At 38.1% G+C, this 286344-nt stretch overlaps 23 protein-coding genes and 1 long non-coding RNA gene across 53 annotated transcripts; 8 read left to right on the top strand and 16 right to left on the bottom strand.

The window, feature by feature from the left end:
* The first annotated feature begins 86225 nt into the window (after positions 1–86225).
* LOC105690034 (hemocytin) lies at positions 86226–104148 on the top strand. Its single transcript, XM_012407512.3, has 48 exons — positions 86226–86492; positions 86601–86687; positions 86795–86965; positions 87390–87517; positions 87622–87781; positions 88106–88233; positions 88312–88407; positions 88490–88863; positions 88946–89317; positions 89415–89685; positions 89774–90061; positions 90153–90595; positions 90687–90957; positions 91055–91285; positions 91370–91595; positions 91690–91895; positions 91986–92345; positions 92433–92771; positions 92863–93201; positions 93284–93618; positions 93696–93935; positions 94000–94228; positions 94297–94560; positions 94642–94764; positions 94855–95274; positions 95377–95797; positions 95876–96145; positions 96216–96649; positions 96729–97172; positions 97243–97429; positions 97512–97852; positions 97944–98184; positions 98265–98599; positions 98678–99392; positions 99472–99757; positions 99846–99953; positions 100038–100289; positions 100372–100711; positions 100797–101150; positions 101239–101352; positions 101423–101647; positions 101747–102087; positions 102172–102450; positions 102541–102804; positions 102898–103050; positions 103135–103255; positions 103343–103495; positions 103628–104148. Exons 1-48 carry the CDS (start codon positions 86380–86382, stop codon positions 103816–103818), a joined length of 12783 nt encoding a protein of 4260 aa, XP_012262935.2. The 5' UTR covers positions 86226–86379; the 3' UTR covers positions 103819–104148.
* Positions 104149–104446: 298 nt separating this feature from the next.
* LOC105690009 (dnaJ homolog subfamily C member 1) lies at positions 104447–106914 on the bottom strand. Its single transcript, XM_012407477.3, has 7 exons — positions 106591–106914; positions 106292–106393; positions 105977–106195; positions 105653–105897; positions 105224–105539; positions 104931–105149; positions 104447–104853 (listed from the first exon to the last, which is right to left on the bottom strand). The coding sequence occupies exons 1-7, from the start codon at positions 106735–106737 to the stop codon at positions 104791–104793; spliced, it is 1311 nt and encodes a 436-aa protein (XP_012262900.2). The 5' UTR covers positions 106738–106914; the 3' UTR covers positions 104447–104790.
* Positions 106915–112602: 5688 nt separating this feature from the next.
* Positions 112603–225040, top strand: LOC105690021 (calcitonin gene-related peptide type 1 receptor-like). 18 transcript variants are annotated; one of them, XM_020854667.2, is made up of 16 exons: positions 112603–112768; positions 112909–113748; positions 113906–114108; positions 114222–114367; positions 123906–123996; positions 148269–148386; positions 178063–178173; positions 216074–216180; positions 219015–219106; positions 219189–219315; positions 219469–219695; positions 221509–221679; positions 222038–222161; positions 222258–222299; positions 222413–222496; positions 223209–225040. In XM_020854667.2, the coding sequence occupies exons 5-16, from the start codon at positions 123979–123981 to the stop codon at positions 223386–223388; spliced, it is 1401 nt and encodes a 466-aa protein (XP_020710326.2). In that variant the 5' UTR covers positions 112603–112768; positions 112909–113748; positions 113906–114108; positions 114222–114367; positions 123906–123978; the 3' UTR covers positions 223389–225040. The 18 variants fall into 18 exon arrangements, with proteins under 18 accessions (XP_020710326.2, XP_048509533.1, XP_048509534.1 ...); XM_048653576.1 differs by lacking the exon at positions 114222–114367; XM_048653577.1 differs by lacking the exons at positions 113906–114108; positions 114222–114367 and having other exon boundaries at positions 112604–112768.
* Positions 148770–152052, bottom strand: LOC110117223 (UDP-glucosyltransferase 2-like). Its single transcript, XM_020854664.2, has 5 exons — positions 151482–152052; positions 150967–151386; positions 150562–150790; positions 150271–150496; positions 148770–150205 (listed from the first exon to the last, which is right to left on the bottom strand). Exons 1-5 carry the CDS (start codon positions 151887–151889, stop codon positions 149926–149928), a joined length of 1563 nt encoding a protein of 520 aa, XP_020710323.2. The 5' UTR covers positions 151890–152052; the 3' UTR covers positions 148770–149925.
* Positions 153216–155414, bottom strand: LOC125500559 (UDP-glucosyltransferase 2-like). Its single transcript, XM_048653573.1, has 5 exons — positions 154921–155414; positions 154427–154846; positions 153936–154167; positions 153625–153850; positions 153216–153513 (listed from the first exon to the last, which is right to left on the bottom strand). The coding sequence occupies exons 1-5, from the start codon at positions 155329–155331 to the stop codon at positions 153228–153230; spliced, it is 1575 nt and encodes a 524-aa protein (XP_048509530.1). The 5' UTR covers positions 155332–155414; the 3' UTR covers positions 153216–153227.
* Positions 156998–160087, bottom strand: LOC105690017 (UDP-glucosyltransferase 2-like). 2 transcript variants are annotated; one of them, XM_020854662.2, is made up of 6 exons: positions 160069–160087; positions 159272–159558; positions 158755–159180; positions 158416–158647; positions 158093–158318; positions 156998–157992 (listed from the first exon to the last, which is right to left on the bottom strand). In XM_020854662.2, exons 1-6 carry the CDS (start codon positions 160070–160072, stop codon positions 157707–157709), a joined length of 1461 nt encoding a protein of 486 aa, XP_020710321.2. In that variant the 5' UTR covers positions 160073–160087; the 3' UTR covers positions 156998–157706. The 2 variants fall into 2 exon arrangements, with proteins under 2 accessions (XP_020710321.2, XP_012262911.2); XM_012407488.3 differs by lacking the exon at positions 160069–160087 and having other exon boundaries at positions 159272–160025.
* On the bottom strand, positions 160677–163861 carry LOC125500558 (UDP-glucosyltransferase 2-like). Of its 2 annotated transcripts, none has more exons than XM_048653572.1 (5): positions 162896–163861; positions 162386–162805; positions 162075–162306; positions 161767–161996; positions 160677–161684 (listed from the first exon to the last, which is right to left on the bottom strand). In XM_048653572.1, exons 1-5 carry the CDS (start codon positions 163307–163309, stop codon positions 161406–161408), a joined length of 1575 nt encoding a protein of 524 aa, XP_048509529.1. In that variant the 5' UTR covers positions 163310–163861; the 3' UTR covers positions 160677–161405. The 2 variants fall into 2 exon arrangements, with proteins under 2 accessions (XP_048509529.1, XP_048509528.1); XM_048653571.1 differs by having other exon boundaries at positions 161771–161996; positions 162896–163854.
* Positions 164149–166558, bottom strand: LOC105690018 (UDP-glucosyltransferase 2-like). Its single transcript, XM_012407489.3, has 5 exons — positions 165943–166558; positions 165333–165752; positions 164985–165216; positions 164653–164878; positions 164149–164552 (listed from the first exon to the last, which is right to left on the bottom strand). Exons 1-5 carry the CDS (start codon positions 166357–166359, stop codon positions 164261–164263), a joined length of 1587 nt encoding a protein of 528 aa, XP_012262912.2. The 5' UTR covers positions 166360–166558; the 3' UTR covers positions 164149–164260.
* Positions 166668–171530, bottom strand: LOC105690019 (UDP-glucosyltransferase 2-like). 2 transcript variants are annotated; one of them, XM_048653570.1, is made up of 6 exons: positions 168800–171530; positions 168603–168724; positions 168305–168500; positions 167971–168202; positions 167661–167886; positions 166668–167575 (listed from the first exon to the last, which is right to left on the bottom strand). In XM_048653570.1, the coding sequence occupies exons 1-6, from the start codon at positions 169214–169216 to the stop codon at positions 167290–167292; spliced, it is 1479 nt and encodes a 492-aa protein (XP_048509527.1). In that variant the 5' UTR covers positions 169217–171530; the 3' UTR covers positions 166668–167289. The 2 variants fall into 2 exon arrangements, with proteins under 2 accessions (XP_048509527.1, XP_012262913.2); XM_012407490.3 differs by having other exon boundaries at positions 168305–168724; positions 168800–171529.
* On the bottom strand, positions 180435–184576 carry LOC125500557. The gene has a single exon (XM_048653568.1). It carries the CDS (start codon positions 184273–184275, stop codon positions 180634–180636), a length of 3642 nt encoding a protein of 1213 aa, XP_048509525.1. The 5' UTR covers positions 184276–184576; the 3' UTR covers positions 180435–180633.
* Positions 185299–189695, bottom strand: LOC105690015. The gene has a single exon (XM_012407486.3). It carries the CDS (start codon positions 189286–189288, stop codon positions 185695–185697), a length of 3594 nt encoding a protein of 1197 aa, XP_012262909.2. The 5' UTR covers positions 189289–189695; the 3' UTR covers positions 185299–185694.
* LOC110117222 lies at positions 190246–194642 on the bottom strand. Its single transcript, XM_020854660.2, has one exon. It carries the CDS (start codon positions 193914–193916, stop codon positions 190353–190355), a length of 3564 nt encoding a protein of 1187 aa, XP_020710319.2. The 5' UTR covers positions 193917–194642; the 3' UTR covers positions 190246–190352.
* LOC105690022 (juvenile hormone esterase-like) lies at positions 194788–197528 on the bottom strand. Of its 2 annotated transcripts, none has more exons than XM_020854663.2 (8): positions 197360–197528; positions 196560–196860; positions 196296–196481; positions 196009–196211; positions 195773–195929; positions 195352–195675; positions 195150–195294; positions 194788–195086 (listed from the first exon to the last, which is right to left on the bottom strand). In XM_020854663.2, the coding sequence occupies exons 1-8, from the start codon at positions 197495–197497 to the stop codon at positions 194924–194926; spliced, it is 1617 nt and encodes a 538-aa protein (XP_020710322.2). In that variant the 5' UTR covers positions 197498–197528; the 3' UTR covers positions 194788–194923. The 2 variants fall into 2 exon arrangements, with proteins under 2 accessions (XP_020710322.2, XP_048509526.1); XM_048653569.1 differs by lacking the exon at positions 197360–197528 and adding an exon at positions 196945–197343.
* On the top strand, positions 198288–213203 carry LOC125500560. The gene is made up of 5 exons (XR_007277936.1): positions 198288–198302; positions 200653–201044; positions 212140–212348; positions 212694–212796; positions 213091–213203. It is a non-coding gene; the product is annotated as an uncharacterized LOC125500560 (long non-coding RNA).
* Positions 225041–225706: 666 nt separating the features above from the next.
* On the bottom strand, positions 225707–228334 carry LOC105690023 (transmembrane protein 19-like). The gene is made up of 6 exons (XM_012407497.3): positions 227838–228334; positions 227550–227660; positions 227194–227481; positions 226736–226840; positions 226455–226670; positions 225707–226365 (listed from the first exon to the last, which is right to left on the bottom strand). Exons 1-6 carry the CDS (start codon positions 227986–227988, stop codon positions 226211–226213), a joined length of 1026 nt encoding a protein of 341 aa, XP_012262920.1. The 5' UTR covers positions 227989–228334; the 3' UTR covers positions 225707–226210.
* Positions 228335–229311: 977 nt separating this feature from the next.
* LOC105690016 (protein zer-1 homolog) lies at positions 229312–233385 on the bottom strand. The gene is made up of 9 exons (XM_012407487.3): positions 232497–233385; positions 232141–232417; positions 231778–232066; positions 231472–231677; positions 231215–231386; positions 230718–231041; positions 230462–230611; positions 229708–229960; positions 229312–229614 (listed from the first exon to the last, which is right to left on the bottom strand). Exons 1-9 carry the CDS (start codon positions 232957–232959, stop codon positions 229415–229417), a joined length of 2334 nt encoding a protein of 777 aa, XP_012262910.2. The 5' UTR covers positions 232960–233385; the 3' UTR covers positions 229312–229414.
* Positions 233386–240516: 7131 nt separating this feature from the next.
* On the top strand, positions 240517–241497 carry LOC105690001 (hemolymph lipopolysaccharide-binding protein-like). Its single transcript, XM_012407467.2, has 2 exons — positions 240517–240804; positions 240914–241497. Exons 1-2 carry the CDS (start codon positions 240692–240694, stop codon positions 241329–241331), a joined length of 531 nt encoding a protein of 176 aa, XP_012262890.2. The 5' UTR covers positions 240517–240691; the 3' UTR covers positions 241332–241497.
* A 136-nt stretch (positions 241498–241633) lies between these two features.
* LOC105690000 lies at positions 241634–244318 on the top strand. Its single transcript, XM_048654309.1, has 4 exons — positions 241634–241844; positions 242023–242426; positions 243332–243512; positions 243616–244318. The coding sequence occupies exons 1-4, from the start codon at positions 241732–241734 to the stop codon at positions 244046–244048; spliced, it is 1131 nt and encodes a 376-aa protein (XP_048510266.1). The 5' UTR covers positions 241634–241731; the 3' UTR covers positions 244049–244318.
* Positions 244319–250312: 5994 nt separating this feature from the next.
* Positions 250313–261917, bottom strand: LOC105690044 (ceramide glucosyltransferase). Its single transcript, XM_012407535.3, has one exon. The coding sequence runs from the start codon at positions 260253–260255 to the stop codon at positions 259059–259061; it is 1197 nt and encodes a 398-aa protein (XP_012262958.1). The 5' UTR covers positions 260256–261917; the 3' UTR covers positions 250313–259058.
* Positions 261918–262061: 144 nt separating this feature from the next.
* LOC105690038 (general transcription and DNA repair factor IIH helicase subunit XPB) lies at positions 262062–266306 on the bottom strand. 2 transcript variants are annotated; one of them, XM_012407522.3, is made up of 15 exons: positions 265728–266306; positions 265441–265652; positions 265237–265347; positions 265007–265156; positions 264761–264934; positions 264481–264675; positions 264295–264392; positions 264121–264227; positions 263734–264030; positions 263363–263631; positions 263113–263277; positions 262851–263037; positions 262620–262768; positions 262425–262541; positions 262062–262251 (listed from the first exon to the last, which is right to left on the bottom strand). In XM_012407522.3, the coding sequence occupies exons 1-15, from the start codon at positions 265759–265761 to the stop codon at positions 262123–262125; spliced, it is 2394 nt and encodes a 797-aa protein (XP_012262945.2). In that variant the 5' UTR covers positions 265762–266306; the 3' UTR covers positions 262062–262122. The 2 variants fall into 2 exon arrangements, with proteins under 2 accessions (XP_012262945.2, XP_020710301.2); XM_020854642.2 differs by lacking the exons at positions 262062–262251; positions 262425–262541 and having other exon boundaries at positions 262622–262771; positions 262853–263037.
* Positions 266307–266312: 6 nt separating this feature from the next.
* Positions 266313–270861, top strand: LOC105690039 (RISC-loading complex subunit tarbp2-like). Of its 7 annotated transcripts, none has more exons than XM_012407527.4 (7): positions 266318–266488; positions 267388–267712; positions 268041–268161; positions 268276–268579; positions 268975–269124; positions 269292–269403; positions 270703–270861. In XM_012407527.4, the coding sequence occupies exons 2-7, from the start codon at positions 267397–267399 to the stop codon at positions 270837–270839; spliced, it is 1140 nt and encodes a 379-aa protein (XP_012262950.1). In that variant the 5' UTR covers positions 266318–266488; positions 267388–267396; the 3' UTR covers positions 270840–270861. The 7 variants fall into 7 exon arrangements, with proteins under 7 accessions (XP_012262951.2, XP_012262946.2, XP_012262948.2 ...); XM_012407526.4 differs by having other exon boundaries at positions 268026–268161; XM_012407523.3 differs by lacking the exon at positions 270703–270861 and having other exon boundaries at positions 266314–266488; positions 268026–268161; positions 269292–269648.
* Positions 270840–276219, top strand: LOC112694800 (the record flags this gene model as incomplete). Its single annotated transcript, XM_025746023.2, has 1 exon — positions 270840–276219. A coding segment is annotated over one exon (1428 nt), but the record flags the coding sequence as incomplete, so codon positions are not given.
* A 1387-nt stretch (positions 276220–277606) lies between these two features.
* LOC105690006 (neprilysin-4-like) lies at positions 277607–282339 on the top strand. Its single transcript, XM_012407475.3, has 18 exons — positions 277607–278074; positions 278212–278438; positions 278824–278985; positions 279071–279154; positions 279247–279461; positions 279538–279735; positions 279817–279930; positions 280011–280152; positions 280252–280369; positions 280470–280560; positions 280685–280861; positions 280945–281045; positions 281130–281188; positions 281279–281330; positions 281396–281463; positions 281548–281693; positions 281777–281944; positions 282036–282339. The coding sequence occupies exons 1-18, from the start codon at positions 278052–278054 to the stop codon at positions 282213–282215; spliced, it is 2325 nt and encodes a 774-aa protein (XP_012262898.2). The 5' UTR covers positions 277607–278051; the 3' UTR covers positions 282216–282339.
* A 1136-nt stretch (positions 282340–283475) lies between these two features.
* Positions 283476–285321, bottom strand: LOC105690010 (partner of Y14 and mago). 2 transcript variants are annotated; one of them, XM_012407479.3, is made up of 3 exons: positions 285090–285321; positions 284536–284647; positions 283476–284425 (listed from the first exon to the last, which is right to left on the bottom strand). In XM_012407479.3, exons 1-3 carry the CDS (start codon positions 285118–285120, stop codon positions 283972–283974), a joined length of 597 nt encoding a protein of 198 aa, XP_012262902.2. In that variant the 5' UTR covers positions 285121–285321; the 3' UTR covers positions 283476–283971. The 2 variants fall into 2 exon arrangements, with proteins under 2 accessions (XP_012262902.2, XP_020710307.2); XM_020854648.2 differs by having other exon boundaries at positions 284536–284632; positions 285090–285317.
* Between the last annotated feature and the right edge of the window lie 1023 nt (positions 285322–286344).

Here is a 286344-nt window from a genome sequence, read left to right as displayed (position 1 = left end):
AGGATACCCTTAAGTCTAGATTTAATTTGTATTTTCTAAGTTTGTATTTTCGAGAGGACTCTTCAGAGGAGCACCAACGATTCTCCACAAGCTATCAAGAGGATACTTTTAAGTCTAGATTTAATTTGTATTTTCTAAGTTTATCATCTCAAGAGGACTCTTCAGAGGAGCACCAACGATTCTCCACAAGCTATGAAGAGGCTACCTTTAGGTCTAGATTTAATTTGTAATCTCTAAGTTTAAATATCCAAGAGGACTCTTCGAAGAAGTAACAACGATCTTCCACAAGCTATGAAGAGGATACTTTTAAGTCTAGATTAATTTCGTATTTTCTAAGTTTGTATTTTCGAGGGGACTCTTCAGAGGAGCAACAACGATTCTCCACAAGCTATGAAGAGGATACTTTTAAGTCTAGATTAATTTCGTATTTTCTAAGTTTGTATTTTCGAGGGGACTCTTCAGAGGAGCAACAACGATTCTCCACAAGCTATGAAGAGGATACTTTTAAGTCTAGATTCAATTTGTAATCTGTAAGTTCAAATGTTCAAGAGGAATCTTCAGAGAAGCAACAACGATTCATCACAAGCTATGAAGAGGATACCTTCCAGTCTAGATTTAATTCGTATTTTCTAAGTTTGTAATTTTAAGAGGACTCTTCAGAGGAGCACCAACGATTCTCCACAAGCTATCAAGAGGATACCTTCAGGTCTAGATTTAATTTGTAATCTCTAAGTTTAAATTTCCAAGAGGACTCTTCGCAGAAGTAACAACGATCTTCCACAAGCTATGAAGAGGATACTTTTAAGTCTAGATTTAATTTGTAATCACTATGTTTAAATATCCAAGAGGACTCTGCGAAGAAGTAACAACGATTTTCCACAAGCTATGAAGAGGATACTTTTAAGTCTAGATTAATGTTGTATTCTCTAAGTTTGTATTTTCGAGAGGACTCTTCAGAGGAGCACCAACGATTCTCCACAAGCTATGAAGAGGATACCTTTAGGTCTAGATTTATTTTGTAATCTCTAAGTTCAAATATCCAAAAGGACTCTCAGGAGAAGCAACAACGATTCGTCACAAGCTATGAAGAGGATACCCTTAAGTCTAGATTTAATTTGTATTTTCTAAGTTTGTATTTTCGAGAGGACTCTTCAGAGGAGCACCAACGATTCTCCACAAGCTATCAAGAGGATACTTTTAAGTCTAGATTTAATTTGTATTTTCTAAGTTTATCATCTCAAGAGGACTCTTCAGAGGAGCACCAAGGATTCTCCACAAGCTATGAAGAGGCTACCTTTAGGTCTAGATTTAATTTGTAATCTCTAAGTTTAAATATCCAAGAGGACTCTTCGAAGAAGTAACAACGATCTTCCACAAGCTATGAAGAGGATACTTTTAAGTCTAGATTAATTTCGTATTTTCTAAGTTTGTATTTTCGAGGGGACTCTTCAGAGGAGCAACAACGATTCTCCACAAGCTATGAAGAGGATACTTTTAAGTCTAGATTCAATTTGTAATCTGTAAGTTCAAATGTTCAAGAGGAATCTTCAGAGAAGCAACAACGATTCATCACAAGCTATGAAGAGGATACCTTCCAGTCTAGATTTAATTCGTATTTTCTAAGTTTGTAATTTTGAGAGGACTCTTCAGAGGAGCACCAACGATTCTCCACAAGCTATCAAGAGGATACCTTCAGGTCTAGATTTAATTTGTAATCTCTAAGTTTAAATTTCCAAGAGGACTCTTCGCAGAAGTAACAACGATCTTCCACAAGCTATGAAGAGGATACTTTTAAGTCTAGATTTAATTTGTAATCACTATGTTTAAATATCCAAGAGGACTCTGCGAAGAAGTAACAACGATTTTCCACAAGCTATGAAGAGGATACTTTTAAGTCTAGATTTATGTTGTATTCTCTAAGTTTGTATTTTCGAGAGGACTCTTCAGAGGAGCACCAACGATTCTCCACAAGCTATGAAGAGGATACCTTTAGGTCTAGATTTATTTTGTAATCTCTAAGTTCAAATATCCAAAAGGACTCTCAGGAGAAGCAACAACGATTCGTCACAAGCTATGAAGAGGATACCCTTAAGTCTAGATTTAATTTGTATTTTCTAAGTTTGTATTTTCGAGAGGACTCTTCAGAGGAGCACCAACGATTCTCCACAAGCTATCAAGAGGATACTTTTGAGTCTAGATTTAATTTGTATTTTCTAAGTTTATCATCTCAAGAGGACTCTTCAGAGGAGCACCAACGATTCTCCACAAGCTATGAAGAGGCTACCTTTAGGTCTAGATTTAATTTGTAATCTCTAAGTTTATCATCTCAAGAGGACTCTTCAGAGGAGCACCAACGATTCTCCACAAGCTATGAAGAGGCTACCTTTAGGTCTAGATTTAATTTGTAATCTCTAAGTTTAAATATCCAAGAGGACTCTTCGAAGAAGTAACAACGATCTTCCACAAGCTATGAAGAGGATACTTTTAAGTCTAGATTAATTTCGTATTTTCTAAGTTTGTATTTTCGAGGGGACTCTTCAGAGGAGCAACAACGATTCTCCACAAGCTATGAAGAGGATACTTTTAAGTCTAGATTCAATTTGTAATCTGTAAGTTCAAATGTTCAAGAGGAATCTTCAGAGAAGCAACAACGATTCATCACAAGCTATGAAGAGGATACCTTCCAGTCTAGATTTAATTCGTATTTTCTAAGTTTGTAATTTTGAGAGGACTCTTCAGAGGAGCACCAACGATTCTCCACAAGCTATCAAGAGGATACCTTCAGGTCTAGATTTAATTTGTAATCTCTAAGTTTAAATTTCCAAGAGGACTCTTCGCAGAAGTAACAACGATCTTCCACAAGCTATAAAGAGGATACTTTTAAGTCTAGATTTAATTTGTAATCACTATGTTTAAATATCCAAGAGGACTCTGCGAAGAAGTAACAACGATTTTCCACAAGCTATGAAGAGGATACTTTTAAGTCTAGATTAATGTTGTATTCTCTAAGTTTGTATTTTCGAGAGGACTCTTCAGAGGAGCACCAACGATTCTCCACAAGCTATGAAGAGGATACCTTTAGGTCTAGATTTATTTTGTAATCTCTAAGTTCAAATATCCAAAAGGACTCTCAGGAGAAGCAACAACGATTCGTCACAAGCTATGAAGAGGATACCCTTAAGTCTAGATTTAATTTGTATTTTCTAAGTTTGTATTTTCGAGAGGACTCTTCAGAGGAGCACCAACGATTCTCCACAAGCTATCAAGAGGATACTTTTAAGTCTAGATTTAATTTGTATTTTCTAAGTTTATCATCTCAAGAGGACTCTTCAGAGGAGCACCAACGATTCTCCACAAGCTATGAAGAGGCTACCTTTAGGTCTAGATTTAATTTGTAATCTCTAAGTTTAAATATCCAAGAGGACTCTTCAAAGAAGTAACAACGATCTTCCACAAGCTATGAAGAGGATACTTTTAAGTCTAGATTAATTTCGTATTTTCTAAGTTTGTATTTTCGAGAGGACTCTTCAGAGGAGCACCAACGATTCTCCACAAGCTATCAAGAGGATACTTTTAAGTCTAGATTTAATTTGTATTTTCTAAGTTTATCATCTCAAGAGGACTCTTCAGAGGAGCACCAACGATTCTCCACAAGCTATGAAGAGGATACCTTTAGGTCTAGATTTATTTTGTAATCTCCAAGTTCAAATATCCAAAAGGACTCTCAGGAGAAGCAACAACGATTCGTCACAAGCTATGAAGAGGATACCCTTAAGTCTAGATTTAATTTGTATTTTCTAAGTTTGTATTTTCGAGAGGACTCTTCAGAGGAGCACCAACGATTCTCCACAAGCTATCAAGAGGATACTTTTAAGTCTAGATTTAATTTGTATTTTCTTAGTTTATCATCTCAAGAGGACTCTTCAGAGGAGCACCAACGATTCTCCACAAGCTATGAAGAGGCTACCTTTAGGTCTAGATTCAATTTGTAATCTCTAAGTTTAAATATCCAAGAGGACTCTTCAAAGAAGTAACAACGATCTTCCACAAGCTATGAAGAGGATACTTTTAAGTCTAGATTAATTTCGTATTTTCTAAGTTTGTATTTTCGAGGGGACTCTTCAGAGGAGCAACAACGATTCTCCACAAGCTATGAAGAGGATACTTTTAAGTCTAGATTCAATTTGTAATCTGTAAGTTCAAATGTTCAAGAGGAATCTTCAGAGAAGCAACAACGATTCATCACAAGCTATGAAGAGGATACCTTCCAGTCTAGATTTAATTCGTATTTTCTAAGTTTGTAATTTTGAGAGGACTCTTCAGAGGAGCACCAACGATTCTCCACAAGCTATCAAGAGGATACCTTCAGGTCTAGATTTAATTTGTAATCTCTAAGTTTAAATTTCCAAGAGGACTCTTCGCAGAAGTAACAACGATCTTCCACAAGCTATGAAGAGGATACTTTTAAGTCTAGATTTAATTTGTAATCACTATGTTTAAATATCCAAGAGGACTTTGCGAAGAAGTAACAACGATTTTCCACAAGCTATGAAGAGGATACTCTTAAGTTTAGATTTCATTTGTAATCTATAAGTTTAAATATCCAAGAGGACTCTTCGAAGAAGTAACAACGATTTTCCACAAGCTATGAAGAGGATACTTTTAAGTCTAGATTAATTTCGTATTTTCTAAGTTTGTATTTTCGAGGGGACTCTTCAGAGGAGCAACAACGATTCTCCACAAGCTATGAAGAGAATACTTTTAAGTTTAGATTTCATTTGTAATCTATAAGTTTAAATATCCAAGAGGACTCTTCGAAGAAGTAACAACGATTTTCCACAAGCTATGAAGAGGATACTTTTAAGTCTAGAATAATGTTGTATTCTCTAAGTTTGTATTTTCGAGAGGACTCTTCAGAGGAGCACCAACGGATCTCCACAAGCTATGAAGAGGATACCTTCAGGTCTAGATTTATTTTGTAATCTCTAAGTTCAAATATTCAAAAGGACTCTCAGGAGAAGCAACAACGATTCTCCACAAGCTATCAAGAGGATACTTTTAAGTCTAGATTTAATTTGTATTTTCTAAGTTTATCATCTCAAGAGGACTCTTCAGAGGAGCACCAAGGATTCTCCACAAGCTATGAAGAGGCTACCTTTAGGTCTAGATTTAATTTGTAATCTCTAAGTTTAAATATCCAAGAGGACTCTTCGAAGAAGTAACAACGATCTTCCACAAGCTATGAAGAGGATACTTTTAAGTCTAGATTAATTTCGTATTTTCTAAGTTTGTATTTTCGAGGGGACTCTTCAGAGGAGCAACAACGATTCTCCACAAGCTATGAAGAGGATACTTTTAAGTCTAGATTCAATTTGTAATCTGTAAGTTCAAATGTTCAAGAGGAATCTTCAGAGAAGCAACAACGATTCATCACAAGCTATGAAGAGGATACCTTCCAGTCTAGATTTAATTCGTATTTTCTAAGTTTGTAATTTTGAGAGGACTCTTCAGAGGAGCACCAACGATTCTCCACAAGCTATCAAGAGGATACCTTCAGGTCTAGATTTAATTTGTAATCTCTAAGTTTAAATTTCCAAGAGGACTCTTCGCAGAAGTAACAACGATCTTCCACAAGCTATGAAGAGGATACTTTTAAGTCTAGATTTAATTTGTAATCACTATGTTTAAATATCCAAGAGGACTCTGCGAAGAAGTAACAACGATTTTCCACAAGCTATGAAGAGGATACTTTTAAGTCTAGATTAATGTTGTATTCTCTAAGTTTGTATTTTCGAGAGGACTCTTCAGAGGAGCACCAACGATTCTCCACAAGCTATGAAGAGGATACCTTTAGGTCTAGATTTATTTTGTAATCTCTAAGTTCAAATATCCAAAAGGACTCTCAGGAGAAGCAACAACGATTCGTCACAAGCTATGAAGAGGATACCCTTAAGTCTAGATTTAATTTGTATTTTCTAAGTTTGTATTTTCGAGAGGACTCTTCAGAGGAGCACCAACGATTCTCCACAAGCTATCAAGAGGATACTTTTGAGTCTAGATTTAATTTGTATTTTCTAAGTTTATCATCTCAAGAGGACTCTTCAGAGGAGCACCAACGATTCTCCACAAGCTATGAAGAGGCTACCTTTAGGTCTAGATTTAATTTGTAATCTCTAAGTTTATCATCTCAAGAGGACTCTTCAGAGGAGCACCAACGATTCTCCACAAGCTATGAAGAGGCTACCTTTAGGTCTAGATTTAATTTGTAATCTCTAAGTTTAAATATCCAAGAGGACTCTTCGAAGAAGTAACAACGATCTTCCACAAGCTATGAAGAGGATACTTTTAAGTCTAGATTAATTTCGTATTTTCTAAGTTTGTATTTTCGAGGGGACTCTTCAGAGGAGCAACAACGATTCTCCACAAGCTATGAAGAGGATACTTTTAAGTCTAGATTCAATTTGTAATCTGTAAGTTCAAATGTTCAAGAGGAATCTTCAGAGAAGCAACAACGATTCATCACAAGCTATGAAGAGGATACCTTCCAGTCTAGATTTAATTCGTATTTTCTAAGTTTGTAATTTTGAGAGGACTCTTCAGAGGAGCACCAACGATTCTCCACAAGCTATCAAGAGGATACCTTCAGGTCTAGATTTAATTTGTAATCTCTAAGTTTAAATTTCCAAGAGGACTCTTCGCAGAAGTAACAACGATCTTCCACAAGCTATAAAGAGGATACTTTTAAGTCTAGATTTAATTTGTAATCACTATGTTTAAATATCCAAGAGGACTCTGCGAAGAAGTAACAACGATTTTCCACAAGCTATGAAGAGGATACTTTTAAGTCTAGATTAATGTTGTATTCTCTAAGTTTGTATTTTCGAGAGGACTCTTCAGAGGAGCACCAACGATTCTCCACAAGCTATGAAGAGGATACCTTTAGGTCTAGATTTATTTTGTAATCTCTAAGTTCAAATATCCAAAAGGACTCTCAGGAGAAGCAACAACGATTCGTCACAAGCTATGAAGAGGATACCCTTAAGTCTAGATTTAATTTGTATTTTCTAAGTTTGTATTTTCGAGAGGACTCTTCAGAGGAGCACCAACGATTCTCCACAAGCTATCAAGAGGATACTTTTAAGTCTAGATTTAATTTGTATTTTCTAAGTTTATCATCTCAAGAGGACTCTTCAGAGGAGCACCAACGATTCTCCACAAGCTATGAAGAGGCTACCTTTAGGTCTAGATTTAATTTGTAATCTCTAAGTTTAAATATCCAAGAGGACTCTTCAAAGAAGTAACAACGATCTTCCACAAGCTATGAAGAGGATACTTTTAAGTCTAGATTAATTTCGTATTTTCTAAGTTTGTATTTTCGAGAGGACTCTTCAGAGGAGCACCAACGATTCTCCACAAGCTATCAAGAGGATACTTTTAAGTCTAGATTTAATTTGTATTTTCTAAGTTTATCATCTCAAGAGGACTCTTCAGAGGAGCACCAACGATTCTCCACAAGCTATGAAGAGGATACCTTTAGGTCTAGATTTATTTTGTAATCTCCAAGTTCAAATATCCAAAAGGACTCTCAGGAGAAGCAACAACGATTCGTCACAAGCTATGAAGAGGATACCCTTAAGTCTAGATTTAATTTGTATTTTCTAAGTTTGTATTTTCGAGAGGACTCTTCAGAGGAGCACCAACGATTCTCCACAAGCTATCAAGAGGATACTTTTAAGTCTAGATTTAATTTGTATTTTCTTAGTTTATCATCTCAAGAGGACTCTTCAGAGGAGCACCAACGATTCTCCACAAGCTATGAAGAGGCTACCTTTAGGTCTAGATTCAATTTGTAATCTCTAAGTTTAAATATCCAAGAGGACTCTTCAAAGAAGTAACAACGATCTTCCACAAGCTATGAAGAGGATACTTTTAAGTCTAGATTAATTTCGTATTTTCTAAGTTTGTATTTTCGAGGGGACTCTTCAGAGGAGCAACAACGATTCTCCACAAGCTATGAAGAGGATACTTTTAAGTCTAGATTCAATTTGTAATCTGTAAGTTCAAATGTTCAAGAGGAATCTTCAGAGAAGCAACAACGATTCATCACAAGCTATGAAGAGGATACCTTCCAGTCTAGATTTAATTCGTATTTTCTAAGTTTGTAATTTTGAGAGGACTCTTCAGAGGAGCACCAACGATTCTCCACAAGCTATCAAGAGGATACCTTCAGGTCTAGATTTAATTTGTAATCTCTAAGTTTAAATTTCCAAGAGGACTCTTCGCAGAAGTAACAACGATCTTCCACAAGCTATGAAGAGGATACTTTTAAGTCTAGATTTAATTTGTAATCACTATGTTTAAATATCCAAGAGGACTTTGCGAAGAAGTAACAACGATTTTCCACAAGCTATGAAGAGGATACTCTTAAGTTTAGATTTCATTTGTAATCTATAAGTTTAAATATCCAAGAGGACTCTTCGAAGAAGTAACAACGATTTTCCACAAGCTATGAAGAGGATACTTTTAAGTCTAGATTAATTTCGTATTTTCTAAGTTTGTATTTTCGAGGGGACTCTTCAGAGGAGCAACAACGATTCTCCACAAGCTATGAAGAGAATACTTTTAAGTTTAGATTTCATTTGTAATCTATAAGTTTAAATATCCAAGAGGACTCTTCGAAGAAGTAACAACGATTTTCCACAAGCTATGAAGAGGATACTTTTAAGTCTAGAATAATGTTGTATTCTCTAAGTTTGTATTTTCGAGAGGACTCTTCAGAGGAGCACCAACGGATCTCCACAAGCTATGAAGAGGATACCTTCAGGTCTAGATTTATTTTGTAATCTCTAAGTTCAAATATTCAAAAGGACTCTCAGGAGAAGCAACAACGATTCGTCACAAGCTATGAAGAGGATACCCTTAAGTCTAGATTTAATTTGTATTTTCTAAGTTTATCATCTCAAGAGGACTCTTCAGAGAGTCACAACGATTCATCCCAAGCTATGAAGAGGCTACCTTTAGGTCTAGATTTGATTTGTATTTTTTAAGTTAGTATTTTCGAGAGGACTCTACAGAGAGGCAACAACGATTCTTCACAAGCTATGAAGAGGATACCTTCAGGTCTAGATTTAATTTTTATCTTCTAAGTTTGTAATTTCGAGGAGACTCTTCAAAAGAGCACCATCGATTCTCCACGAGTTATGAAGAGGATATCTTCAGGTCTTGATTTAGTCTTTATTTTCTAAGTCTATATTCTCAAGAGGAATCTTCAGAGAAGCAACAACGATTCTCCACAAGCTATGAAGAGGATACTTTTAAGTCTAGATTTAATTTGTAATCTGTAAGTTCAAATGTTCAAGAGGACTCTTCAGAGAAGCACCAACAATTCTCCACAAGCTATAGAGAGGATACTCTCAAGTCTAGATTTAAGTTGTAATCTATAAGTTCAAATATCCAAAAGGACTCTCAGGAGAAGCAACAACGATTCGTCACAAGCTATGAAGAGGCTACCTTTAGGTCTAGATTTGATTTGTATTTTTTAAGTTAGAATTTTCGAGAGGACTCTACAGAGAGGCAACAACGATTCTTCACAAGCTATGAAGAGGATACCTTTAGGTCTAGATTCAATTTTTATCTTTTAAGTTTGTAATTTCGAGGAGACTCTTCAAAAGAGCACCATCGATTCTCCACGAGCTATGAAGAGGATACCTTCAGGTCTAGATTCAGTCTTCATTTTCTAAGTCTATATTCTTAAGAGGAATCTCCAGAGAAGCAACAACGATTCTCCACAAGCTATAAAGAGGATACTCTTAAGTTTAGATTTAATTTGTAATCTAGAAGTTTAAATATCCAAAAGGACTCTCAGGATAAGCAACAACGATTCTCCACAAGCTATGAAGAGGATACTTTTAAGTCTAGATTTAATTTGTATTTTCTAAGTTTATCATCTCAAGAGGACTCTTCAGAGAGTAACAACGATTCTCCGCAAGCTATGAAGAGGATACCTGTAGGTCCAGATATTTTTCGGACCATAGCGAGGATGTTTGCTGCCAATACATGTGTCCTAGGCAATTCCAGAGAAGTTGTTCCCACCGCATTTGTCTGTTGAGGAATGTGGTAAGTAGTTTTCACGATTCACAGCATCTGTTGATCGCTGTTATCTGTGTGCAACACACATGCTGACAATACCTATGAGAATTCTGATTCGTTATCAATTGCATGTTTGTTTCAGATGTTGTTCACTACACTGGATAACAAACTTGTGACTAAATTGACAGAAAGAACAGGGGACGTTGAGCTAGATGTATCCGACAATGTGATAGTGGTGAGTAATTACTCAAAGATGATGCAGTCAATTACATAGATCATTATTGTTAGAATCATGAGTTGTCGATCATGGTCAACAGATGGTTGTCAACAAGTATTTTAATAAGTGTTCTCTTAACGTGTTGTGATAGTGCAGTACGTCTGCATCTGTAGCTTCCGAGTCTTGGTACATGAGACTTATCTTGAATCTCCCTAATATTCAGAATCTAATCATTCATAGCGCTATCAAATATGCGATTTCTGCTATTTTATTTCTACCTCTGGGATTTCCACTGTGTTATTATAGTTGTTTGTTTTTCCCAACTATTGCACTCATTATTTTTATTATTCATTTTTGTGAGTACCCAGATGTCCTCATAAGAACTATTAGCATCTAACAATCGATTCCAGAGCTGGAACCTAATAATTTTATAACCTGAAATTTTACGCGTGTCATTCGGAGTGAGTCAGATATGGCAAGCATTATTGAAACATATCTCGATATTTTGGCATTCCAGTACCAGTAACGCATATTCAGTTTGTTTGAATTCGTTTGAAAAGGTAATTATTTCCAAATTCGGCGGTTAAACGCCACGTTCGCTGATTGGTCGGGCATAGCGCGGAAAACAATTGCCGATCGAACGATTGGCATTGTTTTGTAGAAATTTCTGGGATGCTGTTCGCAAGCACGCCGCTCCGACTTTTTTACGGTTTTATTGTTGAAATATTTTGTCCCCGATGCCGAATTGTGACAAATTATCGATCAACAACTGCCATGATCGTTTTGAGACGTGTGTGAGATGAGCAGCGTTGTTTGAGTGAGTAATATCCGACATATTAGATGTAACACATAGTCGTTGGTTGGTTACCATGCTTTCGATTGCGTGAGCCGGGATTGGTGGGGCGAAAAAATTGTGATGCAATAGTCGAGTCAATCAGACTAGGCCGCGGAAAACAATTGCCGATCGGACGACTGGCATCGTTTTGTGGAAATTTCTGGGATGCTGTTCGCAAGCACGCCGCTCCGACTTTTTTACGGTTTTATTGTTGAAATATCTTGTCCCCGAAGCCGAATTGTGACAAATTATCGATCAACAACTGCCGTGATCGTATTGTGACGAGTGTGAGCTGAGCAGCGTTGTTTGAGTGAGTAATATTAGACATATTAGATGTATCACATAGTCGTTGGTTGGTCTCTGTGCTCTTGATTACGTGAACCCCGAATTCGCGGGGTGACAAAATGGCGGCGCAAACATTTAAGCCCATCAGATTAGGTTTTTATTAGGTATTCGTGATAAAAAGCTGTTCTTGATGTTTGCAAGTTGAATCGGAGTATCAGGGCATGTGGCAGATATGGGAGTCACATATTTCCCATGTAATTTGTTGGTTGGGTAATAGCTTGCCCGGCTGCGGCCCGAGGAGGGCCGCCCGCGATCTGTTGAATCAGCAAAATTTGAGTTACACCGAAATCTAGAGTAGGAAACTTGAGGATTATCTGGCAAAATAGTATGCTCGGTGTTCATAGCTTATGCCGTCGTGGTTTGGTTGTATTCTAATGAACGAGTCAATCGAGCGGGAATCCCACAACGCCAGTGCGTCACATGGTGCTAGGTGGCAGTGTTGAGGTGAAGTAGCGCGAAAAAAAATGCTTTCGAGCATGTTCAAATAGGTATTGTCAAACACTGAGCTTATATTCTATCGCATCTCATCGTGTAAATTTCATGCCCAACTATTGGAAGCTAACTATCGTCAACAACCAACATATGAAGCGAAGTCTGCTTCCGATCATTCTCAAGGTGGGTTCTAATGCATTCTATCTTTTTGTGCAGCAATCAAATCGGACCATAGCGAGGATGTTTGCTGCCAATACATGTGTCCAAGGCAATTCCAGAGAAGTTGTTCTCACCGCATGTGTCTGTTGAGGAATGTGGTAAGTAGTTTTCACGATTCACAGCATCTGTCGATCGCTGTTATCTGTGTTCAACACACATGCTGACGATACCTATGAGAATTCTGAATCGTCATCAATTGCATGATTCTTCCAGATGATGTTCACTACAGTGGACAACAAACTTGTGAATGAATTGACAGAAAGAACAGGGGACGTTGAGCTAGATGTATCCGACAATGTGATAGTGGTGAGTAATTACTCAAAGATGATGCAGTCAATTACATAGATCATTATTGTTAGAATCAGGAGTTGTCGATAATGGTCAACAGATTGTGACAGTTGGAATGATATCGAAACCTAATTGACACTGTTTCTTGCAATTTGTAGAGTGTGCTTGGTGTAGTTTGGCATCCGTGGAAGGAAAAATTGACACTGGAAAGCTGACATTAGGCTTGAGTGCTGCGACTTGGATACTGAGTTTTACATGTTGAAGATGTGTTTGCAACAAAGGCTGAACAAGCAGATGCGAAGAGTGTGATACGTGATGAGGACCGGCTCCAGAATGCAGTGAATCCAGAAGAAGAAATTCACCTTCGGCAGAGTTGGCAAGTCGCATGCGTTTGATTTGCTATCTATCTTTCCTCAATCTTTGCTCTTTGTGGCATGGCGGTACCAATGTTCATTTATGTGTATTATTTTAGAATTGAAAACGTTAGTTTGAGTTCCCAGTATAGATTGTGAAATTTTCAAACAATGTTTTAATGTAGTCGAGCTGTTTGGTCTCTTTAAATTGATCAGTGAAAGAAGTCGATTCAATCATTATATGATTTTGGTCATACGTGGCTTAGTTCTGATTCTAACTATAATAAACTATATTGGAAGTTTATTCTTGATTTCAAAGTCAACTCAGAGCCAGCAATCTTGAAATAGGATGTACTGACCCGTTCTTCCCCTACAGTGAAAACCAACAAAGTAAGTCCTGAACCACGTTGTGTGATTGACAAGAACAGAATGAGTGTGTTGGTGAAAATGAGTTTCGTAATTAGATATAGGTGGATGTAGGTAGGAATGGGTAGGCCGGGTGCTGTGTGTGGGTTGGATTATATGTGCGTTAATATTTAAGAAAATCCTGGATTGAGACTGGCTTGGGAACGCTGGTTTCAATGCCATGGTTCGATCAGATCGCTTGTCGGGTTGAGGGGGCCTAGAAAAATGAGGGTAGGCAGGAACTGCGAACGGGTAGGAAGGTAATTCATAAGCCGTGATGTTCCTTCGTTTCACAGCGTCCTTCAATCGCAATTGTTCCCAATATTGAATTCAGTATAGCAAAACATGCCTACTTCGGTACAAACATCTTGAAAGTTTGTATTGTTCGCGAGTCTTGTCTTGGAAATAAACCAACATAATAGCTATGCGATTGTTGGACTGGGTAAGATGCTCTTTCTTCTCTCTGTGCTAACGTGGAGTACAGAAATGAGGAAAGATGCTGCGCCTGAAGCCATCATCTGGAAGAGGATCGCCGACCGCCGTGCCACTAATTTTCTCTATCTCTATTTTATTTATTTTCCTTTCCTCCTTTTTCTTTCATTCGATCGTCGTGTCGAATACTTATCTCTCATCGTTTGATGCATGCGTGTGAGTAGATAAAGACTCCGAGCAAGCTTGCCATTAGAGTTCGGACTCGAAACTTTGCACTTTATTTTACCACATACTCACATTTCACTGCTGTATGTTTCAGGTCGTCGAGTGAGAGGATTGAGCCTACCAGAGATCTCAGATTAGAAAATTTCTGTTTTCCATGAGTATCTCAATCTAATCCGAAATGCTGCGTGTTTCAGGTCTCCGAGTGAGCGAGGTCTTCGGTGATGAAGTCCTCGGATAAGAACGATTGTCGCATCGTCATGATTCTCTTACTAATCCGTTTTGCTGTGGGTTTCAGGTCGACTGAGCGAGCAAGGTTTCTCCTCTGGAAAACCACGACGTAATAAGCGACAATCTCATCAATATTTTGAAGCCTATATGAGACGGTGTTTTGTCGACTGACCACGGGTAAAGATTGCTTTCTTTCATGTTTTTCATTCGAAAATACATCAGTCGTCAAAATCGCGACCTCAGAGAGAGAGTAACTTCGAAGATATGATTTGACGTTCAGATTCGCATAATTATCTCATTAGTCTTGTATCCACAAAATTGAAGAGATTATCGAAGCTGCAAGACTGAGAGTCAATAGGCAATATATTTAGGCTCCGACTAGAATAATTATTTCATAAGTTTTGTATTCTCGGAAAAAGACGAATTATCGAAACATGATCATCGCGGACTCGCGCGAGAAAGCGAGAGTACTCTTGGGCTCAGACTGTATTAATTATCTAATGAGTTTTGTTAACTATCTATGAAGAGGCTACCTTTAGGTCTAGATTTGATTTGTATTTTTTAAGTTAGTATTTTCGAGAGGACTCTACAGAGAGGCAACAACGATTCTTCACAAGCTATGAAGAGGATACCTTTAGGTCTAGATTTAATTTTTATCTTCTAAGTTTGTAATTTCGAGGAGACTCTTCAAAAGAGCACCATCGATTTTCCACAAGCTATGAAGAGGATACTTTTAAGTCTAGATTAATGTTGTATTCTCTAAGTTTGTATTTTCGAGAGGACTCTTCAGAGGAGCACCAACGATTCTCCACAAGCTATGAAGAGGCTACCTTTAGGTCTAGATTTAATTTGTAATCTCTAAGTTTAAATATCCAAGAGGACTCTTCGAAGAAGTAACAACGATCTTCCACAAGCTATGAAGAGGATACTTTTAAGTCTAGATTAATTTCGTATTTTCTAAGTTTGTATTTTCGAGGGGACTCTTCAGAGGAGCAACAACGATTCTCCACAAGCTATGAAGAGGATACTTTTAAGTCTAGATTCAATTTGTAATCTGTAAGTTCAAATGTTCAAGAGGAATCTTCGGAGAAGCAACAACGATTCATCACAAGCTATGAAGAGGATACCTTCCAGTCTAGATTTAATTCGTATTTTCTAAGTTTGTAATTTTGAGAGGACTCTTCAGAGGAGCACCAACGATTCTCCACAAGCTATGAAGAGGCTACCTTTAGGTCTAGATTTAATTTGTAATCTCTAAGTTCAAATATCCAAGAGGACTCTTCGAAGAAGTAACAACGATCTTCCACAAGCTATGAAGAGGATACTTTTAAGTCTAGATTAATTTCGTATTTTCTAAGTTTGTATTTTCGAGGGGACTCTTCAGAGGAGCAACAACGATTCTCCACAAGCTATGAAGAGGATACTTTTAAGTCTAGATTCAATTTGTAATCTGTAAGTTCAAATGTTCAAGAGGAATCTTCAGAGAAGCAACAACGATTCATCACAAGCTATGAAGAGGATACCTTCCAGTCTAGATTTAATTCGTATTTTCTAAGTTTGTAATTTTGAGAGGACTCTTCAGAGGAGCACGAACGATTCTCCACAAGCTATCAAGAGGATACCTTCAGGTCTAGATTTAATTTGTAATCTCTAAGTTTAAATTTCCAAGAGGACTCTTCGCAGAAGTAACAACGATCTTCCACAAGCTATGAAGAGGATACTTTTAAGTCTAGATTTAATTTGTAATCACTATGTTTAAATATCCAAGAGGACTCTGCGAAGAAGTAACAACGATTTTCCACAAGCTATGAAGAGGATACTTTTAAGTCTAGATTAATGTTGTATTCTCTAAGTTTGTATTTTCGAGAGGACTCTTCAGAGGAGCACCAACGATTCTCCACAAGCTATGAAGAGGATACCTTTAGGTCTAGATTTATTTTGTAATCTCTAAGTTCAAATATCCAAAAGGACTCTCAGGAGAAGCAACAACGATTCGTCACAAGCTATGAAGAGGATACCCTTAAGTCTAGATTTAATTTGTATTTTCTAAGTTTGTATTTTCGAGAGGACTCTTCAGAGGAGCACCAACGATTCTCCACAAGCTATCAAGAGGATACTTTTAAGTCTAGATTTAATTTGTATTTTCTAAGTTTATCATCTCAAGAGGACTCTTCAGAGGAGCACCAACGATTCTCCACAAGCTATGAAGAGGCTACCTTTAGGTCTAGATTTAATTTGTAATCTCTAAGTTTAAATATCCAAGAGGACTCTTCAAAGAAGTAACAACGATCTTCCACAAGCTATGAAGAGGATACTTTTAAGTCTAGATTAATTTCGTATTTTCTAAGTTTGTATTTTCGAGGGGACTCTTCAGAGGAGCAACAACGATTCTCCACAAGCTATGAAGAGGATACTTTTAAGTCTAGATTCAATTTGTAATCTGTAAGTTCAAATGTTCAAGAGGAATCTTCAGAGAAGCAACAACGATTCATCACAAGCTATGAAGAGGATACCTTCCAGTCTAGATTTAATTCGTATTTTCTAAGTTTGTAATTTTGAGAGGACTCTTCAGAGGAGCACCAACGATTCTCCACAAGCTATCAAGAGGATACCTTCAGGTCTAGATTTAATTTGTAATCTCTAAGTTTAAATTTCCAAGAGGACTCTTCGCAGAAGTAACAACGATCTTCCACAAGCTATGAAGAGGATACTTTTAAGTCTAGATTTAATTTGTAATCACTATGTTTAAATATCCAAGAGGACTCTGCGAAGAAGTAACAACGATTTTCCACAAGCTATGAAGAGGATACTTTTAAGTCTAGATTAATGTTGTATTCTCTAAGTTTGTATTTTCGAGAGGACTCTTCAGAGGAGCACCAACGATTCTCCACAAGCTATGAAGAGGATACCTTTAGGTCTAGATTTATTTTGTAATCTCTAAGTTCAAATATCCAAAAGGACTCTCAGGAGAAGCAACAACGATTCGTCACAAGCTATGAAGAGGATACCCTTAAGTCTAGATTTAATTTGTATTTTCTAAGTTTGTATTTTCGAGAGGACTCTTCAGAGGAGCACCAACGATTCTCCACAAGCTATCAAGAGGATACTTTTAAGTCTAGATTTAATTTGTATTTTCTTAGTTTATCATCTCAAGAGGACTCTTCAGAGGAGCACCAACGATTCTCCACAAGCTATGAAGAGGCTACCTTTAGGTCTAGATTCAATTTGTAATCTCTAAGTTTAAATATCCAAGAGGACTCTTCAAAGAAGTAACAACGATCTTCCACAAGCTATGAAGAGGATACTTTTAAGTCTAGATTAATTTCGTATTTTCTAAGTTTGTATTTTCGAGAGGACTCTTCAGAGGAGCAACAACGATTCTCCACAAGCTATGAAGAGGATACTTTTAAGTCTAGATTCAATTTGTAATCTGTAAGTTCAAATGTTCAAGAGGAATCTTCAGAGAAGCAACAACGATTCATCACAAGCTATGAAGAGGATACCTTCCAGTCTAGATTTAATTCGTATTTTCTAAGTTTGTAATTTTGAGAGGACTCTTCAGAGGAGCACCAACGATTCTCCACAAGCTATCAAGAGGATACCTTCAGGTCTAGATTTAATTTGTAATCTCTAAGTTTAAATTTCCAAGAGGACTCTTCGCAGAAGTAACAACGATCTTCCACAAGCTATGAAGAGGATACTTTTAAGTCTAGATTTAATTTGTAATCACTATGTTTAAATATCCAAGAGGACTCTGCGAAGAAGTAACAACGATTTTCCACAAGCTATGAAGAGGATACTCTTAAGTTTAGATTTCATTTGTAATCTATAAGTTTAAATATCCAAGAGGACTCTTCGAAGAAGTAACAACGATTTTCCACAAGCTATGAAGAGGATACTTTTAAGTCTAGATTAATTTCGTATTTTCTAAGTTTGTATTTTCGAGGGGACTCTTCAGAGGAGCAACAACGATTCTCCACAAGCTATGAAGAGAATACTTTTAAGTTTAGATTTCATTTGTAATCTATAAGTTTAAATATCCAAGAGGACTCTTCGAAGAAGTAACAACGATTTTCCACAAGCTATGAAGAGGATACTTTTAAGTCTAGAATAATGTTGTATTCTCTAAGTTTGTATTTTCGAGAGGACTCTTCAGAGGAGCACCAACGGATCTCCACAAGCTATGAAGAGGATACCTTCAGGTCTAGATTTATTTTGTAATCTCTAAGTTCAAATATTCAAAAGGACTCTCAGGAGAAGCAACAACGATTCGTCACAAGCTATGAAGAGGATACCCTTAAGTCTAGATTTAATTTGTATTTTCTAAGTTTATCATCTCAAGAGGACTCTTCAGAGAGTCACAACGATTCATCCCAAGCTATGAAGAGGCTACCTTTAGGTCTAGATTTGATTTGTATTTTTTAAGTTAGTATTTTCGAGAGGACTCTACAGAGAGGCAACAACGATTCTTCACAAGCTATGAAGAGGATACCTTCAGGTCTAGATTTAATTTTTATCTTCTAAGTTTGTAATTTCGAGGAGACTCTTCAAAAGAGCACCATCGATTCTCCACGAGTTATGAAGAGGATATCTTCAGGTCTTGATTTAGTCTTTATTTTCTAAGTCTATATTCTCAAGAGGAATCTTCAGAGAAGCAACAACGATTCTCCACAAGCTATGAAGAGGATACTTTTAAGTCTAGATTTAATTTGTAATCTGTAAGTTCAAATGTTCAAGAGGACTCTTCAGAGAAGCACCAACAATTCTCCACAAGCTATAGAGAGGATACTCTCAAGTCTAGATTTAAGTTGTAATCTATAAGTTCAAATATCCAAAAGGACTCTCAGGAGAAGCAACAACGATTCGTCACAAGCTATGAAGAGGCTACCTTTAGGTCTAGATTTGATTTGTATTTTTTAAGTTAGAATTTTCGAGAGGACTCTACAGAGAGGCAACAACGATTCTTCACAAGCTATGAAGAGGATACCTTTAGGTCTAGATTCAATTTTTATCTTTTAAGTTTGTAATTTCGAGGAGACTCTTCAAAAGAGCACCATCGATTCTCCACGAGCTATGAAGAGGATACCTTCAGGTCTAGATTCAGTCTTCATTTTCTAAGTCTATATTCTTAAGAGGAATCTCCAGAGAAGCAACAACGATTCTCCACAAGCTATAAAGAGGATACTCTTAAGTTTAGATTTAATTTGTAATCTAGAAGTTTAAATATCCAAAAGGACTCTCAGGATAAGCAACAACGATTCTCCACAAGCTATGAAGAGGATACTTTTAAGTCTAGATTTAATTTGTATTTTCTAAGTTTATCATCTCAAGAGGACTCTTCAGAGAGTAACAACGATTCTCCGCAAGCTATGAAGAGGATACCTGTAGGTCCAGATATTTTTCGGACCATAGCGAGGATGTTTGCTGCCAATACATGTGTCCTAGGCAATTCCAGAGAAGTTGTTCCCACCGCATTTGTCTGTTGAGGAATGTGGTAAGTAGTTTTCACGATTCACAGCATCTGTTGATCGCTGTTATCTGTGTGCAACACACATGCTGACAATACCTATGAGAATTCTGAATCGTCATCAATTGCATGATTCTTCCAGATGATGTTCACTACAGTGGACAACAAACTTGTGAATGAATTGACAGAAAGAACAGGGGACGTTGAGCTAGATGTATCCGACAATGTGATAGTGGTGAGTAATTACTCAAAGATGATGCAGTCAATTACATAGATCATTATTGTTAGAATCATGAGTTGTCGATCATGGTCAACAGATGGTTGTCAACAAGTATTTTAATAAGTGTTCTCTTAACGTGTTGTGATAGTGCAGTACGTCTGCATCTGTAGCTTCCGAGTCTTGGTACATGAGACTTATCTTGAATCTCCCTAATATTCAGAATCTAATCATTCATAGCGCTATCAAATATGCGATTTCTGCTATTTTATTTCTACCTCTGGGATTTCCACTGTGTTATTATAGTTGTTTGTTTTTCCCAACTATTGCACTCATTATTTTTATTATTCATTTTTGTGAGTACCCAGATGTCCTCATAAGAACTATTAGCATCTAACAATCGATTCCAGAGCTGGAACCTAATAATTTTATAACCTGAAATTTTACGCGTGTCATTCGGAGTGAGTCAGATATGGCAAGCATTATTGAAACATATCTCGATATTTTGGCATTCCAGTACCAGTAACGCATATTCAGTTTGTTTGAATTCGTTTGAAAAGGTAATTATTTCCAAATTCGGCGGTTAAACGCCACGTTCGCTGATTGGTCGGGCATAGCGCGGAAAACAATTGCCGATCGAACGATTGGCATTGTTTTGTAGAAATTTCTGGGATGCTGTTCGCAAGCACGCCGCTCCGACTTTTTTACGGTTTTATTGTTGAAATATTTTGTCCCCGATGCCGAATTGTGACAAATTATCGATCAACAACTGCCATGATCGTTTTGAGACGTGTGTGAGATGAGCAGCGTTGTTTGAGTGAGTAATATCCGACATATTAGATGTAACACATAGTCGTTGGTTGGTTACCATGCTTTCGATTGCGTGAGCCGGGATTGGTGGGGCGAAAAAATTGTGATGCAATAGTCGAGTCAATCAGACTAGGCCGCGGAAAACAATTGCCGATCGGACGACTGGCATCGTTTTGTGGAAATTTCTGGGATGCTGTTCGCAAGCACGCCGCTCCGACTTTTTTACGGTTTTATTGTTGAAATATCTTGTCCCCGAAGCCGAATTGTGACAAATTATCGATCAACAACTGCCGTGATCGTATTGTGACGAGTGTGAGCTGAGCAGCGTTGTTTGAGTGAGTAATATTAGACATATTAGATGTATCACATAGTCGTTGGTTGGTCTCTGTGCTCTTGATTACGTGAACCCCGAATTCGCGGGGTGACAAAATGGCGGCGCAAACATTTAAGCCCATCAGATTAGGTTTTTATTAGGTATTCGTGATAAAAAGCTGTTCTTGATGTTTGCAAGTTGAATCGGAGTATCAGGGCATGTGGCAGATATGGGAGTCACATATTTCCCATGTAATTTGTTGGTTGGGTAATAGCTTGCCCGGCTGCGGCCCGAGGAGGGCCGCCCGCGATCTGTTGAATCAGCAAAATTTGAGTTACACCGAAATCTAGAGTAGGAAACTTGAGGATTATCTGGCAAAATAGTATGCTCGGTGTTCATAGCTTATGCCGTCGTGGTTTGGTTGTATTCTAATGAACGAGTCAATCGAGCGGGAATCCCACAACGCCAGTGCGTCACATGGTGCTAGGTGGCAGTGTTGAGGTGAAGTAGCGCGAAAAAAAATGCTTTCGAGCATGTTCAAATAGGTATTGTCAAACACTGAGCTTATATTCTATCGCATCTCATCGTGTAAATTTCATGCCCAACTATTGGAAGCTAACTATCGTCAACAACCAACATATGAAGCGAAGTCTGCTTCCGATCATTCTCAAGGTGGGTTCTAATGCATTCTATCTTTTTGTGCAGCAATCAAATCGGACCATAGCGAGGATGTTTGCTGCCAATACATGTGTCCAAGGCAATTCCAGAGAAGTTGTTCTCACCGCATGTGTCTGTTGAGGAATGTGGTAAGTAGTTTTCACGATTCACAGCATCTGTCGATCGCTGTTATCTGTGTTCAACACACATGCTGACGATACCTATGAGAATTCTGAATCGTCATCAATTGCATGATTCTTCCAGATGATGTTCACTACAGTGGACAACAAACTTGTGAATGAATTGACAGAAAGAACAGGGGACGTTGAGCTAGATGTATCCGACAATGTGATAGTGGTGAGTAATTACTCAAAGATGATGCAGTCAATTACATAGATCATTATTGTTAGAATCAGGAGTTGTCGATAATGGTCAACAGATTGTGACAGTTGGAATGATATCGAAACCTAATTGACACTGTTTCTTGCAATTTGTAGAGTGTGCTTGGTGTAGTTTGGCATCCGTGGAAGGAAAAATTGACACTGGAAAGCTGACATTAGGCTTGAGTGCTGCGACTTGGATACTGAGTTTTACATGTTGAAGATGTGTTTGCAACAAAGGCTGAACAAGCAGATGCGAAGAGTGTGATACGTGATGAGGACCGGCTCCAGAATGCAGTGAATCCAGAAGAAGAAATTCACCTTCGGCAGAGTTGGCAAGTCGCATGCGTTTGATTTGCTATCTATCTTTCCTCAATCTTTGCTCTTTGTGGCATGGCGGTACCAATGTTCATTTATGTGTATTATTTTAGAATTGAAAACGTTAGTTTGAGTTCCCAGTATAGATTGTGAAATTTTCAAACAATGTTTTAATGTAGTCGAGCTGTTTGGTCTCTTTAAATTGATCAGTGAAAGAAGTCGATTCAATCATTATATGATTTTGGTCATACGTGGCTTAGTTCTGATTCTAACTATAATAAACTATATTGGAAGTTTATTCTTGATTTCAAAGTCAACTCAGAGCCAGCAATCTTGAAATAGGATGTACTGACCCGTTCTTCCCCTACAGTGAAAACCAACAAAGTAAGTCCTGAACCACGTTGTGTGATTGACAAGAACAGAATGAGTGTGTTGGTGAAAATGAGTTTCGTAATTAGATATAGGTGGATGTAGGTAGGAATGGGTAGGCCGGGTGCTGTGTGTGGGTTGGATTATATGTGCGTTAATATTTAAGAAAATCCTGGATTGAGACTGGCTTGGGAACGCTGGTTTCAATGCCATGGTTCGATCAGATCGCTTGTCGGGTTGAGGGGGCCTAGAAAAATGAGGGTAGGCAGGAACTGCGAACGGGTAGGAAGGTAATTCATAAGCCGTGATGTTCCTTCGTTTCACAGCGTCCTTCAATCGCAATTGTTCCCAATATTGAATTCAGTATAGCAAAACATGCCTACTTCGGTACAAACATCTTGAAAGTTTGTATTGTTCGCGAGTCTTGTCTTGGAAATAAACCAACATAATAGCTATGCGATTGTTGGACTGGGTAAGATGCTCTTTCTTCTCTCTGTGCTAACGTGGAGTACAGAAATGAGGAAAGATGCTGCGCCTGAAGCCATCATCTGGAAGAGGATCGCCGACCGCCGTGCCACTAATTTTCTCTATCTCTATTTTATTTATTTTCCTTTCCTCCTTTTTCTTTCATTCGATCGTCGTGTCGAATACTTATCTCTCATCGTTTGATGCATGCGTGTGAGTAGATAAAGACTCCGAGCAAGCTTGCCATTAGAGTTCGGACTCGAAACTTTGCACTTTATTTTACCACATACTCACATTTCACTGCTGTATGTTTCAGGTCGTCGAGTGAGAGGATTGAGCCTACCAGAGATCTCAGATTAGAAAATTTCTGTTTTCCATGAGTATCTCAATCTAATCCGAAATGCTGCGTGTTTCAGGTCTCCGAGTGAGCGAGGTCTTCGGTGATGAAGTCCTCGGATAAGAACGATTGTCGCATCGTCATGATTCTCTTACTAATCCGTTTTGCTGTGGGTTTCAGGTCGACTGAGCGAGCAAGGTTTCTCCTCTGGAAAACCACGACGTAATAAGCGACAATCTCATCAATATTTTGAAGCCTATATGAGACGGTGTTTTGTCGACTGACCACGGGTAAAGATTGCTTTCTTTCATGTTTTTCATTCGAAAATACATCAGTCGTCAAAATCGCGACCTCAGAGAGAGAGTAACTTCGAAGATATGATTTGACGTTCAGATTCGCATAATTATCTCATTAGTCTTGTATCCACAAAATTGAAGAGATTATCGAAGCTGCAAGACTGAGAGTCAATAGGCAATATATTTAGGCTCCGACTAGAATAATTATTTCATAAGTTTTGTATTCTCGGAAAAAGACGAATTATCGAAACATGATCATCGCGGACTCGCGCGAGAAAGCGAGAGTACTCTTGGGCTCAGACTGTATTAATTATCTAATGAGTTTTGTTAACTATCTATGAAGAGGCTACCTTTAGGTCTAGATTTGATTTGTATTTTTTAAGTTAGTATTTTCGAGAGGACTCTACAGAGAGGCAACAACGATTCTTCACAAGCTATGAAGAGGATACCTTTAGGTCTAGATTTAATTTTTATCTTCTAAGTTTGTAATTTCGAAGAGACTCTTCAAAAGAGCACCATCGATTCTCCACAAGCTATCAAGAGGATACCTTCAGGTCTAGATTTAATTTGTAATCTCTAAGTTTAAATTTCCAAGAGGACTCTTCGCAGAAGTAACAACGATCTTCCACAAGCTATGAAGAGGATACTTTTAAGTCTAGATTTAATTTGTAATCACTATGTTTAAATATCCAAGAGGACTCTTTGAAGAAGTAACAACGATTTTCCACAAGCTATGAAGAGGATACTTTTAAGTCTAGATTAATGTTGTATTCTCTAAGTTTGTATTTTCGAGAGGACTCTTCAGAGGAGCACCAACGATTCTCCACAAGCTATGAAGAGGATACCTTTAGGTCTAGATTTATTTTGTAATCTCTAAGTTCAAATATCCAAAAAGACTCTCAGGAGAAGCAACAACGATTCGTCACAAGCTATGAAGAGGATACCCTTAAGTCTAGATTTAATTTGTATTTTCTAAGTTTGTATTTTCGAGAGGACTCTTCAGAGGAGCACCAACGATTCTCCACAAGCTATCAAGAGGATACTTTTAAGTCTAGATTTAATTTGTATTTTCTAAGTTTATCATCTCAAGAGGACTCTTCAGAGGAGCACCAACGATTCTCCACAAGCTATGAAGAGGCTACCTTTAGGTCTAGATTTAATTTGTAATCTCTAAGTTTAAATATCCAAGAGGACTCTTCGAAGAAGTAACAACGATCTTCCACAAGCTATGAAGAGGATACTTTTAAGTCTAGATTAATTTCGTATTTTCTAAGTTTGTATTTTCGAGGGGACTCTTCAGAGGAGCAACAACGATTCTCCACAAGCTATGAAGAGGATACTTTTAAGTCTAGATTCAATTTGTAATCTGTAAGTTCAAATGTTCAAGAGGAATCTTCAGAAAAGCAACAACGATTCATCACAAGCTATGAAGAGGATACCTTCCAGTCTAGATTTAATTCGTATTTTCTAAGTTTGTAATTTTGAGAGGACTCTTCAGAGGAGCACCAACGATTCTCCACAAGCTATCAAGAGGATACCTTCAGGTCTAGATTTAATTTGTAATCTCTAAGTTTAAATTTCCAAGAGGACTCTTTGTAGAAGTAACAACGATCTTCCACAAGCTATGAAGAGGATACTTTTAAGTCTAGATTTAATTTGTAATCACTATGTTTAAATATCCAAGAGGACTCTGCGAAGAAGTAACAACGATTTTCCACAAGCTATGAAGAGGATACTTTTAAGTCTAGATTAATGTTGTATTCTCTAAGTTTGTATTTTCGAGAGGACTCTTCAGAGGAGCACCAACGATTCTCCACAAGCTATGAAGAGGATACCTTTAGGTCTAGATTTATTTTGTAATCTCTAAGTTCAAATATCCAAAAGGACTCTCAGGAGAAGCAACAACGATTCGTCACAAGCTATGAAGAGGATACTTTTAAGTCTAGATTTAATTTGTATTTTCTAAGTTTGTATTTTCGAGAGGACTCTTCAGAGGAGCACCAACGATTCTCCACAAGCTATCAAGAGGATACTTTTAAGTCTAGATTTAATTTGTATTTTCTAAGTTTATCATCTCAAGAGGACTCTTCAGAGGAGCACCAACGATTCTCCACAAGCTATGAAGAGGCTACCTTTAGGTCTAGATTTAATTTGTAATCTCTAAGTTTAAATATCCAAGAGGACTCTTCGAAGAAGTAACAACGATCTTCCACAAGCTATGAAGAGGATACTTTTAAGTCTAGATTAATTTCGTATTTTCTAAGTTTGTATTTTCGAGGGGACTCTTCAGAGGAGCAACAACGATTCTCCACAAGCTATGAAGAGGATACTTTTAAGTCTAGATTAATTTCGTATTTTCTAAGTTTGTATTTTCGAGGGGACTCTTCAGAGGAGCAACAACGATTCTCCACAAGCTATGAAGAGGATACTTTTAAGTCTAGATTCAATTTGTAATCTGTAAGTTCAAATGTTCAAGAGGAATCTTCAGAGAAGCAACAACGATTCATTACAAGCTATGAAGAGGATACCTTCCAGTCTAGATTTAATTCGTATTTTCTAAGTTTGTAATTTTGAGAGGACTCTTCAGAGGAGCACCAACGATTCTCCACAAGCTATCAAGAGGATACCTTCAGGTCTAGATTTAATTTGTAATCTCTAAGTTTAAATTTCCAAGAGGACTCTTCGCAGAAGTAACAACGATCTTCCACAAGCTATGAAGAGGATACTTTTAAGTCTAGATTTAATTTGTAATCACTATGTTTAAATATCCAAGAGGACTCTGCGAAGAAGTAACAACGATTTTCCACAAGCTATGAAGAGGATACTTTTAAGTCTAGATTAATGTTGTATTCTCTAAGTTTGTATTTTCGAGAGGACTCTTCAGAGGAGCACCAACGATTCTCCACAAGCTATGAAGAGGATACCTTTAGGTCTAGATTTAATTTTTATCTTCTAAGTTTGTAATTTCGAGGAGACTCTTCAAAAGAGCACCATCGATTTTCCACAAGCTATGAAGAGGATACTTTTAAGTCTAGATTAATGTTGTATTCTCTAAGTTTGTATTTTCGAGAGGACTCTTCAGAGGAGCACCAACGATTCTCCACAAGCTATGAAGAGGCTACCTTTAGGTCTAGATTTAATTTGTAATCTCTAAGTTTAAATATCCAAGAGGACTCTTCGAAGAAGTAACAACGATCTTCCACAAGCTATGAAGAGGATACTTTTAAGTCTAGATTAATTTCGTATTTTCTAAGTTTGTATTTTCGGTGGGACTCTTCAGAGGAGCAACAACGATTCTCCACAAGCTATGAAGAGGATACTTTTAAGTCTAGATTCAATTTGTAATCTGTAAGTTCAAATGTTCAAGAGGAATCTTCGGAGAAGCAACAACGATTCATCACAAGCTATGAAGAGGATACCTTCCAGTCTAGATTTAATTCGTATTTTCTAAGTTTGTAATTTTGAGAGGACTCTTCAGAGGAGCACCAACGATTCTCCACAAGCGATGAAGAGGCTACCTTTAGGTCTAGATTTAATTTGTAATCTCTAAGTTTAAATATCCAAGAGGACTCTTCGAAGAAGTAACAACGATCTTCCACAAGCTATGAAGAGGATACTTTAGGGTCTAGATTAATTTCGTATTTTCTAAGTTTGTATTTTCGAGGGGACTCTTCAGAGGAGCAACAACGATTCTCCACAAGCTATGAAGAGGATACCTTCCAGTCTAGATTTAATTCGTATTTTCTAAGTTTGTAATTTTGAGAGGACTCTTCAGAGGAGCACGAACGATTCTCCACAAGCTATCAAGAGGATACCTTCAGGTCTAGATTTAATTTGTAATCTCTAAGTTTAAATTTCCAAGAGGACTCTTCGCAGAAGTAACAACGATCTTCCACAAGCTATGAAGAGGATACTTTTAAGTCTAGATTTAATTTGTAATCACTATGTTTAAATATCCAAGAGGACTCTGCGAAGAAGTAACAACGATTTTCCACAAGCTATGAAGAGGATACTTTTAAGTCTAGATTAATGTTGTATTCTCTAAGTTTGTATTTTCGAGAGGACTCTTCAGAGGAGCACCAACGATTCTCCACAAGCTATGAAGAGGATACCTTTAGGTCTAGATTTATTTTGTAATCTCTAAGTTCAAATATCCAAAAGGACTCTCAGGAGAAGCAACAACGATTCGTCACAAGCTATGAAGAGGATACCCTTAAGTCTAGATTTAATTTGTATTTTCTAAGTTTGTATTTTCGAGAGGACTCTTCAGAGGAGCACCAACGATTCTCCACAAGCTATCAAGAGGATACTTTTAAGTCTAGATTTAATTTGTATTTTCTAAGTTTATCATCTCAAGAGGACTCTTCAGAGGAGCACCAACGATTCTCCACAAGCTATGAAGAGGCTACCTTTAGGTCTAGATTTAATTTGTAATCTCTAAGTTTAAATATCCAAGAGGACTCTTAGAAGAAGTAACAACGATCTTCCACAAGCTATGAAGAGGATACTTTTAAGTCTAGATTAATTTCGTATTTTCTAAGTTTGTACTTTCGAGGGGACTCTTCAGAGGAGCAACAACGATTCTCCACAAGCTATGAAGAGGATACTTTTAAGTCTAGATTCAATTTGTAATCTGTAAGTTCAAATGTTCAAGAGGAATCTTCAGAGAAGCAACAACGATTCATCACAAGCTATGAAGAGGATACCTTCCAGTCTAGATTTAATTCGTATTTTCTAAGTTTGTAATTTCGAGAGGACTCTTCAGAGGAGCACCAACGATTCTCCACAAGCTATGAAGAGGATACCTTTCGGTCTAGATTTATTTTGTAATCTCTAAGTTCAAATATCCAAAAGGACTCTCAGGAGAAGCAACAACGATTCGTCACAAGCTATGAAGAGGATACCCTTAAGTCTAGATTTAATTTGTATTTTCTAAGTTTGTATTTTCGAGAGGACTCTTCAGAGGAGCACCAACGATTCTCCACAAGCTATCAAGAGGATACTTTTAAGTCTAGATTTAATTTGTATTTTCTAAGTTTATCATCTCAAGAGGACTCTTCAGAGGAGCACCAACGATTCTCCACAAGCTATGAAGAGGCTACCTTTAGGTCTAGATTTATTTTGTAATCTCTAAGTTCAAATATCCAAAAGGACTCTCAGAAGAAGCAACAACGATTCGTCACAAGCTATGAAGAGGATACCCTTAAGTCTAGATTTAATTTGTATTTTCTAAGTTTGTATTTTCGAGAGGACTCTTCAGAGGAGCACCAACGATTCTCCACAAGCTATCAAGAGGATACTTTTAAGTCTAGATTTAATTTGTATTTTCTAAGTTTATCATCTCAAGAGGACTCTTCAGAGGAGCACCAAGGATTCTCCACAAGCTATGAAGAGGCTACCTTTAGGTCTAGATTTAATTTGTAATCTCTAAGTTTAAATATCCAAGAGGACTCTTCGAAGAAGTAACAACGATCTTCCACAAGCTATGAAGAGGATACTTTTAAGTCTAGATTAATTTCGTATTTTCTGAGTTTGTATTTTCGAGGGGACTCTTCAGAGGAGCAACAACGATTCTCCACAAGCTATGAAGAGGATATTTTTAAGTCTAGATTCAATTTGTAATCTGTAAGTTCAAATGTTCAAGAGGAATCTTCAGAGAAGCAACAACGATTCATCACAAGCTATGAAGAGGATACCTTCCAGTCTAGATTTAATTCGTATTTTCTAAGTTTGTAATTTTGAGAGGACTCTTCAGAGGAGCACCAACGATTCTCCACAAGCTATCAAGAGGATACCTTCAGGTCTAGATTTAATTTGTAATCTCTAAGTTTAAATTTCCAAGAGGACTCTTCGCAGAAGTAACAACGATCTTCCACAAGCTATGAAGAGGATACTTTTAAGTCTAGATTTAATTTGTAATCACTATGTTTAAATATCCAAGAGGACTCTGCGAAGAAGTAACAACGATTTTCCACAAGCTATGAAGAGGATACTTTTAAGTCTAGATTAATGTTGTATTCTCTAAGTTTGTATTTTCGAGAGGACTCTTCAGAGGAGCACCAACGATTCTCCACAAGCTATGAAGAGGATACCTTTAGGTCTAGATTTATTTTGTAATCTCTAAGTTCAAATATCCAAAAGGACTCTCAGGAGAAGCAACAACGATTCGTCACAAGCTATGAAGAGGATACCCTTAAATCTAGATTTAATTTGTATTTTCTAAGTTTGTATTTTCGAGAGGACTCTTCAGAGGAGCACCAACGATTCTCCACAAGCTATCAAGAGGATACTTTTAAGTCTAGATTTAATTTGTATTTTCTAAGTTTATCATCTCAAGAGGACTCTTCAGAGGAGCACCAACGATTCTCCACAAGCTATGAAGAGGCTACCTTTAGGTCTAGATTCAATTTGTAATCTCTAAGTTTAAATATCCAAGAGGACTCTTCGAAGAAGTAACAACGATCTTCCACAAGCTATGAAGAGGATACTTTTAAGTCTAGATTAATTTCGTATTTTCTAAGTTTGTATTTTCGAGGGGACTCTTCAGAGGAGCAACAACGATTCTCCACAAGCTATGAAGAGGATACTTTTAAGTCTAGATTCAATTTGTAATCTGTAAGTTCAAATGTTCAAGAGGAATCTTCAGAGAAGCAACAACGATTCATTACAAGCTATGAAGAGGATACCTTCCAGTCTAGATTTAATTCGTATTTTCTAAGTTTGTAATTTTGAGAGGACTCTTCAGAGGAGCACCAACGATTCTCCACAAGCTATGAAGAGGCTACCTTTAGGTCTAGATTTAATTTGTAATCTCTAAGTTTAAATATCCAAGAGGACTCTTCGAAGAAGTAACAACGATCTTCCACAAGCTATGAAGAGGATACTTTTAAGTCTAGATTAATTTCGTATTTTCTAAGTTTGTATTTTCGAGGGGACTCTTCAGAGGAGCAACAACGATTCTCCACAAGCTATGAAGAGGATACTTTTAAGTCTAGATTCAATTTGTAATCTGTAAGTTCAAATGTTCAAGAGGAATCTTCAGAGAAGCAACAACGATTCATCACAAGCTATGAAGAGGATACCTTCCAGTCTAGATTTAATTCGTATTTTCTAAGTTTGTAATTTTGAGAGGACTCTTCAGAGGAGCACGAACGATTCTCCACAAGCTATCAAGAGGATACCTTCAGGTCTAGATTTAATTTGTAATCTCTAAGTTTAAATTTCCAAGAGGACTCTTCGCAGAAGTAACAACGATCTTCCACAAGCTATGAAGAGGATACTTTTGAGTCTAGATTTAATTTGTAATCACTATGTTTAAATATCCAAGAGGACTCTGCGAAGAAGTAACAACGATTTTCCACAAGCTATGAAGAGGATACTTTTAAGTCTAGATTAATGTTGTATTCTCTAAGTTTGTATTTTCGAGAGGACTCTTCAGAGGAGCACCAACGATTCTCCACAAGCTATGAAGAGGATACCTTTAGGTCTAGATTTATTTTGTAATCTCTAAGTTCAAATATCCAAAAGGACTCTCAGGAGAAGCAACAACGATTCGTCACAAGCTATGAAGAGGATACCCTTAAGTCTAGATTTAATTTGTATTTTCTAAGTTTGTATTTTCGAGAGGACTCTTCAGAGGAGCACCAACGATTCTCCACAAGCTATCAAGAGGATACTTTTAAGTCTAGATTTAATTTGTATTTTCTAAGTTTATCATCTCAAGAGGACTCTTCAGAGGAGCACCAACGATTCTCCACAAGCTATGAAGAGGCTACCTTTAGGTCTAGATTTAATTTGTAATCTCTAAGTTTAAATATCCAAGAGGACTCTTAGAAGAAGTAACAACGATCTTCCACAAGCTATGAAGAGGATACTTTTAAGTCTAGATTAATTTCGTATTTTCTAAGTTTGTATTTTCGAGGGGACTCTTCAGAGGAGCAACAACGATTCTCCACAAGCTATGAAGAGGATACTTTTAAGTCTAGATTCAATTTGTAATCTGTAAGTTCAAATGTTCAAGAGGAATCTTCAGAGAAGCAACAACGATTCATCACAAGCTATGAAGAGGATACCTTCCAGTCTAGATTTAATTCGTATTTTCTAAGTTTGTAATTTCGAGAGGACTCTTCAGAGGAGCACCAACGATTCTCCACAAGCTATGAAGAGGATACCTTTAGGTCTAGATTTATTTTGTAATCTCTAAGTTCAAATATCCAAAAGGACTCTCAGGAGAAGCAACAACGATTCGTCACAAGCTATGAAGAGGATACCCTTAAGTCTAGATTTAATTTGTATTTTCTAAGTTTGTATTTTCGAGAGGACTCTTCAGAGGAGCACCAACGATTCTCCACAAGCTATCAAGAGGATACTTTTAAGTCTAGATTTAATTTGTATTTTCTAAGTTTATCATCTCAAGAGGACTCTTCAGAGGAGCACCAACGATTCTCCACAAGCTATGAAGAGGCTACCTTTAGGTCTAGATTTATTTTGTAATCTCTAAGTTCAAATATCCAAAAGGACTCTCAGGAGAAGCAACAACGATTCGTCACAAGCTATGAAGAGGATACCCTTAAGTCTAGATTTAATTTGTATTTTCTAAGTTTGTATTTTCGAGAGGACTCTTCAGAGGAGCACCAACGATTCTCCACAAGCTATCAAGAGGATACTTTTAAGTCTAGATTTAATTTGTATTTTCTAAGTTTATCATCTCAAGAGGACTCTTCAGAGGAGCACCAAGGATTCTCCACAAGCTATGAAGAGGCTACCTTTAGGTCTAGATTTAATTTGTAATCTCTAAGTTTAAATATCCAAGAGGACTCTTCGAAGAAGTAACAACGATCTTCCACAAGCTATGAAGAGGATACTTTTAAGTCTAGATTAATTTCGTATTTTCTAAGTTTGTATTTTCGAGGGGACTCTTCAGAGGAGCAACAACGATTCTCCACAAGCTATGAAGAGGATACTTTTAAGTCTAGATTCAATTTGTAATCTGTAAGTTCAAATGTTCAAGAGGAATCTTCAGAGAAGCAACAACGATTCATCACAAGCTATGAAGAGGATACCTTCCAGTCTAGATTTAATTCGTATTTTCTAAGTTTGTAATTTTGAGAGGACTCTTCAGAGGAGCACCAACGATTCTCCACAAGCTATCAAGAGGATACCTTCAGGTCTAGATTTAATTTGTAATCTCTAAGTTTAAATTTCCAAGAGGACTCTTCGCAGAAGTAACAACGATCTTCCACAAGCTATGAAGAGGATACTTTTAAGTCTAGATTTAATTTGTAATCACTATGTTTAAATATCCAAGAGGACTCTGCGAAGAAGTAACAACGATTTTCCACAAGCTATGAAGAGGATACTTTTAAGTCTAGATTAATGTTGTATTCTCTAAGTTTGTATTTTCGAGAGGACTCTTCAGAGGAGCACCAACGATTCTCCACAAGCTATGAAGAGGATACCTTTAGGTCTAGATTTATTTTGTAATCTCTAAGTTCAAATATCCAAAAGGACTCTCAGGAGAAGCAACAACGATTCGTCACAAGCTATGAAGAGGATACCCTTAAGTCTAGATTTAATTTGTATTTTCTAAGTTTGTATTTTCGAGAGGACTCTTCAGAGGAGCACCAACGATTCTCCACAAGCTATCAAGAGGATACTTCTAAGTCTAGATTTAATTTGTATTTTCTAAGTTTATCATCTCAAGAGGACTCTTCAGAGGAGCACCAACGATTCTCCACAAGCTATGAAGAGGCTACCTTTAGGTCTAGATTCAATTTGTAATCTCTAAGTTTAAATATCCAAGAGGACTCTTCGAAGAAGTAACAACGATCTTCCACAAGCTATGAAGAGGATACTTTTAAGTCTAGATTAATTTCGTATTTTCTAAGTTTGTATTTTCGAGGGGACTCTTCAGAGGAGCAACAACGATTCTCCACAAGCTATGAAGAGGATACTTTTAAGTCTAGATTCAATTTGTAATCTGTAAGTTCAAATGTTCAAGAGGAATCTTCAGAGAAGCAACAACGATTCATCACAAGCTATGAAGAGGATACCTTCCAGTCTAGATTTAATTCGTATTTTCTAAGTTTGTAATTTTAAGAGGACTCTTCAGAGGAGCACCAACGATTCTCCACAAGCTATCAAGAGGATACCTTCAGGTCTAGATTTAATTTGTAATCTCTAAGTTTAAATTTCCAAGAGGACTCTTCGCAGAAGTAACAACGATCTTCCACAAGCTATGAAGAGGATACTTTTAAGTCTAGATTTAATTTGTAATCACTATGTTTAAATATCCAAGAGGACTCTGCGAAGAAGTAACAACGATTTTCCACAAGCTATGAAGAGGATACTTTTAAGTCTAGATTAATGTTGTATTCTCTAAGTTTGTATTTTCGAGAGGACTCTTCAGAGAAGCACCAACGATTCTCCACAAGCTATGAAGAGGATACCTTTAGGTCTAGATTTATTTTGTAATCTCTAAGTTCAAATATCCAAAAGGACTCTCAGGAGAAGCAACAACGATTCGTCACAAGCTATGAAGAGGATACCCTTAAGTCTAGATTTAATTTGTATTTTCTAAGTTTGTATTTTCGAGAGGACTCTTCAGAGGAGCACCAACGATTCTCCACAAGCTATCAAGAGGATACTTTTAAGTCTAGATTTAATTTGTATTTTCTAAGTTTATCATCTCAAGAGGACTCTTCAGAGGAGCACCAACGATTCTCCACAAGCTATGAAGAGGCTACCTTTAGGTCTAGATTTAATTTGTAATCTCTAAGTTTAAATATCCAAGAGGACTCTTCGAAGAAGTAACAACGATCTTCCACAAGCTATGAAGAGGATACTTTTAAGTCTAGATTAATTTCGTATTTTCTAAGTTTGTATTTTCGAGGGGACTCTTCAGAGGAGCAACAACGATTCTCCACAAGCTATGAAGAGGATACTTTTAAGTCTAGATTAATTTCGTATTTTCTAAGTTTGTATTTTCGAGGGGACTCTTCAGAGGAGCAACAACGATTCTCCACAAGCTATGAAGAGGATACTTTTAAGTCTAGATTCAATTTGTAATCTGTAAGTTCAAATGTTCAAGAGGAATCTTCAGAGAAGCAACAACGATTCATCACAAGCTATGAAGAGGATACCTTCCAGTCTAGATTTAATTCGTATTTTCTAAGTTTGTAATTTTAAGAGGACTCTTCAGAGGAGCACCAACGATTCTCCACAAGCTATCAAGAGGATACCTTCAGGTCTAGATTTAATTTGTAATCTCTAAGTTTAAATTTCCAAGAGGACTCTTCGCAGAAGTAACAACGATCTTCCACAAGCTATGAAGAGGATACTTTTAAGTCTAGATTTAATTTGTAATCACTATGTTTAAATATCCAAGAGGACTCTGCGAAGAAGTAACAACGATTTTCCACAAGCTATGAAGAGGATACTTTTAAGTCTAGATTAATGTTGTATTCTCTAAGTTTGTATTTTCGAGAGGACTCTTCAGAGGAGCACCAACGATTCTCCACAAGCTATGAAGAGGATACCTTTAGGTCTAGATTTATTTTGTAATCTCTAAGTTCAAATATCCAAAAGGACTCTCAGGAGAAGCAACAACGATTCGTCACAAGCTATGAAGAGGATACCCTTAAGTCTAGATTTAATTTGTATTTTCTAAGTTTGTATTTTCGAGAGGACTCTTCAGAGGAGCACCAACGATTCTCCACAAGCTATCAAGAGGATACTTTTAAGTCTAGATTTAATTTGTATTTTCTAAGTTTATCATCTCAAGAGGACTCTTCAGAGGAGCACCAACGATTCTCCACAAGCTATGAAGAGGATACCTTTAGGTCTAGATTTATTTTGTAATCTCTAAGTTCAAATATCCAAAAGGACTCTCAGGAGAAGCAACAACGATTCGTCACAAGCTATGAAGAGGATACCCTTAAGTCTAGATTTAATTTGTATTTTCTAAGTTTGTATTTTCGAGAGGACTCTTCAGAGGAGCACCAACGATTCTCCACAAGCTATCAAGAAGATACTTTTAAGTCTAGATTTAATTTGTATTTTCTTAGTTTATCATCTCAAGAGGACTCTTCAGAGGAGCACCAACGATTCTCCACAAGCTATGAAGAGGCTACCTTTAGGTCTAGATTCAATTTGTAATCTCTAAGTTTAAATATCCAAGAGGACTCTTCAAAGAAGTAACAACGATCTTCCACAAGCTATGAAGAGGATACTTTTAAGTCTAGATTAATTTCGTATTTTCTAAGTTTGTATTTTCGAGGGGACTCTTCAGAGGAGCAACAACGATTCTCCACAAGCTATGAAGAGGATACTTTTAAGTCTAGATTCAATTTGTAATCTGTAAGTTCAAATGTTCAAGAGGAATCTTCAGAGAAGCAACAACGATTCATCACAAGCTATGAAGAGGATACCTTCCAGTCTAGATTTAATTCGTATTTTCTAAGTTTGTAATTTTGAGAGGACTCTTCAGAGGAGCACCAACGATTCTCCACAAGCTATCAAGAGGATACCTTCAGGTCTAGATTTAATTTGTAATCTCTAAGTTTAAATTTCCAAGAGGACTCTTCGCAGAAGTAACAACGATCTTCCACAAGCTATGAAGAGGATACTTTTAAGTCTAGATTTAATTTGTAATCACTATGTTTAAATATCCAAGAGGACTCTGCGAAGAAGTAACAACGATTTTCCACAAGCTATGAAGAGGATACTCTTAAGTTTAGATTTCATTTGTAATCTATAAGTTTAAATATCCAAGAGGACTCTTCGAAGAAGTAACAACGATTTTCCACAAGCTATGAAGAGGATACTTTTAAGTCTAGATTCAATTTGTAATCTGTAAGTTCAAATGTTCAAGAGGAATCTTCAGAGAAGCAACAACGATTCATCACAAGCTATGAAGAGGATACCTTCCAGTCTAGATTTAATTCGTATTTTCTAAGTTTGTAATTTTGAGAGGACTCTTCAGAGGAGCACCAACGATTCTCCACAAGCTATCAAGAGGATACCTCCAGGTCTAGATTTAATTTGTAATCTCTAAGTTTAAATTTTCAAGAGGACTCTTCGCAGAAGTAACAACGATCTTCCACAAGCTATGAAGAGGATACTTTTAAGTCTAGATTTAATTTGTAATCACTATGTTTAAATATCCAAGAGGACTCTTCGAAGAAGTAACAACGATTTTCCACAAGCTATGAAGAGGATACTTTTAAGTCTAGATTAATGTTGTATTCTCTAAGTTTGTATTTTCGAGAGGACTCTTCAGAGAAGCACCAACGATTCTCCACAAGCTATGAAGAGGATACCTTTAGGTCTAGATTTATTCTGTAATCTCTAAGTTCAAATATTCAAAAGGACTCTCAGGAGAAGCAACAACGATTCGTCACAAGCTATGAAGAGGATACCCTTAAGTCTAGATTTAATTTGTATTTTCTAAGTTTGTATTTTCGAGAGGACTCTTCAGAGGAGCACCAACGATTCTCCACAAGCTATCGAGAGGATACCTTTAGGTCTAGATTTAATTCGTAATCTCTAAGTTTAAATATCCAAGAGGACTCTTCGAAGAAGTAACAACGATCTTCCACAAGCTATGAAGAGGATACTTTTAAGTCTAGATTAATTTCGTATTTTCTAAGTTTGTATTTTCGAGGGGACTCTTCAGAGGAGCAACAACGATTCTCCACAAGCTATGAAGAGAATACTTTTAAGTTTAGATTTCATTTGTAATCTATAAGTTTAAATATCCAAGAGGACTCTTCGAAGAAGTAACAACGATTTTCCACAAGCTATGAAGAGGATACTTTTAAGTCTAGAATAATGTTGTATTCTCTAAGTTTGTATTTTCGAGAGGACTCTTCAGAGGAGCACCAACGGATCTCCACAAGCTATGAAGAGGATACCTTCAGGTCTAGATTTATTTTGTAATCTCTAAGTTCAAATATTCAAAAGGACTCTCAGGAGAAGCAACAACGATTCGTCACAAGCTATGAAGAGGATACCCTTAAGTCTAGATTTAATTTGTATTTTCTAAGTTTATCATCTCAAGAGGACTCTTCAGAGAGTCACAACGATTCATCCCAAGCTATGAAGAGGCTACCTTTAGGTCTAGATTTGATTTGTATTTTTTAAGTTAGTATTTTCGAGAGGACTCTACAGAGAGGCAACAACGATTCTTCACAAGCTATGAAGAGGATACCTTCAGGTCTAGATTTAATTTTTATCTTCTAAGTTTGTAATTTCGAGGAGACTCTTCAAAAGAGCACCATCGATTCTCCACGAGTTATGAAGAGGATATCTTCAGGTCTTGATTTAGTCTTTATTTTCTAAGTCTATATTCTCAAGAGGAATCTTCAGAGAAGCAACAACGATTCTCCACAAGCTATGAAGAGGATACTTTTAAGTCTAGATTTAATTTGTAATCTGTAAGTTCAAATGTTCAAGAGGACTCTTCAGAGAAGCACCAACAATTCTCCACAAGCTATAGAGAGGATACTCTCAAGTCTAGATTTAAGTTGTAATCTATAAGTTCAAATATCCAAAAGGACTCTCAGGAGAAGCAACAACGATTCGTCACAAGCTATGAAGAGGCTACCTTTAGGTCTAGATTTGATTTGTATTTTTTAAGTTAGAATTTTCGAGAGGACTCTACAGAGAGGCAACAACGATTCTTCACAAGCTATGAAGAGGATACCTTTAGGTCTAGATTCAATTTTTATCTTTTAAGTTTGTAATTTCGAGGAGACTCTTCAAAAGAGCACCATCGATTCTCCACGAGCTATGAAGAGGATACCTTCAGGTCTAGATTCAGTCTTCATTTTCTAAGTCTATATTCTTAAGAGGAATCTCCAGAGAAGCAACAACGATTCTCCACAAGCTATAAAGAGGATACTCTTAAGTTTAGATTTAATTTGTAATCTAGAAGTTTAAATATCCAAAAGGACTCTCAGGATAAGCAACAACGATTCTCCACAAGCTATGAAGAGGATACTTTTAAGTCTAGATTTAATTTGTATTTTCTAAGTTTATCATCTCAAGAGGACTCTTCAGAGAGTAACAACGATTCTCCGCAAGCTATGAAGAGGATACCTGTAGGTCCAGATATTTTTCGGACCATAGCGAGGATGTTTGCTGCCAATACATGTGTCCTAGGCAATTCCAGAGAAGTTGTTCCCACCGCATTTGTCTGTTGAGGAATGTGGTAAGTAGTTTTCACGATTCACAGCATCTGTTGATCGCTGTTATCTGTGTGCAACACACATGCTGACAATACCTATGAGAATTCTGATTCGTTATCAATTGCATGTTTGTTTCAGATGTTGTTCACTACACTGGATAACAAACTTGTGACTAAATTGACAGAAAGAACAGGGGACGTTGAGCTAGATGTATCCGACAATGTGATAGTGGTGAGTAATTACTCAAAGATGATGCAGTCAATTACATAGATCATTATTGTTAGAATCATGAGTTGTCGATCATGGTCAACAGATGGTTGTCAACAAGTATTTTAATAAGTGTTCTCTTAACGTGTTGTGATAGTGCAGTACGTCTGCATCTGTAGCTTCCGAGTCTTGGTACATGAGACTTATCTTGAATCTCCCTAATATTCAGAATCTAATCATTCATAGCGCTATCAAATATGCGATTTCTGCTATTTTATTTCTACCTCTGGGATTTCCACTGTGTTATTATAGTTGTTTGTTTTTCCCAACTATTGCACTCATTATTTTTATTATTCATTTTTGTGAGTACCCAGATGTCCTCATAAGAACTATTAGCATCTAACAATCGATTCCAGAGCTGGAACCTAATAATTTTATAACCTGAAATTTTACGCGTGTCATTCGGAGTGAGTCAGATATGGCAAGCATTATTGAAACATATCTCGATATTTTGGCATTCCAGTACCAGTAACGCATATTCAGTTTGTTTGAATTCGTTTGAAAAGGTAATTATTTCCAAATTCGGCGGTTAAACGCCACGTTCGCTGATTGGTCGGGCATAGCGCGGAAAACAATTGCCGATCGAACGATTGGCATTGTTTTGTAGAAATTTCTGGGATGCTGTTCGCAAGCACGCCGCTCCGACTTTTTTACGGTTTTATTGTTGAAATATTTTGTCCCCGATGCCGAATTGTGACAAATTATCGATCAACAACTGCCATGATCGTTTTGAGACGTGTGTGAGATGAGCAGCGTTGTTTGAGTGAGTAATATCCGACATATTAGATGTAACACATAGTCGTTGGTTGGTTACCATGCTTTCGATTGCGTGAGCCGGGATTGGTGGGGCGAAAAAATTGTGATGCAATAGTCGAGTCAATCAGACTAGGCCGCGGAAAACAATTGCCGATCGGACGACTGGCATCGTTTTGTGGAAATTTCTGGGATGCTGTTCGCAAGCACGCCGCTCCGACTTTTTTACGGTTTTATTGTTGAAATATCTTGTCCCCGAAGCCGAATTGTGACAAATTATCGATCAACAACTGCCGTGATCGTATTGTGACGAGTGTGAGCTGAGCAGCGTTGTTTGAGTGAGTAATATTAGACATATTAGATGTATCACATAGTCGTTGGTTGGTCTCTGTGCTCTTGATTACGTGAACCCCGAATTCGCGGGGTGACAAAATGGCGGCGCAAACATTTAAGCCCATCAGATTAGGTTTTTATTAGGTATTCGTGATAAAAAGCTGTTCTTGATGTTTGCAAGTTGAATCGGAGTATCAGGGCATGTGGCAGATATGGGAGTCACATATTTCCCATGTAATTTGTTGGTTGGGTAATAGCTTGCCCGGCTGCGGCCCGAGGAGGGCCGCCCGCGATCTGTTGAATCAGCAAAATTTGAGTTACACCGAAATCTAGAGTAGGAAACTTGAGGATTATCTGGCAAAATAGTATGCTCGGTGTTCATAGCTTATGCCGTCGTGGTTTGGTTGTATTCTAATGAACGAGTCAATCGAGCGGGAATCCCACAACGCCAGTGCGTCACATGGTGCTAGGTGGCAGTGTTGAGGTGAAGTAGCGCGAAAAAAAATGCTTTCGAGCATGTTCAAATAGGTATTGTCAAACACTGAGCTTATATTCTATCGCATCTCATCGTGTAAATTTCATGCCCAACTATTGGAAGCTAACTATCGTCAACAACCAACATATGAAGCGAAGTCTGCTTCCGATCATTCTCAAGGTGGGTTCTAATGCATTCTATCTTTTTGTGCAGCAATCAAATCGGACCATAGCGAGGATGTTTGCTGCCAATACATGTGTCCAAGGCAATTCCAGAGAAGTTGTTCTCACCGCATGTGTCTGTTGAGGAATGTGGTAAGTAGTTTTCACGATTCACAGCATCTGTCGATCGCTGTTATCTGTGTTCAACACACATGCTGACGATACCTATGAGAATTCTGAATCGTCATCAATTGCATGATTCTTCCAGATGATGTTCACTACAGTGGACAACAAACTTGTGAATGAATTGACAGAAAGAACAGGGGACGTTGAGCTAGATGTATCCGACAATGTGATAGTGGTGAGTAATTACTCAAAGATGATGCAGTCAATTACATAGATCATTATTGTTAGAATCAGGAGTTGTCGATAATGGTCAACAGATTGTGACAGTTGGAATGATATCGAAACCTAATTGACACTGTTTCTTGCAATTTGTAGAGTGTGCTTGGTGTAGTTTGGCATCCGTGGAAGGAAAAATTGACACTGGAAAGCTGACATTAGGCTTGAGTGCTGCGACTTGGATACTGAGTTTTACATGTTGAAGATGTGTTTGCAACAAAGGCTGAACAAGCAGATGCGAAGAGTGTGATACGTGATGAGGACCGGCTCCAGAATGCAGTGAATCCAGAAGAAGAAATTCACCTTCGGCAGAGTTGGCAAGTCGCATGCGTTTGATTTGCTATCTATCTTTCCTCAATCTTTGCTCTTTGTGGCATGGCGGTACCAATGTTCATTTATGTGTATTATTTTAGAATTGAAAACGTTAGTTTGAGTTCCCAGTATAGATTGTGAAATTTTCAAACAATGTTTTAATGTAGTCGAGCTGTTTGGTCTCTTTAAATTGATCAGTGAAAGAAGTCGATTCAATCATTATATGATTTTGGTCATACGTGGCTTAGTTCTGATTCTAACTATAATAAACTATATTGGAAGTTTATTCTTGATTTCAAAGTCAACTCAGAGCCAGCAATCTTGAAATAGGATGTACTGACCCGTTCTTCCCCTACAGTGAAAACCAACAAAGTAAGTCCTGAACCACGTTGTGTGATTGACAAGAACAGAATGAGTGTGTTGGTGAAAATGAGTTTCGTAATTAGATATAGGTGGATGTAGGTAGGAATGGGTAGGCCGGGTGCTGTGTGTGGGTTGGATTATATGTGCGTTAATATTTAAGAAAATCCTGGATTGAGACTGGCTTGGGAACGCTGGTTTCAATGCCATGGTTCGATCAGATCGCTTGTCGGGTTGAGGGGGCCTAGAAAAATGAGGGTAGGCAGGAACTGCGAACGGGTAGGAAGGTAATTCATAAGCCGTGATGTTCCTTCGTTTCACAGCGTCCTTCAATCGCAATTGTTCCCAATATTGAATTCAGTATAGCAAAACATGCCTACTTCGGTACAAACATCTTGAAAGTTTGTATTGTTCGCGAGTCTTGTCTTGGAAATAAACCAACATAATAGCTATGCGATTGTTGGACTGGGTAAGATGCTCTTTCTTCTCTCTGTGCTAACGTGGAGTACAGAAATGAGGAAAGATGCTGCGCCTGAAGCCATCATCTGGAAGAGGATCGCCGACCGCCGTGCCACTAATTTTCTCTATCTCTATTTTATTTATTTTCCTTTCCTCCTTTTTCTTTCATTCGATCGTCGTGTCGAATACTTATCTCTCATCGTTTGATGCATGCGTGTGAGTAGATAAAGACTCCGAGCAAGCTTGCCATTAGAGTTCGGACTCGAAACTTTGCACTTTATTTTACCACATACTCACATTTCACTGCTGTATGTTTCAGGTCGTCGAGTGAGAGGATTGAGCCTACCAGAGATCTCAGATTAGAAAATTTCTGTTTTCCATGAGTATCTCAATCTAATCCGAAATGCTGCGTGTTTCAGGTCTCCGAGTGAGCGAGGTCTTCGGTGATGAAGTCCTCGGATAAGAACGATTGTCGCATCGTCATGATTCTCTTACTAATCCGTTTTGCTGTGGGTTTCAGGTCGACTGAGCGAGCAAGGTTTCTCCTCTGGAAAACCACGACGTAATAAGCGACAATCTCATCAATATTTTGAAGCCTATATGAGACGGTGTTTTGTCGACTGACCACGGGTAAAGATTGCTTTCTTTCATGTTTTTCATTCGAAAATACATCAGTCGTCAAAATCGCGACCTCAGAGAGAGAGTAACTTCGAAGATATGATTTGACGTTCAGATTCGCATAATTATCTCATTAGTCTTGTATCCACAAAATTGAAGAGATTATCGAAGCTGCAAGACTGAGAGTCAATAGGCAATATATTTAGGCTCCGACTAGAATAATTATTTCATAAGTTTTGTATTCTCGGAAAAAGACGAATTATCGAAACATGATCATCGCGGACTCGCGCGAGAAAGCGAGAGTACTCTTGGGCTCAGACTGTATTAATTATCTAATGAGTTTTGTTAACTATCTATGAAGAGGCTACCTTTAGGTCTAGATTTGATTTGTATTTTTTAAGTTAGTATTTTCGAGAGGACTCTACAGAGAGGCAACAACGATTCTTCACAAGCTATGAAGAGGATACCTTTAGGTCTAGATTTAATTTTTATCTTCTAAGTTTGTAATTTCGAGGAGACTCTTCAAAAGAGCACCATCGATTCTCCACAAGCTATCAAGAGGATACCTTCAGGTCTAGATTTAATTTGTAATCTCTAAGTTTAAATTTCCAAGAGGACTCTTCGCAGAAGTAACAACGATCTTCCACAAGCTATGAAGAGGATACTTTTAAGTCTAGATTTAATTTGTAATCACTATGTTTAAATATCCAAGAGGACTCTTTGAAGAAGTAACAACGATTTTCCACAAGCTATGAAGAGGATACTTTTAAGTCTAGATTAATGTTGTATTCTCTAAGTTTGTATTTTCGAGAGGACTCTTCAGAGGAGCACCAACGATTCTCCACAAGCTATGAAGAGGATACCTTTAGGTCTAGATTTATTTTGTAATCTCTAAGTTCAAATATCCAAAAAGACTCTCAGGAGAAGCAACAACGATTCGTCACAAGCTATGAAGAGGATACCCTTAAGTCTAGATTTAATTTGTATTTTCTAAGTTTGTATTTTCGAGAGGACTCTTCAGAGGAGCACCAACGATTCTCCACAAGCTATCAAGAGGATACTTTTAAGTCTAGATTTAATTTGTATTTTCTAAGTTTATCATCTCAAGAGGACTCTTCAGAGGAGCACCAACGATTCTCCACAAGCTATGAAGAGGCTACCTTTAGGTCTAGATTTAATTTGTAATCTCTAAGTTTAAATATCCAAGAGGACTCTTCGAAGAAGTAACAACGATCTTCCACAAGCTATGAAGAGGATACTTTTAAGTCTAGATTAATTTCGTATTTTCTAAGTTTGTATTTTCGAGGGGACTCTTCAGAGGAGCAACAACGATTCTCCACAAGCTATGAAGAGGATACTTTTAAGTCTAGATTCAATTTGTAATCTGTAAGTTCAAATGTTCAAGAGGAATCTTCAGAAAAGCAACAACGATTCATCACAAGCTATGAAGAGGATACCTTCCAGTCTAGATTTAATTCGTATTTTCTAAGTTTGTAATTTTGAGAGGACTCTTCAGAGGAGCACCAACGATTCTCCACAAGCTATCAAGAGGATACCTTCAGGTCTAGATTTAATTTGTAATCTCTAAGTTTAAATTTCCAAGAGGACTCTTTGTAGAAGTAACAACGATCTTCCACAAGCTATGAAGAGGATACTTTTAAGTCTAGATTTAATTTGTAATCACTATGTTTAAATATCCAAGAGGACTCTGCGAAGAAGTAACAACGATTTTCCACAAGCTATGAAGAGGATACTTTTAAGTCTAGATTAATGTTGTATTCTCTAAGTTTGTATTTTCGAGAGGACTCTTCAGAGGAGCACCAACGATTCTCCACAAGCTATGAAGAGGATACCTTTAGGTCTAGATTTATTTTGTAATCTCTAAGTTCAAATATCCAAAAGGACTCTCAGGAGAAGCAACAACGATTCGTCACAAGCTATGAAGAGGATACTTTTAAGTCTAGATTTAATTTGTATTTTCTAAGTTTGTATTTTCGAGAGGACTCTTCAGAGGAGCACCAACGATTCTCCACAAGCTATCAAGAGGATACTTTTAAGTCTAGATTTAATTTGTATTTTCTAAGTTTATCATCTCAAGAGGACTCTTCAGAGGAGCACCAACGATTCTCCACAAGCTATGAAGAGGCTACCTTTAGGTCTAGATTTAATTTGTAATCTCTAAGTTTAAATATCCAAGAGGACTCTTCGCAGACGTAACAACGATCTTCCACAAGCTATGAAGAGGATACTTTTAAGTCTAGATTTAATTTGTAATCACTATGTTTAAATATCCAAGAGGACTCTTCAGAGAAGTAACAACGATCTTCCACAAGCTATGAAGAGGATACTTTTAAGTCTAGATTAATGTTGTATTCTCTAAGTTTGTATTTTCGAGAGGACTCTTCAGAGGAGCAACAACGATTCTCCACAAGCTATGAAGAGGATACCTTTAGGTCTAGATTTATTTTGTAATCTCTAAGTTCAAATATCCAAAAGGACTCTCAGGAGAAGCAACAACGATTCGTCACAAGCTATGAAGAGGATACCCTTAAGTCTAGATTTAATTTGTATTTTCTAAGTTTGTATTTTCGAGAGGACTCTTCAGAGGAGCACCAACGATTCTCCACAAGCTATCAAGAGGATACTTTTAAGTCTAGATTTAATTTGTATTTTCTAAGTTTATCATCTCAAGAGGACTCTTCAGAGGAGCACCAACGATTCTCCACAAGCTATGAAGAGGCTACCTTTAGGTCTAGATTCAATTTGTAATCTCTAAGTTTAAATATCCAAGAGGACTCTTCGAAGAAGTAACAACGATCTTCCACAAGCTATGAAGAGGATACTTTTAAGTCTAGATTAATTTCGTATTTTCTAAGTTTGTATTTTCGAGGGGACTCTTCAGAGGAGCAACAACGATTCTCCACAAGCTATGAAGAGGATACTTTTAAGTCTAGATTCAATTTGTAATCTGTAAGTTCAAATGTTCAAGAGGAATCTTCAGAGAAGCAACAACGATTCATCACAAGCTATGAAGAGGATACCTTCCAGTCTAGATTTAATTCGTATTTTCTAAGTTTGTAATTTTAAGAGGACTCTTCAGAGGAGCACCAACGATTCTCCACAAGCTATCAAGAGGATACCTTCAGGTCTAGATTTAATTTGTAATCTCTAAGTTTAAATTTCCAAGAGGACTCTTCGCAGAAGTAACAACGATCTTCCACAAGCTATGAAGAGGATACTTTGAAGTCTAGATTTAATTTGTAATCACTATGTTTAAATATCCAAGAGGACTCTGCGAAGAAGTAACAACGATTTTCCACAAGCTATGAAGAGGATACTTTTAAGTCTAGATTAATGTTGTATTCTCTAAGTTTGTATTTTCGAGAGGACTCTTCAGAGGAGCAACAACGATTCTCCACAAGCTATGAAGAGGATACCTTTAGGTCTAGATTTATTTTGTAATCTCTAAGTTCAAATATCCAAAAGGACTCTCAGGAGAAGCAACAACGATTCGTCACAAGCTATGAAGAGGATACCCTTAAGTCTAGATTGAATTTGTATTTTCTAAGTTTGTATTTTCGAGAGGACTCTTCAGAGGAGCACCAACGATTCTCCACAAGCTATCAAGAGGATACTTTTAAGTCTAGATTTAATTTGTATTTTCTAAGTTTATCATCTCAAGAGGACTCTTCAGAGGAGCACCAACGATTCTCCACAAGCTATGAAGAGGCTACCTTTAGGTCTAGATTTAATTTGTAATCTCTAAGTTTAAATATCCAAGAGGACTCTTCGAAGAAGTAACAACGATCTTCCACAAGCTATGAAGAGGATACTTTTAAGTCTAGATTAATTTCGTATTTTCTAAGTTTGTATTTTCGAGGGGACTCTTCAGAGGAGCAACAACGATTCTCCACAAGCTATGAAGAGGATACTTTTAAGTCTAGATTAATTTCGTATTTTCTAAGTTTGTATTTTCGAGGGGACTCTTCAGAGGAGCAACAACGATTCTCCACAAGCTATGAAGAGGATACTTTTAAGTCTAGATTCAATTTGTAATCTGTAAGTTCAAATGTTCAAGAGGAATCTTCAGAGAAGCAACAACGATTCATCACAAGCTATGAAGAGGATACCTTCCAGTCTAGATTTAATTCGTATTTTCTAAGTTTGTAATTTTAAGAGGACTCTTCAGAGGAGCACCAACGATTCTCCACAAGCTATCAAGAGGATACCTTCAGGTCTAGATTTAATTTGTAATCTCTAAGTTTAAATTTCCAAGAGGACTCTTCGCAGAAGTAACAACGATCTTCCACAAGCTATGAAGAGGATACTTTTAAGTCTAGATTTAATTTGTAATCACTATGTTTAAATATCCAAGAGGACTCTGCGAAGAAGTAACAACGATTTTCCACAAGCTATGAAGAGGATACTTTTAAGTCTAGATTAATGTTGTATTCTCTAAGTTTGTATTTTCGAGAGGACTCTTCAGAGGAGCACCAACGATTCTCCACAAGCTATGAAGAGGATACCTTTAGGTCTAGATTTATTTTGTAATCTCTAAGTTCAAATATCCAAAAGGACTCTCAGGAGAAGCAACAACGATTCGTCACAAGCTATGAAGAGGATACCCTTAAGTCTAGATTTAATTTGTATTTTCTAAGTTTGTATTTTCGAGAGGACTCTTCAGAGGAGCACCAACGATTCTCCACAAGCTATCAAGAGGATACTTTTAAGTCTAGATTTAATTTGTATTTTCTAAGTTTATCATCTCAAGAGGACTCTTCAGAGGAGCACCAACGATTCTCCACAAGCTATGAAGAGGCTACCTTTAGGTCTAGATTTAATTTGTAATCTCTAAGTTTAAATATCCAAGAGGACTCTTCGAAGAAGTAACAACGATCTTCCACAAGCTATGAAGAGGATACTTTTAAGTCTAGATTAATTTCGTATTTTCTAAGTTTGTATTTTCGAGGGGACTCTTCAGAGGAGCAACAACGATTCTCCACAAGCTATGAAGAGGATACTTTTAAGTCTAGATTCAATTTGTAATCTGTAAGTTCAAATGTTCAAGAGGAATCTTCAGAGAAGCAACAACGATTCATTACAAGCTATGAAGAGGATACCTTCCAGTCTAGATTTAATTCGTATTTTCTAAGTTTGTAATTTTGAGAGGACTCTTCAGAGGAGCACCAACGATTCTCCACAAGCTATCAAGAGGATACCTTCAGGTCTAGATTTAATTTGTAATCTCTAAGTTTAAATTTCCAAGAGGACTCTTCGCAGAAGTAACAACGATCTTCCACAAGCTATGAAGAGGATACTTTTAAGTCTAGATTTAATTTGTAATCACTATGTTTAAATATCCAAGAGGACTCTGCGAAGAAGTAACAACGATTTTCCACAAGCTATGAAGAGGATACTTTTAAGTCTAGATTAATGTTGTATTCTCTAAGTTTGTATTTTCGAGAGGACTCTTCAGAGGAGCACCAACGATTCTCCACAAGCTATGAAGAGGATACCTTTAGGTCTAGATTTATTTTGTAATCTCTAAGTTCAAATATCCAAAAGGACTCTCAGGAGAAGCAACAACGATTCGTCACAAGCTATGAAGAGGATACCCTTAAGTCTAGATTTAATTTGTATTTTCTAAGTTTGTATTTTCGAGAGGACTCTTCAGAGGAGCACCAACGATTCTCCACAAGCTATCAAGAGGATACTTTTAAGTCTAGATTTAATTTGTATTTTCTAAGTTTATCATCTCAAGAGGACTCTTCAGAGGAGCACCAACGATTCTCCACAAGCTATGAAGAGGCTACCTTTAGGTCTAGATTTAATTTGTAATCTCTAAGTTTAAATATCCAAGAGGACTCTTCAAAGAAGTAACAACGATCTTCCACAAGCTATGAAGAGGATACTTTTAAGTCTAGATTAATTTCGTATTTTCTAAGTTTGTATTTTCGAGGGGACTCTTCAGAGGAGCAACAACGATTCTCCACAAGCTATGAAGAGGATACTTTTAAGTCTAGATTTAATTCGTATCTTCCAAGTTTGTCATCTCGAAAGGAATCTTCAGAGTAGCAACGACGATTCTCAACAAGCTATGAAGAGGATACTTTCAAGTCTAGATTTAATTTGTAATCACTATGTTTAAATATCCAAGAGGACTCTTCAGAGAAGTAACAACGATCTTCCACAAGCTATGAAGAGGATACTTTTAAGTCTAGATTAATTTCGTATTTTCTAAGTTTGTATTTTCGAGGGGACTCTTCAGAGGAGCAACAACGATTCTCCACAAGCTATGAAGAGGATACTTTTAAGTCTAGATTCAATTTGTAATCTGTAAGTTCAAATGTTCAAGAGGAATCTTCAGAGAAGCAACAACGATTCATCACAAGCTATGAAGAGGATACCTTCCAGTCTAGATTTAATTCGTATTTTCTAAGTTTGTAATTTTGAGAGGACTCTTCAGAGGAGCACCAACGATTCTCCACAAGCTATCAAGAGGATACCTTCAGGTCTAGATTTAATTTGTAATCTCTAAGTTTAAATTTCCAAGAGGACTCTTCGCAGACGTAACAACGATCTTCCACAAGCTATGAAGAGGATACTTTTAAGTCTAGATTTAATTTGTAATCACTATGTTTAAATATCCAAGAGGACTCTGCGAAGAAGTAACAACGATTTTCCACAAGCTATGAAGAGGATACTCTTAAGTTTAGATTTCATTTGTAATCTATAAGTTTAAATATCCAAGAGGACTCTTCGAAGAAGTAACAACGATTTTCCACAAGCTATGAAGAGGATACTTTTAAGTCTAGATTAATGTTGTATTCTCTAAGTTTGTATTTTCGAGAGGACTCTTCAGAGGAGCACCAACGATTCTCCACAAGCTATGAAGAGGCCACCTTTAGGTCTAGATTTAATTTGTAATCTCTAAGTTTAAATATCCAAGAGGACTCTTAGAAGAAGTAACAACGATCTTCCACAAGCTATGAAGAGGATACTTTTAAGTCTAGATTAATTTCGTATTTTCTAAGTTTGTATTTTCGAGGGGACTCTTCAGAGGAGCAACAACGATTTTCCACAAGCTATGAAGAGGATACTTTTAAGTCTAGATTCAATTTGTAATCTGTAAGTTCAAATGTTCAAGAGGAATCTTCAGAGAAGCAACAACGATTCATCACAAGCTATGAAGAGGATACCTTCCAGTCTAGATTTAATTCGTATTTTCTAAGTTTGTATTTTCGAGAGGACTCTTCAGAGGAGCACCAACGATTCTCCACAAGCTATCAAGAGGATACTTTTAAGTCTAGATTTAATTTGTATTTTCTAAGTTTATCATCTCAAGAGGACTCTTCAGAGGAGCACCAACGATTCTCCACAAGCTATGAAGAGGCTACCTTCAGGTCTAGATTTAATTTGTAATCTCTAAGTTTAAATATCCAAGAGGACTCTTCGAAGAAGTAAAAACGATCTTCCACAAGCTATGAAGAGGATACTTTTAAGTCTAGATTAATTTCGTATTTTCTAAGTTTGTATTTTCGAGGGGACTCTTCAGAGGAGCAACAACGATTCTCCACAAGCTATGAAGAGGATACTTTTAAGTCTAGATTCAATTTGTAATCTGTAAGTTCAAATGTTCAAGAGGAATCTCCAGAGAAGCAACAACGATTCATCACAAGCTATGAAGAGGATACCTTCCAGTCTAGATTTAATTCGTATTTTCTAAGTTTGTAATTTTGAGAGGACTCTTCAGAGGAGCACCAACGATTCTCCACAAGCTATCAAGAGGATACCTTCAGGTCTAGATTTAATTTGTAATCTCTAAGTTTAAATTTCCAAGAGGACTCTTCGCAGAAGTAACAACGATCTTCCACAAGCTATGAAGAGGATACTTTTAAGTCTAGATTAATGTTGTATTCTCTAAGTTTGTATTTTCGAGAGGACTCTTCAGAGGAGCACCAACGATTCTCCACAAGCTATGAAGAGGATACCTTTAGGTCTAGATTTATTTTGTAATCTCTAAGTTCAAATATCCAAAAGGACTCTCAGGAGAAGCAACAACGATTCGTCACAAGCTATGAAGAGGATACCCTTAAGTCTAGATTTAATTTGTATTTTCTAAGTTTGTATTTTCGAGAGGACTCTTCAGAGGAGCACCAACGATTTTCCACAAGCTATCAAGAGGATACTTTTAAGTCTAGATTTAATTTGTATTTTCTAAGTTTATCATCTCAAGAGGACTCTTCAGAGGAGCACCAACGATTCTCCACAAGCTATGAAGAGGCTACCTTTAGGTCTAGATTTAATTTGTAATCTCTAAGTTCAAATATTCAAAAGGACTCTCAGGAGAAGCAACAACGATTCGTCACAAGCTATGAAGAGGATACCCTTAAGTCTAGATTTAATTTGTATTTTCTAAGTTTGTATTTTCGAGAGCTCTCTTCAGAGGAGCACCAACGATTCTCCACAAGCTATCAAGAGGATACCTTTAGGTCTAGATTTAATTTGTAATCTCTAAGTTTAAATATCCAAGAGGACTCTTCGAAGAAGTAACAACGATCTTCCACAAGCTATGAAGAGGATACTTTGAAGTCTAGATTAATTTCGTATTTTCTGAGTTTGTAATTTCGAGGGGACTCTTCAGAGGAGTAACAACGATTCTCCACAAGCTATGAAGAGGATACTTTTAAGTCTAGATTTAATTCGTCATTTCTAAGTTTTTAATTTCGAAAGGACTCTTCAGAGAAGCACCAACGATTCTCCACAAGCTATGAAGAGGATACTTTTAAGTCTAGAATTAATTTGTATTTTCTAAGTTTGTATTTTCGAGAGGACTCCTCAGAGGAGCACCAACGATTCTCCACAAGCTATGAAGAGGATACCTTCAGGTCTAGATTTAATTTTTCATTTCTAAGTTTATATTCCCGAGAGGACTCTTCAGAGAAGCAACAACGATTCATCACAGGCTATGAAGAGGATACTTTTAAGTCTAGATTAAATTCGTCATTTCTAAGTTTGTATTTCCGAGAGGACTCCTCAGAGGAGCACCAACGATTCTCCACAAGCTATGACGAGGATACCTTTAGGTCTAGATTTAATTTGTATTTTCTAAGTTTGTATTTTCGAGAGGACTCCTCAGAGGAGCACCAACGATTCATCACAAGCTATGAAGAGGATACCTTCAGGTCTAGATTTAATTTTCAATCTCTAAGTTTGTATTTTCGAGAGGACTCTTCAGAGAAGCAACAACGATTCATCACAAGCTATGAAGAGGATACCTTTAGGTCTAGATTTAATTTTCAATCTCTAAGTTTGTATTTTTGAGAGGACTCCTCAGAGGAGCACCAACGATTCTCCACAAGCTATGAAGAGGATACCTTTAGGTCTAGATTTAATTTGTATTTTCTAAGTTTGTATTTTCGAGAGGACTCTTCAGAGAAGCAACAACGATTCATCACAAGCTATGAAGAGGATACCTTTAGGTCTAGATTTAATTTGTATTTTCTAAGTTTGTATTTTCGAGAGGACTCTTCAGAGGAGCACCAACGATTCTCCACAAGCTATGAAGAGGATACCTTTAGGTCTAGATTTATTTTGTAATCTCTAAGTTCAAATATCCAAAAGGACTCTCAGGAGAAGCAACAACGATTCGTCACAAGCTATGAAGAGGATACCCTTAAGTCTAGATTTAATTTGTATTTTCTAAGTTTGTATTTTCGAGAGGACTCTTCAGAGGAGCACCAACGATTCTCCACAAGCTATCAAGAGGATACTTTTAAGTCTAGATTTAATTTGTATTTTCTAAGTTTATCATCTCAAGAGGACTCTTCAGAGGAGCACCAACGATTCTCCACAAGCTATGAAGAGGCTACCTTTAGGTCTAGATTTAATTTGTAATCTCTAAGTTTAAATATCCAAGAGGACTCTTCAAAGAAGTAACAACGATCTTCCACAAGCTATGAAGAGGATACTTTTAAGTCTAGATTAATTTCGTATTTTCTAAGTTTGTATTTTCGAGGGGACTCTTCAGAGGAGCAACAACGATTCTCCACAAGCTATGAAGAGGATACTTTTAAGTCTAGATTTAATTCGTATCTTCCAAGTTTGTCATCTCGAAAGGAATCTTCAGAGTAGCAACGACGATTCTCAACAAGCTATGAAGAGGATACTTTCAAGTCTAGATTTAATTTGTAATCACTATGTTTAAATATCCAAGAGGACTCTTCAGAGAAGTAACAACGATCTTCCACAAGCTATGAAGAGGATACTTTTAAGTCTAGATTAATTTCGTATTTTCTAAGTTTGTATTTTCGAGGGGACTCTTCAGAGGAGCAACAACGATTCTCCACAAGCTATGAAGAGGATACTTTTAAGTCTAGATTCAATTTGTAATCTGTAAGTTCAAATGTTCAAGAGGAATCTTCAGAGAAGCAACAACGATTCATCACAAGCTATGAAGAGGATACCTTCCAGTCTAGATTTAATTCGTATTTTCTAAGTTTGTAATTTTGAGAGGACTCTTCAGAGGAGCACCAACGATTCTCCACAAGCTATCAAGAGGATACCTTCAGGTCTAGATTTAATTTGTAATCTCTAAGTTTAAATTTCCAAGAGGACTCTTCGCAGACGTAACAACGATCTTCCACAAGCTATGAAGAGGATACTTTTAAGTCTAGATTTAATTTGTAATCACTATGTTTAAATATCCAAGAGGACTCTGCGAAGAAGTAACAACGATTTTCCACAAGCTATGAAGAGGATACTCTTAAGTTTAGATTTCATTTGTAATCTATAAGTTTAAATATCCAAGAGGACTCTTCGAAGAAGTAACAACGATTTTCCACAAGCTATGAAGAGGATACTTTTAAGTCTAGATTAATGTTGTATTCTCTAAGTTTGTATTTTCGAGAGGACTCTTCAGAGGAGCACCAACGATTCTCCACAAGCTATGAAGAGGCCACCTTTAGGTCTAGATTTAATTTGTAATCTCTAAGTTTAAATATCCAAGAGGACTCTTAGAAGAAGTAACAACGATCTTCCACAAGCTATGAAGAGGATACTTTTAAGTCTAGATTAATTTCGTATTTTCTAAGTTTGTATTTTCGAGGGGACTCTTCAGAGGAGCAACAACGATTTTCCACAAGCTATGAAGAGGATACTTTTAAGTCTAGATTCAATTTGTAATCTGTAAGTTCAAATGTTCAAGAGGAATCTTCAGAGAAGCAACAACGATTCATCACAAGCTATGAAGAGGATACCTTCCAGTCTAGATTTAATTCGTATTTTCTAAGTTTGTATTTTCGAGAGGACTCTTCAGAGGAGCACCAACGATTCTCCACAAGCTATCAAGAGGATACTTTTAAGTCTAGATTTAATTTGTATTTTCTAAGTTTATCATCTCAAGAGGACTCTTCAGAGGAGCACCAACGATTCTCCACAAGCTATGAAGAGGCTACCTTCAGGTCTAGATTTAATTTGTAATCTCTAAGTTTAAATATCCAAGAGGACTCTTCGAAGAAGTAAAAACGATCTTCCACAAGCTATGAAGAGGATACTTTTAAGTCTAGATTAATTTCGTATTTTCTAAGTTTGTATTTTCGAGGGGACTCTTCAGAGGAGCAACAACGATTCTCCACAAGCTATGAAGAGGATACTTTTAAGTCTAGATTCAATTTGTAATCTGTAAGTTCAAATGTTCAAGAGGAATCTCCAGAGAAGCAACAACGATTCATCACAAGCTATGAAGAGGATACCTTCCAGTCTAGATTTAATTCGTATTTTCTAAGTTTGTAATTTTGAGAGGACTCTTCAGAGGAGCACCAACGATTCTCCACAAGCTATCAAGAGGATACCTTCAGGTCTAGATTTAATTTGTAATCTCTAAGTTTAAATTTCCAAGAGGACTCTTCGCAGAAGTAACAACGATCTTCCACAAGCTATGAAGAGGATACTTTTAAGTCTAGATTAATGTTGTATTCTCTAAGTTTGTATTTTCGAGAGGACTCTTCAGAGGAGCACCAACGATTCTCCACAAGCTATGAAGAGGATACCTTTAGGTCTAGATTTATTTTGTAATCTCTAAGTTCAAATATCCAAAAGGACTCTCAGGAGAAGCAACAACGATTCGTCACAAGCTATGAAGAGGATACCCTTAAGTCTAGATTTAATTTGTATTTTCTAAGTTTGTATTTTCGAGAGGACTCTTCAGAGGAGCACCAACGATTTTCCACAAGCTATCAAGAGGATACTTTTAAGTCTAGATTTAATTTGTATTTTCTAAGTTTATCATCTCAAGAGGACTCTTCAGAGGAGCACCAACGATTCTCCACAAGCTATGAAGAGGCTACCTTTAGGTCTAGATTTAATTTGTAATCTCTAAGTTCAAATATTCAAAAGGACTCTCAGGAGAAGCAACAACGATTCGTCACAAGCTATGAAGAGGATACCCTTAAGTCTAGATTTAATTTGTATTTTCTAAGTTTGTATTTTCGAGAGCTCTCTTCAGAGGAGCACCAACGATTCTCCACAAGCTATCAAGAGGATACCTTTAGGTCTAGATTTAATTTGTAATCTCTAAGTTTAAATATCCAAGAGGACTCTTCGAAGAAGTAACAACGATCTTCCACAAGCTATGAAGAGGATACTTTGAAGTCTAGATTAATTTCGTATTTTCTGAGTTTGTAATTTCGAGGGGACTCTTCAGAGGAGTAACAACGATTCTCCACAAGCTATGAAGAGGATACTTTTAAGTCTAGATTTAATTCGTCATTTCTAAGTTTTTAATTTCGAAAGGACTCTTCAGAGAAGCACCAACGATTCTCCACAAGCTATGAAGAGGATACTTTTAAGTCTAGAATTAATTTGTATTTTCTAAGTTTGTATTTTCGAGAGGACTCCTCAGAGGAGCACCAACGATTCTCCACAAGCTATGAAGAGGATACCTTCAGGTCTAGATTTAATTTTTCATTTCTAAGTTTATATTCCCGAGAGGACTCTTCAGAGAAGCAACAACGATTCATCACAGGCTATGAAGAGGATACTTTTAAGTCTAGATTAAATTCGTCATTTCTAAGTTTGTATTTCCGAGAGGACTCCTCAGAGGAGCACCAACGATTCTCCACAAGCTATGACGAGGATACCTTTAGGTCTAGATTTAATTTGTATTTTCTAAGTTTGTATTTTCGAGAGGACTCCTCAGAGGAGCACCAACGATTCATCACAAGCTATGAAGAGGATACCTTCAGGTCTAGATTTAATTTTCAATCTCTAAGTTTGTATTTTCGAGAGGACTCTTCAGAGAAGCAACAACGATTCATCACAAGCTATGAAGAGGATACCTTTAGGTCTAGATTTAATTTTCAATCTCTAAGTTTGTATTTTTGAGAGGACTCCTCAGAGGAGCACCAACGATTCTCCACAAGCTATGAAGAGGATACCTTTAGGTCTAGATTTAATTTGTATTTTCTAAGTTTGTATTTTCGAGAGGACTCTTCAGAGAAGCAACAACGATTCATCACAAGCTATGAAGAGGATACCTTTAAGTCTAGATTTAATTTGTATTTTCTAAGTTTGTATTTTCGAGAGGACTCCTCAGAGAAGCAACAACAATTCTCCATAAGCTATGAAGAGGATACCTTTAGGTCTAGATTTAATACCGCATTCAATTAGTCTATATTCTCAAGAGGACTCTTCAACGGAGCAACGACGATTCTCCGAAATTAAACGACAAGAGGATAATTTCGAGTCTTGTGTTAATTTCGTAGTTTCTAAGTTCATATGCTCGAAACGACTTTCCAACAAAGCGACAACGATTCTTCGAGATAAAAAAACAAGAGGACGAGTATAATTTTAGATTTAACTCTGTATTTGTTAAGTTTATATCCTCAAGAGAACTCTTGAGAGAAGCAACGAATACGCATTACGACTGTAGAGAGGATAATTTAAAGTCCAGATTCATCTCTGTACTATCTATGTTTATATTTCCGAGAGGACTTTTCAAAGGAACAACAGCAACGACGATTCTTCATAAACCACGAAGAGGCTAATTTCAAGTCTAGATTTAACTTTGTATTTTCCAAGTTTATATACTTGCGAAGTCTCCACGAGATAGTTTTGACGAATCTTCGAAACGAAACATCAAGAGGATCCTTTCAAGTCTAGAATTAACTTTGTATTTCCGGAGTGAATATTCTCACGATGACCCTCCTCAGAATCATCGGAGATTCTCTATAAGCCATGAAGAGGATAATTCTAAGTCTAGATTCAAGTCTGTATATTCTAAGTTTATATTTGAACGAGGACCCCTCGGAAACAGCGCATTAGGACGAACCTGAATCGTGGAAAAAGGTTGGATCAACAGAGATGCAGCATCCCGAGGCTAGGAACCGACTCGGTATTCTTCGAAGACGGCCATCTTCCGGAATCAATGGCTCGTAAGATGTCACCGATGTCCATCACGGCCGGGAAGTGAAGTCGTCGAATAAAGGAAGTGTGATTTTATACTTTTTTCCGTCGATTTTATCCGTTTTGCAAGATATCCGATTGTTCCACAGATTCAGGACACCTCAGAGACGAAGATACGCCGTGACCGACATCCTGCAGCCAGCACGGGTCTACTCAGAGCAGGGATTCACCGGGATAGACTCGGATCCACGGGAGCGGAGAAGGACGAGATTTGGAATGGATCCACAACAGGAGCGATTCACGGAACCAGAGTGACCAAATCATGGGCCCATCGAAGCAGAAAAAATCGAGGATCCACCGGATACCAGTGATTGTGTGAGTTGTGTTCGTTTCACCTGCGATAAGTGTTATCCTTTTTAAATATCAGCCCTACTCCTGGAGGAGATATAAATCAAAGTTTGTGTTGCGAAGTGTGTTTTTTCACGTGAATAGTGTTCGACGATCGTCATTATTTTAAAATATCCATCCTACTCCTGGAGGAGATATAAATCAAAGTTTGTGTTGCGAAGTGTGTTTTTTCACGTGAATAGTGTTCGACGATCGTCATTATTCTAAAATATCCATCCTACTCCTGGAGGAGATATAAATCAAAGTTTGTGTTGCGAAGTGAATAGTGTTCGACGATCGTCATTATTCTAAAATATCCACCCTACTCCTGGAGGAGATATAAATCAATGTGTGCCGTGTAAGAGATATAATCTGTATTTAGGTCTTAATTAGAATAATTGTACCATAAGTTTAATGTTTCTGTGGATCAACATGATAGGAGCAACCTTGAGAATGCTCGAGGTAACATTCACAGATTATTCTTTAGTTCGTAGCCTCTAAGCTCATGTTCTCGAGACAACTCTCCAAGGCAGCAACAACGCTTTTACAAGATGAAACATCGAGAGGACAATTATAGGTCTAGATTTAAATATGTATTTTCTAAGTTTGTATCTTCGAGAGGACTCTTCGGAGAAGCAACAACGATTATGCACAAGCTAAAGAGAGGATACCTTCAGGTCTAGATTTAATTTTTCATCTCTAAGTTTATATTCCCGAGAGGACTCTTCAGAGAAGCAACAACGATTCATCACAGGCTATGAAGAGGATACTTTTAAGTCTAGATTTAATTCGTCATTTCTAAGTTTTTAATTTCGAAAGGACTCTTCAGAGAAGCACCAACGATTCTCCACAAGCTATGAAGAGGATACTTTTAAGTCTAGAATTAATTTGTATTTTCTAAGTTTGTATTTTCGAGAGGACTCCTCAGAGGAGCACCAACGATTCTCCACAAGCTACGAAGAGGATACCTTTAGGTCTAGATTTAATTTGTATTTTCTAAGTTTGTATTTTCGAGAGGACTCTTCAGAGAAGCAACAACGATTCATCACAAGCTACGAAGAGGATACCTTTAGGTCTAGATTTAATTTTCAATCTCTAAGTTTGTATTTTCGAGAGGACTCCTCAGAGGAGCACCAACGATTCTCCACAAGCTATGAAGAGGATACCTTTAGGTCTAGATTTAATTTGTATTTTCTAAGTTTGTATTTTCGAGAGGACTCTTCAGAGAAGCAACAACGATTCATCACAAGCTATGAAGAGGATACCTTTAGGTCTAGATTTAATACCGCATTCAATTAGTCTATATTCTCAAGAGGACTCTTCAACGGAGCAACGACGATTCTCCGAAATTAAACGACAAGAGGATAATTTCGAGTCTTGTGTTAATTTCGTAGTTTCTAAGTTCATATGCTCGAAACGACTTTCCAACAAAGCGACAACGATTCTTCGAGATAAAAAAACAAGAGGACGAGTATAATTTTAGATTTAACTCTGTATTTGTTAAGTTTATATCCTCAAGAGAACTCTTGAGAGAAGCAACGAATACGCATTACGACTGTAGAGAGGATAATTTAAAGTCCAGATTCATCTCTGTACTATCTATGTTTATATTTCCGAGAGGACTTTTCAAAGGAACAACAGCAACGACGATTCTTCATAAACCACGAAGAGGCTAATTTCAAGTCTAGATTTAACTTTGTATTTTCCAAGTTTATATACTTGCGAAGTCTCCACGAGATAGTTTTGACGAATCTTCGAAACGAAACATCAAGAGGATCCTTTCAAGTCTAGAATTAACTTTGTATTTCCGGAGTGAATATTCTCACGATGACCCTCCTCAGAATCATCGGAGATTCTCTATAAGCCATGAAGAGGATAATTCTAAGTCTAGATTCAAGTCTGTATATTCTAAGTTTATATTTGAACGAGGACCCCTCGGAAACAGCGCATTAGGACGAACCTGAATCGTGGAAAAAGGTTGGATCAACAGAGATGCAGCATCCCGAGGCTAGGAACCGACTCGGTATTCTTCGAAGACGGCCATCTTCCAGAATCAATGGCTCGTAAGATGTCACCGATGTCCATCACGGCCGGGAAGTGAAGTCGTCGAATAAAGGAAGTGTGATTTTATACTTTTTTCCGTCGATTTTATCCGTTTTGCAAGTTATCCGATTGTTCCACAGATTCAGGACACCTCAGAGACGAAGATACGCCGTGACCGACATCCTGCAGCCAGCACGGGTCTACTCAGAGCAGGGATTCACCGGGATAGACTCGGATCCACGGGAGCGGAGAAGGACGAGATTTGGAATGGATCCACAACAGGAGCGATTCACGGAACCAGAGTGACCAAATCATGGGCCCATCGAAGCAGAAAAAATCGAGGATCCACCGGATACCAGTGATTGTGTGAGTTGTGTTCGTTTCACCTGCGATAAGTGTTATCCTTTTTAAATATCAGCCCTACTCCTGGAGGAGATATAAATCAAAGTTTGTGTTGCGAAGTGTGTTTTTTCACGTGAATAGTGTTCGACGATCGTCATTATTTTAAAATATCCATCCTACTCCTGGAGGAGATATAAATCAAAGTTTGTGTTGCGAAGTGTGTTTTTTCACGTGAATAGTGTTCGACGATCGTCATTATTCTAAAATATCCATCCTACTCCTGGAGGAGATATAAATCAAAGTTTGTGTTGCGAAGTGAATAGTGTTCGACGATCGTCATTATTCTAAAATATCCACCCTACTCCTGGAGGAGATATAAATCAATGTGTGCCGTGTAAGAGATATAATCTGTATTTAGGTCTTAATTAGAATAATTGTACCATAAGTTTAATGTTTCTGTGGATCAACATGATAGGAGCAACCTTGAGAATGCTCGAGGTAACATTCACAGATTATTCTTTAGTTCGTAGCCTCTAAGCTCATGTTCTCGAGACAACTCTCCAAGGCAGCAACAACGCTTTTACAAGATGAAACATCGAGAGGACAATTATAGGTCTAGATTTAAATATGTATTTTCTAAGTTTGTATCTTCGAGAGGACTCTTCGGAGAAGCAACAACGATTATGCACAAGCTAAAGAGAGGATACCTTCAGGTCTAGATTTAATTTTTCATTTCTAAGTTTATATTCCCGAGAGGACTCTTCAGAGAAGCAACAACGATTCATCACAGGCTATGAAGAGGATACTTTTAAGTCTAGATTTAATTTGTATTTTCTAAGTTTGTATTTTCGAGAGGACTCTTCAGAGCAGCACCAACGATTTTCCACAAGCTATCAAGAGGATACTTTTAAGTCTAGATTTAATTTGTATTTTCTAAGTTTATCATCTCAAGAGGACTCTTCAGAGGAGCACCAACGATTCTCCACAAGCTATGAAGAGGCTACCTTTAGGTCTAGATTTAATTTGTAATCTCTAAGTTCAAATATTCAAAAGGACTCTCAGGAGAAGCAACAACGATTCGTCACAAGCTATGAAGAGGATACCCTTAAGTCTAGATTTAATTTGTATTTTCTAAGTTTGTATTTTCGAGAGCTCTCTTCAGAGGAGCACCAACGATTCTCCACAAGCTATCAAGAGGATACCTTTAGGTCTAGATTTAATTTGTAATCTCTAAGTTTAAATATCCAAGAGGACTCTTCGAAGAAGTAACAACGATCTTCCACAAGCTATGAAGAGGATACTTTGAAGTCTAGATTAATTTCGTATTTTCTGAGTTTGTATTTTCGAGGGGACTCTTCAGAGGAGTAACAACGATTCTCCACAAGCTATGAAGAGGATACTTTTAAGTCTAGATTTAATTCGTCATTTCTAAGTTTTTAATTTCGAAAGGACTCTTCAGAGAAGCACCAACGATTCTCCACAAGCTATGAAGAGGATACTTTTAAGTCTAGAATTAATTTGTATTTTCTAAGTTTGTATTTTCGAGAGGACTCCTCAGAGGAGCACCAACGATTCTCCACAAGCTATGAAGAGGATACCTTCAGGTCTAGATTTAATTTTTCATTTCTAAGTTTATATTCCCGAGAGGACTCTTCAGAGAAGCAACAACGATTCATCACAGGCTATGAAGAGGATACTTTTAAGTCTAGATTTAATTCGTCATTTCTAAGTTTGTATTTCCGAGAGGACTCCTCAGAGGAGCACCAACGATTCTCCACAAGCTATGACGAGGATACCTTTAGGTCTAGATTTAATTTGTATTTTCTAAGTTTGTATTTTCGAGAGGACTCCTCAGAGGAGCACCAACGATTCATCACAAGCTATGAAGAGGATACCTTTAGGTCTAGATTTAATTTTCAATCTCTAAGTTTGTATTTTCGAGAGGACTCTTCAGAGAAGCAACAACGATTCATCACAAGCTATGAAGAGGATACCTTTAGGTCAAGATTTAATTTGTATTTTCTAAGTTTGTATTTTCGAGAGGACTCTACAGAGAAGCAACAACAATTCTCCATAAGCTATGAAGAGGATACCTTTAGGTCTAGATTTAATTTGTATTTTCTAAGTTTGTATTTTCGAGAGGACTCTTCAGAGAAGCAACAACGATTCATCACAAGCTACGAAGAGGATACCTTTAGGTCTAGATTTAATTTTCAATCTCTAAGTTTGTATTTTCGAGAGGACTCCTCAGAGGAGCACCAACGATTCTCCACAAGCTATGAAGAGGATACCTTTAGGTCTAGATTTAATTTGTATTTTCTAAGTTTGTATTTTCGAGAGGACTCTTCAGAGAAGCAACAACGATTCATCACAAGCTATGAAGAGGATACCTTTAGGTCTAGATTTAATACCGCATTCAATTAGTCTATATTCTCAAGAGGACTCTTCAACGGAGCAACGACGATTCTCCGAAATTAAACGACAAGAGGATAATTTCGAGTCTTGTGTTAATTTCGTAGTTTCTAAGTTCATATGCTCGAAACGACTTTCCAACAAAGCGACAACGATTCTTCGAGATAAAAAAACAAGAGGACGAGTATAATTTTAGATTTAACTCTGTATTTGTTAAGTTTATATCCTCAAGAGAACTCTTGAGAGAAGCAACGAATACGCATTACGACTGTAGAGAGGATAATTTAAAGTCCAGATTCATCTCTGTACTATCTATGTTTATATTTCCGAGAGGACTTTTCAAAGGAACAACAGCAACGACGATTCTTCATAAACCACGAAGAGGCTAATTTCAAGTCTAGATTTAACTTTGTATTTTCCAAGTTTATATACTTGCGAAGTCTCCACGAGATAGTTTTGACGAATCTTCGAAACGAAACATCAAGAGGATCCTTTCAAGTCTAGAATTAACTTTGTATTTCCGGAGTGAATATTCTCACGATGACCCTCCTCAGAATCATCGGAGATTCTCTATAAGCCATGAAGAGGATAATTCTAAGTCTAGATTCAAGTCTGTATATTCTAAGTTTATATTTGAACGAGGACCCCTCGGAAACAGCGCATTAGGACGAACCTGAATCGTGGAAAAAGGTTGGATCAACAGAGATGCAGCATCCCGAGGCTAGGAACCGACTCGGTATTCTTCGAAGACGGCCATCTTCCAGAATCAATGGCTCGTAAGATGTCACCGATGTCCATCACGGCCGGGAAGTGAAGTCGTCGAATAAAGGAAGTGTGATTTTATACTTTTTTCCGTCGATTTTATCCGTTTTGCAAGTTATCCGATTGTTCCACAGATTCAGGACACCTCAGAGACGAAGATACGCCGTGACCGACATCCTGCAGCCAGCACGGGTCTACTCAGAGCAGGGATTCACCGGGATAGACTCGGATCCACGGGAGCGGAGAAGGACGAGATTTGGAATGGATCCACAACAGGAGCGATTCACGGAACCAGAGTGACCAAATCATGGGCCCATCGAAGCAGAAAAAATCGAGGATCCACCGGATACCAGTGATTGTGTGAGTTGTGTTCGTTTCACCTGCGATAAGTGTTATCCTTTTTAAATATCAGCCCTACTCCTGGAGGAGATATAAATCAAAGTTTGTGTTGCGAAGTGTGTTTTTTCACGTGAATAGTGTTCGACGATCGTCATTATTTTAAAATATCCATCCTACTCCTGGAGGAGATATAAATCAAAGTTTGTGTTGCGAAGTGTGTTTTTTCACGTGAATAGTGTTCGACGATCGTCATTATTCTAAAATATCCATCCTACTCCTGGAGGAGATATAAATCAAAGTTTGTGTTGCGAAGTGAATAGTGTTCGACGATCGTCATTATTCTAAAATATCCACCCTACTCCTGGAGGAGATATAAATCAATGTGTGCCGTGTAAGAGATATAATCTGTATTTAGGTCTTAATTAGAATAATTGTACCATAAGTTTAATGTTTCTGTGGATCAACATGATAGGAGCAACCTTGAGAATGCTCGAGGTAACATTCACAGATTATTCTTTAGTTCGTAGCCTCTAAGCTCATGTTCTCGAGACAACTCTCCAAGGCAGCAACAACGCTTTTACAAGATGAAACATCGAGAGGACAATTATAGGTCTAGATTTAAATATGTATTTTCTAAGTTTGTATCTTCGAGAGGACTCTTCGGAGAAGCAACAACGATTATGCACAAGCTAAAGAGAGGATACCTTCAGGTCTAGATTTAATTTTTCATCTCTAAGTTTATATTCCCGAGAGGACTCTTCAGAGAAGCAACAACGATTCATCACAGGCTATGAAGAGGATACTTTTAAGTCTAGATTTAATTCGTCATTTCTAAGTTTTTAATTTCGAAAGGACTCTTCAGAGAAGCACCAACGATTCTCCACAAGCTATGAAGAGGATACTTTTAAGTCTAGAATTAATTTGTATTTTCTAAGTTTGTATTTTCGAGAGGACTCCTCAGAGGAGCACCAACGATTCTCCACAAGCTACGAAGAGGATACCTTTAGGTCTAGATTTAATTTGTATTTTCTAAGTTTGTATTTTCGAGAGGACTCTTCAGAGAAGCAACAACGATTCATCACAAGCTACGAAGAGGATACCTTTAGGTCTAGATTTAATTTTCAATCTCTAAGTTTGTATTTTCGAGAGGACTCCTCAGAGGAGCACCAACGATTCTCCACAAGCTATGAAGAGGATACCTTTAGGTCTAGATTTAATTTGTATTTTCTAAGTTTGTATTTTCGAGAGGACTCTTCAGAGAAGCAACAACGATTCATCACAAGCTATGAAGAGGATACCTTTAGGTCTAGATTTAATACCGCATTCAATTAGTCTATATTCTCAAGAGGACTCTTCAACGGAGCAACGACGATTCTCCGAAATTAAACGACAAGAGGATAATTTCGAGTCTTGTGTTAATTTCGTAGTTTCTAAGTTCATATGCTCGAAACGACTTTCCAACAAAGCGACAACGATTCTTCGAGATAAAAAAACAAGAGGACGAGTATAATTTTAGATTTAACTCTGTATTTGTTAAGTTTATATCCTCAAGAGAACTCTTGAGAGAAGCAACGAATACGCATTACGACTGTAGAGAGGATAATTTAAAGTCCAGATTCATCTCTGTACTATCTATGTTTATATTTCCGAGAGGACTTTTCAAAGGAACAACAGCAACGACGATTCTTCATAAACCACGAAGAGGCTAATTTCAAGTCTAGATTCAACTTTGTATTTTCCAAGTTTATATACTTGCGAAGTCTCCACGAGATAGTTTTGACGAATCTTCGAAACGAAACATCAAGAGGATCCTTTCAAGTCTAGAATTAACTTTGTATTTCCGGAGTGAATATTCTCACGATGACCCTCCTCAGAATCATCGGAGATTCTCTATAAGCCATGAAGAGGATAATTCTAAGTCTAGATTCAAGTCTGTATATTCTAAGTTTATATTTGAACGAGGACCCCTCGGAAACAGCGCATTAGGACGAACCTGAATCGTGGAAAAAGGTTGGATCAACAGAGATGCAGCATCCCGAGGCTAGGAACCGACTCGGTATTCTTCGAAGACGGCCATCTTCCAGAATCAATGGCTCGTAAGATGTCACCGATGTCCATCACGGCCGGGAAGTGAAGTCGTCGAATAAAGGAAGTGTGATTTTATACTTTTTTCCGTCGATTTTATCCGTTTTGCAAGTTATCCGATTGTTCCACAGATTCAGGACACCTCAGAGACGAAGATACGCCGTGACCGACATCCTGCAGCCAGCACGGGTCTACTCAGAGCAGGGATTCACCGGGATAGACTCGGATCCACGGGAGCGGAGAAGGACGAGATTTGGAATGGATCCACAACAGGAGCGATTCACGGAACCAGAGTGACCAAATCATGGGCCCATCGAAGCAGAAAAAATCGAGGATCCACCGGATACCAGTGATTGTGTGAGTTGTGTTCGTTTCACCTGCGATAAGTGTTATCCTTTTTAAATATCAGCCCTACTCCTGGAGGAGATATAAATCAAAGTTTGTGTTGCGAAGTGTGTTTTTTCACGTGAATAGTGTTCGACGATCGTCATTATTTTAAAATATCCATCCTACTCCTGGAGGAGATATAAATCAAAGTTTGTGTTGCGAAGTGTGTTTTTTCACGTGAATAGTGTTCGACGATCGTCATTATTCTAAAATATCCATCCTACTCCTGGAGGAGATATAAATCAAAGTTTGTGTTGCGAAGTGAATAGTGTTCGACGATCGTCATTATTCTAAAATATCCACCCTACTCCTGGAGGAGATATAAATCAATGTGTGCCGTGTAAGAGATATAATCTGTATTTAGGTCTTAATTAGAATAATTGTACCATAAGTTTAATGTTTCTGTGGATCAACATGATAGGAGCAACCTTGAGAATGCTCGAGGTAACATTCACAGATTATTCTTTAGTTCGTAGCCTCTAAGCTCATGTTCTCGAGACAACTCTCCAAGGCAGCAACAACGCTTTTACAAGATGAAACATCGAGAGGACAATTATAGGTCTAGATTTAAATATGTATTTTCTAAGTTTGTATCTTCGAGAGGACTCTTCGGAGAAGCAACAACGATTATGCACAAGCTAAAGAGAGGATACCTTCAGGTCTAGATTTAATTTTTCATCTCTAAGTTTATATTCCCGAGAGGACTCTTCAGAGAAGCAACAACGATTCATCACAGGCTATGAAGAGGATACTTTTAAGTCTAGATTTAATTCGTCATTTCTAAGTTTTTAATTTCGAAAGGACTCTTCAGAGAAGCACCAACGATTCTCCACAAGCTATGAAGAGGATACTTTTAAGTCTAGAATTAATTTGTATTTTCTAAGTTTGTATTTTCGAGAGGACTCCTCAGAGGAGCACCAACGATTCTCCACAAGCTACGAAGAGGATACCTTTAGGTCTAGATTTAATTTGTATTTTCTAAGTTTGTATTTTCGAGAGGACTCTTCAGAGAAGCAACAACGATTCATCACAAGCTACGAAGAGGATACCTTTAGGTCTAGATTTAATTTTCAATCTCTAAGTTTGTATTTTCGAGAGGACTCCTCAGAGGAGCACCAACGATTCTCCACAAGCTATGAAGAGGATACCTTTAGGTCTAGATTTAATTTGTATTTTCTAAGTTTGTATTTTCGAGAGGACTCTTCAGAGAAGCAACAACGATTCATCACAAGCTATGAAGAGGATACCTTTAGGTCTAGATTTAATACCGCATTCAATTAGTCTATATTCTCAAGAGGACTCTTCAACGGAGCAACGACGATTCTCCGAAATTAAACGACAAGAGGATAATTTCGAGTCTTGTGTTAATTTCGTAGTTTCTAAGTTCATATGCTCGAAACGACTTTCCAACAAAGCGACAACGATTCTTCGAGATAAAAAAACAAGAGGACGAGTATAATTTTAGATTTAACTCTGTATTTGTTAAGTTTATATCCTCAAGAGAACTCTTGAGAGAAGCAACGAATACGCATTACGACTGTAGAGAGGATAATTTAAAGTCCAGATTCATCTCTGTACTATCTATGTTTATATTTCCGAGAGGACTTTTCAAAGGAACAACAGCAACGACGATTCTTCATAAACCACGAAGAGGCTAATTTCAAGTCTAGATTTAACTTTGTATTTTCCAAGTTTATATACTTGCGAAGTCTCCACGAGATAGTTTTGACGAATCTTCGAAACGAAACATCAAGAGGATCCTTTCAAGTCTAGAATTAACTTTGTATTTCCGGAGTGAATATTCTCACGATGACCCTCCTCAGAATCATCGGAGATTCTCTATAAGCCATGAAGAGGATAATTCTAAGTCTAGATTCAAGTCTGTATATTCTAAGTTTATATTTGAACGAGGACCCCTCGGAAACAGCGCATTAGGACGAACCTGAATCGTGGAAAAAGGTTGGATCAACAGAGATGCAGCATCCCGAGGCTAGGAACCGACTCGGTATTCTTCGAAGACGGCCATCTTCCAGAATCAATGGCTCGTAAGATGTCACCGATGTCCATCACGGCCGGGAAGTGAAGTCGTCGAATAAAGGAAGTGTGATTTTATACTTTTTTCCGTCGATTTTATCCGTTTTGCAAGTTATCCGATTGTTCCACAGATTCAGGACACCTCAGAGACGAAGATACGCCGTGACCGACATCCTGCAGCCAGCACGGGTCTACTCAGAGCAGGGATTCACCGGGATAGACTCGGATCCACGGGAGCGGAGAAGGACGAGATTTGGAATGGATCCACAACAGGAGCGATTCACGGAACCAGAGTGACCAAATCATGGGCCCATCGAAGCAGAAAAAATCGAGGATCCACCGGATACCAGTGATTGTGTGAGTTGTGTTCGTTTCACCTGCGATAAGTGTTATCCTTTTTAAATATCAGCCCTACTCCTGGAGGAGATATAAATCAAAGTTTGTGTTGCGAAGTGTGTTTTTTCACGTGAATAGTGTTCGACGATCGTCATTATTTTAAAATATCCATCCTACTCCTGGAGGAGATATAAATCAAAGTTTGTGTTGCGAAGTGTGTTTTTTCACGTGAATAGTGTTCGACGATCGTCATTATTCTAAAATATCCATCCTACTCCTGGAGGAGATATAAATCAAAGTTTGTGTTGCGAAGTGAATAGTGTTCGACGATCGTCATTATTCTAAAATATCCACCCTACTCCTGGAGGAGATATAAATCAATGTGTGCCGTGTAAGAGATATAATCTGTATTTAGGTCTTAATTAGAATAATTGTACCATAAGTTTAATGTTTCTGTGGATCAACATGATAGGAGCAACCTTGAGAATGCTCGAGGTAACATTCACAGATTATTCTTTAGTTCGTAGCCTCTAAGCTCATGTTCTCGAGACAACTCTCCAAGGCAGCAACAACGCTTTTACAAGATGAAACATCGAGAGGACAATTATAGGTCTAGATTTAAATATGTATTTTCTAAGTTTGTATCTTCGAGAGGACTCTTCGGAGAAGCAACAACGATTATGCACAAGCTAAAGAGAGGATACCTTCAGGTCTAGATTTAATTTTTCATTTCTAAGTTTATATTCCCGAGAGGACTCTTCAGAGAAGCAACAACGATTCATCACAGGCTATGAAGAGGATACTTTTAAGTCTAGATTTAATTCGTCATTTCTAAGTTTGTATTTTCGAGAGGACTCCTCAGAGGAGCACCAACGATTCTCCACAAGCTATGACGAGGATACCTTTAGGTCTAGATTTAATTTGTATTTTCTAAGTTTGTATTTTCGAGAGGACTCCTCAGAGGAGCACCAACGATTCATCACAAGCTATGAAGAGGATACCTTTAGGTCTAGATTTAATTTTCAATCTCTAAATTTGTATTTTCGAGAGGACTCTTCAGAGAAGCAACAACGATTCATCACAAGCTATGAAGAGGATACCTTTAGGTCAAGATTTAATTTGTATTTTCTAAGTTTGTATTTTCGAGAGGACTCTACAGAGAAGCAACAACAATTCTCCATAAGCTATGAAGAGGATACCTTTAGGTCTAGATTTAATACCGCATTCAATTAGTCTATATTCTCAAGAGGACTCTTCAACGAAGCAACGACGATTCTCCGAAATTAAACGACAAGAGGATAATTTCGAGTCTTGTGTTAATTTCGTAGTTTCTAAGTTCATATGCTCGAAACGACTTTCCAACAAAGCGACAACGATTCTTCGAGATAAAAAAACAAGAGGACGAGTATAATTTTAAATTTAACTCTGTATTTGTTAAGTTTATATCCTCAAGAGAACTCTTGAGAGAAGCAACGAATACGCATTACGACTGTAGAGAGGATAATTTAAAGTCCAGATTCATCTCTGTACTATCTATGTTTATATTTCCGAGAGGACTTTTCAAAGGAACAACAGCAACGACGATTCTTCATAAACCACGAAGAGGCTAATTTCAAGTCTAGATTCAACTTTGTATTTTCCAAGTTTATATACTTGCGAAGTCTCCACGAGATAGTTTTGACGAATCTTCGAAACGAAACATCAAGAGGATCCTTTCAAGTCTAGAATTAACTTTGTATTTCCGGAGTGAATATTCTCACGATGACCCTCCTCAGAATCATCGGAGATTCTCTATAAGCCATGAAGAGGATAATTCTAAGTCTAGATTCAAGTCTGTATATTCTAAGTTTATATTTGAACGAGGACCCCTCGGAAACAGCGCATTAGGACGAACCTGAATCGTGGAAAAAGGTTGGATCAACAGAGATGCAGCATCCCGAGGCTAGGAACCGACTCGGTATTCTTCGAAGACGGCCATCTTCCAGAATCAATGGCTCGTAAGATGTCACCGATGTCCATCACGGCCGGGAAGTGAAGTCGTCGAATAAAGGAAGTGTGATTTTATACTTTTTTCCGTCGATTTTATCCGTTTTGCAAGTTATCCGATTGTTCCACAGATTCAGGACACCTCAGAGACGAAGATACGCCGTGACCGACATCCTGCAGCCAGCACGGGTCTACTCAGAGCAGGGATTCACCGGGATAGACTCGGATCCACGGGAGCGGAGAAGGACGAGATTTGGAATGGATCCACAACAGGAGCGATTCACGGAACCAGAGTGACCAAATCATGGGCCCATCGAAGCAGAAAAAATCGAGGATCCACCGGATACCAGTGATTGTGTGAGTTGTGTTCGTTTCACCTGCGATAAGTGTTATCCTTTTTAAATATCAGCCCTACTCCTGGAGGAGATATAAATCAAAGTTTGTGTTGCGAAGTGTGTTTTTTCACGTGAATAGTGTTCGACGATCGTCATTATTTTAAAATATCCATCCTACTCCTGGAGGAGATATAAATCAAAGTTTGTGTTGCGAAGTGTGTTTTTTCACGTGAATAGTGTTCGACGATCGTCATTATTCTAAAATATCCATCCTACTCCTGGAGGAGATATAAATCAAAGTTTGTGTTGCGAAGTGAATAGTGTTCGACGATCGTCATTATTCTAAAATATCCACCCTACTCCTGGAGGAGATATAAATCAATGTGTGCCGTGTAAGAGATATAATCTGTATTTAGGTCTTAATTAGAATAATTGTACCATAAGTTTAATGTTTCTGTGGATCAACATGATAGGAGCAACCTTGAGAATGCTCGAGGTAACATTCACAGATTATTCTTTAGTTCGTAGCCTCTAAGCTCATGTTCTCGAGACAACTCTCCAAGGCAGCAACAACGCTTTTACAAGATGAAACATCGAGAGGACAATTATAGGTCTAGATTTAAATATGTATTTTCTAAGTTTGTATCTTCGAGAGGACTCTTCGGAGAAGCAACAACGATTATGCACAAGCTAAAGAGAGGATACCTTCAGGTCTAGATTTAATTTTTCATCTCTAAGTTTATATTCCCGAGAGGACTCTTCAGAGAAGCAACAACGATTCATCACAGGCTATGAAGAGGATACTTTTAAGTCTAGATTTAATTCGTCATTTCTAAGTTTTTAATTTCGAAAGGACTCTTCAGAGAAGCACCAACGATTCTCCACAAGCTATGAAGAGGATACTTTTAAGTCTAGAATTAATTTGTATTTTCTAAGTTTGTATTTTCGAGAGGACTCCTCAGAGGAGCACCAACGATTCTCCACAAGCTACGAAGAGGATACCTTTAGGTCTAGATTTAATTTGTATTTTCTAAGTTTGTATTTTCGAGAGGACTCTTCAGAGAAGCAACAACGATTCATCACAAGCTACGAAGAGGATACCTTTAGGTCTAGATTTAATTTTCAATCTCTAAGTTTGTATTTTCGAGAGGACTCCTCAGAGGAGCACCAACGATTCTCCACAAGCTATGAAGAGGATACCTTTAGGTCTAGATTTAATTTGTATTTTCTAAGTTTGTATTTTCGAGAGGACTCTTCAGAGAAGCAACAACGATTCATCACAAGCTATGAAGAGGATACCTTTAGGTCTAGATTTAATACCGCATTCAATTAGTCTATATTCTCAAGAGGACTCTTCAACGGAGCAACGACGATTCTCCGAAATTAAACGACAAGAGGATAATTTCGAGTCTTGTGTTAATTTCGTAGTTTCTAAGTTCATATGCTCGAAACGACTTTCCAACAAAGCGACAACGATTCTTCGAGATAAAAAAACAAGAGGACGAGTATAATTTTAGATTTAACTCTGTATTTGTTAAGTTTATATCCTCAAGAGAACTCTTGAGAGAAGCAACGAATACGCATTACGACTGTAGAGAGGATAATTTAAAGTCCAGATTCATCTCTGTACTATCTATGTTTATATTTCCGAGAGGACTTTTCAAAGGAACAACAGCAACGACGATTCTTCATAAACCACGAAGAGGCTAATTTCAAGTCTAGATTTAACTTTGTATTTTCCAAGTTTATATACTTGCGAAGTCTCCACGAGATAGTTTTGACGAATCTTCGAAACGAAACATCAAGAGGATCCTTTCAAGTCTAGAATTAACTTTGTATTTCCGGAGTGAATATTCTCACGATGACCCTCCTCAGAATCATCGGAGATTCTCTATAAGCCATGAAGAGGATAATTCTAAGTCTAGATTCAAGTCTGTATATTCTAAGTTTATATTTGAACGAGGACCCCTCGGAAACAGCGCATTAGGACGAACCTGAATCGTGGAAAAAGGTTGGATCAACAGAGATGCAGCATCCCGAGGCTAGGAACCGACTCGGTATTCTTCGAAGACGGCCATCTTCCAGAATCAATGGCTCGTAAGATGTCACCGATGTCCATCACGGCCGGGAAGTGAAGTCGTCGAATAAAGGAAGTGTGATTTTATACTTTTTTCCGTCGATTTTATCCGTTTTGCAAGTTATCCGATTGTTCCACAGATTCAGGACACCTCAGAGACGAAGATACGCCGTGACCGACATCCTGCAGCCAGCACGGGTCTACTCAGAGCAGGGATTCACCGGGATAGACTCGGATCCACGGGAGCGGAGAAGGACGAGATTTGGAATGGATCCACAACAGGAGCGATTCACGGAACCAGAGTGACCAAATCATGGGCCCATCGAAGCAGAAAAAATCGAGGATCCACCGGATACCAGTGATTGTGTGAGTTGTGTTCGTTTCACCTGCGATAAGTGTTATCCTTTTTAAATATCAGCCCTACTCCTGGAGGAGATATAAATCAAAGTTTGTGTTGCGAAGTGTGTTTTTTCACGTGAATAGTGTTCGACGATCGTCATTATTTTAAAATATCCATCCTACTCCTGGAGGAGATATAAATCAAAGTTTGTGTTGCGAAGTGTGTTTTTTCACGTGAATAGTGTTCGACGATCGTCATTATTCTAAAATATCCATCCTACTCCTGGAGGAGATATAAATCAAAGTTTGTGTTGCGAAGTGAATAGTGTTCGACGATCGTCATTATTCTAAAATATCCACCCTACTCCTGGAGGAGATATAAATCAATGTGTGCCGTGTAAGAGATATAATCTGTATTTAGGTCTTAATTAGAATAATTGTACCATAAGTTTAATGTTTCTGTGGATCAACATGATAGGAGCAACCTTGAGAATGCTCGAGGTAACATTCACAGATTATTCTTTAGTTCGTAGCCTCTAAGCTCATGTTCTCGAGACAACTCTCCAAGGCAGCAACAACGCTTTTACAAGATGAAACATCGAGAGGACAATTATAGGTCTAGATTTAAATATGTATTTTCTAAGTTTGTATCTTCGAGAGGACTCTTCGGAGAAGCAACAACGATTATGCACAAGCTAAAGAGAGGATACCTTCAGGTCTAGATTTAATTTTTCATTTCTAAGTTTATATTCCCGAGAGGACTCTTCAGAGAAGCAACAACGATTCATCACAGGCTATGAAGAGGATACTTTTAAGTCTAGATTTAATTCGTCATTTCTAAGTTTGTATTTTCGAGAGGACTCCTCAGAGGAGCACCAACGATTCTCCACAAGCTATGACGAGGATACCTTTAGGTCTAGATTTAATTTGTATTTTCTAAGTTTGTATTTTCGAGAGGACTCCTCAGAGGAGCACCAACGATTCATCACAAGCTATGAAGAGGATACCTTTAGGTCTAGATTTAATTTTCAATCTCTAAATTTGTATTTTCGAGAGGACTCTTCAGAGAAGCAACAACGATTCATCACAAGCTATGAAGAGGATACCTTTAGGTCAAGATTTAATTTGTATTTTCTAAGTTTGTATTTTCGAGAGGACTCTACAGAGAAGCAACAACAATTCTCCATAAGCTATGAAGAGGATACCTTTAGGTCTAGATTTAATACCGCATTCAATTAGTCTATATTCTCAAGAGGACTCTTCAACGAAGCAACGACGATTCTCCGAAATTAAACGACAAGAGGATAATTTCGAGTCTTGTGTTAATTTCGTAGTTTCTAAGTTCATATGCTCGAAACGACTTTCCAACAAAGCGACAACGATTCTTCGAGATAAAAAAACAAGAGGACGAGTATAATTTTAAATTTAACTCTGTATTTGTTAAGTTTATATCCTCAAGAGAACTCTTGAGAGAAGCAACGAATACGCATTACGACTGTAGAGAGGATAATTTAAAGTCCAGATTCATCTCTGTACTATCTATGTTTATATTTCCGAGAGGACTTTTCAAAGGAACAACAGCAACGACGATTCTTCATAAACCACGAAGAGGCTAATTTCAAGTCTAGATTCAACTTTGTATTTTCCAAGTTTATATACTTGCGAAGTCTCCACGAGATAGTTTTGACGAATCTTCGAAACGAAACATCAAGAGGATCCTTTCAAGTCTAGAATTAACTTTGTATTTCCGGAGTGAATATTCTCACGATGACCCTCCTCAGAATCATCGGAGATTCTCTATAAGCCATGAAGAGGATAATTCTAAGTCTAGATTCAAGTCTGTATATTCTAAGTTTATATTTGAACGAGGACCCCTCGGAAACAGCGCATTAGGACGAACCTGAATCGTGGAAAAAGGTTGGATCAACAGAGATGCAGCATCCCGAGGCTAGGAACCGACTCGGTATTCTTCGAAGACGGCCATCTTCCAGAATCAATGGCTCGTAAGATGTCACCGATGTCCATCACGGCCGGGAAGTGAAGTCGTCGAATAAAGGAAGTGTGATTTTATACTTTTTTCCGTCGATTTTATCCGTTTTGCAAGTTATCCGATTGTTCCACAGATTCAGGACACCTCAGAGACGAAGATACGCCGTGACCGACATCCTGCAGCCAGCACGGGTCTACTCAGAGCAGGGATTCACCGGGATAGACTCGGATCCACGGGAGCGGAGAAGGACGAGATTTGGAATGGATCCACAACAGGAGCGATTCACGGAACCAGAGTGACCAAATCATGGGCCCATCGAAGCAGAAAAAATCGAGGATCCACCGGATACCAGTGATTGTGTGAGTTGTGTTCGTTTCACCTGCGATAAGTGTTATCCTTTTTAAATATCAGCCCTACTCCTGGAGGAGATATAAATCAAAGTTTGTGTTGCGAAGTGTGTTTTTTCACGTGAATAGTGTTCGACGATCGTCATTATTCTAAAATATCCATCCTACTCCTGGAGGAGATATAAATCAAAGTTTGTGTTGCGAAGTGTGTTTTTTCACGTGAATAGTGTTCGACGATCGTCATTATTCTAAAATATCCATCCTACTCCTGGAGGAGATATAAATCAAAGTTTGTGTTGCGAAGTGAATAGTGTTCGACGATCGTCATTATTCTAAAATATCCACCCTACTCCTGGAGGAGATATAAATCAATGTGTGCCGTGTAAGAGATATAATCTGTATTTAGGTCTTAATTAGAATAATTGTACCATAAGTTTAATGTTTCTGTGGATCAACATGATAGGAGCAACCTTGAGAATGCTCGAGGTAACATTCACAGATTATTCTTTAGTTCGTAGCCTCTAAGCTCATGTTCTCGAGACAACTCTCCAAGGCAGCAACAACGCTTTTACAAGATGAAACATCGAGAGGACAATTATAGGTCTAGATTTAAATATGTATTTTCTAAGTTTGTATCTTCGAGAGGACTCTTCGGAGAAGCAACAACGATTATGCACAAGCTAAAGAGAGGATACCTTCAGGTCTAGATTTAATTTTTCATTTCTAAGTTTATATTCCCGAGAGGACTCTTCAGAGAAGCAACAACGATTCATCACAGGCTATGAAGAGGATACTTTTAAGTCTAGATTTAATTCGTCATTTCTAAGTTTGTATTTTCGAGAGGACTCCTCAGAGGAGCACCAACGATTCTCCACAAGCTATGAAGAGGATACCTTTAGGTCTAGATTTAATTTGTATTTTCTAAGTTTGTATTTTCGAGAGGACTCCTCAGAGGAGCACCAACGATTCTCCACAAGCTATAAAGAGGATACCTTTAGGTCTAGATTTAATTTGTATTTTCTAAGTTTGTATTTTCGAGAGGACTCCTCAGAGGAGCACCAACGATTCATCACAAGCTATGAAGAGGATACCTTTAGGTCTAGATTTAATTTGTATTTTCTAAGTTTGTATTTTCGAGAGGACTCCTCAGAGGAGCACCAACGATTCATCACAAGCTATGACGAGGATACCTTTAGGTCTAGATTTAATTTTCAATCTCTAAGTTTGTATTTCCGAGAGGACTCTTCAGAGAAGCAACAACGATTCATCACAAGCTATGAAGAGGATACCTTTAGGTCAAGATTTAATTTGTATTTTCTAAGTTTGTATTTTCGAGAGGACTCTACAGAGAAGCAACAACAATTCTCCATAAGCTATGAAGAGGATACCTTTAGGTCTAGATTTAATACCGCATTCAATTAGTCTATATTCTCAAGAGGACTCTTCAACGAAGCAACGACGATTCTCCGAAATTAAACGACAAGAGGATAATTTCGAGTCTTGTGTTAATTTCGTAGTTTCTAAGTTCATATGCTCGAAACGACTTTCCAACAAAGCGACAACGATTCTTCGAGATAAAAAAACAAGAGGACGAGTATAATTTTAGATTTAACTCTGTATTTGTTAAGTTTATATCCTCAAGAGAACTCTTGAGAGAAGCAACGAATACGCATTACGACCGTAGAGAGGATAATTTAAAGTCCAGATTCATCTCTGTACTATCTATGTTTATATTTCCGAGAGGACTTTTCAAAGGAACAACAGCAACGACGATTCTTCATAAACCACGAAGAGGCTAATTTCAAGTCTAGATTTAACTTTGTATTTTCCAAGTTTATATACTTGCGAAGTCTCCACGAGATAGTTTTGACGAATCTTCGAAACGAAACATCAAGAGGATCCTTTCAAGTCTAGAATTAACTTTGTATTTCCGGAGTGAATATTCTCACGATGACCCTCCTCAGAATCATCGGAGATTCTCTATAAGCCATGAAGAGGATAATTCTAAGTCTAGATTCAAGTCTGTATATTCTAAGTTTATATTTGAACGAGGACCCCTCGGAAACAGCGCATTAGGACGAACCTGAATCGTGGAAAAAGGTTGGATCAACAGAGATGCAGCATCCCGAGGCTAGGAACCGACTCGGTATTCTTCGAAGACGGCCATCTTCCAGAATCAATGGCTCGTAAGATGTCACCGATGTCCATCACGGCCGGGAAGTGAAGTCGTCGAATAAAGGAAGTGTGATTTTATACTTTTTTCCGTCGATTTTATCCGTTTTGCAAGTTATCCGATTGTTCCACAGATTCAGGACACCTCAGAGACGAAGATACGCCGTGACCGACATCCTGCAGCCAGCACGGGTCTACTCAGAGCAGGGATTCACCGGGATAGACTCGGATCCACGGGAGTGGAGAAGGACGAGATTTGGAATGGATCCACAACAGGAGCGATTCACGGAACCAGAGTGACCAAATCATGGGCCCATCGAAGCAGAAAAAATCGAGGATCCACCGGATACCAGTGATTGTGTGAGTTGTGTTCGTTTCACCTGCGATAAGTGTTATCCTTTTTAAATATCAGCCCTACTCCTGGAGGAGATATAAATCAAAGTTTGTGTTGCGAAGTGTGTTTTTTCACGTGAATAGTGTTCGACGATCGTCATTATTCTAAAATATCCATCCTACTCCTGGAGGAGATATAAATCAAAAATTGTGTTGCGAAGTGAATAGTGTTCGACGATCGTCATTATTCTAAAATATCCACCCTACTCCTGGAGGAGATATAAATCAAAGTTTGTGTTGCGAAGTGTGTTTTTTCACGTGAATAGTGTTCGACGATCGTCATTATTCTAAAATATCCATCCTACTCCTGGAGGAGATATAAATCAAAGTTTGTGTTGCGAAGTGAATAGTGTTCGACGATCGTCATTATTCTAAAATATCCACCCTACTCCTGGAGGAGATATAAATCAATGTGTGCCGTGTAAGAGATATAATCTGTATTTAGGTCTTAATTAGAATAATTGTACCATAAGTTTAATGTTTCTGTGGATCAACATGATAGGAGCAACCTTGAGAATGCTCGAGGTAACATTCACAGATTATTCTTTAGTTCGTAGCCTCTAAGCTCATGTTCTCGAGACAACTCTCCAAGGCAGCAACAACGCTTTTACAAGATGAAACATCGAGAGGACAATTATAGGTCTAGATTTAAATATGTATTTTCTAAGTTTGTATCTTCGAGAGGACTCTTCGGAGAAGCAACAACGATTATGCACAAGCTAAAGAGAGGATACCTTCAGGTCTAGATTTAATTTTTCATTTCTAAGTTTATATTCCCGAGAGGACTCTTCAGAGAAGCAACAACGATTCATCACAGGCTATGAAGAGGATACTTTTAAGTCTAGATTTAATTTGTATTTTCTAAGTTTGTATTTTCGAGAGGACTCTTCAGAGGAGCACCAACGATTTTCCACAAGCTATCAAGAGGATACTTTTAAGTCTAGATTTAATTCGTCATTTCTAAGTTTGTATTTTCGAGAGGACTCCTCAGAGGAGCACCAACGATTCTCCACAAGCTATGAAGAGGATACCTTTAGGTCTAGATTTAATTTGTATTTTCTAAGTTTGTATTTTCGAGAGGACTCCTCAGAGGAGCACCAACGATTCTCCACAAGCTATAAAGAGGATACCTTTAGGTCTAGATTTAATTTGTATTTTCTAAGTTTGTATTTTCGAGAGGACTCCTCAGAGGAGCACCAACGATTCATCACAAGCTATGAAGAGGATACCTTTAGGTCTAGATTTAATTTGTATTTTCTAAGTTTGTATTTTCGAGAGGACTCCTCAGAGGAGCACCAACGATTCATCACAAGCTATGAAGAGGATACCTTTAGGTCTAGATTTAATTTTCAATCTCTAAGTTTGTATTTTCGAGAGGACTCTTCAGAGAAGCAACAACGATTCATCACAAGCTATGAAGAGGATACCTTTAGGTCAAGATTTAATTTGTATTTTCTAAGTTTGTATTTTCGAGAGGACTCTACAGAGAAGCAACAACAATTCTCCATAAGCTATGAAGAGGATACCTTTAGGTCTAGATTTAATACCGCATTCAATTAGTCTATATTCTCAAGAGGACTCTTCAACGAAGCAACGACGATTCTCCGAAATTAAACGACAAGAGGATAATTTCGAGTCTTGTGTTAATTTCGTAGTTTCTAAGTTCATATGCTCGAAACGACTTTCCAACAAAGCGACAACGATTCTTCGAGATAAAAAAACAAGAGGACGAGTATAATTTTAGATTTAACTCTGTATTTGTTAAGTTTATATCCTCAAGAGAACTCTTGAGAGAAGCAACGAATACGCATTACGACCGTAGAGAGGATAATTTAAAGTCCAGATTCATCTCTGTACTATCTATGTTTATATTTCCGAGAGGACTTTTCAAAGGAACAACAGCAACGACGATTCTTCATAAACCACGAAGAGGCTAATTTCAAGTCTAGATTTAACTTTGTATTTTCCAAGTTTATATACTTGCGAAGTCTCCACGAGATAGTTTTGACGAATCTTCGAAACGAAACATCAAGAGGATCCTTTCAAGTCTAGAATTAACTTTGTATTTCCGGAGTGAATATTCTCACGATGACCCTCCTCAGAATCATCGGAGATTCTCTATAAGCCATGAAGAGGATAATTCTAAGTCTAGATTCAAGTCTGTATATTCTAAGTTTATATTTGAACGAGGACCCCTCGGAAACAGCGCATTAGGACGAACCTGAATCGTGGAAAAAGGTTGGATCAACAGAGATGCAGCATCCCGAGGCTAGGAACCGACTCGGTATTCTTCGAAGACGGCCATCTTCCAGAATCAATGGCTCGTAAGATGTCACCGATGTCCATCACGGCCGGGAAGTGAAGTCGTCGAATAAAGGAAGTGTGATTTTATACTTTTTTCCGTCGATTTTATCCGTTTTGCAAGTTATCCGATTGTTCCACAGATTCAGGACACCTCAGAGACGAAGATACGCCGTGACCGACATCCTGCAGCCAGCACGGGTCTACTCAGAGCAGGGATTCACCGGGATAGACTCGGATCCACGGGAGTGGAGAAGGACGAGATTTGGAATGGATCCACAACAGGAGCGATTCACGGAACCAGAGTGACCAAATCATGGGCCCATCGAAGCAGAAAAAATCGAGGATCCACCGGATACCAGTGATTGTGTGAGTTGTGTTCGTTTCACCTGCGATAAGTGTTATCCTTTTTAAATATCAGCCCTACTCCTGGAGGAGATATAAATCAAAGTTTGTGTTGCGAAGTGTGTTTTTTCACGTGAATAGTGTTCGACGATCGTCATTATTCTAAAATATCCATCCTACTCCTGGAGGAGATATAAATCAAAAATTGTGTTGCGAAGTGAATAGTGTTCGACGATCGTCATTATTCTAAAATATCCACCCTACTCCTGGAGGAGATATAAATCAAAGTTTGTGTTGCGAAGTGTGTTTTTTCACGTGAATAGTGTTCGACGATCGTCATTATTCTAAAATATCCATCCTACTCCTGGAGGAGATATAAATCAAAGTTTGTGTTGCGAAGTGAATAGTGTTCGACGATCGTCATTATTCTAAAATATCCACCCTACTCCTGGAGGAGATATAAATCAATGTGTGCCGTGTAAGAGATATAATCTGTATTTAGGTCTTAATTAGAATAATTGTACCATAAGTTTAATGTTTCTGTGGATCAACATGATAGGAGCAACCTTGAGAATGCTCGAGGTAACATTCACAGATTATTCTTTAGTTCGTAGCCTCTAAGCTCATGTTCTCGAGACAACTCTCCAAGGCAGCAACAACGCTTTTACAAGATGAAACATCGAGAGGACAATTATAGGTCTAGATTTAAATATGTATTTTCTAAGTTTGTATCTTCGAGAGGACTCTTCGGAGAAGCAACAACGATTATGCACAAGCTAAAGAGAGGATACCTTCAGGTCTAGATTTAATTTTTCATTTCTAAGTTTATATTCCCGAGAGGACTCTTCAGAGAAGCAACAACGATTCATCACAGGCTATGAAGAGGATACTTTTAAGTCTAGATTTAATTCGTCATTTCTAAGTTTTTAATTTCGAAAGGACTCTTCAGAGAAGCACCAACGATTCTCCACAAGCTATGAAGAGGATACTTTTAAGTCTAGAATTAATTTGTATTTTCTAAGTTTGTATTTTCGAGAGGACTCCTCAGAGGAGCACCAACGATTCATCACAAGCTATGAAGAGGATAACTTTAGGTCTAGATTTAATTTTCAATCTCTAAGTTTGTATTTTCGAGAGGACTCCTCAGAGGAGCACCAACGATTCTCCACAAGCTATGAAGAGGATACCTTTAGGTCTAGATTTAATTTGTATTTTCTAAGTTTGTATTTTCGAGAGGACTCCTCAGAGGAGCACCAACGATTCTCCACAAGCTATAAAGAGGATACCTTTAGGTCTAGATTTAATTTGTATTTTCTAAGTTTGTATTTTCGAGAGGACTCTTCAGAGAAGCAACAACGATTCATCACAAGCTATGAAGAGGATACCTTTAGGTCAAGATTTAATTTGTATTTTCTAAGTTTGTATTTTCGAGAGGACTCTACAGAGAAGCAACAACAATTCTCCATAAGCTATGAAGAGGATACCTTTAGGTCTAGATTTAATACCGCATTCAATTAGTCTATATTCTCAAGAGGACTCTTCAACGGAGCAACGACGATTCTCCGAAATTAAACGACAAGAGGATAATTTCGAGTCTTGTGTTAATTTCGTAGTTTCTAAGTTCATATGCTCGAAACGACTTTCCAACAAAGCGACAACGATTCTTCGAGATAAAAAAACAAGAGGACGAGTATAATTTTAGATTTAACTCTGTATTTGTTAAGTTTATATCCTCAAGAGAACTCTTGAGAGAAGCAACGAATACGCATTACGACTGTAGAGAGGATAATTTAAAGTCCAGATTCATCTCTGTACTATCTATGTTTATATTTCCGAGAGGACTTTTCAAAGGAACAACAGCAACGACGATTCTTCATAAACCACGAAGAGGCTAATTTCAAGTCTAGATTTAACTTTGTATTTTCCAAGTTTATATACTTGCGAAGTCTCCACGAGATAGTTTTGACGAATCTTCGAAACGAAACATCAAGAGGATCCTTTCAAGTCTAGAATTAACTTTGTATTTCCGGAGTGAATATTCTCACGATGACCCTCCTCAGAATCATCGGAGATTCTCTATAAGCCATGAAGAGGATAATTCTAAGTCTAGATTCAAGTCTGTATATTCTAAGTTTATATTTGAACGAGGACCCCTCGGAAACAGCGCATTAGGACGAACCTGAATCGTGGAAAAAGGTTGGATCAACAGAGATGCAGCATCCCGAGGCTAGGAACCGACTCGGTATTCTTCGAAGACGGCCATCTTCCAGAATCAATGGCTCGTAAGATGTCACCGATGTCCATCACGGCCGGGAAGTGAAGTCGTCGAATAAAGGAAGTGTGATTTTATACTTTTTTCCGTCGATTTTATCCGTTTTGCAAGTTATCCGATTGTTCCACAGATTCAGGACACCTCAGAGACGAAGATACGCCGTGACCGACATCCTGCAGCCAGCACGGGTCTACTCAGAGCAGGGATTCACCGGGATAGACTCGGATCCACGGGAGCGGAGAAGGACGAGATTTGGAATGGATCCACAACAGGAGCGATTCACGGAACCAGAGTGACCAAATCATGGGCCCATCGAAGCAGAAAAAATCGAGGATCCACCGGATACCAGTGATTGTGTGAGTTGTGTTCGTTTCACCTGCGATAAGTGTTATCCTTTTTAAATATCAGCCCTACTCCTGGAGGAGATATAAATCAAAGTTTGTGTTGCGAAGTGTGTTTTTTCACGTGAATAGTGTTCGACGATCGTCATTATTTTAAAATATCCATCCTACTCCTGGAGGAGATATAAATCAAAGTTTGTGTTGCGAAGTGTGTTTTTTCACGTGAATAGTGTTCGACGATCGTCATTATTCTAAAATATCCATCCTACTCCTGGAGGAGATATAAATCAAAGTTTGTGTTGCGAAGTGAATAGTGTTCGACGATCGTCATTATTCTAAAATATCCACCCTACTCCTGGAGGAGATATAAATCAATGTGTGCCGTGTAAGAGATATAATCTGTATTTAGGTCTTAATTAGAATAATTGTACCATAAGTTTAATGTTTCTGTGGATCAACATGATAGGAGCAACCTTGAGAATGCTCGAGGTAACATTCACAGATTATTCTTTAGTTCGTAGCCTCTAAGCTCATGTTCTCGAGACAACTCTCCAAGGCAGCAACAACGCTTTTACAAGATGAAACATCGAGAGGACAATTATAGGTCTAGATTTAAATATGTATTTTCTAAGTTTGTATCTTCGAGAGGACTCTTCGGAGAAGCAACAACGATTATGCACAAGCTAAAGAGAGGATACCTTCAGGTCTAGATTTAATTCGTCATTTCTAAGTTTTTAATTTCGAAAGGACTCTTCAGAGAAGCACCAACGATTCTCCACAAGCTATGAAGAGGATACTTTTAAGTCTAGAATTAATTTGTATTTTCTAAGTTTGTATTTTCGAGAGGACTCCTCAGAGGAGCACCAACGATTCTCCACAAGCTATGAAGAGGATACCTTTAGGTCTAGATTTAATTTGTATTTTCTAAGTTTGTATTTTCGAGAGGACTCTTCAGAGAAGCAACAACGATTCATCACAAGCTATGAAGAGGATACCTTTAGGTCTAGATTTAATTTGTATTTTCTAAGTTTGTATTTTCGAGAGGACTCTTTGGAGAAGCAACAACGATTATGCACAAGCTAAAGAATGGATACCTTCAGGTCTAGATTTAATTTTCAATCTCTAAGTTTGTATTTTCGAGAGGACTCCTCAGAGGAGCACCAACGATTCTCCACAAGCTATGAAGAGGATACCTTTAGGTCTAGATTTAATTTGTATTTTCTAAGTTTGTATTTTCGAGAGGACTCTTTGGAGAAGCAACAACGATTATGCACAAGCTAAAGAATGGATACCTTCAGCTCTAGATTTAATTTTTAATCCTTAAGTTTATATTCCCGAGAGGACTCTTCAGAGAAGCAACAACGATTCTCCACAAGCTATGAAGAGGATACCTTTAGGTCTAGATTTAATTTGTATTTTCTAAGTTTGTATTTTCGAGAGGACTCTTGAGAAGCAACAACGATTCATCACAAGCTATGAAGAGGATACCTTTAGGTCTAGATTTAATTTGTATTTTCTAAGTTTGTATTTTCGAGAGGACTCCTCAGAGGAGCACCAACGATTCTCCACAAGCTATGAAGAGGATACCTTTAGGTCTAGATTTAATTTGTATTTTCTAAGTTTGTATTTTCGAGAGGACTCTTTGGAGAAGCAACAACGATTCTCCACAAGCTATGAAGATGATACTTTTAAGTCTACATTTAATTCGTCATTTCTAAGTTCTGGAAGTCAATAATGTCAGCAGAAAAATTTAAAAGGTTCACTTGACAGAAGCATAGTTATCACCATGGATATACCGTACGTATCACAGAATCACAGCTATATTAGCAATCGTGAGACTGGCAAACTACGTCTTTTCGTCGCTCTCAAAAAAAATGTATACTACTTATCAGGAACGATGACTAAAAAGTGTTTTCCATCGTCTGTACAAATTCTTCTCTTCCATCTGGGTGTCGAGTTCGAATTCCTCAGTCAGAATTTCTCCCAAATTAGATCCCTTTCTCATTACCATCTCATTATCATACAATCGAAACCTTTTTTTTTTCTCCAATTAGTTCACATAATCACGTTTCCATTGACTATTGTCACACCATGTAACGTACAAACCTTCGACAGACAGATATTTTTTAGCCTTGATTAACGAAGGTCACATACCATATCAACCGGTTGTAATCTTTGCGTAAAACCCAAAAGTTAGATAACCACTTCCCTTTTGGGCTTAAAGCACCAAATTATTTCACTAATTAGACATTTATTTATATACAATCAATCGCAACGATTCTGTTATCTGCTCTGTATCGCTCTTATATTCATCGTCAAGGAAGTGGTCTCGCATTAAATGCGATGCAAATTTGATGTAACCTCGCGGTCTCTGTAAAATAGTCTTGACACACTTGTGAGATGCATTTTTATAACACGCCTACTATTTTCGAATTGAATCGTGTCAGTCATTCATGAAATTTTTATATGACCATCATTAGAAACTTGATCGGCAATCATGATTACGATTTTCCGCTAACAATTAATTTGGGAAACAATTTACACTCCGTTAATTTTCAATTATCACAATATGTTAATGGCAATTGTTAGCATAATCTATGTCGGGCAATTTTTATCGGCCTGAATTGCATTCGCAGTAGTTGACCTGTTTCCGTAATCGCTCCGAACGACTAGCCGCTGGGTTACCCATTTATCAAAAGTCTCTTACTATTTTTTTTTATCAGGTTACAATTTCCTCTCGTGAAAAGTTATAAAGAACGCCCGCAGGATCACTCTCGCACAATCTGTTCGACTAACCGACCATTCAAACTCACATGTGTGTTCTCAATATTAATCAATGCAAATTTCAAATCGCTTTCGTAAGCTGCGTATAGACTTAGTGATAGATATTTCTAATTGAAGAAAACCTTTCTAGCAGGGTTGAACAATGTTCTCGTCGAGATTATATCTCGTCGTTACTACATTGTTTTTAATCGCAAGTGTTTTAGCAGATGAGGACTATGCGGCCCCTGATCAGGATCCTTTCAACGAAGAGGATGTGTCAGTATTCTTCTCATTTTCATATTCGATTATTTTTCTGATCGTGTTCGATAAAAATCTTGCTACGCAGACAACGGAATATCATTTCACTTTTTATTATTTTAACAGATTATCAGACTCTCCGTACGTCCCGAGCTTCCTGCAACGGAGGTTCAACATTTCTGGTGGAGGAGTCAAAGGGGGATCGAGAGTAAAGTGAGTGAATTTTCACGCTCTCCAATGGATCCCATGCCCCGAATCACTCTACAATAAACATCGGTCGATTAAATTATGATAAATTCAATTATTACTCTCACCTTCAGGGGAGGCAAGAAATCTAGCTGGAGCACGAAAAATCGCATAAAAGGTGGCGGCGTCAAAGGTGGCGGAGTCAAGGGTGGTGGTGGCCACGCAGCGATTGTATCGAGGAAAGGTGATTGTAGTATTCAACCCTCTCCACCGATGAATGGAAATCTACAGTGTTCAGTGTTCAGGTAAGTTTTCTTCACTTGTCCAGAAAAATAAGTTAATCTATGTGGTCGTTACGATTCTATGTAATCGTTTGTTCGCTCCTTCGAAAAATTTATGCAGCTCGAAAAAGTCGGCATCATATTTTTTATTTTTGTCAGTTAAACTCATTAAAATAGTTACCGGGTAGGAACACCCCAATTTTGTCGAAATCGAAAAAAAAAATCAGCACAATTTTATATAATTACCGAAGTCAAAACACTCAGAATTATTCTGATCCCAAGTTCATACTTCCCAATTCTGTTCAAACCTCAACTTGTGAATGAAAGATTCGACTATCTTTATCATTACTCAATTAATTGAGGATAGAATGAACCTTCTTCTTCGTTTTTGTTGGAAATTTTTTCCACTCTTTGTCTTTCGTATCGAAGAATAAATTCTCTATTACAGTGGATGTCGAGCTACATGTCACCGTGATTATCAATTTCCAAATGGCAAATCAGAATTGTTGATAATTTGTAATGACGGTATATGGCAAGCAGGTGAAACGGATTGGGTTACGCTGGCAACTTGTCTACGTGAGTAAATCATTTTTCTTCCATAATTGAAGAAGATGGAAATTAATCACCGAATGGCGTACTCTCAACGTTCTTCGCTATAATGAAATCGTTTGATTTTTCAGCTATTTGTTTACCGGAATGTCAGAACAACGGTATTTGCGTTGGACCAAATCAATGCAACTGCCAAGAGAATTATTCCGGGCCCCAATGTCAGTTCAAAAACGAGCCATGCTTGAATTATCCACCAGTACCTTTGAACTCCCGAAGGAAATGTAATTCCAAGTGGGTAGAAATTTATAAATTGCTCAATTTTTTTCCCCAATTTTATCTCACATACTTACTCATTCAAACTAGATGTACAGAAATACATGCATATACGGCATATACATATACACGTATATTACGCATTGCTGAAATCTCTTCCATTGAAATTATTCGCGAAACCACATCCTCTGTTATGCAGTCTGATTTCCGTTCATGATTACTCCGAACTCGACCGCGAAATATTTCCTGCCATTAATTATCACAACAATCGTTTTTACAATAATATTCACAAATTGAAAGTTTAGATAATTGAAATTACCCAATCAATTATAAATTTTACAGATTTTGCACTATAACATGTGCGAAAGATCATGTTTTCCCCGGCGGCGGTACAATTGCAAACTTATTTTGCAAAGATGGGAACTGGGTACCAGATAAAGACGATTGGGTATCCGTTCCAGATTGTCAAGGTTAATTCATGTCGTAGTTTCGAATTAATGAATCACCTTACTGTCGTTTACCAAATTTACCATGAAATATCATTACAGCTGTGTGTTCTCCGCCTTGTCAGAATGGCGGTAACTGTCTCGCGCTCGATTTTTGTCAATGCCCAGAAGAATTCCGAGGTCCACAGTGTCAATATTGTGAGTTATTTTTTCCCGAATATGTGAAAGAAATTAATGATTCATTCCGATAATTTTACCGTAATTCGCCATATTTTTACAGCGGTCGAAGCATGTAGCCCAGAAAAAATCGGTTTCAATGGTGGATATAATTGTACCGGTGATGGAGACAGCTTTTCTTGTGCCCTGGAGTGTCCCGAAGGAGTAGAATTTGACTTTTCCCCAGCATCGACTTACACCTGTGCTTACAGCGAGGGAATTTTCAAGCCACAACCAATTCCACAATGTCAATATAGTAGCGATATGGAAGTTATACCAATCGGTGGTTTCGAAAACTCATTTTATGAGTTGAGCAACGAGTCGTGGTCAATGCAAGATATTTTCGGTTCGATTTCTGGTGATGAATTCGGAGGGGCTTCCAGATCCGGTACTAAAGGTCGTTTTGGGTCACGTGGTCATCGCATTAAAGGGGTGAAGGTATGAATTGATGAATGAATAAATAAATTCGCAATTAATATCCGCGATCAATGACCACAATCCGAATCTTTTCGTTTCACAGAACGGAGCCGAAGATGAATACGAGGTTGATGAGGCAGAGAATTTGGCTAAAGGTGCATACGGTGGCTTAGGTAGAAATGCAAACCAGATGGTAATCGTTGAACGGAAACGCCCCGAACCCGAAGCTTGTTTTACCTGGGGAGGAGTACATTACAAAACATTCGATGGAAAAATATTTAGCTTTGAAAGCGAATGCGCTCATACCTTAGTACGTGACGCTGAAGATGGGCTGTTCGCAATAACAGCGAAGAACAGTCCTGGGTGTTTCACTGGGGACTCATGTTCTAGAATCGTCAAAATTTTTATCCATGGAAAGGAATACACACTTTTATTGAATGAATATGGAATACCGGAATTCAGGACCGTGAAAAAGGTTCATTTATATTTTCATCCCGCTCATATTTTTGTATTTTAGTTACTTCGAAGTATGATATATTATTTTATCGTTTTTTTTTTTTCTCCTCTCATAGGCCTTGCCCATCCCAGCTCAGCTGCCTGGTTTGCGCGTAGAAATGTCTGCACATTTCATGGTCGTTACTTTGGATTCAATCGGTGCAAGTTTAAAATGGGATGGAGCTTTACTCGTACAAGTACAAGCTTCTGAAAGTCTTTGGAATAAAACTACAGGATTGTGCGGAAATATGGATGGAGATAACAATGACGATTTAAGAGCCAAAGACGGCAGTCATCCCAAAAGCATCGCTACATTGGCCAGCAGTTGGCGTGCTCAGAGCATCGGTGGTATGTTGAAAAATCAATGGTTTCACCTTATCAAACTTAGCTTCATTGTTTTCCCACTAATTCTTCAATTTCTTTTTCCATTCGTCAGAGACTTGCGATGAATATCCGAACATTCAACACTCGTGCGAAAAAAAAGAAGACTTGGCCGGTGACGCTACTGAATTTTGTGCAAAGTTGTTAGCCGATCGTAGATTCCAATCCTGTTCGAGCGTAATCGATTTGAGTGTCTTACAAACCGCATGCAGATGGGATTATTGTGCTTGCAAACATGTGGATAAAACAAGATGTGCTTGTGACACAATGAGCGTATACGTCAGACAGTGCGCTTACAAAGGAGTTATCACATCTATGGGATGGAGGGATAACAATACGTGCCGTAAGTTCGTTGACCGATACTTCTGAAATCGGAAAAAAAAAATCAGATGCTTTGTCGGTTTTTTTCATTTTCCATTTTGCGTCTTCAACAGCTATGGAATGTACCGGTGGACGTGTTTACATGTCATGCGGTCCGAAAACGCAGGCTTCTTGCGGTACCGACACCGAAGTGAAAACTGACGCGGACTTGGAGGTCGCAGGTTGCGAAGAAGGTTGTTTCTGCCCCGAGGGTTCAGTTCTGCACGAAGGCCGTTGCATTTCAATTGAAGAATGCCCTTGTAAATTACGTGGGAAAGTTTTCCCGCCTGGTAAAACCACCTCGAAAGATTGTAACACCTGCACTTGTTCGTCTGGCAAATGGATTTGCTCTCAGGCTAAGTGTAGCGCGAGATGTTCGGCCATTGGAGATCCGCATTTCATCACATTCGATGGGAAACGATATGATTTCATGGGAAAATGCACTTACTACTTAGTGAAAGGCGACGATTTCAGCATAGAAGGGGAAAATGTTGCTTGCCCTGGTGCCCTATCCGAGGTAAATACACTCACAGAATTTCGCAACTATTTTTCCCCTCCCAATAATAGTCATCCCTTATTTTTGATTCATTACTTAAACGATTCGACAGAATATGGGTTACACAGCAACGACTATCGATGAGGCTCCATCGTGCACGAAAACTGTGACCATTCGGCTGGGAGATCTTACGATTAAGTTGAAGCAAAATCGGCAAGTGACGATTAATAGCGAAGAAGTTACTAAATTACCCCTCACGACGGGTGGTGTTAAAATTCGAATTGCGAGCAGTATATTTTTGATCGCTGAACTTCCAAACGGTATAGACGTATGGTGGGACGGAATATCTCGAGTGTACATCAATGCGCCACCTCAATTCCATGGTACGTTGATCGACACGATGATTAATAATTAAGTCCGATGCACTCATGCTCAAATAGCGCTGTACGTAATCCGATGAAAATCTATTTTTCATTCAAGGCAAGACGAAAGGATTGTGCGGAACATTCACGATGAACCAAAAAGATGATCTTCTAACGCCCGACGGTGACATAGAACAATCCGTAGTTCCTTTCGCAAATAAATGGAAAGTTGATGAATCATGTCCAAACGCACCTAAGAAAGAACCGACTCATCCCTGCGATATAAACCCCCAAAAAAGAGTCGAAGCCGAAGCCTATTGCTCGAAATTACACTCCAATCTATTCGCTGGTAAGTTTTACTGGATTTTTATTTTGTTGTTTTGTATTCATATTACCAAACATTTGATTTGACTTCGATAATTTTCTTGTTCAGATTGTCATTGGCACGTCGACCCTGAAACGTACTATAAAGATTGTCTGTACGATATGTGTGCTTGCGAGACGGACATCAGCCTTTGTCTTTGCCCAATATTATCTGCATACAGTAAGGAATGCGCTCATCAAGGTTTGAGATTAGCGTGGCGTGAAGACATTGACCAGTGTAAAATCCATTGTCCCAGCGGTCAAAGTTATCAGATTTGCGGCAACAGTTGTACAAGGTGAATATAAATTGACGAAAAAATGAAAATACAAAAAATATATCGCTGCGAAACGAAGGAATCTTTGAATAACCAACATCACGTTTTTCTACAGATCATGCGGCGACATATCATTCGATCCACACTGCAAACAAGATTGCGTTGAAGGCTGCAATTGTCCCGAAGGTCAGACTCTCGACGAAAGGAACGAATGTATCCCCATTGGACAATGCCCGTGCCAACATGCGGGCTTGGAATTCAAATCCGGTTATCGTGAAGTCAGACCAGGAACCAAAAGCCAAGAATTATGCACCTGTGCAGGTACGAGATAACGTCTTAGATCTCAAATTTATGAGTATCTCATTTGAATCATTGATTACTTTATCGTATGATTATAAAATTTTTCATCAGGTGGTCTATGGCATTGCAATCCGGCATCGCATGATGACATTCGTAATTATCCTGCTGCCGCTGACTTGAAATGCGGTGCATCCGAGAATCAAGAACTTTCGACTTGTAAACCAGTCGAACAAAGAACTTGCCGAAATATGCTTACTTGGGTTGAACAAACTCCAGCAATCTGCAAGCCAGGTTGCGTTTGCAAGAAAAATTACGTATTGGACATGTCTTCTGGTAAATGCGTCAAGGAAACCGAGTGTCCTTGTTACCACGGTGGGAAGAGTTACAAGGAAGGTTCTTCTATGCAAGAAGAATGCAACACTTGCAAATGTAATAATGGAAAATGGACGTGCACCGATAGAATATGCGAAGGTGATATATCCAGAATATGATTACCTTATCGAAGCACCGGTCGTCGGAACCGATTGAGTTATTCAACTTTGTTTTTCAAACTTATAGGAGTTTGTTCGGCATGGGGTGATTCACATTACACAACGTTCGATGGAAAATTGTACGAATTCCAAGGCGCCTGCGATTACGTTCTCGCTAAGGGAAGTTTGAGTCCTGATGAAACATTCGATATATCAACACAAAATGTACCATGCGGAACGACTGGCGTAACCTGTTCAAAGTCGATTACATTGACTGTTGGTTCAGGAGAAAATAAAGAAACTATCAAACTCACAAGGGGCAAAGAACTGCCGACAGAAAGTTTCAAACGAATTGCCATCCGAAGAGCAGGACTGTTCGTATTTCTTGATGTGCCAGATTTGGGCTTGGTACTGCAATGGGACGAAGGTGAGAATAAATTCATCAAGACGTTTCTTAGTTTTTATGGTACTTTTTAATTTGGTCAGGTGCTTCAAAGTTATACTGAATTTTCATGTAGGAACGAGAGTTTACGTCAGATTGAATCCAAAATGGAAGAGTCATACCAAAGGACTCTGCGGTGACTACAATGATAATGCTAAAGATGATTTCAAGACGCCGTCTGGAGGGATTTCCGAAGTTTCAGCTAATCTTTTTGGAGATTCGTGGAAGAAACAAGATTACTGTCCAGAATCAAGAGAAATCAGTGACACGTGCGCATCTAATCCAGAACGGAGGATCTGGGCTGTCAAAAAATGCGACATTCTAAAATCTCCGGTATTCCAAGTGTGCCATTCAGAAGTCGAGGTGGAACCCTTTTTGGAAAGATGTGTTTTCGATACTTGCGGCTGTGACGTGGGTAAGTGATAAAATATAGCTGAATCTAGTTGAACTTGTTTTCCGTTTATTTGTCGCTGACTTTGAATTTTTATTTCGCATAGGCGGTGACTGCGAATGTTTGTGCACGGCATTGGCTGCTTATGCACAAGAATGTAACGCTCGTGGTGTACCAGTAAAATGGCGTACTCAAACAACTTGTCCGATCCAATGCGACGAAACTTGCAGCACTTACTCTCCCTGTATTTCAACTTGTCCTCGAGAGACGTGTGATAACATAATCGTACTCGGTGATAGTTCGCACTTGTGCTCATTGGACACATGCGTCGAAGGTTGTCTACCAAAGCCATGTCCCGAAGGTGAAGTCTACGCAAACGGAAATCACAGCGAATGCGTTCCGAAGGCTACTTGCAAACCCGTGTGCATGACGATTGACGGGGTATGAAAAAAATCTGCACATAACGGTCGACGGTTTGCTTGCGTCAGGATACTAAATGCATACTTTGTCATCATTAGGTGAAATACTACGAGGGTGACAAACTGGAGGGGGATAATTGTCACAGCTGTTTCTGCAGTCGTGGTAAAAAAGTATGCCAAGGACAACCTTGCACGACAACTCCTGAACCAATTACAACTATTCCAATGGAAGAGACACCTGCCTGTGTCGAAGGATGGACCGCATGGGTAAACCGGGATCTACCTATTAAAGGAAAAAAACTATCCGAAATCGAGACGCTACCTACAACTCTTGATCTGGTGAGTTGGATCGAATCATCCGTTGAAATTACCGTACAATGAAAAAACTCCTATCTATTCGCAGCTCGGTATTAACGGTTCAGCAGTTTGCGCAAAAGAGCAAATGGTTGACATTAGATGTAGAACGGTGAAGCGTCATCTAACTCCAAAAGAGACCGGACTCGATGTAGAGTGCAGTTTGGAACGCGGTCTTTATTGTCGAGCTCAGGCTTTCGGAGAGGGTTGCCCAGATTTTGAAATCAGCGTTCGCTGTCAGTGTGGGGAAACAACCCCGACGTCGCCGACTACCACGAGTAAGTTCTGATAAAAATCCAGTTCGGAATTCCATAAACTAATGCTTCCGTTTTGGCCAACATTTTAGCAACGACGGAACGAACTACAACGACCGAGAAATACCTGCCATGTGATGTCGCACATCCTAATCAAGCCCATCCTACGGATTGTCACGCATTTTACCATTGCGTTCCCGGACTCGAAGGCCCTGAATTGGTCGAAAAATCGTGTGGACCGGATATGCTTTACAACCCAACTGCTCAAATTTGTGACTGGCCAGCTTCAGTCGTTTTACAAAGGCCGGAATGTTACGTCGCACCTCCTTCAACTTTGGCTCCTTCTACAACTACATGTAAGTGATACCGCTCTTTCTCTTTTTTGTGTACCCAAAATTTGGATTAATAATTACGATACGTTACTGATTGATTTTCAGCTCGTTGCAAAGACGGAGAAATTTGGAGCGAATGTGCCGTACAATGTAGTAGGGCGTGCTCGTACTATCAGTACTTACTTATACAGACCGGAGTTTGCGATAAGAGCAGAGATTGCGTTCCAGGTAATTTGTTTGCAAGCTTCAAAAAAATGTTGCTTTTTCCAACGAGTTGTCATATTTAATTGCTTTATTTGACGAATTGAAAATTTCCAGGATGTGTGCCAGCTGATAGGGTAAAATGTCCGTCTCACAAGCTTTGGAGAGACGCTCATACTTGCGTTGATATCGCTGACTGTACTTGCAAGACCCACGAAAATAAGCCAATAAAACCATCAGTTGTTGTAAAAGAATCCGAATGTGAATATTGTCAGTGTATAAGAAATCATTACACGTGTGACGATACCATATGCGACACTACAACGGTTCAAACTACTACGCCAGTGATAACGACCACTACTCACATTTATACTACAACGGTATCGCCGTCGTTCTGCGATGAATTTGATTACACCAATTTAATTAATGGAGAAGTACCCTTATCAGATCAAGTGTTTGACGCGAGCAGTTATTCCGATAGTTCAACGAAACCGTCGAACGCCAGATTGAGCAACGTAAGAGGAGATACTTCTCCAGGTACGGACGTGCATTGAATCTGCTTTGGAATGTGAAGAAACTGCTGATTAAGATTTGTCGAATTGCTGATTTAATTTGATTTCTTTTTTTTTCTGGAAACAGGAAGCTGGGTACCAAACAAATTCGACGACTCTCAATGGATTTCCGTAGATTTGGGTACTTCAACAGTGGTTTATGGTGTTATTTTACAAGGAAGCCCCACAACCGATGAATATGTCGAATCGTACAATGTCTATTATTCGCCGAATGGACTCGACGAATATTTGGAACCAATTACCGAAGTCAATTCAACGGTACCAAAACTATTTTACGGTCCTCGAAATGAAGGGGGTATAAAACGGGCTATGTTCGACGAGCCTTTGGTAGCAGAAAAGATAAAAATTGTTCCGAAAACCTGGCACAAAGGAATTGCAGTTAGATTTGACATTATTGGTTGTGAGAACACGACTAGCGAAGATAGAATGATTTCAGAAGCACTCGGCCATCTGAAGACCCGTAAAGGCCATCACGATGAAATAGTGATGTAAGTTTTACCACAAATTTTTTAAACTCAACTCTACTTTGTAACGCGCATCACGAATGAATTGATTTATTTTTTCAGTCTCGGAACTCCGTCGACATCCAGAGCTGCGTCTACAACCAGAATAGCAGAAACTACTTTCATCGTACCCAGTACGGTAGCAACAATCGAGGAATGCGATGATGACCATTATGTCGAATTAGTTTTGAATTCCGAACCTGGCAGCATCACCTTTGACGCAAGTTCGGTATTGAGTCCTAATTTCGCCGCGGAGCAGGCTCTTCTTGATAATTCCGTTAGTGAAGAATCCGGTGGTAGTTGGGTACCTGCTCACACAAACGAGGAGCAATGGTACGTTGCCATTTTATAACGTCAATTGCCTGTTTTACAGGTTTCATAAATCTCAAATCTTGTGTCTCAGGTTGGGTATCAATTTACCGGAACCAGAACCGATCTATGGTGTGCTGTTGCAAGGAAGTCCATTGGATGAAAATCGCGTCACAAGTTACAAGGTCTTATATTCTGAAGACGGTGTTAAATTTTCATACATCACGGATGAAGATGGAGAGGATGCGCTCTTCAGCGGAAGTGACGACCAAGATACGCCATCGGCAATAATCTTTGATAATCCGATCGAAGCCAAAGTTGTTCGCATCAATCCACAGACTTGGAACAACGGTATTGCCATCAGAGCTGATCTGATTGGATGTGGTGAAACCGAACCCTATGAGGAAGTTGAGAGCAAAGTTAATTTGGGGCAAAACGTTAAGGGCTCACAAAAATACGCCGTTTCAAAAAGCAAAGAGGCCATCAAGAAGGCTCAAAAAGGTCAACACAGAGTACGAGTTAAACCTGGTTAGTATCTGGATCTTTTTTTGAGTCGCAATCGTCAGAAAATAATGTACAATTTTGTAATTCATTTATATTACTATAGTTTGCGACGACTTGTTGGGATTGGATGACAGCACCATGTCCGATGAGCAGATAACCGCGTCCTCAACTTACGATGAATTGTTGCCAAAGCTTCGATTATCATCCAAAGGAATTTGGCGTCCAAAGCTCGATAATCCTGATCAATATGTACAATTTGATTTCTACGAACCACGAAATTTGACCGGAGTAGAAACTAAGGGATACGACGATATCTGGACGACCTCGTACAAGGTTTTATACAGTCACGACGGCCGTCGTTGGAATCCTGTGACCGATACAGATGGAGAAACTGAAAACTTTTTAGCTAATTCCAACGATAAAAAATCAAAGACCAACTATTTCATTCGACCAATACAAGCAAGATACTTGAGAATTCAACCAACGAATTGGCACAATCATGTCGGACTCAAAGCTGAAATTCATGGATGCTACTTACCGTACTTCCGTAAGTAAGCTTGTACTGAATTCATCCATTCAATTATAACGGTTTATTTTAATTGTTGGACCGATTTCAGCCCCAGTACCTGAACATATTGAACGTGTGGTAACTATAAAACCACCGATATCGCAAGTGAAATGCAACATTTGTGAAGGAATCCCGGAAACATTAGAAGAAAATTGTAAATGTGATGAATCCAGTTGGTGGGACGGAGAATCTTGCGTTACCAAACAGGACTGTCCTTGCGTCATAGGTCATATACCGTGAGTGTTTGAAAAAATGACATCAACACCTCACAACTCCATTCCAATATCCCATATTCATTTTGTTTCGCTCATTTTTCAGATATACCGTGGGATCGATTTACGAAACTGAAGACTGCCAACAATGTATTTGTGCAATTGGAGGCTCTTCCTCCTGTACGGAGAAAAAATGTGAACCGTGTAAAACACCAGGGTTACAATCAGTTGTAACAGAATTGTGCGCCTGTATTTGCAAGCCTTGTCCAGAGGGAACCAAACTTTGTCCAACCAGCAATATTTGCATCAATGTAACATCTTGGTGCGATGGAATTCAGGATTGTCCCGATGATGAGGTCGACTGTACCACAACTGTCATAACTACTACTCCATCCACAACCACTACTACGACTGAAATGACCACCACCACAGAAATCGTAGCTGAGGGTGAGTCGACGAGACTACTAATTTATGACATTTCAGCTTATAGTTTCTCAAATTAATTTGCGAGAGATTGAAATCATTCTTTGTGCTACAGCTACTCGGGCACCATGTCTGCAACCCAGTTGCCCTTCGGGTTATAAGGTTGTTCTAAAACCAAGGAGGTATTCCGAAGCTTATGACATGCTGAGCACGACTACTAATCTAAACGGACAATTAGTAAAAGGAGGAGTCAAAGGTGGCGTGAAAGGTGGAGTCAAAGGCGGTAGGGGAGGAACCAAGGGTGGAAGCGTGAAGGGAGGTGTCAAGGGTGGTTCCAGATATCGTCCAGAGCCAAGGTATGAATAAGTTTTTTTATACACACATTTTTCGACCGCTTTACTACAAGTTGTCAGATTCACCTCTCTTTTTTCCATAGCAAATTGATCTCTGTGGAAGCTCCGGAAGATCTAGAGTGCCCTCAATTTTCGTGTGTATCGACGAAACCCCCGCCCAACTTCGGCATCAAAGAATCAGTTCTGACATGTCCAAAACTACAATGTCCTCCAGAGTACAAACTAATAATGGAAAAAATGAGCTTGTCTCGACCAGAACCGTGTCCAAGATTCCTTTGCAAACCTCCACCACCAAAAGAAGCTGTATGTAATGTCACCGGACGGACTTTCAACACGTTTGACGACTTGGAATATAAATATGATATCTGCAATCATATTTTAGCCAGAGATATGCATGAAAATAAGTGGTACATTACACGTAAGTCATATTTGAATCAATATTCGCGTCGTTCCAACGTCAGATTTTTTAAAATACACTGATCAATTTTATTTTCAGTGGAAAAGCAGTGCAATAAGACCGGTGCGCCGTGTCAGAAGATTTTGGCAGTCAATTTCGATAATCACGTTATATTCTTGTATCCTGACTTGCACATTGACATCGATCAGTACACATTTTCAGCCAATCAGGTCAAGAGGCTTACTGACAAAAACAAGGCCTTCAAAATAACCCGAGTCGGTGACGCTTTGCACTTTGTTTCATACCGTTATGGATTTTGGGTAATTTGGGATATGAATTCGAACACGAGAATCGGAGTGACCACTAAGCTAGCCGGCCACGTCGACGGTCTCTGTGGATTCTTCGACGAAAACGTATCGAATGATAGACAAATGCCGGATGGCCAACAAGTCAGAAGAACTGTTGATTTTGGAAATAGCTGGGCCGTAGACGATTCCCCCGAATGCGAACCACAGGTTTGCCCGCAACACATACAAGAGAAAGCTTGGAAAATCTGCAATATAGTGAAAGAACGATCATTGGCTGTATGTTCCGGTGTGCTCGATCTGGAAAAATTCGTGTCTCGCTGTTTGGAAACGGCGTGTGCTTGCATGCGCGGTAATTTGACAGATGCCGAATGCAAATGTCGCGAATTAACTGGATTTGTATCGGAGTGTCAGGCTGCCGATGCTAATATCGATTTATCAACTTGGCGCACAACCCACGATTGCCCGGTCTCTTGTCCAGCTCCCTTCGTCCATAAAGACTGCTTCAGGTAATTCGATCGAGTTGTTTGATGCACTTAAAATTTTACAAATAGAATTTCATGACGATCCTCTTTCTCTCTTATTCAGGTACAAATGCGAGTCCACTTGTGACAACCTCCAAGAAACTGACCCCTGTCCAGTAATGCCCGGTGTTTGTTTCTCGGGCTGTTTCTGTCCAGATGGAACAGTACGCAGAGGTGACGAGTGCGTTTTAGCTACCGAATGCAGAGACTGCCTTTGCGATGGCTTTGGAAATTCCAAACTCGTCAGTTTTGATAGAAAAAATTTCACCTTCAATGGCAACTGTACATACGTTTTATCCAGAGATATCATTCACGACGTGAAGGGCGGCAAGGGCAATCATGCTTATCAAGTAAGATATTCTTTTGCATACCTATATGATGACAACTGTCATTTTATTTTATTATATCAATTTATTTTTTAATCTTTTTGTTCATTAGGTGCTGGTAACTAATGCAGCTTGTGCCAGTGGTATATGCACCGAAGCAATCACGGTTCTCTACCAGAAACATTCTGTGAAAATAAAGCAAGGGCAGCATCTGAAAGAGGTATGAAATTTCTTGCGGCGATATAATATTAGGTCAATTGAAGAATACGCGCATAGACTAAATATTTCATTCAATATTTATTAGCTGATAGTCTTCGTTGACGGAAAAAAAGTGGACAGCTTCCCACACGAAACGAAATGGTTAACTCTAGAAGAACAACCCGGAAGAGATGTCACTCTGTTAATTCCTGCCATTCAATTAGAAGTGGCCAGTTTCCAACATAACTTCGCCTTTATGGTTCGCTTACCGTCTCATACTTTCGGCGGTTCGATGGAAGGACTTTGTGGAGATTGTAACGCGAACCCCAATGATGATTTGAGGAGGCGAGACGGGCAGGTGCGTAAAATGCATACCTTATTTTTCAAATTAACCGACCCTCCTGCTATATATATTCTACGGTGTACGTGTTCCTCCTCAGGTCGTAGATGACGTTAACGATTTTGGCAATAGTTGGCTTGCGACTGATTTACCAGTCGAACTTGACATCAACATCGAGAAATGTACAGCCGAGCCGGAAAAAGAATGCGTAATTAAACCGACTGACAAAAACCCATGTGATAGACTATTGGACGCAGAAAGATTCGGTCAATGCCACAGAGTAGTGGACCCAGAGCCATACTTAGCTTCATGTCGCGAGGGATTATGCGACGGTGATGATGTTTGCGATGACTTGGAGGCTTATGCCAGGAGCTGTCTACAGGCTGGATTATGCCCAGATTGGAGAACTGACGACGTCTGTCCTTACAAATGTTCTGAACGTTAGTATGCCTACTCAAATTTTACTTATCAGATATTCTGAATATTATTCGACGCAGAAATTCATACGTTGAAACATGTTCACAGCTTTGGAATACCGACCCTGCGGTCCGAGCTGCCAAGAAACTTGCAGCGATGTTGAGGCTGGAGAGAAAGCCAAGTGTCCTCTGAGCGAAACCGAAGGTTGTTTCTGCCCAGAAGACCACGTCATGTTGAATGGAACTTGCGTTTCTAAGAAACAGTGTTTGGTTTGCGACAACGAAGGTCACATACAAGGCGATATTTGGTATCCGGATAAATGTACAACTTGTGAGTGCGAAAAGAAGACCGTAATCTGCGAGAAAAAAGAATGCCCCGCGTTGGAAACTATCTGCTCCGAAGGTTCTATGCCCATTTTGGTCGCTGGAACGCAACAGGAATGTTGTCCCAAATATCTTTGCGGTGAGTGCACATAATTTTACGTACAACGAACCTGAACTCGTATGTCCGAAAATAAGATCATTATTTAAAACAAATTTATTTAATACAGTACCCATAACCACCACACCTCTGCCATGCGTTGAACCTCAACAACCGGTGTGCGGATTTGGGCAAACCATGAAATCAGTAATAGGATCAGATGGTTGCCAGAAGCTCATTTGCGGTAAGAAAAATTCGGTCGAACAAATCGCGTAAAGAATTCGTTTGTTTGAAATTTGATTAATTTCATTCAGAATGCATACCTGAGGAAGAATGTGAAGCGCTGATATCTGAGCTCGAGATCGAAACAGAGAAGCTACAACCTGGAATGGTAGAAGTGAAAAACACATCTGGCTGTTGCACATGGTCAACTTGGGTCTGCAAACCTGAAACGTGTCCCCCAGCTACCGAGTGCCCAGAATTCTACGACGTTCGCGCTATTCAGGAGCCACATCAATGTTGCCCTCGATACGAATGTCGTAAGTATTCAGTTTTGATAGATAGAGTCTTGATAATTTCTCTGAAACTATTGAAATGATTTCATGCCTCAATTCTTCTCAATTTTTATTTTCTCATAGAACGCCAGAAGGACGTTTGTTTGTGGAGTCCAAAATCCGCAACAAAATCCGCAACAAAATCTGCAACGAAGTCAGCTACGAAGTTCCCAACTAAACTTAAGGGCGAAGATAACGTTTTGGGCAAACGAGTCGGTGAAGTATGGCACGATGGTCCATGTACCAAGTGTTCGTGTGAAAGAGTTTTGGACGGCAGCGAAGCGAAATGTGTGACTACGGATTGTGCGACTATCGAAGCACATCCGGATATCAACGAGTTCGTTATCGAACCTGTTCTACACGATGGCGAATGTTGTCCCATCTTTGAACGAAGAGCATGCAAAGACAAGGGCGATGTTTACGCCGTGAGTAAATCTTTTTGATATTATCATACTTTGTAGAAACGAGTCATGATCAAACGAACATTTCTGTTTTCATCGAATATTCAGATCGGGGAGGTATGGCAACCCGATTCATCCGATGCTTGCGCGACGATGGAATGTATCAATGATACAAACTCGGTTCAAAAACAACTCAAAGTACAGCAATGCGAGCGCGAGTGCGACCTGGGTTTCGAATACGTAGAATCAACGGACAAGAGTACGAAATGTTGCGGCATCTGCGTGGCTTCTGCTTGCGTTATAAACGGAGAGGAGAAGGCCGTCGGAGAAGAATGGCATTCGGACGATCATTGTACGAATTTCTTCTGTTTGTCCGTTAATGGCTCGGTGAGTATCCGAATTTATCCAAACTTATTTTACTCGACGTATTTAATACCGTGCGCCGACGTTATTTAACTTCGTTTTTTCTGTTAACAGATTCTAGTCCAAGGTGTTCAGGAAACATGCAATGAGATAGATCATCGCGATGCCCAAGAATTCAAAATAGAGGTTCATCCAGTTCAGGGAAAATGCTGTCCGGAACATGTGAAAGTAGGCTGTCTTTATGACGGAAAACTTCTGAAACCAGATGAGAAATGGATATCACCCGACGATCCTTGCCTCACTCTCATGTGTGTTCAAACACCGGATGGAGTTGCTAAAACGGAAGAAAGAAAAACCTGCAACACGGAGTGCCCCATTGTGAGTATGAGCTTTGTTCAAACGTCAATGTCTCATCTTCATCCTACGATATTTTCAATTTATTTTACGTTCAAAATTCATTCATTTCATTAGGGTTGGGAATACCAAAAACCTGCGGACGATGTTTGCTGTGGAGAGTGTAAACAGGTTTATTGCATCGTTGGAAATACATTGTACGAACCTAATGCTGTGTGGACTTCACCCGATAATTGTACCAAGTTTGAATGCAAAAAAGATGGAGATCAGGTAAGGATTATCTAATGATCCTGTTTCACGTTAGAAGTTTTTCTTTCCCCAATAAACACCGGTAACACTTTGTATTCCTTTCAGTTCACAGTGAATAGCTTCACAGAGATCTGTCCGGATATATCGGATTGCGCTTTAGATGCGATTTATAACGATACGTGCTGCCAAAGGTGTAACTTGACTTCCATGAATGTGCAGCGTGAAGGTAAATGAGTGTTTTATTTTGGTATTCGCCTCATACGCTTAGTGTGAGTCTACGCATTGAAATAATTCAACATTATTTCATCAACAGAGGGATGTTTCGCCGAACCGATTTCGTCCAATAATACCGAGGGAATTGTATCGGAAACTCGAGGTGCTCACGGGCTCTGTAAAAACCTTGATCCAATCGAAGGTATCACCGAATGTCATGGAACGTGCGAATCTTCAACATATTTCGACAATGGTGAGTTGTTAAAATTTTCATTCGTGAGTTTTTGGTATCACAAAAGACCTATCGGACATTGAAAGAGTGGAGAGTGTATTCCGGTAGCTAAAATCCTAGCCAAATGATTTAAAACGACGTTCTTTTTTTCAGCCTCATTCGCACAAGAAAGCAACTGTCATTGCTGTTCCCCGCTACAATACAAAGGACTGATCGTTCAATTGACCTGCGAAGATGGGACAAAGGTTAAGAAGCAGTTGGCGATACCGAAAACTTGTACATGTGAACCGTGTATGTCAGCCAAGTTATCGGTAAAAGGACGTAAGCTTCGCACCAAGGGATAAGAGGCTGAGTGAGGAATACTTAATTTATGAAATCCAAGCTTCAACGCTATGATTTAAATTTCTTACTAAGGATATTATTAGATTTTAATTCGAATAGGGTCTATATAAAAGCAATTAATGCTCAAAAATGATAATATATATGTATGACGCCATTGAACTTCTCTGCATACTTAATAAGGTGGTCATGTACACGTGTAAGAGATGCCGATGATATTCATCCTACATCGATAAACGGTACGTACCATTTTTGGATCTATGGTAATTGATTTACTATTCAAAAATGTTACATGTGAATAATAAATGACCTGTGACATGTTCATGGTAAAAATATATCCGCGATATCTGGAAAAAATCCTCTCCCGAACTTTTCATCCAATCGTATGAAATTTTTTCCCAGATTTTCGGCGTTTCGTCGAATTGTCTCCGACATGAAAAAATTTGATTTTTTTATGGGATTTCGTGCATCGGCAAAATGGCAAACACATTGTGAAACTGCGCCTGAAAACTAGCTACCCAGTAAACGCGAAATGATCAGCCCATATTTTTTCTTTCTGCGGATATGGAACTGACTTTCAATGGGTGGTTGGAGGACAGTATCCATAATAGGTAAAATAAAAGAAAAATACAATTCTTTGAAAGTTCCACAGTAAACCAAGTAACAATCGAATTCCGTGCGCTGAGATTGAGACAATATCTACATTTTCTTTATCAGGGAACAATTATCAAAGCAAGTATACAAAAATAGATTTGTGCCTGTCTGGTTGAGCGTGAATGAATTTAATTGTCGTACTATTCACCAACCTCATTGTTCCAAGTCGTCAATAAAAATAGATTAAATAGATTCAAGGATACAAGTCTTACGTCTCACGGTATTAGATTCATTACTCAATAGACTGTGGGCTTTATTTCAATAAATACTTTCCCGAGAGGTATTAATAACAAAACAATGTCCAATACACTTCACATGTTTAATTACTGCTGTTGTTTCTTCTTGATGAGCTCTACCAACTGACGATAGCGTACTTGGCACTCTTCCTGCATTAAACATAATGAAACAGGCATTAGGTCATTTGACAAGCACTTACTAAAGATTGGAAAATATTTTTACAAACCTTAGATTTGCCTTCCACGGAAGCAGATATCTTCTCCCATCTATCTTGTGACATTCCTTTCGGATATTTGCTTAATGCAGCTTCGAGGGCTCTCTGTTGTTCTTGGCTCCATTCACTCACTGTGTCTACTATTTCAGCTCGAGTCTTCATCTTCTTTGGTGGTTCTTCTGCAGGAGCTTCTTCGGCAACTTGACCTGGCTTTAAACCCTCGTCTTTCACCTTGTTGACAAAACGATTTGGTTATTTCTAGATAGATACAATCGTAACAGGAATGTTAAGAACTTTCTTCTCACTTTCTTGGCCATGTGCGTAACTTCGGCTACAGTTCGATTCATAGCTTCTGCAATTTTTTCCCATCGGTCTGTTGTACCTCCAGGAAATTTCTTCACAAGCTTTATCAATTCCGAAATATCGTCGTCAGTCCAAAGCCCTCCCCCTGTAGGTTTAGGCTTTTCGGCCACATGATTTGTGTGGTGATTTTCTTTTCTATAATTTGAAATTGGTTCGCTATAATTATTTCCACTACGTTCTTGTGGTGTAAACCCAGCTCGGCGGCGTCTTGGACCACGAGGCACTGGCTCTGGTTCAGGTTCTTCGTTTTCTTGTGCCCTGAGAAATGAAAGAGAGATTAATAGTAGGATTTATATTATTTCATTTTGCAATTAGTATGGGAACGAATTACATAATTCTTGCTTCAAGTATATTAAAATTTTGTGACGTACAAAGCGAGTTCTTCTTCTTCTTTCTTTCTGCGTTTCCTCTCTGCTAAAATTTCTCTAATAGCTCGTATCCCAGATGGAATACCCACTATAGATAGGAAGGTCCATCGAGGTAATTGGAATGGCAGTGTATTCCAAATGCTTGGAGTGGGAATTTTTTCTAGTATATCTGCTAAGTCTGGCACATCCATTTTACCTTTTCTATTCTTCTTCTGCATTTTTTGCAGCTTACTTCCTAACACTTGTTCCTGCAAAGGACAAATCTCATTGAAGAATGGTTCTATACATCAGAAGAAAAATATTTAACAATGTTCACAAGTTACTCACATAGGTATATCTTTTTTCAAAGTATGCTGCCCATCCAACGATATACTGGCCAATTGTAATGACAATAAATAGGATTATACTCATTTCCAGGAGTCCCATTTTTCGTACATGTCGATAGTAATATACAGCAGACCGCCAGTTAGGTAGACCATTGATGAGAACATTGTTATAACGTTCTCGTTTACCAGGATCCCGCAAGACATCGTACACAGCAACTAGCTGGTGTGAATAGGTAAATGTAACATAAAATGTTGATCAAATTATTAGTATTTAGAAGCTTGATGAGTGGTAGAAAAATATTGATAACAAACTCACATTTCTGAATTTTTCTTCAGCATCTGGCGCACTGTTTTTATCAGGATGTAGTACAAGAGACAATCGCCTGAAGGCTTTTCTGATGTCTGTAGAATTTGCATCCTTTTGGAGAATGAATGGATTAGAAGAAACACTTGAGAGTAATACTTGGAAGTTGTGTATTGCATATTTTGCGGATTAAGGAATCAACAAGCTGTTACACAAAAAAACTTGAACTCTTGATCAATTACAGAAGAGGTCATAGTTTGATTTTGGAGCAAGTTAAGAGAGAGTGGTATTTTCAACATGAGCCTAGTTACCTGAGGAACACCCAGAAGCGCGTAAAAGTTTTGATTAACTTCTTCTACGACGTCGAAAACTTCTAATTCCTCGTTGTCCCATGCGTACGTAAACGTGCATATGTCCAAAAATTTCAATATAGTCAAGATAACTAACGACACCCTCATTTTTGTATTTTTTAAATATGTACATAACACGTGCAGGTGATTATTTTATCATTATCTAACCGTGGACCGGGGTTATTGAGAATGTGGCAACATATTTTACGCGAAAATTATTAGCACTTTGGTTAAGATTAAGGTTAACAACGCGGGTGCCACATCGTTGTCTGCTGTACGATGCTGTCAGAATAGTTGCGCGCGACGTTTTTCATAATTTCCCACTTTTTTTTGAATGACTCCGGCAACTTGCGAATCATGGATATCTCTTTTCTACAAAAATTAATAATGTGAAAATCATTGTAGAAAGTAGACAATGTTTTATGTGCGATTTACACTTGAACATTCTCGTTATTTACGGTATTGTTTAGATAGTTTCTGTAATTGCATGACTTGTAAATTCACGTTCCAAGAGATCAATATTCATAAACGATATGCTACATAATAGTATAATTATCTTACGCGAGAATGTTATAATTTAAGCATATCTTTAATTACAGTTTAAATAAGAAATATCAGAGCGCAGAATCCTGCCAATCCTACCATGTACGCTGTTGCTGAAATGCCCGGTGAATTTCCGTTCATTTCACGGAATCAGAGCGTTTCAGTTTTTCAAAATATAATTTATCTCATTTACAATCTAAAGGCATAATTCGGTAACACGGTAAATAGTAATCCAATTGTGGAATACGATTAGTAACGAAAAATCGTGTGTTTCGTGTTCAAGCTTTAAACGCGTGTCTGGTTGAGGCTCGGATGAAATTCGATCAATACGAGGTTCACCGCTCATCTGTGTCTGGAAAATTTGCTAAAAGGCAGTGAAAACCTCGTCGCTTATTGTGCTCTCTTTGATAATATCCAGGCCTTTTCGAGGTGACAAAATAAGCGTATACCATAGTTTTAAATGTAATAATCATGACGTGTACGAGCAGGCTGGTTCGACCGATCAGAGTGCGCGTAAATTTTATTGCGTTTGCCACAGAGTGAAAAATAATTTCAGAAAACGCTGAGAATTGTTTGGCGTAACACTGCATATCACAATACCTATGACGTATGGATTGAAAATCAAAATCAAGTAGAGTTTAATCAGAATCGAAATTTATACAAGCAATGTGCGGCTCAAGGTGTATTTTATTATAAGTATATTTTCATCATTTAATGACTCGACGTGAATTTCAAGTTGAATTTCTCACGGCCGATATTAAAATATAAAGTGAATCCAATTGAACGGGTATAGTTAGAAAATAGAAATTGAACATAATTAACTCCCTTGTTCGATGAAAAATTATGAACATCTTGAATAATCGAAATTATTCAAGGCTCCGTGTCAGACGGTTGTTATTTATTCCGATATTTTAAGCGCTCGACACAAAAAATCACGATGGAGAAATTGTGCGGAGCAAATATTGGAAGATTCTTTCCAAAAAATTATGGAAGTCATTAGAATTGACCGAACATATCTTCAGTACCATGTGAATCTGATAAAATCGTCGGACATTATTTCGGAGATATTTACGATGATATAGACGAAGTGTATGTACTTCGGACGGCATATACAAAGGTAAATCTATATTCGCGATGCTGAAAAGTATGTAATCCTGTCAAATCGATTGTACTTTATTATAGTCAAGTTTTACCTCGAGAGTATATACCCACCTTCGATCCTCGTGCCCACGAAAGGGTGCCTGCTGGCGGAATTGGGATGTTCACAATTCTGATTTGGACCTATTGGTATTTGTGGTACGCAAATCGACTATTTCAAACTAGACAAATATTTTTCTAATCATTTGCCTTCCATGTTCAGGGTGGGCTTATTGGCAGGATTAGTGGTTACAGCTTTGTGCGGTTGTTGGCTTTGGAAACGTCGTGAAAACGGTTCTATCGAGGATGGACCTCCGTCTGACAGGAATTCGGCAGGATCCTGTTATCCACCCCCTCACTACAGCCGATGCAGTTCATTTTTCCAAGCTCTTCCACCCCCGTACAACGAGGTGGGAAACGAACGTCTCAGCGTTTGAATAACGACCGTTTTCGATCAAAGTTTTCATTTTCCAACATCTTTTGCCTCAGGTGACATCAAAGCCAGATTTGTACCCCTTAGTGATCGGCTATGACGAGGGGATAGGAAAAAGTACCTCTGGTTTGGTGATGCGATACTTTCGCTCGCTTTCCCACGCCAGTACTTTGGACTCTCTCAGTTCGAGTTTCATGTGCAACGTTGTCAACGAAGCGAATACGATTATTCCACCACCGTACTCGTGCAACAATAGCATCGACGAATTATCAACCGTCGAATGCAGCAGGGGACCTAATCTAAATCACGGCGGCTCAATAATCTCCTTAGCAAACCACAGGACTGCATCCGATGTGTCAAGTCTCGCAGCTCAATCTCCTTGTTCTCCACCGAGAGCAACAACCCCTACTATAGAGGTGAATATCTTTTCATCTAGCGACCTGCTATTCCCCGCCTCAGAATACTTATTCTCTCGTTCTTGTAACAGGTGAGAGAATTATTGGATAAAATCCAGCAGCTACCCTCGGCGTTTCCGCAGGATCATAATAATATGAATGTTTTAACGATGCAAAACCGTCCCCAAGTGTTGGACAGCTTGAATGCATTTGGCGGTCTGACGAGGCCCTTGAGTCCCGGTGAATTGGTAGCGTTTAGGCCTAGAAGAATTCGCGGTAAGATGTACATGCCGCTTGGCTTGCCAAATTCGAGAAACAAATCGAAAAGATGGCTTTCAAGGTCCGCGCCCACGACACCCTGTGGTACGGTACCACCCCCTCTTTTACCCGGACAAAACAGGAGACCGTCGCAAACGGATAATAAAAATACAGACTTATATCAAGGTGTCCCTTTGCTGTCCGAACAGGACGAAGAACCGCAGCAAGTTTGACAGTACGGCGAGGACGACGACGACGATGATAATCGTTGGGCGCCTCAGGTCAAGTGAATTTTTTTTATTAATACCATTGATGACTTTTTTTATAAAAAAATGAATCGGTAATAAGCGAAAAATCCATTCGTGGTCCGAGTTTCCATTCAATCAAGGAATTTAACGAACATTTTCAACGATGATTGTATAATATTCGAACGAAAGACACGATAAATTGTTTTTCGGTACATCTAAATATAAATTAAATTTCAGAGAATTTTAAATTCAGCAACAAATTTATTGCATAGGTAAATATAACATAATATATATTCAAAGTGAATATCCACAGCTTCAAAACGTTACTGCTCAAGATAGCTTTGGATCATGTAAAACAAAGACACATACTCATAGCGTATAACACTAATTTCGTACACCCGAATATACGAAGCAATTAATTTCAACAATTCTCTTCATTAGGTATTGATATACACGTATCGTATATATTTACGAGATTTCATCCGTAGACTTATGGATTATACATTACGATCTTTAACTATAAATAAATATACGTACAGAGTGTACAGAAATTTCGCGTTCCCAGCTCGAAACCGGTGAAGATCCGCGGAAATTTGTAGCTGCGAAATTGATCTCAACCTTGCGGTACTTAAATTTTTACAAACCCTGTACGGATTCTAATGATGTATACACAATAACACAATTAACTTGAATATTCAAAGATAGGCAACGATGTAGAAAACTATATGAAACTGCTATATAATATCCCATATATACTGTCTCTTATATCACATAATACACGTAATAACATAACGTATAAAATTAATTCGACAATTATAAATTATCGTGATTATATTGTTACATCAATTAATAATTCTGAAACAAGTTATACTCCGTGAGTTACGAGAACTAAAAAACGCTACTACCTACATATTTTCGAATCAAATATTTATCAATAGCAACATTATTACGTCCATTTTGGCCTTCCGTTAGTGAATTAACAATCATCATATACAATGCGAAAATTCAAAGACAATATACTACAGCAGAGATGAGTTGAAAGAAAAAAAAAATATACAAAAATAACAAATAAACGAAAATAGAAGATAAATATTTCTTTAGGAACAGTCCACAGTGAAAATATACAATAAAATATTACGATTAAAATAGTCCGATGATGTTGAACAAAGTTCGGTTGCAACAAATTGAATTCTCTGATGAATAAATTATAGTATTCTATCGGGAATAAGAATAGAAGGCCTATGAAACTGGTGGTACGTCCTAAAACTGAATGAAAAATGAAATAAAATACAGATGATAATTGACAAACGATTAAATGCACAAGAATTAATTATTGACTAGCGCCTCAATGAATACGGTTTATCAGAAGGGTTTATAACTTCTATAAATAATATTATACACTTATAATGAACGTGTCGTATTATAAGTCGTTTAATAAGGTATGTAATTTATTGACCGGAATGACATTCATAAATTATAAAAGTTATATTGTATGAAACTGGAAAGGCCTGATTTGATTAGAAACTTGTAAAGTAAAATTGATGTACGCACCGTGTAGTTACATGTATTTTTTTATCGAGTCTAATGTGAATAAATACCAGCTTTTACAGAGCGGAAAATAAAAATGATCAATCGATCGAGCGTACGTACGTAATCATATAGAAGTTCATTTAATTTAATTCTTTAACGATCACCGACCAGTTAAATAAAAAGAAAACAAGGAAAATTATCCTTACATCTACATTTTTAATTCATAAATCTTGCGCAGGATCACCTCGTCGTGTAAACTGAATGTCAATAATTTATTCATCAAATGTTGCAGGTAATCGGCGATAATCGATATGAACTCTAGTCGGCCTTGCTCTTCGAATGTAAAAATTATGCAGGTACCGTTTCGTTGCAAAATCGAGAGAAGGACAATGTTGGTATCTCGGAGAGTAGCTCTTGTTAGTCATTCGAATAACACATAAAATGATTTCCATTCGATGAATAACAAATTGAAATCAAACATTCACTTCGTAGATGTTAAGAACTAAAGTTGATCGGATCTGAAGAGCCTAGAACGAACGGACAGCTAATACACTCGACTTCCCGCCCTATCCTCCTTTGCATCCAAGAGCGTTGACTCTTCCTTGAACTTGGTGAGACTGATGGAGTGGAAGCTGTCAAGTTTAAATTCCTGGCACGTCTTCTCGTAACGAGAGATGGTAAAAGTTTGGAATTTACCTCACCCATCAATGACCGAAAACAGTTTTACAAATAAGACGGTAAAAAATTGTTTCCGGAATGTTTTGAACAAAATTTTCACCAATTCGCGGTGCAACGTGACGGGCACACCGCCTCGAGAAAATGCTGTGCAATAATTTATTCCTCTCCTCACATTCAAATGGTACCGTATTACATCCGTGAATTATTTTTAACTTTTGAAACTATCATTTTTCTCCCTTTTTTTCGCGCTCTCGTGAAATCCCGTTACGTAGATCATGTGTCTGACATTTTACGGTGAGATGAAAAATAAATTAGCATGAATAAATAAAAATTAACAAAAGTTCAGTATAAAAAATCCGTAATCTGATCCAACAGGTTATCTATGATCTAATCCGTTTGTTGCCGAAGTGAAAAAATCGTCGAGAGATGATTCGAATACTGTGGTGATCTACAATGACGAGGTATGCAAGTGCGATGTTGAATGACGGTTGGGTTTTTGCCATTTTTTTTGTTTTTTATATCCCTGTGGCGCATACATTTATGCATGTACTTTTATGAACAGCTTCGAGCACGAGCTGTTGACGTTTAACGGAACATGCCATAATTTAATTCAATAGATAGAGGAACATAGCCAGAGAGAATCCCCACTTTCTGGTTCATGCTACCTGTACCACAGCTTCGTTTTATCTCGTGATTGGTCGACCCCGTCGATTCAATATAGATAACTGGCCTTATTTAAACTCTGGATTCCTCAGCAATCCATTCAAACCAGCGAACATCATCGGTTGAACAGGACGGATTTTATTCTATCAGATAATCGCGATAAATTTAACATCAAATTTTTAACATGAAGAGAGTGAGTTTACTTGCACTTTTGATCGTTCTGGTCGCTCTGGCGAATGCTTCACGGTATGAGGGTGAGTGATTTTAAAAATAAAATCCGTGAGAAAAAGGATTAAAGAATGATTGGGTCGTATATTTAATTATCCAGTTTGCATTTTATGCACGCCATTATTTTTGACGTTTCAATGATAGAAAATATTTTGTTTACAATCAGATCGGGAGGGCGAATACGTCAACGACCCTGGTTACGGCCGCTTTTTTCGAACCGTACAAAAGAAACACGTGTGTCCACCCTTAGGGATGAAAAAAAAGGATTGCAACAACTGCTTCTGCCCACAGGATGGCTCTCGATGGCTTTGCACCCATTTACCATGCCCCGATTTCGTATCCACTGAAACTGAAACTTCAGACACGATTCAGCGACCTGATTTGTCTGATTGAGACCGATCATTACTAATCGCTGTAATAATGTTTTCATAATTTATAGTACATGAGGATAGACAGCGATTTTCAACAAGTTCATGCCCGATTTGTAGTTTTGGTGATGTAATTTCTCAGATTTTACACAGGGACTTCAGCGAATTCTACGGACAACAGTTTTCAATCCATGAAAATGTGTTGGTATGTTATTTCGGTAATTATTGTACTGATTACACCAACGATATAATAGTTTAAGACCTTCATTCGAAGTCTAATGAATAAATACAAATATGTATAGTAGGTGAACGGATCAACGGAATCTTCAACTTGTCCCAATTATCCATTTTTCAATCTTCTGATCCTCAAAATGTAGGCGCGCTTCGAGAAAAGGCGTCCTATTAGTTTTTGAAATCACGCGCCGAACGGCGTGTGGTCACGTGATGTCTTCGTGCCGATCGGCTTTTGTCGGGCGCGTTGTTGATCGCCGCCATTTTGCGACCGCCGTTAGTCGTTCGGAGGCTGTCGAGTACGACGTAAATTTGTGCATTATACTGCGAAATGAATAGTTAATTGTTGCTGAACGATCTCCCACGCATCGAAAATGTTCGTTATCAACATTGTGCAACCACATTGGGTAAGATAAAGAACGAATAGATGTAAAAATGACTTGATAACTTGAGAATAATCAAATGGTCCTGACGCTACGCGCCATCACGTATCCCCAGCGCCCCCAGCGAGTCTCGAATCTCGAAACTCTTGCTAATATTGTTTAAAATTTCTTTCCAACGCAGGTAAACGATAAACTCGATGTAAATACGAGTAAAATGCCTGCTACGCAGTTAGTACGACCCCAGTTCGTCCTTCTATCGACGCAACACAGTCCCCATCCTCAACCATATTTTGTCACCATGCAATTTGGAGATTTGAAAAGGCTGGATGTGCATGAGGCACGAATTTTTCCACGCTATTTTCTCTCCCAAAAGAACCAATCAAGGTAAACGAAGTTCTGTATCCTCTATTTCCGATCTCTACCCACGTGCAAGTGCACTATTCACCACGTGGTTTCGGATTGCCCACCCTAATTGCGTCCAAATTAATCCTGTGTAGATTCACTCCGATTTCGAAAAGTCTCCCTAATTTCTGGAACTTTGTCGCTGACGTACGTTCCTCCCAATTCATCTGAACGGTTGAGAAAATGAAAAATTATGGAGGAACGTGCAGGTCTCTCTTCGATCCCATTGTTTCAACCCAAGGTGAGTCTTATTTCTTTTATTATAATATCTGAGGGGGTGTACATGGATTCCTTTGATTTGGTAGGAATTGATGCTCCCCAAATTTTCTCGTTACCTCTTTAACCATATTCTTCATATCTTATCATTAGTATATTGCTCGTAAATTCATTTTTTTTTCGCCCAAGCACCCATACGTATACTTAATAATTTCGAATAAGAATACCATCGCCAGTTCGTTCCTCTCATTGATAACACGCGTTACATTATACATATATTTACCGTCCACTCTGAATTTCGCAGATGATCCGCGTTCCTGCATAACTTGTCGTTTTATATCTAACCATGACCATTAGCTATGCGTGGCTAATCGTGAGTCGTGGCTCACGTGCTGAATTTTCCAACGATATCGACCAATTATCGTGAACAAAAAAATACGCTAATTATAAGGCAATATTTGTCGTTCAAATCAGGTGTACACGCATCACCAAATGATAAGTTTTTTCGAGATTTTTTCTTCAACCTTCTCACTCACCTAATTCGGGCTATGGATCAGAAAATCGTTTTTTAGGAACAAATTTGTACGTTCTAACTGTAGAATCGTTTCATGGAGGTCGTGGCCTTAATAAGGAAATAGGTCTATACTCGTCCAGTGCACGTTAGGCAGTCTTAGATTATCGTGTAATTTCAAGGCTTCGATGATGACACGAGGGGACGAAACTTGCGGTCGACGATGATTGCGTTTCGTTGAAATTTTCTCTTTTCCCTTCAAATCATAATTCCCAATTTCACTAGTATCTGACGTGCAGGCGATATCTTGGGATTTTTCAAAGGTGGGAGAAAAAAGATTTCGAATCATCCGCTGTTGCTTGTATTGATTTATTTTTTTCTTACCGACCTAAAGTTTCTGTGGCACGAAAACATTTTGAATGACGTTGAACAGACGGCTCCGCAAACATTTCGACACGTATATATACGTGTACGTGTATCCGTAAGTTAAGATCCGTATCCAGATATCATCTATCCAAACACGAACGTTAGGCGTAATTTATTCTATAAAAATAACTCCCCGTGATCTTCTCCGGGACATTCGTAAAGCGGCTAAGTCCCGCGTCGTAATTGGAGTTAGATCTGTTAAAAATCTTTATAAATACCGGGGCGGTTTCGCGGCCGAATGTGCTCCGATCGTCCATTGAAAATGGCCAGCGTGTTTCGAAGGATTAGAACGGTCCGGCATACGAAGATGTAAATTGATTCGCTAACCAGATCAACGTACAGGTGCAGGACGTACGACCACTCGACTCGGTATAGGTATAGCACCCACTCCGATGAAATTGCTAAATTCAATTATAGAGGATGGAAATGGGATGTCTCCACACTTCCATACGCGGAATATACAGCTATAAACACCCGGCTAAAATTTATTGAAGTTTCGAATTATTAATCGACAACTTTCCGACCACCCTAACGAACTGTTGTAACAATTGATAACGACCGAATCGTCGAGCACGTCGGGAACCGTGTCGAAGCAAAATACCGTGCGAAATTTTCTGGGGGACAACAAAAAAATGTATAAAGGTTTATTTCGAGTTCGTTGCGCCCTCCGTACAGCGTTCCATCGTAAATTATATGAGAAGATTTTCTGTTCAAGACATGGAAAATGAAAAAAAAAATGAAGGAAAAATTGAAATCAGCTAAAATAGCTAGCCAGTAGACTGTGAACTAACGTATTTTAGCATCGATCGTGTGCTTTGGGAAAATTTTCTTGCGAAATAAGTATCGGCAGACATTAAATTAGGGAACTATTGCACTTGAACAGTTTTCAAACGCCGCGTGGTCAAGATCACTGGATCGTGATCTAATTCAATTATATATCTACGATTCGATAAGGCTCTCAGCCGACCCTTGTAGATTTATAACAAAGAAATATTGCATCGCGTTATCACACGTAGTTATTTCACCGCACAAAATTCAATTATTTATTTATTATTACACGTTATTTTTTCCTCTTCCTCGGTTTATGCAAAGCGTTTTTCCTTTGCTCTTTTTTTGCGCTGTATAAAAATTTCTTTTATGCTTTATTTATTTTTTTTTTTTTTTATTCTGCCCGAGGGGTTCCGATATCCCATTTCGCATGTAATAGCGTCGTTGATATTGGATATATATAATATAAGAATATCGTAATTCGGCTTAAGCGTTAACAGGATTATCGAGAGTCAGAGCGTGCGAGAACTTCGATTCTGTAACATCCTTTTTCTCCCCATACTTTTGCGCGTCATAATAACCACGCGTCGAATATTGGAAATATATTTGCTGATGAGAGCTCATTTTGCGGTCAGAAATCGAATTCAACCTTCGACAAAATTGCTACGTTTATTTAAGCCAACTTGCATCGCTAATTAATTTTTCACACCGACTTCGTAATCGGCAATCCAATCGAGTATCTGATTGTCGATAGGGCGATATTGAGAAAAGGAGGCTCCTTGTGAAAAAAGCAAGTCCTTCGTGAAATTGGCTGTGTGGTTTTATTATATTGGATCAGTTTTTCCACCCTCGTATCGCGACGACGAGAACGAATATCGTTCGATGCTCGATTATATTTTACGGTATGCGTTTTCGGATACATCTGGAATTTTGTTCGCCTCCGAGAAAAAAATCGCGAACAGCTAGACGCGTATTATCACATATGCATCTTTATTCGATACTTTTCCGACACAGTATGCTGCTGCCGATACAGAAATTGAGAGCTGTTTTTTTTATTTCTATAATTCAACGAGTACGTAGAGCCGAATTTCGTGTGACATTTTTTTTTTCTTCTTTTGAAATCCGTCCGAATTTTGTTACTGTTTAAATACCCGGTGAAATAATAAAAAAAATTACCTTCCTGAGATTTTTTATTTATATGACGTATGCGGACTTTTAATTGCCACCGTAAGAAATAAATAGCAAAAATTCTGCAAAATTTCATCGCGTGCCTTACGATCGATTCGTGTTGGTATGTGGCTTATAAGAAAATTAAAGGTATATAACGAATATTCTCCTCCAAGATCGCTATCTTATTTTATTTTTTAAACTTATTTCTCTTTGCCCTATGCCCGGCAACAAACATTTCAGGCATCGCTAAATTATGTAATATACCCACCTACATCTCCACGTTGAAAATAAAATATTTACTTCAATATTTTTAATTTTCTCTTCTCTTGTTATTCGGAAATTTTTCATCGTGGATGAATATTGTTTTTGGTTCGCTGTAAAATTAAATTGCAAAAATAATTTATCATGCATCGACGAAAATAAGGGTCGAGTAACGACAATTTTTTTTTCACGATTAAAGTACGCAACGAGTCATCTGAAATAATATTGCGAAATTTTCCGCATAAATTGAAACGTACGTGGGGCTCGAAATTGCCGAGGAAAAACTTCCGTTCGTTAACGAACATATTGCCAAACGTAATTGATAATAAAAATTTGATTTATAATAATTCAGAGGAGGTCGTATGTTATACACGTCATGGTGCCGCTGATTATTATCTATCTATTTTTTTGGCTCCGGCGTATCACTGCACATTTGTAACTGTCGAAAAATTGTTTTTCTTTTTCGATATTCCAATCTTCATCCCCCGTACTATCTACGTCTAAAGTACAAGATACAGGCGCGTTATCGAAATAACTCATTAATCACAACGAGTGAAAAATTAGTCGGACCGTTTTGGATCAGGGCAAACTGCGTCAGTGACATTATCGGACAGCCCAAAATAAAAATCAAGCCGATGTGCAACCTCCTTCGAAACCCTTCGACTAGAATCAAAAAAAGATTTCGTCTGTTTTATCTTGCGACCCAAAGAACTCTCGAAAATAAAAATTCCACGTTCGCCGGCGGAAATAATACGGTCAATTTTGGGGGACGTTAAAAACCGCATAGGTATATACGTTACAGTGTACGCATAGGTATCTGTGATAAACAAAACTAGCAGCTCAACCGCGCTTTTGTGATGATCGTTTCAGAGTCGTAGAATTTTTATTTTTTTTCATCTTTCCTTTTCTTCGGTTTCGTTTTTCTCAAACGCACAATCGGCGTACCACCCCGCGATCGGGAAACTCTAATTTTCGCCTCATTGTACATCGGACTTGCGCCGTAGGACCAAGTTTACTTCGAAACCCGCACATAGATATATATTCTCTGGTTTCTCTCCGGGCTTCTGCTTCTGCCCGTAGTTCCTATGGCTCGTGGCACGCGCGCTTGTATATCTCGGTTCAGTACTCTTCGCGCGGTCTGATAGCGAACTTGAAAATATTTCGATAAAACTAAAATTTCGAACTTTAAAGACGTCATTCTATTCGCTGCTCGATACACCGGTTATATTTTTCATTTATTTATTTTATAGATTTTCTTCACAGTTGCATTTTTTCTTCATTTCATTCTCTTGAATAATAGAAGCAAGTTTTTCTCTTGCTTCCTTTTCGTTGTTTTTTTTTCGGTTTTGCTTTTCTTTTGGATAAAATTTCGTAACTTAGAGCGTAATTGATTTATTTTTCTCATTAACACTCAAAGTGCGTTTGAAAAAAATTGAATAAAATTAATCGAAAAATATTCCACGTGACTCTTACGATTGTAAATAAAATTGACCGTACAATGACTTTTGCGAAAAATCCCTTTGTCGAGTTATTGAAAATACGTTCGACAGTGTGACGTGATAATTTAAGGGTGACTTTTCAGAAAGACGCTATCAAAGTACGCGATTCTTTATACGTGTAATTGTTTACGTGAACTATACGGTACGTGTGTAAAAATGTTTTGTCAAGTGTGGTGTTGATTCAAATAAATGAATTGAAATGAACTTTAATTTGTGAACTGTGAAGAAGTTCAATAGAATTACATCGCTGTGCAATTCAGTTGATAGATCGTTTTTGGCATCTGCTGAACCTGGTAATTGTTCTAATTTATTCAAACACTTCTAAAATTGTCCCAAATTTACCTGATATATATTCATACGTCTCATGTATACTTAGAAATTAAGTTTAATCGCTAATCGTTATTCTCATCGGCTCGCCTACTTAATCTACGCCGTTATTAAATCCCTCAACTACCCTGCACCTTATTCTCAACGCCTGTTTAGCTTCCGCTTAATCTCCTAAACTTTTCGGCAACAAGTGTCGCCTCGATATAGTATAACCGCGATACACACACTCTCGTGCCTTCAAAATTCCCCCGTATATACTTTTTCACCTAATGAAATTGAGATTAATTTTTATAAAATATTACAGCATCTAATAAAAGGTGCGTTTATCCAAAATTATGAAAACTGAAAAGTTTTCTGTTCCATCTCTTTCCCAATGACACAGACGTAATAAAAATTTGATCACAACATCTGATTTTATTTCTTCTCTGACAATTCAATTTTTTTCCCTTCCATGCATGTATGTGTTGAACGATTTCTTCATTCTTTTTCCCCTGATTTCGATAATTTACTCCCCTCATATATCATATCAGATTTTGCGTTTCGTTCTACCTTTTCACACATCGGCAAAAAAAAATTAGAAAAAATTCAAATAAAATGAAACTGACCACGGTGGCGGTGCAGGTTGTACACGCAAGCCGGAAATTAGTCACGAAAAGGAGCTTTAATTTCCCTTCGCTGTTGAATAATATTCGGTATAAATTTGATAATATACGTATAGCATAAGTATAATATTATGTGATAAATAATGAAAATGCGTTACCCATATTCACGTACGGTTGAACGTACCTATCGTAAAATGACTCGAGAAAAGTTTCGTTACAAATGGAATTCAAAAAAATCGAAGGAAAGACATAAAAATGTACGATCGTAACATAAAGTTCCATACGAATGCTTGTACCGCATTTTGCACTTGCAATCTTATGACTCTTGCATCTTTCAATATCCGCAATACATGGATGCACATAGGTATACACGTATATATTATTCACCCTCGTACTACGTGCAATGGTACGTACTTTTTGTCTTCTTCTTCTTCTTTCGTTTATTTATTCTTCCGGCTCAGATTTATCGCCGTACTTTGGCGCAACACCCTTGTTGAGTTCATGCTTCTTATATATTTTATACCGTGTATTAGGTAATTTTTCTTTCGGGCAACTGCAGTAGCATGAAATTTCTACCTCACTACCTACGTGTGTACAGGTACACTTTTTTTCTCCAGTTTTTTTTTTTTTTTCTTTTCTCTTCCGTCGCGCGAGGAAAATTATTTCCGAGATCGATGGCAGTTGCGTTGAATCGAGTTGAGATGAGATCAGTTGCAGGTGGGAATCAGAGCCGGGTATTCGTACAAGTGACGTAAAGTGTAATTATAGTTGTCAGAACGAACGAGAACGATGATCATATTTCAGGAAGGATAAACTATGGGGTTGGAATCCGCAGACGTATTATTTATCGTACAAACTAACAAGTTTTCGAATATAGTTGCGTATTTATGCGTATAGTGTACGCGCGATATAGTGATCCGGTAATCGGTAAGTTTGTAGCGAAAGCCTATCCAGACAATCGCACAAGACGCTTTCGCTCGTATCGGTGCACCGCAGTGTAATCTATACGCGATCCATTATCCTTCGGATAATCCATACCGATCTAAATCATCTTAAAGGATTAAAATACCATCCCATTTATGCGGCCACGTAGTTATGTCTGTACATAGGTATGTTGGTATGTATCTTATGTGCAGATGGAGTGCAGTACCGATATACATACCCATCTCGGTACATACGCGGGTATATGAAGCGTCGGTAAAGTGATCGGAAATTTTGTCTATGTAATAAAGTAGAATCGTGTTTAGGCTGTACGAAATTTTAAATATTTATTCCCGCTGCACTCCATCGTTTTGTAATCGTGGAGTATTTTTTATTTCTTTCAATCTTTCTCTTCACCTCGCGTTTCATTTTTCGTTTCCAGTTTCTTCGATTTGTGGCTTTCGACTTTTTCACCCCATGCAGCCTACTTATACATTACACAGGTTTATTTTACATACAAGCAGTATATAATTACGCTGTAAATTCACGATCACGCAGCAACTTTTGTATGTTATTCTATTTTCTTGATCTCACAATCAATCGATTCTTTTCTGAAATATTCCTCATTATTTTCCGCAATAGAAAGATTTGGCTAGAAAAATCTGGTATTTCAACTCGTTATCCTAAATTACAATCAAATCGGTTTTGGCTAGCATATATTTTAATTTACGTACACCTGATTTACCTTTTATGTGTATATGGGATAAAAAAAAAAAAAAAGAAATGTATCTGATTTCGTTCGGCAACGCCCGCGTATCGGTAAACTATTATTGAAAATGTAACGCGCATATTACATCTATACGTACACAATATCGGTAATAAACGATAGGATTCGATCGCCATTACACGTATGTAGCGTATGTACGTATACGTATATAACCCACGTGTGGCATAAACGTAGATCGTAAAGTCAGAGCGATAACAATGTGCAAGGCCATTCCAATGAAGGTATATAGTACGCGGCTATCATCTTTCCGTCGCGTACAGCTGACTCTTTAGGAGTTGAATCAGACTCTGAATCGGACTATCCGGATACACAATCGACAATAAACGACGCTGAACTTGTTACCCTGATTAAGGACAAGCCGACACGGAACGATCACATAGATCACTCTCAATTTCACTCAACAAACAGCGTAAAACTCACCCCCTTACCAGGCACGAGAAATTTTCTCTCTCGCGTCAAAATACCAAAAATTTTTTGCGACTCTATACATTCGTTCAATTAACCGAATCAAGTGATTTTTCGAATTCCTTGATTTGAACAAAATGAAATAAAATACAACATTTTTCGGGCGTATGAAATTAAATTTCTATTCGATCTTGAGAACTTTTCAAGTTTGTTTCTTTTTTCTCTCTCTTTTAAATTTCAGAAAAGCAACGACCATGTCGATAGTAATTAATGTTGTTGCAGCAGTGGTAGGAATATCGTATATCTCTACTGGAACGGAAACAGCTAGAATCTCACGTCTCTCGATTTGAAGTTAAATTTAGATATCATTGCCGTGTATACAAACCCAACGATGTGGTGTGGCGAGTACGTAGATCAGAACAGTTCGGTAAAAAATTAAAATTACCAATCAAAATCGGTACCGACGAGCGGATCGTATATCGTCCCTTTTTTTCATCCCTTTGGTTCGATTTGTATTCGTTCGAATGGTTTCATGATCGAAAAAATGGCCGGTGGCGTTGATTCCAGATCTGCAATAATTAGCCGCTGCAGTACAGCGGATAATTTACGTTCGGATGTATCCTGATCGCGAGTTTGAAAATTGTACCATTGAAATTGTTTATTTTTTCACATACAACAAACGCGCGCCTAGGATATCACGTGCGTGTTTCTATATCCGTTTACACGTAAATTAATTTTACGTAAAACGTGCTACGATATGACCTTAGATTCGTCAAAGATTCGAGGGTATTTTATGGCTACTTGTACACACCATCTGCTGCAGAGAATATTATGCGAAAGTAATTTTCTGGCCCGAATCCAACGGTGAAATAGACGATTGATATCGCCTCTACCTATAACGCGATATCCGCGATGTGTTCAGCCTTCGATTTTTCGGAATTTGATCATAGACGGCACGAATTCGCGTACACTTGTGTTTATTTCTCAAACTAAAAACTTCGGAAATTTCTACGGAAAATATGAATCGAGAAAAAGCGGAAGCTAAGTAGCTGCGAAAATCGCTCTTTCATCGCCTCGATTATTTACTGCGGGGGGAAATATACGTCGGATGACTTACTGACTTACTACCTACGCGAATACCGTCACGACTTGGTTTCGGCGCATGTTAGACTGAGTTGGCCGTTTGCCATTCCCGGCGTTTAAAAAAATTGAGAAAAAAAACTCAGACTAAACGTTTCTCTTATTCGACAGCTTCACCACCCCGCAGACATGAAAATATTCAACTTCAAAGAGTGAAAAAATCAAATGAACAAATTTTACATCCATATTTATTCCGGGATCCTAACGAATTTTTCATTCTTGCTATCAACTCATCGCGATTCCTAAAACTTTTAGCTTTTGGGGTACAAAAAATTTATCGAAAGAGAACAAAAATATATGAGAACAGGGAAGTGAAAGCGTCTGGTAGTTTTCATGTATCTTTACCTGTGTGAAAAAAAATTTCATCACAGTGAGATGTATGTTTCATTTAAATTGAAGCTAACTCTTCTAGTTATCACAAATTAAACCGGAGTGATGCGAGTTTTTTTCAGCCAAATCCGAAGGCGATTGACCGCTAGGCGATTATTTACCCCATAATTAACACGTCATTTGTAACCCCCAACTTATTCTTTCCTTGTTTCATTTCTTCTTCGATACATCGATTTTTTTCTTCTTTTTCCTTTTTCTTGCACAAAAATCGTCATGAAAAACATTCAAACGCGCTTATGATATTTGTACTTGCAAGGGAAAAAATGTCAGCATGTATAGGTATATGTAAACTAGTTATATTATATAAATGAGAAAATAATGTTAATTATTAAGTAACACGATCCTCATTATTTCAGACCTAATTACCGCATTCATACGTAACTAGCTAGTGTACGAGGTACACAGCAGCTATATACATAGACGAGGAAAATGGAGTCTCCAACAGAGGTGAGTTTGTTGCATATACATCGATGTATACTGTATACGTATGTACACACATAGGTATTACGCATGTATTTACATAAAGTGCAATGCTAAAGTAATAATAATGACAATAACAGCAATAATTTGAACGTGCGGAGACATGTGTGCAAACGTTCACCACCTGCATTTTCATTAACTGTTATTTGTATTTAGATGCAAAATTTGCTCTGAGCGAATATATGCAGTAATATGTACGTACGCAGGTTCGTAACTATTACTGCATCGTGTAAATTAGAAACTGTTACAGCTCTGCACGTGTATATTTATAACAATCTATCCGTACGGTAACTACGTAGACACGCGATAATAACACTCTACGGTTTTCGTCATTATTCAAAAGTCGTTAATCACGGACAAAAACGGTCGATTCCCACTAGTTCTAAACATTATTGGCGGAAGACTAAACGTCCGTAGAGTCTTCTGATTAATTTCACCCTCCAAAAATGTACGCTTTCTTTCCGTGTACCGCAATTAATTTTATTCTCTCTTACGAAAAACTTTTCCAAAATTAATCCAAAATAATAGGGACGGTGATGATCATGAGCGACGTCGAAATTCGCGTGGTAATATTTTTTATTCGTTACGTATGAACGGAAATGAGTAGCCACAAAAAAAAAAAAAAGAAAAATTTTGTCAGACTTTTTTTAATCAACGTCAAACAATTATGAGGTTATGACATCGGTGAAAGTGGGGTCAATGTAATTTTGACCAGCCGCACACTTAGAACGCTGGTTACCGTGGGTTTGAGTGCTTTTAGCCATTTAAACCCTTTATTATTAAAGTTTAAACCGCACGACGCGTAGGTTGGGAGGGATGTATACCTTGAGCTGCGCTGTACATGGATATTTATATACCCAAATAGTCATGTACGTGAAAATAATTTGGCGAGACAAATTGGGCGGCCAAAATCTCCTAATTTTTTAATCATGAGTAATTATTTTCACCCAGTTTTGACATGTGCAGAAAAAAAAAAAAGGTTTCCCTTTTTTTTCTTGTTCGTCATTCTTTTTACAGCGTCAGCTGAGACGTGACACCGTTTTTCCCTCATATTTACCTAATCTAACCCTTACCCTCGGCAGTCTAACTCGGGCTAACTTAATCTCCGCTCTTCTCTTTAACCCTTTAACTACTAAATTATGATTACCCTTGTCAACCTAGCTCGCTTCTAAATTTTCGAGGGGGTTGAATCCTCTGCAACCTATGCGTGATCAACACAGATTGTGAAATCCTGACGCAGACACTGGGATCACGATGAAACAATCATCTAGCTTGCAATTAATAAATAAAATAGATGATAGCTCGGATTTCATTTTTAATCATCCGTAACGGCAGAAGTTACAGATATTTTTTTCCTTTTTTTGAATTCGAAGATCCGTAAATTATTTTTTCAATTTCCTCCCTTATATCTATGCTATACATAGAATATTAATTTTCCCAAAAATCGTTTCAAATCTACGGTAAATTCAACGGAAAAAAACGCAGCAATTAATTGAGCGATAGTTGAAAAGAAAAGGACGAAATTCGAATATTATTTCGTCAGATAATCACGCGAAGTCAGAGCTTTTATTTTCTCGTTGCGTTGGTGGTAATACGCTAGAGGATGATATTGGAATATTGGATATAGAAGCCGTAGAAATTACGGCGCCAGTCTGCACTAAAATATATACAATTACATATCTTAATGTGCTTTTGCACGGTCGCTTTTAATTTCAATGTCTCGGTATTTTATGCGTACAGCCCTCCGTGTGTTTATAGATTACGTATTCGAAGGTTGGGCTTGAACTTGCAGATTCCGAAGATTTAATTACCCGGATATACATGTACGTACCTTTATATACGCGTACTGGTTACGTTCGGGATATATGCAAACGAATTAATCATATATACCTCTTCGCGGTACAGTTAATTCCACTTCTGTGGTTTACGTTCTCAAGGGAAATTCACGCGTTCAGACGCTCAACTCGTGTTGCAAGTCGTATTATTGTTAATATTGTTGTTGTAATTCTTACACGGAATGCGTTCGGAATACCAAGCCAATCTATCGATGTGCATATGGGTGTACCCATACACACGCGCGTCTACGTAGGATAAAATCAACTCTAGCGTGAATTAATATTGCCGAGGGATAACGCGATCGTGCATAGCTGTCTCCAGGTACCGCGCAATCACGCAGACGCCATTGGTTTGATATATATTTTTTTTTATTCAAGTTGTCGAAATTATTTAAAGCTCGTCAATGACGACGACGATGATGATAATTTGAAGGATGAGGTCTGTCTGCATCGGCTTTCATTTTTAATCCTCTAATCCTAGAGGAGATTATATCCCGCGTCTGGATTAAATTTAGTCAGCTTGCGGTCAGAAAGCACGCTAAGAAAATTTCTAATTTAAATGTATGATAACAATATTAATAATTTTATGCGAATAGCGGTGTCTATAAATTTGATACATTAGAGCTACCTGCTCCAGAATTAGTTGAAGAATAAATTATAATTAGGTATAAAGCTCGCGACCGCGCCCCTTTTATGGTATAAATAATTATATGGGTATGGCGATTATTATAATTTTAGTATTTCATTCATCAAAGCGATGAGTTAATGATGATTACGTAATATTGTAAAGCGAGTAGAGTATCATAAGGTCAAAGTTCTCGCGTGAAATCAATGAAAAAATGCTCATCATTTCTCTTCTTCTTCTTCTATTTCGATTTGTATTGTAATCTTCGTCCTTATTGTCTGAAAAATCGAAGAATCATTTTTCCAGTTTCATCTTTCAATCGTATCATTTTGGGAAAATATTATAGGTATCGGCTAGTCGGTCCATCTGTATTTAAAAGGGTAGGTTTTCAATAATTGAGAGTTTATTCGGCCCACCGAAATATCGATCTTTCGTTTTATTTTTATTTTTTTAATTTTTTCCCTCATTCCATGCGAGCACAGCTGTTTGTCAAGGGTGTGAGTCGTATAAGGTGAGGGGTTGCGGGATGTATCGACAATTTGAATCATCGAAACCGCGGGGTGTGCGAATTTTTTATTTCTGTTTTCGATTTTTGCTGTTCCATTTATCCTGAAAAAATTAGAAAATTTAACAATAGTTGAGGAAAGTGAGCCCGATGTTTAAAGTTCTGTGCTTTTTAGATATTCTTTTACGTCGACGATTTTACATAGTTGTACAAATTTATGTACATAATCACGTATATCTTTGGTCGTATTACATATCGATCAAGTAAATGAACTTTGAACACCTGTTTCTAAGGAACCCTATAGTAATTTCTGACGCGTCCGTACATACAACCTATACTTATACGCATACATACCTTTACAAGCCACTGTATTAAAGCGTCCTCTATTATACTCGCGGCTATCGAATTTTATACCAGGTGTCCGTTTTAATTTTAGCGAATATAAACAGCTTTGGTTTGAAACAGGATTTTTTTTTTTTCCATTCGGTTTCTCGTCATACGTAATTTTTATCCACATGCATCGAGTACGTATTCTGATTACGTATGTGAAATCAATTCGATAGAGACACCCCATAAATTCAAATTATTGTACATAGTAAGGAAAGCGATGTATTTCGAGTTATGTATTACATGCCTTCATATACACTGTAAAAGGTATTCGCGACGGGATGGAAATTAGCCGCAGGAGATGCGCCCTATCGGTTTAATTTATTACAAGCCACCGTCAATATCATTTCGCCCAACAAAGCTCGCCCTTGTTACACGAGATCAGAATTGACTTTGCGATTGTTTTGCCACCCGCGCTTTCCTCAATATCTACATATTGGTAGCCACGTAATATGTGTGTACGGCATATTATACCTACTTCGTAAGATCGAGGATGAGATCATCCACTATCTTATCCGCCTTTCGAACCACCCCATCCCTCGGGGAACGAAAATTTCATACGTCAAATCGCTGCTCCGACGCGCAATAAACTTGTACGTATAATATTGGAAAGCAAAAAACGAAAAATGAGATCAGAAAGAAGAGAGATTTCGTATTATGTGGGTTAGGTTGCAATATATACGTGCACGGTATACAGATACGTATTATCTTGCCGAAAAGAAAATAATGTTCGATATCATTTTGTGAAGGCGAAATGGAAAACGTATAATTTGAAAAAAATTTAATTCAATTTATTTTCATACCTATTCGCGGTGAATTTTTCCCCTCCGAAGATACACCGCGATTACGATAATCACGTGAAGAAGCGAGTCACGGTGTAATTAATAGATGTAATTAGAAATTCCTGTATAAAGATCAAGGCGTATTAGATAATATATACAAATTTAATTTTAATCGCGTCTTATCGTCGGCTCTTCGGAACTTCGTCGCTCATAATTGGTGGTTTTAACGTTGAAAGGTAAAGTTGTGCGCAACGTACGCGTATGGGGTGGTGCTGTGTTGAAACAGCGAAAGAAGACGATTTCCTTAGACGATAAAAATTGGAAGAAGATTATTTAGACCCCTGCGATGATGATTTGCACTTTCTCTTGAGGTCGTGTTTCAAAATTGCGAACCGTTGAACGTTGAAAAGAAATCGTCCCAAACATAACAAGGTGTGGATGACCCCCCTCCCCCCTCCTCAGAACTTTGTTTTTCTCTCTCCTTTACGTGTGCGACGAAAGTTTGTTGACGATCTTCCATCCCTTTCCGCATTGACGTTTGACCGTCACCTAGAGGTTTCTGTAGGGCTTCCAGGTCGTAACTGGATGGTTTATTTTATGTGCTGGCGGTTAACCCATATACAGTCGACTGCGATTTATGGACACTTACTTGAAAGCTATTTTTACTTGGAATATTACTTTTTGATGTCGCCTGATTACAGCCAGCTCACATGTTACCTATACTAAATGCCCACCCATACGGATCGCGAGTCTCTTTCTATTGTAATCATTGTCTGAGGAGAGAAAAAAAAATTCTTGTCAGGATATCAGACTGCACATTTTTCATTTTATGATCATGTCAGTAGTCATTTTTCAATAGCTTTTATTCGCGGAATGGAAACCTTTTATTTTTTGAGAAATAGAAATCGGAAAAAAACCAAATCACAAATTGCAGTGCTCAAATAAAGGTGCGATGTAAAGGCTCGTAAAAATCCTGTGAGAATAGAAATAAAAAAAAAGTAGAAGAAGAAAAAGAGAAATCGAAAAACGTGGCTACTTTGATGTGTTATATGGGGTCGTTTTTCGCGGGGTGTGTAATTTCATATCCCGCAAAATCGTAAGTTTCTACCCCTCGGGTTAACGTTGGGTATTTCGCTGCCCAACTAAATCATCTTATATCTATGGTCAAAATATAAGCGTACTAAATTCTCAGATTTAACCGGTCAGCCAATCACGCCATCGTGTATTTAGATAGGATGTTGTTTAATAGGGGTCGTTTCGCGGCGGGAAAGTTCGGCCAAAATTACGTGGGAAAATGGTCTCCTCTTCTGCTTTTTTCTTTTCCCTTTTTTTTTTTTTTTTTTTTTTTTCTATTAAAAATGACAAAACCGTGATAAGATCTTTGACGCGTGTACACCTATCTACATGGAAATATAGTATACGCGTACGATGTATTCTTGAATCATATTAATATTTGTCATACCCCTAAACTTTATTACACCACCCGCATTTTACACGCCGTTGTTATACCGCATGTGATACGATATTAAACATAGCGGGAAAAAAATGAAAAAAAAAGTATAATACGAAACGAAATTTCACCAAACGCTGTCTCTCGGTGATAAGAGATTTAATATGAGAGTTGAATAAAATTTGACGTCGTTGGATTTTTACATTTATACATCGCTGGATTATACATAGGCGTATATAATACGTCTATGTACCGGAATGTGCGTAGAAATTCTACGAATAATTGTTCATAATCCTCTTGTGAAATATTATCAGGCATATAAATATGCGACTACGTTTGGTTAAATTTAGAGTAGGTAGGATGCGAATTTGAACGATGTATGTAAAAGACCGCCGGATTACGCGAATGAAAAACGAACTAATGGGATTATTTATTCTGAAAAAAGGAAGAGAAAATTATAAATAAAAAATAAAACGAACGCCATGATTTTTTTCGAACGCGGATGTCAAACGGCGACTCGTCCAACGTGCAATCGTATATCGTTGTATACGGAACGCCTACGACTACCGGGATATATGTCCGAATGGGATTTTCTGGTATTCTAGGGAATTTTATTGTAAAAACGTAAATTTTATACCGGAAGGAACCTACGCGGAGGTTGTACCTATGTATACGTACGTGAGTGATCACTGCGCAGATTATCCCGTCACCGAAACGAATTTTTGTTTTCGGAGCTTAAATCATTCTCTCGTACCGCTCTCTTTACTTTTTGAATTCTTTTTTTTTTTTTTTATTAATCTTTTTCACTTCCCTTTTGCGCTTTCCATTGAAAAGCGATGAATATATTTCATCATTCGTCTGTCGGCAACGATAAATAGCGTATTTTTTAAATGTACGGAAAAAAATTTTTATTTATGAGAAGTGAAATCTTGCGTAAGTCGGGGAGAAATTACACACGTCGCGTTCGGAAAGCACATATTTCAAGGTACGGTCGGTTTATGGAAACTTGGATTTTTTATATTGTTTCACTTTTTCTTTCTCATGTATTTTATCGTAGGATCTCGTTTCTCGCAAACCTTTCGTCGATTTTTCGCCAACCACTTACGTGGATGGAAACAGAAAAACCGCAGTATTTCACGTGTCATTTATATGTTATGTGCAGGAAAAAACGCCCACGGGTCGATCGCTTTCAGGGGTATAGGTGTACGCGGTATATGGGCGTAGAGCTTTTTTTATTTTTAAACCCAAAATGGGGAACCGAGGTGACCTTGTTTTTTTGGTTTAGTTTCGTTTATATTTGTCTTTTCGGTTTTTCTGTGCCTTTTTCCTTTTTTTTTCTGTTTTTCTCCCTAAAGTCCAGGGGTGATAAGGGATCACGAATAATGACACAATTATTTTACTCTCAGTCTTTTCTTTCCTTCATTCTTTTTTAGTTTTTTAGTTTTCTTTTTTCGTTTTTTCTCCTTCATTATTCGCTGGGTTATGTAGCCCCATGCTGTACCTTTGAAAATGAGATAGAAAATAAGACGAACGAAAATCGTGATTTTTCATCGTTGAGGGAATTTGGATTAAAATCAGATACGACATTTTCAAGCTTTCCCAAAGAATACGCCACTCTATTGTAATTGCAAAAAACAAGAACAAAAAAAATGTTGATTCTTCCTTTTCTTTTTTCTCTTTCATCTCATGACGTAAAATTCAGTCGAATCACTACAGATTTATCATAAAATCAACAGGATGTACCACACAAGCAGATATCTATGTAAAATTGTCCTGCTGGTTCTTTTCGTTTTTTATTTTTTTGTCTTTTTCGTTTTCTCCCTATTTCCCGGGAGCATCCGCAGGATATTTGCGTACGTTCGTCCTGTAATATATGTACATTGTAAATATTCTCTTCGTTCGTTCGTTGGGTTTTTTTTTTGTTGTCTCTGTTTCGATCCATTTTGTTTGTTCTTCGCAATACACGGTTTTCCCTCGGGTACATACCTACGGTGGATGTGTAATACATACCTGCGTGTATAAATTGATATGACGTAATTTTTTCGACATTTTTGTATAATGAGACGAATCTGGAAGTCGAGTCGACGTATTTTATTTATTCTTATGCTAAACGCGAAGCAGGTGTATAGATATATTTAGTTACGTAATTCCTACGTATACGTGGTTCATATTACAAATAATATGGAGATTCGGTACCATTTGATGCCATTTGTCATGGGAATAACAAAAAATTTTAAAAAACCAGAACTCGAAAATGAAGGATTCCAAACAGCTGCAAAAAATAAAGAAGAAGAGAGGAGAGCAAAAAAAAAAGAAATTATCAACCGAAATTAGTGAAACGGGAGGCGGCGCCCGCTCCGGACTGTGCATGTTATAATATTTTTAATGAAAACCGTGCGACAGGCGTGAGAAACAAAGACGATTTTACAATGAACGGAACGGATTAACGAACGAAAGCAAACGTAGGTACAATACGAATTATCAACGAACAAACGAGCAACTGCTGAGCCAACTAAAATGAATAATTCAAGGGTTGATACGTAGAAACAAAAGGAACGAGAGATAGGGAGGTGGAGAGAAAGATAAAGGATAAAAATAAAAATGGAAAAAATTTCAAAAAAAAAATTCATGAAAATAAAGTAGTTTCAGTGAGGGAATTTTTTAATACACTTTTTTCCAACAGCTCAGTCAGTCAGAAGTATGAGCATGTGCTTTTCGTTTCTAATCTGCCTTGATCTATGGCGGTGGATTTTTATACTTTTTCTGTCTTCTATTTTATTCTTATTGTTCCTACTTATTTATTCATTTATTTATTTATTTAATTTTTTTTTTTTCTACAACTCACTTGCAGAACTACGTGCATTAAGTCGCTGTGGTAAATCGTAGCTTTCTCCCTCCCTTCTTCTCATCGTCTTTTTTTCTGACTGCGGTAGAAAATTACGGAGTAGATTTCTGGTTCTGATGTAGATAATCTATCAGTTTCATACACACTCTTCTTCATCATTTTGTCTACCCATACCTAATCGGCATTATTCTTTGGGAAATATTGAGCGTCTGCGTTACGTATCGAGCGAAAATTAATTGAAATTATGCTCATTCTCAGAGTTCTGTTGTACAGTTTTTTTCTTTACGTTCCTAGCGAGCCGTATTGAAATTCTTTTCTCTTCTTTTATTTTTCGTCCAAGAGATTCTTACCATTTTAGGTCAACATTTAAGTGCGCATGGGATTATTTTCCTATGTAGTATGCCAGACAGCTTAACTTGTACCGATTGCGAAAAGTCTTTTCTATGTACGCGTATCTATCTGTGCGGTAAAAATCTAGGAATAAGTAATTTCGAAAACCTACATGAAATCTTGTTTGATTTTTCGAGAATGAAGCCTGGTTCAAAGTAATTCGTATTAAAAATCAGGGAGTTCTGCGGTCAGTAAAATTGCGAGATTGAATAATTTCGAATTGTCTGAGGAACAAGAGGGGGAAAAAAAAATAAGAGAAGTATTGAGAAAGAGATCGCGTAGTGTATAAACTAGAAGTCAAGCTTTTACAACGTAATCTATTTTCCAGAGAGAAACCTTGTTACGAATTTAATTTGCTGACGGGGGTATTGTATTATATTATAATAAAATATGAGGAGTTATTCTATTTTCTTTTTCAGTTTTCTTTCTTTTGGTTTTTCTTCTTCGAAAAACTTTATACCATGTCTGAAATTTTTTCAATTATGTAATAGGCAAAGTCTGTGGGCAATTTTTCTCTTCCCCTCTTGTCTCTTGCTCCTCAGCTCTGTTGGAGAAAACTAAAATGAAAATAGCAAACTAATGAAGATAAAAAAAGAAAGACAGTAAATAAACAATCAGGATGTCTTCTAGCCGAAGCCGGGAGCCAGAAATAATAAAATCAATAAATGAATACATGCAAAATTGAAAGCTATTTCGAACTTTCTTGCATACATGAATCTGCCCGACCGCGACGCGACGTTGCGTTGCATATAGAATATAAAATTCTGCTGCACAATCTAGGACACTCTGACCTAGATTCGACGAAACGTCAAATTCTTGAAGTCAGAAAATACCGGACGGTTTTTACTAGGTACACCTATGCAAAGAAGTAATATACATAACTATGTATGTTTTCGTACATAGGAGTACGTATTATATATGCCTTTAGCACCATTTTAAAATGTTATCTAGTGCGTGTTAATCAAGCAACGCGCACGCAAGGGCTGTTGTAATAGAAGTCGATCTATACGATGTTGTCGGGACTCGGTTAGCTGAAGCTTTTTTTTTCTCAAATACATACCATCACGCAGTGTACGTACGTTTCGCTTCGTTTTTACCGATTTTTCAATTTTTTAGTTCCCTCTACTTTTCTTCTATTTTAAATATTTTACTGGCATTGCACACGCGCACCGTATTTGATTTTATTCGTCGTTCAAATTCTTTTCCCGTAATTTTTTTTCAATCATACACGCATGTTGAGAATTTTTTTTTTGTCAGTCTACGAATTTTTCCGATCGAGATATCCTTGATTTTTTACTTCTTGGGTCCATATAATTGGCGATAACTCGATCAGTTTCATAAGTAGATCAAACGAAGGACACGTAATAGGTTCAAAAATTCATTATGCGAAAAATCTTGTAGGATTTCTACAATCACATTTCGTTAATGGATGCGATTTTGAATAGCCCTTTCTTTCATCACATATGAAATTTATGAGGATGCGTTCGGCTTCGGTATTCGGTTTATTTAAACGCTCGTCATACGCCATGTCCAGATTCGTGGGCGTTGATATATTTATCTTGGTGTTTGACCAGATTTGTTCGATCACCTTATTCAGTGACATTTATAGAAGTAGGTTGTCATATGGTTACGTGAGTGATATCCACACCATCGTTATTCGTAATATATCTCAGTGTCTTCTAGTATCGGGGGAAAAATAAACTTCCATCTTTTATTTTTTTACCATCAAATTACCGGTTATCAGGAAGTATCAAAGACTTATCATTTTTTCGACGTTGAAAATTTTTGTTCCTGTCAATCCGATTCTCATATTTCCGCATTTCAATGTCAATCAGAATTTAACTATTTCACCCAAATGAGAACTTCATATATATCCTTTTATTACATACATATACGCTCCCGTACTTTGCGGTTGTAAATTTTTTTTATTCGATCGTAAAAAAAAGGCTGTTGAAATTCATTGCGTACATCGGTTCGAATTCAAATCATCCTCACTGTGTAGTATAACGAATATGTCTAGAATATTCTTATATTTTCTTTCTGTTCGAACGTAAAAGTTTCCTTTATTTTTCCTTTATTTTTTTCAACGTTGAAATATGGTCGAAACGGCTAAACTTTCGGCGATATCCAGAGAGAGAGAATATTTTAACGTTAGCTCAATGATCGTACGGCAAATCTCGGAATCGGATAAGGAGCGAGTAAAAGTAGGCCCTCGAAATCCGAAGATCCCTTCTCAATTTCTTCGGGAAAAGGGGTGAAAAATGAAGATAAAAGATAGAGGGGGATCGACGGAGAGTTGGGGATAGAGAAGAAAAATAGAAAAGTTAAAAAAAAAAGAGGAAAGCAAGAGAGGGAAAAGAAAAAACGTTGCCCGCTTCCTTTGGGACATGAGTGGTCTGTGCGTGCACTGCAGAGGTTGCTTGGGAATTATGAAATCCCCGATTCTATTCTTCGCTGAAATTCTCACGTACGGTGCGGAGGGCTTTTACTCGAAATTCAATTTTTTCTTTATTTATTTGATTTTTTTTTTTTTGAAATTATGTGTTCGACGGTTTTCAAAGGTTTTTTCTCTTCCGACCTGCACCTGAAGTGTTGAAAATTCGACACTGTACGATAATGAATTTTTGAAACTTTCGTTTATCTATTTTTGTTTTTTCGAAAACTATGGACGGAACTTGGGGGGAAATTACGACCGCGGAAATGATGTAACGGGACGCTCTACCTTTGAAATATTTAAATTCAGTTTTATTCATTCAAAACGTTTTAACGATATACCTTATATTTATACGAAGTTATCGTCGTATATATTTAGGGAGAATAAAAGCACCTGCGAAGTGAAATCCCTCCGAGAATTTATCATCGGGAGTGCTCCTCGTGTACCATGTACACCGTTTCCTTCAAAGGTTCGTAAGGTATTGTTATATACAGTTTGGTATGCGACGAGGTTACTGCAGACGTTTTCTTGCTACTCTAACCCCAGCTATACTTTCGTACGTATCTCTGACATTAGGTCTCGCAGGGACTCACCGCCCGTTAGAATCGCAAATGTTATTTCATCAAATAGAACCTTTTTCTTGTACCGTGTACCGAAAAAAAAAAATCTACAGTGTTGACGCGAAACTTGACTGTACAAAAAAAAAAAAAAAAAAGGAAAAAAAAAGAAATAAGGTAAAAATTGTTCAACCCCTCATCCGAATCACCACCCTAGAGAAAATAGTATACTTAGTCAAATGATGCAAAGAGATATCATCTGTTAAGGAGGCGTGATGGAAATAATTGTTTTTTTTTTTTTTCATTCATTTTTTCAAGTCCACGTTATCACATTATCAGGTGAATGAATGCGTGAAATTATTTTTTATGTGGTAGGAATAAGAAAATTATCTTAGATAATTATGATGAGCTGGTAGAATTAAGAAAATTCTGTAATTTGTTGTATGGGGGTGTTACTGTACGGGTATGGTTTATATATTATATGTATATGTATATACTTAGAGTCGCGAGCAACCGAAAAAGATCAGAGCACGAAAGGGCCATTAGCCCGAAAAAAGGTTTCGGTTTGTTTTTTATATTTTTCTTTCACAACAGGTCTGCAGCATCAGAATGAAAAAGAGAAAAAAAAAAGTAGATAGTTATATATATCAAAGTATATATGAAAGAAGAGCTGAAATACGAGCCTTCTGTTTTTCTTACGGGGTAAAACAATTATTATTATTATTATTAATATCTCTTTTTATCCTCTTTCAATCTTCGTTTTATCTTTATTCGTTCTCACTCTTATTTTTCTGCATCGCCTGGGCTATATTCCTCGCATTGAATGGATACATAATTTTTGTTTCGATAATCATTCCACCTGGGTTCATTTATCCACTTTTCGATTTTCGTTATTACGTTATACTTGGATTAATACTTTCGAGTATTTGAAATTGAAAAATTCGAAGGAAATCAAATTTCGGTGGCAGATATTCTCGTAGAAAAAGAGAAAGGATACCGTGGCAGATACGAATATTAGATACATACATGTATATATATGTATGTAATCGATTCTTTCCAATTTACGGAACTGACATTGAGTGGCGTTCGATAGAATTGCTCGATATCCAATCACTCATCTTATTTAACGTCCCTTTTCGTATAGCAGCCCAATTTTCTCACCCTTACCTACATAATAACGATTTTATTTTACCTCCAATCATTACTGTACGAACGTTTGCTTGCTTTTGCGTTCAATCGACGCCTTGGGATCAGCGTTACCTATTCTTACCTCGCATATAATTATTACATGGGTTTCTTCTCGTTTTCTCTTCTCACGAAAATTTTCCTTCGGAACTGTCAAAACTTTAATTGAACGATTCATGCATAAATCATTACACTTATACCCACTCTGAATTATATTTCAGATCCTAAAATTCGTTTCCCTTCTCTCTTTTTTCTTGTCGCACGGAATCGGAAAAATTTATACCTTCGATAATATGAAATTGCATTTTTCAAACGGTAAATGGTAAACGCATGTTACGTCTTTCAGTTCGACATCCTCTTTTTTCGTATTTTCAATAATTCATTGTTATTATAATCGAGCAGAGAAAAGAACTCCGAAGAAGTTTATGTATTAAACTTTTATAATTGTATCGAACCAAATATAGTCACACGGAAAAAGTTTTTCAATCGAGTTGCAGTGTATAAATATATATATATATATGTACACGGAATAGATGTATGCGAAAGTAAAGTTCAACTTTTTAGCTGGATAAGAACGATGGAAAGTACACAAATCGTGCGGAGATAGAACTTGTGAAGTAAGATTCTCTTATTCGTCTTTCTTTATTTTTATTTCCGATTTTCTCTTTTGCCAAGTTTCTTCCGAATTTTGAACCAACTACGTCCCGTACGCTATTGTAATGTAGAAGTAAAAATTTACATTCGGTTCACCACGTTTTACAAGAAAAATTAGAATTTTCTTCTTTCGATCTCAGATCCCACTGTATCGATCCTCTTTACTGACCCTTCATTTGAGAACTCTAGGTATATATTGTATATTTTTCTTTAATTTGAAGGAACGATATGGATGTTTTCTTTTTCTCTCTTTCGATTTTCCCAAACCTCTCTCAAATTAGGTAAGATCAACGAAATATGAAGCCACTCCTGTGGAGGTCGCATATAAAAAAAAATTATCGAATTATTAAAGGAGCTCCTTTCCCAGTGATGTTGTCTAAGGTTATTATTAAATTCTCTGGCAGATGAGAAGAGTTCAAGGGGATATGTGATATCGTGTGTACAGAGAATTTGCCGAGGGGTAAAATAAATGAATTGGGGTGACGAATGAATAACGTCGTGTTATAGCAAAAAATTAGTTAACCAATAACTGGAAATCAAAAGTGACAGCGAAAAAATTAGATTAAAAATATGTACAGCTGGCCGAGATATTAGGTATGCATTTCGGTTTTTTCCCTCTGTCTTTCTTTCTTTTTTCCTTTTCATATTTTGCGTCAGCGGAAAATATAATCTTTCGAAAAATAAGCGGATAACTCATAGGAGTGTTTTTCTTTGTCGGATCTATCACGCATTGATATAAATATTAGGTTTAGTTTTCATGGACCCCTGGTGATGTAGATTGCGTATAAACAGCGGATTTTTGGGGATGATGTTGCGGAGCGAAAAAAATAGAAGTGGGGAATAAACATATGAATGAATACAAAGTTTATTCTGAATATTGTAAAAAAAATTATTTTGCGTAGTTTTAAACCAAATTTACTTTCGCTTATACAGTTCTAGTATTTATGATTTCCTGACAAATTCTCTCTTTCTCTACATACGTCCTTTCTCCCCTTCTTTTTCTCATTCTCACGTTCTCACGTAAGATATCGGTTTTATTCCACGTTATGAATTTTCATGTGGACATCGCCGGGCAGTAGGTATACGAAATTTATCAAATTGCTACAAGGGCTGTATAGTGGAAAAAGATAATTCATTCGTTCGGGCAATTATCCCGATATCCCGTGTTTCATTTTCCCTTCTTCTTTTCCATCAGTTTATTTAACCATTTTTTTCTTCGTTCCCGTTCTTTGAATTTCCTTTATTTTATTTTTCCATTACTCTACTCCGGATACAGCATCGATTTCAACGACGCGTATACCGACGTAGTCTGCCGTAGCTCGTCTATTACCTTTTATTATCGCTAAGGTATTCTCAATCATTTATCCTGCAGCTGCTTGTCAATTTTTCTTGAATTTTTTTTCTCTTACCTTTGTTATCTTTGGATTTTCTTTTGCTATACTTCACTTTGTTTCTCTCGTCGTCATCGAGATCCATTCGCGTATCGGAATCCATTTTCGTTCGCGTTAAGAACCTCGTGTGAAAAAAACCAAATCTACTATGTATAAAAATATTCTATAGAATCCATCGCGCGCCCCACAAATAATCAATTACTCTCGATGGTGGTTCCATTACTCTTCATTACAATTTTTTGTTTCATTAGTTCTCTTTTTTATTTCTGCTTTTGCAACGCTCCGCGGGAAATTGACTGTCTAGTGTCTAGTAAAAAATGTACATAAAAAAAAAAAAAAAAATGATGCGAAAAAAGCGAAAAGGAAATATTGATTTACGATAATGGTAATGCTTTCGTTCACCCAATTTCGCTTTTCGTCGGATGGAATGTAGAAAAAAAGAGAGTTTTTTATTCCCATTTTCTCACTCGTTGTCAAATTCATTTTATGCGGTAGATAAAGTAATCTACTTTTGATGAGAACGTGATTATGGGTTTTATATCTACGCCCGGTTAAGTACACGCATATTCGCGCGGCACGTTTTAGTTCGAATATGAATTTAATTATATTGAACTCGACGGCATTTTGGAAGCAATTAGAAATATAATTCTCGTACGTTTGTACATGCTCAATATTAGGGATCGTGCAGAGCGAACGTTCGATCGTTTGAATTCCAGTCGCCAGTTCCGCGGCTTCGTTATTTTTACGTGTATATTAGTCAGACGAGAATCAACGGGTGGCGAAAACGTTGAAATTTTTCAATATGTATGTAGATTTTGAAATTTTCTTTTCATAATTTTATCTATAAATGTCAGTTAGACCTTCGGGAATTTCTTCAAGGTTTGGGAATAGGTGTAAACGGAATAACCGCAAGTTTTCTGGGAAACTCGATTTCCTCTGCCATCTGCTGCCTCAATTTTAACTGATTTATTCATCCGACAAGTGACCTCGCTCTCTCGTTCTTCTTGTTTCTTTTTTCTTTTCTCTTTTTTCTTACCCCTCTCGATGGCTGCTTTGTGGCGTATATAACATCATCGGGTCACCCCTGAAGATGTACGAATTTCGATGCCTCGAATTTTTGGTAAAGTAATTTTTCTTTTCTCTATTGGTTTAGAATAATTTGCGATCATCATTTTTCGCTAATTGAAGAGGCGCAGGTCCGACGTGCCCCGATTTCCGAACAATCGGAAAGAAAATCGCGTCTTTTTTTTTTTATTCCGGAAAACTTTCAACGGATCGAGACAGAAATTCCGAGCAATGAACGAAAATCGAACCAACTCCGCAGGAGCAGCTGAAGATAATTATCGAACGGGTCGAACTAATTGCTGATAATCGAAGAACGAAGACGTTTAATTGCTAATTGCCATTTCCTTACATCAGCCAATTAAAAAACGCGATCTCGATGTAATTATCCAACTCTTTCGCGACTTCGATCCGCAGAATTTCTACCGCTGGAAAATTTTTACCTCTCAAACCTTTGCCGTACGTTCGGCGATTGAACTACTTTATTTTTTCCTCTTTTTTTTTTTCGTTCAACTTTTCAACGGAATTTCATTACAATTCCCGTATTTGCATACGTGGGAAAATTATCCCGGCATATTATACACACGTGCAAATCGTCCGATAACCCGGCTGATATTAAAGGGGAAAATTAATTCGAACGATAAAGTGATATCGGGTCATTAACGAAACGCCGGGCTCCGCGGTTCTGTGCCGTTTACGATTTTAACTCGGTGCTATCCGGGCGAACGAAATTCTTCCTTTTATTCCTAATCCTACATTTTGAGGTTCGAATATCTCACGAGAAATTCAGGATTCTGCACTTTATCCACCCGCACCCTATTCTAGAGCTGTTCATCGTTTCGATGTACATATTTTTTCTCTTCCTGTTTGTATCCAACCTAAAAAAACCCGGAGGATTTCTGGGATTCTTTTCTCACGGGTCGAATGTACGAAGACACCCTTTATACGCGCGGACGTCTTCCTGTCCGGGAAGGGCAAGGGTCGATCCACCCGAAAAGTATCTTTGATCTTATTACTTACTTCACGTCCGTTTTCTCTTTTTTTTTCCCCATGGCGGTTCTTACCGAAGAAATACGCCAATTACCCGTCCGATGCCAATTACGGGGTATAAAATATTGCTTACAAATCATCGTTAGAGTGAGAGTGGATTATTATTGTATGTGTACATAGGAGGAAAAGGGTGAAAGAGAGCGTAATTCGGCTTTCTAGAAAAATAAATCGTATCGACCATCCGTACTGGTCTAGTCTTCGTCGCACGTTGGGCTACGAGATTTCTGAACTCCGTTGAACGAAATTTGGAAGAGACAGATTTTCGGGGCATTAGTTGGATGTTGAAACTCTGTTATTTCATACGGTTTGAAATAACAGAAAATTAAACTCTCCCCGCGTACATGTAGAGCTTCGAATGTTGGCGTTTAATTTTCTCCATCCATCTATTCTCATTTCGCAAGATCTTAATTGCAACACGTACTACATTCAGACTGTGCAGCAATTTCTCACATGTTATTTTCAAAGTCTCGAACGATCTTCAACCACCGTTTTATATATATATACACAGCGTTAACACTTAATTAAAAAGGTGGATGAAAAAATAAATTAATTCAGAAAAAATTTTAATTAATTAAAGAAACCCGACCTATTTTCATTGTACTCATTGTGCGGACTGCATCTAGGATAAAATTCAACAAATATGGCGCGATGAAAGTCTCGAGGAATCCACAGTTTTTTACCTTTGTAATTTTTTTTTTTTTCTCTCAAACCCTCCAAAAATTTATTTGTATAAATCGTGTTTTTTGCGGGTTCAGCCCTCGGTATCGTTGAGGTAATTAATGGTGTACGCGTTAAAGAATCGTACATGATGTGGACAGCGCATGTACATGTGCGCGGTATGTACATACCTATGTATGAACATCATACATGGAGTCAGCTTTCATATATCCTCTCTTTTGTATGACACGTTGAAATTTAAGCTCTAAGGTCAAAGCGGTGACAGCGTTCGATATAATGTCTCACCCCTTTTTGTTGAACCGCACATAACGCGACAGCTTCCTCCCCTTTTTCTACCCCATCGGTAGCACCACAAACACCGATAAATGTCAAACCGAAATGGCTGAAATCTATACCGTCTGCGCTACATCTTTCTGTAACGTCGCTCGATTAAAAAATAACAAAAGCCCAATACAAAAAAAAAAAAAAGAAAATTAGAAAAAAAAGGGTACACCAAAAACTTTGAGAGCTTATATTCCGTCGCGTCAAAGAATAGGAACCGATTAAATTTAAGCACTCTTTTAAAATTCAAGGGGTGAAGTTCGCGGGCGCGGCGGTGCGGATACTCCACATAAAAGTTGTAGAAAAAACGACGACGAAAAAAAAAAACTGGAAAAATTGCTTCAGAATTTTTTCCGATATTTTTTATATAGGTACAGATTACTAATGAATCGGGCCACATGTTGCTCGATTAAAATCACCGAAAAAATAACACTCGCTCTCGTTTCGTATACGGTGCTGAATTTTCGACGATAAAACCGATCGATGATTCTCGTCGGCACAATTACGATTTTTGGGACGAAGAATCGAATTTACGTAAATCACGTCATTCGGATTCTCTTGTATTCTTTTTTTTAGGTTTTTTAAATATTTTTTATAGACAGATAAGAAATTAAAAGAACAAAGAGAAGGAAAAACGTTGAATTTGAATGAATTTTGAATACCTTCCTACTTTCTGTGGAAGGTTTTCGCGCGAGATAATTTCCTGAAAATTTCTTTTCATTACAACCCTTGGAGGCCTCGCCTCGCTTTGACTTTACGCGTACACGAGTTGTATAGGTGGTATATAATACGAGGTGAATGTACTATAAATTATAACGAACGCTTTCATTGAGGTTAACAAAATAGTCGGGCGGATCGCGCGGGGTAGGTAGAAAGACAAAGCGACAGGTAGGCCAGGGTAGTAGGGATTCTAGAGGTATTGTCTCAACTTTTGACGATCTTTACTTTCTGTATACCCCGCGAAACCATCCCTTCCCTCGGCTGTGTCAGGGTGCAAAGTTTGCCTTCGTACAACAGAAGGAACCACCACCACCGCGTACTTCTTAAAGGGCTGCGATGGGGGCGCAGGTGCCACTTATTAGGCTTTCGCGGTTTTACTTCAAAGTTCTTAGAAAGGCTTCGGTTTCGCGATGCGATTTGAATACGATATTTTCGGCATCTTTGCAAGTACGGTAAAATTTTATTCGAGAAATTCCATGTCTCCGTGTGGGTACAAAAAAAGTATCGGCGGTGTATCGAAAAATTCGCATCCTCGACGTTCGAGTTTTGTCATTATTTTAGATTTTTATTTTGAAAGTTTTTCTCGTCGAGTTTTATTCGGAAATTTAGTCGATACGATGTAATTTTCGTCTCGTTTCACGCGTATCGTTGCTCCGTTACTAATCACCTTCGATTCAAACCACACCCAATGATAATCGATCGACGAATGAACACGAATAATAAAAGGCGTACGTGAGCTTTCACTTTTGGAATGGCTTTCGAACAACGCCGAGCCATTAAGAAATTTACAGGGGAAGTTCTCCCCCCCTACGTATACCGTGTAACTAATTGGTGTTACAGATACCGAAGTATATCTAATCGTCATTATAACAATTTCCGATATTCGTAGTGAAAAAAAACGAGACGATTTTTTTTTTTTGCTCTCATTTCAGTCTCATTAGTTCACTTCACCTATATTTGTTTCGATTTCGCCGTTGAATTAGATGCTCGATAAAAACGAATCCTCGACGATGAAAATAACAAAATTGAAGCAAAGTTTTCCCCGGCAGTTTTACAGTAGTAGTATACCGCATGAGATATACGATACACTGTACAATTTCTATGGAAAAAAATTTATATAAGTGCAAGCAAAAAATTAACCCCTATCCTCAAGTTTTTATACATTCATATGAACTAATTGAGAAAAAAAAACTGAGGGAAATGTTCGTTTATATTTGTTTTTTTTTTTAAGTCTTTATTCCCTTTCATTAATTATCGGTAACTTTTAAGAGAACTCGAATTATCTCGTCTGAACATTTTTAACAAAATCGAGCTTTTCAGAGCCCGTTCGCTACGCGATGAATGAAAAAGTCTAAAATTATAACGATTTCTTTTTCTTTCTTTTAATTTTATTCCTCCCAAGGAAGCAAAAAATTTGCGAATCTTCGAGCGCGTCGAGAATCGGAAAAGGTGGCGGGCTGAATACTCGGCTCCTACACTTAATGGGTTGATCTTCAATGCCCTCATCGTCCGGTTTTATATTTTTCTCATTTTTTTCATCCTCCCCGTTCGTTGGGGAGGGTCGAGAGGGTTTGGACTTTTGGAAAATTAAAAATATCTCGCAAATCTTTTATCGATGAAAAATAACTCTTTCGACGAAACAGAGCGGGGAATATCGAAGTGGATTTTTTTTTTTTTGCGATCAGCTATTCTGCTACTTTCGCAAATATTACAGAGAGCCGGAAAAGCTTATCGATTTTCACGGTATACATGAGGAGGTCTAATTTGTTATGGTACATCGTGACTAATTTTCATCCCATGACGTCGTACGCGGTGTCGTTTTAAACCCGTGTAATTTTACGCTTCGGTAACACGCGATGTCAGTTGGTTACATCACGTACCCATAGATTATGCAGTCCATGAGAATTGGAAATAAAAATTTCCCCCATAAATAATCGCTAATCTAATTACGATGGCACACATCACGCGGCAGTTTGGTAACGAAATATGTTGGAAAATTGTTTGCGGATACGTATAATGTAAATTTATCTTCAACATATTTCATCATTCGATGTAAATTTCATAGAATTATTATTAAATCTATGCCATCGTTCTTACGTGCTATACGGGTCATGTATATTTGCATCGTACCGAACGATACGCTGGTATAGGAATATATCAATATTCAATAATATTCACGCTTCGACGGGTTATCGGAATGAAAGATTGCGAGTCTCGTTTTATTATGTTATATATGGACTAGAATTTATATTACATTACACAACTACCATGTATCATATTTACATAGGTAAAGATACCCATGTAACTCGTTATACGTAATCTGCACGAGATTTTTGCTCGATCCCAATTTTATCCATGAAAATTTTGAAGAAAAATGTGCACTGTACAATTCAAATTGCCAATGTAACTTGTTCTTCACTCGTTATTGGCAGTAGTCTTCGCACATTTTTTGAACGATTTTGACTAAATTTGGGGTGAAAAAAAAAACACCCAAGACTATAGTTTCGTAAAGGTACTAAAATCTTGCTCGTCTTTTCGGTTTTGCTGCCCCTACCATTGCTACTGCTGTCGAGATAATATCTTCTGATGTTTGGGGAGGCAAAGAAAAAGAAAAAAAAAAAAAATTCAAGCTATACCTACACCACCTATACCGCTTTACATCGTTGCGTGGCTAGTTGTCGAGACGCAGCGAGGGAAATAAAGGAGATAACTTTGGTTCGCGAGTTTCAGTTTCTTTGGTGAAATCAAGCCGTGGGGCATGACGGCTCCTTTATTGCATTGAAGTTTACTTTGTGGTTTTTTGATTTTTTTTTTTTGCACTTTTTCCCTCGGTTTCTTTCTCCGGGTATTGTTCCAATTATTTTCTTTTCCCTTTTTTTTTTTTTTTTTTTTTTTTTAAACAATATTCGGCGGACTAGCCCTGGGTAATTGACGAGCATGAAAAAGTTATGAATTTTCTCCGAACTGAATGATTGAAATTTTACCGAATCATTGATTACGTGGTTCGTCGATACCGCTGCTAAAAAAACGTTCGAATAATTGTCGGATACAAGCGTTGTATATGAAAAAATACGGACATCGTGAATTGTGTATTTTTATGTGTCGAGGAAGTTGGAATTTTTTTTTTCCCCTTCTCTATATGTTCGGCGGCGTTGTAAACGAATAATTATTGTTTCAACGAAATATAATTGCACTCCGCTTACATGGGGATAAAATTTTATTGATATTTCAACTCGTTACAGTACCCACCCGTGTGGGTGTCGTACATACACTCGTTCATTATTCGGTTCAATCGTTGCCCACTACCAGTTCTGTCGTCCGTTACGAATTTAGTTATCATTCGTACGAACGATTCAAAATTTCTCTCTGTTTTTACGTTCGATTGATTTGCACCTCCTCCTCCTCCCTTTTTTTTTTTTTTTTCCTGTTCACTGTTCGGTTTATCAACTTTTCGGGGCTCGTAGAATTTTAGGGGAATTCAATTTTAACAGTACAGCGCGATGTTTGCTTTTATTTTCGTTGAACCATTTTCTTTTTTTTATTTTATATTTCTCGCTTTCATTCTTACATAAATTTTTCACTGCGTGATCGCGATCAATCGTGCAATTTGAAACGTTGATCCCGAGCTGCGCTGATCTATTTGTATTTTTTTTTCTTATCGGGGTGAATTTTTTAAAATTGGGGTGAATTTTTTATTTCATTCTCTCAATCGGGAACGTTGCTCAACATCCGTTGAGAAATATTTGATATTCAAATACACGGCGAACAACCAGCTTTTGCGCATCATACGATTGATAATTCATGTTGGTTTTAACGAATTAAAATTTTTTCTGGGTGCGGTTTCCATTTTATTTCCCTCCCGTTATTTGATGGGTGTTTTGCGAAGGTGGGGTCCGCTGTGTACGTAACTTCAGGTGTATATTGTATCTACACTTTTGCACCTGATGCATATCGCACCCTGTTCGTTTAATTCGATATTGCGTTATATTCTTTGTTCTACCCTCATCATATTACTTGTAGCCACAATTATATGTTTCACGCTAATGAGGGGGGGAAAAAATTAAAACACGCCGTATACACGCGGATCGATCGGCGCCAGATGAGAATTATATTTTGACATTTCTAATTCTCGATGTGCTGGATTGAGAAGAAATTACTTAAAAATTTACCAATAGAAAAGTTTATACGTCGCCTCTGATTTTTCCAAATCGAACTCCGATCCGATGAAACTCTTTCAGACAGTTTTCGGAGATTCCGAACCACCTATGACCCGACCTGTCATAAATTTGAACTCTTCGAAAGAAAGAGAAGTGACAGTTGAAATTTTTTCGTTGGATTATCGATGAATCGAAATTATTCAAATTGTACTCGTATATTGAAAATATCAGAAAGTTTTTCGAGTGATCTCCGGGTGATGTTCCAAGATTTTCACGGGGCAGCCATCCCCAATATTTCAGACGAAAAAATGGTAAGAGAAGAGGGAAAAAGAGACGACGCGTTTAGCATTGTTGTCGTATAATATCAACGACATTCCATTTCCTCCTGAAATAGATCAAAGAATAAACATAACAGTTGGACGATAAAGCTCGTACGGAGTAGACGGTGAGGAGGTATTTCAAAACATTCTGAGCAAACTCACTCGAAAGTTTGAAAGTTAAAATCAACTTCCGGGCGAGCTAACAAGCGCTGATGAAATTCGAAATTATTTATCAGCCTCGGCGCAGATCCGAGCTGATCATTTTCCCAGCGAGACAAATCGTTGAGCAAAGACGATTTGGCAGTCTTAGTTATACCGAGCGCGATCAATTTTCCAAGTTGGAATTGTTACGCCGTAGGTAGGTAGACCCGATATTTTATTCATAAACTTGGTTCACGTCCGTCCGGTTTTGCGCGGATACGGGATCGAAGCAGGACCCGGCCCAGGAACAACTTGGCACTTTAACGTCGCTTCTGTCTCTTCCTAGTTTCAACAGAACTTTGATAAAGCGCAACTTCACCCCGACGCGTCACCGCCGGCTACATCGGCGTCTACCTATAATACCCCGCTACCTACATTCTCCGGACCGACCCATGAATTTCAAAGTTTCCCTAGCTGTCGCCCATTCGTACACCGTATCTACACGAAATCGCGTAACCCGCTTCTCCTGCGGGCGCACGTTAGATACCGAAATTTTACAAACTACTTCGTGACCCGGATTAATTATCCCGTTCAAGCTACCCAGAACGCGTGTCAACCATTTCTTTTTTCGATTTCAAAGAATATTCGTATTACTTTTTGGCTTTCTCGCGTCAACGAAATCTCGATAAAAAATGATTCGATGATAAAATTGTCAAATAATTTAATGTGCTGTTTTTTTTTTTGTTACAGATGCCGAGTAACACCACGGCCGGAAGTACGGTACAAGAGGAAGAGCTTCGACGTATCCTGCAGGAACGAAAACAGGAATGTCTGGACCGGATCAGTTCCAACGCGACACCGCCTTCCGGTGAGTCGAAATTTTTCTTGTGCCCAAATTCGGGATGAAATTCTCTTCCGCAACGTCCTCTTGTTCTAATCGCGAGCAGGCATTGCGCACATCTTCTTGCTAATGAGTGTTTAGGCTAATCGGATTATCCCCGTTCTCTCCTTCTCGCTTACACTTTCTCGAAAAGTTCCTAAATAATTAACGAGAAAAGTAGGTGCGATAACGCTGAGGAATGTTCGCGACGAGAGCCAGGATTTTATTAATCTGACGCCGATTCTTTGAACTAAACGTTCAGTAATTCCCGTTGCTGAAGGCGTAGATCAATAGATTTTATCAAAACTCATTTACTTATGTGGGAATTATGATCCGCAAGGGTGGAAATTGTTATCCACAGATATCGCGCGTTTGAAGAATATTTTTTTCATTTATTTTTACAAGAACGATATACATGTACTATTTTACAGGGAAAAAAAAATCGTTGCACCGTGATAATTGTTGCACTATAAACTAGCCACCTAAGTTACATCGAAATACTCAGTAAAAATAACTATAATTATTTATGTAGGTCTCAAAATTAATGACGATTTTTGTACCAACCTGCGATATCTGAGCTGCGGAAAAGATACCCGAAAAAATTTAGACAAGCTTCGAAACTCGGAATTATCGGTCGCTCTTTTTGCAAATTTTTATTTTATTTCATTTCCTTTTTTTTTCGTTTCGAACAAAGAGTTTTACTTTCGTTGAATTTTAGCGACGCGGCGCGAGGGAGATGAAAAAATCGTTTGCAAACTTGGCGAACTCTTTTTCTTCTCCGTCTCTTCATTCTTTCATTCTTTCGCTTCTTTTTCTCTTTTCTTCTGGTTTTTTTTCTTTTTCTTTTTTCAAACCCTCGATCTCGCGGAAGGTACTGAGGAGGGTTGGATAAACAGAGGTATATAGGTATAAACGTTCGGGAAATGATTTTAGAAAGTCTTCAAACTCTCGGTGTAGGCAACATAAAGAAAATTTGTAATCGCTTTCGAGATTAACCTTTCGCGCACTTTTGAACTTTGTAATACCGTATTTTTTATACACAATACAAATACGCACGATGACTAAACGAAGCCTCCTGAAACTGACGTAAAAATTTCGAATTCGAATCGAATAAGCAAATGGAATTGATTTTCTTTGACTCGGCCTATCAACGTCACCCATGCGGACAATCGTATATATACGTATCTATCCGCGCACATATGTACTTCCTCCTCATAGAGTTGGGGGAAAATAAATCGGATCTTCATCGCGAAATTGCCGCTGATCGCTTCACGACTCTTTCAAATTTATTCCAGATCATTTCACTCAAATAAGAAAACGATGTGATGGGCTGTTTTTTCATTTTCCATTTTCTTATTTTTCCCCTTCGGAAGCACGAAATGGGGAAGAAATTCTCATTCATCATTTATGCGGGTACCTACCGCAATCACCCTGTCGAACGTATAGTGGAAAAAAAATTGCTAAAGATGAGAAAAAAAAACGAAACGAAATTTCAAATTAATTTTGATTACGTACAGTAGCTACTGTTCAAACCATTTTTTTAGAAGTAGGCAAAGTCGCGTCGGTGCGCTTTAATCGACGTACTAAAATTAATAGGAAAATTTTCGATAAGTAGAGGATTGTTGAAATCGTTATTAAAATAGTAGCGTAAATGTCTAGCAGTGACAATTGCCACCAGGATAATTTCGTCGCCGGTGATCGCAACGAGCCACCGTGTTTTATAACGTGCTCGATCCAAAAAATTGCCGCGTCTTTTGAGCTGGTCGGTCGATTCAAAAATTGTCTCGACACAGCGATCAGGTTTGCTCTGCAAAAAAGAAATTAATTTCAATACAAAATTTTTGAGTCTTTCTTCTTTTTTTTTGCACCTACTTGTACTTCGGATCGTTGACGATATCGTTGACGGCCGATACGAAATTCGATTCCGTTATGTCCTCGTAGTCAAGCGACACGGCTATCCCTTTGTCGACGCAATTTTTGATCAATCGCGGCTGGTTCGAAATCATCGGTATACCAATTATCGGGATTTTGAAAACCACGGCTTCTTGGATTCCCGTTATACCACCGTTAGTCACGAATCCTTTCAGATTCGGGTGTCCTGCGGAAGAATATCGATGCTTTTTTTTGCTATTTTTCGTTCTGAAAAATTCACCTCATACTTACTGAAAATTTCCAACTGCGGTACGGATTTTACCATAATCACGTTCTTCGGAGCAGGTGGTAATTTTTTCGAGTTGCCTACTTTCAAAAGGACCCTGATCGGTGATATTTTTCCGAATCCCTTGTACAATTCCGCTATAGTTTCTCGAGGAAAGGAATCAATTTTTATTATCGATCCGAAGGTGACGTAGATGAAACCGCTCGTGCTTTCGTTCAACCAATTTTTAAATTCCTGCAATTTGACGAAGCTTTTATTTTCCCTGACGCGGTTGTACGGCGATTGCCAGTTTAACGGCGTGTACGCGAACCGAGGCAACTGGTTTTTATTTGATCGCATCGTCGCGCAAATATGTTCACCGACAGTTGTGTAAATTTGACGAATTATTTTCCCTGAATTTGTTTTCTTACCGGAGTCAACTCCGTTCTTTCTTCCCTGATGTGGAGACCTCCGACTTCCACAACCGCCGGAGTCTTCGGTCGAATTCCGTTGATGGAATGATGGGAATTAACGAGAACGAGGGCCAATTCTCTCTCCAACTCTCTGACTCCCGGCATTTCGCTACCGAAATGTTTCTTTATTATTTCGTTCTGTACCTCGGTGGTGCGTCTTATTCGGAAGTTCGACCAAGCCGTCCACAGGGTATTTTTAAATCTCTGCCAAAAATTCATAGCGGAAAACGAACCGTAGGTCGATTGCGACACGAATGCCGTGTTCAGAGGATTTCCAACAGGTTCATTTAAATAATTCGGCATTTCTTCGGGGCTTATCGCGACCACGGAAACGTTCAAATGTCTTCCGAACGCCAGGTAGCAATTTGCATAAAACAACTGTAAAAAAAAACCATTAAAGACTGGTCAAATCGGTCGACGGATCGCCGGTAATTTCGGTGTCCAATGAATCTGATTCGTCGGGTTTCGCTCACCTCCGCGATGACGAGATCGTAGGGTGGATCCTTCGGGGGGGTTTTGACGAGCGATTGAAAATCTGGTAGATCGAGAAGTTCGCAAATTTTATTGCCGTACGTGTCCGGCGAGTAATCGCCGCCCACATTCTTCACGCTCAATCCGGTCAGATTGTTTTTCATGGCCGACGATTTTCCCGCGAGATTTATCAACGTTGTGTAATTCTCGTGCGACCTTTTCAACCCGTACGGACTGACCACGTCCACCTTATGACCTCTGTCCGCGAGCCCCTTCAAAACTTCTTGATACATTACGAAATGATCCGGAATCTCCAATGGAAATATTCCCAATATTCGAGCCCCTTCGATTTCCTCGAAGATTTGGCAAAGGACGCTCAACAACGTCGGAAAAATCCACGAAAATTTCATCTTCGATCGCTGTGATTTTCACTCTTTTCGTTTTTTTTTTTTCAATCGGTACACCTCTTTCGGTGGGGAATAAATTGAAACGAAAACCGAAAGAAAAAAATAAAAAAATTCTTCAAAAAATGCGAAAACGTAACTCGCCTGCGAGATGATCGTGCGCGGGGAGTTCGGGAACGACTAAAAATTAAATCGAACTCGTCGTATTCTTTATCAATTTTGTTTAACGATAACGTGGAAACGAACACCTGTTAACGCGCGGTGTATAAGGCAAGTGTTGTTGTATTTTAAACAAACAAAAATCGTCTCATTAAACATTACGGTTACACAGCGCGTGCGATCGATGTTTGCAATGTTTTGTACGAAAGGAAAAAACTATATACTAAAAATAGGTAAGATAGAATCGCCAAATTTCGCCCCCTTCCGTTTTTTTTTTTTTTTTTTTTTTTTTTTTCTTACGAGAAACGTCATTTAGTTTCGATATCCCGATTATTATTCGAAGTTGGTCACCTTGGTAGCCCAGGGCAAAAAATTGGTGGCAATAAAACGCAGATTCAACTAGGAGATATTCAAAATAGGAAAAAAAGATCGATTAAACATTGATACGCTTGAATTATTGAAACGAAAGTTTTTTGTCATAATGAATTTTTCATTACGCGTGTTTAAAACGATATAAAAAAACTTCCGGGTTATAAAATGTGTTTTTTTTTTCAATGGTCAGCTGTCCCTCGCTAACTCGGAGCAAAGTTAACGGATTTTTAATTATTTTTATCGATGAAGGAATAATGCACTTGACATTTGACGTTGGATTCATTATTTCACTCGCAACAGGTCTTTTTTTTTTCTACACATTTGTGTTTCCAAAAAGGAGACGATATTCGGCGACTCTACCTTACCTCAAATTTAATTAGCCCGAATTTATACGAAATTTCAAAATACACTCAGGAGCGAATTTACGGTAAATTGATTAGCTGATGGATGATTTAATAGGAGCGAAGTTTTCGGAGCATGTACGAGAGGCTTGAAAAGTCAGTTAATAGAAATGTATACGTACAATGGTTTAGGGGCGTAGAAAACATGGTATGGATTTCGAATAGAGTTTACCGAGCACTTAGAATTAGAAAGGGTTTAATGGTTCGGAAAAGATAGTTTCCGATTTTCTGGATAATTCACATGTTCGATCCAGAGGCTGGCGAAAGATCAAACTTTTTTTCACTCCCATGATGTGTTCGAGGCGGAGCAAGAAAAAAATAAATAAATAAAAAATAAAAACGAAATGAAACAGAAAATCAAACGCAACTCAATGGATTACGGAAAATTGTAAGAATCAGATTTTCAGATCGTTCAATTTATTTTATCAAGTTGAATCGGTCGAGTTATTTTTTTCCGAAAAATTCGACGAATTAAAATTGACAGGAAGAATTTGAGGAGATACGAAAATACAATCAGGCCAACGATTATACTCGCATAAATGTCGAGCAACTCTAACTGCCACCATGTCATTTTTACGGCCGGCGATCGGAGAGAATCGCCTCCGTGTTCGATTACGTATTCGATCCAAAAAATCGCAGTGTTCAGCGGGTCCGTCGGTCGATCCAAAAATTCACTCGATAATTTCATCATGTTTTCTCTGCGAACAAAAAGTTGAGCTTTTTTCCCCTCTTTCTCTCACCTTTTTTTTTTTTTTTTTCTTTTTTTATCGGGACCGTAAAATTGCGGTTAAATTACGGCTCAAACTCACTTGTATTTCGGATCATAAACTACGGCGTTTACGGCACCCACGAAATTATACTCCGTTATATTTTCATAGTCAAGACGTACGGCGACACCCTTCTCTACGCAATTTTTAACGTTTCGCGGCTGATCGCCGAACATCGGTATTCCAATTATCGGGACACCGAAAGCCACCGCTTCTTGGACTCCCATCAAACCGCAGTGGGTTACGAATCCCCTTACGTTTTTATGTTCTGGAAAAAAAGATGAAAGCAAAAAGAGATGAATGGAGAAATTATTGCTCCCAATTTTTTCGATGTTTTTTTTTAATAAACTCACGCAAAATTTGCATCTGAGGAATCCACTTCATCGTTAACACGTTGTCCGGAAGACCAGGCGGTAGATCTTCCGGTGATGAAACTTTAAAGAGGACGCGGATCGGTTTCACTTTTTCGAATCCCGAGTACAATTCGTCGATAATATTTTTCGGCAATGTCTCAGCTTTCAGTATCGTACCGAAAGATATGTAGATGAAACCTTCGGTGCTTTCGTCTAGCCATTTTTTCAACCCCTGTAAAATTTATCATTTTTCTATCAAACCCCAGCGACATGTGGAGAAAATAAAATTCTCGTTTTTTTTTTCTGGAAAAAAACTGAAGGAATTCTGAAAATGTTCGTAAACGATTTTCTCTTCTCACGCACCGTCGACGGAGCGTTAAAATCAAACAACAGTTGTGCAAATTTAATATTTTCGCTTTCGAGTTTCCTTTTAATTTCCTTTTCTCTTCATTGTGTATCTTCGGTCTGTGTTTTTTCAGGGTATCGCTTACCTGCGGTAGCTCTATGTCTTTTTCTTGTATGTGGAGACCCCCGACCTCGACGACCGCCGGGGTTGTCGGGCGAATTCCGTTCAGACTGTGGTGACAATTAACCAAAAGTAATGACAAATCTTCTTCCAATTCACTCGTGACTGGCGTATCCGGTCCGAAATACCTCTTCACCATGTCGTTCTGCACCTCCGTCGAGTCTTTGACTATTAAATTTATACCCACCGTTGACACGAAGTTTTCGAATCTCTCGAAAAAATTCATTCCCATTATCGATCCTTCGTTGAACAACGGCACGTACGCCGTTTCCGGAGGATTTCCAAAAGCCTTTTCCGAGTGATGCAGTAATCCGGAAGACGACATAGCTATTATTGGCGCGTTCAGGCTTCGCCCGAACGCGAAATAACAACCGGCGTAAAAAAACTGAAAACGAAAATCACATTTTTCGTCTTTGGAAACTTTTCGAAAATTCTCGCACGTCGCGCTCTTCTGCTTACCTCGGTGATGACGAGGTCGTACGGAGGGTCCTTCGGCGGATTTTTTATGAGATTTTGCATCTCCGGTATACCCAGCAAATCGCAAACCTGATTCCCGATAAAATCTATACCGTATTCTTCCATTCCGTTCGATCGAAATACCTCGAAGGACACGTTGTTCGTCAAAACTTGAGATTTTCCCGCCAGACTTATAATGTCGTTGTAGTTTTCACGTGGCTTTTTCGAGGGAAAATGACTCACTACGTCGACCCGGTGTCCCCTCGACGCCAGACCTTTCATCGCCGTTTCGAACATCACGAAGTGACTCGGAGCGTGGAATGGAAATACACCGAGAATTCGATATCCCCCGACGTTTAACGGGACGGAAAAAAAACCGAGCATTAATATCAGTCTACTATGATTCTCGTGCATTTTTCCCCGATTATTTTATAACCCGCGACAATTGTCGATACTCCGATATAATTCGTCGGACTTTTTTAATTGAAAGAAAGATCGTTACTGTTGCCGCACTTTTTTCCCTCGCGTATATCCCGAGCGTAAAACGACTCAAGGTCTCAACAATATCGTGGAAGGGGTTTTTATGTAAATTTACATTATTTGCGAAACACATCTATAACTGCAGCTGAAGTTTGATACGTTTAAAATGTTTTGCGTTCGAAACTCCGTCGTTAAAATTGGGTCTTTTTTTTGTTTTTTTCATTCAACTTTTTTTCACTTTCGTCGTTGTTCGGTTCACAGACGAATCGGCGATAACATTCGAACGAAAACTGATGCAAGTAATCAAAAAATGAAACGAAAAATTAAAATAACTCCCATATGTATATATCGTCGGGCAACCCAGTTGCACGCGTAATCACGCATAATCTGTTCGTCAACCACTGCATCTAATCGCCCGGAAATCGACGCCCAATCGGTACGCCGTAGGTGAAGTCAGTCGGGTATCGTCGTTCACGGGTGGCTGAGCAAAATCAAAATCTGCGCGATTATGCCTCCGTCGAAATGTAAAAAGTATTTCGGTGTCTTCGAATAAATTCTTACAGTCGAAGAAAATTCTTTTCTCTCGTGGTGGAGATGTCGATTTTTCGAAAAGAAAATCTTTCAAAAAATTTCCACGTAGATAGTTATTGCCTTTTTTTTCGAAAATTGACTCGAACAATTTCAACTTCGTTCGCGATAAATCCTTTCGTTCGATTAGGAAAAATAGATAAAGAAAATCGACATCGCATTGATTGATTAATTATTTATAATTTCGTTTCTTTCTCGGTCATCTCGCGAAAGATAGCTATCTCCAAGTTTGAGATTGCGCGCTCTCTACCTGTAACGTGGTGTAGATGGAATCGTTGCTCCGTTAGAGAGAATAATTATTACGGAGTTCGATAACCGCGAGGCAATTATTGTTACATGAAACTTGTGACCGCACAAGTAATTATTATTCCGCGGAGTATATGTATAATGTACAGCGAGTTATAGCCGTGTGTATAGCCGCATGTTCGACGAACTTTGCCAGAGCCTCACTCGGGATTCGTATTGTATACTCGATCTTTACGGATCTTCGATAAAAAGTGTAAATTTGCCTGGAAATTTCACTGTACCAAAACCCGAACGATTTATACACGCCATTTGCAACGCCTCGTTCCTTTTTTTTTCTTTTTCGATACGACTTTGCCAGTCACGTTTTTTGATCATTAATTAATCTCGTCTCGCTACGGACCCGGAAAAAAAAAAAGGGGGGAAAATTTCTTCCGTTGTACTTATAGTGGCGGATGAAACTGTAGCCTATTTTTCTTCGGTTTCGATGCAAGAGGAAGGAGAAAAGAAAACAAATTTGTTTCATTTCTCTTCTACGTGTGCAGGAAAATGAGAACTTCTTCCCTCCAAAAGTTAAGCCAGCGTACTTTGCCGACGTTGAATCACTCGCATATGTTTCTGCTTGTAGATTTCTCTGATTAATTATCCTCATCCAACGATGAGGAGATAAAACCGTACGAAATTTTCTTCTATCAAACTTGACGTATAGCTTTAGATTTATCGTGTACGATATCTTGCTGAGAAAGAACAGGTGTTAAAGTCACAGTAATTAGCGGGATTACAGGCTTTATTGTTCACGTTCAAATCAGTATGTAGATAAATTTATACAAATACATCATTGAAGTACCCGTTTGATCACCTAGTTGTAAAAGGCTTGTTCTTCTCAGAGTGAAAAATGAAAGAACAAAACTAACGCGCGAGTAGAATTTATTTTTAATAGGTTCACAGCTTCGCGAAACCGTTGCTTTTTTATTTGTTCAGTTTTTTTTTTTTTTTATTTCATAACAGCTAAAATTCGTATCCTACAAATGTCGATCGAGGTATGGTTATAGGGACTTAATTTTTGGTCAGATCATTTTTGTATCGATGTCTAACTTCGACGGTCCGAACTACCGATTACCTTTATTCACTATTATGGCGTTGCACTCGAGATAATTTTAGCGTCTCAATTGACAGGGGATAAAAATCTTTTCTAATCAGTTAAATTAGTAGTCTAACTCATAACGAATCACATGATAAAATCATGTCTTTTGTGGGGTAATACTGTATGCAAATATGACTCACGGCGTTTATAATCGAGATCGTCCCGATAGCCGCTTCGCATTTCGTTTTATCTTATTTGTTTTTCAACGTATAATCTTGGGCAGTAGCGTTACACACGATTTTGGTAAATTTTGACACCGCATTCTTTCGGCTGGCATGTGCTGATCTTTCAGGCTTCGTTTCCCCATGATTCACGGTTCAAGTATACTCGTTGTTCAGTTGCTTTTCTTAGGGGTAGTAAGTACGGGTTTTTTCGTCGACGCTAACCTGCTCAGGATCATCGAAACGATGATCTTGATCAGGTAAAGCGCGAGGACAATCGAAGCTACGATAACAGCCAATACGTCGACCAGAGCCAACTGCCACCACGTCAGTTTTACCGCCGGCGACCTCAGAGCATCACCTCCGTGTCTCAAAATGTATTCGATCCAAAATACCGCCGTATCCAAAGCCGGAGTTTCTCGGTCCAGAAATCGGGCGGATAAATCCATCATGTTGGTTCTGCGGGGTAGAGAAAGAAAACAAAAATTTGAAGAAAAATTTAGAAATCGGGATATCTCATTCAACGCACGCGACGATCGTTCGTTCCAACGAAACTTACTTGAAACTTGAATTCTTTAGAACTTTGTTAACAGCGCCGAGTATATTTTCTTCGGTGAGGTTCAGGTAGTCGAGGAAAACGGCCGTTCCTTTATCGGCGCAATTTTTTATATTTATCGGCTGATCGCGGAACAGAGGAACGCCTATCAAAGGTACTCCGTACGTAACTGCCTCCTGAACTCCCATTAAACCTCCGTGCGTTATGAAAGCACGTATGTTTTTGTGCACTGGAAATAACGAAGATTTTAGTATTTCGTTCGGGCGAATCGTTATTCGACTCCATGCTCTTTCGGTTCGTTTTCTTTTTTGCCTTTTTTATCTTACTCAAAATTTCTTCCTGCGGGAGCCAACTCATCGTCAATACGTTTTTCGGGAGACCGGGTGGCAGGGATTCCGGGACCGCGACTTTCATCAAAACTCTTATAGGCGAGAGTTTCGAAAAAGCTGAATATATCTGCAGTACGGTTTCGTTTGGGAAGGATTCTATTTTTACCATAGATCCGAATGAACAGTAAACGAAACCTTGGTCATTTTCGTCTAGCCATTTTTTGACGTTCTGTAAATAATCGCGAAAATTTTTTCAAATACGCCTCCTCCGTTGCCACGGCTGCATCTATTCGACGGCGTGAAGAAAAAATTCAAATACCATTATTCTTTGCTCACCGATGGTAAAAGATCGCTTTTCTTCTTCTTCTTGACGTGAAGTCCGCCGACTTCCACGACCGCAGGGGTGAACGGCCTCACACCGTTCAACGAATGATGCGAGTTCACCAACAGAAGTGAAAGTTCTCGTTCCAACTGTCTCACCTCCGGCATATCCTCGCCGAAATATTTCTTCACGTAGTCGTTCTGCACCTCGATGTGGTATCTGCTTTGAAATATTCTGTACCAGGTGATTATCGTGTTCTTCAATCTTCCCCAAAATGTCAAATTCTTTATCGAATCGTCTTCGATGTCCGACACGTACGCCGTGTTCAGGGGATTCCCGAGCGGCTCGTTAGCGTACGGGATCATCGGCGAGGGAGTTATGGCGACGACCGGTACCCCGAGGTGCCTCCCAAAAGCGAAGTAACAATTCGAGTAGAATAACTGTTCGGGGAAAAATGTGATTGGATTTTTTAGAACTTCTGCTTCTTATTTTTTTTTTTTTTCAAAGATCGTTTTCGTTTCGCTCACTTACCTCCGTTACCACCAAGTCGTAGGGTGGATCCTTCGGCGGATTATTGATGAGGTCTTGCAACAGCGGTAATTCGAGCAATCGGCATATTTCCGTACCGGTCATGTGTATGAACAGGCCCGCCGACGAACCGGATATCGCTTTGACGAGTTCGTAGTTCATGTTGTTCGTCATTCGCGGCACGTCGTCCGCTATGCTCAAATCGGTGTAGTTCGGATGGGGTTTGTTCAGCGGAAACGGGCTCAAGACGTCTACTCGATGACCTCTGTCAGCCAGACCTTTCATCACCACTTCGAACATGACGAAATGACTTTTACCGTTCAAGGGAAACAATCCCAATATCCTCGCCCCGTTCACCGAACTGACCGCCAGTAACGTTAACAATAACGATAACAACATTTTCGCCACAAAGGAACACCCGGTACTCGCGATCGATCCTCTACCCCTCATTTTTTTTTTTTTTTTTTCTTGGACCGAACTGACGATCCGATCGATCGTAGATCGGAAAATTTTGCCGTTTGATCCGCCTATTGGACGCGGAGTGATACACCGAATGTACACGGACAATTCTGTCTTCGTTGATCTAGCGCTAGCCGGTTCTAAAATATCGTGTGCATCGTCTGCGCCTGCGTTCTGAATCGCATGAGAGGCATAACGATATCGCGTTACGAGAATCAAAACGGCGTAGTCGCGTAATAAATTTATCTAGAGGCAAACATTTGTCCTGACTCTCTGTTAAACGGACGCACGTATTCGATTTCTTTCTGACAGTAGTACACCCAGATAAGATATACACTCACCCATTTTCGTTCCCAAGACCCAAATTCCGCCTGTGTTTGTACCGCACGTCTGCAACTAGATAAACTCTAATCTGATCTTTAACCTCAGTCAATATTTAGTTTTCTAGTTTCTATTGCAACAACTCCAACCAACTAATGCGTATAGGTAATGACTGTGTAGTCTAGGTACGACAAACACGTTACGTAATATCTGCTTTAAATGATAGTCGATAGTTTTTTTTTGTCCCATTGGAAAAATCATCAATTCTATCTACGATCGTTGCCTCATAGATTCACTTACTCGCACGTGATTTTAATCATTGTTTTTCTGCGGGTCGATAATTATTTTTTTATTTCTTTTTCGAATGCGAAATTTATTTTTCGCTGATAACGTTTGTTTGTTTTAGTTTTCCTTTTTTTTTTTCATTGGTTTTTTGCAACATTTTTATTCAACGCAGACGTTAAACCATTGTTTGATTTGCGCTGCATACGACCTTGCTAGGTAATAAAACGATTTATAAACGAGAGGTGAAAAAATCTGATATCAAATTTGCAGAGGCGAACCGCCGCTTTGTGGAAATACTATACTGTTGAATAAATAAGCAATAATTGTAACGGGATATTTTTCATTCGTGGCGTTATATAAAGTGCAAGTGCATTTTTCAGTCGTTCTATCACGACGATCTTCTGAGCATTATTAGACCAAAAAATCAGCAACAAAAATTCTATTATTACTGCTGATATATTATATTCGTATACGATTAGAATTGAAAGATTTAAATTTTGATGATATGATCGCGTGACATCTTCCACGTGTCAATAAAGCTCCGAAATCTACTGCACTTTTATATATTGATCAGTGAAATGATTTCATCAATAAAATTCAGTACGCAATCTCGAGTGTATTTATTGTTGGACGTACAAAACCAGCCTACGTTTTTAATTGTACAACGTGGTCGGAACGTGCTCGTTAATTATTATCGCGTCGTGATCATTTTTTTTTCTTTCTTTTCTTCGCTTGACCAAGTTCTATTCTTCCTTTTTTCCCGTCAAGTGACTTTCGGTAGATCGAATGTCGTTGGGCACATTTTTTTTTCAATACTCAATTACCTTGCACCGATTGTCTTCTTATCTGATTACCATTCGATCTCCACGTGTTATCATCTAAAAATTTTTTTTTCAAGCTATCGGAAAATTTCCGTCTGACTTCAAATGAATTCAGTAAAAGATAAAAACTTTTACAAATCGCGCATCGTGCCGGGATAAATTTTTTTCATAGAAATTAGTCACGTAGGAGAGAACAATTAAAAATTGATAATTATTTTTTTCTTTCTCCTCCTTCTATGGATACGAATCAATTAGTTTTTTTCGACGATTTCGCTGGCCCGTTCGTTTTGAAAATCGTTCGCAATATTTTCGAAACAATTAACTTGACGGCGTAAATTGCCAAGAGTATCACTCCGATTATGAATCCGTAAACGTCGAGTAATTCCGTTTGCCACCAGGTCAGTTGTACGGCCGGAGATCGTAGGGAATCTGCCCCATGTTTCAGTATATATTCGATCCAAAATACGCTGGTTTCTTGCGGGCTGTTCAGTCGGTCCATAAATTCCTCCGACAGTACGATCATGTTTTTTCTGAAAAAACGTGGAGGCGGAAATAATTAGAAAAAAAAATTACGGAATTCTTCCGAGATATGATCGAATGGGATATATAGACTAACTTGTACTTGGGATCGTAAACGATCTTTTTCACCGCTGACGCGAGTTCCTCCGACGTGAGTTTTTTGTAATCGAGTTTCAATGCGATTTCGCGATTCGCGCAAGCTGCTATGGTAGTGAGTTGATCTCCGAACAATGGCAAACCTATCAAAGGTACGCTGTACCTCAGAGATTCCAATACTCCTCCCAATCCACCGTGCGATATGAACGCTTTGATATTCTTGTGCTCTGCAATTCGATAATTAAAGTTCATAATTTTCGTTCTTCTTTTTTTGCTTCGATATCAGAGTGAACAAATTCGTGTACTCAGAACTCCGATTTGGGGTAGCCAAGGTCGCGTTAGAACATTTTTAGGAAGACCAGCCGGCAGTTCCTCCGGTTTGGCAATTTTCAGCAAAACTCTGAGCGGCGCGATTTTCTCGAACGCCGCGTATACCTCGCCGAGAAATTCCTTCGGAAACGTTTCCATCCTCACCATGGAACCGAACGACATGTAAACGAAACCATCTTTGCTCTCGTCCAACCATTTCTGCAAATCCTGAAAGTAAAAAATCAGTTTTAGGAAAATTTTTGGCCCCCCAAAACAATAGCCCGGTGTGGCTCGACGTCTTCGTTACCCTGGGCAGCGGATTCTTGTCGTCGTGTATGTGAATCCCAGCGGCCGAAACTATTGCCGGTGTCAAAGGTCTGATTCCGTGAATGACGTGGTGTGTGTTGACTATCAACAGTGATATGTCCCGAGCCAGGACGTCGACTCCCGGCATATCGGGACCGAAGTATTTTTTCACCAGAGCATTTTGCTCTTTCAGATAGTAAGACAGCGTTATTTTGCTAAATATCGTGATAACGGTGTTGTGTAATCGCTGCCAGAACGTTATACCGGATATCGGTCGTTCGTTCAATTCGAAAATGTACGCCGGGTCGTCCGGGTTACCCAATTCTTCGTTCGCCAACGGCATTATGGACGCGGAACTGAGCGCTATCAACGGCACGTTCAGATGCCTTCCGAATGCGAAGTAACAATTAGCGACGAAGTACTGTAAAAAAAAATAGCTCATTTCGTTTATCCGTCGTCATTGTTCGAGGATTATCGTTGTCGCGTTTTTTTTAAGCGTTCTTTTACTCGCCTCAACTATCACGAGATCGTACTTCGGATCGTTGGGGGGATTTTCGATCAAATTTCGCATCTCAGGTTTTTCCATGAACCGACAAACCTCGGTGCCGGCGATATCCGTCAATTCCTTCAACGATCCACCGGCGATCGTCGCCAACATTTCGTAGCCCATGTTGTTCAAAACGACCATACCGCTACCCGCCAGACTTATTATGTCCGTGTAATTCGCGTGAGGTTTACTCAGAGGGAAATGACTGACCACGTCCACTCGGTGACCCGCGTCAGCGAGACTCTTCATCACTTCCGTATGAAAGTTAAAGTGACTCTTACCCTGCAACGGAAATATTCCCAATATTCTGGCTCCCCCCGCATATCGAAAGCCGGGTAGCACGATCGCGAAGCAGAAAAATAACACCGTCGACTTCATATTTAACGCCAATTTTCCAAAGTCGCAAAGTTTATGAACGTTTTTTTTTTTTTTTTTGTTTTTTATTATTTTCGGTCGACGCGGTTCACCAATTTTACACTTTCACGTCGAACGATCCAAAGACGGAAATTTCAACTACCCCAAAAACCGGCGATTCTTCAACGTCATTTAATTCCCCCCCAAATTATGTGAACCGATAAATCTTGTCCATCGATATCTGATTTATAAGGTTCACCGATATCTCTCAAGTGATCCTGTTCCGTCGATGGATCAGCGCTCACTGAATATTCGTCTCGGTTACGTAAGCGGAGGTATTTTCTATGGATATCTGTTCCGTGAGGTAAAAACACTCCGATTATCTTCTGCGATTCTTCTTTTTAGACGCGGACTTCGTACCTCGCGATTAGTATACCTTGATTACCGCCTCGAGTCGTTAACACAGTAGGCTCGAGAAGACGAGCAAATATCACTTACGGTCATCTCGGAAGCTCGCGGCGGGCAACGATTCACTTGCTCGTTATTCCACTCGGGATGAAGAGGCGGGTCCGGCTGTGCGCGTTCCCGCGCAAACTTGATTATATTCTGAAAATTTACAAACTGCTTCTTCCGCCTGCGTGCTTGAACATTTTTTCCCCCCGCCCCCCGTCCTCCTCTCTTTTTTTCGCTTTTTAAATTACCTCTTCTTTAAATTCTACTTGTGCGTGACCAATGTCACGAGGATACAATTTGCATTTATGTATAACCGATCGTCATCACCCGATGACTTGCAGGTATTATATCGTTTTAAACCCTTTTCCCCCCTTTTCTCCCTCGCTGTAGTTTTCAAATTGAGCAAAGAATTTTACAGTTTCGAAAACGTTATTATTTCAAGAGTGAAAAAATAAAAACTATCACATACGACATAAGCTAGCTTAGCGATTTACAGTAATTTACAAAACGTCGAGCGTCTCCTCATTTATTTTTCTTCGATTTCGTAGTGCGTTTTTCGCCATTGGTAGCAGATTTTACGGCTATTATTATTCTAGCGATCATAGTCTTGAGTAGGTATAGAATTAAAGCGGCGGATAAAATCAGAGCGCCGTAGACGTCGATGAGCGAAATTTGCCACCATGTCAAATCCATAGCCGGTGATCTGATGATTTCTCCCCCGTGTCTGCCCACGTATTCTACCCAGAATATCGCCGTGTCCACCGGGTTCAACGGGCGGTCCCTAAATTCGGCCGATAATTTCTTCATCGCCTTCCTGTTATAGAAAAATTAAGAGAATGAAAATACGAATGAAACCGGACAAAGAATCGGGGAAAAAATTTTCATCGACGTTGGGAAAATAAAATAAAACTCACGCGTAAGACGGATCTCGAAGTACAAGGTCGAATGCCGCGTCCAAACGTTCCTCGTTAAAATCAGCCAGGCTGAGAGGTACGGCCACGTGTTTCGCCGTGTATAGATCCATGTTCTGATGTTGATCGCCGAATATCGGAACGCCTATCATAGGCACTCCGGCTTGTACCGCTTCTTGGGTTCCCATTAGGCCACCGTGAGTTACGAAAGCTCGGATATTTTTGTGTTCTGTAAAAGAACAAAAATATGTTAGGCAAACTCCTCGCCTTCCAGTTATTGTTTCTGCTCTACAACAATTTTTGATTTCGATTTTCGTTTTTTTTTTTTCACTTACTTAAAACCGAGTACTGCGCGATCCACGGTAGGGTCATAACGTTGCTCGGCAGACCGTCCGGTAGCAATTCCGGTTTCACTATCTTCATCAAGACCCGCGTCGGGGCCAGTTTCGCAAGGGATGAATAAATTCCCAGCAACACCTCCCTAGGAAATGTTTCCAACATCAGCATCGAACCGAACGATATGCACACGAAACCGTCCGTGCTATCGTCCAACCACTTTTGCAAGTCCTGTGAACGGAGAGTAAAAAAGAAAAAAAAAAAAAAAAAAAAGAGAAGAAGAATTAGCCGTTCGGCGGTTTTTAGAAATTGTAAATTTTCGTTATTTCTTCGATTGGGCCGCTCACCTTTTGCAACGGCGGTCCATTGTCGTCTATGTGGAGTCCCCCGACTTCGATAACGTTCGTTGTGAACGGCCTCACCCCTTGCAGACTGTAATGCGAATTGACGAGAACCAATGATAGATTGGTCCTCGCCTCCTCCAGACTCCCGGCTTTCGGGCCCAGATATTTTTTTATCTTATCGTCTTGACCGGCGGTGTAGTAATTGAACAGCCACTTGTTCTGCGTCAGACTGAGCGTGTTCTTAACGCGCTTCCAGAAATTCAGACTCCCGAATAAACCGGAGTAGGTGTTCGCTATGTACGCCGGATTGTCGGGATTCGCTACCGCGTCGTTGGCCCACGGCCACATCGGCGACGTCGTGAAAGCGATCACCGGAACTCCCAGATATTTTCCCAACGCCAGGTAACACGGCGAGCCAAAATACTGAACAAGTTGAGAAATATTTTTCTTTCTTTCTTTTTTCCAATCGATCGTTTCTGGTCAAGCGACAAATCGGCGAATCGTCAAGATTGACAAAATGGAACGTTTGTCGTTGTTGTGGAAAAAAAAAAATTGAAGGAAAAAAAAAAAACTGAGATTTCGATTGCGAATGAATTTTTTCACTTCCACTCACCTCGATTATGGCGAGGTCGTACGGTGGATTTTTCGGAAGATTTTTAATAAATTCTTGAAAATTCGGTAGTCCCATTAGATCGCACAGGTCGGTCCCGAAGGTAGTAGCTACCGTGTGTACCAAAGACTTTCCCCCTAGTTCTCTGACAGCGAAATCGTAGCTCACGTTGTTACGAATTACCGGAACCGAGCCTTCCCAGTTCACAACGTGTCTGTAGTTAGGCGGCGGATTTTTCATTGAAATCGGGCTCATTACGTCCACATGATGACCACGTTCCGCTAAAATCCTCATCAATCTTTCGAACATCACGAAATGACTCGTTCCCGAGAAAGGAATCACTCCCAATATTCTGTAACCTTCGATCGACAGAAACGTCGACGCGAAGATTACGAAAAGTGAACATTTTAAAAAGCGCATACCGACGCCTCAACGTCCACGGTCAAGTGTCTTATTAATTTACAGCGCGAGATATTCCAAGTGAAAAACTTGACACAGATATAGTTTTGCGTTATCTTCGATTATTTTTTTATTGTTTCAATTTTTACAATTCGATTATCACTGCGGATTAAATTGAGGGGGAGACGAAGTCGAGTTCGTCGGGTCGGGTGGCATGTGGAAACTGAATCGTTCGCGATCGTGAGTTGGAACTTATAACACTGCTACGTACGCCGGAGTTTGTTTTTTTTTTCAATGAGGACGGATAAATATAACCATGGCGCGAATTGTCTTTGATTAGCGGTATCATGTGACATTCGTTCAATAGGGTACGCGTACGCTATGATCTCCGAGAGCGCGTGATATGGAAACTGACCATTGAGGCAGACCGGATTAACGCAGCTTTCCTGAGTACAATGTCCGAATTTTCAATCGCCGTGTATTATTAGACTCGTTTTTATCTAATCTTCGATGATTCGTACTTTCGAGAGGATCTGCTTAATCCTCGTTATCGGACGTTTTCTGCCTCGTCATTCGCCCCATTCACTCTCTTCGACGTATCGTCGGAAGATACAAATGTATAGGTGATTGACTCGCGATACTCGACGGAGGCGCAATAGAGGCAAATCGGAGAAAATTCCGTTCGCGTCGTCCGCTGATTTCCGCGGTCGCCTATTTTGTTTGCCGAATCTCAAGGGGTACCCGAACCTCCGGCGCGGAAGATAAGAGCGGGCGATCTACTTTGCGGTTCAACTCGCTCCGTACGGGACGGAAAGTTTTCACACATATCTAACCGCCTTTTCTCCACATTGTGAAACTGATGCGTAGTCCTGATTGAAATAAAATGAATAAACACGGGGTAACAGCCGATCGTTAAATCAAACAGCGATTTCGGTATAAGTATAGTTTTCGCTAAGTCACTTTTTTACGGGTCAATGCAATTTTTATTCCCTGACGCCGGAATAGTTTCTTCAGTTTTAAAATAGCGGCGAGAGTTATCGAGCCGATAACGGCTATCAGTAGGATAAAAAACGCGTAAACGTCGAGCAGCGAAATTTGCCACCAGGTCAGATGTATCGCGGGAGATTTCAGGCCGGATCCTCCGTCTCTGACGACGTGCTCTATCCAAAAAATCGCCGTCTCCAAAGCGCTCGTCGGACGGTCCCGAAATCTCTTCGACATTATCTTCGCACTTTTCCTAAAATCGCGAGAAAAATATATTTCGGTTATTTTCTCACAACAAAATGGCGAACGTTACACGAAAACTCGTTACCGACACGCACTTGTACGTGGGATCGCGTAACACCGCGTCGAACGCGGCGTCCAAATTCTCCTCGGTTATTTCGTACAGATTCAGAATCACCGCCAATTTCAACTTGGCGTATAGTCGGACGTTCTGATCCTGATCGCCGAACAGTGGAATCCCTATCATCGGAACACCCGCGTAGACCGCTTCCTGAGTCCCCATTAAACCGCCGTGCGTAACGAACGCGCGAATATTTTTGTGCTCTGAAAATTTTTACGAATTAAATACGTCGCGTCGATGATGATTCTCTTCTTCGTAACGGACTTCCGTTCGTCGAATGGACTCACTCAGTACCGCTACCTGCGGTATCCACGGGCTGGTCATGACGTTGCTCGGCAGACCCGGCAGCAATAGCTCCGGTTCCGCTATTTTCACGAGCGCCCTGATCGGCGATAATTTTCTCAAAGAGGCGTACAACGCGGCTATCGTCTCCTCGCTAAAAGATTCGATTTTCACCATGGATCCGAAGGACACGTAAACGAAACCCTCGTCGCTTCCGTCCAACCAGTTTTTCAGATCCTGCAAACGAATGCAAAGAAACGAAAAAAAAAAAAACAACAATTTTCAATCAACCGATACGATTCGTTAATCGAGTTAAAACGTTCGTCGTATTTCCCTCACGTCCGGCAACGTTGATTCATTTTCCTCGATATGGAGTCCTCCGACTTCTATCACGGAACTGGCCAGCGGTTTGGGGCCGTTCAGAGTGTAGTGAGAACCGACGAGGACCAGAGAGATATTTTTTCTCGCCTCCTCAACGCTGAGCGCGTCCGGACCGATGTATTTTTTTATCAGATCGTCCTGTCGACTCGCGCCTCTGTCGAACTTCCAATTCATCGCGATGTGACTCGCGGTGTTCTCGACTCTCTCCCAAAAATTCATGCTACCCGTAAACGACGAAAAACTGTTCGGTACGTACGCCGTGTTGTCGGGATTCCCCACCAGCTTGTTAATCCAGGGAAACATCAGACCCGTGACTATCCCGACCACGGGCACCCCGAAATGGTGACCCAGAGCCAGGTAACAGTTAGCCCCGAATATCTTCGCGACGGAGAAAAAATCATTGAGAGATGATTGATCGCGAAAATAACCAGGCGGTTCTCACGTCTCACCTACCTCAACGACGGCCAAGTCGTAGGGCGGATCTCCGGGCGGATTTTGAATGAGGTTTTTGAAACGGGGATGATCCATCAGGTGGCACAATTCGGTGCCGAAGACGGTTGATATGGTGGTCGCCGGCGAGTAAACGTTTCTAATTTTTTCAACGAAATCCAAGGTCATGTTGTTCACCAGATTCGGTAGGGTGCCGTCGAGACTGACGATGTCGTTGTAATTGGGGAAGGGTTTCTTGAGTGGAAAATGGCCCACGACGTCCACTCGGTGGCCCCGTACCGCCAGCCCTTTCATCAGGCGTTCAAACATGACAAAGTGGCTCTTTCCATTAAAGGGAAATACACCCAGTATTCGGTAGCCGTTGCAGAATAGAGCGAGAAAATTTAATATCAGTATAAAAAAACACCACGACCCTCTCATCTCTGCGTCGGCTCGCTGACTGACGATTTTTTTTTATCAAAAGTTTCCGCGGTTCCGATGCGAAGTAAAAAAAACGCTCTCCTTCTCACGCTTCCTTCCATATCAGGGTCTCCACTATTTTTCAACCGACTCCGCGTTACGTTTCGACCCACCTGCTTCCCCTACCTAAAACATTTTGCGGTCGACATTCGAGACGATCGTAACGAAATCGAGAATCGGACGATGTGTCGTATTTGTTTCGTTAAAAAATATCCGGCGTGATTCAACGATGTTCCCTTTCTCATTATGTAAATTGAAAGAAGGAGGAGAAAAACAATCTTCGAACGTTTCTGGTACGTTAAAGGTCATATTACTTTCGGACGCGAATGACAAAGCGCAGTTCTCTTTTTCTGATTTTTTTTTTTCTCTTTTGCGAGAAACAAATTAAATTCAATATCGTCACAGTTAGAAGAGATTTTATGCATAAATGAAACGAGTGAAGTAAAAAGAAGTAACACGTTGCACCGCGGGTATGAGGGAGGGTCGATCGTATTTGCAAGTAAATACGATATAAAACGGGGGATCGAGTTTTACTCGGAGCTTTTGTTAACCCGCTCTTTATTGCAAAGGTTTGCGACAACATCCGATCCTCATTTAAATACCTATTTATCTGCAGGTATACATATCCATGGTATATAGGTTACTGTGCTATATACAGCGACCGCAGTATACGCAAACTTCGAAATGCAATCTCGATTGCTCGTCCACTTGATTTTTTTTTTTATCCTCATCTCTCTTTGTTCCAATTCATGGAGCGGAATAGAATCAGAGAAAACTGAAAAAATAAAAGGAAATCATATATTTCGAAAGATCAATTCACTGTTGATTGTACCAAATCTCATAGATTATCAAACTTCTCCAGGTAGATCGTTGATATTTTTGAAGTAGAAATAAAATGTGCGTGGATATGAAGATTAAAATCCGATAAAACGGAAAAGACGAGAACTCTGTTTTTCTTTTTCCGTCATTTCATTTGATTTCTTCTTTTTTCTCCGCTTTTCTTTCACGTCACGAACCGTTATATCTGCGCGATTTGTTTTTTCTTTGATCATAGGAGCGACATTTTCACAAAAATTATCAAACTTCTTTTCACTCGTTGTCATTGGTTCCATTTATTGTATCCGTGTACATGTAGGAATCACCGTGTACGCAAGGTATATACGCTCAGTCACAAATATCAGTAGGCCCGTATTAATTTATCCCACGTCCAAATAATATCATCAAACACCGATGAATTCGTTACCGTTTCACGACTAATCAATTAATTTTGTTGATTGAAATCCCAGTTTTAGGGACCACATTTGCTACGTACGGTACATAGAAATATGTATGCATTTATGGAGAGTAGGTTGGTACGCACGCGAGTGTTTGTACCGAAAGGTAATATCAACGCTAGACACTAATTACGATTCGTCATCCTAATGAGAAATAATTACCGAGTCAATTACCATCGTACGAGACTCATGCACGATTTCGATAGGAACAATTTTTTTTTTTTGGCTTTATGAACTCGGGAAATTTGGTTCGCAACTTTACGAGTACGAAAACGAAAATGATTGCGAAAAAAGAGACCTTAAAAAATGAGAAATTATTAAATACAAGAGAAAAGAAATATTCGAACGAAGTGAAAAAACGCAATTGCTGAACGAAAACGGAGGGACATTCTCGTTTTCGAAAGAAAAGAGGTGCAAAGAAAATTACTCAAAGGTGAATTTGGGCTGATTCGAAACCCGGCGTTGCGTAAAAAAAAGGAATTTAAATAAACATGAATTTCGTGCTAATCTCCCCGTTCGCGTACACATGATATGTGCAGTTGTGCAATAAATTATTGTAAAGTACAGCTCGTTCGTATCTCACGTGAAAAATTACTGACACGTTGTAAAACTTGACGCGACATTTCAGTTGTACTTTCTTCGGTTTTTTTTTCTTCAATTTCTGTTTTATTTTTTACTTCGTTTATCTCAATTTACGATCGACACGTTTGCAAGTATCCGTCGGAATAATACGTACCTGGTTTCAAAGCGATGCAAATTTTCTGCGTATTTTTTTTTTTTTCCACGGTCACTCGGATCTGTATAGTTCACCTGACGTAACGTAAGAACAACATGCATTTTCATACCTGCGACGCGCGTCCTTTGGACGGATAAATTTTTGATATTTTTTTCCATTTCGTTGTTCATCTGGGTTTTTTTCTTTTTCGCGACGCGTAAAGGGTCGGATAAAAAAGCTTTGAAGATGAGAAAAAAAGTGAGAGAAAAGAAAAAAAAAAAAAAAAAAATTAGAACAATTATAACCGGGCGTTCATCCTGGAATCGGCGATAAAGTGAGTGAGAAATGTCGAAAGAAATTTTCTCAGACGGTATTCATGTATAATTGCAAAAACGTGAAGGTGAAGGTGACCAGGTTATACGCACATTTTAAAGCCTCATTAAGCGCGGGCACGCAATCAGTACGTTCGCCATATAATTAAAAATTCACAAACTCGAGAGATTATACGCGTTGAATTCTGCATAAAACTCGATAATTAATTAACAATTAATAATCATTTTTGACAGATTATCGATATCATTACATATCTAACACCTGTGAAATTCATCGGCGGTGAAAATAATCAATTCCAACTCGAAAGTAGATCAAATTTCGATGAACGAAAAAAGTATCTCTTATTTTCAAATTCACACCAACCACTGACTCGATCCTTTTCCTTTCTTTCCTCAAATCGATGAAAGTCTAGTAAAATATATTCATTCAATTCAAGTAAACATTCCATCGAGAATTTCCGCCTTTTCGCACTTGAAACGGGATATTATTTTTCTATTGAAATATCCCGGAATCGCAATACCTAATCGGAGGGAATAATTGTCGTATGACTATATATACATCCATACTCAAACTTCAGTTGGTACGAGGGGAGGGAAAAAAGAGAGAGAGAGAGAGAGAGAAAAAAAAAAAGAAAAATTGAGGAAAAGCAGGTACGAGGGGGAAAAGTAATCATCGATTCGATAATCTACATCCCGCGATCTTCTTCGCGCGTATAACTTCTCCGGACCAATATTTGGATGCTTCGAACGAAAGAGATCTGAAACGGCAAAGACCGCGCATAAAGGGGACACGTTCAATCGTTCCGTATTGTAGTTGGATATCCATAGCACACCCAATAATCGTTGGCAATACATACCCAGCTTCCTATGAGAACCTTTGGGTGTATTTACACGCATATGTACCACGTATGTACATCAATATGTAAATACCGTTTCGTTTTTTTTATTTAAATAAAAAGCAAACACAGCTGGTTCGTTCTACAATTTCAACAGTCAAGTGAACGCTCGTTCCGGATACATGTCAAAGTAAGGGATACCCATGAGCAAATTTCCCTCTCCTACCCTTTTATTTTTTAATCTTTTCATTTTTTCGCAAAGAACGAAAATTTTTTCGCGACGTTTCAACGTTCGGAAGCGTCGAATTCGCGTCACTTTCCAAATTAATATTCCTGCATAGTATGAATCGAGGTGTTCTTCTTCTATTTTTTTTTTTTTTTTTGTTTCATAAAAATTGTATTCGAGATGTTCTGAAAATCCGGCAAAGGAGTCTCTCACTCTTGAAATCTGTCACTCCGTTATACATTTCGTGGTATAATTTCAATGGCATAATAAGCGAGTAGGGTTATTAAGCGGACCCGCCTCCCCCCCCCCCCCCCCTCCTCGACTCTTTTGTATAAAATTTTCACTTTGTACCGTGTTACACTTGTATTTCTATATTTCTATGTATTGTACAGCGTATTTGAGAAAGTTTCATTCATAAAACACATGCACATATATATATATATATCCAGTTCATTTTATACGTCATATATACCTCCGTTACCCCACGGTATAACGTTCGATGAAAACGTGGCACTGGCGTGAAGTGGAAATTTATTATGCCTACGACGTTATAAGGCACTGCTTCGTATACGCAACTCTATAGTATACATACATATACACGAGAATAACGTTATCGCTTATCAACGTTGTCGAGGGGTTGTATTAATTTTGGAACGAGAAGATATCCGCATTAATCTAGCCGTTTAATTAATTATTCGATTCGAAGCACACAACGAACGTACGTCAAAGTGCAACTCCCTTTCCATACGCTCTATAGTCTCACGAATGGAAAAAAAAAGGAATTGAAAAATTAGTAAAGCATAAAACAAGAAAGAAAAAAAAAAATTGGTCGTTCCGATTTGATCAACCTCGTACGACTACAACCCTCGCTGAGATCAGATGCTGAACACGCAGAAACGTCAGGGTTGGTTTGGACAGATGAGAACTGATTATAAATTCCCTCTAACCGGATCGCTGGTTGTATACATATTGAACGATATGTACGTATATATTTATGTACGTACATACCTGGAAACATAAGGTACACACAGTAATAACCTCTAGAGGTTGAGCGTCGCGGCGTCGGTAGTGTCGGCGTAACCGTGACGCCGTTATGATCCTTTCGTCGGAAAGTTTTTCCGCAAAAACCTGGTGAAAATTCGAACCACGTTCCGTCCGCTCAGGTTAGCATACTAATATTTTCCATACACCTATCAATCTGTTCTGTTTTTTCATCGGCTTTTTCTCTTTTTTTTTTTTTTTTTTTTATTCTCTCTTTATTTCTTTTCCCCCAAATGAATACCCTCTCTGATTAACGGCGCGGAATTATTAGCCGAGTATTCATTTGTAACGCGGAGTAAATTTCTGATATAACCGTACATACGTATGTATACATTATATATACCTGTGCGCGGAGAGAGTCTATCCAATCTGAATAAATCTCACGCGCTAATTCGGCGGAATGAATTTCATTCAATTTATTTTATTCGCTCATTATTTAGCGAGACTTTCGTCGACAAGTGACGACTAATTTTCTACGTCTCTCGAACGAAGAAAAAAGGTGCTTTTCACTCCGCCGATCTTTTTGGAACGAACCTTCGTAAAGTCGCTTCTAATCGTAACGATCTGTGGATTTCGCTGAAAACGGGACGGAAATTTCGGATAGTCATCTAGGCTTGAGAGGACGTCATGTACCCGCGACTAGAATGAGGATTTAGACGGTGCGATAACGATAAAGTTACGGGGTCTTATAGTGTACGCTTCGTAAAGTTTCCTATATTATATCAAAGCCCTGCAGCGGCGGCGGCGGCATCTGCCACTGAATTTCGCTCGTCTACTCTAGAGCTCGACGCAGTTATTTCCGCGTCAAAAATCCTACGGAATCAAAGGATCATATTTTTACTCAAGGTATTTTTAAAGTTTTTATTATAAAATCGCGATGGCTAGGGCAGGTGTGCGTTATACATACGTATACTATGTACGCGTACATACCTAACCATATAAAAAGTTGGAGAGAAAGAAATTAAAAAAAACTGCCACTCTTCGTGCTACGAACTAATTAATATATAAAGGCGTCCTTTTAGTTCTTCAAACAGTTCTCTCTCGAGTGTTTTTCCCTTTTTTTATTTTTTTTTTCTTCTTCACTTTAAATATGAGAAAAATGATCCCCTATCGTACCTATACCTATGTGTGCGTGTGTACATAGTTCGTATATATATATATATATATATATGTAAGAGCGCATTTTACTCGCGCAGAAAATAATTAATTGCCCCGAGGTTCGTGTTTTTATGTAAATATGTGCAGATATAAGTGCATAATTTTGAAGGAAATAATTTGAATCCGGTAAAATGAGATTGAAAAAATGATAGTATCACATTCCAATGATTATCGATTGAAAAAGGAAAGGGAGAAGATTGAAAAATTTATGACGAGAGAAAAGAAAAAAAATTAAAACAATTTTTGTGACGATGTACAATATGCGATGCGAATTTAGCGCGGGTTTTATCCTTCTGGTCTTGTCTTTGTCTCGTCTGTTGATATGGCTCAAAACTAAATCCCTTGTTATGCCCGTCCGTAAAGCTTGTAGAGCACAGGTAGGCCTACGGGTTGTACGTAGAGGCGAGAGAGTTTGGCTGCTGTGGTTCGTAAGTAAAATTAATATAGACTCGACGTTTGATATTATTACAAACACCGACTTACTCTGCTTCGCAATTACGGCTATATGAATTTAATTATATATTCACGTTAATGCTTGCGTACGTCTTATAACTAGTTTAAATACGAACCCGTTGAAATAATTTCATTGATATTTTTACGTACGCAGTGGATTATTTAATCTCGTCTTTCGGGTACGTGTATACGGAAAAATTCGATCGATTCAACAGATGAGTAATAAATCAACGTCGAAATCAAAACTGCGTGATTTTTTCGATTTGTTTTCCTCGGAACTACGAAAAAACCAAAAAAAGAATAAAACAAATAACAATACACTGTAACTTGATGTATAAAATGATCGAGTCCAATTAGTTGATTAACGGAAATATTTTCATTCACGTATTCGTTGAACGTATAATATTCAATCGTAAAATTTGCGAAGTAGAATTTCGACGGATTATAAATAATTTTGTTCTCCCTTTTTTTTTTTTTCAATCCAAAAATGGAATCCTGTTTCGTTTTTAATAACTCGAATTGGATGGCTGTTGTATAGTAATTTTGTGATAACGTCTTCTGTTATAATATGAATGTCATGTTCAACACCATTAATTTCAGAAATTAGATTTGATCGTTACAAATGATTAATTACTAATTACACCTAATTGGTTGTGGTACCATTATAGAGTGCGCTTAATGTAACTAACGTTCGAAATGAGAATTTCATTACGTTCACATTTTCAAAATTCATATCACAAATTGCTTCATCAGGAATTTTCCTTTTTTTTCTCGTGTAATTCTATTTTGTACATTAAACCTCGCAAACTTCATGCCTACCGAATTTTACGAAATTACAAGTCTTCTGATTTCAGTCCAGTTGAAAAGAATTTATTAAATCAGAATTAATATATGAAATCATACGTACGTAATTAAGGATTACATATATACGTATAACACCACGAGAATTCCCCCCTTCTCCCTCTTTTTTTTGCACCATCTCTACCGTGTTGTAATTTCTGTGTACATGTTTTATACGTACCGCACGTATGTATTACGTTACGTACAAATTATACTCGAGTAAAATCTCAGCCGGAAATATAATTAATTAGTACTCATCTCCCGTGTAATGTAATGATACAAAGTACAAATCCCGGAATGACAAGGTTTTTTTCCATACCTGTATCTTTTTTTTTCATTCTCTGATACGTCGAACAATTCGAACGTAACTCTTGAGTGTATTGAAAAAACGAAGATTCGAATTGGTATTTTTTATTTTTTTTTTATGATAACAAAATGGAGCTAGAGCTAATTCCATCTCATATCAGTTGATCTGGGCCACAACTAATCCCTCTCAAAGCTTCGGATTACGAGGTAATTATTACCGAGTTGTAATAATAATTTATTACAACTCGGAAATAAGAGACACTAAAACTGTGCTGCTTTCATATCGAGCGGTTTCGTGGTTTGCGACGAGTTTAATACGACATACCCCATGCGAAATAATAGCTGATGTATCTCAATGAAACTCACGTATCCACGTCTCTGATCTCTCTGCATATAAAAATTAAACAAACTAAAATGAGAATGCAAAAATGAAAGAAGGAAGGAAACATTCCATGGGGATACCTCTACGTGCGGAAGAACATAAAGGGGGAAAAGAAAAAAATAAATATCGAGGAAAGAAAAAGAGAGAATTTTTAAACTTTTATAATTCATCTGTTTCCTCTCGAATAATTAAATACGGTAGACGTATATAAACGCGCGACGAGCAGCTGTGTGTATGATACACCTATCTATGGCACAAAGATATGAAATTCAAACCGGAAAGAAAGAAAGGAAAAGAAAAATATATATAAAAATCCAAAAGTGAAATGAAATGAAAATAAATTTCTCTTTCGCAGCGGAATCGAGTGTACCGAGAATAAATTTTTTCCCACCTACGTGCGGTTGGTAGAATTTCGTGGTAATTACTATCGCGTAATACGAGCGTACAAAGAAACTTGATGTACAACGCACAGAAAATTCGCCCTGGCTATGTAATGTGAGAAAAATTTTATACACGAAAAATGATAAAATACACCTTGATATGCGCGGGTGAAATATATGCAACGGAATTCATTTACATTCGTTTATGCACTCGTTTACATACATATACGTCGTTATTCCGTTTCAATTCGGATCTGATGTGGTATCGTACGTCAAAGAAATGTAGAAACGTTTTGGAGAGAGAATTTATTTCTCTTTAATTTTTTTACTCATTAAAATTTCCAAAACAGCTTTTGCGAATGTCTTACATCACTTGTATATATCTATCCGATTGTTTCAATTTATTCGTACATCCATGTACATATATTAGCACCGTGACTATAGTTCATTATTGAATAACTTGTTGATACGAGTTAAAGATAATAACTTGAACTACCCTCTAGCTCCCCCCGGCAAATGTATACTTCGGAAAGTTTACGCTCACCCCATACCTTATTCGCGTGCATGTATGTACGGTATATTATGTGCATCTCTCTCTACGTTCTCCGTACTTTGACGTAAGTCTTTACAGCGGTAAAACTTTGTTTAACGTTACCAGCTCTGTATCAATTTCAAAAGCCATAACTTTCCGTCTGCAGAAACTCTCGGTGTTACGACCGTCTGAACTGACGATATACCGATGAAAAACGCTCACGATTTAGCTGCGCGACGTACAAGAATCGTTGCGATAAAAAAAAAAAAAATCGTCGATCCGTCCCCTCGTCAAATTTATTTATTTATACCGTTCTTTCGACTGTGTTTCAGAATTATTCTGCCCAGCAGTTTTTGACGGATGGTCCTGTTGGCCCAGTACACCGGCGGGGACGACGGCGTTCGCCAGATGTCCCGATTTTCTCACAGGATTCGACGGAACTCGTGAGTTTTGAAACTTTTTTATTGTTCGATACTGTTGCTGCGCGATTCGTTGCGAGTATTTTTTTTTTTTTTTTTTTTTTTTCAAATTCGATGAGCGATCTTCGTTGGACTTTGGGGGGAGTGAAAATTTCGTTTCATACGAAATTTATAATTGCGACAACTGCGTGCAATTTTCACTGGAAGATGTGAATTAAAAATACAAACTGACGAGTTTATTCGCCCTCGTTAAAATTTTATCCCGTCCGAGCGACAGAGGACGTGAAAAATTTGCGTTGCGATTTTTGCGTGCGAGCGAAATAATTATTTTCTCATTTCTCAAAAACGTTTTTCTCCCGTTTTCTTAAACAACGATTTCTGTGCGTACGCCCCGTTAATTCGGAACAAAAGGTAGCTATGTATCGCACGTAAATACATAGATATGTATTTAATTGTATTCCCGTCTCTCGAAATGGATAAACCCATTTTGAAAATTTCTATCAGATTAATCAAGAACAAAAGGCGATTAAGGTGTAGGACGAAAATGCGAGTAATTTATTATGCAGTTTTCTGTATCAAAATTCATTTGTTGGCGCTATCAAAAGGCTGAGAGAGAAAAAAAAGGTCTTCATCCCCTATCAAGTTTCCCGAAAACAATTACTTTGTTTTCTATATTCTACTGCGTACACGTATATACGTATAACACGGTGCTTTTGGGGGGTTCGAAATTCAACCCAAGCAGACGGTATACAATTCTAAACAGATGAGACGTTCCACCTTAAAAGACGTTCGCTCATATATCGCACTGCCAGTTCGTTGACTAGATTCTACAAAACGAACCCTCGAGATATATGCCTTCTATGTGATGTTTATATACGAAACTATGCGAAATCCTTACTCTCTGAGGATGTTTACGATGTAGATTTAGAGAGAAGGTATATAAATACATATGTCTACATAGATTACGTACATACGTATGTATACGAAACGAAGGATATATACCGGATTCAACGAGTGATGATAATACGTCTAGAGATCCAGATGGGAAAGGGTGGGAAAGCGCGGGTGATCTGTCTAAATAGGATGAAAAAAAAATCAAAATATTCCAGACCAACGTACGCGTGCAAAGGAAATAAAATAAAATACGAAAATTTTCGGCTGCACGTTGTAATACCAAAAAATATAACGAGAACCACCTCTAACCCCTTTCGCAACGCGATGAAAATACACGTACACGTCCGCGCCGTTTTTTTTTTATCAATAGAAAAGTAACAAAAATCGAATGAAAAAAATTCGCCTGTCGTCGTCCCACTCGATTCTTGAAGAAGATGAATTTATATACCTGTCAAATTACGGCCGTATACTGTCAGAAGAAACATCGATTTATGGTGAAAAAAAAACATAGGTGTATTCCGTAACGTATTGTCAGTGTCTCGTCATATTTGAAGAGTTTGTTGTAAATGTCTCTATTCAATTTATTATATGAAATATTTGTAGTTGTTCATTTATTCGTCTTCGCTTTCTATTTTCCTTTTATTTGTTTTCTTCAATTTTGAGTTGTACAAACTTTTAACGTTCTCGCCTGGACCATTTTTTATTTCTCGTCTTCGATAGGGTCAGCATATTTTTTTATTTATCCGCTTTTTATTTATTTGTTTTCCAAAGATTCTCTCCGTTTCTCGACCGAACGTTAAAGTTTCCCAAACACGTTCTCGTCTCATAGTCCAGATATCGCGAAGGGTCAGTTAGAGCCGAAAAAACTCGTAAATCTTTCCAAAAGTCGAGTACCATAGACGTCGATCGATGTACGCACGTGAGACGAGGTAATGCAATTTTTCGAAATAATAGACAGAAAAAAAAAGTTGGACATTTCTTTTTTCGTCAAATTTGAATAGAATTAATTATCAGGTTATCTCGATGTATTAATAGTTAGCGATTTTGATCTATAGGTAGATGAATATAAAGCCGCTGATGAATTTTGGATATATCGTATCTATTCTAGATTCTGCTTAATCTGCATTCACTTCCGTTTATTATTATATTGGTTTCAAAATTCAATTGGAAATACCAATTTCGTTTCAACGTGGTTTCGAAATTGGCAGGTATATATCTATACAGATTACTCCCAGCTGGCCGGTTACGATAAAATTTACCTATTATTAATTGCACAACGCCAGTGTTCCCGAGCAACGAATGACCGAATATAGATACCCTGTAATGATGAGAAAGCAAAAAAAAAAAAAAACGAAGGAATAAATAATCCGCAGGGAAATTTGCAGGGGACAAAAATACAGAAACGTTGGCCAGTTTTTTTCGTACAAAGATAGAAAATAAAAAAATTTATTTCACAACGCTCAACGTATATTATGATACATGTATGTATAAGTAAATCGAAAGAAAAATTGTAAGTGAATTGAAATAACTGAATTGACGATGATTTTGGAACAATTTCTTTTTCTATTTAATTATTACAGTTCGACGAACTCAGCAATCCTCATCATCTTCTGCGTCCGACGAAAATTTAATACTTAACAAACGTTCGTTTAGAATAGAGGAAATGGCGGGATGATTATAATTAAACAAAGTCTGCACCACGGATCGGTGACGATTTTCCAACGTTTTTGATTTATTTTCGAAAAGAAAATGAGCCGCGACGAAAGCGCAGTGAATCGAATTGCTGTTGGCGAATACTTCGATAACGGAAAGTATTTTTTCATCATCGCTCTCCGACTCGTTGAACTGACGCGTTTTCAGAAAGTCCGATAATTTTTCCGGCAAATCGGAGACGACGTATTCCATGGAAAATGTATCGATCAGTTCGGGTATTTTATTCAGTATTCGATTAGCGAAATCTACGGAATTATCAGATCTGTTATATTCGATGGAAAATATCAATTGCAAAAATGAAACGGGGTCGTCGAACGGCTTGATCGTGGTCAGGAGCGCCTCTGATATCGATTGAAAAATTCTGATATCGTGATCCTTTTCGCTTCCGTTACACAAATCGACCACGAAGTCGTTGAGCATGTAATTCATCGGACGGAATTTTCGACTCTTCGGGTGACGTTTGTTCCAGTAATTTTTTAGGCACTCCTTGAGATAATCTTGAAAGAATTTCCATCGAATTTCGTTGAAGGTTTTAGACGCCAGTAGGTAGCTGCGAATGGTGAAACCCGATATAGCGTTGAACGTAGCTTGGTCAAAATTCAAATCGAAAAGATATTTCTTTATCAAATTTTCCGAGAAATTTTCCGGCAAGATATCCGCTACGGAGGCGTCGATGTTTCTTATCAACCTGCGGGTATAGTCCGCGTAAATATTCGGACTGTCGCTATTCTCTTCCATAGTTTTAAGTACGTCGAAGAGCTTCGAGGTGTACTCGTAAACGTATTCGTTCGGTACCGAGGATAATCCGATGATTTTCTTCATGATGTTATCGTCGTCGTTCGCGGTCAGATTGTCCAGGCAATTTTTCATCATCTCCCAACTCTTCGGATCCGGCTTGCTCGAAAACAGATCGTATATCTTCGTGAAAATCACGTGTCTGATCGACCTGTGGGTCTGCTTGTTCCATTGCTCGGTCAGGTAGACGTAAATTTCTTCGAGCGATGCGACCAGGTACATCGTCCTTATACCGTGTTTCGTCACCGAAACTCTACGCCCGGTCAACGTCACCGCGAATTCGATCACCTTTGCCACCGGTACGCGACGACAGACGCTCGTTATCGAGCGCATCGCCATTTGGAGGTAATCTCCTACGCAAAATCTCGATATAACATCCAAACCGACCGGCGGATTTACTTTTCGCAAATTCGAAGCTATCGCCAGAACGATGTCGTACTTGTTTCGCGCATCGGGTTCGTCAACGTCCATTCTCTCCACCGTGGGGACGTAGGGCTCGATTATTTTCCCGTACGTTTCACCGTCCGCCAACAAAGCGAGCGTCACGATCGAACCAACCGGGCAGTCCTTCGAGCCCCTGAAGTCGGCGAGGGAATAATTGAAAAATTCAACCGGTATCCGGTCGTACCAGAGGGTCCTGCCGACGAAAATCGACGGCTCGGACTCGAAGTGGATCGTTTTTTGGACGACCGTTAAACAATTTTTCCAATTTTCCATGATTTTTTCCGGGCTTTCTTTGAGCACGTCGACGATCACCTCGAAACCGAAATTCCAGAAATCGTTCGCGCCGCGCAACCAATCGTTGTACAGATCTCGTTCGTTTTTTTTCAAAAGTTCTAAGAAAGCCCCCTTCGCGCGGTGTTCCTTGCCCTCGTCCCCGTTGAGATAATTTTGGATTTTTTCGTACAGCCAGGGGTAATCTTTTACGGATAATTTTTTCAACTTTCCGTTGGATATCGAGTGACGTTCGTTGTAGTCCCAAACCGATTCCGCCAGAATCTTACAGACGGCGCGTTCCGTCCTTTTTTGTTTCCAAATTTTATCGCCCGAGGGATATTGCTTGGGTATAACGTCGATGAATATGTTCAAAAAACGTTTCTCCAATCTCGAATCCTTCTTCAAAATATTCCAGTGTCGATACCAAGATTTCAATATCAAGTCCACCATCATTCGCACGTAATCGTCCATCGGAAGATTATTCAACACGCAATGATGCAACGCAGATTCTATAAGCGGCATGAAAATCTCCTGTTTTTCCTCAAAGTCACCTTCGATTTCTCCTTTTTTTATAAATTTATTGAAAACCTCCCAATGCGCGGGACTCAACAAGGCCGTTTTGAACTCTCTGGAAACGTATTCGAGAAATTCGAAAATCATGTACTTCTGATCGTTTCTGTGTCGGTTGTAAACGTAATTCAGCACCTCCAAAAGCGCTTTTTGATCCTCGTTAACCGCGCAGGTGTAAACCAATTGTTGGAGAAGTTCGCCCCGTTTGTAAACGTCCGAATTTTTGGCGATCTCATTTTTTATCATCGGAATCGATTCGTTAGCGGTCAAATAACAGCGCCAGGAATTTTTATCGTCACCGTAATGCCAGTCTCTGTCGTTTTCCAATTTTATCTTAGCTTGGGCAACCCTTTCGTTTACCGGTAACATTTTCAATATCTCGCAATCGATCAGTTTTTTACAACCGAGTAAATCCTTGCCGTAAACCTCGCGGAAGGTGTTCAAAATCAGCGTTAACCTGTCGCGTTCCGGCCGATAGTACTTTAGAAATTCTCTGACCTTACCGAATCGGAAATCGTCGATTTCACGTGGGAACCAATTTTTCAACATCTTGGCGAAATCCTCGCCGGACAATTCTTCGGTCAACTTTTTCAGGGATATCAAGTTCACGTAATCCTCCGGTTTTTCGATCAGCAAATCGAGTCGACTTTTTATGAAAGTGCTCGCCCCCCTCTTGCCGAGTTTTACCGCCATGTGTTTCGTTTTCGTATAAATGTTCATGAAATCTTCGAAACGGGTGTTCGCCATCTCGGCCAAAAATTCCTCGTAATCGCGAATGTTTATATTGTGGAGATTTCGACGATTCTCGTTGTCCGACACACCGAGCAGCAGGTACCTTATCACGAGATTCGGGTATTTCCGGTACAAAATTCTCACCATTCTCGACGTGAGCACCAGTTTTTTCTCCACTATCATTTGAAATGAAAAATTTTCGTCGCAAGCTACCAGTAAAGGGGCGGCTTGATTAACGCCGTACAGTTCCGACACGAGATTGAAAAAATCCGCGCCAACTTTTGGCTCCTTCAGATACAGTCCGAGATTTTTGATCACCTTCAGTCTCGCGTAGAGCGAAATTTCGGGGAATACGCTGTCGCGAAAATAATTCGCGTTCACCGCGCCCGATTTCGCGTTGCCTTTGAAAAACCATTTCGCTTGGAGCGCCCGAAAAACGACCTTGATGTCCTCGCTCTTCAAGGCCGCTATCACCTCGTGCTCTTGACGTAAGATTTTTCCAACTTCAACGCGAATCAAAGGCTTCAGGGGCTCCGGAACGTCCAGAATTTCGATCTCATCGCTAACGGCGGATGACCGTTGGCCGGATTTTCTTATTTTCGCCGCTAATTCATGCGATATCGTATTTATTTTCCTGTATTTCTCGCCCGGCGTTGAGCCGGGAATGGCTTGAATCGCCTGGAGATACGGCGCCGGCAATTCCATCGCTGAAATTTTTCGCTATCGGCGTGTTCTCCTCGCGAGACCGTAATTTTTCCCTCTACCCGCACTTCCAAAGTGCCCGAAAATTTCTCTGGAGATTCTCAAGCGAAATTTTCACATATTTTTTCGTAATTTAACTACGATTTTACGCCGAATTGTAACATTGCTCCGGTGCTTTTTTATACACTGGACTAAACGATCGCGTTCGCGAACTGAATAAAAATTACAAGCAATTCGGATGAAAACACCAGACTCTCAGCTGTTGTATGATTCATGAATGCGCAGATCGAATACTGCGCAACTAGATACGTTGACATCATATCTAAGGATAGACTTTGGATCGCATGCGCTTCGCTTGAACCTTGAGGAAAATATTTATCGCGAATTATCGGACAGAACAAATATTGGCGATCGGTCATTTTTCGGATAGCCCGACGTCGGTAGCAGTTACAAAATTTCGCTAACGTGGAAACCGCCCTATTCTTTTTACTTCTCCTCCTTTTTTTTTTTTTTCTTCTGTTCCTCACCAGACCTCGTCCAAATTATTGCTACAGTCCGCAACTTTTTTTCATTCAGTTTCCCCACATCGATGGAAAATCGCAGCCTCGCAAAAATTCGATAACTTTATAATGATTACAAAAATTGACGATTGATGATCATTCTGTCGACCGTTTGCATCGTTCGAAAGCCAAAAACCAAAACCGAGATAAAAAGTGTCGAGAATTTTCCGTACGGTTACGAAGTAAAATTGGACGATACATTTGTATTGCGATTAGTACAGAGTTTCGAGATATCGCGAATGAAAGTGCAACAGGTCGCGAACGCCGATATTGCGCTACTGTGTTGCACTTGCAATTAGTTATCAATATAATTATTAATTGGTACGATTCCGTTGCTTTTTAATTCATATCTTTATTCGTCAACATCGGACGCCGTGCAAATTTCAATCCAAAGACTCGACGGCATATGATCGCTGAAAATTGAGAACGGACAAAAAAAAAAAATGTTGAATAAATTCTGACACTATTTGAGAGAAGAGTAAACACAGCAGATCTGTTTTATTTAGTTACATGAAATATCGAAGGACTATTAAAAATATGATGGAAAAATATTTCCGACATTACGTTCCATAAATTTTCTCTCCATTAACTTATCGTCATGTTATAAATGTCATAAAAATATAATCAAACCGCTTAATTTATAGTATACTTTTATAAACTATCGAATTAACTGTATCGAAGATTCCATTAGATCTATTTAAAACTAAACATATTTATCAATATTTATAACGATGATTCGAGGTGAAGAAAGCTGCTGCTCCGATGGTAAAAATGAATGAAGCGAGAAACGAGTATAGATATCACAAAATATTGGGATCGTTTGGCGAGATTCACGATTAGGATAGTGGGCGGGATTCGAAAATTATTCATCTACGTCACCTGGGAACACACCGCTGCGCAAACGTTCGTTCAGAATAGCGGATATACCGGGGTGTTCCAATTTATACAAATTTTGAATAACGCGATTTCGATAACCGTCGAATTTTTTCGCCGTGTTTCCGGATAGCATGTTCGCGGCGAAAAACGAGCAACGAATATCTCCGGTCTCCGCGAGACGGTCGATCACCATCAGCGCGTTTTCTTCGTTGTTCGCGAAATCCTTCCAATTATGCTTTCCCAAAAATTCCGACAACCTGTTCGACAGAGAGATCACACATTCCGGGGAGAAGTAACCCACCAATTCGGGGAGGTGGCGAGCCACGATTTCCCCAAATTCTCGAGGACTTTCCGAATTTCGGTAATCGACGAAGTAAAAAAGTTCCGTAAACGAAACGGGCTCCTGATGCGGCTTCAGTACGGTTTTAAAAATCCCCAAAAACGACTCGAATATCCGTACGTCGCACGTTCGATCCGCCTGGTCGCAAAGATACGTCAGAAATTGATTGACCATGAAGTTCATAGGGAAGAATTTCGTCCTTTTCGGGGCAGGTTCGTCCCAGTGCTCGTTGATGGAATCGCGCAAATATCCTAGGAAAAAATTCAATCGCGATTCGTCGTACGATTTCGATCCTAGGAGGTAACAGTTGATGGCGAAATCTCGTCCGGCCTCGAAGACGACGTTGTTGAATTGAAAAACGAACAGATATCTCCTCATCAAATTTCGACAGAATTCCTCCGGCAGAGCTTCCGCCATGTGAGGATCGATGGCTTTCAGCAGGTCGCAAGCGCGATCCACGTACGTGTCGGGGTCCTCCGCTTTTTCTTCCATCATTTTGAGGGCACCGAGTGCCGCGGCGACGTAGTCGCGCAGGTAGTCCTTAGGCACCGCGTATATTTGGGTCTCCAATATTTTGAAGACTTCCGCCTCGTCGGCGGCGTTCAGACCGTCCAGACATCCCTTGAGCAACGCCCAGCTCCGGGGGTCCGGTCGCCTCGAGAAGGCGTGAAATATTTTTTTGAAAAGCACACCGCGGACCGAAGCGTGCTTCTGAAGATTCCACAGTTCGCCGAGACGAGCGTCGACCTCCTCGCGGGTACCGACCTCGTAGATCATCCTTATTCCCTGTTTAATCGCGGACACTTTGCCGTCGGTCAACGCAGCCGCGAAACCGATTACCTTGGACACCGGAATTTTACAGCTGATTTTCGACAGCGAGCATAGCGCCAATTGGAGGTAATCCCCCGCGCAGAAGTTTCCCACGATTTCCAGGGATACGGGAGGATTCACTTTGCCAAGGTTCGAAGTTATGACGGGCACCAATTTGTACTTATCTCTCGCCCCGGGGTCCTCGATGTCTATGGTATCCTCCGTTGGAACGTGAGATTCGATGATTTTCGCGAATGTTTCGCCGTCGGTGAGCAGCGCCAAAATCGCTATCGTGATCTTCGACTTTTCCGGATTCGCGTAATTCTCGAGGGCCTCGCCGTAGAATTTTATTCCCAATTCTCGGTAACTTTTGCTCTTAACGATTATCCTTGTTAACTTCGGTCCCAATTGGTAGACGTCCGAAAGCTCTTTGAAACATTCCTTGTAATTTGCCAGCACGCGTTCAGGCGTCTCTTTGAAAACGTCCGAGATAACGTCCTCGCCGAATTCCCAAAAATTTTTCAACCGTTTTATCCACCGCACGTAGATTTCCGGTTCGTTTTTCTTCTGCTCGGCGAGCATGGACTTCTGCAGGTATCGCTCGTCCAACTTCTCCTCCATAAATTCTTCCAGCTTCTCCAAAATCCACGGATAATCGGCGACGGAAAATTTTTTTTCGCCTCCATTCGGTGGCGCGTGCCGCTCGTTGAATTCCCACAACGACCACGCTATGCATCGGACCGTCTCGTCTTTCTTCCAAACCTCATCGTCGAAGGGATATTGCTCGGGCAACGCGTCTATGAATATTTTCAGATATTTTCTTTCCAAATCTGCGTTATCACGCAATATATTCCACCTTTGGTAGCACCACGAGATCTTTCTACTCACGAACGTTCGCACGTAATCGTCCGCGGGTAGGTCGTTAAGTTCGCAATAGCCTATCGCCGATTCCAACAGATTCAGGTACGTCTGAATCGCGTTGTCAAAATCGTTGACTATTTCCGCTCGTTTTATAAAATTATTCAATATCTCCCAATGCGCCGACGTGAGTTTCGACAGCGCGAACGACTTCTGGAGCGACGATAGAAATTTTTGTATTATATATTTCTGGTCGTTTTTGTGCCTGTCGTAAACGTATTTCAATACTTTGATCAGGGCTTCTCTGTCGTCGTTCACTCTGCAAGTGAATATCAAGTGCTTCAAAAATTCGCCGCGCTGAGTTGCGTCCGATGTCTTGGCGATTTCTCGGATTATCGCGGGGATCGATTCTTCGGTCGGCAAATAACAACGCCAGGAGTATTCGGGATCGTAAACGTGCCAGTCCTTGTCCTCCTCGAGTCTCATTCTCGCCACCTTTATCCTGTCGGTCGGGGGTAACGACTGCATCAGCTTGCGATTGATCAAATTTTTGCAATGAATTACGTCTTCCCCGTAGACCTCGCGGAAGGTGTCCCGAATTAATTTTACCTTGTCCTCGTCGTTTTTCAGAAACTTCGAACAATCCATCAGTTTCGCGTAATCGAAATCGTTTTTATCCTCGGGAAATAGATTTTTGAACATTTTTTTGAAATCGTCGGAAGACAATTTTTGCGCCAGCAGTTTGAGCGGCACTATTTCCAAGTACTTTTTCGGATTGTCCACCACCAGATCGGGCCGTTTTTTGACCAACGTTTTCGACGCTCTTTTTCCGAGCTTGACTTTCAGGCTTTTCTCTATGCTGCATATCTTCATGAATTCCTCGAAATGTTCGTTCGAAATCTCCGAATAAAAATCCGCGTAGGCGCTCAGTTTGATTTTATCCCGAGTCCGGATATTTTCACTCTGCCTTTCGCTCTGCATCAGATACTTTATCACGAGTTTCGGATATTTTCGGTACAGAGTTCTCACCATTCTCGAGGACAGTAGGATTTTTTTTTCCATTATATTTTGGAACGCGAAATCCTCGCCGCAGGCCGGGAGGAGCGGGAGAGCCTGCTCGACCCCGTAGAGTTCGCATGTCGCGGTGAAAAAATCGGCCGCGATTCGCGGATTCTTCAGATAAAGTCCCAAATTTTTGATCACCTTCAGTCTAGCGAATAACGATATCTCGTGGAAAACTTTATCGGCGAAATATTTCGCGTTCACCGGAGCGTCCTCCGATCCGTCGAAAAACCATTTCGCCTGCAGCGCCCTGGTCACCACCGACAAATCTTCGCTCTTCAGAGCCTCGATGATTTCGTCGTAACGGTGCAAAATTTTTGCAACCTCAACGCGGACCAGCGGCCTCAGGAGTTCCGGAATATCGGGAACTTCCGGATCGACGATCCCACCGCTCTCGACGGTCGCCAATTTTTTGGCGATCTCGTTTATGGTTTTTTGTTTCTCACCGGGTGTATCGCCGGCGACAGATCGTAACGCCTCGAGGTACGGTGATTCGATTTTTTCCACCATCGCGAAAGAACGGGCTAGCCGCTACCCTCCCGTGTAAAATTTCTTCGCCGCTATTTTTTCCGCACTTCTTTTACCGCGAATACAAAATAACTCAAAAACGCCCGCTGCGATAAATCGACTCAACGACTCGAGTCTGATGTTGACATGCGCACAGTGAAAGCGTGTATTGTATGCTGGTACCGGCTACGGGTCGACGTGGACGCGATCTCCAAGGTCACGCTGTCTGTCAACAGACTCTGTTTATCGTCGGGAAACGACGCGATATCGTTGAACACTTTTGTACAGTTAGAAAATTCATCGCGAATTATTATTCCAGGGTTAAAAAATCGCGATTAATATTGTTGCGGTAAATTTTATCGGGGCGTTGTCCGATATACGTTGCTCAGCCGCCGCACTCTTCGGAACGACTCTGGCCGACGTATGTAATAAAAATTCAGACGCAACGCGCAGACTCAAATACGTGACTCACTTTCTATATAACGTTTTTTTACACAAGCTTCGCGATGTGATGTAATCGTACGCAACATGCTCGATGCCGGCTACACAGATTCCTCGTTGTGAGAATTTTTTAAAACTATGCCTCATCGAATCGCAATCAAATCATCGCTCTTGAGAGCCTCGATGATTTTTTCGTACCGGTGAAAAATTTTCGCCAAAGGTCTCAGGTGTTCCGGGATAATATCGGGAACATCCGGATCGCGTCGAAAATTCTGAATTTTTACGTTACGTTTATTCGTATTCCGATCCACTGGGTCGTCCGTGCGAATGTGTGCAACAGGTACCTGAGAAAAATGACTCCTCGACGCGATATAAATTCGCAATAATTTTACAGGGCGCAAAATTTGACCGACAATCAAAAGATCCTCATGATGGAAAATTCAGGAAAGTCTCCGTTTCGCGTCATTTTGCTGATCATCGGATCTTATCGATCCTGACGGGAAAAAGGATAACAGGAAAATAACACACATCGACCTCAAAGAAAAGCTCATTCGGAAATTTTTTTTATTCAATAACCGAAAACACGTGTGGAATATTATCGCACTTTGCGCAAAGTACGAATAATTTTACGAACTTGATAAATCGTCTTCGTATTCCGGATCTGGATATTTGAAAGCGCTCAAATTTGCATTCACTACACTGGAAACGCCGGAGTTTCGAATAGCTTTCAACGAATGAATCAGATCTACGTGTCTCCGATGGAGTTTTTTCGATTTTGTGGCGAACAACATATTCGCGGCGATCATCGCGCAGGGCACCGAGCCTTCGGCCAGAAAATTTTCGGCGATCGTGAATATCGTTTCATCTCCGGTTTCCGGATCGCTGAACGCTCTGGTTTTCATAAAATCCGCGAATTTAGCGGCCACGACGACGGCGTATTCGGGTGAAAAAATATCCATCGCCTCGCGAATCTTTCCAGAAATTTTCCTACCGAAATCCGTCGATGTCTCAGACCCGTGGAATCCGACGGAGAAGACGAGCTGCAAGTAGGAAGAAGCGTCTTGATGCGGTTCGAGAACGGATAGAAAATTTTTTAACAATTCTTCGTAAATTCTGACGTCCGTTCTCTCCGTTACCCCGCCGCAGATCGTTTGGAAAAATCGATTGACCATGAAATTCATCGGGTAAAATTGACGGTTACTCGGGCCAGGTGTGTCCCAATATTTTTTTACACTACGCCTCAAATGATCTCCGAAAAATTTCAGTCTCGTCGTCAGTCTGTCGTTTTTTATCGACGTTAGTATGTACCTGCTCACAGTCAGTTCGGTCGCGGCTTCCGCGATTCTGGAATCGTATTCAAAAACGAATAAATATCTTCGAATAAGATCACCCAGGTATTCTTCCGGGAGGAGTTCGGCGATTTTGTCGTCGATCGATTTTACGAATCCGCAAATAATTTCCCCAAAAAATTTCGGGTCTTCGCTCCTTGCCCGCCCTGATTCGACCGCGTTGAGAACGGTTCTGACGTACGGGAAAACGTAGTCGTTCGGTACCCAGGAGAGGGTATCGAAATTTTTGAAAATCTCAACGTCGTCCGCGGCTCCCAATTTTTCGATGCAGTTTTCGAACAATTTCCAACTGCGAGGATCCGGTTGTGCACGAAATAGGTCACGAATAGTGTAAAAAAGAATCCGTCGAATCGATACGTCCGTCTCAATTTTACACATCGAGGCTAGGCTCTCGTATTGTACTTCCAACGGCGCTACCGAACCTCCCAATCTGATCCCGTGCTTTTTGGAAACCTTCTCCGATCTCGTAGTCAAAATTTTCGCTAACGAAGCCACTTTAGCTACTCGTAATCCACGGCAAACGCTCTCCGAAAATCGCAACGTCGTTCCGAAATAATCGGCATCGAAAATTTTGGAAATTATTTCGAAACCAACCGGAGGGTTCACCTTCGCCAAATTCGACGCTGCGTCGATTGTATCGTTTTTATTTCCGCGATAAATGAAAGCTTCGATAATTTTACCGTAAGTCACACCGTCGGTCAGTAAGGCCAGCATTTTCAGCGAACTTAGGCGAGTCTCTGGGAATAGGTGGGCCGCGATCAGTTCGTTGAAAAAATTAATCGGCAAATTTTCGTGCCATTTACTCCGACGAAGGAAAATTTCTACCACGTGTTTTTGACGTTTCGTATCCCGTACCTCCTTCAAACACTCCCTCCAGTTTTTCGACACCCGTTTTGGCTCCTTGTAAAGCACATCGAGTATCACTTGCGCCCCGAGTAGCCAAAAGTTCTCGTGCTTCCGTATCCAGTAATCGTATAAACCGGGTTCTTGCCGTCTGCACCGAACGAAAAAAAGCCTTTCCGATTCTCTGTACGCTTCGTTGTCGTCGACGATGAAAAAATTTTCCATATTTTTCATCAGCCACGGGTACTCCTCGACGGATAATTTTTTCGATAAACTACTTTTGTGACGTTCGTTGAAATCCCACAGCGACGTCGCGAGGCCCCTCACGACGTCGAATTCGCGCTCCCTCGATTTTTTCTCAGCGAACGGCCGCCTCGTCGATATAAATTTCACGAATAATTCGAGGAACTTTTTCTCCAGGTTCATAAATTTTTTCAAAACGTTCCAACCCTCCCATCCCCGCTCTATTCTCAGATTCACGAATATCTCGACGTATTCGTCGTAGGGAAGATCGTTACTCGAACAGTAGTGGAAGGCCGTCTCCAAAGCCTTCGTTATTTCAACGCGTTCGCAATCCCCTCGGTTTTTCAGTAATTCGAAGGATTTTTCGAAAACCTTCCAATGCGCCGGGCCGAGTTTCGTAGCGTCGCAGGACGAGCAAACTATTTTCAGGGTGTAATCGTCGTCCCTGTGATTGTCGTACAGGTAGTTCAGCACCCTCAGAAGCGCTTTCTCGTCTCCGTTCACCTCGCAGGTGAAAAATAGCTGCTCCTCAAGCCCGATGCGTTTGCTGCGGTTCGGGGTCCTCGCGATCTCTCCTATTATCAGCGGAACGGATTCGCTGGTCGGCAAGTAACACCGCCAGGAATAATGCCGGTCCCAATAGTACCAAAATTTGTCCCGTTTCAGCATCGACCTCGCGTACCTGACCCTCGCGGACGCCGGTAAAGTTCGCACGAAATTAGGACTCGTTAAAAATTTACCGCTCAAAAGATCCTCGCCGTAAAGCTCCCGGAAGATATCCAGAATTAATGGCGCCCCGTTCTCCTCGGATTTGTAATACTTCAGTGTACCGTAGAGATAATCGTAGGCGAAGTCGTCCCGATGCGGTGGGAACAATTTTTTGAACATTCCTTTAAAATCCTCGTCCGACAGTTTTTCCGTGACGATTTTCAGCGGTGCCAAGTTCAGGTATTTCGCGGGATTCGCGGCGATCAGATTCAGACGAGTTTCGACGAACTTGTTGGACGTTTTTTCGTCGAGTTTCAGGTCCATACCTCCGTGGGAATCGTATACGGCCATGAAATCGTCGAAACGATCCTTGGCGAGGGTTGGCAAAAATTCTTTGTAATTATTGATGTCGATTCCGCGAATGTTTCTGACATTTTCTTCGTCCCTTGGCTCGCCGAGTTTCAGATACTCGATCACGAGAGACGGATATTTTCGGTAAATTTTTCTCACCACCCAAGTCGGGAGTACTATATTCTTTTCGTTTATCGTCTCAAACGTAAAATCTTCGTCGCAAGCCAAGAGCATAGGGACGGCCTGATTCGCGCCATAAGTTTCGTAAATTTCGTTGAAAAATTCAGCTCCGATTCTGACGTCCCTCATATGGATGGCAAATTTTTTTATCACTCTCGATCGAGCGAAAAGCGACATTTCCGCCGTTAGATTCTTCAGGAAATACCTGCAGCTCGTCTCGGTTTCTTTTTCATTCAAATATTCGAAAAACCACGTCGCTTTGAGGGCACGTCTCACAACGGCGAGGTCCTCGCTCTTCAACGCTTCAATTATACCCTCGTATTGTCGCAGAAGTTTAGCCATCTCAACGCGAACCAGTGGCATCAGGACTTCCGGAATGTCCTCTGGAATTACCCGATCCCCTTTCGAATCCGACGCCATTTTTTTAACCACCGAATTTATCGTCCTGTATTTTTCACCGGGTGTAGAACCCGCGATGCTCTGAATAGCCTTTAAATATTGCGCGTGAACTTCCATCTTTTTTATTTTGCTCGAAGGAGGTGATCGTCCTTGTAAATCCCACCTTCGATTGTCCTTGATTTATTAACGATCGAAAACTATATCTCGGACCGGATTTACAATGCGCTCCTATTTTTCCTCACTCTGCTCCAAACACGAGCGAATTTAAGATCATCTGATCGATCAAAAGGCGTAGAATCAAATCTGCAGCGTAGTGCAGGCTATATCTTTTTCGTTCGTGGTTCACGTCGCGGTTGGCCTCAGCCGGTGAGGTTGCGCCAGATAAAATAAAGCTGGCAGCACCAACTTTCTCTTACGCAGAAAATATAGCGGAGAAATTAATTGAAATGTTAGTTCAGTTAGCGAAAATGTTATTTCCGTTCGAGTTTGAGTTTTATTTTCTCTGAATCGAAGGTGGTGGCTAGTTAGAAGAATCCAGCTCGTTTCTATTATTGGAAAAGCTACGAGCGAAGGTATCTTCGAATCGTGCGAGGGGTCAGATGTTGAATATTTGAAGCTGACCATATCCCCGTGAAATATCATGAGGATTTTTGAAAGGTCGTAACTGCTCGCTCTTGACCTCGATATAAAGGTACATTTATCACGTGGGTACGCCCTCGACGGGACCCCGGAAACTCGACTATCTACTTCCTTGGGTATTCGCCGAGAGTGGGTCGCTGGCGAAGTCGAAAGTACATATTTCGGCTGGGATTTGAAATAGATTTCCTGTTCTTTTTTTAACGCGAAACTTTTACGATATCTACACCACCCGGTTCGAGTGCGGGTAACTCGGACGAGGAGAACCAGACGTTATAAAGTCGTTGAATCTCAAGTTGGACGTGGATCGAGTGCGGAAAAAATTAATAATAAAGTCCATCCGGATAGAAACTATTTGGAAAAAAAAAAACATATATTTCCGAAGATAGAAAATTATGGACACCTACAATTACAATCTGTATCCATTCGTGGTTTTGCTAATACAATTTTGCTAACGGAAAACTTAGTTTGTCTTTTCTCTTTTACGGTCATAATTTATTGGGCAATCTATTCCAGATCAAAAGCCTCTCCAAATCTGGATTTATCGATGTACCGAGCTCTTCGTCGATTTCCATGCAGTTCAGTTCGTCGACCGATTTTATCGGTTCCCAATTAATTTTCACGAATTCACTCTCTCCCGGCGTCGGATTTCTGCAGAACGAAAATCGATAAGGAAAATCATCATTTTCACCGAGAGATAATCGTCGCTCTTACCCGATCTTGGCGAAATCGGTCCACATCCCGGTGATCCTTTCTATCAAAATACGTTCCTTGGATCCTTTTTCCGGTGGCAAAAAACCGAGGTCAACCAATCCATGGGGATAAAACAGATACGCCAATTCGTCGGCGTGACACGCGCCTACGGTGATAAAATAAATTCACAAAATTTCCACGACGATTATCGCGACTTTCTTACCGGGAAGATGCGTGGCGTTCAGTACCAATTTCAAAAATGACATTCCCTTGTCGAACGAAAATCTGTAGAGCCAAGTTTTTTCTCTCCCCTTTTTCACCTGCCTTTTAGCCAGCTCGTATATCGCGTTCGTAAATTGCATATCGCTCATGAAGTTCACGAAATTTCGCATGCTCCTTTCCGGATGCAAAGGTCCGTCTCCGAAGTAGGCGAGTTTTAAATCGGCCGCGGTTATTCCTCTCCCTCGTTTCATGTCATCCGAAATTTTCGGGTGCACGAGGTATTCGAAGTCCTCGTTCATCGCTTCGCAAGACTTCGAATTCAAAGCTGTGTCGAAGTAACGGAAAAAAATGTCAAATTCATTGAACGAAATTGTAAAACCCTCGCATCTCATTTTCTATCTCTAATAAAGCCGACCGCTAACTTTTTGAGAAAATGATCCCCTCGCCGTTGTTGTAGCCCAAAATAAGAGGCACTTTGACGACGCCATTTTTTATAGATTCGGAAAATTTTGGGAGAAACGGTACGTCCGCCGCGTCGTCGTTGCCCGGTCCGAACAGCCATACGCAACTGATTTTTTCCTGTTGAACAAAAAAAACAAAAAAGTCATTGAAAAAAGAGAAGAATTATTGACAAATTTTTCATGTCGTTACACGTTACCTGGGGAGTTTGAATTTTCGTCTGGGCTTCGATAAGCTTCGAACATTCGACGGTTTTCAAACGGTCCACGATTTCTCGCTCGTTCGTTGAATTTATTTTGAGGTATTCGAGGAGCCTCATCGCGTCGCGTTTCGGGTTGGACAATTTGCTGGCCCACGGACAGAATCCACTGGAACTTTGGGCGATCGCTTTGTGAAAAAGTCCTGAGAACGAGGTAATTTTTGTTGATGAGAGAAATTCGTTTTTCCTTCCGCCTCCTCGTCCTCGTTATTTCGAGTCGATCGCACCTTGCGCTAACGGCGACAACGTCAAGTAATGTACGCTCGCCGCCCCGGCGCTCTCTCCGAATATTGTCACGTTGCTTTTCTCTCCGCCGAAAACTTGGACGTGCTCCCTGATCCACCTCAACGCCATTATCTGATCCTTCAATCCCTGATTTCCGGGGGCCACTTTGTGCTCCAAGTTCAGAAAACCTGAAAAATTTCAATCTCCGTTCGGCATACCTTACAATCAAATTTCACACGGAAACGCGATAAGCTCCAAAAATTTACCGAGAACGCCGAGTCTGTAGTTAATCGACACGACGATCACGTTCTTTTTGACCAGATAGTCGGGTCCGAACAGAAAATCATCCCCCGATCCCATCACGAAACCTCCGCCGTGGATCCAAACCATGACCGGCAAATCGGACCGCCTCGGCAAACCCTCCTCAGGGAGGGGCGCGTAGATGTTCAGATAAAGACAGTCGTCGCCGCCGATTATTTTTCTCGTCGCCACGTCGAATTGTCCGCAAGAATTACCGAAATTTACCGCCTCCCTGATACCGGTCCACGACAGCGGCGGTAGAGGATCCTGACGGGCAGAGATTATTAGCTGGTCTCAGGTCGGGGTCCTTTCGTGATTAATGCCCTCGTAATTAATAGCAACGCGATATACCTGCTCAAAATATGAAACATAATTTACGAGGCCCTCGCTCGCCGCTGTGCACGGCTCGTTTTTCCCGCGTGCACGTATATTCGATAGCCGCATTCACACGTCGAAGATAAGCCGAGCGCGAAATCATTGCAAATTTTATTTGGTTCAATTTTTTGTCAATTTCGTTCGTATTCAGGGAATGCGTGGGATTTTCGGCGCCGCGAAGAACCGTTCGAATTTACGGGCGGGAATTTTTCAACGTCATGTGATCGGCCCCCGTGACTCGCGTTATCACCGAGCCGATGAGCCGAGTCGGCCATTTTCTTTGTTGCCGTTTCGCATCGAGAGTAATTTTTGTTGTTGTTGTTTTCTTTTTCCCCCGATGAAAAACAAAAATGTCGTCTATTTTATCAGGTGTCGAAGCGTTCACACTTACGGAAAATCTGAGATCTCCCACCGGTGGTCTGGCGTACGGTACACCTTTGAAGGAAACATAACTACCGCCGTCCACGTTCTTTTCAATCGAACCTCGCAGACGACCGAGACCGCGTAACTTTACCACGTAACCGTTCATATCGGTCTCGGGAGAACAACTGTTGAGACCAGCGACTCTGTAACGTCGGTCATCGAGGTCCGCCTTGACCGTTCGTTCTTCTAGCTCGCTTTCTCTCCAACAGCTGTGAAAACCGCGAAATAATTTGAAACGATATTCCGGTCGTCGATTTTATTCCATTCTATATTACGCTCGTTGAATATATTACATCACGTGCGGGTACAACACCGCGAGGCCCAAAAACTTCCCAAGTATATGCAATCTGTTCTGTTTGTAAAGTTTTCTCTCTTTTTTCTTTCTTCTTTTTTTTTTTTTTTTTTTCTCTCGTTCGCGAGCATCTGCAGACCGCCTTTATCTCGTCTACGTTAATGTATACGGCAGACTGCAGGCAAGGGTATAATCGGACGGGGGGAGAGAAAAAGTTTTTTTTAATTTTTCTCTTTTTCTATTATTTTTATATGCCAAGCTTTGGCACACGTTCCCCAAACGTGAATCGGCCCTGGGGCGCTGCAGGGATACGAGGACGACGATCCGCGCTGCGAATTCCCAAAAATTCGCGCCTCGTTCTCTCGGGAATAAAAATGTGGAGAAAAGTAGTAGAAAAGGAAGGCGATACGCGAGTGATGAGAAAAATGAAGAAACGATGCTCGCTCTTCTTCATCGGTCCTCACGTAGTTCGGAAAAGGTCTCCCCACTTTTCAGGAAGTTCGATCCTATCGGGTGAAAATCTAGATCCAGTCGTTCGTGGTATTCGTCGGGGTAAACACCGCGCGGCTAGGGATTTCGACTCCTGGCGACTAGAATTTGTAGTAACTCGAAAATTGAGGTAATAATGTAGCCGACTATATGGCTCGTATATATTTTAACCGGTTAAAAGCGTCGCAAAGTTTCTTAAACAGGCGAGAAAACCACTATAGATGCAAATTGTCCAACTATCGTGTTTGCACAATATTCCCCGGAGATTCCGCTGCTGCTGCAGTTCAGGGAGCAAAAAAAAAAAAAATTCTCCGAACTAAAAACCGCACGTTAGTCCATATAACAAGCGTGTATCAGACGTAATATGCCAAGTTTTCTGTAGACATAGTCGCGAGCTAATACTTATTATAATATCTCGGCACCCAGCGGCTACGTCGCGGACGAGATCCTCCGTTACACCTCGTTATAACGCGTACCCCAGGGACTTGATGCGACAAAGGTGCATGTAATATGGGGCTGCGCTTTTTCAGGGTATAGAAAAGTTGGATTTTAAATCCCCCCCCGTCATTTTTCTGATTTCTCTTTCACACCGACAACGAGATATGAATTGAAAAGGAACGTTGCAAAATCGAGTAGAATAATGGGATTTGTTCTCTTTCGGTTCAGCAAGAAAGGGAACAAAAATTACATCAGTCGTTACGTGGTTTTTTTTTGGATTAAATAATTTAGAATATCTACGAGAATTTTCGTGACTTTATTTCGTTAAATATGTGTACCGATAATTCCCATCGCGGTATTCTTACGACGCATTCGTCGCGTCTTGATCGGATTATTTTATTTTTTTTTCTTTCTTCTTCTTCCTTTTCTCTCTTATACTCTCCAATAAAATCGCGTGCGCCGTATATAATGAGGAGATGGTCGGTCGTCGGGTCGTTTTCCACGATCAACAAATCCCCAGATTTTATACACGGTCGGTACAGGATCTTATCATCTCGAAGCGATAAAAACCACGATGGAAATCTTCGACTCGCGTAGAACTAGAGAAACGAATCTGTTGTACATTGAATGGTCATCTTATTTTATCGTTATAAAATTTATGTACCGGTACGGTGAATTTTTGTAAATTTAATAAAAGTAATTTCGACCGGTTACGGGTGTGGAGTTACCTTATGTACATTGTACATTTGTCGTGATACGTCCATCCTTTATATTTTATACTCATGCGCGGTATAATATACATCAGAAAAGTACGTGGGTAATGAATTTATGGCGATGAATAACTAAAACTACACTTATGGGAAATTTTCAAAGAAGGCCGAACGGCCCATTTACGACACCCCGACACCCTTTTTCAGGCATTTTTTCATCCCGACACATCCATTCGTTGGTAAAAATTTATTCGAAAAACTTTTGCGAAGAACGAAACACAAGGCGAATAAAAAACAAAAAAAAAAAAAATAGAAGATACTTACCGTCGCGAACCATTTCATACATCAAAACGAGTTTTACTCGATTCGCGCGAAATTCCATTTTACTGACTTTTCAAACTTTCGGTTGTACATTTTGCAACTTTTTTAAAGATCCGCCGAGCTCCGCGAAGTACACATAATACATATGCGGCAGCGGTAAAATTTAACCAGAATTTGCGCATGTCTGAGTGGGTCGTGAAAAAAAACAAAAAAAAAACCGGGGGTGGATACGAGGCACTTATCTACTCCGAAAGCAGCTACTTCATTTTTTATTTCAACTCTTTTTTGGGGCGAACTTTTACTACGTGCAAAAATTTTTAGCGAAATATAATTATCATAATTGTAATTACGAATTATACGCCGCTCGCTTCGCAAACCCTGCAAAGTTGGCAGTGTTCCTTCCACGATTGCATCGCTCCAGTTCACCTAAATTTTTGCTTTATTTCCCCCCTTTTTGTTTTTCTACAATATACAAACGAGCTGGCAAAAAGATTTTCCATGAGGATAAATGTTTAACGGATGTGGTGAGAAATAAAAAAATGAAAATTTCACACAATTATCTATACGTTATACTCGCGTTACATCGCAAAAAGGTCGATCCGTACGAGAATCTTTATCCCTTGAGCGTCCGAAAAATCGTCTAACGAAAAATCGTCGAACACCGACAGGCGAGGGTCATCGCGATCATAAATCACGTCCTTTATTTCTTCAATTTTTTTCTCCTGTTGATACATCATCGCATACCTATACGTATACCTTCGTATGTACGCGATTGAAATCTCGGGTAAAAATCGAGGGATCTTTGAACGATGAGAAATGTTTTTTTGATACATAATCGGGTCGGGTGTATGAAGATATCGCGAGCTCTCTTTCTCCGTCAATCTCTCGGCCGCAGGTGAAGTAAAATTAATTACACCTTAGAATTGATGTCGTTCGAAATTAAAACGGCGAAGAGAAATACGATTATCTAATTCTCGAATGAAGAAAAGTGCAAGTTTTTTGGTTTTTCAGAACGCGTGAAAATCAAACAGAAACCGTGAGATGACTATTTCGATTATACATTGGATTTTATCAGTCGCGCTTCGGACGACGTAGAAATAAGGTGGGCTTGTGTTAAAAGTGATTACGGTATTGTGGAGATATTGTGTGGAGATATAAACATGTGCGCGCGTAACATGAATTCGAAGAGCTTTGTTGCGATACATAGAAACGATACGAAGTCGTGAGGTTTCCATTCTCGCATAGGAGTATAATAGAAAATACCTCACCGCGGTATTTGATAAAAGGGAAGAAAACCTTACGAAACAGAAGCAGAGCTAGAGCAGCTCTCCTGCCTATACAACACCACGGATTGAATAGAAGCAATTTTAGTAACGCTTCAACGCGAAATATATGGCGTATAGGTACGTAAGAATAACAGTTTTTCATTTTCATTCATCCCTGATTTAATTTTTCCAATTTTTCTACGCGGATACTCTTTTCCTCATCCCTTCCTCTCCTTACCGCGGATATAACGCGTCGTTTAATTTTTAGCCAGGCGAGATACGCGACCGCGTCGCAACGTTTTTATTAAATTAATATCTCAAAGATACCGGAGTCCGGGATTCTTCCGAATGGAGGGTCCGAACGGTGTGTACGTCCAACTCCAGAGCAATTTTCGCTCTCTAATGAAAATAGTTTTTCTCATTCCGCGGGATATAGGTGCCTAATATAGCCGGGAAATTACGGGTGCGCTTCCGACTGGCGAAACTATATCCGAACAAAAAGCAAAAACCTAAAACAAAAAAAAAATAAAAGAGATCAAAATTCACCGTTGTATACCTTAGGCATATCGTTTTCGTTCCGAAGTTAATTTTTTCCCCCTTTCTAACCCGACAAAAGAAATAAAGGTAGAAAGTGTTTCGACAAATGTCGAATATAACGCCGATTCACAAGTGTATAGAAAAATTCGATTTTCTCATTTTCCTATCGTCTATGATCCCTTGAGTCGGGGTCTATAGACTACGTACGCATACACGCCTCTGATTTCTATGCAATAAAATTGGTTATTCGAATCCGGAACGAATGCAGAGGAGTTTATACCCTCCGATATATCGAGCGATGCATTGTTCATGTATTTCCGTCTTTTTTTATTTTTTGGTTCCATTATTTGACTTTTTTTTTGTTGTTGATTTTTTCACTTCTATTTCCTCTTTCAACCCCGCGAAACGATTCTGTTTTATATTTTTATAGAAATGTTTACGTCCCGTATGTGCAACGGAGTTGTTTCCTTGATAAAAATATTTCTCTTCCCTGTATTCCCTCCGCGGATCAGCGCATTTACCATCCATGTGGAATATATGTAACGACATTATCACATATAGGAATTTTTTTTTCTTCTTTTTTTTCGTTTTCATCCTTCTCCTTTCGATTCGCCTTACGCGACGCCGGTTATGGATAATGTATTTTATATCTGTAAAAGTTACCCGTGTATAAATTGGTAACTCGAATCACGTTTCGAGGATTTGGAAACAGGGACTTATAGGTACGTTACATTACATATTTTTTGTTTTCTTCCACACGCGGTCGTCATTATTTATATATATTTATATAAATTGATCTCGTTATTATCTCTACCGGAATCTATACGATATCGATGCTCGTAATAAATAACATTGACGCCTTCACCCTCGCGTCTAATATATATATATATAATAACGTGTGAAAAAAATAACGTTGCGCGATTATATCCCCGGCAGCCGTTGCTAAGATCAGCGAAACTTGTAACGTAAAGGTAATAAAAATTTTCCCTCCACTAAGCACGATTTTTCCAATTTTCGTCGCTATCCACATCCTGCGACGCTTGATTTCTCTCCTAATTTTATATCTGGAATTATCGGGCGAAAAATAATGGAAAAAAGTGAAAAATTGAATTAATTTTATGCGGTATGACGTGCAGCGCAAGTTAATGATTCGTCGTTTTTTGTTTTTTCTAATTTTTTTTTCACAACGTTATCCCTTGATTTCCCTCGTGCTAAACGTACGACGTTCAGAAGTTATTTCACTCTTTTTATTTTATTTGTCATTTTTTGTTTTTGCACTTTCAAAAAAAAATAAATAAAAGTGGCGGAGATCGCGTTCAAAAAATGGGAAAATGACGTAGGAACGAAACGAGAAAAGAGAGTAGGAAAATTCCCGGGGGTACAATATTGTAGTCCTTCTGCAGTTTTCTTTCCCCCCAGTCGCTGCTGCTCGACTCCGGGTATTATAATAGCGTCGGGTTGTGTATACCGCGTATAAGAAAGCGAGAACCTTGTCCCTCGTTCACTAAATAAAATGGATGAAATTATCAAATTACCTCATTTTCGTAACTGTTGAGAATATAAATAAAAAACAAATAAGGTAAAATAAAGACCCCGCTTATACAGCACTGCCGCTGCTTCTTATATATTATAATATAATATCCACCTTTTATATCATATTCAAGCGTCAAATAAATCTGCGTGTAACTTTTTTTTCATCCCCATTTTCCGTTCTATTTTAAATTTTTTTCATTTTTTTATTTTCTATCTTCTCATCTCCTCTCTCTTATCTCAAACTCCTTTATTTTCTTTCTCACTCCATGGCGTGCGTATAATATTTTTTCGCAAATGCGTGGATTTCGTTTCCATCTCGTCTCACGGAAAAATAAGAAAAAAGAAAAACTGCAGGGCGTCTTTTTACTTTTAACCCCCCCCCGGTCTCTTTTTATCTCTTTGGTTTTTGCCGAAAAAATTCATCTCATACGTTCCATCGGAATATATGTGAGAGCAGTTATGATACCCGTACGATATAAATATTTGTGAAGAATTTTTGGATTCCTTGGAGAGGATTAAATCCGGGTTCTGGATATAATCAACATTGTTTACCATCGGGGGTGAAAATGATAACGATATCGTTGACCTTAACGGGTTGATCAAATTACCTTTTATTGCCCCCCTACCCCGAACGCCCGCCTCGCCCCGAAGAAAATGAGAGGAAAAAAAAAAACTCAAGCTTTGTCTGCGGCTCGTTGTTGGCTAATACGACTTTTTCCCCATTTTTATTTTATATACATACCAGGCCTAGGTATATCGGCATCCCCTAATCGTATATGTATCTACCATATGTACACGTATTTAGCCCCGTTCACTTTTTATATATCCTCAATAACGCTCGTTGCAATCTTAATCGTATATAACAAGCTCGAGGACATTGGGAAAATTTTTCCGTGTAACGCGCCCCTATCTAATTACGGTTGAGAGGGTTGAAACTAACAACAGTTTTGGGGTGGTTGCGTCGGGTACATATCCATGTGGTTTTTAAAGCTCCGGCTTTTGGCTTATCGTCGATTCAAAAAATGTTTTTCGAAAACAGTTAGAGGTAGCTACGTAAATGGGGAGAGCGGGTGCAGGTGCAGGATATTACATTGCTTTGGGACACGCGTGGTGCGGGGTTCGAAATTCCATTGGGTGTACCTTGTGGCGATGATAATGATAACAATTATTGTTATTATCGTCATTATTGCCATTATAATACTGGCCCGGGCCAGGCGCCCTCCAAATTTTCATCCCATCTTTGTACGTACGTACTCTGCACCGTTTCGTAACATTTAACGTTTTCGGGATACCTACGCGACAATTTCCTTTATACACGGGAAGCCCTAAAGGCGATTTTCTGTAGCGCTTTTTGGGTTTCGAGGGATCGGATGAGAAATTTTTAGGGCGATGGGAAAACCGCGCGCGCGCGCTATATATTCGTACCGCCGCATAACTTCCAATGGGGATGGGATGTACAAATTTTCATATTAAATCATATCGCTGCGTCCTCTTATGCGGATCTATTTTTTGTCGATTGAAAAATTCGTGTTCTTTTTTCTTCAAATCGTTGACGTGTATTCGTGAACGTCTAATGCATCGGGAGGAAAATTGAAAACCGCATGGCTTAATAATAAAACGCGGAAGTGAAGCAACGGGAGAAAAAAAGCAGAAGAACTTTTTTCGCTTCCGAATTATTATCATGAAACTCAAACACCGTGTAGTCGTACCTCGGAAAATTACCCTAAGAATATGCTCTTCAACGACCACTGCCACCTTCGAGGCTTAAAGGGATCGGCGAAACGCAGGAATTTTTATGCTATTACCAGTTTTTTCAACCCTCATTTTCGTGACTCACAAGCCGCACGTTATACGTAATGCGTTAGAAAATTAGAGCGTTATAACCGACGTATCCGAAGATGTATATTATTTTTTATTTTTTTTTGTTTGGCTCTTTTCCTTGACGATAAAGGATCGTAATTAAACGACTAATTAACGTTAGCAGCGGCTGATGTAACGAGAACTTGGTATAATCTTGAATCGAAAATGAAAAAAAAAAAAACTAATTCACCGACGAATGTAAAATACATAAATAGCAGTCGCATTAATATTCATGGCTCTAGTTAATTTCTATGAATTGTATTTTTGTATTTAATTAAATTTTCATTTTTCATTTTTACTAATTATTGTCGTTCTCTCGCTTTTTTCCTTTTTTGCTGTTAGAGATTTTACTCTCATTTATAATTTCAGTATAACGCAATATTGAAAATTATATTCCGAATTCGTATGCTAATTAATTATTATTTTCAATCCGATGATACTACTTCTAGTTTTATTCTCGTTTTTGTACAGTGAATGAGAAAATCGTAATTGAAATTTCATCCTGCATGTCACAGTCCATCAATTCTGTAAAGTATATACGTATTAATTAAAATTCAAATTCCGTAACCTGAATCTCCTGAAAAGGTGTTTCGCGGTAAAGAGAACGATACATTATAGGCATGTAATTAGACTCCACTAATACTGTCGCCTTTAATTATATTTGCATAATTGATTTATTTTCGGTTAATCGTTGGACCGTTTGAAAAGGTGTGTTACTGACCGGCCGAAAAAAAAAACTAAAAGAAAAATCCGTTCAAAGGAAGAATAAAAAAACTATGTAGTTCAGACGAGCTTTCTTGTCGTTAAAAACTTTGAATTTCAACGTTCTTTTTCAGTCGAGGTAAAAGACGAGAAAAAATAGATAAAAGGAAAAGAACGTTTTAGTATAAAAAGAAGAAGTTGCGGGCAATTATACCGCACGCGTCCTTGTTTCGTCGGTTCTTTGGTCCTTTTTTTTAATCTTTTTTTCTCGATTTTCTTTTTTTTTCCATATTTTTTTATTTTTCTTGCGTCGGAGGAGAGTGACGGCTGCTTGAACAAATTTAAAAGCTTTTTCTCTCCGTACTACTCTTCTCAAAAGAGGTTGAAAGTCTGAAATAAACCGTGACTGTGACATTGTGCAGCGCGTCCCAACTAACTTTTTCATTCTTAAGTTCGCGACTTTTGATACGATAAAATATACGAATCCATTATACATATACGCTTTATGCCATAAACTGACTTCACTTTATTGTAAAAAGGGGTTATTACGCACCCTGTACAACACACCTTTTTGCCCCCGTTCGATCCGCGAAGCTTTCAAAGTTACATCGAAATGCTACGCGGTGTACGCGAAAAACGTTGGATACATACGGGCGTCGTTGAATTAGAGGAGCGAAAAAGTGAGAGACAAAAATGAAAAAGAAAAATTTGAAGAAAAAAAAAAAAGAACGAAACAGACACTCGAATCGTGTTCAGGTGCGGCTGATAGACGACATTTATGGGGTAAATAGGTTGAAAACAACTCCGAGCGTTTCTGCGGATACTATACGCGTTCGCAATGGGATTTGAACGACCCATGGATACGTACGGCAGCTTTCAGAGCTTTCGTGTTCCGATGGACGAGAGAAAAACTTTAGTCTTTACAACGCTATTCTTTCATGGTTTTGAAACGGAAAAGTAAAAATAGATGTAAAGTAAAAAAATTTTATCTACGGATACGACGACGCCGTTCGTTTTAACGTTTTCGAGTTTACTGCCTACGCGAGATACGTCGATACGATCTTCTATCCTTTCTATCGGAGATAGAAAAATAACCGACTGTTAAAAAACCAAACAAAAAAACATAAAAAAAACAATTCATCCACCGAAGGTTGGAAAAATAATGCAAACCTGTCGTTTTCTACGTCAGATTAGCATGTGAAAAATTTCCGATAGCCCTTTTTACTCGATATCCACGTGCTGTACATCGCGCACATATTAGAGCGGACTCCAAATGGATTGCCTGTCAAAAAGTTTTAAAGAAGATGTCAGAGGTCAGCGCCGAAGAGTTTGCGCGTAAAAATTGTTCAACTCTTTTTCATCCATTTTTTGTGTTGTAATTCTCGCGTAGATATTGATACTTGATCGTGGAATTGCGACGATTAATTTCGTCGTGAGACGACGTAAGAATTCGAGCTTGCACTTTGTTGAATTGAGAGAAAAAAAAAAAGTCGTGGCAATTAACCGGCGCTCCTAGCGGTGATTTTGAATTTAGAAAGAGCTAGGAGAATTCGGCCATTCTACCGCCGGATGAGATCGGGTATAGACGTAGAGATAGATATTCTCGCGCGAAAGCTCCCTTCTCTTGTGGAGTTAACGAATAGAATTTCAATGCTTTTATTGCCGGTATCACTTTCGTTAATAGTATTCGTTGATTGCGGTACACCGCGTACATAATGTAATTAGAAAATTCAAAATATGGAGAGCGTGAATTTTAATCTAAAGAAATCATTCATTCATGAATTTATTCGTTCAATTAATTATTCATTCATTTATTCGTTCATTTATTTATTTATTTATTTCTCTATTCTTTATTCTGGTAGAAATATCTAACAGAATTTGAAATGCAAAAAATTGCATTGTACAGAACGGATTGATTTTTGAAGACCCGAAGAATTAAAATTCTTTTTTGGTTCTATTGCTATCGAAAAATTTGCCGATGGGTGCGTTCAAAAAAATATATCCACGTGATGTCAAAGTATAAAACAAAATCGTTTCCTGTCCCTGTGTAGTAGAATTTTCCTTTTTCTTTTCTAACATTGACGCCCCACAAAGATCACTGTTCTTTCATCTTCAATTGAAGTATTCTTTTTAATCTCTTTCTATTTTTCGCGGTCCACGAATATGAATGTTTTCTTTTTTATTCCCTCTCCCATTTTTTCGTTCCCATTTTAAAGTTGAAGGATCCGGTAAAGCATGTATGAAAAATACATCGGAAACTCAGGTTCTTTGATGCTTTTTTGAAACATATAAGATCGGTTTCATTTTTTCACATTGAGTTTTCTATCATTTTATGTAATTTCTTGTTTCCCATTTCATTTTTGGTTTTCATACTCTTTAAAATTTTCTACCCACTGGGACATGGCGTATCGTGATGTAGATTTTTAGAATAAACTGCGGCTTGTAAAACGCATCGCGTGGCTAATTTGAAGAATAGAATAAACGAAAGACGGGAGAAAAAATAAAAAAAACTAGCGAGTAGGAATAGGTCTATGTTAGGTGATTACACGTATAAAGGTAGAAAAGTAATAAAGATCGTTTATATTACCTCGGTTCAGTGGAGGTGATCAGGAAAACGGTTTCCGAATAAAAAAGGTATAACTTTTAACAAGGTTGGATGGTTTCGTTTACCACGCTACGAGTTTCACGTACCACCACCTATGTATTTATATACGAATATATATATATATATATATCTCTGCTTATGTTATATACATTACCTATATTACATATGTATATATACCTACATACGTTACGTGATCTCGTAAAACTTGACCAATAAAACTGACCAATAAGAAAAAAAGATGTAGGTCTTGGAACTCGACGTCCTCCTCCGAACACATATATATACAAAAACTGATAACCTTTTTTTTGTTCTCTTTTGTTCTTCTCAAATTGGGTTGACCATATACATACGTACATTTCCGTTGTTAGAACAATGACATAGAGTAAAATAATTTTTCAAATATTTTTGGCTACTAGCTATTCAATTTCTTAATTCTTTTTCCCACGTAACTATGCACTTCGGTCTAGCCAGTTGTAAACGTGATTTGTAAGGCAAATCGCGATTGAATAAGAATAAAAAAGAAAAATTAAACGAGAAAAAAATAAGAGGTGGGTGTAAATTAAGCCAGACAAGGGTGATGCGATTTTATTTAATCCTTGAAAGTTTCAACGCAATTACGTAAGATAAAAATTCTGAAAACTTTGTCTAATTCTTACTCATTTTATTCACGGTGCAGCTATGTTGAATCGTAGAAATATACTCGAAATTTTTATCTGGATATAAATTTAATTTGGGAAGAACAAAATTAAGAAATAATCGATGCCTTTGAAATTTTCTCTTGGATACTTCGCGAGTTCTTCTTGACATACGGATCAATAGAAAGAAAGAGAGTGAAATATTTCGATAAATATTCTACTTCCCTACGTTTTTCACTGAGTTCAACTTTCGTGCACCAGGAAGAATATGTCCTGCAACCACATAGCGGCTTACAATAGATTATAAAAAAACACGTGTAAACGAAAATCTCATCCAAACACAGCTCATGAAAATTGTTCTTTTCCTTTTTATTCACATCGCGTCTTGATAAAATAGGGTATAAATTTATCTCTACTTAATTTTACCGCGGTTGTACGCCGTCTCAGAATTTTTTTTGTCTCTCCGTTTTTTCGAGTAGATGTAAAGAAAGAGAACGAAAAAGTTTTCCAACAAAATCCATCGAGAATTATTTGTTCTCGGAACGCAGTTTCTTTCCCATTGTGCAAATAAATAAGAATCTCAAAATAGACTCGGTACAAAAAAGGTATAAAATAAAAATGAATTAAAGGTCTCTCCATATCGCAATGTTATGAATTGCATACTTGACTCGACTGTAATTGAAGCTTCGAATATTGAATAATTGTAAAATGATCGCGAAGGCTCAATATACGCGATCTTCAAATTTCGTTTGAATTCATCTTTCGCACCCTCCGATCGTCCGATACTCGAATTTTATTTTTATCTATTCCCTTTTTTTTTTCTCATGGATTCGGGACGGGCAGTTTGAGGATATTTATAATAAATGGAGGGAAAAAAGCAGGTGAGCTGCAGCATAGCCCACGCGCTGTTAGCGTTCTCCTCGGAAACCGTTTACCGAAATTTAAATGCCGAGGAAAGAGGAATAAGCCCCACTTTAAAAATCCAAAGCAATCCCGGGAAACTATAAACAAACTTTGAACCCTTACCCTAAATCCCCTTTCTTCCATTTCCATGCAAAATCTGGTAACCCTTATACAACCCAATAAAACGAGTAGCTCTGACTTGAAAATTTACACTCAACTCACGTACCGTATCACTTTCAACTTCAAGTCTGTTTTCCCTTCTTTATTTCCTTATTCTCCTCTTTCTTTTTTCTCTTTTACTTTAAATCTACTTTCCTAGCAATTCAACAACCTCGAGCACAACGCGCGTTGTGCATCGCCGGAAATATTGCGGATACTTAGCGAGTAAAATAAATCGAGTTCGAACATTATGAGACCGTTTTCTTTTCGATAACCGATTTTAACTACCCCCCCGCGAGTTTGTGGTTCAGCGTTCATTCTGATTAATACCACAGTTGCCGAGTAGAAAAGTAAATACAACGAACGAGATGATAGCGGTCCCGGTTGCGACGGGCACTCAGTATAATCAAGTTTGAATTACGTCGAAGTAAAGAAAAGCCAGGAAAAATAAAAAAAAGGCAGTATCAAGGTCCTCGTAAAATTGTCGGATGCTCGAGAACTATAATAACGAGCCACTCGATGTAGCGGTAATGAATTTAAAAATTCAAAAAACTTTTTCAACGCCGCCAGACTTCCCAAATAATCATCTCGAAGGGTCCTCCGATTGAATCGGATGTCCAAAAAAAAAAAAATTCAAGTCACGGGATGTCCTTTTCGGTAAACTTCCTCGGTAATAGAAATCCAAGTGAATTGAATAACCGGAAAAAAGGCGGGACAAATGTTAGCTTTTAATTACTTAGCCAAACGCTTCCGACAATCATATCCACGTGAGTGCGACGTGTGGAAGTGGCAAACTTGAAATAGGTTCCGAGTAAAATTACAAGGCTCTAAAATATGGATCGTTAAAACGGTTTCGTATATTTGTACCACCCCCGCGTTACGTCGAGGGAAACGACGTATCCCGTCGTCGCCTTTGAATCTCGTGAATTTTTCCCCAAGAACTTCAAAAACCGAGAACACGTAGCAATTCAATCCTCTTAAATAACGAGATGTGGGACGTTTGTTTTTTTTCTCCTCGTCTCGTTTAGAACGCGGAGGCGCCCCGCCGCGGTGATGATGTTTTCGAATAATTTACGAAGTGTTGTTTTCGTTAGCAAGAAACACAAACGAAACCCTCCCACGTCGTGGTACGAGGCGATGAACCGTTGTACCCTCCGGTTTTCGACACTCGGATGTAAAATTTCGCCGAGATCATCAGGTTCCTGGTTAGCTAGCCAAAATTTATAGCACGAGATCGTTCGATCCGACCCGGTGCACTCGATCGCTCCCTCTCGGACCCTCCGTACAACCCTCCGTGTTTCACTTCTTCGAAAAGCAGCCGCCTAACCGGCATATCAATAGTCCGAAGCAGACAGACGAATGGGTTCAAAGTAGCTTCGGATAACCCCGAAAGCCGCCAACCAAATTCCAATCCTCGCGAAGCACTAGAGCTTATTGGGGTGATGGAAAACGAGAGAAAAGCGCGCGCGCGCGCGCGGGGGTGAAACTCCAGCCGGACCTTTGCCTATTTCGCGTTAGTTGTATGAATAAAAAAATAGTCGAAACGCCGGGCGCTGAGGGTGGAAAATATCGCCTCCCTTCGTCCGCCCTCGGTTAGCCGATCGTCCTTCGAAGCGAATAGGGTGTAATTTTGGAAACCCGCACGAGGCGCGGTTGACTGCAGGTGGAAAAAGGTGTTTTTTTTTGTTTGTTTTTTTTCTCTCCCTCCTCTCTCCTCTCGGAGGCAAGATAATCCGTCAGTCACTCTCCGTAGTGTATCGGTTGTGTAGGGGCGTACGACGATACGTATAGAGTATAAACTTGGGACATCGACGTTGGACGGGCGCGTTACGACAGATTGTTATTAATGTCGGGCCATTGTCGAAGGTACCACCAGCTGCTACGTTGCCCAAAGCTTTTCCGTACAACGTGTATCCCACGGCCGTCAGTCTTGAAGGGAACTACGGCTACACACGTATATTTCCTACCTGGCACAATGCGCCAAACATATTCGCTTAGTTGTGAGTGTTAATGGAGGCTTTTCCACCCCTTGCCCACACACCGCCTCCATACCCTGACCCAAAATCAACTCCCGTACCGTCTAAAGCTTATACGGTACGCGACTGTCTGACGATGTACTTGATCGATTAATTTTAAAATAGTATTTGAGAATGTTCAAGGGTGATTTTTTGATCGTTCGACGATGAGGAATTATTTTATTTCTTTTTCAATACACGTTTATTTTTAGATGCTATTATATTACACGAAGGTTTTATTTAGTGGAACAGATTTTTTAAAAGAATCACACTGTGTATTTCAGTTAAAGAATTGAAGTAGACTTGAATGATGTTTGAAGAGTTCCGGAGAAGAATTAACAGCAGGATTTTGAGTTGAGTTTTTGGATAAGGACATCGTGTGTTGTCTTCACGTTGGACAGTTAAGCACCGAAACCGGTGAAGTGAGGACGTCTCGCAATATTTCATCGTCTTCCGTATCTCGTCAGAGTCACAGAGAGCTGCAACATATAAGGTAAGATGTTTGATTCTTCTTTCGAAGTTGAATGCAACGCACGAATCACCCTCCTGTTCGGAATAACGTAGACTCTGATAGTTCTTCGTCTAATATATTAATTGAGCTATTTTGATAAGTCCGAAAGGACTACCACTGATAACTTTTAACTGCTTATTCAATGATAATTATTTTTAATTGCGAAATAGTTCCATCCGTTTTCAAAGACTATAATTCGTCTATCTATAGGATTTGGGAATTCATTATAGGTTTAGAAATAATCTTCGCTGTTATATTCTGAACAAATTTATTCACATATTTTAGTCTACAATTTTACTTTATTTCTTATGGGACATTTTCGTTCAGGCTTTCAATCAGTCACCACGGCGGTTCATTCGTCGCAGTACTCATTCAACTTCCAACCACGAAGGGTAGGAGTTATACATGGCATCGCTTAATTCATTCACAGGTATGAAATAATTATCAGTCAGTATGATATATATGAGTTAGTGTATTATAAAAATATATTCAATTTGATATATTATAATGTCACATTGGTAGTAATATATTCTTATATTATGTCATTATTAATGCACTTTAACAGTGTATTCAATTTGATATATTATAACATCACTTTGGCAGTAATATATTAACATATAATATAATATAACATAGAATTAATATATTGACATAGAATATAATATTGGTAATAATTTATTCTTATATTACACGTCATTGTTAATTCACTTTTCGTATGTTTTAGGTATCCGAAGATGCAGCCGCCGTAGCTGCTGTTTGACCGGACTCCCCCTGTTCATCAGGGGGAGTCCACCCGTCCCCTGGGACTGCGCGGCCTCCCACCGCCCCCGGGGTCCCAGGGGACCCGGTCCCCGAGGACATGTCTTCGGGGATGCGGTATCCCCGCTGGAGGGGATGCCATATCCCGAGGGACATGTCCTCGGGAACTGGTCTTCGGGGACACGTGTCCCCCCAGGGACACGTCCCCGGGGATGCGGTATCCCCGCTGGAGGGGATGCCGGATCCTTGGGGGCGTGGCCTTGGGGGAATACGAGTCCTCGAAAATCCCGGGAAAAGGAGGTCCCAAGCGGACACTTTGTTTTTCGTTTCTCTAGAGAAATCAAGAAAACGAGTGACCGCTTGGGACCTCCTTTTCCCGGGATTTTCGAGGACTCGTATTCCCCCAAGGCCACGCCCCCAAGGATCCGGCATCCCCTCCAGCGGGGATACCGCATCCCCGGGGACGTGTCCCTGGGGGGACACGTGTCCCCGAAGACCAGTTCCCGAGGACATGTCCCTCGGGATATGGTATCCCCTCCAGCGGGGATACCGCATCCCCGAGGACATGTCCTCAGGGACTGGGTCCCCTGGGACCCCGGGGGCGGTGGGAGGCCGCGCAGTCCCAGGGGACGGGTGGACTCCCCCTGATGAACAGGGGGAGTCCGGTCAATGATGTTGATGATGTTGGGACTGCGACCTGTAACACAAATAACAAATGAATAATTAGTTAACGCAATACATGACTTAATGTATGACCTATCATGTTACCTAATGTATAACTTATTTTATGACTCAATATATAAGTATATAAGACGTTTGAATTATAATAAATTGTACCAAGTTATGTGATAATAAATTATTGTCTTGCCTTATTGGCGTGTCTAATGAATTATTTTATGGGGGTGCATGAATATACTAAGTCCTGGGCGATCTGATTCTATGAGAAGTATTTTGAAAATATTTTCCAAGAGGGTGCAATTCATATTTTTATGACTCTGAAGTTTGCATTGTACTCGAGACATTAGAAGGGAGTAGATCAATATAAAGTCCTACCTCTGCAAAAGAAGAACTTGCAAGTCGCATGTGCTGTAGATCCATCTCGGCTGGACGAGGATGAAATGAAGACTTGGCGATGCCCTATTCCGAGTTCCATTCGGTTTCCAAGACGATCAAGATGTAGCGGAATGTCTGGAAAAAAAAGGACCACACATACAATTAGATTTATTGTGTGCAAAATAATTTCAGTTATATCTAGTTTATACCCATGCACATTCGTTTCGTATCATAAGCGAAGAAAACCTCGAGTAAATGATTCGAAAATCATCTTCTAAATCCCCAAGAAATTTTGGGAAACTTGTCAAGTATATTTCTAATGTACTACCTAGCACGGCTGATCGGAAACGTGATCAGAATATCTATATTATGACGAACAGGCGCAGCAACGATTGTAAAAATGTCTATGGCCCCACAGACCACGAAAATCTAATAACTATCAGCCTCTGATTTTTCTCAATCGAGTCAATTTACTGCTTTAAGAAGTGAAGAATCAATAATATCTCGACAGGATTCGTCCCTAACTGGATTTCATCAACATATTCGTATTCATTATGCGAATTTATATAGGAACAACGTCCTCGAATTAATTTAGCAAACACTACACTTTTTACCTCCTAAAAACGCCAAGCCTATAGCCTTAGATTTTTCGCAGAATCTTAGATAAAAATTAAAAAAACTTTTCACAAGGTTTTCTTTGCTAGTTTCATGTCTTTCGATTTCGCGAATCCGAATCTGCAAGCTAGAAAATTCTATCTTCGAAATTGAACGAGTTATCGCCAATTTATCGACTCAAAAAGTAAAAAATCAAGGATATCCCGACGAGATTTAGCGATCAAAGTGACTACCTATTAACTGCAGAAGTACAAAATATAAACTACTTCACACATGAGATTATATAGAAATCATGTACATTTCATGATTCAATGAATGAATGAATATATGAATAATTGAATAAATGAATAGATGAACACAAATTGAGAAGCATCGTAATCATACCAATTACTTGAATAATCAATAAATTCATTCAATTAACTGAAATAATAAAAAATGCTCCCGAAATACTGATAAATTAATAACCTGTTCGAAATACCATTCATAATAATTAATTGTTCGATAACTAAAACAGTCCGCAATCATAGACGCGACGATTGCTTCACACATGAGATCATATGGAAATCGCGAATGAATTTACAATTCGATAAATGAATAAATGAACACATAAATTTAGAAGCATCGTAATCATACCAATTAATAATTATCAATAATTAATTCGCGGATGCATTTAAATCTACGTATTCATTTATTTATTCATCCATTTATTTAGTTAAATTAATTCAGAGGGATCTTTGCGAGTGATGGTGTATCTCGGCGTACACGATTGCCGTGATCGATGTGCATCGAATGTATTGGTATAATTTCGATGCTTGTAAAATTATTTATTTATTCATTTATTCACGAGCCTTTGGTTTCCGCTAATCAAATACCGAGGAATACAGCTAAACCAACTATCTTTATTCTTTACGTAAAATTGAATTTTTTAAAAAAAAATTACACTCGAAACCGATCCCTAATCATTTATAGAAAAGGAGCTAATTTTCGAATTCGAATAACGGGGTCACGAATGCTTTCACAGAAGCAGAAAATACAGTGAATATTTCATTATCAGCAGAATACCTGTACCTTGCAATAGCGATACGGAAATATCGATTAATTTTGTTCATCTATTCATGCAATTCTAAAGGACAAAAATAAACCGGCTGACCATCCGAATATCGCTTCTCCAAAAACCTATCAATCAGTTCAGAACCACCCCACCCAAAGTTCAAAAAAATGTTAACGTCATTCTCTATATATTCAATATTCGCTCATCTCCAATTAATGTATAATTACAGGTATGGCGCACAAGGATTGTGAGGCAAATGGCGAATGGTACAGACATCCGGAATCGAATCACGTATGGAGTAACTATACGACTTGCGTTAACTTGGAAGATCTGAGTGTGAGTATACGATAAATGAAACAATGACTAATTAGTGAAAGAATATAATTGCTAATTAAATTTCATTCAAACGATCCTAAAAATCAACGCCCGCACCTTCCTCACCCTATTGTATAATTTCCATTGCAACGCATTGTGTATAATTGTGCTCATATAAGTGAGTATTCGATATCAACCGATTCGCAAATTTATTTCATCATAGGTATCAATAATTAATTACGCTTCTTGTTAGTGAACCGAAGAAAAATTCTTTACAATAGCCCGATGCTATTATATGTATATAGCATGAGATCGTTTGGCATGAACAAATTTCATGATTTATTGAAACAGAAACAAATGGGGTGTACACCTGTAGCGGAGACTAATGGTCCCAGCTTCGTAATTAACGCTAATTACAGCCGCTCTTCTACCTCCATTACCTTAGCCGTTTGAAAAAAAAAAAAAATAATAAAAGAACCGAAAAACAAAGAGAAGCCCAAAGGTAAAAATGGTCGCGTGAACAAATTTATGGTGTACGGTGAGGAAGAAAACGAACGAACAAACTCACGTCAGATTTCCCTACTTCGTTAAACTTTTTCGTCTTTACTTAATAAAATATTCAAAACTCTGATTATACGCGCGGTTGAAACCGCAACGTGAATTTTCCGGGACAGCTTGTCTCTAAAACATGCAGATAGCTTCTTTTCCGCAAACCGCTTTACTTCACCTTCTCACTACCGTGTTACACTAACAAATCTCTACGGTTTCCTTACATCCGCGTGCTCGCTGCAGGGTATAAAATCATCTCTCGAAAGTTTTTATTTATTTATTTATTTTTTTTTTCTTCAGAATAAAAATTGTTCGTACTTTTCTTTACCGGGATAATTTTTTTCCTCCCCCCCGCTGTTTCCAACGGGGAAAAAGTTGCAAGCTAAATGGCGGTCGTGCGAAATATATGGGCTGCATAATGCCGCGCGCAAGGATTATAATGATGTTATATATTTTTTTGTTATCCTACCCGCAGCGTTGCTAAATTATTATATTTAATCTGCTCTTCTAATCCGGTTATTAACTAATCAAGCGATTGTAAATCAGAGGGGTGACAAGATTGCGCGATAAGGACGTCGACTTTTCAAAGATCTGTGAGCGCGATTCCATAAGAAATTGCCCATTTTTTCCAAGTCACAGAACGAAAAAAAAAAAAATAATAAAATCAAATAATTACATCGAGATAAAAAAGGTGTGTCGAACCCCGTGTACTATTTATGGACACGACTCTGAAACTTCGTAAGATTTTACAACGCATACATATTTCAAAGGCTCATCGACAGGGCTTACGGAATTTTATGGGATCGCCTTAAGATTTTAGAAATCCAAAAATATTTTCAAAGATTTCTACCGGATTCTGTAAGATTTTTTTCCCGCTGTCCCGTGACGTATAAGAATTGATAAAGATCAAAAATAAGACCACTGACCGTCAAGGATTGCGCAACGTCAGAAAAAAACTACCGCCGTCCGATACGGTTATGCATGCACTGTAATATGTTAGCATACGTTATCACACGGTCTGCATACAACCGCATGGGAAAGGAGGGGATCGGGCGAGCGTATATCAGTATGGAAAACATGTTGCGCGACGTACAAGGTGCGTTACGGTAGAGAGAGGCCAAAATATATACGAAGACTTACATAATTCATTAGGGGGGGTGTGGTGGGTGGTGGGTTGTGGGGCGGTGACATTTTCAGAGGAAACGTTTCCTCTCTGACGTGAGCGAACCCTTGGGATCCATAGGATGTTCTCGACCCAACTTTACCACCTCATATATACTCAGAGATCCGATTGATCAGAATTTATAAATTCATGCGACGAGTTCTTGACTTTTTCATGAGTTAGTTTTATTTTTCATCGGACGCCCAGTAATTGCGTTACACTATTTTCTCTCCTCTCCTCCAATTTTTTTTTAACATTTTTTTTCGGAATGTTTACTCTCTTTTCATCCGTTCAAACTCCGTATAAAATTTCTTTATAGAAACGATACGCGCACAGGTCTGAACAATTTCATTTAATTTCATCACTTTTCTTTCCACTTTTTTCATCCGCATGATCGCTGAAACTTTTTTCCGAACGCGTTCGGAATAATTTAACGAACGTTCACGTGTAATATTTCATCGCGCGGAATATATATACGGGGATTTCTACGTTACACGTACGGGATTAAAATATTATTATTTCACTCGCACAATATTTTTAACTCGTCATTTATTCCGCACCCGTTGCAACGCGCTTTTCTCGAAGCTTTTCCGCATTTCGAACGAGTCCGGGGAACGCGTTTTGAAAATCTCGCGAATTCAAGTGGTTTTCTTACACGATGAATTTAATCGCCACGTTGAACGCGGTTTGAAAATAAGATTGAAAAAAAAAATTGCGACGATTTTTCGCCCTATACGTTTTTTATCCGCTCCCAGAAACAGAGGTTTTTTCATCTTATCTGTCTACCTTTCATTCCCAGAGGCTCAGAGCGTCGAGTCAATCGCGTGGAGGCGTCTTTAAATCGGTCAAGCGCGAACTTCCCCCACGGGATTGTATGGTCATCCGATGTAAAAGGAAAAGATGAAAGGTGTATGTCGGGGAGAGTCGAAACCCATGAAAGATTTCAAATCTTGTTTCCAAGTTACACGTGTAAATTCATATAACCGAGTAGTAGATCCGTACCTTTACTTGATGGAATAAAAAATTTTACGCCTCGATATTTTTTCAATAAAGATTGGCCTTAAGGCCCGAACCCCGTCATTTCTTTTTTTTTTTCTTATTCATCTAACGGAACCGCAAATTTGTCTGATATTGGTTTTTTCAGTGGCAGCAACATCTCAACGTCATATACGAAACTGGATACGCGATATCGCTCATCGCTCTCCTACTCTCTTTGGCGATCCTCACGTACTTCAGGTAATTCGAAATAAATCATCTTTTTTCAAATTACCTATCCACTCCTTCAATTTTATCATTCCATGATCTATTCGTATTACAGATCATTGAGATGCGCGCGGATCACGTTGCACATGAATTTATTCGCCTCGTTCGCGGTGAACAACGCTCTATGGTTAATCTGGTACGGTTTCGTCGTAGCTAAGCCGGAAACTTTATTAGAAAACGGGGTAAGTTTAACGACGATGGTTTATTTTTTTTTTTTTTTTTTTTTGTTTCCATTCATTCCCACACCGGTAAATTACGGCGTCACATTTTTTCGCGTTCAAGATTCGCCTTCGCCAACCCTCTTACCCCTGACATGAGCGTGTGCATTGTTTCAGATCGGTTGCCGTCTCTTACACGTCATCCTGCATTACTTCCTACTGACAAACTACGCTTGGATGTTGTGCGAAGGTTTCTACTTGCACACCTTACTTGTAAGCGCATTCACAAGCGAGCACAAACTAGTCAAGTGGCTAATGGCGTTGGGATGGCCAACCCCAGCTATAATCGTTACAATCTACGCCATACTCCGAGGCACAAGCGACGACCCCAATGATACTTTGCAGTTAGTATGCGAACGAATTACGATTGCGATAATCGTGACAATTGTTTGCGAAAAATATTAAATAACGTTGTATTCGAAAATACCGCACGACGTGAGAGAAAAAAAAAAAAAAAAAAAAGAATCGACCGAATGTCAATCAAGAGATTCTGTGCGAAAGCGATGTGCATTATACAGATGTGCATACGTTATAATAATGACGTATATATTTAACGTTGGGTTAGTGCGGTTTGATTGATGTGGAGGTACATGTATAAGGTATAGCATACCTAATAATTACTGTATATGGATATATCGTTTGATGATGAAATTTCGTATACGAGGCGAGGAAACTATAACTGTATGTACGTACACATATCGCTATAGCATGCGCTTTGCCGCGATGCGGTAAATGCACAGTATGAGGCTAACCGCGACGAACAATACGATCAAAAGTTTTCCCACGTGTATGAGAATATAAACTAACTTTACCTAAACTTTACCTCAGCGAAACGTATGTTGTATATCGGACAACAGATTTCGAAACTACCCTGTACAGTTACATATTTTGATTACCTGTGCAAGGTGTACCTGCTTTCTCGTTGTTATGAATTTTTTTTTTTTCTAACAAAGTCATCGGAATCGAAAGATTGAATAAAAATCAAATTTACACCTCGAAATTTGCCTGCACCAATTCAAAGAATAAAAGAAACTCAGACCTAATCAGCGAGACGTGTGAATTCTAACGATAACAATATTTCTAACGGAATTTATTTTTTGAAAATTTCATATAAACTGGACACCCCGTACGTCGGTCGTATACACACACGTACGGGTACATGCATTTACTCATACGATCAATAATTGCAATTATAGAACGTACAGGGTGCCGGTAAAATAAAAAATCGCGTGTCAACTTTCACCCACTAAATTTAGGCGGAATAAAATCTGTACCAACGACACGGGGATCAAAAATCTTTGGACGATCTTTCCCACGGCAGATCTATTCTCATTTCCGGTTGAAACCTACGACCGTCTTAGTCGTACTGAAGATTATCGTATTGTTCGCACGAGATAAGGGTGGGGGGAGGTAGGAGGTGGGAGGAGGGAGGAGGTGGGAGGAGGAATCTCGAGCACATCTTTTTCGTAATAAATGTTCCGACTCGAAGCTTAACGATCCGTGAAGTCTACAGGGGTTGCAAAAGTTGTCATATATTTACAAGTATTTCTTTTCTTTTTTTTTTTCTTACCCTATACGCTTTTTCTCCACAAGCTGTTATTACGTGTATTCTTACCATAGGGTAAACTGGTCCCAAGATATTACGTGTAAAAAGAGGAAAGAAACGCGAAAGTTTCGCTCTCGATTTCTCATCCAATTTTAATATCGTTAAACTCCTACGCGCGTTGAGATGACGAATGCCGTTGGGTATACGTGTACGATATTCTCAACCCCCCGGAAGTGATTTTTAAACATCCACAACTCCGCTGGTTTTTATCACCGTCAATTTGGGAGAAGAAATTTCAATTTCGATGAATAATATACATATAATATACACGATACCGTTCTTACTGGGGGAGTAAAAATATTTCATTTCCAGCTCTTTACATTTTTACTTCATCCGCGAAATTTTAATCGAAACTACGTATACATCTCGTCGAGTTCGTTGCAACAGGTGGAATCATAGAGAGAAAAAAAAAAAAAAAAATTAAATAGAGTAAAATAATAGAGATTCGGTTTGCACGGAAAGAAAAAGAAATCTTTATAGGATTCACGACGCGTTTTTTAGTTCAACAGATAATTTCAGAATTTTCCTTCTTATTTTTTTTTTATTCACAGGTGTTGGATCGACGCGGGAAATTACACGAGCGTCTTTATTTATCCTGTCTGCGTATCTACTCTACTTAATCTTCTATTCCTCTGTAACATCGTGCGCGTACTCTTGACGAAATTAAGAGCTGGCCCTGCCCTTGGTACTAAACCATCGAGATCAATGCTTCAGGCTTTCAGGTAATCACGAGACGTCAATTTTTTATGACCATACCAAATCCGATGCTAGTATCAAAAAGCACGAGCACATAGTGCTTCGAAAATAGCAAGAAATTCAATATTATTCATTTTTTCCGTCCGGAAATATTGCAATCCCAAATCTTATTTCGAGCTAGGGTCAAACGGTATCCCATTTTGAATGCTTCGTTTGTTCTGATCTTATAAGAATCTTGAAATCGGCTGGTCAGTTGGGAAACCTTAGTATACATCCGGCGTAATCTTTACTACGACCTTGCTCAAGGTACTAAGAATTTCAGGGTGAAAATACATCGTCGATAGATGTATCGTTTGTACGAATATATATTTTTTCTCGATCTAGGGCAACGCTACTACTGGTTCCGCTTTTGGGGCTTCATTACCTCGTGATCATTTTTCGACCACCCAAAGGTCACCCCTGGGAACAGACCCACGAGGTCGTTTCCGCGATCACCGCGTCTTTTCAAGTACGTAAAATTGAAAATAAAAAAAAACACCGTATAATTTACTATACACGTCTTTCGATTAAATTAAAAAAAATATTTCCTCAATTTTATTTTCAGGGTCTTTGCGTCGCTATTCTTTTCTGCTTCTGCAACGGAGAGGTGAGTCTTCTGCGCTATAGGAACTGCACTGATTTCCGAATTAATTAACTAGCGAATTTCATCGGAATCTACAATTCTCTATTTTATTTGAAAATTATCCGTTCATTCAACAGGTGATAACTCAATTCAAGAGGAAGTGGGAAGGAACCGCGTTCGTAAGAAAACGAGCAAACTCCTGTACCGCAACAACCGTCTCGGTAAGATTACATATGTGTGTACGTACAACGATAAGTGATCGTATATAATTTATATACGATTACTTTTATCCAATCGTGTGAAATTTCATTTTTATTTATAAAAAGAATTTTTTCTTTTTCCTCATTCTGCTACCCCAATCCATATAAGTGTCGCATGGGCTTTATGGAGCTTGTATAGTCAATGGTGCAATGCGGACTAACTTAACTAAGAAGCCTAACACGGTAATAATGTAGATGAAAAAAGAAAAAACAAAATTGTTGTCGTAATAATAAATTGTTTCAACGATATCTGATCTGAACGTCGAGAGAATCCAGTGATCGCTAACAATTAAAAACTAATCAAGGATTTTGTCATAATAAAAAAGCATGAATCGTGATGAAATTCGATGATTCGAAAGAATCAAACGAATACAACGATTAAAAAATCATTGAGTCCCGATTGATCGCACGTTATCCCGAATAGAGTTCATTATTGTTTTTCGATTAACTATCTGAATGCACGTAATTTGAAAAATCTAACGAAAGCCATCGTATACCATCAATTGAGAGGGATTTTGAAATTCTTAAATTGAAAAAAAATTATACCAATTAATGATTTACTAAAATACTATTATACATCTATAGAATCAGCGTCCGTATCGTGCCAATGACATCGCCCGAGTCGAGTCCATTTTTGGGTGTTGACTGTTTCAGTTTGTCCGATCGACCGCAGGTCCGATGGCGGGAGAGGAGAAGGTGTGACTACCAGTCAGCGGCGGTGGTGGATCCCCAGGAGTCCGCGGTAACAAACATTTCCGCCGCTCGTCGAGGAAGTAGCAACCACCTCCAAGTTCTCATAAAACGCAACGATTCGGCCAACGACTTTAACCACGAGTACCAGAGCCAATGCTGATTTTATTCATCGAGATAAATTTCGGTCTTGTAATAACCCGTTGAAAAAAGAAAAGTACATTTCACTTATCCGAAAGAATTAATAACTGTATAGTTATCATTGCGCGAACCTTCTTTTTATGTACTAATTTCAATTAAAACTACTTTTAAGGTAGTGAAATTTTTTTCGTTTATCTTCATCGAACTTTATTAAACTTTTACCGAATCTTGTTCCAGCGCAACCGGTTTTAGGATCATTTTTTTTTCTATTTTCATTTCCTAAAAATCCTAATTTCGTTAATGATATTTAGAATATACGTGTAAGAGCTTCTTTATCATGGATACGAAAAATGAATATATAAGTAAATCCTGTCGTTAGAAAAAAAAGAAACGAAGAAAAGAGAGTAAAAAATTAATAGATAAAAGAATAAACAAAAACAATTAACCTGTTACATTCTCTGTAAATAAAAAAATATATTGAAAAATCATGCGATGCATGAGATCCCAAAACTTTCAGGGAAAGCGAAATTTATATCGTGTAATTATTTACAGCTGTTGGTTGTTGAATAGCATTTCAGATGAGGAATTGATAGATTCAATTACCTTCATATCGAGATTTATGACTCTCGTTATAATTAGTCTTGAATGATAAATTTCCGATCGCACTAAACTACAGAGCTTTTTCGAAAGTACAATAACTTAATAAATAAATTTGTACAGATTTAAAGGTTCTCAAATAACTGGCAAATATACGGGTGAAGAAAAAAAAAGATTTGAAAAGAACAAAAATCAAATAAATCAAATGGTGTTAGCATATAAGCTAACTAACGAAAAATCAATACGAACGAACGATATAATTAATAACGGAGATTTAGATATAGTCGATATAAGTTCAAATGCTTTTCCTGACCAAATCAGAATATTTCTCATTATTAAATTTCCCATACAATTTCAGCTCGTTTCTGATTTCATCCTCACTTCCACGTAGATCGATGAAAAAAAAAAAAATATTCCACAAGGCTTACGTGGACTTAGACCACTCGTAATATTTCATCGAGTTTTCTTTATTTCGAAGAAATTACAGTGCGAAGTATAAAATCACTTCCACTGAATTTAATATTACGAGCATCGGAATAATTCTAGAATGTCAGAATATGAATCATGTATAAGTATGAAAATTATTTAATAATTTTCTACGAGATATCAACGACATACATCCAAATCTCACGTTATATTTAATCTTATTTTAGTACTTATATTTCGTGATCGTTCAGAAATGATCAGGATACATATTATGTATTTAATTGATGGCCTAGTTTTCCGAAAGTTTAATTAATTATTCAATCTACACAGCTGATGAGAAGATACAGCAAAATTACGCGTTGAACTCTATTCGGAAAGAATAATTAATACGCTAATTACTATCCTTACCGATCGTCATATCACTCAAAAAATGTAAATTTTAAATTAATTTTTATACCGAAGCAAGTAAATCTATTATATTTCATATGCCTTTCTCCTGTTATACAATGGAATGTAGTTATTAGAAGGAAATTAGGAAAAAAAATTGCAAAACATCCCCTCATCGAAAACTACTAATGAAAACAGAAACACGTCTGATATTATTGTTGGAGACGGAAAAAAAAACGATGAAATATTATAAACCTCATTGATGAAAAAATCGCGACAATTAATTGATCACACCCATTTCCACATACCGATTGATATAACAAGGAAAAAACACCAAAAATTTTACTCGAAAAACCAACATTTTCTTTGGCCTATAATAGTCGCAAAAATATTTATAAACGTATAACAAAATGATAATTGATTTTCACGGTGTGATGCAATTACTAAAAATATATCTAACTGTAAAATTATAGTCATAGACAAAAACAAAAAAAAAAAAGAACGAAAAAAAATCAATGTTTTACTCTGTAATATTTTCTGTACAGCACAAAATCATTGTAAATAACTTTGTACATCCAGATTCAATTGAAACATATTAACAATAATAATATACTGATTTCAAAAAGTAAAAATATCTGTAACACCTAACTACGAGAACACGTACACCCTATATATTGACACAAAAAAAAGTTTAATGTCAATTGAATCGTCGATTTAATAAAAAAGTGGAGAAAAAATGAATAAATAAACGAATAAATAAATAAATGGATGTGACGTTATTCATTCACGGTTGAGCGATGTTATTTCTCCTTTGTTAATTCCCCCTTAGATTTTAAATTTACAGTTTCTACTCCAGCCTTCCAATCGCAACGCTTATGCTCGGCGCCCAGGGATAATGTGATGAATAATAATAGAGGTGAATGGTATAGGTACAGGTATTAAAATATGCGTATATTTCTTAAGGCTATTTTATACAAGGCTGCCATTGATTAAATCGATAATATATCGTCAGAGCTGCAAGTACGTATTACAATTTTTTTACATGCGTTGTGTTATTCCACAGAACACAGACGGAATGTCAACCGTATGTATTAATATCTATCCATTTTATAATGTATAAAAAAAAAAGAAATAAAGAAAAATACTAACAATTCCAAATCAGGTAACATTGTTCATTAAATTTTTTCATAGGTGACTGTAGATTAATACATACAGGAGCCACCGCTCTACAACTACCTTCAGAATTATCAAAACTTTTGATCCAAAAGAAATACAAAAATAAAGACAAAAAATCCTCAAACGTTTCAACATTCAATGACTTGTTCAAGATTCATCAGTGAACAACAAATAACGAGAATGAGTTCCATTTTATCCTTTCATAAGACAAAACTAAGCTACGTTATACCTGGCAACTTTAAAGAAGACGAATGAGCATCAGGGCCAGAATATATTCGCCAATCTTGGGAGTGTTAGAGCCATAATTATACTTGATAAGAGATTCACACTGTGATTATCAAATATTTGTTTGCCACTTATGTGTTTTACTCCTTTGCCTGGACGTTCCACGACTCTGCCATTATCATCGATACCTATTGATCAAAAATAAATTTCAAGAGGGTTGGGGTGTCAGCAGATACCGAGTTGTCAACTTTTTTCGTTCGAAAAAAAATGCACTCACCAGAATACTGTAAGGTAGCTCCTAGAATCGAATCTATTATGCTACCTAGAAGCCCGGCACAACCGCCTGCTATTATTATTGGCCACTGGGGTGCAGCTAACTGCAACGCTATCGTATCTACTGTATATAATATTGCAATATAATTGAATAGCCCTACTACTAGTCCTCCCAACAAAGAAACGAAAAGTCCAATCCAGGTCACAGCTCCATTTGTGCCTGAAATAAATTATCCATAAAATTCAGTTCAATAGTCTACATGAACGGAATAAAGTCAACAACACCTTTTGGTACTTTCTCCCTTGTGGTGATCAAGAATGGTTCAGTATTCCCCAATACAGTACCAAGTTCTGATGCCCAAGTATCACCGTTACAGCAGCCAAAGGCACCTAGGAATCGAAGTAATTCAATCAGGATTTTTTGTAGCAATCATTTACTCAAATTCCCAATGAAAAACGTTGTTATCCACATTAATATCTTTTGGAGGACGAAGGGAATAGAGGAGATAATCGAGATACAATAAGTGCTGTACATTCCATGAGAATTTTACGTGAAAAAAATTAATAAAAACAAACCGAAGTTTGTTTGGATAGTATCCAAGGCTGCGCTTTTTGCAAATTTTATCTTACAACCAAAATAAAGATGGCCATAAATTTCGTGTCCAAACAAACATAGTGAAATTTTGTCATGCAGTTCTAATGGAGCAATCTTTTGAAATAAGTGGGAACCGCTTCGTCCGTACCTAATATTCCAATCGATAACCAAGAACTTCTGTAGTCTTTGTCAAAGTCTATTGGGCGTTCGCCACATCCAACATCCAGCAAATAGAGTAGAGCTAATTGAGTAGCCATTCCTCCATTACATAATACTTGTATCCAATTTCTTTGACCTCCTTCTTTAAATTCCTGTTCCAACTTTCTTTTTTTATTGGCTCTGAAGTGAGTAGCTTTTGAAGAGGTGAAAAAGAATGCCATTAAACACGCCACATGCGTGTAACTTGATAAAGTAAGAACAAATCCCGTGAACAGACCTTGAAATTATAAATAGTATTGTTATAATCAACGATGCTACTTCAATCTTGTGAAGAACATAATTTACCCAAGAATGCTCCGCTAAGATCCAAACTCTTCCGTTTCAGGCCCCAACCGGTGAATAATATTGGTATAAGCACAGCAGATAACCATCTCCATGGAGAAATGACTGAATATCCTAAAAAGAAATTGATAAGACATGGAGCAATGCAACATTGGTAAAATTTAGATTAGTTCAATGCTCTTTTGCTTATTCAACAATAAAATACAAGTATGTACAATCCCCAACCAAAAGTGTCAGTGGTCATAATAAACATGTAAGTATAGATATAATCGGTATAATAACGAGTCGTACCATCATTGTTATGTTCGCTATCAGGTGTAAGAACAGAGTATATTAAATTAATGATCCAAAAGAGCATGGAAACTGGTATCGCAAAGGCACAAAGCAACACTGGTACTAGAACTTTAGATGTCCCATCACTATTTTTATAATTTGATGCCATTTTACTAAATTATTATCACAATATATTCCATAAATGTGCTTTATCATCAACAGAGCAACAATATGTGGGGGAATAAATGTCACGAAGACGATGACGGTTAGTTCAGTATAAATTTTCCCTCGGAATCAAAATTTCTGACAGAGTTACAATGACAGAACTGACAATTGTTGAAATTCTGGGTGAAGAGAAAATCAAAGTACAGAATACTGAATTGATATCATTAACTGCGCAATTATACAAATTGTATAAATGTAGATAATGAAAGGTAGGATGAAAAATGAACAAAGTAATTTACTGTCACATATCTTGCCGGTTCGCGCTTTTAGCGACAACTGGCGTTGCTAACATTGCCGTAATATTAAAGGTGCAGTTTCATGCTCACGCTTGACACAGGTCTTTCAGCGTCAAATGAAGTCATGAGGTATTATTTCGACAGAAGCACCATCGAAATTATAAATGGATCATCATCATCCATTCATTATGATCATCTGTGATTATAATCACAGATGTATAGATTCATTTTCAATTTTGCCGATTTTTTTCCGATTTTTTCCGATATTTTTTAGATTTTTAAAAATATTTTTCATTTGTGCCGGCCCTGGGTGGGTGTGGGCCCTTGAAATTAATTGCACGGCCCTATTTTTAGGCCTACCATTTTCTCTAAGCCCCGCCCATCGCGAGTACAGCTAGCGCCATGTGGCGGAATTTTCGTGAACTAAAATCCCAGGTTTCTTGCCCCTTGACGTTAGGCAATGTAATGCGGGTCGGAGATGTATTAGGTGTGAAGTTCACGAAAATTCCGCCACATGGCGCTAGCTGTACTCGCGATGGGCGGGGCTTAGAGAAAATGGTGGGCCTAAGAATAGGGCCGTGCAATTAATTTCAAGGGCCCATACCCACCCAGGGCCGGCACAAATGAAAAATATTTTTAAAAATCTAAAAAATATCGGAAAAAATCGGAAAAAAATCGGAAAAATTGAAAATAAATCTGTACATCTGTGATTATGATCACAGATGATCATAATGAATGGATGATGATGATCCATTTATAATTTCGATGGTGCTTCTGTCGAAATAATACCTCATGACTACATTTGACGCTTAAAAATCTGCGTCAAGCGTGAGCCTGAAATTGCACCTCAACCAGCGGAGATTCGTGAATGAGAAATCGCGACTACCAGTTTGGTTCATGCATCGCAAAGAACCGGACTTACACGATGATACGAATCGCATTCTCTTTTATGAATGGATCTGTGATAGAGATAAGTTTCCCGCAATCGGGATTTTCAATGTTTCAGTCAAAATGTCAGTATTTTTCAACAATTCTCGTTCAATAATTTCTTTTATTATAAGGGATTGCTATTTACATGTATGGAGTTTAGGGCTGTATACATCTATCTTATAATCACCAGATAATTCACGGAGTCTAAGAGCTTTGAGCACTACACTCATTATCAGAGGGCGATGTTAAAGATTGAAATTTTTCTCGGTAGCCAGCGAGCTGGCATTGTGTTAGCACTTGGTAGGCGAGTTCCTTGATCCGAGCATAGGGTCTAGTATCTTCTATCAAACGTTGAAGTTTTTCCAAACCACCCTCACTTTCCACCAAGATGCAATACTTTGTAGCTGTTGTACCACGAAATATAATGATTAACATTAAAAAAAATCCAACTTAATTGAAACTTGGTTTTCAATTAACGACAAACTCGATGAACTTACGGTAAACCTTTGTAAGATTGGCAAGGGCCCAGATAGCCCAGAGTTGGCATTCTGGAGTATGATATATATCTAGTAGCCTTAATAATGGGACAAATGATCGATAGTTGATGTTCCGCTCTGTAGATAAATCCCAGCGTTCAATAGCAACAACCATTCGAGCAAGCACAGCTGTTCTAGCAGGTCGTTCAATTACCCATGCATTTTCCCCATCTGATGCTAAGTGCGCCAGAATGCCTGCTGCGTTGTAAGACAACTGGAGGTAATTGAATAAAAAAAAAAAGCCGACTTTAGTTAATATTAGCATTGAGTAAAGTAGGTATATTGTCATCATCGTTAATTAGACTGGCATATTTTTTCTATTTTTATCCAAAATTTATGTACGCTGTCTATATACGAGAAAGGGTGCTGGATACCCAAGAAGTGAGGAATAGGTAAAATTTCGCATCCATCCGTGGATACTCCGATCATTTTTTTTTCTCCTTGCAGGTTTATCAAGGTTTGAAAAAATCAACAATAATGACAAATTATCTGGTAAAAAGACTACGACTTGAATACTAATACACAAATTTTTCAATACAATAAATGATTGACCTGAAAACATGGGTATGTCGACAGACGTCACTGGCATTCTTGCAGATAACTGAATTCCATCATATTACACGAGTATCCAGCACTCTTTTTCTATACACTCAGGACAGGAGCATTATTGCTATTGAGTGAAAAAAGAGATGAGAAAGTCATAGTGGTTGGGTACCTCGATCCCCTCACTGTCAGATGACAACATGTCCGCAAAAACGTCTATAAATCGTGTTCGCATCAGTTTTGGTCGGAGTTCTTCCACTTCTGCTACATTACCCAATAGCCCCATCATATTTCTTAGTAACTCTTCCTTATATGGGTAAGCCTAACAGAGATAAATATTTATAATCACGTTTCACTCCGCGCATTTATAACTTTCATAAAAAAAAAACCTTCGTCCATAAGCCGTGAATAGTTAAAAGTATACATACATCTGCGCACCCAAGAAAGAGCCGCATGCCTTGTGCATCCAAAAACCGTTTACAATTGCTTGGAGTTTCATCGGTCATGTTCCACATGGTAGACCAGGCTACTTCCAACACATCGTCAAATATTCTACGCTTAAGCCTGTATTCGATCAATCGTAACATAGTTGGGACGCAGCCTAATTCTCCTAAAAGCAGTTTTTGCTTTCCATCAACTTTACAGGCTAGTGAGTTCAGTAAGTAAAGCCCAATCCGTTGAACAAATCCTTCAGGTTCCGCATTTTGTGCCGAGTGTAACAGCACTCTTACGAGTACTTCGTAATTCCACATCTATAAACATGTATTGCTTTATTGAACCTTGAATAAAATAATGAAGGTAAAAAGAAGGAAAGAATTATCTTCCATGTTCTGCGAACCACATAAATTCACCAGCTTACTGGTCTCGTGAATTCAATAAACAGAAATAAGCCAACAAGTAGCAATAATAATTGTGCATTACACACCACGTCATGGGGGATGCGAAACTGACATAAAGCTAAGCAACCATTGCGCATCATAGTATCTTCATCCCTATGAGCACTCATTCCTGCGAGTAGAGAGCCTATTATTCTTCGTTTCATTTCTACAACTAATCCGTTTTCTTCCTTCAGTTTAACTATGTAGAACAACGTCGCGCTGTGCAATATGTATAATAGTTAATTGTACGACTTCAAATTTAAAGTATACACATGTTATGTCTAGCACAACCCGTCTTACTAACCTTCCCGAAATTTGTATATGCCTTTCAGAGGGGTGTTTTTCCATTGCTTCAAGAACAATACACAACGCCTGATCCATGTGCTTACAAGTTTCATATCTAAAGACATGATACAGATCGCTCAAAACTTTTCTTAAAAGATCCGGTTTGTTATCCATACAAACTCTTGCCGCAACTAATATTTGTTCCTCATTGGAGTCTCCTGCTATCTGTACATTTGATAAATCGATCAATTGTTACAGAGTTACAGTCAATTCATAATAACAAGTAAATATTCTTGTTGTATTCGAAAAACCTAGCTGTACCCACCACTTTGGCAGGAATGTCGCGTCGCCTGCAGGCTCCATGAGCAGTTCCATAGAGACCCAAAAATTGTAAGGGCTTATTAACTCTTGACGTAAGTCCTGGTATATCGCATAGTTGACAATCTTTTTCAACGGGATGATCTGGTTTTTCTGCAACTCCAGTTCCTGCTAGATTAGTACCACCGATATCCAATGAAATAAGGTTTGGCAATCCCCAGATCAGTGTTTCAAGTGTTTTATTTGGAAACGCATATTCTCCAAATTTAGTATTTGATTGAGATATATCCAACTCCCTTAAAATAACATGACCATAGTGAAGTAAATTGAAACAAATAATTAAAACGCACAAATACTTCAGAAATTATACCTTAAATTTTTTAAGTGGCAAATACTTCTGATGCAACTGGCGCTGACGTTTACATTGTAAAGCGATAGTGAAACAAGGTTTGGTATGAGTTTGTGGAAGTAAAGATTGCCAATATTTGAAGCATATGACAAATCCAAGTGAGTAAGACTGGTTAAACCTGATAATAACAGGATGTACTCCGTAGCTGGTATTCGCAGATACCAAAGAGCTAGTCGTCTCAAATTGGGAGCTTTTAACACATAGCCTCTTCTGCTGTAATTTGTAGGTAAATCTTCATCTGAAATATTCAAATAAGTCAATCGTTTGAAACCACTGAAAACTTTGACAAAACTGAGAAAAAAGGTCTTGATCTTTACCATCTTTCAGGTATGGAGGAATGACCGTTGAGGCTCCTCGAAAAGCCAAACTGACAAGGTTTTCAGAGTTGGCGTTAATATGCTCCAACGATAACTCTGTCATATTTCCACATTCGCTTAATTCAAGCTCCGCAACTTTGTGTTTGGTAATAGTGAAAACAGACTCATCTGACAAGCTGCAGTTTACAATCTTTACTCGCTTTAGTTTAGTAGAATTATTTTTAAATATAGATATGAAATAATCATCAACGTCGCCAGTCCCATTTTTCTGGACAAATTCAATAATCCTGTCACATATTCCACTCGGAAGTGCAATTCCTGGGTGCAAAATTCTATACCCTCGTTCATCCTTGCTTGATATTATATCCAAATTTGTGCAAATCAACCTGAAGCTGAGATCAGCCAGGGACTCTGGACCCATGTAATGTTTTCTGTTTGATGAGACATCAGTACACGCCATCATAAACGCAATTGCGTCTTTATTATGCGAATAGATCACGTGAATACGGTCATAAAGACCTCAGTTATATCTGTGGTTTGTTGTATTATATTTAAAATTTGAATTACGCAAGCGTTATTTTAACTGTCAGATGTGTAAAAATTGTCAGCTGCTACTGCTGCTCCTGTGATGCCTTTATACATTTCCGTAGACCTCGAAACGTCACCAATCTGACATTATTATGCCAAACCCCGATCACTTTTACTCATCGCTTCAAAGCACCAATCCATCTTAACGACCTAGTCCTTCTGTCAAATCAAACTATCATGCCAGACTTCCGAAAAATACTACAAATATCCAACAATTATCACTATTTCTAAACAGTTAACACTGAATACTGCAAGACTGCGTACTGCGTTGACCATCTGCCTACCTAGGCGAGTAATAATCTTCCCTCATAAAATGACCAGCGTAGTATCTATTTTTACATCTCATCAAGTACATGTTTTATTACCGACCGCTGTAAAACTAATGAAATGTTTTCTTGGAAGGACAACAGAGGTCGACAAGGTCAAGAATATGGTCCAAGAATTTTTCAAAGATGAAATGTGGGTTGCATACCCTAAGGCTATCACACATGAACTACCCCATGCGAATATTTACAGAGAGATGAATTCTGAAAAACCAGTCGACCAATAAATTAGATTCCTCTCTTTGAAAGCTATTTATGAATGATCATGAATATATTATACCCCTCGAAAAATCCAAAATCCTTCAAAATCCCTCAAAAAATGAGCAAAGACTATGGTCTTTGGTGTTTTTTGACTCCAAAATCTTCCAAAATCCCTCGAAAAATGAGCAAAGACTATAGTCTTTGGTGTTTTGTGACTCCGAAATCTTCCGAAATCCCTCGAAAAATGAGCAAAGACTATAGTCTTTGGTGTTTTGTGACTCCGAAATCTTCCAAAATCCCTCAAAAAATGAGCAAAGACTATAGTCTTTGGTGTTTTTCGACTCCAAAATCTTTCAAAATCCCTCGAAAAATGAGCAAAGACTATAGTCTTTGGTGTTTTTTGACTCCAAAATCTTCCAAAATCCCTCGAAAAATGAGCAAAGACTATAGTCTTTGGTGTTTTTTGACTCCAAAATCTTCCAAAATCCCTCGAAAAATGAGCAAAGACTATAGTCTTTGGTGTTTTTTGACTCCAAAATCCTTCAAAATCCCTCGAAAAATGAGCAAAGTCTATAGTCTTTGGTGTTTTTTTACTCCAAAATCCTTCAAAATCCCTCGAAAAATGAGCAAAGACTATAGTCTTTGGTGTTTTTTGACTCCAAAATCTTCCAAAATTCCTCGAAAAATGAGCAAAGACTATAGTCTTTGGTGTTTTTCGACTCCAAAATCCTTCAAAATCTCTCGAAAAATGAGCAAAGTCTATAGTCTTTGGTGTTTTTTGACTCCGAAATCTTCCGAAATCCCTCGAAAAATGAGCAAAGACTATAGTCTATGGTGTTTTTCGACTCCAAAATCTTCCAAAATCCCTCGAAAAATGAGCAAAGACTATAGTCTCTGGTGTTTTTCGACTCCAAAATCCCTCAAAATCCCTTCGAAAAATGAGCAAAGACTATAGTCTTTGGTGTTTTTTGATTCCGAAATCTTCCAAAATCCCTCGAAAAATGAGCAAAGACTATAGTCTTTGGTGTTTTTTGATTCCGAAATCTTCCAAAATCTTTCGAAAAATGAGCAAAGACTATAGTCTTTGGTGTTTTTCGACTCCAAAATCCTTCAAAATCCCTCGAAAAATGAGCAAAGACTATAGTCTTTGGTGTTTTTTGACTCCGAAATCTTCCAAAATCCCTCGAAAAATGAGCAAAGACTATAGTCTTTGGTGTTTTTTGACTCCAAAATCCTTCAAAATCCCTCGAAAAATGAGCAAGGACTATAGTCTTTGGTGTTTTTTGACTCCAAAATCTCCCAAAATCCCTCGAAAAATGAGCAAAGACTATAGTCTTTGGTGTTTTTTGACTCCAAAATCCTTCAAAATCCCTCGAAAAATGAGCAAAGTCTATAGTCTTTGGTGTTTTTCGACTCCAAAATCTTCCCAAATCCCTCGAAAAATGAGCAAAGACTATAGTCTTTGGTGTTTTTTTACTCCAAAATCCTTCAAAATCCCTCGAAAAATGAGCAAAGACTATAGTCTTTGGTGTTTTTTGACTCCAAAATCCTTCAAAATCCCTCGAAAAATGAGCAAGGACTATAGTCTTTGGTGTTTTTTGACTCCAAAATCTTCCAAAATCCCTCGAAAAATGAGCAAAGACTATAGTCTTTGGTGTTTTTTGACTCCAAAATCTTCCAAAATCCCTCGAAAAATGAGCAAAGACTATAGTCTTTGGTGTTTTTTGACTCCAAAATCCTTCAAAATCCCTCGAAAAATGAGCAAAGTCTATAGTCTTTGGTGTTTTTTTACTCCAAAATCCTTCAAAATCCCTCGGAAAATGAGCAAAGACTATAGTCTTTGGTGTTTTTCGACTCCAAAATCCTTCAAAATCCCTCGAAAAATGAGCAAAGTCTATAGTCTTTGGTGTTTTTCGACTCCAAAATCCTTCAAAATCCCTCGAAAAATGAGCAAAGTCTATAGTCTTTGGTGTTTTTTTACTCCAAAATCCTTCAAAATCCCTCGGAAAATGAGCAAAGACTATAGTCTTTGGTGTTTTTTGACTCCAAAATCTTCCAAAATTCCTCGAAAAATGAGCAAAGACTATAGTCTTTGGTGTTTTTTGACTCCAAAATCCTTCAAAATCCCTCGAAAAATGAGCAAAGACTATAGTCTTTGGTGTTTTTCGACTCCGAAATCCTTCAAAATCCCTCGAAAAATGAGCAAAGACTATAGTCTTTGGTGTTTTTCGACTCCAAAATCCTTCAAAATCCCTCGAAAAATGAGCAAAGACTATAGTCTTTGGTATTTTTCGACTCCAAAATCCTTCAAAATCCCTCGAAAAATGAGCAAAGACTATAGTCTTTGGTGTTTTTCGACTCCAAAATCCTTCAAAATCCCTCGAAAAATGAGCAAAGACTATAGTCTTTGGTGTTTTTCGACTCCAAAATCCTTCAAAATCCCTCGAAAAGTGAGCAAAGACTATAGTCTTTGGTGTTTTTTTACTCCAAAATCTTCCAAAATCCCTCAAAAAATGAGCAAAGACTATAGTCTTTGATGTTTTTTTACTCCAAAATCCTCCAAAATCCCTCGAAAAATGAGCAAAGACTATAGTCTTTGGTGTTTTTTGACTCCAAAATATTCCAAAATCCCTCGGAAAATGAGCAAAGACTATAGTATTTGGTGTTTTTCGACTCCGAAATCTTCCAAAATCCCTCGAAAAATGAGCAAAAACTATAGTCTTTGGTGTTTTTCGACTCCAAAATCCTTCAAAATCCCTCGAAAAATGAGCAAAGACTATAGTCTTTGGTGTTTTTTGACTCCGAAATCTTCCAAAATCCCTCGAAAAATGAGCAAAGACTATAGTCTTTGGTGTTTTTTGACTCCAAAATCCTTCAAAATCCCTCGAAAAATGAGCAAAGACTATAGTCTTTGGTGTTTTTTGACTCCAAAATCTCCCAAAATCCCTCGAAAAATGAGCAAAGACTATAGTCTTTGGTGTTTTTTGACTCCAAAATCCTTCAAAATCCCTCGAAAAATGAGCAAAGTCTATAGTCTTTGGTGTTTTTCGACTCCAAAATCTTCCAAAATCCCTCGAAAAATGAGCAAAGACTATAGTCTTTGGTGTTTTTTTACTCCAAAATCCTTCAAAATCCCTCGAAAAATGAGCAAAGACTATAGTCTTTGGTGTTTTTTGACTCCGAAATCTTCCGAAATCCCTCGAAAAATGAGCAAAGACTATAGTCTTTGGTGTTTTGTGACTCCGAAATCTTCCAAAATCCCTCAAAAAATGAGCAAAGACTATAGTCTTTGGTGTTTTTCGACTCCAAAATCTTTCAAAATCCCTCGAAAAACGAGCAAAGACTATAGTCTTTGGTGTTTTTTGACTCCAAAATCTTCCAAAATCCCTCAAAAAATGAGCAAAGACTATAGTCTTTGGTGTTTTTTGACTCCAAAATCTTCCAAAATCCCTCGAAAAATGAGCAAAGATTATAGTCTTTGGTGTTTTTTGACTCCAAAATCCTTCAAAATCCCTCGAAAAATGAGCAAAGTCTATAGTCTTTGGTGTTTTTCGACTCCAAAATCTTCCAAAATCCCTCGAAAAATGAGCAAAGACTATAGTCTTTGGTGTTTTTTTACTCCACAATCCTTCAAAATCCCTCGAAAAATGAGCAAAGACTATAGTCTTTGGTGTTTTTTGACTCCAAAATCTTCCAAAATCCCTCGAAAAATGAGCAAAGACTATAGTCTTTGGTGTTTTTTGACTCCAAAATCTTCCAAAATCCCTCGGAAAATGAGCAAAGACTATAGTCTTTGGTGTTTTTTGACTCCAAAATCTTCCAAAATCCCTCGAAAAATGAGCAAAGACTATAGTCTTTGGTGTTTTTTGACTCCAAAATCCTTCAAAATCCCTCGAAAAATGAGCAAAGTCTATAGTCTTTGGTGTTTTTTTACTCCAAAATCTTTCAAAATCCCTCGAAAAATGAGCAAAGACTATAGTCTTTGGTGTTTTTTGACTCCAAAATCTTCCAAAATCCCTCGAAAAATGAGCAAAGACTATAGTATTTGGTGTTTTTCGACTCCGAAATCTTCCAAAATCCCTCGAAAAATGAGCAAAGACTATAGTCTTTGGTGTTTTTCGACTCCAAAATCCTTCAAAATCTCTCGAAAAATGAGCAAAGTCTATAGTCTTTGGTGTTTTTCGACTCCAAAATCTTCCAAAATCCCTCGAAAAATGAGCAAAGACTATAGTCTTTGGTGTTTTTTGACTCCGAAATCTTCCGAAATTCCTCGAAAAATGAGCAAAGACTATAGTCTTTGGTGTTTTTCGACTCCAAAATCCTTCAAAATCCCTCGAAAAATGAGCAAAGACTATAGTCTTTGGTGTTTTCTGACTCCAAAATCCTTCAAAATCCCTCGAAAAATGAGCAAAGACTATAGTCTTTGGTGTTTTTCGACTCCAAAATCCTTCAAAATCCCTCGAAAAATGAGCAAAGACTATAGTCTTTGGTGTTTTTTGATTCCGAAATCTTCCAAAATCTTTCGAAAAATGAGCAAAGACTATAGTCTTTGGTGTTTTTCGACTCCAAAATCCTTCAAAATCCCTCGAAAAATGAGCAAAGACTATAGTCTTTGGTGTTTTTCGACTCCAAAATCCTTCAAAATCCCTCGAAAAATGAGCAAAGACTATAGTCTTTGGTGTTTTTTTACTCCAAAATCTTCCAAAATCCCTCAAAAAATGAGCAAAGACTATAGTCTTTGATGTTTTTTTACTCCAAAATTCTCCAAAATCCCTCGAAAAATGAGCAAAGACTATAGTCTTTGGTGTTTTTTGACTCCAAAATATTCCAAAATGCCTCGGAAAATGAGCAAAGACTATAGTCTTTGGTGTTTTTCGACTCCGAAATCTTCCAAAATCCCTCGAAAAATGAGCAAAAACTATAGTCTTTGGTGTTTTTCGACTCCAAAATCCTTCAAAATCCCTCGAAAAATGAGCAAAGACTATAGTCTTTGGTGTTTTTTGACTCCGAAATCTTCCAAAATCCCTCGAAAAATGAGCAAAGACTATAGTCTTTGGTGTTTTTTGACTCCAAAATCCTTCAAAATCCCTCGAAAAATGAGCAAAGACTATAGTCTTTGGTGTTTTTTGACTCCAAAATCTCCCAAAATCCCTCGAAAAATGAGCAAAGACTATAGTCTTTGGTGTTTTTTGACTCCAAAATCCTTCAAAATCCCTCGAAAAATGAGCAAAGTCTATAGTCTTTGGTGTTTTTCGACTCCAAAATCTTCCAAAATCCCTCGAAAAATGAACAAAGACTATAGTCTTTGGTGTTTTTTTACTCCAAAATCCTTCAAAATCCCTCGAAAAATGAGCAAAGACTATAGTCTTTGGTGTTTTTTGACTCCGAAATCTTCCGAAATCCCTCGAAAAATGAGCAAAGACTATAGTCTTTGGTGTTTTTTGACTCCGAAATCTTCCGAAATCCCTCGAAAAATGAGCAAAGACTATAGTCTTTGGTGTTTTGTGACTCCGAAATCTCCCAAATTCCCTCAAAAAATGAGCAAAGACTATAGTCTTTGGTGTTTTTCGACTCCGAAATCCTTCAATATCCCTCGAAAAATGAGCAAAGACTATAGTCTTTGGTGTTTTTCGACTCCAAAATCCCTCGAAAAATGAGCAAAGACTATAGTCTTTGGTATTTTTCGACTCCAAAATCCTTCAAAATCCCTCGAAAAATGAGCAAAGACTATAGTCTTTGGTGTTTTTCGACTCCAAAATCCTTCAAAATCCCTCGAAAAATGAGCAAAGACTATAGTCTTTGCTGTTTTTTTACTCCAAAATCTTCCAAAATCCCTCAAAAAATGAGCAAAGACTATAGTCTTTGATGTTTTTTTACTCCAAAATCCTTCAAAATCCCTCAAAAAATGAGCAAAGTCTATAGTCTTTGGTGTTTTTTGACTCCAAAATCTTCCAAAATTCCTCGAAAAATGAGCAAAGACTATAGTCTTTGGTGTTTTTTGACTCCAAAATCTTCCAAAATCCCTCGGAAAATGAGCAAAGACTATAGTCTTTGGTGTTTTTCGACTCCAAAATCCTTCAAAATCCCTCGAAAAATGAGCAAAAACTATAGTCTTTGGTGTTTTTTGACTCCAAAATCTTCCCAAATCCCTCGAAAAATGAGCAAAGACTACAGTCTTTGGTGTTTTTTGACTCCAAAATCCTTCAAAATCCCTCAAAAAATGAGCAAAGTCTATAGTCTTTGGTGTTTTTTGACTCCAAAATTTTCCAAAATTCCTCGAAAAATGAGCAAAGACTATAGTCTTTGGTGTTTTTTGACTCCAAAATCTTCCAAAATCCTTCGGAAAATGAGCAAAGACTATAGTCTTTGGTTTTTTTTGACTCCGAAATCTTCCGAAATCCCTCGAAAAATGAGCAAAGACCATAGATATGTTCAATATATCTATGGTATAATGTTTATATAAAATAAAAGGAACAGACGCTTTTTTCTATATAAAATTTCCTGATCTTCTCCAATTTCCCAGCTTCGTATTCGTCGTAACATCATTGTGGAGAACCATGAATTTTATGTTAAACTTTTATATGAACTGCAGGTCAAAAGATGAAGTGTTTTTCCTCTGTTCATGCTTTATCTACACTTTACAGATTGTTTTGTGGGTAAAACACACGTATTTGATGTACCGATAAACCCCGATATAAATAATTAGCAGACAGATTAAAATTGAGAGGATAAAATTATGTTGACCAATAAAATTCAAATCTCTCAACTGTCACAACACTTTTCCCAACTGAGGACTATCTACAACAAAGAGTACAAGAAAGAAAGAAAGAAAGAAATTTCTCTCAACGAGAAAACAAATACCCTATTGAATTTACGGGAGACAAATAAGTTTACAATTATTGATTGAAACGTATCATAGGTCAGAATGTCAATCCCTCTTTTTATACTGCGTTACCATATAGTTTAATATATCTATGGTGTTACAATAAATAGATTCGTGAACTGCAATTTTTCACAGTTTCTTATACAGAAATTCGTTGGCTAACATCGGGAAAAGGGAATATAATAGAATAATTATCGAAAATGTTACAAACGCATGTTATATTCTGTATCCTCATGACGGGGAAAATTTTCTACACCAACGGTTCACCCATGATGCTGCCACCACGAGCTCAAGGATTACGAACTGACTACACGTGAGTTAAAAAAAAAAAAATCAAAATACGAATAAAAGTGAATATAACGCATAGATTCTCGTCGATAATTTATTCAAATTTGACCCGAGGATGTCGAAAATTTCACCAGATATACGCCTGGTATCGGTGCCCATAAATTGCACACCGATGTGGCAAGATGGAAGGACGCACAAACGATTTGTGAAGGTGAAGGTGGTAATCTAGCGACAATTAATTCTGCAGCTGAGGCTGAAGTGATCAAACAACTATTTAGAGAATCGCCTCGTCACCCTGGATCATATCACTCGTCATATGCATTGATTGGATTTTATCGGAACCCTCAGAGAAACGGTTTTTTAACAGTAGATGGACGACCTTTGGAAAACTCGGGTTATTTTCTTTGGCAACCTACGGAACCGAACAATCTCTACGGGGGTGAAAATTGCGGATCAGTTGGCTCCGATGGATTGTTAAATGACATACATTGTAAAAAAAAGTTCGCATTTATTTGCGAATTGAGTGATCTGAACGTACTTCCTCTTTCATAACGAGTGTCGAATGACGATATTAATGTAGTCGTGAAATTTATCATTTCTCGCACAGCGATTATGATCTTTGGATGTAAAAATTTGTAATGAATAAAAATGACAAAATATCATTTCGAATATACATCTGTATGTATTTTTTTTTCTAATTTATTATAAAACCATGTTTCGGATCAAGAGGCCTCTGATTAATCCCAGAGTATCTGTTTCTCAGAATTCATTCGTCTCGGTTATACTGGGACGAGATATCGATAATCATGTACGTACGTACTTATTTACATACGATACGTACGATAGAGTTGTATAAAAATCCCAAAACTAAAATAAACTGAATGAAAATGTAGTTGAATCATTCGCGCAACATACTTCGTACAGAGTACTTTCATTTAACGAACCAACAAACATGTTGCACTTTTTCATATCCTTCGTAATTTTCGCGCAAGTGTTCCACATTTTTGGCAGTGTACCTGTTTCTCAGCAAACCCAAGTATCACCTATTCAGGCTGACGGATACGTGTAAGTTGAAAAAAAATCTTTCGTTCTTCATTATCTCCATGTGTCAGCGACGATTTCATTCATCACTGCAAATGCGTTGCAAAAAATTAAAAAGCGACGACGCCATAGTGTAAATTTGAAAAATAATTTTCCATTCGATATGCTCAATAATTAATACGAATTATTTCTCGACGTTCAGACGCACGCCTGGTATCGGTAGTCACAAGATTCACAAGCAAGCTACGACGTGGAATCGAGCTCGAATAATATGCAAAGAAGAAGGTGGTTACCTGGCCGTAATAAATTCTCGCCCCGAATTACAAGCGATTCTAAATCTCTACGGTTCTTCAAAACCGCACAATGGTTCGACGGATTCTAATCATATTCTGTTGGGTTTTCACGATCTTTTCGAAGAAGGTCACTTCGTAACAGTTCACGACGAACCGTTAACGGAAACAGGATTCAACGAGTGGTACGATACCGAACCGAATAACGCTTTTGGTAACGAAGATTGCGGTGCTCTCGTTTTTCACGGTAAATTAAACGACATTTCGTGCGATAAGCCTTTCGCTTTTGCTTGCGAAATACCGGAAGTCAACGAAGGTAACGTATGAAAATTATTTAGCACTGACTGTGCGCTTCACGTTCCTGATAATTTTGAATAAAAAAATGATTGAAATACAGTTTTAGTTTCAGGCGTGCAGTTAACGGGTCCGATTTGCCCACCCTCGAATTGTATTTGTAACTGCGTGCACTAGGGAAATAAGAACAGCTGTTGAGAGCCCGATCGCGAGAACCGATTTTTCTCTCTTTTCCTCTTTGAAAATTCCGAAAATCGTGATTCAAAATGTTGCAAGGTTAATATTTCGAAAAAAATGGCCCATCAAGTTGTGTCAAATTATTTCATCCACTGGTACCAGACAGCGTTGTTCGCATGATGAGTTTTTGAAAAATAATGGGCTTCAAAATTTTGAATTCCTTAATAAACTTTGAGCAAACGCAGGAATTTTTCTATTCCTGACGCAACGCGATGCCGATATACGTACAATATCGTTCTCCTCCATATAACTCAATCATGAAAAACGAAGAGAAAATTGCGGCTGAAATTGATAACGAATTGAATGACCAACGATCACGAGGGCAGAAGTTCGATATGGTTATAAAGCAATTTACGCACGCTGCGGTCTACGTATACGCAGTGAATTTTTTTTTTTTTTTTCTGAAAAGCAATAATTTGCAAACGTTAATATGAAATTTATATTCCGACGACATCGATCGTCAATCTTGAAAGTATAGAAAATAAAAATGAAAAATCATCGACGAGTCCATGCAAAGAGAAAAAATCAAAGAAGACTACCGACCACAGATATATTGAAACACGACACATCCAGCGCATCAATTATGTTACATTAATGAAAAATAAATAGCTCATTGATTCGAATGGCAGCATCGGGTCAAAATGTCAATTTCCCCCCTTCAATATGTCGTATAAATACTCGTATGATTTTCCTCATCCGATAGTTTCTCACATAACATTCACTCGATCAACATCCGACGAATAATCGAGCCGCAAACAATGTCGCCCTCGTTTTTAACAACTTTCTTTCTCGTGATTGCAAAAATTTTCATCATCGACGCATCGCTCATATTTCCTCCGCAAAGAACTCAAGAAATACGAAGCGACTACAGGTAAGTAAAAAGTAAATTAAACCAAACCAAACGATAACGAACGAAGATTTGTTCGAATTCGCCTCTAAGGAAAACGAGCAAAACAAGACTGGGGATTTTGCAGATACACGCCCGGAATCGGTGGACATAAAATACACGATAATGTGGCAAAGTGGAGGGACGCACAAACGATTTGCGAAGAAGAGGGTGGTAACCTAGCGATAATCAATTCTGCAGACGAAGCTGACGTTATTCGACGATTATTCAGGGAATCACCCTATCACCAAGGATCGACTCATTCGGGGTACGCTCTGATTGGATTCTTTCGGAATACCGAGGGTGACAATTTTCTAACGATACACGGAGAACCGTTGGAAAATACGGGTTACTTTCGGTGGCAACCGACGGAGCCTAACAATCTTTATGGGGATGAAAAGTGCGGATCTATTGGCAGAGACGGACTGCTAAATGACATAAGCTGCGAAAAAAAGTTTGGTTTCGTTTGCGAGTTGATCGATCCAAATATACCCTCTGTTTCGTTGTCAAACGTTGCATAAAATTTGTTTTTCACAAAACTAATTTACGAAATTTGCAATATTATACATAGGTATGTACGCAGAATTTTATAATCTGTAGCGACTTTTGATATACTTTTTTTATTTTTTATGATAAAGTACAATTAAGTGTGTGAAATACTGATTCATTCTGTAACACAAAAGGTAGCTCATTAGTAACCAGAGGCAGCCTGTGAACAAAATCTGGTCAGTAATCAAAGCGAACAAACGATAAGAAAATGTGATAAGTATTAAATATGAAACTCAAAACTAGGGTCTATGATAAAATTTAATTACTACTCAAGATTATGATAGAAAACTATACCGTAATTAATCGCGTGGACTTCAAGCCCCACGCACAAAAAAAGTGCGATGGAGAAACTTGATTCCTTACAATTTTTCAGTCTCTGGGTTTTAAAGCTAAGAATCGGAAGGCTGAAGTTTTGTGTCGGAAGCTTAAAATTAATCGCGTGGAATTCAAGCCCCCCGCTCACAAAAAGGTGTGAAGGAGGGACTTGATGACTTACAATTGTTCGGTTTTTGGGTTTTAAACGCATTTAAAGCGTTTCAACGTATGTTTTAAGTGCCAAGTCCGCGCGCATCGGAGTAGCAGCGACGAAACTTGGATTTTTATTTTTCACTAAATTCCTGAAAGAAAACCACTCAATACATATTCCCGCCACCAAAATCAGTCAAGTTTTTAAAGCGCCTTGCAAGATGGCAAGTCACGCTAGTTATTGTTTTTAAAAATTTCTTAGGACCCCTAGGGACGACACAAAACATAAATCAAGCAAACACAGATCGTGCGATTCCTCGTCCTCGCGCTGTATAACCGCGCGAGCAGCGTCAGACTTGAAATATTTTTGCTAATAGGAATCGAAGGAATGCAATTCAAAATCGCATCCTCCTATTCGAATTAGCGAAGGGAATGGAAATGAAAAGGGTTGACGATATACATGAAATTTGTGGCGTGACGGTCGGTGATCCTCTTCGACGCGACGTCTTCGAGCTCAACGTCCACCTCACTTCCATGCACCACGGCTGGTACGGAGAGCAAGGCGGACGTATCTTGCCCATTCCAAGTGACCATAAAATTGAATTTAATTTTTCACCTTTGAGTTTGCGAATGATCGAAAGGCGGGGAAAAAATACCATTCGATGATGGAAAAAAGCAATTGGAATATTGCAGAAAATTAAATAATGCAGTTCAATGAACTTTCGTAGTCAATCGATCACTTGGAATTGCTGTGAAAAGAAAAAACGCAGTTCCGATTTCTTGCCTACCCATTTTTCTCAGCCCACATCCCGCCCAACGGTTAAAACTATCTCGCGTGAATTACACACTCGTATTATGCACGCGCACTGCACACACATGCCAAATGAAAACCCTTCGCGATACATGAATTTACCTATACCTGCCTTTCACCTATATTTATCCAAGAAATGATTTTACTGACGAAAATGAAGAGATTCACACTTGAGCCGGCTCTCCGAACATTCCTTCTCACTCATATCTCACATTCATTGCCGTGGTATCTCGTTCGAAAACTTACTGTGGACCTATGGTGTGTGTGGAAAAAATATAGAGGCTGCCCATGCCCCGACCGAAGCCGTAATTTACAAATTTGAACAAAGGGGTGTTTTTTGTCAGGCCGAAATCTACTCAAAATTGATAATCTTTGGCTGACTTTACTTTCGATAATTAAATGTTTTCGATAAATTGATGAATTCAGTGAAGAATAATTCGAAGTCAAAGAATAAATTTAATAAATCTCGAATTTGTTTATGAAGCGCTAATAAAATTTAAGGGCTAAAAAATGTGTGCGAGGGAAGAAAAAGTTTCACAATGATTAGACATCCTGGTCTACAGAATTCAATTGAATCACGTAAAAAGTATGAACGTCAAAAAGGTATCATTAGATGTCATTGCTAATCATCGGTGATCGACGCAAAGGAGATCGATCACCGGATATTTTCGAAAATTTAGAAAACGCGTGTCCTGATCTAGTATAAAATTATTTCAAAAAGCAGGGTACCGCCACGCCACGTGGTAAAACAAGGGAGGAGACGTCACAAAAAATTGAACTAGGGAACTCACCATATTTTTTAAAATCAGGAGAGACGAAATTCGGTGCTAAATATTCTCAGGATCCTCCTTTGTATCGTGGATGCGAGATGAATTTGTTGTAGATGCAGTAGACGTAGTAGCTCAGGATCCTATAATAATATATCTATGGTATGACGAGAAAAAAGTAAGTATCGTAATTTCTAATGAAAATTGAAACAAAGAACGAAAATAATACTGCAATGCGTTCGCAGTCACGATTGAATCGCACTCCTGTATTTTCAGCGTCGTACAGAGCCGAAAAACAAAGGTATGACCTCTAGGCGCTCTAACGACGCAGTACACTTCGCATATATCAAAATAACTACTCATTTCCAGACACCGAAACTCGATAAAATTTACGTTTGAGAATATAAAGGAATTCTCAAATCAAATACTAGTGCAACTGAACCCCTCAAATTTTTTTATAAGAGCAGGTGAAACGCGTAATTGAGTCGTACCGAATCAAGGCATTGCAATTTCAACCCTTCGCAGTTGTGCTGCGTAAAAATGCGTCGCATAAAATTAAAAAAAAAAAAGCCAATTAAAATTGCATCTCACCATGTTTCGAGGACAGCAAACATCCGATGAAATCAACTCACACATCGAAATTAACTAAACAAACTTTTATTCGTAGCAGCAACAGGTCGAAAACTGAGCACGGAACACCGAAGTACACGCGTCACTTTTAGTTAACCGCGAGACAATTTTTAATTTCATTAATCGCGTCTACAATTAATACTCAGATTCGGTAGAACGATTAGACTAACTAATTAGAAAATTATCACGATTCCGAACACTCGTTAAAACCCGGTGGACAGACTCGAATTTTACAGCGATTTCTAAATACGTAGAACCGAACTAGACCGGGTAGAGTCGGACGAGACAATGAAAGCGAGAACGCTGTAGCGCCTGTTGTTCCGCAGCTTACGCGTCACCTCTCTGCGACCTTTGCCGAATTTTGCTTACCTGAATAGCAAAACATTACCCTTTTACGCGATAGAAAATTCCAGATACATCGCAAGAGCGTATAAAATTTTTAAATCACTAGAATGAGCTGTCCCAGACAACGACTATTAAATATTCATAATTAATTAATTAATTAGGGGCGTCAATTAATTTATTTTTTGGATGCTATGTGCATAGAAAATCGCATGTGGTGTTCCGAAAATATATGATCACGCATTGGGACGAAGTTTAGAAGAAAAAATTCCATTTTTTAATTTCATTAGAACATACTATAATCATAGATATGTATATTGAAAATAATGTTGTAAACTGTTTGATGAAATTAGGGGTATATTCTTTGAAGTCCCAGAAATTATTTTTTCAATACCTAGCTACCCTTCCTTTTCTTTTTTCGATGCAACCAATGATTTGCATTACGATGGCAGGTTGCAAAAAAATCATCTAATTCAGTTTCGAAATTTTTTTGAAATTAATCGACGTCAAAATTACGATTAATATCATTATTTTGATTTTATTCCGGGGGATGAAGGGGGTAATCAAAAACGTCCTGTCGGTGGCGTCACCTCGAATATAACTAAAGAACTAAAAATCACTGGGTGCAATAATAATTCGAATTCATCGATTTAATGATTTTGCAGCGATTGAAAAATTAGAAAAAAAAAAAAACTCGATAGAAAGAAAAAACACATATCAATCTATATCGTGACCCATAAGCGACGTGAATTGATATCGATCTGTGCACTTGCCTCTTATTCATCGTTTACATGCAAATCGGTAAATAAATTTCCGCAAACTAGGAAACCCCTGCATGTGCGCTCTCAATCGATTTCGAAGATAAAATCACGTGTGAAGCGGAAAAACTTTCGTCGTTAACGATTAAATTTATTTTACCGTTGCGATGCACGCGTAATTCTCACACCACATTCAAACTAGTAATGTTAACAATGACAGCAATACAACGATAAAATTTACATGAAAAATAAGAACGTATCATAAAAAATGTACGACTTTTCTCTTCATGTCACCGAAAATTTCCCAATTAAACAGCTACAGTTGTACCTGATATACCTACATATATTTTCCCGCAAGAATCTACGTCTTTACACATACTTATGTATTATATAAATATGAGGTATAATAATTTATGCGAAAGAAATTAAGAGAAAAAAAGAATGGCCCTGATTTGCCACGTAAGTGAATTTTATTTTTTTTATCTTTCATGCAGCAATTTTGGAGAATCAAGTGTTTGATCAAGTGAAGATATAAAAAAAGATCACTTTATCTTCTGTGAATGTAAGTAGATGGTACAACGTATTCAACGTACACATTGTTCATGTTTTGTCGCATTGAAAATTTCAACATGCTAAATATAATAGGGTAACCAACCGGCGGCTGTGAGTTCAGCAATTAAATCAGAGTAATTGTGTAAAGGGTATATAGATCCTGATCGCGTGTATCGATTGATATTTTATTCAATTATACTTATTGGTAATGAAGTTTTTGATACGATCGTGTTTCCGGTTTTTCTTTTTTCTCCTGTAATTGTATGTCTACCGAAAGAGGTATAAAGAGTTAATGCAGAAGCTAACAAGAAATCTATATCGACTGGAAAGACGTACAGTATTCATAGGTATAGGCTCGACGAAACACGTACTTACATACATGTTTGCATGTATATAAAATCTATCTCTGTAGGTGTATAGTTTATATCTAGTTATATGACTTACAGTCAAATGGCAATAGTCGATTCTCGGTGAATCTAGAATTACAGTATACATACCTGGCATACATGGGATATTCAGTGCCAATATTTCACCGAACTACAACCCCCGATATTTTTTCTTCTATCAAACCCCCCTTCAAATTTTTATTCCTACATTTTGCCAACGCTATGAAAGCCTTTCGAATATGACAAAGAATAATTCTGAGCACTTTTTTTCATTCAAAATCAGGAAATTCTGTATTCGATTCTCACGCACATGTATGTAGAAATTTAAGAAAATGAAAAAAAAATGTCTCTCCTATTTCATAGGAATATCATTTTGTAAAATATCTATACCTGTTTCATTATCAAGCAGCGAAGTTCAGCTTTTATGTGGCACAAGGTTTTCCCGTACAAATAGTCAATTTAACAAGCGATTGAATCGTTAGAATGATCAATATCATTCGTTCGGGAATATTGTCCGTAAAATTTTTGCGATTGAGAATATTGATGATTTTTTTTCTACCGTTCATTTTAAAATTATATTCAAATATCGAATTTGTCTGTTTATTAACTGCGGACATACGTACGTACTCTCATATATAGGTCAACGTGAAATTGATTGCCTCTGACTTCTGCAGGTACATACGTACGTACATACCTGTATACGTATCGATACGTATACATATGTGAAATATACTATTAGGAAATCGCGAGCAAAACTATATAGGTTTATGTATCGCACGTACACATAGGTATGCACATGCCGATTGTCAATATTATTAGAATATTAATAACGCGCGTATTTTCATTTTCATTTTCCTTTTCTCCTTTTTATTGTTAATAACTATACGAATTTATTATTCTCAATTATCATCGTTATACTCTATCTGATACGAACGTAGATATGTATAAATGATATAACCAGCTAGTACAATTATTTTAGATCCTTGACTCTTCAACGATAGATATGATTAGTTTCTATGAATGAATATGTGTCTTCATTAGACAGCTGGAACGAAAATTTATTCATCCAATCTTCAATTTTTGTTTGTAATTTGAAAAGAAAAAGAATTAATCAATATTTTACGTCGAATTTTCAAATTGAAAACCACAAAGTTACATCGCGATGGATAATTGTAGAAAAAAAAAAATCATTCGACGCGTCCGAATAATTAATTGACACGTGAAATTCACTATCGCTTAATTACCTCGATTCGTATTACATCGAAGATTATAACGATCCCGTACAGAGTAGCATTATATGACGGGAAAGAGAAAAAAAAAATCTAACTCCGATAGGGTCTGCAATAAATCTTTCATTTAACGAACCGCAAACACATCTATGTAAGTGAATACATAAGTAGGCGCAGCGTATACGATACCCAAGTGTTGTGTGTATCGTATTTAATAAATTATTGGGTGAAAAATGAAACACATGCCTTATGTACGCATGAGATAAAACGGGATAGTTAATTAGTATATCTAATGATTCTGTAATTATGGCTTTTATTGATCATCATTCATAAATTACAATATTTAGTCTGTACGTTTTAAATATATGTATACCACTTCGTTAATTTTTGATGTTCTTATTTGTCTTTTGTTTTGTTATTTTATTTTTTCTTTCGTTCGTTCGTTCGTTCGTTCGTTCTCTCAAATGATTCAACAATGGTTCGTGGTAATTCCACAATTATTTATAATAAGTACGTATACATAATATATTACATATTTATATCATGTACAAGACAATATGTTCAGCTATATAATTTATGAAATATAGCGAATCATTGTTATATCATCATCATCATCATCGTCATCATCAGCGACAGCAGCAGCAGCAGCAAGTAGCAGTAAAACATGCTGTAATATTTATATAGTAATGTAATATAGCTGGTATAATGTATATCGACTAACCATATCGTCGCAATTATTATGAACACAAATTAAAACTTATTATCACAGACATGTACAATGTGAATTATTATATCAATATACAATTATGTTCATGTATAAATAATTAAATTTAAACTTGCACGGGACTGTTACATGGTTTTTTTTTTTCCTCCACGGTCTTATTCTCCGCTCTTCTATTTCCTTATTTTTGACAATTTCAATTTTCTTCAAACATATCGTTCAATTACTTCATCTTGTCCAATGTTGGCATAATTAATTGATCATCGTTAAACAATGAATATTTATTTTAAGATCTTTTTCAAGGAACGACCCTCAGCGTGCGATGCTGGGGTTTATAATTTCCCTGATTTTTTCTACCTGCGAGTAATTGTTAATTTGTGAAAATTGATCAATCAAAATATTTGTTACCTTAGAAACGAGAGTGTATCCGTATTGCGTATGTACACCGGTACGTAGGTAAGAGTGTACGGCATGTATACACAGCTTGTTACTTACGCTGCAGGATCGTGCAGTATTTTCATCCTTGAAAAGTTATAAACCGATAGTTGAAAAATATAGTGATTCCGTATAGTCGTATAAGAGAGTTGTTCGTGCTCGTGCAACGGACCCTACAATTTAAATGATTAATAATGCCGTAACGGCATCGCGACCATATTTATATTTATGTTCATTTTTCTTTTCGAGAAGAATCGCTGTAATATGCATTGAAAAATAAATGGACGAAGCGAAATTATTCTTTCACCTCGGCGATTTTCAATAAAAATTAACCGATCAAAAATCCGGTGTGGAATTAAGGAAACAGATTTTCAAAATTTTTCAAAACTGAAGCGACATTTTTGAAGAAGGAAAAAAAAATTTCTTCACACAAGTCTATAAATAAACGTTTGTAATCACCGAGATTTTTTTTTAAATATTTTTTTACAAATTATTATTACACTCAATAACTCAATAATATGATATGTATATACGTACATTATTATATCATTCGATATTTTAAGCTAGTTTGAAGAGACAAAAAAGAAAAAAATCACGTTGTCCTTCGCGGATGTGATACGCAATGACATTTTAATGTATGGTAATAATAACTGTTACATGTGATCAAAATTATTTCCGTGCAGATTAGATAATTAGGTAAGTTATGAAAGAGCCTTCTATAAATTGAGGTTGAAATTATTTACAATTTTTTTTTTTTAATTCGTCTCCAGTGCTTTTAATAACGTAGCTTATCTAACGGCAGAGGAAAAAAGAGAATTGAGAAGAAGAATACCTATACTAATTTGCTGTACGTCTCGTATATGATATGAGTAAATGTAAACGTTCTCACATACACGTAATACTCGGGTTCATTTATTCATTTTTATTCATTTTCTAATATTTTATTCCTTTTTTTTTTCTGTTTTCTTAGATCAATAATAACGATTGCTCAATCAACTGATATTATATTTGGATCAATTCTTATCGATTAATTTTCAACTTATGCGTAAAATTATTATTGTTCTATACTCATAGGTAATAACATATATTGAGTAAACTGCAGCTGCAGACAGTTGTTCAGCCAAATTTTTTTTTTTTCATAGCAAAAGCTTCGATATGCTTGTTGTCGAAATAACGATCATTCATATTATACGCGATCACCGTATCTAAATATGCACGGTTTATTCATTTCCTTGAAGGTTTTTTTTAACCCGATATTCAACTTAACAATTCGATAATATTATCTTCAAAATTGATAAAAATTTAATGATCCGTGAAGTATACCATGCGACTCGACGCACAATTTTATCTCATTATTATTCACGTATTCATTGCAAACCGCAATTAAACTTCTTATCTGCACCATCCATTTTTTCTCTGTCTGATAATAAAATTTTGTTTCAATTCATCTGATTTGTTCTTTCAAGTTTTGGTTGTCCAAGGTCATGGTCAACGCGAGATCATCGCGCACAAGATGGACCGTTGTACTATATATATATGCGCAGGGAAAGTAAGATATCTCGATGAGTCATTCATGAATCGGTGAATAATTCGTAAATAATCGCAGTCAACGGTTTATGTCTGAGATAATTATCACAACTTAATCAAACTCCCGTCAATAATAATCAAATCACGTGATTTATCTTCTGAAGAACGATAAAGAGCGCAATATTGAAGCATACATGAGCAATTTTTTCCTCCAATTCTTTCCTCCGAGTAAATCCCGTAAAAAAAGAAAAAAAATTAATTTCACTCAATTTATTTCATCACGAAATCGAGGCTAATTCCATCCGATTTCGTGTGACATATAAGTACAATCCACCAGTCTCTACATATGCGTCAGCGTTGAATTATTCTCATACCGAACCATAGCGTCATCTGACAAATTAGATTCATAATACGTGTAGAATATTAAGGAATACCGAGCTAAAATCTTGAGCATTTATTTTCATTAAAATTATAAAGCAATTATGTGTAAATCATTGCGAATGATGTTATTTTAATTCTTTGGTACAACAAAAAAGAGATAAGAAAATTTAATTTTCTAGACAACACAATTTAGGACCCGGTAATGAACGATTGTTCTGTTCTACACAACTTATTTCATTTTATTTCCATTTTATTTGAATGTTTTTGTCGAAAATCTTCAATTTTTTTATTACAAATTATTTAAATTTTTGCGTACAACATACCAGTGTTTGTCTTCTTGGGTATCGCATTGAATCGATTTATAGACATATGTATATGATGGTTATAAGGATAAATCAGATGTTGGCATGTTTTTCGGTGATATTTTATACTCGTAAGTATAGAGGTACTTATTATCGAGTATGTGTACCGTGTAAGTGATTTCCGCGTAGGTACTTTTTTTATTTAAAATCAGAAATATATTTATGCTTAAATAATATCGTAATAATAAATCTATAGCGTGTGACAAAACAGGATTTCTGCGCTGCAGATTTGGAAGTAACTGGAATATTCTAAAAATTAATAAACGAACATTTTTTCAAATAATTTAGATGTATCTTATAGATCATTTTTCATATCCTGGCGCGGTGGTCCGTATGGAGTTTGTTTTAGTTTCTTTTATATTCATAAATAATAACAAATGCGAAAATTCCACACAAACACACAAATATAACGTGTTTAATTTATTAAGATTTTCAAAAAAATTTCATGTTTTAATATCATATATGTATTTCCTAAATATTTTTTTCTTTTTTGTTTTCTTCGCTAGTCTTCATACACATTGCTAAGACATTCTACACTATAATAGTCTATGTTACAGATCTAATACAATTTCCGCATGTCTATATTTATGTATATAGATATAGAACATAGGAAACTGCAATATTATACGATGATTCATTTCAATGATTTATGAATCTTTCTCGTCTTCATCCGCACGATTTTTATCATAGTTCATTCTATACGTAACTACAACTTCAATTTCTGCATATCAAGAGCATGGAAAAGATTCATTTTTCTTCGTTCGTTCGATTAAAGAAAGAAATTGAAAAACCTTAATTTTACTGATATAATTGGTAATAATAAGTAAATAATCGCGTTCATTGAAATTTATTGCGTAAATCTATAAGATGATTCGATAATATAGGTATGTACACACGCGAGCGATAGGGGAGAAAATTTGACTAGATATACATTTTATAATCAATCACTCATTATCGTACCACGTACGTGCAGAAAACTTTTTGCCTTGGTTTTTTTTTTCCAGTTTTTATTGATGCAATAATTATTTCATCACTTTTGTAATCAGAATTTTTTCGGATTAGAACGCGTTCCATTCTGTTTTAATTATACGTGATGTAATTCGAGAAAACAAATTTCCACATGCGCAGAAATCCTCACTATACATATGTCTGTAACAATATCATAAGCGGAGATCACAACTGCAGCCGTTTCTTGGCCACTTTATTAATTTTTTTCATGATTTTTCTTTTTTTTTTTCGCATTGATCAATTCTTTTTCGATAGGTATCTGTACACATAATACATATGTATTTTATTTTCATCAATTTATCTTCTTTACTATTTGATTTCATTCTGAATTTGGTTTTCTCGGATTCTGTATGAGCCAATATTATCAATATTTATGATAATCACACTTCAAGATATTGAATAAATTGTAGAAATTAGGAAAGAGAAAATCAGACGCGAATCGAGAAATATCAATAAAAAGAAAGAAGAAAACCTGATGACTTCGACTAGTTAATCAATTTATTTCAAGAATGTGTATGTATATCACGTTATGTGCGCGAAAATGATGCAAATTACTGAAGTCTTTATTTCCTTCTTCAAATTTTTATTTCACTAATTTTATGTTCGACTTTATTTTGATCCTATTATCGTTATTATCTAATATTTTATTTACATTTTATATATTTATAACTGTACATAATACATGTATGTAATTTAAACTCGAAAAGAATTTTTTTATTTAACGAACTTCTCAAATCAAACCGCGTTATTATGTGAGGTGATAAATTTATTGTAATTTCTTTTCATTTTCTTTATTTTAGTTTTCCATCAATTTATTGATTCATTTTATTTTGTCTTTGTACATTTAATTCCAAACAAAAAATGAAATAAAGTAATAGACAAAATAAAATGGGAATAAATATTTTCACATGATTATGTACAATGAACGAGGGATGTCGATGAAAAAAATCAAGTCAAGCAAAATAAAATATCACAACGAATTATACATGTCTCTTAGGTTAAAATATTTTAGATGATGTGCATATGTAAACGTTTAGATAATCGTTATTTGTCGCGACATATGATACGGTTAGTCCCACTTATTCGATCCTATATTATTATTAATTAATCTTAGATCCAAATTTTATATTTATACCAAGCTTATAAAGGCATTAAATTAACTTAATTCGTACTCACGTCGCAGTGGATGTTGTAATTAACATATTTTCTCAATTCAATCTTGTATACACCTACAGGTATATGTATAATATTAGTAAGTCCCAGATATAAGTATTTCTTTCCTTTCTGATATAGATGCAATGTCTTTACGTATTTAAATTTTTCATTCATTAATTTTTATCTTTGTTTTGAATTCAATTTTTCACTTTTAATTTTGTCTTTTATTTTTTTCTGTTTCAAATACTATAACGGCATATATCTCAGTTCTCCATGATCATATTATCATATTATATCTATAAAGACGGACATTGTTACAGACGAAGATACATACATACGAAAAATCAGACGCAGCAGCAAAAGCGAGTGGCATTTTCTATGTATAATATTTATTCAAATTCAGATATGGTTAGTAAGGCTTTCTTTTATTTATTTTTTTTATTATTCAATTTCATTATCTATTATTTGAGTTTTATCTTTATTTTCATTGAACCATCTTCGAAAAGAGCAGGCAATTTTATAATTTTTTTATCTCTCACTTTTATTCATACATTCAATTTGTCAATCTGTTTCATTCTCTTTCATTTTTTTAAACGAATGAATAAATATATATTTGATAGCAGATGGAAAGAAATAAAAAAAAAACGTCAACTCGCGTATGCTGCATAATGTAAAATACATGTGTATAACTAGCACTGCATGATCATGAATTCTGCATTGGAGCTGCAAGATATTATCTCATAATACGGGTATGCGGTGTGTGTATTTTGCACGGCGATGTTACAATGAAAATGAGAAAAAAAAGGTTCAATTTTCTGCAGCTAACTCGGCAGGGTTTTTTTGTTATAAATGTAACACTAGATTCATATGCATATATACAAGTTAAAATATTTAATGTATAATGAAGCCATCAAATAATAAACAATTACTAATCGATAATGACTATTAATTTTTCTTTTAAAGTTAAATATCAACGTAATTATTATTTTTTTTCTTAATCAGATCATGTATTTGTTTTATTCTATATAGAAAAAAAGCGATAAATTCACAACTACATATCGTTTTCTGTATTCCTTTAATTATTAATTTTCTTGTATACGTGTTCTTTTTCTCAAATATGTATATGACAATTGCTGATCGTTTGTACAAATAATATTGAGCACTAGAATTTTTTTATTCATCAATTTCTTTTTTTCCGTACGAAATAAACTACAATAATATTTAATTGCTTAAAAGAAATTACATCTCTTTTTGCTTCGGTATATTCACACTTAAATTTTCTCGCAATAATATTTTTGTTTCTCTCTAAAAATTGTAATCTCTTTTTCTCCGGTTTTAGCTAATTATTTTCAATTTATTTATTTGATTCAGACAATCTTTACGTTATATTTTAATTGGTCTAATAAATGGTATTGCATTATGATAACTAAATTGTGCATATACAGGTATAGGTATTACAGCATACATGTGTACTTGTTACCAGAAAACACTTCAGATCTTTGATACTGTTCTTTTCACCATGTAATAATACATGAAAATCGCGTCTTTACTTGGCCGCTATATAACATATTATTTATACATTTGTATGGTACATAGATATTTATAATTCATGTGCATCAATTGATAAGTACATTGTCGAGCCCAATATTGGACTTGAGTGTATGTGAATGGACGATGATGATTCATCGGTATAATATTGTATATTGTAAGAGAAATCTGTGTTGTGCAATAAATTGGAAATTTCTAATTTTGCACAGTTTTTTCTGTTCCTTTCTTTTTAATTTTATTTGTTATATTCTTTATTTTATTATTTCTTATTTGATTTTTTTTTTATTAATCTTTTTCATTGCTCTCTCGGTTTCTATATTTTGTTATAAAATTGATTTAATTTAATGAGGAAAGCAATAGTCGCGTACATGTTGTACATACATACTTTTCTTTCTGCTGCAGCGGTGAAGTGTATTTATAAAGGTATACATATTTTTATTACCGTTGATAAAGGCAGAAGGTGAGTTTGGATAGCTGTTGATTTTGAATCATTTTATTTCATTTTATTTATTTAATTTTTTCATTTTTTTCATTTTTTTATCGTTTTGGCAATTCAATAGGAAAATTAAAAATAAATTAACGAATGTATGTAAACACAGTCTTTATGAAATTGGTGGGATATGTAAAATAAAGCAGCACTTTTTGATAATGTACGATGACAAACAACCTTTTGAGATGATATACTTATCTATAAATTCCTAATCGCTATTAACAAATATTCAATCGTACTGATCGTTATCACTTGCTCGCCACACTGTAGCACCTGATTTGGCATGCGATAATCAAATATTTTGGTTGATAAGGATGTAAACAAAGCGTACGGAAATAGTAAAAAGATAATGACAATTGTAAAAAAAAAATTAAATAACCAATAAAATAACGAAATTGATACCTAGAAGAATGTAGAGCTTTTATATGTACAATTTTAGTTAGAAAATAGAAACATGATCTTAGTAGTTGCGCACACAAAAGTGTCATAAAGAGAAAATAGATCTTTGATCGTGACAAAACTGATGCCAAGTATTGTAATGATCAATTTCAATACTATTAGGTTTGTTGATTTCAGATCTGATAGGGATCTAATACTGCAGGTATAATAACTAGGTAAATCAATATGGTTCCGTCTCACGAAACGATGAGATGCACCCTCTAAAGAATTATTAGGAATACTCAGCACAAAATATTAGAAAAAATATTTATCTATACAGTAAAAAAACGAGCAAGAAACACGTTACGTATACTAGTATTGAGCGCAATAAAGCTGGGACTTGATTTAAAACCTATATATTACAGAAAAAATCAAATTCTCACCTAAACTAGTCAAATGTTACATATACTACTGGAACAACCATGGAAAAAGAGATCGCTTTGATTTAAAAATTGATCAGTGCTATCATTATTTCAAGTAGTAGATTTCCTGATTTTTACATTTTATAATTGATAGCAAACATTTCAAATTAAAATCTACACTAGTGAAATCGAAAACAGCCTACAAATCATTCCTATTCTTATCCTAAACCTCACAGATGATTGATAATTTATTTGTGCAGTGAATGAACTAATCCATCGCTTTTGTATATTATTGATTACAGGTAGTTGTAGCCTGATTTTGTTGCCTATGTATAGTAATAATTGCTTGTAAATTTGGGAACAAGATAAAGTTAAGCTGCGGTATGTAAAGATGATTGAGTGAAAAAAGGAACCAGACGCTGTTACAGAAGGTTGGCAAATACTAGTACGCGTCAAGTTACATTATTATAGAGTTGATACCTAGGCTAATACCTATTATAGGTACAGTTCTCATAGATCATTGCACGGTATTGAGCATACTTTATGAGCATGTAAATAATATGCAATATTGGCAATATTCGATAAAAGCTATTATTAATACATGTAAAATATCTTCTAATATTTTACTTTTGCTTTAACTTCCTCTGCAATGCCACCCCACTTGAGTCTATAAACTCTGGATCTCCACTGTATCAGAGGGTCGAGGACTGCCTGAGCAAATAAGTACGGCCTTGTAGTTTCACTGAGTAACCAGCCGCATACAAACTCTAGTTTATTAAAAGGTAGCGGTCCATTTTGTACAATGCATAGCAACGTCCAATCAAGCATAAACCACAAGAGTATGTGTACAAGGTAAAACACCAAAGAATCCCAGTCGAACAACAAACCTGCTGCCCAGGAGGCGCAAGCTCCAAGTAATAAACATTCACTCAATGGCTCAAAGACTATGACCAACGGAAGCATAGCAACCCTCAGTTTGGCCCATCTCCTTAGCCTCGCTTGAAACAAGGTGACTTTGCAATGCCCGCTGTTTTGTAATGCAGGCTGTGATGAGACAGTTGTTCTCCAACCTCTATCAGTCAGCGATTTGGCATAGAAGAAATCTTCAGCTAGATAAATCCCAAAAGCTTTGAGACCGCCAACCTCATCGAGTGGAGCTTTCCTCAGCAGCGCAGACATCCCAGTGTGGCAATTTATACGAAGTAAATCAGCAGCTAAGTACATCCTGGATTGCACAGTTCCAAAGAATATTTTTTCATAGGCTGCAGCAAAACCTTCACGGTCGCAAGTGAAGGGCATCTGGTGAACTAGGGCAACTTTTTCAGTCATGTAGTTCGTCATATCCAAGAGGGTGTCTTCCTTCATTTTAATACCGCTGTCACTTATCATTATCAACTCATGCTTCGCGGACTCATATGCCAAGTGGATGTTGTTTATTTTTGGATTCACCCCAACAGTGCAGCCGCCAACAAAAAGCCTTGCATCAACTTCTGGGTAGTTTTCCATAAGTTTGTGAACCAGCATTAGGGCAGGGTCAGAATCGTCTTCTACACAGAATAGTAGTTCGTAAACGGGGTAGTTCATGGTGAAAAATGTCTCCAAATTACCAAACAAGTTCGGATCAACTCCCATCAAGGGTTTTAGTATCGAAACACCTGGTAGAGGGGTTTCATAAGTTGGAGTCTGGGCGATTTTTCTGTGCAATTTCCATCGGCCGGCAACCAGCGCCAGAACGTGTACAATCCACATTGCGCACCAGAATACCATAAAAAATATTGCGAACCCGTACAGGGTATTAACCATGGAACTCATTTTGTAAGAATTTGGAACTCATTCGGCAAGTAGTTTAATTTCGGCTCACGTTCTTCTGTTTTTCGTTTTTTTATTTCATCTTAGTTATCTTGTGTCTCTTTAACCGCCCCGGCGGGGTGTGTGGCCTTTGCATCCCTAACGCCTTCTTTGTTATAATCTGTCCTTTGTATCAATATTTACTTTCATTATAACCACGTATATTACAAACGAACAGGACGACACCGCAACCCTCTTCCACAACGAAAGCTCGGATCAATTATTCCACAATAAATTAGGCTCATAACGAAATAAATTTAAATAGTGCAGCACTGCAATCACATTTGAAACACGTTACTCTTTACAAATTCACCACTTATTATTATTATTCACCTGTATTCACAATCTATCCCACTACCCTTCATTTTTATGCAACTCAAAAAATTCACACTCTCATTCACTGCGGCTGTCGTGGTGCGTGACTTTTTAGCTATGCGACAAATATCAGACGACACACGCGATGAGCTGCCAACAATAAGAGTTGAGTTGCTGGCGACAAGTTGGATGGTTCGGTTCTTGTTGAGGCAAACCAAGCTGTTGGTCGACACTTGGAGAGCTCACTAGAACCTACTGACGCAGAACGCTGGAGCGCGCTACGCTAAAATATAAAATCCACCAGGCTACTACCTTCGATGAATACATCGACTTCTCCCCTAAAACTTCCCTCCCACGAACCTCCCTTGCATGCAGACGTGACGCATCACACACGACGAATGAATGCTTCCTCCGTTTTGTGGGAGGCGCGCGCACTACACGCTAATCAGTGCGTAAATTACAAATTTGAATTAAGCTCATTTGAGTCTAATAATGTGACGAACAAACTCAGAATTTTTACCAGCATACCCACCGCACCATACTCGTAGAGAATTCGCCGATGAGCACGATACATTTTTTTCTTTTAATTTTAAAAGATCACTCTTACTGAAATATTCACGTTTAAGTAATTTAAGTGTTTAGAATATATGGAATTTTGCGCTCGACATGAAATGAATTATGTACGAAGTTATTATTAACGATGTTATCAGGAAACGTGTAAATAATTCATATAGGACCCCAACTCCAGCTCGTATCTTTGATCAACAGTGTGCTTATCTAAAACGATGAATTTCACTGTACCGATATGGCGAAACGATGCTCATACTTGAAACTTCATAGATTCTTAGTTTTACATATATACGATTAATTGCGATAACAGAAAAAAAAATATCAAATATATCAACCTCATGTTCCAATTAAAATTCACACCAGATGGTGATATTTATTATCTATGGGCCATGAGCCAACAACGCGATGGGTAGTGGATTATTCTTTTCTAATTATCTTATTCTTCATTTAAAGGACTGGGACTCTTTTGGAATAATATTGATCACGTTAGAACATTCATCTGAAATATCAGTGCAAATGAACATGGAAAAACTAGTTCACTATTTGATAAATCGAGTCATAAGATTACGTGATAGGTGGTTTCGGGAAAACCCAAGTTCGCTGTCATACTCACACCTTGGGAAATACATTTGCGTTTTTGGTAGCCGACCTTCTTTGCTTTAGAATTAGACCAATTGCTGCAGATTTGGAGTTTCCTACTAAATGAATAATTTGATTGTCGTCTTAGCGCCTTGGCCGGTGTAAAAATAATGTCTTCAAGACGGTTTAAATTGGATTAAGAGCCGCTCGAATTCGACCCTCACTGAGCTGTAGCACGAGAATTACGAGCTGTAATAATGAAAATAAATATTAAATAAATTCAATAAAAGTTAAATTACTACCCAATTTTAAGAAAAATACTCTTTCTTTTTTAATTCCTGTTTAATAAATACAAAAATTAAGGTTCTCATGTTCGGAATTTCTTGAATAAAGGATGTTTGTTTGCTGTCGACGAAGCAGCTGATTTTTTAAATTCATAATAAACTGCGTCGTCAGCACCCGATATCGATGCCATGTTTCCGGTCCTTCGTACTGTCTGAAATACAAAACGAAACATCATTGAATAACTTGATTTGTAAACCTTGAGATAAGTTGTTATCAGATCATCTCTTTGATGCATCGCGCTTCATGCATCAATCAATCAGTAGTAATTATGAATTTAAAGACATTTCGAATCAATATCGCAGTATTTTAAGTCTGGGTACTCACAGGTCTTGGCCCATCACCAGGAATTCTTTCCTCATCTGCATCCATATCACTGGCTGATAGAACTTGTTGCAATAATTGACCTTGTTCCTCGCGTGTTTTATACATCAAGTCTGGTTCCTACAAACAATCATAGTTAGTTGTATTCCATTACATTAAATTTAGGACACTGATGGTATGGTGATTGGTGGTACATACCTCATCCATGCCGGCAAGCTTTGTGATAACTTTGTAAGCATATCCCTGATTAACTAAAAACCTTTGTCTTTTTCTTGAATAGTTCATCTCCATAGTGTCTTGCGAAACAAGAGTGTAAAAGAACGCATTGTACTCTTCAGCAATTGCGCCTTGAGTAACAATAAAATAGTAAGTCACACCCATCAATCATGAGGAAATTCCAGTCCAATTTAGGTTTTTTGTTGCACCTACCTTTTTTGGCTCGCAGGATTCGACCCAATCTTTGAGCTTCTTGTCTTCTTGATCCACCATGTGAAGAAATTTGTATTAAAACGTTTGCTTCAGGCAAATCAAACGAAGTGTCCGCGACTTTGCTCACAAAAATCGTGTTCACTTTTGTGTTGAATTTGAAGTTTTGTAGAATTTGTATACGTTCACTCTGGAAAACGTATATATCAATAGGAAACATTCAAGATTATCTATGAAGAAATATCGGCAATCGTAGTAATTTTACCTGACTGGTGGGCCCATAGATGTAGGGTTTGTTCATTTTGATGGCATAATGTTTTAGAGCAAAGACATTATCCGAAAAGACAATGGTTTTATCGCCGCGTCTTTCATGGTATCGAATCAAATACTGACAGCATCGAAATTTGCTTGGATTCATCACGTATAACAACTAGAAACAATAACATAGTAGACTAATTATAACCAATCTTTGAATTACCTTGAGATAACACACGAAGTCTTCGACCAATACGCACTAGCTTCTTGCTTGTTTTGCAGCTGAGATACTCCCTGTAAAACTCTGGCGTCATGGGACACCATACTTCCGCACATTGCACTCTAGCAATGAAACCTCGTTTTTGCAGTTCCAGCCAATTAGCTTCGTAGAGTTTTGGACCAATCAAGAAATTTAAATCCGCAATTTTGTCGTCCTCTCTCAACAATGTCGCTGTCAAACCTAGCTTGCAGTGCGACTGTACTATGGTCAATACTCTTCGGAACATTTTTGCTGGAATCGTATGGACCTCTGCATAACAAGAAATGCAGATCAATTCATCGGTGCATTGAAGAACGAAGTGGTATCAAAGGCAGCAGATTTATATTAGTTATCATAAGATCTAAAATTTACCATCCAAAACCATAATACCCCACTCTTGCTCTTGCAACCATTTCATGGTCTGTTCAGCTTCCCAAGATCTTTTTTGGGTATGCGTAATCATCGAATATGTGGTAACAAGGATCCCACATCCCATAGGCTTATCTTTTGCTTCGCTTGTAAATCGACATATCATGGAATCGTCAGCTGTTGACCACATCTTAAACTGTTGCTTCCATTGTTCAACAGACACTCCAGAATTACAAAGTACCAACGCACGTTTTCTCACTGTGCAGCACGCTGTCACACCCACCAAACTTTTGCCCGCACCTGATTTTAATCAAAAGATACACATGTGAGAATAATATATAATCTGAGGACCAGTGATATGATATTTAATAGTTGAAAAACGTAATGTACCACAGGGTAGAACAATAACACCCGATCTGGCACGTCCATTGCCAAACATTTTTCTAAGACTTTTTTCTTGGTAAGGCCTCAGAACGGCAGAAGGTTTCAGGTCAACACTGGGGAACAAGAGAATCGTGATCATGTGACGTAGGTTAACGGATTATTACCGACTCGTGTACTAACTTTATATCTGGATTTATAGTATCGTTTCGAAAGTCGTATTCTGCTAGCAACGGATGTTCTAACTCAATGCATCTTTTCTGAATGACTTCGATTTTTTCCTAAGAGTAGAGGAATCATCGATCAAAATATTTGAAATGAATACCAATGACATAGTGAACTTGAATATTACGTTATCGAAGTTCTTACCTGGTTCACTTCAAAACTAACAGTTTTGTGCTGTTGTTCTTCCTCTTCATCTTCATCCTCTTTATCAATTTTATCATAAAACGTTGAGATATCTTCAGGAACTGGAACTGGCTCTGCTGGGGCTTGGTCTCCATTACCTTCAGCTGTAGTTGCCCCTGTAGTCGGTGCAGTGGTAGCTGCTGCTTTTGCACCAAACTATAGATTAGGATTATAAGATCAATTTTGACATCATTCAATTTTCTCAATGAGTTTTTTTATTGTTTCAGATATAATGATTTACCTGCGGAGCTTTTGTTTTGTCCAGAACATTGGTAATAAAACCATCTTTGTCAGTATCATCTAAGTTTCTTTTCAATCTACATTCTTGAATTACCGGATCTTTCAGTAATTTTTGTAACACTTCAGGGAATGGAGACTCTACGAAATACTTATTGTGTTTGAGAACAAGTTTGACCTAAAAAATTCACAATAAATCTGTTTTACAATATGTCACCAGCGATGTGTAGTTATTTATTTCAGTATTTACCTTTCCATAGGACAATGTGCACAACTGTATAAATTCAATAATTCCATCTGGAATACTAGTCTTACTAAGGCGTTTCAAGTACTCTATTATATCATGAGTTTGCAGCCCTACACTTACGGCAGCATATAGAGAGTACGCAGTTAGTTTGTACTAAAAATAAGGGATCAATGATTAAATGGGCAGATATTTTTATCCTTTACTAGATATGATAAGATAAACAGGTTCGCTACCTCATGAATATGCTCTGGACGACAAACTGGTTCAGAGATTGCAATTAAAAAATCATGGGCATGTTTATAAACAGGTGAAAAGGATTCTAGGAAAATATGCCCATTTGGAGCCTGAAAAAATTAGTGAATATTTTGAATGTATGATCTTTTCCTGGTATATACTGTCATTTTCTGTTCTTCAAGAGATATACATTAATGACATACCACCCAAAGAGGTCTTGAAGTATTATCTGGTTTAAGAATCATTTGTGCACGGTAATCTTTGGCACCAAATTCATCTTCTATTGCCCCTTCATCCTGTTTTTCTATGTCATTTTTAGCTGCATCAGGGATACCCTCTGTGTCTCCACCGTCTCCATGATCATCATCGAAATATTCATCGGGATCTTCCTTGCGTTTTTTCCATTTACCCTTGTCTGCATGACAAAAGATAAAAATGTGAAACCTGTGCTTCTAACCTTTTTAATACCTCACTAGTATAGGTTACATACCATTGTCTTTCTTGAATCGTTTTGGGGGACCCATTATTAGAATTACAATTTGCTAAATCGTGGAAACACTGGCTGAACTATCATGCAATTTTTTTTAATATATTATGGCACTCTAAGAACACGTTCTGTTTGCAGTAGATCGTCATCCACTGCACAGTTGGAATGTCAGATTCAACGAGTTCTGTCATTTACAGTGTTATCAACCCGACGAATCTTTTGGTATGTCAAATGCCTTGCCAATAGCCTTGCAAATTACAGGGTTCTGAAGAGGGAATTTACTGTGAAAACTTGTGGATCTTGAAAATGATCACGCACCAGCCAAGTTAAAATGAGATTGATTGAGTACTTTTAGTATCTTCAAAACTTTAGCTTGGAACACAGAATAATGCCGGTTCACAATAACCGGACACAAGAGCGTAGATCCACTGTGCGCAGTTCATTCATAGAAAAATCAAAATTTACAAATGGAATGAAGTTGCAGCTGTAGCCAAAAATTGAGGTGCAAGATGCGCATGCCGGGTGCGCATTCTGTAAAAAGGCGCATGTCCGATTGTAGAAATGTAGAATAGCATTGAGCATATTCTCGCAGAGCTGCAAACAAGAGGAAGGGTTCTCCGGTAGTTCATAAACCATTTTTCTGTCGTCAAACGGATCAAGCTTTTTGTGAGACTTGGATCGGTCACAAAAAGCGGGATTCGCTTTTCGCATAGGAATTGGCGAGCCGCAGAAAGCCACGAAACTCGCTTTGTACGTTGGATATTGTAAGTACCACATAAGCAACACCTTTTACAATCAGCGATGGGTATGAGCAGCACTCTATCTTCAGCGGTCGATGTAACGATGTGCTTATTGCCTTGGGCCTCAATTTACGAAATAACTGCACTGTCAATTCAACTCACTGGATACGTTAATGATTAGAATGGTATTCATAGATCATTTGTTCAAGGAACAGTATAAGCACCCTGTCTTATCATTTGCGATTAAAGACCAAATCGATGAGAATTTTGTAACAACATGGCCGTCGCCGGTTCCTTACTATTCTCTGCTTTGCGTATTCGGTTATAAATATATGTATGAATTTATGAATTTAATAGTTGTAGAGAATCGGCGATAAAATGTCCAGAGTTTAATAATACACTTATGCAATTTGGGTTGAATTTCCACCATCATATTTAACAGGGTTTTGCCAAATGATATAGGAGTTATATCACGTCTTGTAACGAGAAATCCTATTTTTATTACAATGTGTGAGCTAACTACGCTTGTCACTTCACGTAGAAAAGGGCAGATTTGAGTTTTATTTTGGTCACTTCTCTGACAGAACTATCTGTGTCAATCACTCAATATTGACTGCAATATATGTTCTGTGATGGTATGTGTGTTGTATGTTTTATAAGTCATAAACACACAAAATCAATCCATCAATTACTCCATGCTAATTCATTTAATTCATCCTTGATATAGTAGTAGAGGTCCTGATGTTTGTTCTCACATTCTAAGCTGAGGACCTGAAATTTGAAATCGTATTGCTTAACTATCAAAGTATTCCAAAGTTGAACTATTGTAAACTGAAATAATAATAAAGGAATCTTTCCATTGATTCGAAATTCACAGATGGATAATATATAGATAGTAATGAAAAATGATGATTTCATTACAGTGTTGTAATATGGAAGATATGCGCCATCCACAACAAGTTGGACCAAATATCATGAGTGGGATCGGGGTTCAGACCATTCATCCAAATAGCGTGCATCGTCACGGCAGGACCCGTGTTACGATGCATGCTCTTATGTCTGAGGCATTACCATTGGATGAAGCTGCACGTTTAGAAATGAAGGCAATGCCCGCTAAAACTCCAGTATCTGTCCTGCAAGAGCTACTCTCACGCAGAGGCACCACCCCTAACTATGAATTAGTTCAAATTGAGGGTGCCATACATGAACCTACTTTTCGTTATCGGGTTACAGTCGCTGATGTCGTTGGTTAGTATCAAGAATTATTTTTATTTTACAAAGGGAATGTGAGTGACGTTTATTGTTGTGAAATAATTGCTGGTGATCTAAGGCACTTTACTGCTTCTATTGCACGATCTATTGATTTTTTGTAGTGAATGTTATTTGAGCTTGCACATTAAATAAAAACCGCTACACGAGCGCGCAGCATTACTGCAGGAAAAAATTTCTTGCCCTGTATTAAAATACTGTGTACATTGTACAACCTACATCAATCTTACCGACCAGCACCTTTACAATGATTCCATTAAATCTTGCAACAAGAATTGCACGATTGAAGCAGATCCAATCGTTTCAGCAATGGGGACCGGCAGGTCGAAGAAAGAGGCGAAACATGCTGCAGCTAAAGCAGTCTTGGACAAACTCATTGGAGTCAACACTGAAGCCACAGACATGCCATTACCCAACAGCATCACCGAGTAAGTTTACTCAACATCTGCAAAAATATCTATGATAGTGTCATGTCTCTTTTATCGATGGTTGAATTGTATCTCAAATTCTGATTGCCTCTGCTTACCTCTGGTTCTACCTAGTGGTCAAAACCTTCAAGAATTACAAGGCTTTGGAGAGGACAAGGTTGTTGGAAACCCTATTGGGTCATTACAAGAAATGTGTATGTCTTGTCACTGGCCACCACCAAAATATACAATGGAGGGTGAGGAAGGATTACCTCACGAACGTCAGTTTACTATCGTTTGCTCTATTTTGAAGTATCGACAAGTTGGAGTTGGAAAAAGCAAGAAACTTGCTAAAAGACAGGCTGCTGACAAGATGTGGCGGACCCTCCAAGATACACCAATTGAGAATAATCAAACGTCAGGGATTGACGATGATGAGGTAAGATTAATTTTCTTCTGTACCTCTTTTGTGTTTTTATACTTTTACATGCAGCGATACATGGCGTATTCTCATTTTCAATTCATTCTGAACGCTCCGATTTAACGGGTGTGTGTGTGGCTAGTGAAGTGGAAGTGATATAGCCAGTTGGCATTTTGATGAACACAAGCTATCTTCCTGGACGTCAGAATCTATAACGGACAAATTCATAGTATTCTGTGATAATTCATATTATTTTAATTTATACTAACCATGCTTGGATCATTTCCACTTCATTTAAGATTATGCTAAAATTATATGAACTGAAATATAGAATAATTTTTGCCAAATTTCAAGGTGTGTGAATATTCATTCATCAGATTCATTCATTTATGTAATTTTGTTGTCCGTTATAGATTGTACAAAGAAACGCAAATATGAGCGCTCGTTACGCCGATTTGAAAGATAGCAAAATATCTACACTGACCACACCTCACAGTCTCAAGGTTTCCCAATTTCACAAGAACCTCAAGTCTTCCACTGGTGTTAAGCTCTGTCAGTTACAGGTTTGTACTAAATTCATAATCTTTACGCAGAGGATCTAGTTTGCTTATGTGATTCATGTGTAAATGGAGCTAAAGAGTCCTGCCAATTGCAAAATTTAATCTGGATCCACGATTTTCAGAGTGTTACCGTTTAGCTAATGATTCAAATTGACTTTTTCATGTTACAGAATACTTGCTTGAACGATGGAGATATTAATCTGGTGCAGTTCTTGCAAGAAATCGCCTCAGAGCAGGTATTCGAAGTGACCTACGTTGATATTGAAGAAAAGTCCATCAGTGGTGAGTTTATTTTCAATCCAATATACGTAACGTACATAATTACAGCTCGCGTATTTCTAATATCCAGTAATTATCGAATCGAGAATAACGTCTTGTTCAGTAGTGGGTATATCTTTTTTAATCTGTTCCCCAAATGCTACTGCTACCAAGTATGGCTTCTGTACTTGCTTTTCGAAACAAGAGTGTAGAAATTTATCGTAATACCCCATACCATGTCCAAGGCGTTTACCTGTAAGGAAATTACGTTATCTTCAACATAGTTACTATTCATCATTCTCTAGCTTGAACCAAAATTAAATAATTTACCATCTAAAGTAAATGCCACTCCTGGTAATATAACCAAATCTAGCCCTCCTGTAAAAAAAGACATCAATATTCCTTCTAGTATTAAATATTATTCTGTTAGTTTTTACCAGTTTCAAGAGCATCTTCTCTCACATCCTTATTAGAGGGTTGTTTAATGTTCCACTTGGTCAAGGGTAAGGCCTCGTAATCTTCCATTGATGACAATCTGACCATTTGCATGTTGTTTCCTTTGTATCTTGGAACAAAAACAGATTTCCCTGACTCAAAGATATGTCTCAATATTGGCACCGTATCAACCTCATCTGCGGTACTTAAATACAGAGATATCCTCTTGCTCTCTTTATATTGTGGTAAAGCAAACAACTGAAATTGCGTTAGGTTACGAAATGTTGAAGTAAGATTATAATACATGAATATCATAATATAACAAGAATACAGACCTTTTTATGGATATTGGCAGACTGTTTTATCTTCTCTTCAGTTGTAAGTTTTTTCAGTATGTTGCTAATTTCTTCGCGAAGAGCTTTTTTAGCTGCAGTTATTGCCATTATAACAGAGTTTCCAAAAGTGATGTGTCACAATGTTCCTTGCAAGACGGTCAGTTGAGACTGGTATGAGCGTAGGATTTTGTACAGCGATGGGGATATCACTCACAGTTCCCTATTCATGTGTATTGGTCAATCAGTAATATTGATCTGTTGCTTATCAATGTTGTTGTTTTACTTCTGAATTTCATAGGTCAAAAGTGGCAAACTTACGTAAAAATCAAACATATAATTCACAGAGTAGAATTGTTTATATTTTTCGGTTATTTCATCGAGATGAAGATCATCTGGTTTACAGCAAGTTTACAGTAAAGAAAAGGTTAAGATATCGATGAGTGCTTCAGGTTATAGCAGAGTCCTTTCTGACCAACGAAAGTTACCCTACTTCTGGCCTTGCTAACTGGTTTTAATCAAGAATCTGAAATCGATTTTCTTTTATGTGTTACAGGAAAGTGTCAATGTTTAGTGCAGCTCTCCACATTACCAGTTGCAGTATGTTACGGTTGTGGAATTACAAGCAAAGATGCTCAAGCTAGTGCAGCTCAAAATGCCCTTGAATATCTGAAAATCATGACCAAAAAGTGAGCCAGCGCTTTGCTCCTGCCAGCCGTCACTGTCCCTAATATTTTTGACAGCAAACAAAAGCAACCACTTAAAGCAGAAAATAGTAAAACAGACGTTAACTCGAAACTGATAACTAGTCAGGTTTTAGAGCGTAATAAAAGTGGTCACAAATCATCGTCGTTTGACCATGGTGGAACTAAGAGCAAAATACCCAAAGCGCAAATAAGGAATACAGATTCAACTAGAAACGAATGTATTGTATTGGGACCCACAGCTACGTCTAATAACCACAGAGAAAAGGCTATTAAGAGAAGCGTCAAACCCGATGATAATTCAAATGCCAGTCATCAAACAATAGCAAAATCTATCGGAAGTTTTAGACCGAATCAATCGTCAACTAATTCTAATCATGGTCACATTAGATCCGTGGACAATTCCATTGAAAATTCTTTGAAAGATCAGAGTTCTAGAAAATTCTCCAATAGCGAATTCGAGTCAGGGGCTAAAAGCTATTCAGATTACAGTAAAGGAGTCACTGGTAATCACCAAGAGTACAAGTCGAGAAATAGCGGCACTAACTCTAACCCGCCACAAAGGTTTTCAACAAATTCAACTAGCGAACAACCAGTGTTACATAGGGATTGCAATAATCTGACGAAAGGTTCATCACGAAACGATACTAACGCAGTAACGACGGCCCAAAAGGCATTGGAGCAACACAACTTGGTACCAAAAATGGGGCAGATTAATTTTCCACCTTTACGAGCACCCCAGAGTATAGTTAACGTGAGACATCCATTTGTTACGGAGTCTAGAATAAAGCAAAACGATATGGGAATAGGAAATTGCAAGCAGCAATCGAGCATTCCAACATCTATGCAGAGCAGTACTAAGGACTTAGATCACAATAGACAGACGTTCCATGGCTACAGTACCTCGCCAATCGCGAACATACCAAATGTACAAAGTTTGAGCAACATTACTGGCATTGCACAGTACCCAAGACCCGATTCATTTCCTCAGCAAACCCTAGCAAGCTTGCTATTTCCAGAATCCTCCCAATTTCCCCAATCGCCATCCTACGGCACGCCACAAGTTGGCCAAATCAATCAATTTCAAGCTTACGATCCTGGAAGCTTTACGCCTACTCCTGTTAATGTTAATTCAGTGATACCACAGTTCACTGCAGACAACTCACCGTTGTCTTATCCGCAGTTTGAGAGTCCTCAATTCGTCCAAACGAATCATTATTCTGCTGCGGATATGGCTAACACTCAATATCAATATCAAGCAGCTGGCGTTGGTCAAATACCAGAGTCCCCTTTATTTATTCAAAGTCTTCAAAGTCCGTTAACCGTTACTGATCAGTATGCAACTCCAAATTATGCGCAGGCTGTTAGAGCGGAATTAGTACCAAGATTGAGGAGACCCCCTCGATTTAACAAATGATTTTTTTACCTTAGTGTACAAAAAAGGACTCATAATTATTACTAAGCCCTGTACCTATGGAGTGGTGTTTTCTCGCAATGGGATTTCAGGGTGTATTAAAAATTAGAATAAGTATTGACCGTTGATTTCGCGTTTGAAGATCTGTTTTTTTTTTTTTATTTTTTCTTATTTAACATTAAAAACTAGAATTGAACTCGTTGATGCTATGCGGCTTATTGGTCGATTATGAGCTTTCTGTATACAACCTACACACAGATAAGGTGCGGTGAAAATTATTTCAATTTCAGATCCATTTTGAAATAAATTTTAACCAATCCTTGGATCATATTACACACTAGTAAAGCGTATAGAGAGAGAACTTGACTCGGCACGTTTGTACTGATAACAAAGGTAAAAATAATTAAATGAATAAATAGACGAAAAATTAAAGAGAATAGGAAAAAAGCAAAATTCAACGGAGATGTTTGCGCAACAAAATGTTTGCTTAAAAATAATTTTCTACTCACCGAAGCGCTGCATCTCAGATAAAAAAGAGCAGAATCTAGAATAAGTAGAAATTAATTACATCACATGAAATTGGTTCTTTTTTTTTGTCCAATTAAATGACGTGATAGGGTACTGAATTAAGTTCGACCATTGACCCTTGTGAAACGACCCCAAATTGACAATGATTATGGAAAAAAATGTTGAACGAAATATTATTGATGGGCTGAATTGTACATAACTTATGAAATTCATTGTTTTCGTTTATCACCGACTTAGGAGTCGTGAGAAGTTTGCCGATGCGATGATGATTATCACGATAAGAATGATGAATAATACGAATGGAAATTAAGAACCCAAAATTAGGTAAAAAAAAAAAAAAACAATAAATAATAATAGTGAAACGTAGCGAGCTAGGCTTTGCGCTGTTTGAAATAATGTTAATTGACTTTCGAGAAATTATTGTTATTCTTATTAGAAAAAAACAGAAAAAAATTCAGTAATTTGTATATGTTAAAATAATCTGAAACTGATAAAACAGTCATCCTGGAAACAGATTTGTAATTGTATTATGCTTTACCTCTTATACCTATACAGGTACACGCAGTTATACCATGAAAATTATTGTGAGATAATAAATATGATGAAACAGTACTTGATAAGTTGTTCTAATTACACTGAAGCTAGAAGGGGGGATAAAAGAAGAAAGAACAGAACGAACAACTAGAAAGAAAAATAAAGTTGATATACAAGCTATACTTTGCATAGAATTAGTGAAATTTTTGACTAAACATAAATTATCTACGTATCACAATATATTATATGAATATGATATGATACGGCTAATTGCAGCTATACATATATATTTCTATAATGCGTGCTTTAATATTAAAATTTAAAAGAGATAAATGAAATGAAAAAAAAACATCGTGCGCTGTATTTTGGAAATATGTTTCGCTACTGTTTGTAATGAATTAAACTAACTTTGGTACAACATAGAATTGAAAAAAAATAAATAAAATATTATTAATTAAATTATTGAATCAATGCGAAAGATATTAAACACGTGGAAATATGTAAAATATAAATAAATTATAAGTACTCGGCAGTGAATAGCGCGTTATAAATTCACATCATTCGCGTAACACAGAAGAAAACAGCCGAAATTGACGTAATCCAAGGGTTTAATTTTTTTCTGTCTATTCTTTACGTCAATTTAAATTAATTAATTATAAACGCCTTGCATCTGTTCAGTCAAATTCTTAACTGCACAATATAATGTAAATGTAGAATTTTTGTGATTTCGTATTAACATGATTATATTAATACCTATGTATATAAGTGTGAGGTTGATGCATACATATTGTGTATTGTATGTATAGTAATATAAAGTGATAGATAATTAAACTCAGGTGTATCTTTTTTTTTTGTTTTCCTCTAACCATAATTGCGACTTATTATCACAGTAGTTCGTAAACTCATAAGCATCGTATGATGATTATATTCGTATTATTAATCAATTAAGCAAATTATTCAATAAACATATAAACTATATATTTATATGTATATTCATAATTGGATTATACAGCCAATATAATGCATTGTATCATCGTAATCACATTATATCTAATATGTGAATATATCCTAATTGAAAAAATGAATTTTGTTATAAAATAAAAAAATACTAATAATACCATCACGATAACAATAATAATATTGATAAAAATTGTATGCGAAACTTCGTAATCAATATTAAATTACTACGGATTACAAACTGTAATACCCACCACTTTTCTGCCGAAAAAAATTACTTAATTTTGCCCTTTAATTATTTAATATGAAGTAAAAAACGAAAAAAGGAACAATGATTATATACTTCAAAATGATCAACTGACAAGTATACTTGTATTTTATTTCTAAGAAACATAAAATTTTCAACGTTTCAATTAGTTTTTCTTGATTTTTTTTCCGTTTCCTTTCGCTTCCGATTATTATACATTTGGCAGAAATGATAGGGCTTATGATATATGATACCGTATGTAATTAATTATCAAATATTATTAAGAAAAGCATTACTTACATGCAAAGTATAGGGTGTGACAAAAATGTTATAACTGATAGCAGTGCTGAGGAGGCGGATTTAACGTTTATCATATAAATTTCGATTGAAGACTGGTTATATTTTTCTCAAGACTTGTAGAAATTATGAGGTAATCCTTGTTGGATAATGTAACGATTTCTGTCTATGAACTTGAAATAATAGTCATAAAAATGATTAATAACTATCACCTCAGATGAGATTTTCTCGTTTCTCTTTCATTTTTATAATCAGTAAATGCGTTATGTTAAGTTCAAATTCAGTAGGAAGTAAACGAAGAGAAAAAATTGATTAAAAACAATTTTTCGTCATACAAAAATTGGAAATCTGATTGTAGGATGAAGTAATCGACAGACCAGCTGGTCGGTGAAGATCAAATTCATCGTCAGCTTGTCGTATATTGACATCAATTTATTCATTAATCTATTTTTCTTTCCCTTGATTCAGTCTGGCCACAATATTCAATTTCGATTATACATTATGCCTACATAAATCACAGATCTCATGTAATTGTATAAAACCTTATTTATTATGAATACCCGATGGAAGTGAATCATTCATAGGGTATCCAGCGATTTACTTACATAATAATACGCTAAGGAAAACTAAAAAAATTATAAATAATATCAAATATTACGATCGTATATTCGAACAATTTATTAACAGCGTATTAGAGTGTCTCGCAATATTTGTGAGATGAAAGAAAAAAGATAAATTAGAAAAAACGCGTTCCGTCAACTGCAATTTGTCGAATCACGTGCGTGCATAGTTTTACTTAAAATTTTTTTTCTGTTATTTCGAATTGTCTTATTACTTTTTTATATCGTAAGAACAGAAAGGGATAAAAATAAGTATCGAGTTTTGATTTAATGGAGACAAGGATGCGAATGAAAAAATTTCAAATAAAATATTCGACTAAGCTATATATGTATAAAAATAATTATCATTCAGAGCACATAAGACACGGACATAGGCATACAGATAACGACGGATTTGCTTACCATTTCCTATTATCCTATATAATATATATATATATATAATTGATAAATTCTACATTATTATATTTAAAGTTGAAAAAAAATGAAAAAAATACCAAAAAAAAAAAAAAAATTCAAATAAAATTGAGAATAGAAATCTGTAATCGATCGACGTTGTTCTATGTATGATTGTGCGTGTATAACAATTGTTATAATAAAATATCTGATGATGCTTATGAATTATTTATAAAATTGTATCATTGTAAATGAAACCATTGCGAATATCGTTTGACGGATTCAACGACAGTTTCTTACGGCATTTTTGGTTTTTCATTTGGAATGTATTTTCACCTTGAAGAGAAATAAATAAATGTAAAGAAATAAGTGAAACGAATCAAGATCGCCGAATTATTTTCTCTTTCTCTTCTTCTTTCCCTCGTAGCAGTCGCGTTATCTTGTTGAAAATAAGCGGAAGTAGAACATAAGAATTATTGTCAAACGACCAGGGCCTTATACTGGTTATCTTATAGGTACGTATAATTTGAAACGTAATACTGCGACGTAAGAGTAGCTAATTATTTTCCCAACATCGTCGCACAGTTTATTATTATTCCTTTTTGCTTTTTGCTTTTTTCTCTTCGGCATGCATACGCATTTAATACGCGAGATGCTGTTGCGTGGGATCACCAGGAAGTTTGTATCGCTTATGATAAGAATATATAACAAATGTTTTTACAAACCTTCGCCACGATTGCGAGCAATTTGATTCTTTTCTTTCCTTCTTCTTTTTTTATTTTTACACTTCTTCAGTTTTTCGTTCACACGGGGTGTATACCGATAAGTTTTTATTTCCGGGTGCTGAGAATTCCATTCCCACGAGAAAGGTATATGTATGTGAGTAAAATAATACACTGCACGTGCGATTACTGAGAAGATTCCCGATGTTTGTGAATTTTATCATTCGATTAATTTCAAACGTTGGAAAATTTTTTTGAGGATACCATTTCTGCCTGCTTTTATTAATCGCGTATCCTCAGCTCGTGAGCAGGTCATTTGAAAATACCAGTCTGTGGGCCTGAGGCATTTTTCTAATTTAATTTTCTTCTTTTTGGCATTTTATTGTAAAACTTCTTTCGTATAATGTGTACTGGATTACTGCTATTAACCCATACACATATTGTACGTATTGTTTTTATTTTATCGAATTTTGAAACGTGCTAATCCAGAAGTTTTTCAATTCGAAGAGTCTTAGAGAGTTGGGTCTCGGCTGGGTACACATATCAGAAATAATAACTGTTTGATTTTAATGGTTGTAGATTTTATTATCACTATAGTTGATCGTTTTATTTATTATTTCTCAGGCTTATCTCAACGGGGCTTTGAAAAAGTGTTTGTTTGATCTGATCGCTATTGGTGTACGTAGAATGTTATTTGATTTCCTCTTGTGTGCGGAAAAACCGTTTATACCCACGACCGATTCTCAGTGACGACGGTGGAATTAAGAAAACAAAAAACAGCGAAACTTCGAAGAGAATTTTTTCAGCAAACGAACGGGTAAACGATCGCGGGGGAAAACTAATTGTGAGGATAACTAACGTTTTATACGTCGAATGTGAATCCCAGCAGCATTACAGTTCCAATTTTACAGCACGACGTCGATAACCGCTGGTCATCGTCTTCGTAAACGAGAAAAAAAAAAACCGAGTATAAAAATACTTCTGAAATACCTGCGATAAAATATACCGTTCGTGATAACGATCGTATCATCAAACGCGAGGCTATTCCGGAAACTACTCGTAATCCATCGCACGTCGAGCCAGCGCATCGGAATCTCTTTCTATGTTCTGATTTACTACGAAATGAATTACCTCTTACCCTTGACTCAGTGCATGCGTTTCTTTTTCTTTACTTTGTTTTTTTTTCTTTTCCTTTTTTTCTTTTACGCGAAATCTGTTGTGACGTGACGTCAGATGTAGGAGGTCCATCGGTGAACAACTATACTCTACCGAACGCTCATTCAGACTCCACATTATTATACGGTACGCGGACGTCCGCTGTTCGCGAGTTTAAACTTTTATCCGCGTCCATCGTTAGATCGAGTTAACTTGAATTGGAAGAAATTTTTTCATTGATTCTCCTTCTCGTTCTTCATATTTCAAACACAGACGTATTCGTTCTCATAATTTTTGGAGGGAAAAAATTATTGATTAAAACAAAAATTAAACCATGCGCGTCGCTGCAGCTTTTTTGTAAGTGCAGATTGGGTATACGTATTTTTGGTAAACGTTCATTCAAAAATCGATATTTTTTCGATCTTTGTTATTCTATTTTTTTTTTTTAGTATCTTTTTTCAATTTTCATTGCAAATTTCTGACGTTCTAAACAGTGTTAGCGTCGCTATTGCCTTGGTGCCGCCGGTTATCCTTGGAACGAATGATCCTCGTCTAGAGGCATTGCTAGATTCTGTTCCTTGGTTTATTGTGGAAAAATATCAAGATGACTCTTCGAATAAATCGGATATTGGAAAATCCGAACTGCGGTCGACGACCAATGTTCCAACGGAAAATAAAAATTCTGCCAACATTTGCGTGACCAGAGATTGCAAAGAAGCAGGTACGATATGTTTTGCTGTTCAAACGAATTCCAACGAAAAATCACATCCATATTTTCACACGTGTTTTTCGTAGTATATTCGTGTATACGCCTATTTGCTCGTGCAATTAACACCTTTCATTTATACAACGAATGACTGCAGATTTAAAACGAATTTTACGTCTACGGGCACTCGTGCAAATATTATTCAAAGCGTAAAATTACATTAAAGTTTTCACTGTTAAACGTATACCTATATACATTATCAACCGCTAATTATTTTATCGGTGTATACTCCGACGTAATTTAGATAATTATTATACGATTATAAATGTAAACCGGTTTCCCTGAGGCGGATGGGGATTATTGAAATTCTTTTTTACTTTAAAATACTATAACAAATTAGCTGAAAACTTTATAACGAACATGGACACAACCGTCGATCCTTGCGACGATTTTTTCGGATACGTCTGCGGAGGATGGCCGTCCGCTCATCCTTTACCACCAACGGATTCCAGTTGCGATCAATTCAGCACGAGAAATGATATTTTGAACAAGCAAATTCGAGGTGGGTAAATTCTCGACGAAACTACCCGTCGGGGTGATCGCTTTGGAATTTTTGAAAACCATGATTTTTCTCATCTCCGCGACAGATTTACTCGAGGAAGAAATCAAAGCGGACGATATAGGGCCGGTTAAAAGTGCGAAACGAGCTCACAAGGCTTGCATGAATACAGGTGAGCCGTTTGGGAATTTTTTAAAAAACTTATTGAATTCGTTTTTTCAATTCGTCGGAAATTTTATCTCCTCGTTAACATCCACTTTACAGACGCCATTGAGCGTAGGGGAATCGAACCGATTTTATCAATTCTTGAAGAAAACGGCGGATGGCCCATAATAATGGACGCTTCCAGGAGACCGCACGGTCTCAGATTAACTTGGCAACAAATCGAAGAAAATTATAGCCGGGAATACGAGACAGATTCTATTTACGGAATAATGGTTGACGTCGATTTAAAAAACGCCAGCGTTTACGCAATCTACGTAAGTCTACTTTGATGAATTTGTTTTTAACCAACATTTTATTCATGAAAAATTAATCGGCGTTTTTTTCCCACAGCTGGATCAAGCCTCCACTATTTTTCCGAGATCTATGATGATCGATCCAGATTCTTCGCCTGCTCTACTAGCCGATTATACTAAATACGTTGCTGATGTTGCCCACGCTTTCGCAGAAGCAAAAGGATCCCGTGTATCCCGTAACAGGATAATGAAAGACGCGAAAGCGATCGTTAAATTTGAAACGGAAATAGCTAAGGTGTGAATCAGAGTCATCCAGAAAGCTGAAAATAAATACTTCGACGGTCATATTTATTTTTTATTCTCATCACGCTTGTAGATTTCTTCGCCCGATGAAATGAGGCGAGATTTCGATCGCCTGTACAATTCGATAACGATTCAACAATTTCAAAATTGGTACGCTCGGGCTAGACCCAAAAGCTCTTTCTCCAAGGCAAGTGAAGATGAAACAGATTCTCTAAAATATACATCGTAATTAGATGTAAAATTTGATGACCAATTTTTTTTCAACAGGTGAATTGGTTGAAGACTATACAAAATCAGTTTAACGATCTTAAGATAAATGTCGAAAGTACAGAAAAAATCGTTGTGATGGAGATGGATTATTATTTCAAACTTGTTGAACTGCTGGACAACACACCCCATCGTACAGTCGGTATAGAGGAATAATGAATATTTTCAAAGTTTTCCAAATTACTGATTCAAAAAACCGATCAAAGAATCGTTCCATTATCAATTTCTCTATTCCACCTAGTAAATTACATCCACTGGAGAATGGTCAACTCTCTTCTGCCGAGTACGACGAAACAGATGAGGGACATAACTTTTGAGATCGAAAAAAAAGTATTCGGAGTACGCGAGCAGCGGGAAAGGTAAGCGTTTGGATTTCAAAGGGATTAAACCGAACAGATTTTTAGAGATTGAATTTGATCATTTTTTTTTTTTTTTTTATATTTTCCGCAAATCACGAAGATGGATGTCTTGTGTCACTAGTCACGACATGAAACACGCAATCTCGTATCAGTACGTGAACAAATACGTGACTGACGTTGCAAAGAAATGGGTGAGAAATTTTTCATATCGTCGACGATAATAACTAGCGTCAATCGACTACTCGAGTGAACGCATTTTTGATTGATCTTTTGAAATCCGAATCGCGTGTTATTTTATTACGTCGTATTCAACAGGCATCGGAGATGGTTACGGAAATTCAAGATGAATTTTCCGCTCAAATTTCGCTGTCTCAGTGGATGGAAGAACCGACGAAAGTAGCTGCCAAAGAAAAACTTCACGCGATGAGGCGATTCATAAGCCACCCCGATTGGTATCAAAACCAAACAGCTATGATTCACTTCTACAAAGGGGTGAGGAATCGCGTTATCCGCATTCTCTTTGAATCCACTCCTTGCAAATGAATTCTGGACGACCGTGAACCTTTTTTTTTCAGTTGATAATCACGCAAGATCACTTCAGCAACGTGATGAACTACAAGAAATACGATCAGAGGAAGAAGTTCAAAAAATACGGAACTCCAGTTCAGCCCGACGAGTGAGTACTTTTGGCCAACAACGTTTTGCTACAAGACGATTTTTTCTTTTCTCTTTTTCATTTCAATCCGTTTCATATTTTCAGGTGGTCCACAGAGCCCATCACGATAAATGCTTTCTACGATCCGAATATGAATTCCTTGAGTGAGTATGATTAGAGAAATTTTTTACTCACCGATATAATCTTCGTCTAATTTTTTCTAACGATAACGCGTCCGATCTTTCACTTTTCAGCGTTTCCAGCAGGAATTTTACAGGTTCCATTTTTCAGTCCGGAAGTACCAGAGTGAGTATAACGAAAAAAAAAAAAATATATTTTTGCACGTATTTATCATTCGGAATTTTCAACAGCGCCCTTAATTACGGATCAATCGGTGCTGTTATCGGCCACGAGATATCCCACGGTTTTGACGACGTTGGTAAGTTTTAAAAAATGATTAAAGAAGTGAAATGAAAAAATGTACGGTGTATAACTGTTCTATGTACTTTCATTTCGCTGTAAGGTCGTCAATTTGACAAGGATGGAAATGCGAAACAGTGGTGGTCGGATAAAACGATAAAAAATTTCCAGAAGAGAGCTCAATGCTTCATCGATCAATTCAACAATTACACGATCGAAGAGATCTCGACTGACTCCAGAGTTTACCACGTGAGTGAATCTATTCATAATCCAATTTTGGAAATAGATTGCCTAAAAATGTACGTTGATCAAATTTCAACTTATTGCGACAGTCGAATGGCGAGTTAAATCAAGGAGAAAATATCGCCGATTCAACCGGGCTCCAAGCTTCCTACGAAATTTTCAAAAGGAGATCGAAACAGAGAAATTCGGAAGAACCTCGGCTACCAGGGCTTGAAAATATCACTCCCGAACAACTTTTCTTTATAGCGTACGGAAACGTGAGTAGATTACGTTGAACAATCGAAAATATTGAGGAATATTTTTCGAACTGGATTCCATACACTGATTTCTGTTTTTTGCTTTCCATAGACGTGGTGCGAGACGGTAACCAAAGAGTATCTTGCATTCTTAACTGCTTCGGACGCACATCCCACGAATCGTTTGCGGGTGGTCGGGACTTTGGGAAATTCGGAAGGATTTAGCGAGGCCTTTAATTGCCCAGCAGGAAGTTTGATGAATCGATCGCACAAGTGCAATCTTTTAAAATAATATCAATTGTAGTACAGATAAGTTTGAGATACTCTGATCAACTTGGATGCAGTGAAATCATATATGAGCGATCACTTTTTTAAATAAATACAAAATAAATGAATAAAAAAAAACATCAAACGAAGTTAAAAACCGGCGCTTATGCATTTTTACAATTACTTCCAACTCATCTTCGTCACGATAAATGAATAAAAATGTACCCAATTCATTCCCATGTTCGAAAGTTCACAACGTATGCACAAATTTTACCTGCGCTTATCAAATTTATTAATTGTAAATGATTATTTGTATATACCTTGAAAGCTGTTGGGTTTTTTCTTCTCAGTCATCGATTCCTTCGAAGATTTTCAGTACGGATTCGATGGCTACACGGTAAGTTTGCGAAGACAAAATGAACTGATTGATTTTTATTAAAATTTCGATGTTTCAAGTTCTTCCATTAGTGTTTATCAGTGTTTCTCTAGTCAAACTAGATTCCAGTTCGATAACTGTCGATGCATTGTCCAATTAAACGCTGGCTCTTATCATTTTCGCTAATACATAATATCTGATTTTGGGTCAGCCCCTACCAGCCGTTTCTTTGCCCTCACCCGTCGACGTGAAATACACTATCATGTATATGGTGAGGGGCAATACGATTATCAGGCAGACTATCGTCAGGACGGTCCCGCAAATGTGTTGTAAACACAGTAAACACATTTTCAGCGAAGCTTTTCCCCTCCGATCGAATCGACTAATTATAATTTCGCTGTCGCGTTTCCCGGCTTCACGTTTTTACTGAAAAAATCGCGTACCGCGTTGTATCCGTAATAGTAAAGGGCTAGCGGTAGAAAAACAAGTATCGTCACACAGAGTAAACCCTTTGAAAAAATCAGACCGAAGGTTTGACAAATGGCAGCGCATACGTTGCTGATTATTCGGCAACAGCAGGACATTTACTCGAAGATTATAAATTCCGATCCCGTTCTTTTATCACCTGCAATACCGAACGACGAAGATTTTCATTAAATTTGTATTTTTTCGTAGACTCGTTCAGGGGCAGGGGGCTGTGACGGAAAGAGTATTTGCTTTACCTAGTGGCTTCCGATTCGCATTCTACTGGTTATTCAAGGGTCATTGGGATCTCGGAAGACCGTCAAGGGTCCAGCGAAGTCTCTGACTGTCCAGCAAAAAGCCGAATCAATCGTAACATAAGAGTTGGAATTACGCACAGGCGATATAGATGAATACAAAACGAAATAAAGATACAAAATTACGAAGCAGGATTCAATAGCTTTTATAAAATCTCATCGACATTCGCAAAGTAAATGACGGCGATTAAAAAAAACGAATTTAATCGCTTTCAAATGTTACCATCGCTTGCGCGATTTTCGTGGGGTATTTTGTTTTTCATTAGAATAATTCTAGATGATATTTCTTTTACTGACCGTCACATCGTAGTTGTAAATACAATATATAAATGGTAAAATATTTCTGCGAGTCTTTAGGTATCTATGAAGCATCCTCAACGTAATCAGGCGTGATAGATGATGAAAATCATAGATAATTTCGGCACGCTGTGAGATGGTTCAAGCGTGCGTAATTGAAGTTCACAATGAGTTTAATTTCGAGAATTATACTTTACCGTATCTCCCGCAACCCCCCTTCCCCCCATTTTGCTTATACTAGTAATATTATTAATAATAAAACAACAAACATTCACAGTTATTCTAAATGGCACAATTTAATTTGCGCCGATATACTAGATCGCGGTCTCTCACAACTGTCTCGCCTCAAGCTCTTCAATTTCTTCTTCAACTTCACTCTTCCGCGATATTTTATCTAGGATTTCTTTCTCCGGGTTTTTTAATTCACCTCCCTTCAGTTTTTGCTCAAGAGTTTCGATCTCCCTAAGTTTTTTCCTAAGATTTTTGAGTCTCTTAGCTGGGTCTGTGCTTTGGTTTGCTGTAGAACCAGAATTTTTATCCTGTTTTCCGTTCTCTGAGATGGTAGACTTTAACAATTCCTCAGTTATCGCCTCAACAGGTTTGCTATTGTTCTTTTTCTTTTTTTTCTTATTCGCATTATTTTGAAGTACCAATAAAGGTACAGGTGATAACTTTGCTGCCTGAGCCTCTTTCTTAGCTTTATGAGCAGCTACGTATTCAGCACTCATTCCAACTGGGTAACTGGGCTGATTTTTTGTGAACTGTTTTCCTTTACTTTCATAGCTGAAGTATTGAGGAGAAAAAGAAATCGTAATCGTTGAATAAAGTAGATTAATAAACAAATTTCATAATGATATGCCCAGTGACAATTAAATATTCATTATTTTACATACAGAGGAACTTCTTCTTGGGGTACATAGCCATCCTTCACTCTCCGAGGCTTGCGCCAAGTCCCATCGGGTCGTTGGCTAGCTGGGATAAACGTTCCTCCTAGATCAAGATGTCCTTTTTTATTATTCAGCATGCCAATTAATCAACTAGCCAAGCAAGTCACGAAATATTCACAAATTTAATCCCAATTGCTCCACTGACTTCTTGGACTGAGGAATACTCGAGTAATTATAATTGAATTAACCAACGTATCCAGTATCAAAAAATATGATAATAATATCTGCAGCAATAATAACACCAAGAGAGTTAATAATGAATGTTTGGGGGCATCATCATTCGGGAATGTAGCATATGTTTCGGTAAAAATTATGTACAGGAATTTTTCAAATTAAAGTTCGGAGGAACACAGAGTATTTATTAATAATTTTAATAAATTATTCCTAAGGTAACAACTATCGGGATAAAAGAAATGGAGGAATGTTTACATATTTTAGGTTATAAATAGACAGTTTTGCGAGTGTTGTTTATCCAGTGATAAGGAATATGGTGCTTCTACCTTGCTCATCCTTGATGTACGCTGACGCCATTTTCACATTAAAATATCCTTCTTTACGATAACTTTATTCAGATTCAGGAATATCTTTCCATCATTTCTGTTTCATTCAGAAATCAACGTTTCACGTTACGGTTCAGCGAGGATCGACGAAAGGTTCGCTTCTTTTGCTATAGCAAATTGAGCTTAAAATTCTCCTCCCTTACGTTAGGTGACGCCACTTCCTGGATTAAGCTCCAAAAGCATCCCTCAATGATCCCTGATGTGAAACGCAGGGTGTAATTGAAATCCTATTGGTAGTTCGCCGATCTAAGGTTCGCATAAAACGGAAATTGCGTTAAAATGATAAAATATCAATGCATGTTAGCCATTTTTAAATTACTTTCCGTTTTACTTCAATTCTTTGGAATCCTCTCTTTCTGCTCATCTTTCTTCTCCTTATGCTTCAATACAGCACAAAAATTGGCGGACCACCCTAAACTCGCTCTGAAAAACGTCAGATTTCGAAGCCTTATAGCTGTTCAAGGAATTGAGGCAGAAAGTTGCAAAAAATAGCATTTTGAAGCTTGAAGCTTTACCTTTCAGATGCTCTTTGCCGATTTGAATTACCTTTCTCTGTTCACTAGTTACACCGTCCTGATTCAAGTCACGTCGATAACGTGAAGTCAACTTTTGACTTTGAGAGGGTGTAACAGGTGCCTCAGTAATTGGATTTAAATTTTCCTGATGTCATTTTGAAGGTTGAAGTGTCCTCTTTAAAACGGTTTTTCAAATTTTTCGTACGATTTTTTTTACACGAGTTATGCGACTCTAAAGCAATTATTGTCCATAAATCTTCGATCGAATGCCTTGACCGACCCAGTTATCGTATCGAGGTTTTGCAAAAACAATTTTCAAGGTGAAAACTTTCGACTTCACGAAATTCTATTGCAGTATCCTTTCATCTGAATCTCTCAAGCTCGATTCGATAACTGGGTCGGTCAGGGCATTCGATCGAAGATTTATGGACAATAATTGCTTTAGAGTCGCATAACTGATGCAAAAAAAATCGTACGAAAAATTTGAAAAACTGTTTTGATGGGGACACTTCAACTTCCAAAATGACATCAGAAAAATTCAAATCCAACGACTGAGGTACCCGGTGCACCTTCTCAAAGTCAAAAGTTGACTTCACGTTTTCGACGTGACTTGAATCAGGAGGGTGTAACTAGTGAACACAGGTAGGTAATTCAAATCGGCAAAGAGCATCTGAAAGGTG

The sequence above is a fragment of the Athalia rosae genome, chromosome 4, assembly GCF_917208135.1.
Source record: "Athalia rosae chromosome 4, iyAthRosa1.1, whole genome shotgun sequence".
NCBI classification, from domain to species: Eukaryota; Metazoa; Arthropoda; class Insecta; order Hymenoptera; family Athaliidae; genus Athalia; species Athalia rosae.
This window is presented reverse-complemented; position numbering and strand designations above follow the sequence as displayed.

Bases quoted from the DNA above. Each gene is read 5' to 3' on its own strand.
- LOC105690034 (XM_012407512.3), top strand. From the start codon at position 86,380: ATGTTCTCGTCGAGATTATATCTCGTCGTTACTACATTGTTTTTAATC. The intron at 90,958-91,054 runs GTACGTTGATCG...TTTTCATTCAAG, and splicing joins TGCGCCACCTCAATTCCATG to GCAAGACGAAAGGATTGTGC. The intron at 98,185-98,264 runs GTATGAATAAGT...TTTTTTCCATAG, and splicing joins AGATATCGTCCAGAGCCAAG to CAAATTGATCTCTGTGGAAG.
- LOC105690009 (XM_012407477.3), bottom strand. From the start codon at position 106,737: ATGAGGGTGTCGTTAGTTATCTTGACTATATTGAAATTTTTGGACATA. The intron at 106,394-106,590 runs GTAACTAGGCTC...ATTCTCCAAAAG, and splicing joins CGCTTCTGGGTGTTCCTCAG to GATGCAAATTCTACAGACAT. The intron at 105,540-105,652 runs GTACGTCACAAA...TTCATTTCTCAG, and splicing joins GAAGAAGAAGAACTCGCTTT to GGCACAAGAAAACGAAGAAC.
- LOC105690021 (XM_048653574.1), top strand. From the start codon at position 147,243: ATGAATCGAAATTATTCAAATTGTACTCGTATATTGAAAATATCAGAA. The intron at 219,696-221,508 runs GTTAGTATGCGA...TTTTATTCACAG, and splicing joins GACCCCAATGATACTTTGCA to GTGTTGGATCGACGCGGGAA. The intron at 221,680-222,037 runs GTAATCACGAGA...TTCTCGATCTAG, and splicing joins TCAATGCTTCAGGCTTTCAG to GGCAACGCTACTACTGGTTC.
- LOC110117223 (XM_020854664.2), bottom strand. From the start codon at position 151,889: ATGAAATTTTCGTGGATTTTTCCGACGTTGTTGAGCGTCCTTTGCCAA. The intron at 150,791-150,966 runs GTAAGAAAACAA...GTCAAATTGCAG, and splicing joins AAAGAACGGAGTTGACTCCG to GAATTTAAAAATTGGTTGAA. The intron at 150,206-150,270 runs GTAGGTGCAAAA...TCTTTTTTGCAG, and splicing joins GTCAACGATCCGAAGTACAA to AGCAAACCTGATCGCTGTGT.
- LOC125500559 (XM_048653573.1), bottom strand. From the start codon at position 155,331: ATGCACGAGAATCATAGTAGACTGATATTAATGCTCGGTTTTTTTTCC. The intron at 154,847-154,920 runs GTAAGCAGAAGA...TTTCGTTTTCAG, and splicing joins ACGACCTCGTCATCACCGAG to TTTTTTTACGCCGGTTGTTA. The intron at 153,851-153,935 runs GTGAGTTTATTA...CTTTTTTTCCAG, and splicing joins TCCTCAGATGCAAATTTTGC to AACATAAAAACGTAAGGGGA.
- LOC105690017 (XM_012407488.3), bottom strand. From the start codon at position 159,718: ATGAGGGGTAGAGGATCGATCGCGAGTACCGGGTGTTCCTTTGTGGCG. The intron at 158,648-158,754 runs GTGAGCAAAGAA...GATTATTTACAG, and splicing joins AAAGCGATCTTTTACCATCG to AACGTCAAAAAATGGCTAGA. The intron at 157,993-158,092 runs GTAAGTTTCGTT...TCTACCCCGCAG, and splicing joins CTAAAGAATTCAAGTTTCAA to AACCAACATGATGGATTTAT.
- LOC125500558 (XM_048653572.1), bottom strand. From the start codon at position 163,309: ATGAAGTCGACGGTGTTATTTTTCTGCTTCGCGATCGTGCTACCCGGC. The intron at 161,997-162,074 runs GTACACGAATTT...ATCGAATTGCAG, and splicing joins ACCCCAAATCGGAGTTCTGA to AGCACAAGAATATCAAAGCG. The intron at 161,685-161,766 runs GTCTATATATCC...ACGTTTTTTCAG, and splicing joins ACGATCCCAAGTACAAGTTA to AAAAAACATGATCGTACTGT.
- LOC105690018 (XM_012407489.3), bottom strand. From the start codon at position 166,359: ATGCGCTTTTTAAAATGTTCACTTTTCGTAATCTTCGCGTCGACGTTT. The intron at 165,217-165,332 runs GTGAGCGGCCCA...CTCCGTTCACAG, and splicing joins ATGGACCGCCGTTGCAAAAG to GACTTGCAAAAGTGGTTGGA. The intron at 164,879-164,984 runs GTAAGTGAAAAA...GTTCTTTTACAG, and splicing joins CGCGCAGTACTCGGTTTTAA to AACACAAAAATATCCGAGCT.
- LOC105690019 (XM_012407490.3), bottom strand. From the start codon at position 169,216: ATGAGAGGGTCGTGGTGTTTTTTTATACTGATATTAAATTTTCTCGCT. The intron at 167,887-167,970 runs GTGAGTCCATTC...AAAAATTTTCAG, and splicing joins ACCGCAGGTAGCGGTACTGA to AGCACAAAAATATTCGCGCG. The intron at 167,576-167,660 runs GTGCGTGTCGGT...TCGCGATTTTAG, and splicing joins TTACGCGATCCCACGTACAA to GAAAAGTGCGAAGATAATGT.
- LOC125500557 (XM_048653568.1), bottom strand. From the start codon at position 184,275: ATGGAATTGCCGGCGCCGTATCTCCAGGCGATTCAAGCCATTCCCGGC.
- LOC105690015 (XM_012407486.3), bottom strand. From the start codon at position 189,288: ATGGTGGAAAAAATCGAATCACCGTACCTCGAGGCGTTACGATCTGTC.
- LOC110117222 (XM_020854660.2), bottom strand. From the start codon at position 193,916: ATGGAAGTTCACGCGCAATATTTAAAGGCTATTCAGAGCATCGCGGGT.
- LOC105690022 (XM_020854663.2), bottom strand. From the start codon at position 197,497: ATGAACGGTTACGTGGTAAAGTTACGCGGTCTCGGTCGTCTGCGAGGT. The intron at 196,212-196,295 runs GTGCGATCGACT...CCTCGTTCTCAG, and splicing joins GTTGTCGCCGTTAGCGCAAG to GACTTTTTCACAAAGCGATC. The intron at 195,087-195,149 runs GTAAGAGCGACG...TTCGTTCTGCAG, and splicing joins ACCGATTTCGCCAAGATCGG to AAATCCGACGCCGGGAGAGA.
- LOC105690023 (XM_012407497.3), bottom strand. From the start codon at position 227,988: ATGGCATCAAATTATAAAAATAGTGATGGGACATCTAAAGTTCTAGTA. The intron at 226,671-226,735 runs GTGTTGTTGACT...AATTTATTTCAG, and splicing joins AAGGGAGAAAGTACCAAAAG to GCACAAATGGAGCTGTGACC. The intron at 226,366-226,454 runs GTGAGTGCATTT...TTTGATCAATAG, and splicing joins AGCTACCTTACAGTATTCTG to GTATCGATGATAATGGCAGA.
- LOC105690016 (XM_012407487.3), bottom strand. From the start codon at position 232,959: ATGATGGCGTGTACTGATGTCTCATCAAACAGAAAACATTACATGGGT. The intron at 230,612-230,717 runs GTATGTATACTT...TATCTCTGTTAG, and splicing joins TCTTTCTTGGGTGCGCAGAT to GCTTACCCATATAAGGAAGA. The intron at 229,961-230,461 runs GTACCCAACCAC...AATTACCTCCAG, and splicing joins CTGACAGTGAGGGGATCGAG to TTGTCTTACAACGCAGCAGG.
- LOC105690001 (XM_012407467.2), top strand. From the start codon at position 240,692: ATGTTACAAACGCATGTTATATTCTGTATCCTCATGACGGGGAAAATT. The intron at 240,805-240,913 runs GTGAGTTAAAAA...AAATTTCACCAG, and splicing joins GGATTACGAACTGACTACAC to ATATACGCCTGGTATCGGTG.
- LOC105690000 (XM_048654309.1), top strand. From the start codon at position 241,732: ATGTTGCACTTTTTCATATCCTTCGTAATTTTCGCGCAAGTGTTCCAC. The intron at 242,427-243,331 runs GTAACGTATGAA...TCGTATGATTTT, and splicing joins AATACCGGAAGTCAACGAAG to CCTCATCCGATAGTTTCTCA. The intron at 243,513-243,615 runs GTAAGTAAAAAG...GGGATTTTGCAG, and splicing joins GAAATACGAAGCGACTACAG to ATACACGCCCGGAATCGGTG.
- LOC105690044 (XM_012407535.3), bottom strand. From the start codon at position 260,255: ATGAGTTCCATGGTTAATACCCTGTACGGGTTCGCAATATTTTTTATG.
- LOC105690038 (XM_012407522.3), bottom strand. From the start codon at position 265,761: ATGGGTCCCCCAAAACGATTCAAGAAAGACAATG. The intron at 263,632-263,733 runs GTAAATTTTAGA...CTTGTTATGCAG, and splicing joins GGGTATTATGGTTTTGGATG to AGGTCCATACGATTCCAGCA. The intron at 263,038-263,112 runs GTAAAATTACTA...TACGTTTTCCAG, and splicing joins TCTATGGGCCCACCAGTCAG to AGTGAACGTATACAAATTCT.
- LOC105690039 (XM_012407523.3), top strand. From the start codon at position 267,397: ATGGAAGATATGCGCCATCCACAACAAGTTGGACCAAATATCATGAGT. The intron at 267,713-268,025 runs GTTAGTATCAAG...CGATTGAAGCAG, and splicing joins TACAGTCGCTGATGTCGTTG to ATCCAATCGTTTCAGCAATG. The intron at 268,162-268,275 runs GTAAGTTTACTC...GGTTCTACCTAG, and splicing joins TTACCCAACAGCATCACCGA to TGGTCAAAACCTTCAAGAAT.
- LOC105690006 (XM_012407475.3), top strand. From the start codon at position 278,052: ATGCGCGTCGCTGCAGCTTTTTT. The intron at 279,931-280,010 runs GCAAGTGAAGAT...TTTTTTCAACAG, and splicing joins CCAAAAGCTCTTTCTCCAAG to GTGAATTGGTTGAAGACTAT. The intron at 280,153-280,251 runs GTATAGAGGAAT...TATTCCACCTAG, and splicing joins CACACCCCATCGTACAGTCG to TAAATTACATCCACTGGAGA.
- LOC105690010 (XM_012407479.3), bottom strand. From the start codon at position 285,120: ATGGCGTCAGCGTACATCAAGGATGAGCAAG. The intron at 284,648-285,089 runs GTAGAAGCACCA...ATAATAAAAAAG, and splicing joins GTACATCAAGGATGAGCAAG to GACATCTTGATCTAGGAGGA. The intron at 284,426-284,535 runs GTATGTAAAATA...TCAATACTTCAG, and splicing joins CCCCAAGAAGAAGTTCCTCT to CTATGAAAGTAAAGGAAAAC.